Source organism: Dermacentor variabilis, chromosome 2 (genome assembly GCF_050947875.1).
Source record: "Dermacentor variabilis isolate Ectoservices chromosome 2, ASM5094787v1, whole genome shotgun sequence".
Lineage (NCBI taxonomy): Eukaryota > Metazoa > Arthropoda > Arachnida > Ixodida > Ixodidae > Dermacentor > Dermacentor variabilis.
The window spans coordinates 228,875,562-229,158,326 of NC_134569.1; the positions used below are offsets into that span (position 1 = coordinate 228,875,562).

At 47.1% G+C, this 282,765-nt stretch overlaps 2 protein-coding genes and 1 pseudogene across 2 annotated transcripts; all 3 read right to left on the bottom strand.

The window, feature by feature from the left end:
- Positions 1-51,378: 51,378 nt before the first annotated feature.
- Positions 51,379-105,839, bottom strand: LOC142570714 (ABC transporter G family member 20-like). Its single transcript, XM_075679060.1, has 7 exons — positions 105,755-105,839; positions 99,274-99,416; positions 96,921-96,991; positions 78,233-78,321; positions 73,057-73,233; positions 58,365-58,451; positions 51,379-51,682 (listed from the first exon to the last, which is right to left on the bottom strand). Exons 1-7 carry the CDS (start codon positions 105,837-105,839, stop codon positions 51,468-51,470), a joined length of 867 nt encoding a protein of 288 aa, XP_075535175.1. The 3' UTR covers positions 51,379-51,467.
- Positions 105,840-113,487: 7,648 nt separating this feature from the next.
- Positions 113,488-126,641, bottom strand: LOC142570715 (uncharacterized; annotated as a pseudogene).
- A 2,453-nt stretch (positions 126,642-129,094) lies between these two features.
- Positions 129,095-209,816, bottom strand: LOC142570716 (ABC transporter G family member 23-like). Its single transcript, XM_075679061.1, has 8 exons — positions 209,764-209,816; positions 209,377-209,530; positions 207,021-207,175; positions 177,532-177,733; positions 164,352-164,450; positions 162,389-162,582; positions 137,510-137,675; positions 129,095-129,202 (listed from the first exon to the last, which is right to left on the bottom strand). The coding sequence occupies exons 1-8, from the start codon at positions 209,814-209,816 to the stop codon at positions 129,095-129,097; spliced, it is 1,131 nt and encodes a 376-aa protein (XP_075535176.1).
- Positions 209,817-282,765: the final 72,949 nt, after the last annotated feature.

The window sequence follows — 282,765 nt, forward strand, 5'->3', positions numbered from 1 at the left end:
TAGTGGGCGAACTTGACCTATTCATGAGCCGGCGCAGCACCTTTGCTTGTGCAGTGAAGTACTAATATTGTGTCTACGGCCATATGAGCACGCGGAGGGAATGTGGCCGGACAGACCAGCGTGTGCAGGACGCGTATTCCTCGCCGAAGTAAAGGATAGCTGCCCGGGTGCTTGAGCGATTCCCTTGGATAATTTAAATGCCTAAGCATTTCTATGCCTACCCAACGACGAAAGCCTGACCGTCACGCAAAACGAATCGTTATGAAGAAATGCATCACTAAAGCAGAATAAAGTGAAAATGCTTGTAAGGCCCCATGATTTCTTGTTATACTTCCTTATCGCGAGTTGTCCGCCACGTTCTCTACGGAGGTGTCCACTCCCCTACGCTTGCGTGCGGCAACTGTTGGTGTTTTGAGGAGTCTGAAGACCCGTGTGGTGTCGGATGACGAGTGACGCTGCGCGCCAGGGAGGTGCGGTGCGGATTCGGAGAACGCGGTCTTGTGCGCACTGAGTTGGCATCCTGCCGATGGTCGCAACAGTTCCACGCAATCAAACCTTGAGTAGGACTGCTGTATGCCGTGTCGTGGCCCCGGCCCCCTAAGTTCCTTGCTGGCTGGAGATGCCGCCGAGGTTTGCAGTGGCCTAGCAATATTGACCACGTGTTACTTGTACGAAGCGAAGGCCCACCGTCCAAATCTGTTCGCTCAGTGCCGAGAAAGGCCCGCGTTGTGTCCAGTGGCGACTTACCTTGCGTGCCGTAGAGGCGCAATACACATGCGAAAAACGGATTCGGAGAACGTCGCCTTGTAGACACAGAGTTCTGATGCCCCTGACGATCATAGTTCTTCCCCTCAGACAAACCTTAAGTGAAACTGCGGTTCGCGGTGTTGTGGCACGGGCTCCCGAGTCCTTTGCTGGCAAGAGACGCCGTGGAAGTCTGAGATGGTCTAGCAATAAATTCAGCGTGCCTCGCGCTTTTCGCTAAGGCGATCACTAAGTGGAAATAGGAGAGGGAAAGGGAGCGATAGGAAAAAAGGAAAACGGTTTTGTTTTCCGATAAGTTTACTTTTACGACTAAGCCAACTCTTTGCGTTGTGACTTAAGAAACGTTTAACTCTTATTGGTAATTGCATCTGCAGTGCGAGCCAAAGGTTCATCACCCTTTTTTCTTTGACTATTATAGCTATAATAATCGAGACGATATGCTGTGCCTGAGAGTAGGCTCAAATCAGGATTGCTGATAGATCGGTGCGGCTCCGTACCATATACGTTAAAACGAGTCTGGGCTCTAACAATCATTGAGACATTAAAGGAATGAGACTGTTTCTAAATTTATCAAAGTGTAATTCATTTGTTCAATCTGTCATGGATCAGCATTGAGGCGTTCACCTATAAACAACTTCTTGTCCATCTAGTATACCTCGCTTCCTGTCTGCCTTTGATCATCCCTGCCGATCATCACACGAGAGACTTCACGTTCCGGCAAAGAACGGGGAAGCAAACCCAACCGGCGAGCGAAAACGTTACTGCAGTGGATAGCCTCGAGCCTACGACCCCACGCAAAGAAGCCGAGTGTCTTAGCGACTGAGCTAAACATCCATGCTTTCAGAAAATTCATATATCTGAATGAGAAATGTGCTGTGCCTACAGTACAAAGGCAACGCCAAAGGAGAACGATTTATAGGAGGGCTTCCTTGAAAAATTTGATGTTGGTGGAGGAATGAAAGCAATCCCTAGGACCACATTTAAAGCCGACTTGGAGCATTGTAGCCGTAGAGAAAATTCAAATTTTGCGAAAATATAATGCCAGACACGTCAAATACTGGTGCGCTTCGGTGGTCGCACGATGCACCTTCCGTTGGGTAGTTCCTTCAACGACCGAAATGCCACTGATGTCTGAGGGCTCATGTGCTTCGCGTCGCGCAGCACAGACAGATAAGCAGCCTATGAGCTTATGAGGATGGTAAGGAGTGATGAAGGGTTATATGTGTCTCATCGCGGTTGATAATGGTTCGATGCGTATGGTTAAGGTGCTAAAGAGTAGTAGGGGCTTATAATAGTCGGCGTAATTTCGATAAGGACTGATAAGGGTTGATAAGAATTGGATAAATTGCGATATACCGATATATAAAACCGGCGACAAAAACAAGCTAACAAACTATAGGCCTATATCCCTTACGCCTGTTGTATGCAAACTATTTGAACGCGTATTATCTTCTCAAATCATGCAGTACATGGCTAGCAACCATATTCTATTTGCAAACCAGCATGGTTTTCAACGAGGCCGGTCATGTGAATCCCAGCTTCTTGAACTAACTGCAGGCATTCACCTTAACCTTCACGAACTTACACAAACTGACGCCATATTTATAGATTTCGCTAAAGCCTTTGACCGTGTGGCTCATAACCGCCTCACATATAAAATGAAGCTGATTAATGTTGACGAAAAAGTAATAAACTGGGTTAAAGAATATTTAAGCAACAGACGACAAGCTGTCGTAATCAATAATGTCCGTTCTTCATTTCAATCTGTTCAGTCCGCTGTGCCTCAAGGTTCCGTTTTGGGACCCACTCTATCTTTAATTTATATAAATGATATTCATCAGGGTATAGACTCAGAAATCCGGTTATATGCCGACGATTGCGTTCTGTATCGGCCATTAAAATGTAAGGGTGATTGTGATAAATTACAAAATGACTTGAACAGGATTGAAAGATGGTGCTCACACTGGCAAATGAGCGTAAATACCTCGAAAACTAAACTTATGAGATTTACTACTTGCAGTGAAATTACAAAACACACATACTTTCTTAATGGTGAGGCTCTAGAAACTACAGAATCATTTAAATATCTAGGTGTTCATCTTTCTCCGACTTTGTCTTGGCATAATCACGCGGGTTGTATTGTTTCCGCTGCATGCAAATCTCTTGGCTTCATTCGTCGAACGCTTCGTCAGGCTAATAGTGATACTAAGCTTCTTGCATATACCCCCGTACTTCGTTCAAAGATTGAGTATGCCTCATTTACATGGAATCCGCACCAAACGCATCTTATTAACAAATTAGAATCTTTTCAGAACAAGGCAGTGCGATTTATTACAGGTAACTATTCACAACATTCAAGTATCACCAAAATAAAACATGACCTAGGACTCATCCCATTGCAGACTTGAAGAAAGATATCTCGGCTAACTTTCTTCCATCAGCTTTTTCATAACCCAAATATATTCTCTCAGGCACACATCTTACCAGCCAAAAGAAAATTCTCACGAATTGATCACGAATTTAAGGTCGAACAACCATTTGCACGTACTAAACTATTGCAGTTTACGTGTCTGCACTTAGCCATTTGGGAATGGAATCATCTCCCAAGCAATATAGCTGAAATAACTGACCATATTATATTCAAACGAGCACTTAATAAAACATTCGTGAATTAATACCACTAACATTTCTTCCTGCCTTTCTTCAGATGTCATATTATTGTTTGTATAATTTAATAATTATTGGCGTATGATGTCAAATTAGAAGAGATTTAAAGGTTGTATAGCATGTACTACTTCATATAAGGATATTCGACTTACAATGTATATTGTATATCATTGTATATTGTATATCAATTGTTCTCCCCCCCTATGTAATGCCCAAGCTGGGCCTTTAGGGTAAATAAATGAAATGAAAAAAATAGGGATGATAAGAGTTGATAATGGTTGTATCAAGTCCTATAAGGTTGATAACAACCGATAAGAGTTAATAAGGCTTTGTTCTGGTAATATCTAGTCTCATAAGATTGATAAAGGCACTGGGACACGTGGAGCTGAGCAAGTGGCACAATGCATATACATACTTACACAACTCCAGTGAGCTTGAAGTTAAACATATTGAAAGAATTGCCGATCTAGTTGAGTTAATTAATTATGACTTTCAAGTGGCTTCAACCAAAAATATAAATTTATTTTCCCCACGTTTGGAAACCAACTCGAGTACTTCTTCAGGGGGAGCAACGACGGGGATGTCGAGGCGCAACTTGTAAGCTTTCAGGGGCGAAGTGGGGAACGGAGTGTAGGTGGTGCGGGGGGGAGGAGGGGAGACGAAGGGTTGTTGAATTCTTGGCTGCTTAAGGGTGGTAGGCTGGGCGTGGTCCGACACGGTTCTGTGCTTACAACGTTTATATAAACTAACGACAGTTCTTTTCCAAGGAAAACCTGCCGTTCTGTCGAAGGATCATGTGTATTGATGAATTACTGGCTTTTCAAAAATTTTCATCAATAAGTGCATGAAAATGTTACACGCATGCAATGCTTCAAACGGCACAGTCGTACTAATATGCCAGCAACATATTAAAGTACGCGATAGAATTATAGAGAACTGCAACTCTTATTGCAACTGCTCGAAGGAAACAGTGTTGCTGGACATTGGTTTGTAATTCTGCTAGAGCGCACTGTTACGACTTTGAGGTGGTCCCGTAGCGCTCGTCACCCGTTTCGTGACAGAGCGTTGGTAGCGAAGACTCCGAGTCAGGCGTCGGTGAGAATAACAAAAGGGACTTTATACACTATATACAGGTCATTATACAGGACATGAAGGGATCGGCACTAGGGCCGAGAGCTCACAGCAAACGCGACTGTTCTCGCACGGCGACGTCCGGCGAAAACGCGTGACACATCTCACTCCAGTCGAGAGCGGCACTCTGCTCCCGGTGGGTCGGCGGATCCGGTTTTCCAGGCGGCGCGCCGCGGCTTATAAGCCCCCAGAAACCATTGTCACTCAAACGGCCCAATACAAAGTGAGCACTCGACGGTCGTCCGAGAGGTCCAACCAGCGACCGCGCTGGCCACCCCGTTCAAAGTTGGCGGGCGCGGTGACCTCCAGGGAAGGGGAGGTACGGCGCCGGGCTGTCTGGCACTTGGCGACACGTTTGAACATGTTGACCGCCGATGCTTCTCCGGAGGACACCACTGCCTGACGGCTCAGCATCTTGACTTGTCAAGGGAGAATTAGGGCGCTGTGCCTTTCGGCGCAGCCCCGGGTTTGTCCAAAGGGCGCTCGCAGGAAAATTCTCCATCTTGCAGATTCGGAATCCGGGCTTGTGGTAATGGCACAACAGCATCCCCGCCCTCAGATAAGGCGCCGGGAAGACGAGCTGCCTCCACGTGGCTCGGATGCCAGGCGCGCACGTTCGTCAGGCTCGTCCAAGTTCACGTCCAGTGTCGGGACGCCAGGTCACTTCACGTGCCCAGGTCCCACTCGCCAGGACAGGAGCTCGGCTCACCGCGTTGTCGCCAAGGCACCTCAACCAGCTCCGCTCGGGTCGTTCCTAAGCCCTTGCTTCTCGCCACTGGTCCCGGTTAGTCGTTCTGCAGCTTGCAAAACCGACCGGCAAAAGGCAACACCCAACACGAACAAGTGCCCTCTGTCTCCCGTCAAACACCAGACAAGGCTATAATCCAAATCAACCTAACTGAATTGCTATCCCCCTTTTTGCTCCCGCTGCAACAAGAGGCAGGTGTACGATCTAGTATACAAGGCTCAAACAACCCTTTTTCAAATGAACAACACACCAAAAGATCAGGAACAATTAATAATCAGCAATAACAATGACAAATAGAATGGTCCCCTTGAAATCACTTGGACCGAAAACATACTACTGAGGAAGCAAATGAGGTCATTCATTTTTCCCGGCGATATTTTCGCGGAATCCGAAGCTGCTTATATTTGCGACCCTGCTTATCCGTGTAGCGGCGGTACAATAAGCCAGATTCCTTGCCAAATGAAACCCACTTTTTTTCCACTCCCCGTTTGACGCTCTTCCTCAGATCGGCTAGTGAACAGTCTTCCTGTTGCTCGCGAATCAGAGTTTCTCTTTCAACTGCCGCCTGCTCCTGCCAGCTGGCGGAAACCGGAGCGAGTGTGGAGCCCGCGTCGCCTAATTGCGGCGTCGCGTCTACATCGCGGCTAGCACTGCACGCGTCACTCCCACTCACTTCCAGGACCCGCTCGCCTAGGCCAGCCTCCGAGCTCTGCCTCTCCCGTGACTGCTCGCCACTCAAGTTACCTTGATCAGTCCGTGTGCCGCACCGCCTTTCGCTCACCGACGCAAAGTCAAGTTCCCTCGACAGCGGGAGCGCTTTGGATCGCGTGAGCGCCATGTACGCCACGTCGGCAAAGAATGATTTGCCCTGATCCTTCAGCAGCTGCTCCGAGTTATTTGAGAAGAGGTAGGAAAAGTGCTCCGGGAGGGCGGCTGACACAGCGGCTTCTGTGTTAAGTTTCCCAAACTCTCCTTCAATGATAACCGTTGCGATCGGTAAACAGACACTCTCCTCCTCGGCCACTTGCCGTATCCTAGCACACTCTCCCGTAAAATCACTCGAGGAGACGAAAGACGGGTGAACAACGTCCATAGTTGCTGCAGAGTCCCGAAGTGCACGGCACTTCTTACCGTTTATCTTAATTTCCTGCACATAGGGCTCCAATAGACGTATGTTTTTGTGAGTTTCCTGTATTGTTGCAAAAGCAATTCTCTCTGGGCAGCTTGCAGCGATGTGCCCTTGCTTTTTGCAATTGTAGCAGGTTAACGGTTTCCGTTTTTCGAAAGAACGCGTCGTATCGTTTCGCTGTTTTGTTGCAAAAGCAACTTTCTCTGGGCAGTTCGCAGCGATGTGCCCTTGCTTTTTGCAATTGTAACATTTCCGTTTTTCGGGCTTTCCGGAAAACCCATCTCTCCTATCTGCTTTTTCTACGCGCACTGCCTTGCTGTGCAAGCTGCGGCGGGTGTAATACTCTTCCGCTAACTCTGCTGCCTTGTTTAGCTTAACCTCTTTTAGCCTATCTTGCAGCCAGAGCCTGACATCCTCATCAATGCAACGGTAGAACTGCTCCAACGCGATGCATTCGACGATTTTGTCGCGGTCGTCGTAAACCTCTTCGCCCTTCAGCCATTCCACCAGATCGGCTTTTAGACGAAACGCGAAGTCAACATTCGACTCCTTGCCCTTTTTTGCATACCGGAACCTCTGCCGGAAAGCTTCGGGCGACAATTTGTACTTCCGCAGTAGCGCTTCCTTCACATCACTGTAGCTCTCAAACGCCTCTTTCGATAAGCAAGTTATTACGTCTGATGCCTCCCCAGGAAGCAAGGCTAACAGATTCTGTGCCCAGAGGGATCGCTCAATGCTATTCCGTTCGCACACGTGCTCAAATTTCACGAGGTATTTGGCCATATCCTCTCCGACGACAAAGGGTGGAAGTTGATCGCGTATTCTTGGAACATTAGAAGTGAGACCAGGCGCGGGCGAGTTATTTCGGATCTCCAACTCTTTCATTTTAAGCTCGTGCTCGCGACGTTCTCTCTCTCTCCTTTCCTCCCTTTCCTCCTCGCGACGTTCATTGATACCCGCCAAGGCTTCTGCGGCTTCCTCAGCCGTTACGTCCCCAGTCCTCATGACCTCAAGGATCGCATTCTTTCTTTTGGTTGAGCCCAACTCAATGCCCAACTCCTCACAAATTTCGAGAAGTTCCTTCACCTTGTACTTCTCCATCGTTCACACTGTCCTCCTGCTGTTTACCCTTTTTGAATATACCTGCCGTACGCTACTATAATGCTACTAGTAAGACATATGCAAGTATTTCACACACTGCCCTGTTTACCCCCTCAGCATCCCCTGGTTTTCAAAACACTCTTACTTGGCTTGAAACACACAAGGTTATCACAATGCAACACCAAATCCTTCCCTAAGCTACTATAACCTGTGTCAGAGAAAGTCTGGTGTTTGAGGTAAACTTCAGGCACTCACCGCGCCGAGGTAGCTGATGCCGGTCAATCCCGTAGCTGCCATCCACTGTTACGACATCCCACCGCTGCCACCACTGTTACGACTTTGAGGTGGTCCCGTAGCGCTCGTCACCCGTTTCGTGACAGAGCGTTGGTAGCGAAGACTCCGAGTCAGGCGTCGGTGAGAATAACAAAAGGGACTTTATACACTATATACAGGTCATTATACAGGACATGAAGGGATCGGCACTGGGGCCGAGAGCTCACAGCAAACGCGACTGTTCTCGCACGGCGACGTCCGGCGAAAACGCGTGACACATCTCACTCCAGTCGAGAGCGGCACTCTGCTCCCGGTGGGTCGGCGGATCCGGTTTTCCAGGCGGCGCGCCGCGGCTTATAAGCCCCCAGAAACCATTGTCACTCAAACGGCCCAATACAAAGTGAGCACTCGACGGTCGTCCGAGAGGTCCAACCAGCGACCGCGCTGGCCACCCCGTTCAAAGTTGGCGGGCGCGGTGACCTCCAGGGAAGGGGAGGTACGGCGCCGGGCTGTCTGGCACTTGGCGACACGTTTGAACATGTTGACCGCCGATGCTTCTCCGGAGGACACCACTGCCTGACGGCTCAGCATCTTGACTTGTCAAGGGAGAATTAGGGCGCTGTGCCTTTCGGCGCAGCCCCGGGTTTGTCCAAAGGGCGCTCGCAGGAAAATTCTCCATCTTGCAGATTCGGAATCCGGGCTTGTGGTAATGGCACAACAGCACACACCCGGGGGAGGGTATTCTGTAAGAGTCCACCTAGTGGACTGTCCATTTTGGTTGCTGCTGATTCGATGCAGCTGTATGATCGAGGAGTATACGAGTGGCGCTAACCAATCACGAAAGACCGAAATGGACAGTCCACTAAATGGACTATTACAGAACACTTCTCCTGCAGTATTTATTTCTTGTGAATATTCCATGTCGTTTATGTTGAATGCATTTTGTTCTGTAAACCTTGGAAATACTATTGTTTTAACTAGCGATAAATTCCTGTTGTAGAATTAAACCCCAAGTGCTTTTATTTGTTTAATTATTAAGAATATTTGTAGCAAAAGTGTGTTTTTTTTATATGTACGGTACTGCTGTACTGCGCGGTCAGTGATCACTGTAAGGCACTGATTGCCTTGCAGCATCCTGAGATTTTATAATGTTTGAAGGAACAAATTGAAATTCAATTTTTCAGTCCCCCATGGTTCAGCATGTCTGATTAATAATGAAGCCTATGTCTGTGAATTGTAAAAATATCTTGCAGATGTATTTTCAGGCTCTTAATGGCAACATCATCATGATCATCATCAGCAGCAGCAGCCTGGTTACGCCCACTGCAGGGCAAAGGCCTCTACCATACTTCAACTACCCCGGTCATGTGCTAATTGTGACCATGTCCGTGCAAACTGCTTACTCTCTTCCGCCCACCTAACTTTCTGTCGCCCTCTGCTACGCTTCCCTTCCCTTGGAATCCAGTCCGTAACCCTTCATGACCATCGGTTATCTTCCGTCCTCATTACATGTCCTGCGCATGCCCATTTCCTTTTCTTCATTTCTACCAAGAGGTAACTAACTCGCGTTTGTTCCCTCACCCAATCTGCTCTTTTCTTATCCCTTAACGTTACACCTATCATTACACCTTAATGTCAGAGTACCTACTAATATATATATATATATATATATATATATATATATATATATATATATATAGTTTGTTAACGAAGCTTTCCCTCAAGTCTAAATATTTTAAGGCAGTTTGTCGTGTGCGCATCATGGCCACGCACGCTTATATCGCCTTCCGTTTCTCTACCACGGGTGCGCTTTAAAACCACGGCGCGGCAATTTTGCTTTTCTTTCCTTCCTTCTCCGCCCTTAAACTGGCTCTCTTAACTACTACACGCAGAGACAAAGCAACAACGCGCGCATTAGATCCCATAGATGAGATGAATACTTACAATTATTATCAGGGTTATAATTATATTTGAGTGCTGATTGCTGTGCTATCGTTTGTTAACGAAGCTTTCCCTCAAGTCTAAATATTTTAAGGCAGTTTGTCGTGTGCGTATCATGGCCCCGCACACTTATATCGCCTTCCATTTCTCTACCACGGGTGCGCTTTAAAACCACGGCGCTGCAATTTTGCTTTTCTTTCCTTCCTTCTTCTCCGCCCTTAAACTGGCTCTCTTAACTACTACACGCAGAGACAAAGCAACAACGCGCGCATTAGATCCCATAGATGAGATGAATACATATATATAGAAAAGCATCAGTCATAGCTCTCGAAGTATAGCCTTCTGAGCCGTTTCCTTTTTCTCTTTTTTTTTTCTTTGAAAGAAGTCCTATTAGGGTTATTATAATTACACGACGGTATTTCGCCCTCGTCAGGAGCAGTCCTTGAGATAGTTATTCTGGCGGCTAGCTTCCCACGCTATGCGTGCCGCCCTCGCACCTGTTTAAGCTTTTCCTAGACGCTAGCGTTATACTATGTCCGCGCAACCTTGAGCGATCGGAAAGCGCGTTTTCCCCTCTTGGCCGGCGGAGAAGGGAGGCTTTGTTCCGGCCGCAGAGCCCTCCACGTCTCAGTAAGGTGCCTGGTGGTGGTCTCGTGCGGACGATGCCCTCTCGGTGAGCGCATATTCCCCCTCATCTTTTAAGAGGTTCAATACTTACAAGCATTTGTCTCGCAAACTATATTTATTTCAAGGGAATTTTCCACGTCTCAATAATTTCTCTCGTCGTATTCGAGTGCTGATTACCGTGTTATAGTTTGTTAACGAAGCTTTCCTTCAAGTCTAAATATTTTAACGCAGTTTTCCTAGTCTCTAAAGCCGCTCGAGTTCGCTTTTCTCCTCGGGCGGCCATTTTTCCAAGAAAGTATGCCTTCCAACGACTCGTCGACTATCAAAAAATCGACTATCGCGGACAACATCAGTCCTTTTCAACGTAAGTATGAGGCTCGGAGCAGGAGCTATGGCGCTTGAAAGTAACCTGGGGCCTGACGAACCAATCGACTGAGCTATCTTTCCGGGCAACATGCAAGGGTCACGAGTTCAAATCACCTGTTATGTTCCTTCCCCCCCCCCTTTTTTCTTTTTTTTCTTTCCTTTTAATGTCTTTTCCTTTATTTTATCACTGTACGGGAACCCTCCTAAAGAAAAAATTATATATATCCTCAATTATGTATGGCCACACACGTGCAGGTCATAAATACCTGGTTCTCTAGCCGAGTGCCATCCGTGCGGTATAACCGAGCTCAGATTGGTCCACCTTGACTGATCAAATAGGGCACCACTGTAGGTTAAATGAGGCGTACAACTCCTGCGGGACCCGCCGTGGTTGTTCAGTGGCTATGGTGTTAGACTGCTGAGCACGAGGTCGCGGGATCGGATCCTGGCCACGGCGGCCGCATTTCGATGGGGGCGAAATGCGAAAACACCCGTGTACTTAGAATTTGGTGCACGTTAAAGAACCCCAGGTGGTCGAAATTTCCGGAGTCCTCCACTACGGCGTGCCTCATAATCAGAAAGTGGTTTTGTCACGTAAAACCCCATATATTATTATTATTAAATTAGGAAATTTAGATGCGTAACTTGGTATCAATTAGAGCAAAACTGGGCTGAGTAGAGAACGTTGGGAGATCCCTTCGTCCTGCAGTGAACATAAATTGGCTGTTGATGATGATGATGAAGCTGGAAAAATGAAGTTCTTAAACATAATTTACAACAAAATTCTACTATATATATAACAAGCTGTTTATTCAAAAGAGTGGGATCTACTTGTACGACAGACACTGCACGGCCTTTCAAAAAAAATGATTTATTTCTCATCGTTTCCCTCGCAAAACGAAACATTTGATATTTTTTCCGTCCTATGTGTATATGAGGTGCTTAGAAGCACTTCACAACAGGATATTATTTCTGTACAAAAGACCGTTTATTTTAAAAAAAATGGAACGCATTTGTCCCACTACCTTCTAGAATTTCAGTGCAAAATTACGTCTGATTATTTGCCTCGTGAGAAGGAAAGCAGCAAAACGGACAAAGTGCCACGGCGCAGGCCACACAGCAAAAAGCCGCGCGCAGTTCCAACCCGAGCGTCGGAACACGACTGATATCGGCGCCTTTTGCAGCTGCTAGCGCTTGCTTCTTCTGCTTCTTCTTCTTCTTCTTTCTTCCTTTTTTTTTTTTTTGCACGGGCACTGACAATGGCGAGTTTTCGAACTAGTTATCGCCTCGAGATACAAAATACGGGTGCTTGTGGCGAGATAAAGTTCCAAATCCAAATACGTGAAAGAAGAATGAATTGTCGGGCCTCCAGCGAACTGGACCGAACGTAAGTCCAGAAATCATTCTAACATAGAAAACAATATTCCTTATTATTGCACGCTTTAGTATACACTCCGAAAATTGCTGTCGCAAGAAGTACTGCAACCCTAGGATAAAGGGCAGCTCCTAGCAGATAGTGTAAACGCGCCCTGTCGCTCCTGAAAAGCGTTTTTCCCACTACAAAATTGGCCGTGTACGCCCCAGTGTACTACACAGGGCTATTATCCCTTCGAGGGTCCATTATTTTCGGGAGGGCATCCCCCACGGGTCATATTCTATATTGCAGATTAACTACTTCAAGACAACTTATTTCGAGAAAAGTAAGCAGGGAACTTTTATTCCGATAGCAATTATATGAACAATGCAGGTTAGTAAATTGTCGCCATCGCGGTGATGTTCCGTATGAAGTTCACGTGCGATAACATCCTATCGCGCCTCGTGTGTCGTATGCTGTAGGTGCGAGGGAAATAATGTGAGAGTCAGCCGAGGAGGATGATGGCTTGGTGTACTTTCTTGCGCCACATCCAATCTTAAGGGTCACGTGATAAGGCACAGGTTAGGGGTTGGGGGGGGGGGGGGTTCTTCTGCTTCCCGGTCGTTGTGGCTGAGCGCGGCTCAACGTATGTGCAGGCAACGCGCCGCACCTTCGAGGTAATCGGTGGCTGGTGCAAAGCTGGGGGCGACCCTAGATGGCTGATTCGTTGTTGAGCGCACTCTTCCCGCGTTCCCAGCGTTGCGTACCGCGCAATCTCAAATTTCCGAGACGATGTGAAGCCACAGGCAGCACGAAGCGTTGCATCGGCGTTGCCGGCGCTCTTCATCAAGCCGGCGTTGCGACAGCGAGTGTTCGTGGTCATCGAGTGAGATCTGTTCCTTGTTAGCCGGTACGCATAGGATGCGATGCTCGTTAATTTTGATTAGTAAGGTGCTGCGATTTTATACGGTCCGTAATACAAGGAACCCTATTTCACGTTGTCCCTACTTCACGAAGTCTAATAATTTGCTATCGCTATCAGTCCTTCGCTTTTCTGGTGAAACTCGCCCTGTTTTATGTGGCAATAAAGCGAGAAAAGTTTTTATTGTGCATGTAGTTTTATACATTATTTTTGTCAATCCATCAAGAAACTAGACTAATAAATATTTTACATATGTAATGAAATGTAATGAGTGGGCTTGGTGGCATCATCCGAGACGTAATGCTCAATCTTTTGTTCGTCTTCATGCAGGAGTTCGTGCAAGTACAAGTGCGCATTGACGATGGCCTTCCGATACAAATAGAACATCTTCCTTCGACAACGTCATCAGTACCATGCCTACACGTGCCCTACGCTGCGCTGATTCCGCACGTTGTCGGGCCGACTGACTCACCACCCGAGGCATCATGGGAGGTGGACCGTCCTTTCGGCGCACCGGCGACGACGACGACAATGTCGAGGCTGTATAAAACTGAGAGCGAACCACGCGCCGACTTCAGTGGGCGTGGTGGCACCATCCGAGTCGCAATGCTCAATCCTTTGTTCGTCTTCATACAGGTTGGTGATAAATTGTCCTTTTCTAAATGCTTTAGAACCACCTCTGTTGGGTTAGGGGTGCTGCCGAGCCCCGGCTGTCTTTTTCACTGTTGCTGTGAATCATTGCGTGTTGTGCGTTTGCTATTACAACTGAGTGGAGATGTGGAAGAAAATCGAGGGCCTAAGATTGACGAGGTTCTTCAAGTGGTTACTGAAATTCAGGCCTCTCAAACGCTTCTTAAGACCGGATTACTTAATGTGCAGACTAGGCTGAGAGAAATTGAAGGAGCACTCGCATCACTTAAACTTTACCAGGAGAAGGTAGATAAATGTGAAGTAGCAATTACGGCCGTACAGGAAGAAGTGTCCCACATGGCCAAAAAAACTGGATGACCTAGAAAATCGTAGCCACCGCAATAACATTGTCATATTTGGTCTAAAGGAAGACAATGATGAAACTAACGGATCCTTGGCAGAACATGTCACGGAGAGCATACTTAAGGAAAAGCTCGGGATAGAGGTGTGATCACTCGAACGCATTCATCGCATTGGTAGAAAGATTAAAAACAGAGAATGACCAGTAATACTACGCTTGTATGACTTCTCATAAAAAGCTGCCGTCCTTCGTAACTGCTTCAAATTGGAAACCAATACCATATCGATTTCTGAGAGTGTTTTGCCAGCTGTTCGGGAAGTGCGGAAAAAGTTGTGGCAGTCGTCGAAGGTTGATCGCGCGAAAGGTGAAAAGGTGAGCCTTCGGTTTGATAAAATGAAAATTGGCAACAGCTGGTACGCATGGGACAGCGAGAAAATATAATAACTGATTAAGCGTACACACGCTCACGATGACGCTGCTCTGCCCGGAACTGATAAATGACCGCAAAACACAAGCCCCTTGACATTATTGTGCCTTAATGCACGCAGCATTGGGAACAAAAAAATTACCGACGATTACGTTACTTCCTAATGCGAAATTTGAGCGCAGCAAATAAGCTGTTTCACCTTTTGGATAGATTGAGGCAAAGAAATCGAGCAACACATGTATGCGCTATCACAGAATTTTTTTTTTATTTTTCACACGTATTCCTTTAACAAAGACTCCACTAACAGTTCTTGACAGTCATGAAGGAAGCTTTGTGGTCGGAGAAATAGACTGATATATGTTCGACTTGGTACACCAATGCTTGATTCTCAAAGACGAGATCTATACAAGTGCCTCGCGAGGTTGTCACAGCCGTGGGGGAAGCAGAGGCTAAGCGCCGCCGCCGAGAAGACCCTGCCGTTCGCGCCGCCGAAGCGGAGGCTCATTGCCGCCGTCGAGAGCAACCAGCAGTAAGCGAGGCTGAAGCAGAAGCTCATCGCCGCCGCCGAGAAGACCCTGCAGTTCGCGCCGCCGAAGCGGAGGCTCATCGCCGCCGTCGAGAGCAACCAGCAGTAAGCGGAAGCGGAGGGGGGCGGCGTGTACACCCAGCGGCAAACGATGGGGGCAGAAGCGCGCGCAGCAAGCGGACAACACGATAAAGGGAGGAGGGAAGAGATAGCAGCGACTGACTGATGCCTTTGACTGATACTCTTTCTGCATGGCGGCGACGGTGTTCTATGCAGTCACGTTATCTTGACTCTCTAGCGGCGTCAGCCGCATCCAGCGGTATCAGTCGGTCGCTGCTAGCGCTGGGGGGATGAAAGGGGGGCGGAGCTGGTTACGAGGCCGACGACAACGCCGACGACAACGCCGACGACGACGCGAAACCCAGGAACGGACGCCAAAGAGCTGCGCTCTAAAAGAAAAATTAGAAGAAATTGTTTTGTTGTACTCTCCTGACATCATGCTAATTACCGAAACCTGGCTGCACCCCTACATTCATGATTATGATGTAGCTCCAGTGGCTTATAGTCTCCTTCGCACAGACCGTGACGGTCGCGGCGGGGTCTTGCCCTACTAATAAAAAATAGCGTTTTATTTCAAAAGCACGAGGGCATACCTGGTCATGAAAGCATCTGGTGTACCGTTAACGTGTGCGGAATGTCTGTTCTGATAGGTGGTGTGTACAGGCGTCCTAACGCTTCCGTCGAATACATGATGCAATTGCACGTTATCCTTCACACCAATGGTAAATGCCAGAAGCAAGCTGATAATAACCGGTGATTTCAATCTGGCAGAAATAGACTGGGATAACCTAACGTTTGGGGCTAGGTAAAAGGAAAGCTGTGACCAATTGGTGAAAATAATGTTTAGCTTCTCATTATCGCAGCTAGTTGACCATCCAACAAGGCAGCAGGGAGGCGCCGCATCAGTACCAGACCTGGCATTTGTCTCGAACACTCTAAAACCAGAAATTAACATAGAAGATGGTATTTCTGATAATAAAATGATTTTCTTGACCTTTTCTGGGCTACCGTCACAGGCTGGTCCCCAAGGTCATCCTTACATTGATTTTAAAGATTATAGAAGAGCAGATGACGTGAGCATCATAGATTACTTAGAAACTGTGTTTGACGATTTCACACCACTGCCTCCATATGATGTTAATGGATTGTGGGCGAAATTTAAGGGTGCCATAAAACATTGGGAAGAAAATTTTATCCCCACAATACGTAAACAAACAAATAGAGAAACACCCTGGATTACCCGCAGTATCATCCACTTGAAAAGAAAATTGCGAATGATGCGCAGGAAAAAACAAAATCCACTGGAAATCGCGCATCTTTCAGCTGCGTTGAAGTCTGAATTTAAAAAGGCGAGAGATAACTTTTTCTTGAATACTCTGACGAACTTCATGCACAGTCAGCCGCACAAATTCTGGCGCTATCTGTCAAAATCCCAAAGCCCAATAGTACAAATTGAAATCGCAGAATCTCTTACCCATGATGCACACATATGGCTAACGCTTTTAATGCCCATTTTCAATCCGTGTTCACACGCTTTCCCCGTCCAAGTGATGTTTCGTTTGCGTCTGATTCAGCGATGCCTGACGTAGTTATAGCTGTGCCAGGCATACTGAACCTGCTCTTGAACATTTACACAAAAAAACGCCGGGCCCGATAATATTTCCAATACGTTTCTAAAACGATTTGTTGCTCAACTAGCTCCGTTCTAACACAATATTTTTACGGCGTCGCTTCAAGCAGCTGCATTACCTTCAGACTGGCTCGTCGCAAAAGTAATCCGATTTCACAAAGGTGGCAATAGGTTGCACATAGACACATACCGATTAATGTCTTTAGCAAGCTGCTGTTGCAAATTAATGGAGCACATTATCAACAAATCCATTACTAGTTACTTAGAAAACAATAACCTTATATACCCTACAAACAGCATGGCTTCAGGAAGGGCCCTTCTACAGTGACGCAGCTATTGGAAATTTCGCATGACTTTGCAGAGATAATTAATTCCGGACTACAAGCTGACGCCCTATTCGTCGATTTCTCTAAAGCCTCCGATCGCGTGCCTCACTGTGAACTGATCGAAAAACTTACTTATTGGCATTGCATCTAACACTGTTGCGTGGATGGCATCTTACCTCGCACTCAGATCACAATATGTATCGGTAAGCAATAATGAGCCAGAGAGCCTTGAAGTCTTTTCTGGTGTGCCACAGGGGTCCGTGCTGGGGCCATTGCTCTTTCTTGTGTATGTCAGTGACATCCCATCACGTGTTGAGCCTAACGTAACCGTACGTCTTTTTGCACTGATTGTGTTGTCTACACAACTGTTCGGTCTGTGGATGATGAAACTAAACTAAACACCTCATTAAACAGCATTGCGAATTGGTGTGATAGGTGGGGAATGAAGTTCAACATCAGTAAAACAGCATGCATCACTTTTACACATAAAAAGGTACCTGACATGTTCACTTACAACATAAGAGGCACAGCTATAATAAGATCAGATGCTGTAAAATATTTGGGTATGACATTCCCGAGCTCGCTCGAATGGGACACTCACATTGATATCACATGTGCAAAGGCCTTTAGGCAGCTCAATTTCTTACGTCGGGAATTGGCAACAGCACCATACCATGTCAAATTAACTGCATACGAAACCCTCGTTCAGCCTATACTTGAGTATGCCAGTATTGTATGGTCCCCGCAGCAGTCTTACCTCAATGATAAACTTGATAGAATACAGCGCATAGCACTCCATTTCATTTATTCCAGATACTCACTGTACAACAGCGTCACTGCTTTACGTGAACAAGCAAATATCCCGACTCTAATATCAGGAAGGCGTATCGCTGCCATGAAGTTCCTTTTCCTTCTTTATCACGGGTACATAAATATAGATAAAACAAAGTACATTAGGCCACCATTCCAACATTCGGCAAGAACAAATCGCCATAAGTGCATCAGACAGTTTTCTGCGCGTTGCAACACATTCAAATATTCATTTTTTTCATATGCAGTTGAAGCCTGGAACCGTCTGCCGGAACCAATTGCACATGTTGATTCCATCGAAGAATCTGCAAACAGAATGCGTGCCTTTTTTATGATTAGGCCTGTTTCCGATTATTTACTGCTTCGCTACAACGTTGCGTAGCGCAACTGCGTTTTGGCTGTTTCCCACCGCATCAGAATTGTTCGTAGCGCTTACCCCTTCCCTGTATTACCTGCCTTGTACTGTTTGCTTTGGTCTGTCGTTTTGTTTGCATGTTATATCTTGGAATTGTAATAATTAGCGTATTTCATTGCTTTCTTTTCTTTTGACCAACAATCTTTTGTTGCTTTGATTGTGACCCACTCCTGCATGAGCCAGTAAAAGGCTTACAGTATTGCTAAATAAATAATAAATGAAATTCACGCAGCTATTTTTATGCTTTAAGTAGGCTTGACACCACAAGGACCGGCATTCTGAAGTATTCCATTTTATTTCCTACATTTATAATATGCCCCGCCGGATGTGCTTTCCCCCCACCCTATAACATTCTAAAAATAAAAGAGCTTTATAGCGAATGTAGCAAAACATGAAAAAGGCATCATTTAGTACAATATCTTATGGCACATGCAAAGGGGTGATAAGTGACAACCTTGAAATAGTATTGCGTAACCCAGACTCAAAGGTGCAGCAATTAAAGCAACTTATTATTTATATGCACCATAACGTCCACGAATCAACAATAAAGATTAGCATTTAATTATCAGCATAGCATTAGTTTAGCATAGCAATAGCGTAGAATTAATTATAGATAAATAAAGAATAGCAGAGCGATGATCAAGTGCATAGCTGGAAGTACCTTGCAGAAGAGTAAAATCTATCAGAAAGTATCCAGAAAGTCAAGAAATAACAGAGACCCCATAAAAATAGCAGCTGTTCACTCGATTTTACTAATTCTCTGTCATATATTTTTTTCTTTTTGCTGAGGCTCCACGCTCGCCAAGGTTGCCTCGAAAGCGCAACAGCATGTCGGCTGGATTCTCCATAATATGAACCTAGACTACATGATACCTAAACCACGGTGGCCTAACTTAACTACGATGCACTAAATGCGCTGCCGAAAGTCCGGCTCATATCAGCGTTCTCGAAGGTAGCACTGGATACTCGGCATTTCGAAAGATCGGATGCCTCGCAGATGCAACACGTGTGCCAATCGCGATAAAAATTGCCACAAGCGTAGATGCGCAGCGGTGCCAGTGCGCTGCCGTGACGCCGAGAAGAAAGCAAAATCGTCTGTGCACAGTCTGGATAGCAATGCGTTACAGAGCAACGACAGAAGGAAGGATTAACCGAGAGCTGAGCGGGAGCAATATAACTGAACAAATCATATCGGGCCCTCGATTTGGAGTCAATTTCTGTCGTTTCTCTCGGCGCCGCCAATGCCGTAGGGCATGGACGTAGGGCATGGACGCGGCGACGAAATCATGTTTTTCTTCACGCCTTGAGCTTGCTTCTGATCTTTCTTTATTTTTTATTTACTGGTTTTTTTTCTTTACATAGTCATTGGGTGGTTTTTTTACCTTCCTTTTTATGTCTCTCGTATTTCGGGTGCGTGGTGGTGCTTCGTGTACATTTGTTTTGCAGGATGGTTAGAGCGTCTTTTTGTGCCACGTGGTCCAACACGTGCAGCCGTGTGGAACGTTGAGTGTTTGTAGTCTTTAAATGGTAGCTTGGAAGTGGCAAGACACACAGCTATTAGTGGTCTTACAGTGCGTTTTTTCGTAGAAGAGTGAGAGCGTGGCCGCGTGGTTGAGAGCGTGCGAGAGCGTGTCATACCTTCAGTCTCCGCGGCATCGATTGTTTTTGAAACAGTGGTGAGAGTTGCTTTGCGGCATTTTAAGGATTAGGATCCTGTGCGTATCGGTTTTTGCTAAAAGGCACGTGCTCTGCATTGATATTGTATTATGGTATTTGCATCAGTAGTAGCATTATTACAGTATTATAGTATTTACAAAAAGCAGTGCAATACATGGCGAGAAAGCTGGTAAAGCAGGCAGTACGCGGGGGGTCCCTCAAGGCAGATGAGGAGACGAATGAGAATGGAGAGGGCGTCGAATCAACCGGCACACAATGTGATGTCGATACTAGGCTGCAGAAAATGGAGGCTTTCCAGGAAGCGCTTCTCAAACAGGTGCAAGACCTCAAAAATTAGCTAAGCAGGGAGCTTGATGCACGGAAGGTAGTTGAAAAGAGGTAGTCGAAAGTTGAAAAGAGGTAGTAGAAAAGAGATTTGAAGCAGCCGAGGAAAAGCTGAACAGGGCCGCCATTGTGACCGAGAATATGCGCGACAATGCAACGCAGACCCCCGACGCGACAGGCGAGAAAGGGTCAGCGAAATACGTGGAACGCATGAACAGTGATGAAGGGTTAGCTGGAAAGAGCAGCACCTACCTTGAGGCCGCCACGCGGAAAAAGCAGGAGCCCAGGGGACAATGCCCTTTCTCGAGTCCGAATCACGCGCAAAAGGACAAAGGGAAGCAGGGAGAGGTAGGAGAGAGTGATAGGGGGATCATCGCTGGCGACTCAAACCTGGCTGGGTGCTCAAAAGCAATTGTGGAGAGGGTAAAGGTGACAAAAGAGAGGCGCTACGACAGGGACATTTCCGGGGCGGACACTGGGTTCTGAGAAAAACTCGCGGAAAATGCCCACGTGCGCCACCTTGTCATAGTAGCAGGTGGGCTAAATGACGTCCCAAACAGGAAAGGGCCAGGATTAGCCCAGCGCTTAGCGAAGAGAGTGGACAACTGCGCGAGCTAACCCCTCAGGTGCAGATCGTTTTGTGCACGGTGCCGTAGGTGACTGTACGTGACAGTAATGTACAAAGAGCCGTAGTGGCTGCAAAGAGGCAATATGGAAAATGAGGCGAGAGAAAGGCTTCGAGGTTGTCGAAGTAAATAGGGAAGTGAGAAGTTGTGGTGGTTTTAAACGAGACGGGATCCACTTCAATTACAGGCTAGCACGAGAAGTGGGCTGGCGACTTGGTCGCGCTGTTGCATTTTTAGGGGGCCCGCGGGCGCTCAGGATGTCAGAGTAGATAGTAATGAAGAAGGTCCCCTAGAGGAACATCAGAAGAGCATCGCCGTCGATAACAGAAAAAGGAGTAAAGCAAGAAAAAGAGCTCGCCGTGCAATAGGCTACATAAACAAGCAGGGCGGCAAAAGAAAGGAAAAGTGGGCAGAGATTGAGGAGCAGCTACATAGAGAATAAATAGGGGTGTATGCGGTTTCAGAAACGCACCTTAGAGACTTAGAATAGCCACCAGTTATTGAGAATTATATTTGGGAAGGGTGCAACAGGGGGAGGGGGAGTCGCAACGCTCATGCATCAGGGAGCCAAATGGAAAAGAGTAAATTCACAATGTCAAGAGCATCTTTGGTTATCAGGTACAATGAGTGGGAAAGAAACTTGGCTGGGCATTACGTATTTGTGGACCGGGAAAAATTGCACAGAGAAGAATAAAGAGTTCGTGGAATGCATAAGCGCTGATATTAAGGGTTTCGGGAATGGTGCTGAAATTGTCCTATTAGGTGACATGAATGCCCACATACAGGATTTTGATGGCTGTACCGACAATAACGGGAAGTCAATGGACCTTTGTGAGCAACATAACCTCGTGATTGTGATTACAGGGCCTACGTGTGAAGGACAGACCACGTGGGAAGTGGGAAACCGGCAATCGACCATTTATTACTGTCTGATGACAGAAGGAATTCATGATAAGTTGAGAGAAATGGTCATCGACGAGGAAGGGTTTAGCAGCATAGGGAGTCACCATAAAAGCATCATTTTGAATATGGGATATGTAGTTGAAAAAGAGAGCAAGGAGAGCAAAATGGCCAGTAAAATTTGAACACTGAACAAATAGCAAATGCAGTCACTAGGGTTGAGGAAGAACTTGGCAAATGGCCAAGTAAAGAGTGGGAATATGGTGAGCTTCTAAGTGTAATAACGCCAGAAATACGGAAAGAGAAACAACATGTTCGTTGGAAAGGAAAAAAGAAACCGAAAAGCTGGTGGAGCAAGGAGACAGGAGAAGCGATCACCGAACGACAGAAAGCATCTCGAGAGCACAGGCAGGCAAAGAAGCCGTAGTTGCAACAAAATGAAGTAACCAATAAGTGAGAAATATAGCGGGAGAAAAAGTCTATGATTCAAATACTGGTGCAAACAAAATAAAAAGGGGAAAGTGAGCGTTGGTTGCCAGAAATACGTGAGAAAGAGAAGGGCGCACCTAGAATATTTTGGAACCACATAAAATTATTAGGCAGGAAGTCAACAACAATACAACAACATATCCTAGACGAAGATGAAAACAGACTGGAAGGAGAATCGGCAATAAATTACATCCGAAAAGTAACAGCGGAATCTTTCCAAGGCCATGACGAGGTTGTACTTGAAGAAAAAAAGAGCATGAAGGAGACCCAAGTGGAAAAGGAGCTGGCGCTGACAAATTTAAACTGGAAGAAAGCGGAAGAGAAAATTCCTAAGCGCACAGCCACAGGGCTAGACGAGGTTCCGGTTAGGCTAATAAATGAACTAGGATAAAAAAGTAAGGAAACTCTGGTGAAAGTCGTGGAAAAAACTTTAAAAGATAGACGAATGCCATACAGTTGGCGACAAAGTAAAATGAATTTAATTTATAAAGGTAAGGGGTCGAAAGACAGAATTCACTCGTATAGACCCTTGACCATTACAACGGTAATATACAGGCTAGCAATGCAGGCAAACAAATTAAAGCTTCAAGCATGGGCAGAGAATAATGGCGTTTTTTGAGAGCTTCAGAATGCCTTCAAAATAGGTAGGCCTTTGAATGATAACTTGTTTGTTCTTACTCAGTGTATTGAAATATAAAAAGCAGAAAGCAGACCATTGTATGTGGCCTTTTTAGACATTACAGGAGCCTACGACAACGTAGACCGCAACATTTTGTGGGATATTCTGGAAGGGGAAGGCTTAGGTAATGATTGTCTACAGCTTTTGAGCGAGATTTACCTAGAAAATACCGTTTGCGTTGAATGCGAAGGGATGAGGAGCGAGGAGAAAGTTCATATCAACAAGAAACTGATGCAGGGGGGCCCTTTATCCCCACTGCTGTTTATGATATACATGGTGAGGCTGGAGAGGGCGCTAGAAGGAAGTACTATCGGGTTTAATCTCTCATACAAGCAGGCGGGTACAGTAATAGAGCAGCAACTCCCAGGTTTATCTTATGCGGACGACATTGTGTTGCTAGCTAACAAGCAAAGTGATTTTCAACGTCTGGCTAATATCTGTGCACAGGAAGGCAACAATTTAGGTTTTAAATTTAGTGTTAGAAATTCAGGTGTTATGGTATTCAATGAAAACAGTGAAACAATGAAACAGTGGCGTTACAGGGCCAGGAAATACCTCGGGTAACAGAATATAAATACCTTGGTATATGAATAAGCGAAGGCAATGGATATATGGAAACACAGGAAAAAACCGTAACAGTAAAGGGGAAGAGAAATACAGCCATAATGAAGCACAGAGCGCTAAGGGGATGCAATATATAGGTACGAGGTCCTCCGAGGTATGTGGAAAGGTGTAATGGTTCCAGGACTTACTTTTGGAAATGTGGTTGTTTGCTTTAAATCAGGAGTACAATCAGGGCTCGACGGGAACCTAAGGTCAGTAGGTAGCCTCACATTGGGCTCTCACGGGAAGACTACAACTGACGCTTAGCAGGGTGATATGGGCTGGACTAACTTTGAAGTGAGGGAAGCTCGCAGTAAAATTGAGTATGGAGAACGGCTGAGGAATATGGAAAAACGTAAATGGGCTGGAAGAGTGTTCAGGTATCTGTACAGGAAAAAATTGATTCACAGTAGAGGAAAAGAGCTAGGAAGCTTACCAGCAAATATGCGGCCTGTAGGGTGGGCAACACAGCAACAAAGAAGGTCAAGCGGTAAGTCAGGGAGGCTGAATTAATCTCATGGGTGGCGGCAATGGAAAAGAAACCTGCTATGAGTAACTACTTAAGAGGAAAAAAAATTACCGACGATTACGTTACTTCTTAATGCGAAATTTGAGCGCAGCAAATAAGCTGTTTCACCTTTTCGACAGATTGAGGCAAAGAAATCGAGCAACACATGTATGCGCTATCACAGAATTTTTTTTTTATTTTTCACACGTATTCCTTTAACAAAGACTCCACTAACAGTTCTTGACAGTCATGAAGGAAGCTTTGTGGTCGGAGAAATAGACTGATATATGTTCGACTTCGTGCACCAATGCTTGATTCTCAAAGACTAGATCTATACAAGTGCCTCGCGAGGTTGTCACAGCCGTGGGACGCGTTACGAGCGAGAGGAACGGGATGTTCTCCCGCATAAGTGTTAGGAAATTGCTGTTTGTCTTTATGTCAAGCCGCCACCGATCTGGCTCTCTGATTGCCACCGCACAGAGCGAACGGCAGCGGCAATTTCGGCTCGGGCGGTGCACATATACAGATCCGCCGCCACCGATCTGGCTCTCTGATTGCCACCGCACAGGGGTTGCATTGGAGGAGGAGCGAAGAAAGGAATTAAGTTCGAGCCGGCGCTTTGACAACCGGAGACTCGCAGGAAGAGGGGGGAGGGGGGCGGCGTGTGCACCCAGCGGCAAACGATGGGGGCAGAAGCGCGCGCAGCAAGCGGACAACACGATAAAGGGAGGAGGGAAGAGATAGCAGCGACTGACTGATGCCGCTGACGCCGATAGTGAGTCAACCCCAGCTGCGGAGTTGGTTTCAGGGACAACGCCGCCGATGCCGATACGAACAATATGATACCCTCGCTTCCGCAGCGCTAAGAACCAGGTCTAGCCGTGGGAAGGTGGTCACGTATTCGTCGACGTGCCGGGGCCTACGTGAAATAACCGGCGCGTCGGCAACTGAAGAGCACCCTATCCGCCACACAAGAACAGGGGGGGGGGGGGGGAGGACCCTTTCCTCCTCTTTCTGCATGGCGGCGACGGTGTTCTATGCAGTCACGTTATCTTGACTCTCTAGCGGCGTCAGCGGCATCCAGCGGTATCAGTCGGTCGCTGCTAGCGCTGGGGGGATGAAAGGGGGGCGGAGCTGGTTACGAGGCCGACGACAACGCCGACGACGACGCGAAACCCAGGAACGGACGCCAAAGAGCTGCGCTCTAAAACGAAATCAGGAAAGAAACTATTTATGATAACTCGAAGGGAAGCTCATTACTTTTCGAAGCGAGATCGGCATGCCTTAGGACACGCACCTAAAAGCGAGATATAAGAAGGAAGAAGCATGTGCTTGCTGCGGTAAAGCTAGGGAAACTATGGAGCATGTTTTATTACAATGTGAAGACGTCTACCCAGCCGTCGATTTAGGCACCACTGGCCTCCTTGAAGTCCTTGGGTTCAGGGAGAGCAAGCGAAAAGTAAGCACGTCCTCAATAGAGATTAGTAAGAGGCCGTTGGAGGATTGGTGGAAGAAAAGTAGGGAAAGGACAAAAAACGGAGACGTACAAAAGCAAAGTTGGCGATAGGGTATCAGAAAACTGGGTTGTGGGAGTTCATAGTGTCCTTTTTATATTATTTTTTAACTTAGGTTGGACATTGGGCAGTATAATAGGAAGAGCATGGTGGCGCCACCCACCGCCCCGTTACAAAGGGGACGCTCATAATATCCATCCATCCGGGTCGCAGTTTTAAGATGAAAACGAGAAGGGTGACAACCACAGGAGAAATAGGGAGCGGGGAGGAAGCACGGGAGGTCGTGGTGCCGTGAAGCCTAGACTCAACGACGACTAGGTTGTGTTGGTGGTCATTTCCGTTGCCGGTGCTGCGATGGCTTATGGCTGACGCCACAGGGGCGCACGTGAATCTGGCCTATAATGCACGTGTTGTGGATGGAAGGGTGTGAGGATGGTTGCCGGGACCTTGAGGATGCAGCGTAGATGTGGGCGTTGTGATCCCGCTCATGCGAATGACAGCCACGCTTTTCCGGGGGCTTTTTTTTCCACCATCCAGTAAGACGAGAAACGGTGCGCATCACTTTAACAAAATTTTCGAGTGGCCTCCATGCCGCTATGATGTACATCACCGAAGAGCCAACAGAGAAATGGGTCGTATTTTGTGACTCTAAGGCAGCCCTTCACAGCATCAAGTCTGCATTACGTCACAGAACTTACGAGCAGATGACTTCTGACATCAAGGAACTTGCACCACCTTGCTCTGGAAAGAGGACACCACATTATATTTCAGTAGATTCCTGCTCACTGTGGCATCGTCGGCAACAACCTAGCTGACAAGGCTGCCCGGTGTGCCCACGAAGATAACAAGACGCGTCCAACACCTTTGGCGAGGTCGGACGCTGCCAGAGAACTTCGCCTACTTGCACGCAAGAAGTCACAAGATCTCTGGAGTTCAAGTGCCTTCGATTGCAGATTACGTAAACTGGACCCGACGCTACGGCTACAACTGCCATCTAGCCTTTCCCGCAGCGAAACAACCTTGTGTCGCTTGTGGTTGGGAGTGGCGTTCAGGAACGCATACTCCTACCGTATGGGAATGGCCGAGAGCCCGATGTGCGACTCCTGTGGGTGCGAGGAAACCATCGAGCACCTATTGTGTACCTGCCCTCGCTACGATGTCCAACGCCTCTCTCTGCGGGCAACTTTACGCCGACTGGCTTCGAGACCGTTCACAGAGTCAAAGATACTCGGACCGTGGCCACACCCGTCACTGGCTCGAAAAGCGATTCGTGCACTAGTGCAGTACGTGAAGTGCACGGGCTTAAGAGATCGTGTATAGTGTCCTTGTGTATGGTGTCCCTCCCACACGTACTCAGTGCTTACTCTCTCCCTTTCTTCCTCTTTCTATTCCCCTTTACCCCACCCCCAGTGCAGTGTAGGAAACCGGATGCTGTTCTGGTTGACCTCCCTGCCTTTCATACCCTTGTTTTCTCTCTCTCTCGAGTGGCCGCCGTCAGTGCGATTTCATGGGCTTTTTCGAAAATGGAACGCTGGAAAGCTGCCGCGGCACCCTTGCGCGAAGTCATTTTTCACTGTAATGTGAAGTTTGATTTCATTGCAAACACAAGAGTGTATTTTCGTGTGCATAAATAAAGATAGCGGCAATTAGAATCCCTGGGTGTGCGTATAGTGGGCGTAGCTTGCACACTCGTTACTTTGATAGCAGCACAGTCACTTAATTATTCTTTTGCTTCAGGTAATTACCACTAGACAGCGTGCGAACGTACTATGGCATGGTATCTCTAGCGTCGTTCACACTGCATTACATAAATTGCAATTTCAAATTTCTAGCCTGTCGCAAAGCAAGAACCTAGCATTTGACATTTCGTGCACTTAGCTGTTTCCTTAGAAGCAGGTGACGACATTGATGCTTCTGAACGATGAACGAGAATGATTTGTGGTAAAGGCTGTGTCGATCTTTCTTACGTATTAGCGCGTAGTGCGGGCTCACGCGCTGGCCAAAGGTGGACAAAAAAGTCAAAAGCACGCACATCAAGCCCCGCAAATGGTTTACACAACTCGAGCAGTGTTGTACATTGCGTGGCTGGACGCCGAATGTGCGTTGCGTCATGAACCGCAACAAAAGCAGATTTTGCGTGACGCTTGCAGTCACAGATGGCGCACGCTCAGAAGGGTACGGCGTTAATTAGTGACCGCAGTGCTTTGGTTGCAAAAAACCCATGCATCCGAACTCCCTGATTTTCCCTCCTCGAGTTCATTGTCTTTTCTGCTCTCGGTGTTTATATAGATTAGCTTTAGTAACAAGCTCTCATATCGGCTAAATGGAAGCATCAAGAGAAATGCTGACTCCGGTGAGCCCCTCCAACAATTTTTAGGCAGCGGAACACAATCCACCTTTTTGCATTTTCCTGTGCTGTCCTCTGCCGCACGCCGCTGGGAACGTTTCGGAAGGGTCCCGGGGCTTTCGCGGGCTGATTTGTGTACCTGCGCCCACGTTGAATGCGCTTCAGTTGCGCGTTTCGTCGATCGCGAATCGTTATTAGTGACTTCTCCGGAGCAGAATGTCGTTCGTGGAAGCCGTGAAGCACTCCATAACTACTGATTGAGCAGGCCTGAGTGAGCTGTTGTGCAAAAATGCGACCGATAAAGGCACGCCGAGTTCCGTTTGCCGACGCGGCTGCCTTGGAGTTTGCTGTCGCTGATTTCTGCACTTGCTGCTCGCATTTGGTATTCTTCTTAAACATGATTTTGACCTTTCTCATATTCAAGAAGTCTTGGAGCGTAGCCTTCCACGCCGTATTTATCAAAGCGGTGCACTTGTTTAAATCGACAACTACAGACGCAGATCGTTGTCTGCGTCAAATATAGTGGGAAAGGTGCATGGCTGACATTAAATAATGTCAGAAGGTGGCAAACCATACAGATCTGCGCATATGTGCCGTCCTGTTCCACCCCGAGACGAGTCAATATGAGCGACCGAAGCACTTTAATCAATGCCAACTGTAATCCAGATAACATAATACGGGCTGTTAATTTATTTCTGACTCTCCCTTTTCTTTAACTCGATAATACTTAGAGTTTGCGCGTGCCATAAAACATTATTAGAGAGAACTGTGCTCGAATAAATTAGGTGCTCATTAATAGACCGTGTTGCTCTTTCGCCAAAACGCGGACACCATCACTGCCGCCGCTGGTATTTCATTTCATTTTATTTGGGTCCATTTGCAAGCAAATAGAGCGGGCCAAGGTAATTGTGCTTATTGTGCAAGGTAATTGGTAAGGTGCTTATTGGCAGCTTGAGTGGTCCCTGGCCCCCTTTACATATTGGCACACCGGTGACAAAGACCACTTTCAGAAATGAAAAACAAATAAGAGTGGGTTACATAAATTAAAGTAATTATTTCACTGTGAATACACGCGGTTTTCCTGAACCATGGTGATTTAAATCGTAGTATTCGCCAGACAGATGAGCTCAGATGGTGACAAGGCATGGATGTCAGTGCCGGCTTCTAGATAAGAATTTAGTAGTCGTGGCAAGGTATTTGCGACCATTTGATGGCCGTAATTTGTTCTCGAATAAGGTGTGAGATATTTTTCATGGCTGCGCGTCTGATATGTGGGTGTATTCTCTTTTAAGTTTGCTATATTTGTTATTAAGTTGCTTTCATCTTTTGCCTGAAAGTAGTAGGTGTGTAGGAGAGTTTGTTTGTAGTGATGATGACTTTTTGTTATGTTTTACTCGGTGTAAAGACCTTCATTGTGGGAGTTATACGGCACATTTGCGATAGCGCATATTTTTTTTGTTTTGCATCAGTAATATTTTAGAGTGATTGGAAGCTGATGTTGTGCCCCATACAATATGGCAATAATTTACGTGCGAGGCAAACAGTGCATTAAAAATTATCAATTTAGCTGACTTTGGTAAAAGGTAGCGATTTCCATGTAGTATACCTGTTCTGCTGCTCAATTTCTGGAGTATAAAATCCACGTGAGCGTCCCATTGCATTGTGTTGGTAAAGTGTACGCCAAGTACTTTTAGCGTGTCAACAACCTCTATTTTGTCAGAGTTGTAAAACATGTTGTCGTTCAATGGAGAACACGTACCTCTTGTTTTAAAGATGACTGCTTGTGTTTTATTCGAGTTTACTTTTAAAAAGTTGTCCTGGCTCCATTTTGAGAGATGGCTTAAGAGAATGTTCGCTGCGCCAATGAGGCCTGTATAAGAGTTGTATGATAAAAAAACATTCGCATCATCTGCGTCGTTTATCAGTTTTGCTTCTCGATGGATAAGAACTGTATCGTTTATGTATATGTCAAACAGAAATGAACTAAGGATACTTCCCTGAGGGACACCTGTTTGTATTTGTCATGTAGATAATATGCTAGTGTTTACAGACACATATTGCTGCCGATTTTTAAGGTATGATGTCAGTAACTGAAGAGGAAGGCCCCTGATGCCATACCTTTCAAGCTTAAGCATTAGGAGGTCATGATTTATGCAGTCGAACGCTTTTGTGACGTCTATGAATAGACCAGTTACAAGTAACTTATTTTCGAGGTTGTGCAGTATATATTCTTTCTGTGCTACAAGTGCTAGTTCTGTTGATTTAGCTTGCTGAAACCCGTATTGAGCGTCTGTTATTAGTTTATGTTTAATGCTCAAAGATGTTAATTGGTTAAGAACGATTTTTTCAGGACTTTTAAAAAACTGCGGGAAAATAGATATCGGATGGTAATTTTTTATATTAAGCTAGTCACTTTTCTTATGTAACACAATTACTTTTGCAATTTTCATTTTTCCAGGAAAAGTACCTGATGTTATGCATAAGTTATAGATATAAGCTAACGCAGGTGCAATGTCCCAAATGCCGTGTTTGATAGGTCTTATTTGGAGGCCATCAGCATCGCAGCTACATGAATTTTTCAGTTTGAGAAAAACTGAACAAACCTCGGTAGGGGTTGTCGCTATAAAAAAAAAATAGTGTCCATAGTTGCAGGGATTTGAAATGTGTATGGTGGGCTTTGTGATGAATGGGAATCAGTGTCTGTAAAGTAATCATTAAATGCGTTAACTAAATTATCTCCGGTTAAAAGGCATCCGTTCACTGAAACTTTTTTTATAGGTTCAGTGTTTTGTTTGCGCCCCATTAATTCATTTAACTTGTTCCACATCTTCTCTGTATGTCCCTTGCATAAAGACAAAGTACGTAAATAATAGCGATTTCTTGTATTTCTTAACCTTATTTAATTTATTTCTGAAATTTTTGAAGCATATTAGATCGTCGCCGTTCTGAGATTTTATAAACCTGGCATAATGTTTATTTCTTTTCTTTATTTTTTTTCAAAAGCTCTTTGGTGATCGAAGGTTTCCGATAAGCTTTGTGGTTTTTTTTTTCTTGTGTGTGAAATGTTGCGTATAAACAGCTGAGAATTTCTTTAAGAGAATGTTGTATGCTGGCGCCGCCTCGTTTTCTTGAAAAACCTCCTTCCAAGATATTTGTCTCAAGGCATCTTGAAAGGCAGTTAATGTGTACTCGTTTACTGTATCAAATGTTTTTTCAGTGTTATCTTTATCGGTTTCGTTTGCTCTTGTGTGTATAAACATGACTATTGACATGTGGTCACTGAGAGGACAGTTTAAGACTCCATTAGTTACTAACAATAGATTATATTTCGTTATAAAAAGATGAGCAGTTTTCGTAGTTTCTATTATTCTCGTGAAGGTTTCAACTACGTTTGTGCATCCGGTTGACACAAAAATTCTTTGAAATATTCTTTTCCTAGCACCATCGGAACTCATATCAATGTTGTAGTCTCTTCCGAAGACCACTTTATACTTGTTTTACGGCGCAAATTCTAGCATGCGCTCTAACAAAATGAAAAAAAGGTTCCAATAAACCATCCGGCAGCCGGTAACATACTGCAAAGAGTACACCCAGTGTTTGGACACACAGCATTTCACAGTTTTCTGTCCTACAAGAATACTCGGCTAACAGTTCACATATTAGAGATATCAAAACGGATACTCCTCCACCGCGACGTGAGGTTCGGTTTTTATAAAAAAACTTTTTTGCAAGGCAGGCGAAAGACATCATCAGAGCAATAACATGTTCGCTTAGCATGACTACATTGCACTAACTATTTATATTAGAAAAAAAGGTTTCTAATTCAGATAGCTTGCTTGAGACTGATTGAATGTTCATATATATAAAAGACAGTCCCTTCTTTTGAGTGGCCAAGGACGTGAACCAATCCTCCTTGTCACTATATCCCAAATGATTCATTTCGCCAAAGAGTCAAATGATAGCAACAAGAAATTTGCGTTCATTCCAATAGAGCACGAAGATCATTTCCACCCTTAACGAGAATTGCCGATTCACCGTCTGCCTAACGCCAGAGAACTTTTCCATTTTAGTGCCATACGAACTTGTATCCCGCGTCCTTTGCTCATTCTTTGGCAGTCGCCAGGAGCTTCCTCGAGCCAGAGGTTAGGTTTTAGTTAATGAAGGTATTGCCCTGCTTCTCCCTAAGGGCTCGCCTTTTGGCAATCCATGCATCCCTCAGTTCCTGCTGTGCAAGACAGACACTAATTCCTCGCATTTTTCCTTGCCTTGCCGGAGCCTCTGAACTGCCAGAACATCTTGCTCATATCGAGGTTGAAGTTCAAGCTTCTTTGCAAGATCATACTTGAGCGAGACGGTTGGTATAACTGAGCGAGACGGTTGCTTATGCTGCTGTATACCGAATGCACCGTCTCTTGTTTCCCGTTTGAGGCGGAGGTAAACAGCACCTCTGTGGAATTGAGAAATGTGTCGCCATAACTACACGTATAGACCCACTCATCTACGTAGCGAATGCGAGCGGCAGCCTACGGCAACGGTGACGAACAGCTGTTGGCACAACGCTGTGTCACCACTTGCCGCTTATTGTGTACGCGCAGTGCGAAGTGAAGTGCAGTTGATTTCAAATCGCTAAGGATAGAACTGAACTACAAAAGCAGTTTCCTTCGTCCCAACTGCTTACATCTTAGTTCAAGTCCACCGGTAGCGGGTGCACGAACACGATGGCGCCAGGCTTAACTTTCGCTGAACGGGATCAACATTGGCTCAAACTTCATGTGCGCGGCTTGAGAGGGTTGAAGCTTGCGGATTTCAAATTCGGAGGCATGTTTTGACTCCCTTTGAGCGCGATATATACAAGCGAAGGCGCTGTCGCCATTTCGCGTCGTGAGTTCAATAGCTGATCGCACAGGCTTCGGCCGAACGATGGTCGGCGACCTGATTTTCTCGCTGCTGTTGACAACAAAGCCCGTCGCCGTGCGGAAACTCGCCCTCGTTGATTGCGTCATTGTCGGCTTGATATGATATTGTGCTTTCAGTGAGGCATTCTACTGAACAGTCGGTCAATCGTTGACGTGAGCGTCTTGTCGGTTTCGTATCGACTCAGTGTTAACGCGCCCTAAACGAGTACGTGAAGTCAGGCACGCGCTGCCACCACCAGCAAGTGAGGGCCGACGCTGCGAGAAGACTTCGTCAGCAATGTGATGTTTTTAAGCGTCGTCCAAGGGTAACGCGCAGGTTTTTCGTTAAATTTGCTTGCCATCAATTAAATGCGCCAACTATGCGTGGTTCACGGTGCTGTTCGTAGCACACGGAGGAAGCCCTGGTCGCTTTCTGTTTTAAATAGGAGTTGCAGTCTTACGCTACGCAGGCTTTCGTCACCGCACCGACGTCGAGCTACCAGTTGAGTTCCAACGCGGTACATGGCACGAGTGTTTGTAGCGACGTTGCGTCCGAGAGGTTTTTCTTTTTCGGGGGATTTACCAGCGCGCGGCGAAGCGCCTGACCCTACCAAAACGTTTCGTGACTGATCCGCTATGGCTGGGCGCATGCGCCGTTGCGCCATGAAAAAGGCGGATTGCCATGGCCGACTTGAGAAGCGCGAACGCCTCTGCCGAGGTGGCTGTAGACCCCTACAATCTAAAAACTGTTTGCACCCTTTGGGGTGTAAATTTGTCCCACAGCGTTAATCGTCACCTGCCTTGCTTGCGTTTCCTTTCTTGAAAACTCGGCGCTTGCTACTTTCCTGTCGAGCATGCTGCGTCACACTGATAGCACGCATGCCGTTCGTGACTAGGAAATAGCGGGCTCGCAGCGTCAAAGAAAGGAAACGCGGGCAAGACCGATGGCGATTATCCTTGTGGGACAATATATACACCCCAAAGGGTGCAACTGTTTTTAGAGTGTACATACCTATCGTATATCATCATTGTCTTACACAGTGGCACTCTTCAGTCGCAACTATGCCTGCCAGTGGGGCGCGTCGACTGAAGTAGTTATTCGAAGCATACAGCAATCCATTCGAATAATCGGGCAGTCACCCTATGTGCTCGAACTACTTGTGCCGAGCCAATTACCATTATTTTTTTTCGGTTCATGTTCGGTTCCGATTGAGGCAAAATCCAAGGATATCCGCTCGGGTTCAGGTTCAGTTCCTACCAAAATTCCGGTTCGGCTTTGGTTCGGAATCCATGGGCGCTATAACGTAAAACTATTCCAAACTTTTCTATTCCAATTCTGCTATCAGCCCTCCGCGATTGGTCAAAAACTTTTTTCGACCACTCCCACATCACCTGTCTGTCACGCGACGTCGCGAAAACCGCAATACCTCCCCATCTGATATGATGTGTACGCACTGATTATGCATGATCTGACCGAAAAAAGAAAAACATTTATTTCTGATTCGACCCCTTTTCGCCATTAGCCCTCGGCTATTGGTAAATAGTTTTCGGGCTGCACCCACTTCACCTGCCTGTCACACGACGTCACAGAACCACACAAACTCACCGCGTCAAAGTGACGTGTACGCGATAAAGATGCATTAATATGCCGAACAAAACTGAATTTTTTTCGGTATAGCCGCAGGCTGCCCCGTTCCGAAAGATGTCTGCCGCCGATCGCTGAGACGCTGGCTACTCGCACCTGCCGGAGAGCATGGGTGTATTTGCGTATAATAAACCATCTTGCGTGACCGTGTAACGTTTTCAAGCACTTTCGGCACGTTTACTACCTCATTCTGCCAACTCTTCTTTGCTGAGGGTCAGTTTCAGCGTCATTCTTAAGCTTCCGTTGCATGCCGCCGCGATTTTCGACCAGCCACCCCAAGCTAAGTAAGTGAAAGCCGACCAATCGCAGACGTCAGCACCACCTTCTTCATCCGGTTACCGATTTTCAGTGCACTAGCTCTGCCCCAGTGAATCCCTCTCCACTTTAGTGTTCTCCTCGCCTTTTGTCAGCCGATTAGGTACGACAAGCCGCTCAGTGTAGGCAATGCTATTCGTTTTTCAAGCAAACAAAAGTGACCTCCTATGAACGAGGAGAGCGTTTGATTGGTCTGTTCAGACAACCCTGCGGGTGACCGCCCGATGCTTGCGTCGGTGGTTACGCAAATTTGACGTCAGGAAATTGGAATAGAAAAATATTGGAATAGTTTTACGTTATAGGGCCCCATGTTTCGATACTTCTTTAATAAACGTTTAGCGTCAGCTCATTTCAAGAGAACAATGGTTATGTCGGCCCATTCATAATTAGGCAAGTGAAAGGTTGTAATCTAAGAATACAGAGCATATATTGGCACAGCATAACCAGCATATATCACTATGTGCGTGGAAAATTTGCCAAGCGAATGGAATTAGACTACCACATAAAGCAATATGTTTATTTTATCTATATTTCAGGTGTCGTACTGCTCGTATCGTGAGAAGCAGATCCAACAACACAGATATTTTAATAATTTTCTTTGAATCTGTGCTTGTTGAGAAGCATACGTACGAGGTTAACTAACGAACTTAGAGTGTGAAGACATCACAAGTAAAGCAAATAACGCGAATGGCGAGATAGGGATGACAATTAAACACACTCACGTCGCTGTTATGATATAAATATTTCACATTCTCGTGCCTGTGCATAGAAACGTTGCTACCAGCCTCATAAAAGTTTCTTGTCTCTCTGCGACTTTGGCTTCTGCTTGTTTTAGGTAGAAACGACACAAACAACGCCTATCGAATAACTTAGCAAGCTGTTCGGCCAGCCACCCGCAATTGAGAACATGCAGATGAACTCGTGCTTCGACGTTTCAAAACAGGTGGCTGGCGAAGCGGAAGTCTAGTGAAAAACTAACGCCTACGATATGCATGTTTGTTGCACATACGCCAGCATACGCATTCGCGAGCATTACACTGATTCGCTTGGCCCCGATTCGGTGACGAAGGTATGGGATGGAGGGACAAAACTTTATTTGAAACCAGTGGCTTGTGGTTTCTTCAGATCGTGGAGGCGACGGCGTTTAGTCGGGCCGGAGTCCCCGCTCCCTGGCGGCGGCCTCTGCCTGACCTGCGACCCATATCTACGCGTCCGGGTGGGAGCTAAACAGCGTAGCCCCCCATTGCTTTGTCGTGGTAATTTGCAATCCCTGTGGTGTAGATATACTTGGTCAGCCCCATAGTATGTGAAAGAGTTCGGCCCGGGGGGCTCGGCACACCTTGCACTGATGCTGAGCAAACTTTGTCGGATCAGTGTAGAATACATGATCGGTGCTGGGAAGGAGTCCGTCTGCAGCTGCCTCCAAACGAGCCCCAGCCGTTTGGTTAGCGATTTGTGTGCCGCGGGGAAGAAAAGTTAGGATAAACTATAATGTTTAATTTCTTAATGTGTGGCGAAATGAGGCATGGCTATAAGCAGGGCGGCCGGTTAACGTAAAATACGAACGAAAGTGAGGGACGTTGATTTTGAGTGGACGTCAGTGTGAATGCGATGGAGCGCCGGTAAGTGCGAGTGCACATGAACGTAAGTGAGCAGCGAGCCTGCGAAAATATTGGTGCGTGAGTATAATAAACGAGTAAGTTGCACTGGAGGATCACGTGGGCGGGCTGGAAGCGCTTCCTTCCTCCTACTTCAATTGAATCGTAAACACAAAATCTAATGCATAAGTTCACGCTGCGCATACTGCATTTTGAGAATGCTAGCGCTAAGGCGATTTCATATTCAAAATCCTTCCCATGGTGGACAGTGGTTGCTCGACCATGTATATGACATTTAGCGGCTCGGTATTTACATTGCTGCATACCCAAAAGGAAAACATGTGTATCACAAGTTATCGGCCTCACTGTCTCTGACGTCAATGTAGAAGTGCGTCATTTTTGATCTTGAAGTTATGGGGTCAGCAGAGGCGTCATCTTCGTGGCAGAGCGGAAGGCACAGAACTGTCGTACGAAGACACACGAGTTCTTTTCTTTTTTTGGAGCGCAGTTGTTGATGCGACGAGCAGCGCCTAAAAACGATACGTGCCTGTTTTCACATTTTTCTGAAATAACTAGATCATTCACGAAGTTTATACTTCGAGAAAATGTGGGGAATGACAGGGGAAATATGTAGCCAAATATTTAAGTGTCTGTATTAATGAGGGATGTCATGAAAAACTGTTACACCCTCGTTTTCGGCCAGTTTAGACGTGTTATAAGGAACACTTACTCATAGCAGTTTCCCCGATTGCGTGGAAGAACGAAAAAAATATACAGATATCACAAGCTGTGGGAATCGACTTTGTGTGAACTATTTTGCGGGCAGCTGGCTCTGCAGCATTGTCTGACGTTCCGCAAAGCATTACTAACTTGACCAATGTGTTAGTTTAGATGTAGTGAGTGTGACGCAAGAACAGTGAAGTATGTTTAACGCGAGCGCGAGTCTGGCACGGTAGCAGTAAGGCGACAAGGACGACGGTAATGACTATTGCGCAATTTTCATGAAGACTAGTATCCTGCACGAGGTAGTTACTGCTGCCGTACTTACCTCAACATATACCCTAAAAATATTACAGTGAAATTGCCCTTCTATTCATCCCGCTGCTGTTGACTTATATTACCTATGTACCCAACACTACTCTGATATCATAGCATTGCAAGGAGCCTGGTTATCAGTAGAAAAGCCGTTTCACTTTAAAAAGTTACGTACATTTCATTTAGACAGTCACTCTTATGGTGGCGGCTAAGTTATATTTAATTATGTAAAAAAATTACGCACCAGGCTAAAATGGCTTGTCAGCTTATGACTTCAGAAAGTGAAATTCTAGCTATAGACATTTCTATTCAAGGCCGCATCCCCCTTACGTTAGTCAATGTTTATTTCCATGGATGCACTCTGAATACTAGTGTACTTGAATCAGCAATAACATCCTGTATACAAGAAAATTTTTGCCGGGGACTTTAACCTTTATCATATTTCGTGGGGTTTTAAGACCGATTCGAGCGGTAAACGTTTGTGGGATTGGGCTGGTACCAATAATTTACCACGCATTTACGCAGAAACAACCAAATTTGTTTGGAGTTGCGCAATTCACTAAATGCACTTTACTTTCGCTAGCTCTAATTTGTCTATCTCCGCATGGTCTGTTAAAATTTCGGGCACAAGCAATGACCCTCTTAGTATATTTTTTTTTTAGATCGTGTGCCCGCTGACTCAAATTACTATACATTGAAATACCTTTCTTAATTTCAGCGCGCTTGAAAAGGCCTAACGCACGGCTTTATCTAATCAGGTGTAATATATAATGACGAAGAAAAATACATAAATTTACTTTCTGTTTTAAAAGATTCCGCGAAGAAGTCTCAATACGCTGTGCACACCGCCAAAACTGGGTCTTCTAACCGTTAGTGGAACACAGTGGGCTCAGGTAATTACACGATAAGGAAAGCAACGTTCCGAAAACCATTTCATAGCCAGTGTCCTAGCAATTGGAGAGGCTGCAAGTTCCTGGCAGCAACATTTAAAAGGGCAGTTGCAAATGTGAAAGGCAACTTTGATTCCAAGCGCGTGGACTCTCTTTCGAAGTCCGCAAACAGAAAAAGCACTCTTTGGATTTCTGAGAAATAAAAAAGGTCATTCCGGCACAAATAAACGTAGACTGTGCCATAGCAACCCCTGCGAGTTGGCCAAATTACTGGAAGATATTGCAAAAAAACTACAGAGTCGCTTTAAATATATTTTGCCCTACTACGCTACGCCGCTTACTCATGGTGAATTCTTTGAAGAAGTAACGGCTTCGTAGCTGACAAATGTAGTATGCCAGCTACCCAATTCAGCCACAAGTCCCGATGACATTACTACGGCAATAATAAAAGCTTTATTGAATATGTCGCTTCACGTATTGCTTACAATTATTAAACACTTATGGATTTCTGGAAACATTTATCGAAATCCACAAATTAAACATTTGTGGATTTCTCCAGAATAGGGACTTACAAAAGTAATCCCATTATTAAAGAGGCGACGTGCTAGTTACGTCGTAGGCAACATTCAGCCAATATCTCTTACATCTAACTAAGTAAAACTCATCGAAATAATCTCACACGACCGCATAGATAATTGGCTGATAGAGAACATCACTGTGAGCCGATACCAAATCGACTTCAGACATGGGTGCTCAATATGGTGCGCCCATGCCGACTCGGACAGTGCAATTCAACTTGCTCCATTTCATAAAAAAAATATATTCCTTTGGTCACTCTGGATATCACTAAAGCGTATGACACTGTAGAACATGCAAGGCTAATAAGCGCGCTTCAGAATGCATGTCTCCCAAATTAGTCTGTCGCCTGGGTTTATGAAATTTTAAAGAGCGGGGAATCTTACAGCTCCCAATGCGGATTGTCTTCATTAATGTATAAACAGTCACGACGATTACCCCGAGGATCCTTTTCATCACCATTGATGTTTAATGTTTTACTAAGTACTGTTCCGTTGCAACAGGATGTGCATGTGTATGCATACGGCAATGACACCACATATTTTGCTGCATCGGCTTCTTAAGTTTGTCGCGAACCAAACACCGAAAATCACTGAAGACACGGCCGCAAAATTTCGCAATTCTATGAACTGCATCCACTGCGGCATCAAAAGTGAGCAAATTGTATGCATTAATTTACAACATATGTGAATTTGTTCCAATGTCTGGAAGGGTTTTGCCAATGCAACATTCACAAATTAGTGATATATTTCGGGATGGCGTATGACACATCATTGTTGCCCGCTTTAGGTGTATTACTAGGTGCAATTTACAGAATTGCGATATCGTTCTTAGCTGCTTACGAATAAAGTTCTAGGCGTCGTTTTGCTTTTGAAATTTTGCGATTCTTTAAAAATTAATGTAAAAAGAAGTAGACCGCATAAATAAAATATCAAATCACTACATTTTACCTTTTTCTTCTAAATTCAACATAATTCATCAGATTTGAGGCAGTGGCTGCTCTGAAAAACGATTGCCGATTTCCCATGTATTTAGATGAGAGCCTCCGAGTTAAACTTCCCCTTAAGTTCGAGTCAGAATCCGCACAGGGGTGAATGCGTCCGGAGGCGTATGGTGAGTAGCGACACCAAGGACTCGAGCACAGGAGGGTTGCACTCCCCAGTATCTAACCATGCGCGGCTTAGTCGTGTCCGGGGTCCTGCGGTTTGAGCAAATGTGGTGTGTTTCGACCTTCAGGACCCCTCGGTTGGGGAGATGCGCCTCTTTGGCCTCCACTTCACCTAGACAGCACCTCCGACTTGACCCACTCGAGGGAAATTGGTTGTTGTCTTTTTCTGTACGTCTGTTTGTTGTTGTTGTTTTAGCCTGTCTTTCCCTCTCACTTTCTCATTTTCGTCTCCTCTACTCACTTCTGCATCCCTTCTGATTTTCCAGGAAGCGGGGAAGAGCCTTCTTTAAAACACTTTGATGGGCTAGTTGGCTTGAATCCTTGATAAAGTGTGTAAGCGCGACTTAACAGGGACGTAGAAAGAAACAGATACACAGTAGACAGTGCTGTCTGTGTATTTGCCTCTTTCTGCGCTACGTCCTTGTTCAGTCGCGCTTACACACTCTATCATGATTAACCTTGTGGGACATAACCTACCTAGGTTATTCACCCTGGGTTTAGTCGGCATGTACCAATGGCGCCATTAGAACTGAATATTTCAAGTCCATCGCGTCCCCTAGTTATATATAGGCTCCGTAGTGGGTAGCTGGCATGGCTGCCGAGTACCATGTTTTCATTATGGCTAGTGATTTTCCTGCACTGCCTGATCGCTCCCTCCAAGGGGGCGCACCGACGAAACTTTCAAGCTCTTTATTCAACAGAAATGAACATTTCCCATGTATGACGCGATGCGTAGTGAACAAGGAACGAAGACTGTCCAAAAGATATCCCCTTTCGTAATATCTAAATGCTTGGCAGCCATCATAGGCCCTGGCAATAAAGTAACAAAGATGGCAAGCGGCGACCTCACACTGGATATTCGTGACGACCTGCAACACGAAAAACTGACTGATCTTGTAACATTCGGGAACATTTCCATTTCTGTAAATCCACATAGGTCCATGAATACTGTCCGTGGTGTGGTTTCGAAAACCTACCAGCTCCAATTGACTGAAATTGAACTGCACGGAGGGTGGAACTGCACGGAGGAACTGCACGTTGCCTTTGGTGAACGAACAAGGAAATGCCTTGCAAGACGAAGCGGACTCTCTTGGGGATCACTTTGAGTGTGTGTTAATCTCAATACATTATTCACAATCATTTCTCAAATACAAACAAATAGAATAATGTAATCCATTCATAAGTAAATGCCGACAGAATGAACCATATAACCGTTCTTTCAGTATTGCGGAATTGAGAACTGCGTTGATCACATGCAAAAGCTGTGCACCTGCACCTGACACAGTTATGTATTACATGATTTAAAACGTACACACAGATACAGAAGTGACATTACTCGCTCTTTTCAACGCTATTTCGGCTGCCGGAAAGCTGCCATCCTCATGGAAAGAAGCGATTGTGGCCCCTGTGTTGAAGCAGAGTAAATACCCTTGCTCCGTGGCAAGTACGCTACCACCCGATAGCTCTCACAACTGCGCTTTGTAAGCTATATTTGAAAAAAAAAATTTCAGTCGTCTTCTGTATTTCTGTGAATTCAACAAAATGCTTGGTCATTATCAATACGGTTTCAGAGAAGGCCGACCTGCAACTTTCGAACTTTTGAGACGAGTTTGTACATAAACAATTGTTTTTATCTGTATTTCTCGATATGATAAAGACGGAAGACACAATGTGGAATCCTTCAAGAACAGTCGAAGATGGACATCTGCGTGAACATGCAGAACGTAATAGAAAGCTACTTGGCCGATCGTACTTTTCGCGTCATATTCGACAGTGTTTTCTGTAAGCTTACACAAGAAACTTGCGCACCAGGTAGGTGTGCTGACCTACATTCTTTTCATTATGAACATGAACACGCTCCGGGTTTTGCTACTACCAGCCATTTTTATTTTGTGTATGTCGACAATGTTCCAATAGGATTCAAATCCTGTAGCCTTACAGTGTGCGAGAGGCAGGTACAAGATAGCTTGAACAAGTTGTCTAAGTGGGCAGACGAAAATGGTTTTAATGTTGGCCCCCTGAAAAGTTCTGTTTTTACAAGAAAGGAGGAGACTAGTCCCAGGAGACAATATTCAAATGTACGGAGAGCATATGCCTAGAACTACTGATAATAAGTTCTTAGGCATCATACTTGATTCCGAACTAACCTTTGTTCCCCACACAAAGCACCTCAAGGTGAAATGCTCAAAGACAATCAACCTGCTGAGAATTCTAGCACACACAACATGGGGCAGTGACAGGAAGTGCCTCTTTAATGTATACAAAAGCCTCGTATGCTCGCGTTTGGAGTACGGTGCCATACTTTATCTGACAGCTGCACCGAGGGCCCTAAAATGCCCCGCCCTGTGCACCATCCAGGCATCCGATTGGCCAAAGGAGCCTTCAGAACAAGCCCTGTGCAAAGTCTCTATGTATAATCCAATGAGCGGTCAGCCCAACTGCAAATGTTGTACACTAGTTTTTCGCACTTTTTGAAAGTACACTCGAACGCTCAACATCATTCTCACTCAAGTATAAACGACGAGACATGTGCCACACTTTTTCGTAGTGGACCTGCAGCGAGAGAGCCTTTCTCGTTGCTCGTGCGAGCACTCAGCGATGAAGTGGGCTTAGGACCCCTTGAACATCGTCTTATGCCTCCAGAAAAGCTGTTACCAGCGCGGCAGTGGCAGATCATAGAACGTGACGCATCGTTTTTTTTTTTTCAGATCAGAAAGAACGCCCCGGAGGAACACATTAGGTTGCACTTTCTTGACCTTCAGGCAAAATACTCCTGCCCCAGTATTACAATGACGCATCAAGGTCGCATGCCGACATGTCTTATGCAGCAGTAACGCCATTCTATTCGGACTCTGGTGTTCTGATTCTGGAAACAAGTATATTAACGGCTGAGGTCTGTGCACTATTCTCTACTGTAAAGAACATCAATATACAGAAGGCTGCTACATCAAGAAGCCAAGTTTTAAAGAGTAAATTCTAAATGTCAAGAGCGTCTTTGCTTTTCATGCACAATGTGTAAAAGGAAAACATGGCTGCGCGTAACATTCTTGTGGGCCAGAAATAATTACAGAGATCAAAATCAAGAGTTAGCGAAATGCTTAAGTGCTGATATTAGGGGTTTCTGGAATAACACCGAAATTATCCTATTAGGTGACATTATAGCTCACATACAGGATTTATATAGTTGTACCAACAACAATCGAAAGTCAATGCTGGAACTTTGCGGGCAACATAACTTTGTTGACGTGAATACAGGGCCTTAGGTGTGAGGGATAGACCACGTGGGAAGCGGGAAACCGTCAATCGATCATTTATTATTGTCTGATAACTGAAGGAATTTAGTATGAGCTTAAAAATGATAATTGACGACAAAGGATATAGCAGCATAGGGGAATGACCATAAACGCATCATTTTGAAAATGAGATATGTAGTGGGGAAAGAGAATACGGAACGTAAAATGGCCTGTCCAAATTCGAACGCTCAACAAATAACAAATATAGTGCCAAGAGTCGGGGAAGAGCTTGGCAAATGGCCAAGAAAAAAAAGGGAATATAGAGAGTTTTGAAGTCTAATTATGACAGAAATACTGAAAGACAAGCAACATGCTCGCTGGAAAGGAAAAAAGAACCGAAACGTTGATGGAAAAAGAGATACGAGAAGCGATCGCCGAACGACAGAAAGCATCCAGACAGCACAGGCAAGCTCTACCGGCGCCACACGGAAGTCTGCTACGGGTGCGGAGGACTGGGACACCGGGCTGACCTGTGTCCCAACCCGGGAAGCAAGCGGTGTCGCACCTACGGCAAACGGTCGCCGGCGGAAAGTCACCAGTGCGATCGGAAATGCACGTCGGCGGTGGCCCGCACCCCACAGCGGCCAAAGAGTGTAGGGACAAATTTCAAGTTCCATATATCGTGAGAAGAAGACGGCGGCAGCGGCGTCCACGCGCCGAGCAGCTGGGAAACGACGTCATCACGGCGGGCGGCAGGAGGCGCTCTCGCACGCCAGCTGCGCGGAAGCGCGGTGCAATCAGGCAGCGCTCCAGATCAAGAGGGCGCTCGGTGTCCAGCGTGAGGATCCAGGAGGAGCCTACCTGGGCGGTTCGTGTCAAAGGGAAGACGAAGAAGGAGCTACAGAGATCCAGGGAGGTAACGCGGAGGGCTTCGCCAGAGTATGGTAGTAGGTCGCACGTGGACGCATTACTTAAGGAAGTTAAGGAGCTTAGAGAGGAGGTACGCCGACTCAAAGCCGCCAAGGCAAACCCAAAGTCCAATGAAACAGGGGCGAGCGACAGGACGCCACAGGTAATCGAAAATATACCCCGCGCAGGACTCACTAAAGCAAAGCGTAAGACCCCCTTCCGGACGACAAGGGCAACTCAGAAACATCTGAGGGAGAGGTCCAGCAAAGAAAGATGTTGGAGGAACTACTTAGGATAAGTAGAGAAAATCAGGAAAGCGTAAAGCTTTTGTTCCAATGAGTGAGGGTACTAGAAAAAAAAGCGGCGATTACGGCCAAAGCCATGATCCGAGCGCAAAGCAAGGCAGTGAATCAAGGCGAGAGCAAGTCCGCGGTTGCTCAGGGTGTGGAGCAAGGCATGTTAAAGTAGCATCATGGCGGGCGATCACAAAGAGCTGGTAATAAGACAGTGGAACTGCGCTAGTTTTCAAAGGCGCAAGACTCCGCTACGGCAATTTTTGGCGAAAGATCTGGAAAAACCGCAGATTTTATTACAGGAGACACTATGTGACAACCCTATCCTCTCTGGCTTCAACACTGTGTCGGTCAGGAACCAGGGAGGCAAAGGACTTGCCACGATGATAAAAAAAATCCAGCTGTTATTTAACATCCAATCCAATCTGGACGGGGTAAGATGGAGTCCCTTTTCATGGAGGTCATACCGCACGGGCGTCTTAAGCAGAGCGTCCTTGTGCTTAATGTCTATAGCCCGCCGTCGGACCAGAAACAGACGTTTAACTCCCTGCTTAGGAAGGCCACGTCGATGGCCAAGAACTCTCCTGTGATAGTTACCGGGGACTTTAAAGCCCCTAGTAATGCATGGGGCCACGTCAGGCGGACTGCAAAAGGAGAGCACCTGGTGAGGACCCCGGACAATCTCGCGTTTTCGGTAATCACGGGCCCAGGGTTCCCCACTAGGCTGGGCACGTCAGTTGCGCGAGACACAACGCCTGATTTGGCATGTGTAAGGAACGTAGGTAACGTAACGTGGGCCAAATAGCAGGAGAACCTGGGCAGTGACCACTTCATAGTAGCGGTAACTTTAAGGGTGGACGCCCGACCGGCCAAGGTATTTCGAGTCACGGACTGGGAGGAGTTCAGGAAACTTAGGAAGGAGTAAACGAGCACATTTTCATCGTTTGGCGAGGCCATGGAATCGCTAACGGAGGACATCGAGCGGGCTACTAAAATAGTACAAACGGAAGCGGAGGTCCTAAGAATGGATCCGCACGTAGCGCACCTGTTGGAGGCAAAATCGCCAATTTTGATGAGGTGGAAAACACAAAGGTTAAATCGCAGGCTGAGGAAAAAGGCTGCGGAGCTTAATATAGAGATCGAGAGATATCGCGCGGAGCTCAATACGCTACAATGGGACGAGGTCTGCGCGGCAGTAGACAGGTCCATGCGCTCAGGAGAGAAGTGGGACATCTCAAGCACCTCCTGGGTGCCGGACAGACAAAGCATAATCAAAGGCAAAGACTTAGTCAAGTCATAGACCGGCACAAACAGGAGGGAGGTACTGAAGAGTCACTTTTGAATGCGATCGCGGCCGACGCAGGAAGAGGATTATCCGCAAATCGAGTGTGCGACTGTAGAGGAACTGGACGCGCCCTTCACAGAATCGGAGATCGGGGCGGTGCTCTACAATTTAAACAGCAGATCGGCTCCGCGTCCGGATAAAGTTTCTAACAGGCTATTACGAAACCTGGACGATAAGGCAGTGGAACTACTAACTAAGGAGGTCAACAGGGTATGGGAGACAGGACAGATGCCTGACGGATGGAGGTCGGCTATCGTGACACTCATCCCTAAACCAGAAAAACCCCTTCATTTGGACAACATGAGGCCAGTGCAACATGAGACCTCGTGCATAGGCAAGGTAGCTGAGCATGCGATCTTGAACAGGATTTCCGGGTACATAGAGCGCAGAAACCTCTTCCAACATAATAGGTTGGTTTTCGGCCCGGCCTATCGACGCAGAAGGTTATGCTAATGCGAAGGAAGCAAATCTTCGATAGCGGCACCCGGGACGTGAGAGCGATTCTCGCCCTGGATCACACTAAGGCGTTCGACACAGTGCTACATGGATACATTCTGCAGGTCACGGCCGGGATAGGCCTGGGAGTCAAATTCCAAGCCTTTGTCAGGTCCTTTCTCATGAATAGAACTGCTACTATTCAGGTAGGGCAGATTCGGTCGAGCGTGTACAGATTGGGGGCTCGGGGTGCCCCTCAGGGATCAGTCATATCGCCACTGCTCTTCAATATAGTCATAAAGGGTCTATCAGACAGGCTGGGCGGCCTCCAGGGCATAGGTCACGCACTTTACGCAGATGACATCACGATCTGGTGCCCAGGGGGCTCCCTAGCTGAAATGGAGCAAGCTCTACAAGCGGCCTTGGACGAGACGGAGGCTTACCTCTCGGACACGGGTCTCAAGCTGTCTACGAGTAAATCGGAGCTGTTACCTTACAGACCCGCAAGGCAAGGGGTTAGGGGTCTCACACCCCTCAACCAGCTACCCGTGGTATAATACGCGAATAATGGGCAGAAAATCCGTAGAGTCGACTCAGTTAAGATCCTAGGCCTACTGAAAGACGCGAGGGGCTGTAATGCCAGAACAATTGGCCATGTTACAGCCAAGACCGAGAATACGTTGCTTTTAATCGCTAGGGCTTTAATCGCTAAGCCTCCATTTCTATGTCATGTGCATGTTAGAGCAACTACTAATTAACAAAGACGAACACAAAGCCACTTATTACATCAACATTTTTACACCACGAGACAATCACTGAGCTCACTGCGAAGCTAAGTCACTTGGTAACATTGATTTGTTGTCAAATAAAGGTACCGGCCAGCTGTTTCTTATGCCATGCTTTTTTCGTTTTCGCAAAATGTGGCTGTGCATCAGCTAGCTGAGTTGTTGCTACATAAATACATAAACAACACGCAGCTCAACCCAACTCACTCAAATAACCTGAGTAGAGCTTAAAATAGTCCACTTATCATGTGGATCCTGTGTGAACTTATTCCTTATATATAGAGTAATCAAAATAGAAGACGCATGTATGATGCTGACAATATCAGACACTCTCAAGTCGATCATCCTTGTTTGCTGCCATGGCTGAGAGAGGAAGTATGCCTGTCACGTGCTGCTTTATTTGTTGTGCACTTTGGTAATGGTTTGTGCATTGTTTAAATGCTGAATTGGGCATAATTGCAGTAGAACTGGTAATGAAAGGGTGCATGAGGCACCCGCAAAAGACACAATCACATAAAATTTACAAAGATATTTTTCGCTAAAGTGAGGCTTCAGCGTTGGCGAAGCGATATTTACTCGATGAAAGGCGTAGAATATGGTCTTAACCTTCAGGTAATTGCAATTTCTTTTTGAACATCAACCCAGAACTCCAATCAAGGCTACCACAATGTCTACCACAGCGTCTGGAGATCCTGTATCACCGGTTTCGACTCAGCGCTGCATGCACGAATAATCTCCTCTCTCGCATTGGCCGGACCACAAATCCATGTGATCACAACTGTGGCGCCGTGCACTCTCTTCAGCACATCTTTCTCGAGTGCCCAGCGTACAAATACGAGCGACATGGATATAAAATGAACATAGAAAATTTAGACTAAGGTACCTTGACATTCACACGGATGCTGGGTCCGTTGCCTTACCCATAAAAATAGCACAAAGCCCTTGACTTCTTGTCTTAATGTCTTGGTTTAATGTTTAATGCTTTGGTTAACTGTCTAAACTATGACTCACGACGTCGTCTCCTCGAGACAGTGATCTTATTTCCCTTTGCATTTACCGTCTACCTTCATAGCCTTGGACACTTATTCTGCTGCCGCAAACATCACACCACCTGCGTTTTCTATTTTTTTTCTTTTTCTTCTGCTCACCTTCTTCTAGGGCCGCTTTTCCTCGTGCTGTTCCCTGCAGAGTAGCATGTAGGCGAAAATACGCTGGCTGAACACTCTCAATAAAGAACTTTCTCTCTATGTAGTAAAAGGGCAACAGATTGTCCACCCAGGCTGGCAAGAACGAACGCAACTATTTGATTTCACTAGAAATCAGTTGTCGTATCAGCAATATCTGATCTCATCTGCATAAAATCCTAATAGCACTTATTGTTGGGCTAGTTGGTGCATGCTTCTTACAACAGAAACGATGCAACACACCAAGAAAGAAAGGCGAAAGGAAAGGGCGTCATTTCGTCCTTACGTTTCGCCTGTCTTTCTTTGTCTGTTGCATCGTTTTCCTTATAAGATGCCCAACACCTGCATAAGATGACCACTATACGTACACCCGGCAACAAAATATATGGTGGATACGAGATCTGAGAAAAAGCTGAATATCTCCGCAACCTCACAACGCAGTCTGGTATTTACGATTCGGGGCCTCGACTAGAATATGCTACCAACATTGCCCGTATGCAGTTTTACTGGCTACCGCTACAGGCTGCTCAGGAATTGAAAGTTTTCCAAGATACCGTGGTCCGTGAACTTTTGTCGCCGGATGTACATATTGCTTTTATGTCAGTCATAATGTCTTGTACGCTTGCTACTTAACCATCAATTCCTTGCTGCCTCAAGTTAACCTTTTATGCAAAACCGTTTTACACGCGATGAGAACTTCATCCACTATTGAGCACATCTTTTAAGGATTTTTAGTTTGGAAAATGTACAAGCAGCAAGTATTAAATTTCCAAGAGGCATGTTTTATGCCGCACTTCGTCTTTGGTGTTTTTATTTATATAAAAAATAGAAAAGGCGTTTCATGCATCCGATAGCTTCAAACACACTTTTCACATTGGCAGAGTGAAAAAAAGTTAACAAGCAAATGCAAGCATATCAGCAAATTGTAATCGAAGCAACACGCCCGTGCTCAGTGGTAAAGAAGGGTATCTTGTCGACCTGTGCAGCTGTATTCTGCGACAGTTGTGGGTGTGTTCCGTGATCTTGCAAGCTATCAATAGCACTACAGAAACTGCGCTATCGCGCCGAACACTGGGATTTCGGGCGAATCACTTTCGGCGATACTATATCACTTTCACTTGACGCAAAACGCGGCACGTTGGATGATTCGAGAGGTTTTGCTCAACCATCTGTTGCGGCGTTAGGTCACGTCTCGAGCACGGCTCCATATGGTAGCGTGGCGGAGGCTGCGGGTTGAACAAGTTAGAAGGTCGGAAGTAGGGAAAACGATAACCAACAGGTTTACTGGCACTTGAACAAAACTTATTTACATCGTTGAATAAGAGAAACAGCAAGAAAGTCAAGCGTTTAGCAACGAGCGCCTTGGTGAGCCTCGTTTCCATGGCCCACAGCACTTCTTTTCCCTCCGCACCATCATTATAGCAACTCTGTTCCAACTCTAACTTCTGGAGGTAGCCATACACACAAAGGTCGCCAACCAGCAGGCGACAGGCAGTAAAGAAGCACATGCAACACTGTCGCAAACGGAATATCGGACCGGCTACCCCCACCTCCCCACGAGTTCCAGCGGACGCAAAGGCAGAGAGAGGGTCTGGCCGTGGGAATAGGAAAGATCTTTTACTCTCAACTGTTCTTCCCCGCTGCCTCTCCGTAGAGGACAGGCAGCAGTTCGTGGCGGCTTTCTTCTGGGAAACATCCACGAGTCCTTCGCGTCATCTTGGCCTCCCCTGGAGCGGCAACTCCTTCCGTTCGTAGCACTTCTCTGGCAAGGAGAGCTCGTTACGGGAAAATTAGCAGCACCCAGCATCGCGTTGCAACTGTCATTCACACCCGTTTACTTAGATTTAGGTGCACGTTAAAGAACACCAGGTGGTCGATATTACCGGAGTATTCCACTACGGCGTGCCTCATAATCAGAAAGTGGTTTTGGCAAGTAAAACCCCGTAATTTAATTTTAACTGTCATTCGACTAACTTCCCAGCGTGGCTCTGGCATTCTACTCTCGCACGTGACAGGCCACACGTCTACTACAGTCATAACAAAGCGAAGGCAGCGCACACTGAAAGTGATCGTCCGAAAATATGTACCATGTTGCGACATGATGCGAATGCAATGCATTTTGAAATGGTGGCGCAGATAAGACGACTGTGAAGTGCTTCCAACAAGGATGACGACGCCAATGCAACACATGCGACTGCAGAACAGAATGTGACAGCCTAGAGTCGCGTTTTCACCGTGACGCGGAAACTTAAGTCACATCTGCAAAAATACGCCAGTATAGTCCGCTGTCAAAGATAGTTGCCAACCTTGACACCTTTGCTCCGCCGAATGGTTGCCAGCTCACAACAGACCGCGTCATCCAATATAGGAATGCGCGTGCGATGAACTCGTGCGCATTCAGCGAGCGCAGAGTTTTGCGACACGATCCGCCTCTTGGGCATCCGCCCCAGTCCGCACGCGGGCGGGCGAGGGTGGAACGAACGGGCGAATTCACCATGTTTAAGCCCTAACCTAGCAGAAGAACAGGAGCAAGCAGGTTTAGCTCGCAAACGCGCAAATAAGGAACCACTATGTAGGGTGTCCCGGCTAACGTTCACCAGGCTATCCAACGAAAAAAAAAGATATTGAGAAAGTAAGGTGCAAGAATACAACTCTAGACCTACGATGTATGGTATATTGCACAATGTTTTCTTAATATTTCTTTTTCCTTGAATAGCTTGGCTACCGTTAGCTGGGTCACACAGCATAACGCTTCGCATTACGGAAATTTCCCTTAAGGAAGTTTTGACCCTATTTATTTTTATGTTTGACGTTGGAATGCCCTTTAGTGGAAGTGTCATCTTTTCATTTTCGATTCTTCACCGCCTAACACGTGTCGCGTCGAGCTGATACAGTGAATAACGGTGCTGGGGCGCCGAGCGCGCCAGTTGAGGATACAAAAATAATGAAAAATTAAGGAATCATTGGAAATTACGGTGCCTGGTTCGGCAATAATTAGTATGTGTATTATTATGTGTAAGTCATGTTCTTTACGATGACCTGCGTGTAAGCGCACATGTCGGCCTATTTTCCCTTCTGAATGTGCCAACTGCGCTGTTGCTTAACCCGTCTTGACAAAGTTTATTTCGCTAGTCTATAAATAAAATCTGTACACATTTGCTGTTCACAAATTAATACACACGCTGTTGATCGTGACACTGATGACGATGCAGTTTTAATCGACTGCGGTCTGTGGGAATGGAGAGATGCCTGGAACGCCGATGAGATTGACCCACACCCCGTGTTCTACATGGCCGTGTAGGAGAATGTGAAGATGGCGAGCAGCAGCAGAGCCAGCGTCCAGACGACGTTGGCGGCGACGGCGTACTGCACTTGGCGGTTGGCGAGGGTGTAGTTGCGCAGCATGGCGCCCCGCAGCCCGTGCACAGGCAGCGCCTGCGGAACCGCGTAGCTGACGGGCCGCAGCACAGTGGGCGTCCCTTCCACCGGCCACAGCACCCCTGCGCAGCACGGGGTGGGGACGCACTGAGGTGTCGACGAAATGTCGTCCGCTCGGCAATGATCGCAGTGAAAACACAGCCGACGCTCATCCCCAAGACGACCAAATTATTAAACGAATTTCTACTAAATGTTAGATATTATCATCACGGGAGCTTTGTTCACAAGGGCTCCCTCCCTTACCCTGTCTGGGGGGGGGGGGGGGGAACTCGTCAAATTTTGAAACGAATCTTTCTGTGCCTTTTCGCGCGTGTTAGAAGTGCGTCGTCGTTTCCTCGCTAGATATATTTGTGAATACATAAAGCTAACTCGGGCAACTAAGTATGCGCTCGAATAGACACCTTGCTGCTTGTTGCTGCCTGCCTTAGTGGCCAACTTAACCCATAGGTACGTGGAACTGGGTATGTGCTCGAACAGGCCACTACGGCGCTGGGCGTGCGCCAATTCATGGCGAATTGTCCCGAATTATTTTGTCAACGCATGCACCTCTCATCAACATTCAACGAAGGTAGCTACCAGCCATAGGCGACGAGGCTACCATCGTGCCCTCCACTAGTGCTGCTGCCTCGCGATCGCAACAAGCTTCGCGTCATTTAGATATTTCAATATCGTGTTGGATCTTCGTTCATATTTTTACAATTTATTCAAGTTGGTTGGCATTAGTTCTGTTTTCTTCACAGTTGGTTATTTACTGATAACTCGCGCGTCGCCACACGTGCATCTCGTCTTTCGGGTCCGTCGAGCTGCCGCTCCATACGCAGATTATAAATGTGTGCATATTTGCTGCCGAAGTCACGTAAACAACTCGGCACAGTGCTGAAAACAAAAGAAAGACGTCGCAGGTGGACGGCGACTTGATTGTGAGGGAACAGAGGGACCCTCAGCCAAGAACCATCATCTCGGCAAGGCAACGTGCCTGCGTCAGGGCAAACAGCTGTTGCTTTGAAAAAGAGTCCCTTCTGAAAGCGTTGGGCTCGGGACCAATGCTTTCCTTGTTCGACCAGCGTTATTTGATACACTCGGCAGGGCTCTCCGTTGCAGGCCGAAGCAGCTTGACAAGCAGTATACAACGGATGCCATTGCCACTTCCGTCGAGGTCCAGCTTGCGGCAGCAGCCTTATTGGGTCGAGCCGTCGGACCGAACCTTAACATAATTAAGCTTGGTTCCCAAGAACTGTTGCTCACATTAAGACTCGTGCTAAACGGCGCAAGAAGTAACTTTAGGCTTTTACTACGTAAGTAATTCTAAAGCAGTTTCCGTGTTAGTATTCCCTATTACTACAAAAAAAAACAGTTTGCTCTGGTTTGAAGTGAGCGATATGCAGAACTGTATTTTACCGCTGCAGAACTCCCCTCTTAGTGCACCTCGTACTAGTAAACTAGTTTTGTACAAGAAACCAGTTTTATACCTTGAATTGCTTCCATACACTCAAACACTTTATCAGTGCTGTAACTTCATCGAAAGTAAAGTTCGTTCGCACCGGCTGCGGTGACTTAGTGACTGCACGAGGTCACCAGTTCGATTGCAGTCATGCAATGGCGACTGAATTCCCGTGGATGCAGGATGCAAAGACGCTGGCGTTTCGAGCATTGGGTGTAGGTTAAGTAACCCTAGGTTGCCACAACAATCCGGAGCCCTTCAGTATGGCGTCTCTGACAGCCAGTGTTGTGCTTTGTAGCATTAATCCCCACGAATCAAAAGGTAGTTTGCAAAAGCCCCTATGAGTTCGTGACACCTTGCACACCACGTATTTTACCACCCCTATCTCTTGCGTTGACTGACGGCTTAGCTGTATACTGACTTGTGCTCTGGTCAACAGCAACCTACTTTTTTTCCATAACAGACACACGGCATCACAGGAGTACAGCGACATTGGAGCACACTTAAATAGCGAAGACATTTCCCAACGCTCTTGAAATCCACATTGAGTAAAACGCACGCTGTCGCCGATTCTACTCATCTGTGGCATACGGGTTTGATTTTCTAGGCCATACAGAATCTTTAAGCGAAGCCTTTGGCAGTGTAACCACTCAGTTTCGGTTTTCGGTTTGGCCAGTGACGTGTACCGAAGAGCTGAAGGTGAAGTTGTGCGGGGGGGGGGGGGGGGTAGCCATCGTCGTGATTACGATGGGGGGCTTGGGGCTTCGGACCCCGTGTGCTGGGCAGTCGCACTGGGAGTGCACCGCCAGGCCCGCAAGGATGGCACAGCGGCACCACACTTCTGCCGGCCCCCATTGAGAAGCTTCCGTCGCAAGCACCAGCGACGTGCCTGCTTGCAAGTCCTAGATGATCAGATGGACATGCTGTCCGGCGACTGTGTTCGTCGCAACGGCATGAGTGAGTGGTCGGCGTCTTCGCAAGCGTTTCACATTTCGTCTAAGGCGCACTGTGCCGTGTAAAGACATTTCCAATGAAGGACGTCTTTAGTGTAGAATGGAGACTGCATAATCGTTTTGGTCATTCATTGCGATGCATAGGTCATTTGCCTCTGTCTAGATGTCAACTTGTGCCATGTGGGCTGTCATAAAGTAGTTTTCTATGTGCATTGTCTTCCCCGCTGCACGTCTCAGATCCTGGGTCCACACTTCCTATCACAGGCAGATAGGGTAAATATTGACACGTGTACTTATCTTTATCGGGCGACCACGTTTCGCCGCCTAACAAATGTTATCGCACAGCGGGGGACACGCCTGCATGTATCCGAAGTTTCTAGAAAGTTATCGATGCTTCTATCCGCTATCTGTTGTCGCCGAACCTTATGTTATTTGATTTCATCGCCTGACGAGAATGGTGTAGAACTTTGTGGAAGGCACGCGGGTCCCAACGATTAATCTGGAACGTTCGACGATTGATGTATAAAGGCCGACGCGCTTGACCCGCTGATCAGATTTTCGACGATCGCCGACCGTGTTCGCCGCTATCGTTGTGCTGTAAGTGTAGCCTGTTTTTGTGGGCACAGGTTCGCCCAATAAAAGTTAATTTTGTCTTTCACAGTATTGCTACTGCGTTGTTCAACGTCACCACCACGTGACAATATAGTACTTGAGCTAGATCCCTAGAACTGCAGTTTAAACATTTTTACATCTTCAAGGGTGTTTGCTTGTCGCATGGGTTAAAGCCGCACCGTTCGGGCTTTAAGGAATTATCGCGCACGACGACAACGAGCTGCAACGAGACATGCGATGAAAATTATCGTGGTTGAAAACTGCGCAATTATTCTGACAGCCCTGGGTGCACCGAAATATCCGACCAGCGAATTTGAGAGTGATAACTTTGAAAGTATATTTATTGCACTTTCGTGTTGTCTGCCACAGCTATAATCTTATTTACTTGCCAAAATATAAATCGGCTAATACAAACGTACCGAGGGACAGAGCAGGACTTCCTCAAGGAAATCGAGAAAAGATACATCTCGCAAGCGCTGCCCGTCATACACCCTGACTACACAGGGCAGGTAAATGACGAATTAGACAGCAATATCGGCGAGTCAGAGGTCAGGGCAGCCCTGCAGAAACTCAATACCAAGTCGGCACCCGGACTAGACGGTGTAACGAATAAAACGCTAAGGAACTTGGACGATGAGTCTATAGCTAAGTTAACCGAATATATTAACGAATGTTGGGAGGCAGGGCAGATTCCGCCGCAATGGAAGACGGCACAAATCGTGTTAATACCTAAACCGGGCAAGCGACTGCAAAATGAGAACTTGAGACCAATATCTCTCACTTCTTGCGTGGGGAAACTCATGGAGCACGTGGTCCTAGCGAGGATAACCACCTACCTCGAAGGCTGCGACGCGCTCCCGCCCACGATGATAGGATTCAGGACAAAGCTCTCAGCGCAGGACGCTCTGTTACAACTAAAACATCAGGTCATAGACGATTTGGGCAGATGGACAAAGGCAATTCTCGGTTTGGACCTAAAAAAGGCCTTCGATAACGTAACACATGCAACGATACTAGACAGAGTAGGCGAACTAGGACTGGGAAAACGCACGTACGATTATGTACGCAATTTTTTAACTGGTAGAAAGGCAAAGATCACGATAGCGGACCTAGTTTCGGAGGATATCGAGATAGGCAGTGCAGGTACGCCACAGGGCTCGGTCTTATCACCGATGCTATTCAATCTGGCGCTAATCGGGCTGCCAGCCAAGCTACAAGAAATCGAGGGTCTAAATCATACCTTATACGCAGACGATATCACCCTATGGGTGAGAAAAGGAAGTGACGGGCAGATAGAACAAATGCTTCAAACAGCGGTCGAAACAATCGAAAAATATCTAGAGGGGACAGGGCTAACATGCTCGGCAGAGAAATCGGAGCTGTTATTGTACAGACCGACTCGCAGAGGTAGCAAACCAGGCAACTACAGGGAAGAGCTCGCCCATAGAGAGGAGATACAGTTAAAGACAGATGGGAAACCCATACCCAAGGTCGATAGGATCAGGGTATTGGGGCTCCTCATTGAAGCTAAGGGCCACAACGGAGAAACCCTCAGAAGACTGGAGGGAACTGTAGCGCAAATCATGAGGCTAATCAGAAGGATAACAAATAAACATAGCGGGATGAAAGAGGAAAACACAATCAGGTTAATACAGGCCTTCGTAATAAGTAGAATAGTGTACGTAGCGCCGTACTTAAAATGGCAGGTCGCGGGAAAGATCAAACTAGAAAGCCTCAATACAAACTAGCCATAGGACTACCGATCAGCACCAGCACGGACAAGTTGCTGCAATTAGGCCTACACAACACTATAGACGAGCTCATTGAAGCGCAATGTACGGCACAATATGAACGCCTCTCTAAGACTTGAGCAGGCAGACACATCCTAGAGAGACTAGACATAGGTTACCACACACAGCACGGTGTCAAGGTGGACATCCCGAGAGAGACGAAGGAAACAATGGTAATACCCCCAATATCAAAGAACATGCACCCAGAACACAATAAGGACAGACGAGAGAACAGAGCGAAGCAGATACAAAAGAAATTCGGTAGAGACAAGGACGCACTTTTCGTAGACGCGGCTCGATACAGTCGCAGACGGGGGTTTACGGCAGCCGTAACATATAGCGAGAAACAGTGTAAGACGTGCGCGGCGATACGCACCACAAGTAACGAGACAGCGGAAGAAGTAGCCATAGCGCTCGCAGTAGCTCAGACTAATGCAACCGTGATAGTCAGCGACTCTCAGAAGGCAATAAGAAATTTGGCCAACGGCCGAGTCTCCCCGGAGGCACAACGAATTCTTCTTGCAGGAGGTCAAAATTTCAAAAGAAAGGTGTACATCACATGGACACCCGCTCACACCCTCGCGGAGGACGGCAACAGCGGGGTGGCACACGAAGCGGCTCGAGGCCTTACGGACCGAGCCGAAGTCGCAAGTGATGCTCCGGCACCCTCCGAACGTGACGGTGCAGTAAATGAGTGGGAGTGGGAGGACAGAATGACCACATATAATGACATCACGAAACATTATAGGTTAGAGAGGCGCATGTTCCCGCGACCTCACGCAAAATTGACAAAAAAGCAGTCTGTCGCATGGCGGCAGTTACAAACTAGGACGTATCCGAATCTTGCGCTCTCGCACATCATATATCCGGATGTATATCCTACGGACCAATGCAACACATGTGAATCCAGAGCCACTCTGGAGCATATATTATGGGAATGCCGAGGGATAAATAACAATAAAGAAAACGAGGCCTCTAGCAGGAGCCTTCGCACGCGCTGGGAAGCCGCGCTGCTCAGCCCCGCCCTCGAAGATCAACTATGGGCCGTCCAGCGGGCCGAGGATGCCGCCAGGACCCAAGAACTCCTGGCCGTCACCTAGGCGGGGCCTTTGGCCCTCCCCACCAACTCGCAGGGCACACCATAAAGTTCTTTCCTCCTCCTCCTCCTTGCCAGAAGAGGTCGGAAAAACAAGATACCACCATTGGTCTCCACCAATGATTCTATCTTACAGCTTAAAGGAGAAGGTGATAGCTACAAGATAACCGAACATCCTTTAAACACCCATAAAGGTGTAAAAATGTTTACAGTGCGCTGGATAGTACTCGCCCCGAGAACTCAGAATGCATACCCGACTCATCACAAAAATTTGCTACCTACGTTTTAACTAAGTACTGTAGGGGACATATTGCAATTTACGATTTGTAGTTGGTGAGATTGCAAGGCACTTGAAAAGAATATAATTCTAAGGATCGCATGGGTTTCGATATATGGGCCGTGAAACTTGTAGTAAAACAAATGCACTATTGCGCCACTTACGTTTTTAGCAAACAGCCGTTTTATGATTCAGCCACAAAAGCAGACGGAACGTCCATGTATTTCATCGCACACTTTGGCAATGAATATCTCGAAAGTTGTGTCATCCTGAAAAATCGTTCCAAGTGAGTATTCCTTGCGAATCCACACTGGCTGCAATTCCTCAATGACAATATGTGCCTTAAAGTAAATGGTCAAAATTTTTATCAGTAATTTTGTTGAAAATGATTCAATTAGGCATTTCGGCTTTCCGTGCAAGTTATGACCGCCTGTTCGAGTAGTACAGCTCAGTGGCTAGAATTCTGCTCTCTGCCACAGGCAACTTCTCATAAAATTTATGCGGCATAAAATGACAACACACGACACATCAGCGGACGCCATTAGAAAGGCGGAGGAATGGCTGCGAACACCGACCTCCCATGAGCAGCGCCGGGTATAATGCGGCCATGGACATCAACAGCGCCGTTGCCTCGTCTTTGGACACCGACGACGTGAAGAACCCTGCAAAGGAGGCGCATTATTATGGAAGCAACAGTTCTGGCGGCTTAGCTAGACAACGTACGTGTATGCTTGTTGCGCGTGTCATCTTAACTTCGTCGCGCGCATTTCCTTTGCGACAGAGCGGAGACGCTCAAATTTATAGATTGTACTTATGGGCCAGCCGTGCCGCGTCGAAATTTCGGTTCCACAAGCAAGTATGAACCAACTAGCTCGGCAACACATTCTTTGTCAAAATATCGACTTTCATATATCTGTTATTTGTATGTCTCAACGTGTCCCTTTCTTCCGTTGCTTTCCGAAATGCTGTTTTAACTTTCACCCACCCCCGTTTCTACGCTCGTGGATGCATCGCTGCTCCTCTTGGCAATTTACTCCTTTTTCTCACTGTTACCTTAATAACCTTTAAATAAATATACCAAAGCGCATAAAACTGCCAGGTACGCATGCAAACGGATCATCATCATCAGCAGCAGCAGCAGCAGCAGCAGCAGCAGCAGCAGCAGCAGCAGCAGCAGCAGCAGCAGCAGCAGCAGCAACCGTGTATTGCATGTCCATTGCAGCACGAAGCCGCATCTCGGCTATCTCCAGTTAACCTTGTCAGGTGTAGTTGGAGTAGTATGGGAGAGGCCTTTGCCCTGCAGTGGGCGTAACCAGGATGATTATTATTATTATTATTATTACTATTATTATGATGATTATGTGTCAGGTGACACCGTCTTATGCTTGCAAATTTCCTAACTTCATCACACTATACCTAGTTTTCTACGTCACCGACCACGCTTCCCTTTCCCTTGGCGCCCATTCCGTAAATCTAAAGCCCAGACCACACGTACGCTTGCGGACGCATGCAAGCTCGCGTCCGCGCGCCCACGCATGCGCAGACACTGCGGCACGGCTCGTACGCGTCGAAGCGCGGCACGATCTCGGTGAACAACTGGGGTACGATCGGAGATCGTTGTTCGGCGCGTTCGTTCTGTTACCGGCGCGCGCGATCGGCCTACTCCGCGCGGACGTCGCTAGCCGCGAGGCGCGGCCACGTTTTTGGTGACGTCAAAATGACGATACGCTCCTGTCAATTATCGTGCAACCGAGCACGTCGTCTGCTAGGCGCCGAAACCGACTAGAGTTGGGAAGTTCTGGAGCGATCAAACGCTCGTTACGAGGCCGGCTTCACATGGCGCGTCTGGTGGATTGGATTGAATCTAACCGGCGGCTGCGGCTTCGCAATGGCACGTTCGGATCCAATCCATAGTTTAATTCGAGAAAATGGCTCTTGCGTTGGGAACTTGGGTTGTTGCGCTGACGTTGCTCGAGGAGGAAGGAGAGCGGATGGCGGTGCGAAACGCGTTTGAAGAAATGGTAGAAAGTGAATACCGGCGTCGCTTTCGTTTCTCGGAATAAACAGCGAGTTGGTTGTACAGCGAAATCGACCCCATCATCGGTGCCAACGAGCCACTGGAATGTTGCTGCTGCTTCTTGAAAAGTGCGCCACTGTTCCCGTCGTTTCTTTTCTCTTCTCCCTGTGCGCGACACCGCCTATAGGGACGACGCAGAGAAACTAATGGTTATAAATTGTAGTAGTCACACGTACTATTATTTGAAAACGTGTTTAAGCTTGAGAAGAAAAAAAACATTTTTTTAGATAAAGATTTCATTCATTGGACGACGAGAAGCATTTCGTTTTGTAGTATAATGTCTGCAAGCAGACGACAAACATTCACCTCTCAGTGAACAAGATTTGTATGATGCAAGAAAGTGCTTCTTCTTTCCTTTTTGCGCTGACCTAACAGCTATAAGAATATTACAATTACGTTTATACATATCGAAGTATTTTGAAACACTATCGATAACAAAATACGAAGTGGCGTCTGCCAAGGCATCTGTGAGGGAGTCCAGTGAGCGCGCGCTGTGGCGCGTCTTTGTGAATGCAAACCGCCATTCCTCGCAGGGCGTGGCAGGCGCAAGACGCGTAGACGCCAGCTTGCGCGCGTCCGCAAGCGCACGTGTGGACTGGGCTTAATGGACCGCCGGTTATCTACCCTACGCATCACATGACCCGCCCAACTCTATTTGTTTTTAAGAGGACACCGAAGAGAAACACTATGTCCGTTTAAACTGACAAAGCATTCCTTGAAAACGCTATTATCATTAATTTCGCAGTAATAGGTTGATTAGTGGAAGAAAAAAATAAAGGGCAGGAAGACTTTCTGTGATTTAGTGCCACTAATCCGCGAAGGAGATGAGGACAATGAACTCTTCCTGACTTGCCCAACTTACAGTAATTGTACATTTCTTTTAATTTCGCGCCGAAACCGAAGTATTCGTACGTCATTGTGACGTCACGGATTTCAAAGGGCTTTTTTTTGTTTGTTTAGTGGCACGACCATCGAACGAGACTTATTTCTTGCACAGCGCTTCTGGTACGCCTCATGATACGACAGGGGAATAAATTCGAAATAAATCAGAAAAAAATTTAAAAAAATAGAAGAGTACAAAATTGATGGGTTTCGTTATAGTTACGATAACAGAGCATAAGTTTAGTTACAGGTTGTGTTACTTAAGTGTCTGGAATAATAATAATTAATTAGAGATCACTGAGACGACCGGCGACGAAATTCAAAATAAATCATAAAACATTGAAAAAATTTGTGCAGTATAAAATTGGTGGGTTTCATTTTAGACATGATATCAAGGCATAAATTTAGTTACAGTTTGTGTAACTAAAGTACCTGGAACAATTATAATTAATTAGAAATAGCTGATTGCCACGCACCAAAGCACAAAATCGCAGAATTTAGAGACCCACCACGTAAGCACGACTTTGGTGAAATTCCTGGAAACGTCGAAGTTTAAAGCGGTAGTAATGACGCCACTAATGACGTCACACAGGAGAAGGTGGCAAGATCTTTAACCGGCTAATAAATGCAGAAAACAGTTACCTCCGAGTCCGGTCCGTGCGTTGCGTTCGCCTAAAGTTAACCTAAAAACACCAATGCCGAGGTTCGAGTGCCACAATGGACACCGAAGTCGAATATTCGGGCCGCTTACCATTATTTTTATTTCAGTCGTTCTCGGGGCTCAGCAAAAGGTTCTTGAATCTTGCCACGTTCTATCTTTGGCTCCTTTAGAATTCAACGCAGTCCTTATACATACCGATCGAAATTTAACTAGACCTGTGCAGAGAAGCCGTCAACATCTATGGCATCGCGGCTAGCTGGGATGGTAACTTCAAGCCGGCGTCACTACCCACCTCTGATTTTTGCGTCTTTTCTCGCTTTGCCAAGTGTCCACTCACACTAACTACGGATTTCTTGGTATTGTAAAAAAAGGCAATTTACGAATACACGTGAAATAAATTTTCCCCTTTAGTGCCTCTTTAAGGTCATCTAGCCGGCACATCACATTCCTTTTACTATAGCTTACGGCAACTGCCGCCGTGATCTGTGCTAGAGAACCGGCACAGCAACATCGCGGGTGGTGGAAGAGGCGGTCTAGGGACAATCCAGCCGTGATCGACCGCACTTGCGGGCCAGTACTTCTGGGCCACGTCTACTCCGCGAACTATAACTTCGTTTGATCCTTCCCGTACCGGCTCTCATAGTAATTGCAGTTACCTTCAATGTTTCACAATTGGCTTTTGTTTCAAGATTAGATGTTTTCATGTATTCGTTTACTTTTAATTGCTTCCAAGCCTGCTGTACTTCTGGGTGGTGCGGCGATTCCCACCCTTTTATCTTATCTTTAACATTGAGGGCGAGTACGGATGTCATTTCTTGTTGCCTGCATCGCTTCGCGATCGAAACAAGAGTGCGATAAACGATGTCTAAGGTTATCTCACATTTCTGTGTTGCGACGTCGATCAATGCATGCCATATAAATTATATAAAATTAGCAGATCTCGCATTCTTCTACAAAACGAACACGCACGCGAGAGGATAGAAGACTATGCTCAATTATCTTGCACTTATGTGTTTGGTGCTTATTGAGTATTTTCGCTTCAAAATATTCAATCCATCGCCCCAACATTTCAGAGTACACATCCTTTTATCAACAAAGGTAATGCGACAGAGAAACCAGCACTAAGCATCAATATCAAGCACGACCCCGTATAACGGTGTTGCTTCAGAACCTTTGCTCTGGAATAAATGGCCGAATAATAAAGCAACTTCACTCACACGAGCAGCTAGCGCTGACGAAAAAATCTCGACTCATAAAATTTCGACAGATGAAAGGTCTTGACTGACTCAACTTGCACAATTGCTTTCGTTCGTATTAGCGTATTATTTTCCATCCCATCTCATGTCACTGGAACAACGTCGAATGGGTGCAATAAATCCTGACTGGAGCGCTTGAAGCGAGTTTATGCAGTCCTGCCAGACATCAAATTCCATTGGTCGGTTTTTCCAGAAAAGATGGCCACTGCACGTCTCGCCCTTTAGAAAGAGTAAGCAGAGCAAGCACGCAGTGTGCAATACCCTATCACACAAAATTTGCCACATGTCACGTAGCTCTTTGTCGCAAAGCTAGGGTAGTGGAGGAAGGTTTAGGATACATTAGCCATCAGAAGTCAATGTCGATGCCGGCAGTAAAGTCAAGACACCTGAAGACACGGCGGAAAAAAGAAACGCATAGATGTGCGTCTGCCAAGTGTTTCATTCTTATAGAGATACAGGCAGGGGTCAAGCGTGTTATCCCCAGTGGAAGGCAGAGTCCACGAACACGAGTGAATCTGACTATTTCCGAGTGTGGTCGCGTGAAACCGTGCTCACCGCACGTGAATAAAGGACGCGCGTTCATTAAATCTACAAGGATGTGCGAGCTTAGCTGCACGTTATGCAGGTATTTCGGGGCTCTAAGACTTCACCGCACCGCCAGCTTTCTTTAGTACTTTTGTATGTGAGTTATATCGAGCACTGGGAGCGTTAGCGAGGCCATGGTAATAGGTGTTCCAAATCCCAAGAATGTGGACGGCAATGCAGCAGCCGCCGTAGTTCAATAAGCACCGAAGGCGTAATGCAGAAGTGGGCTCGACTTCCGCTGGTGGCAAATTCTCTTTTCATTCTCTTTAATTTCTCATGTTTCCTTATTTTTCTACCTTTCAATAAAAAGAACATGTAATATAACATATGATTAACTAAGCGGGGATGTTTTTGTTGTTATTATTTTGTTGGCCTATAATGTGGCTGTAACTAAAAAAAAGAAATTCCGGTAAAGAATCGTTCTCAATTATTATCGAAGTCCGTGATGGCTTTTTATAGCGTGCCCCAGCTAACTTTAGCCAGAGCTTAAAAATATGCGAATGCCACGTAGCTGGACAGAGCAAACATCATTTTTTTTTCATTCCATCTCATCAGCTAAATAGTCTTCATTATATTATTCAACTTGTCTAATATTATAAATATATTAAAGGTGTCAATGGAAAAATTGAAGAGCGACAAATACTCCCGATGCAGCATTCTGTTGCTCAATACGTGCTACATAAAAGTGTTTTTCCGAGCGTAAAAGAAGCCCGCGAATACACGCAAAGTGCCTCAAGCAGCCAGTCGCGCGGCAATGCTGCGTGCATTTGCGGGATTCCTTCAAGCTCGGAAAAACATTTTATGTAGCACCTATTGAGCAACAGAAAGCTGCATCGGAAGTTTTTCATGGCGCTCAACAATTTTCTCATTGAAGCTTTTCGTCTAATTATAATATTTGCGAAGTTTATTAAATAATTAGGAATAGTTGTCAGTTAGGTGGAATAAAAAATTACTTGAGCATCTCCAAGCGACGGTAAACAACATTACCTTGGTTCTGCCCAGCTACTTGGCATTGGAATATTCTTAAGCTCGGGTTAAAGACAGCTTGGACACCCTGCAAAGTATTCCACTCCGTTACCCTGGCCGGTTCTTTTTGAGGCACAAGCTGCCACCAAAACGCAACGCAACTCCAAAAAGCTGTCGCTGAGGTTAGGTCAGCGTAAAACGCTTTAGTGGGGTGCGGCGTATTCTCGTAGCGGTTGCAGGGGCGTCAAGCATGGCCGTCGCCCTTTCAGCTACTGGCGTTCAACCGCAGTTGCTGAGGTGTTGCCTTCTAGATTTCCAATAAATATAGGGCCGGGCTCTTCCACGGGCCCTACTGCTCCCACGCAAACATCTGCGACGGTATCACCTGTTGCACCGTGCCGGCAGCCAGCGTCGGAGCGTAAACAAACTCGATCCCCCTCCGCTATGGTAGTAGTAACAACATTATTAAAATTCTGCTCAGGTAAGATCTGGCAGACTCGAGTTCCAGGGTGGCCCCTCACGAGGAGCGACCCTTTCGGCCCAGGCAACGAGGGCTTTTTGTAGTTTTTGATTTGGCGTTCTCAGCAGCTCCTCCCACGTCTGTTATGACGGTGCTGGCAGGAGCGACCTGGTAGGGGTTTAGTTCTTGCAACCATAAAGAATTTGATTTTGGGTAGCCGATGTTTGATTTCTGCAGTTTTGACATATTGGGTTCCATCGCCGTTGGTAATTATGGCCAGCCAATGTGGGCTGGGGAACGAATTAGTTTGGATTCGACGCAGGATCGAGGGTTGTGCTCGTTTGAGGCTTGCGTTTCGAGGCGGATAGATTCGCCTTTGGTGCTTGTAGTAGTTTGTTATATCGTGGTATGTCGTCGATGCCTCATCCATGGAATCCGAGTCTGAGGGGCACACCTCCCTGTGGATTAGACCTCGGGCTAGCCAGTGAACTTCCTCATTCCCTTGATTCCCCGTATGGGACCTGGACCCATACGAGTTCAATAGTATTTTCACTTGTGAAGTCCCGTATAGGAGTCGCGCCGCGCAGACGCCTATGCTGCCTCTCGAAAAGTTGACGATTGCCCTTTTGGAGTCGCTTATGATGGTTTGCACGGAGGGATTTGTGATGGCCAAAGCAATGGCAATCTCTTCCGCTTCCACGGTGGACAGTGTTCTTATGCTCGTGACGTTGAGGATACTTCCCTCTCCGGTCACGACGCTCACTACGTAACTTTGGTGATTTTGCTTTGCTGCATCGACGTACACGGTGTTTTGGTTGCTTTGGTACCTTTCTTAAATGGCCTTGGCTCTGGCGGAATGCCCTTGTCGAGTCTCCCAGGAAGCATGTGCTTGGGTAACGGCTTTGTAACCAAACGGCCTTTGTCCGCACCGAGCAGTGTGTTTCGTCCTGCTGAATTGATAACGGGATTCAGCCCGAGTTTACTCAGAATGACCCTGTCAGTTGCGGTGCTGGAGAGTCGTTCACGTTGGGTTGCTTTATGGGCTTCCATGAGTTCATCTAGGGTATTGTACATACCTATAGTCGGATACAAATTTAGAAAAAAGGGGAGGCCCCGCCATGATGACCGAAGCGCTACAGCCGATTGCCTCCGAGATCAAAATAGTCCCGCTCAAAAAATCGTGTTCATGAAACGCGTAATTGACGGTATAAATAAAGACATTTGTATTTTGATGACTGGTTTAGTAGAGCTCTCATGTGCTACAGCACATGTCCGACAGCGACAGAAACATAACCCCGTGCCTTCTACAACGCTGCCCGTCGTCTGCTCTTCAGCTTCATTGCAAGTGGCAAAAGTAGAAAGAGCAGCTATGCAAGGCTTTTGCGCTTGCTCACATGTACACGGCGTATCTGCTACTCGTTTTCCAAGCTTAAAATTAATCAATTGCTATTGGAAAAGTACTTATATAAAACAACGCATTTATCGCCCGCATTATAAATCTGGGGCGAGAATACGGTCAAGGCAGGAAGGTACATAAATGCTTCATTCATCGTTTTAAATAAATACTCTTGATTTTAAATAGCATAAAACATATTTTTTTTTCTTGTGTTCTCACATTTTTTTTTCCTTTTCATTATTATTATTTTTGTGCAAGCCTGCAATCTCGCCAGTTCGCGTAAGGCATTGCGTGCGAGTTTTTCGCCGTGGAGCGCAGCGACTTCGGACTTTGTTGCCGAACGAGCCTTGTGTCGCCTCGACGTCCACACCACCAAGGAGCCCCGACAAGAAGAACAAGAGTGGTCATATCCTGAATAGCGATTCACGCAACATGATCCTCCACTGCTACACGTATTGGCGTAACAGGGAGCCTGAATGCAGCGCGGAGGCCATGACCAAGTTAGTCGCCGAGATGCTCGGTCCGACGAAAAACGACCCCGTCCGACGAAACACGCAGCGACACAGTACACGAACACACCCGCCGCTAACAGTAGGCATCAGTCTTTGGAAAACTTCTGTCGTTGTAACTTCACTCGGGAGCGAAATAAAACAACATGGAACAAACACGCAGGATGTGTGTTCGTAGCGGACGCCGCGGAATCCTGTCTTCAGACAAAGCGTAGCGCAGAGCCAGCGATGCTCGCTGCAAGGTTCCTTCACCGGATCACAGCTCACAATAAAGGCACGCGGCACAAATGCCGCATCGTAAGCTCGCAGCAACATTTCCGGCATGATAGATCATCATAAACAGTTCTGGAATTCACTCTGACGAGAGGCTAAAGCACACAGCTGACGCGACCTCGCCCAGTTCGAAGCGCGGGCGGCCATCTCCGTCGGTGGGGTCACCGGCCGTCCGGCTCATGCCGTTAGTCCAGAGTGCGTGCCCATTGGTGGATGCTCGTGTGCCTCCGCCTAGGAGGAGTAAACGCCCCCTTTTTTCTAAAGTTGTATCCTACTATAGCTCAAGTAATGATTCAGTATTCGCATACCTCGGGAGACCAAGGGCTGCTTTATGAGTTGTGTGAATGACATTGCTAACCTTTTCCTTGTCACAAAGGCGCAGGTGGTAGTATGGGAAAGAATACACAATGCGGCTGACCAGGAAAGCCTGCGTCAGGTGACAGAAATCGGCCTCCATACCGTGGTGTCATGTGGCTACTCACCTGAGCAAGCCACACATTTGGCGGGCTGTCGTCTGTAATCAGACCATTGCCTCAGAATTATGGGTGTTATGCTGAATTCGCATTCCCAGGAATCTTATTGTCAGTACGGGCGGAACTGGGCCGTCTTCCATGTTGACTCGTATAGGTGAGGTGGCGTCCCTTTCGGTGGCGGGTTTGGTCGATTTATCTCAGGTGAGGTGGCGTCCCTTTCGGTGGCGGGTTTGGTCGATTTATCTCGGATGACGAGAAGCTCGGATTTTGTCGGGGAGCACGCGAGACCATTTTGTCGCAGAAAGTTTTGTGCGGTATCCGCGGCCGCTTGTAATGCTTCCGTGATTTCTCCATCGGAACCGCTATTGGTCCAGGTAGTGATAGCATAGATGAAGTGCTGGTTATGCGGGATGTTTTCCAATAAAGGGGGCAGGTTTCACATGGTCACATTGAAAACGAAGGGTGCCCCTTGTACCTAATTGACATTGTCCGCTTTTATTGTCCCCACAATATATTACTGCAGTGCGATCCTTGAGAAAGCTTGTAATACAGATATAAGTGCGCTTCGCGCCATTCATTTCGCCTAGATTTGTGTGTGTTGATGCGGGTGACACATTGTCAAACGCTTTACTCACGTCCAGCTCTAGAATTGTACGGTTGGCTCTCTTCTAGGACCCGGGTGTAAGATATCTTGCTGAATTTTCCACATAATGCCTTGTGTTGACAGATTTGGTATGAAGCCTATCACCGTATGGGGCAGTAGCTCATTGCTCTCAGTGTACTCGTTTAGCCTGTTAACAATGTCATGTTTCATAACCTTCCCCAGGCAAAAGGTTAAGGAGATGGGGTGGAGATTCTCCAGCTCCAGCCTCTTGCCTGGTTCGGGTATGGAAATCGCGTTTCGATGTTTCCAGCTGGTTGGTGTAGTTCCCTATTTCCAGCGGATGTTGAAAAAGTTGGTGATTTCGGTAACCGACTGATCGTCTAGGTTCCGTAGCCTATTATTCGTGATGCGGCCCTCGCCAGTCACCGCTGTAGTGTTGGAGTTCTTTAGGACAGCGCCTACTTCAGATTCCATAATTTCGCTGTCTAGTGCCCTGTTTCCTTTTCCGGTATAAGCTACGGGTAGGCGAATGTCGGTGCTTGTATTAAAGTTGCGGATTGTAAGAGCTTCAAAAATGACATCATTATCTCCTGGGAGAGAGAATATGTTCCTCTGAAGGTTCTTTTGGGATACTGTTTTAGTCTGACTGGGGTCAAGTAGGTGTTTAAGCAGGAACCATATGTTTTTGCACCCAAGCTGGCGGTTAAAGCGGTCGCATAGCTGATGCCATTGTTCCTGATTGTGCTGTCGTGAGTATTTATCGATATCCCGTTCGAGTTGCGCGATGCGTGTGCGTAGGCCACGGTTGTTTCTGCGCGAGCCAGCGCTTCTGCAAGCTCTCCTGCGCAGACCCCAGGTGGACCAATTTACCATCAGAAGCCTGGCCGTCCTTCTCCTGGTCTGCCTACGTGGCTGAGTTAGCTGAGTCTTTGAGAAGAGTGGATATCCACTATTTAAATGTTTAGCTTATTTCGCTTGTAGCCTCTGGAGGGTATTGTAATGGAGATAACGTAATGATCCCTCCCAACGTTTAGCTCGGCATTCTCCCAGATGGCATTGTCTGTGTTCCTGATGAAGGTCAAATCAGGCAAGGTGTTTTCACTCGCGCTATAACATATGCGGTTTGGTCTTTCAGGGTCAACCAGAAGAGTAACACCGAGGTCTTTAGCAGTCTCTCAGAGTTTAGTGCCCTTCTTTTGACATTTTTGATGGACATTTTGACAGGACGAACACTGCGCATTAAAATCTCCAAACAACACGAGTTATATATATATATATATATATATATATATATATATATATATATATATATATATATATATATGCTTTGCCTATTAGTGTAGCTACTGTTACGCTTTTATCCCTAGGGGGACTATAAACATTCAGAATGTAGAGTGTTTGGTCGGATTGTCATTTTGGCATGCTTTAACGAATGTGCATGACATCACCGTGAATTCTAGGATTAATTGTTTGGTGGTCAGATTTCTGTTCACCATTATCGCCGAGGCCGGAGAAATGTCTGGAGCGGTAATTTTGTTATAAGCCGCAAAACCAGATAGTTTCGTCGCTATCCCAGTTTCCTGGAGGGCAACTTTGTTAGGTTTGGTTTGGTGATTTTGAAGCGCGTATTCCAGAGACCAGCGTTTAGGGCGGCGACCTCTGCAATTCCACTGCCAGATTACGATTGGTACATTGGCCATGACGTTTGTTTGTGTGGTACTATGCACGGTGTAGCCGTGCTAGGTGTTCTTGTGAGCACTCCTGGAGCGCGTTCAGCCACAGAGTTGCCCAGAATGTTTGGTTCTGGCGTTGGTTCAGGCGATGTTGCCGCCTGAGCATGAAGGTGAGGTTGAGGTTCGGATTGAGGTTGTGCCGCGGTTAATCCAATGTGTGACATAACTGCAGTCATGGCGGAGCTAAGAGCGGCAACGCTCTCTACCAGCTGTTTGTTTTGTGCGGCTTGCTCAGCAACCAGGCTCTCGATCACGCGTTCAAGTTTTGAAATACAGGGGTGTGTGTGCCGGCCTCTTCCACGGTCCCTACTGCTCTCGCGCAAACATCTGCGGTGGTATCACCTGTTGCACCGCGCCGGCAGCCAGCGTTGGAACGTAAACAAACTCGATCCCACTCCGCAATGCCGGCACGCCTAGGGACAAACGCATAGAACATGCGCTAAGAAACTCCTCCGTAGTGCCTAGGCAGAGTGATATATTCAAGGAGCAAAAGCACCCACATTTTCCCTCTTGCTCCCGCTCTTACTCGCGCACGTTCATTTGAGGGCTCGCCCGACGTTCGTGAGCAGGCGCGAGGAAAAGCGGCCGCGAGTGAAAAAAAAATAAATTATGTGGTTTTACGTGCCAAAACCACTTTCTGATTATGAGGCACGCCGTAGTGGAGGACCCCGGAAATTTTGACCAGCTGGGGTTCTTTAACGTGCACCTAAATCTAAGTACACGGGTGTTTTCGCATCCCGCCCCCATCGAAATGCGGCCGCCGTGGCCGGGAGCGGCCGCCAGGGAGAAAATTTAGGGGCTTTTGCTCCTTGAATATATCACTCTGCCCAGTGTCAGGATTGAGGGCTCAGTCCCATCGCTCGTGATCCGTTGTCAAGATTGGAGTCCGGCATGAATTCGAAGGCAGATGGCCCATGCCGTCGTCCAACTTATCCACGCTGAGGACGTTGATGAAGGGAAGCACTGCTTCTCATCGAGAACGAGGAATATGGGTTTATTTACAGTATTTATATCAGTCTAACATGACTGCTTGAGAGAGAGTCTCAGTCCAACATGACTGCATAAGAGAAGTGTCAAGCATCCGCACAACAGCAGTTTTTAAACACTCGGTCCTCCCGCGATACAAGGTGACGCGAACGTTCGTTTAGTCATCGCAAACTAGCCGCCTCTCCGCAGGACGGTTTACGCACACACATGCACACACACATGTGTTCACGGTCCGAAACCGACACCACACGAATTTCGTAGAACTCGGAGCCGTTCCGGGTAGCGCGTTGTCTTGCGTCTTGGTCGGTGCGTGGGAAGGAGCCTCCGTCGGCGTTCCCGCGGCAACTCCCCCGCCCGTAGGAGATCAGGTCCACGTTGTCGTGTTGCGCACAAAGCCTGCTTCGTCGAACTCCTTCAGTCACAACGCAACCCAGCTGAAGCGACGGAGAGTGGAGGATGCGCGTATTGTTATCGACACAAAGTCGGCTTAGTCACGCCGTGGCTAGAGGTTGGCGGCGACGCTCCCGGAATGTTGCCTCCACAGTCGCAACTGGTGGGCAAAACTTGCACTGCAGCTGGCCGTTCTTAACACCAGGCACTACGGAGGAAGTTTTTAGCGCGTGTTGTATGCGTTTGACCCTAGTTTGTTTACGCTCGGACGGTGGCAGCCGGCGCGGTGAAATAGGTGCAGCAGCGGGCACTGACTCCCCATTTGGCGACCGCTGTGTCGGCCCTGTTTTCCGCCCCTTACGATGATATACCTTGGAATTAACATCGCAGAAGTTTCCGTGGGATCAGTAGGGACCGTAGTAGAGGCCGGCGCATATATTGAAAATCTAGAAATGAGAGTGCCTTAGCAACCACGTTTGAACGAAAGTGGCTGAAAAGCCGCCAGTGACGCTTGATGAATTGCAACCGCTATGACAATACGTCGCGCTAACCTAATGCCTCTTACACTAACCTAACGCTAACCTAAGCAAACGCGGCCGAAACGAAAAGACAATAACCCTTACGGCGTAACCGCTGTGAGCATACGCCGCGCCACCCTAACGCCTTTTGCGCTAACGTAGCCTAACCTAATGTAACCTGAACCTGAGCTAACCTAACCTAACGTGGGCGAAACGCAAAGCCAATAATCCTCACGGCGTGAGATTAGGCAGCGGCGTTCAACCGCGGTTGCCAATGTGCTGTGCGTTTATTTCACTCAAAGGGGACCACTAAAGATGTTCCTGAAAAATTGCGGACAGCAGCATACGAACAGCCTGCCAAGAGCGAAAATACTGCACCAGGAGAGCAGGCCGGGCCTGTACTACGGCCCCTACTGCTCCCCTGGAAAAATCAGTGATGTTTTTTTTTTCCTTGAAGGTACAGCGCCGTAAGGGGGCAAGACAGGTTTAATCCGGCATGACTGACTCGGCACCAGCGCCGCAGGCGCGAGAAAGCCTGTCCGGCGTACCTTCAGGCACAGCGCTGCCCACTGCCTCACCGCGCGGGCAGCCAGCGTCGGATCGTAAACAAACTCGACCCCACTCCGCAATGCCGACATGCCTAGGGGACAAACGCATGTCATACACGATACGAAACCTCCTCCGTAGTGCCTAGGCAGCAAAAGCCCCCAGATTTTCTCTCTCGCGCCCGCTCTTACTCGCGCCTGCGCACAAACAGCTGGCGATCCCTCAGATGAACGTCTCGTGGCTTTTCTCTTTGCGACGTCACGTGACAACGGCCTCTCAGCTACTTTTTTCTCCTCTCCCTACACTACTCGACAATTCGCGTTCTGCTGTGCTCTAAGCAGGGGCAATCAGCCTCCCATAGTTTCAACGACTGGGCCTTTCTGCGGACTCGGCGCCACAAATTCTGGTGTCCGGACGGCACCGCAGCTCCGCCTTCAAGCATCTACTCAGGTTCCCGGAGCGGTACGGGACTGGTGCCTAAACTGTCAACGCGCCGCCTGCATGCGCCTGCAGCTATAGGTTATGTGACCACGACGACCTCCTCTGTCTTCTTTGCTGTGTTCCCAAAGCGCTGCGGAAAACAGCGCCCTTTCCTCCCCGAAACCGCATACTCCTACTCCACGTCTCTCGTCCAATGAGAGGCATGCGCATGCACTTAGAAAACAAAACCACTACGAACGACTACGAAATTCAGCGAGAGAGCCAAAGCAAGCTATCGTTTTAAAGAATAGTCTCTAGGTTCCCCCTGTTCTTCTCTTAAATTGCAGAAAGGCAGCTAGAGGAGTGCCAGCTGCGCCCACAGTAGACGAGCGCTGCAGTGAGGTTTGCGGGCCCGCGTGAATCCAGGATACGTTCTAGAATATGAAGAGCACCATATGCGGCACTCATCTGATGCGTCGCGCATGTACCACACAATGGTCGCACACTGGTTGCAGCGCGTCATTCACTCACCGAAGTTCATGCCGGTGAACGCCATGAAGACGGGAATGATAAAGGCCACCACGATGGAGCCGCGTACGGGTGTGTCGAAAACGCTGACGAACACGACGAGCATGAACACAGTCTGCACGTACGCTAGCGCCGTCTGCACCAGCGCGTGGCCTATTATCACCTCGGTGGTGCTCAACCCTGCGTTGCGCACAGAGACAGCGACATAGGGCGATGCATTCGCTAGTTTCTTTAGGGAGTCTCATGAAACAAGTCAATGGCGATTAAACATATTTAGTGCAGCAAACACGAGGGATCACAGGAAACAACTGTGCATAAAATAAAAAAAGAGTTGATAAGACTAACATTGAAATGGCAGATCAGTTCTGCCGCAATCCGCAAGATTAAGGTAGCTTCACGAAAGGACAAATTGTCACGTCCTAATTGTCAAGTTGGTTTCGCTTTCGATCACCGGGCCAGTACGGATCTGTCAACTGTGACGTTTTCTTTCTTTCTGGAAAATCGGTACGGGTTCCCTCTGTAGCTTTCTGCTGTTCCTGGATGGACGACAACTCTTCTTTTTCAAGACAAACTAAAGACGCTACAAATCTATGAGAAAAAAACAGGTACAGTGCAATAACATGCTGCACAGCAACCGCTGCTTATACTTTTTGAAGATGATGAGTACTTAAAGGAACCATTCTAACAGTGCGCCAATACTCAGACCATAACATCTTTCGAAATAACTGTCAAGTAGAAAGCCGGCAGGTCCCAAGTCCTGTGGAAATCGATGTTATGCGAAGCAGCGGGCGGGTAGCCTACCAAGTGAACGAAACGACAATGAGAGCACCAAGACCTAGGCGGTTGTTTACTGACTTGCATGACACGCACGTCATGACATACCATTTATGTTCGTCACACACTCTTGTCATACTATGCCAATTTTTGTACATACCAAGACATAGGTGGCTGTTTTATGACCTACATGACGCGCATTTCAGGACATTCATGTCACGACACATCATTTATGTTCGTCATACACTTTTGTCACACTATGCCAATTTTGGTGCATACCAAGTTAACGAAATGACCATAAGAGCACCAAGACATAGGAGGCTGTTTCACTTCACTTCACTTCACTTTTATTTTCCTTAAAGACCCCTCAATGGGGGTATTACATAAGGGTGGGGTTTACAAATGTGCATATTAATTGGTGGCCACATGAGTTCAGTGAAGAATATTAGTAATAAGCTTATCAGCAAACGTCGTTGAACAGGTGATTTCAGTTATGTGACAGGGCAGGCCGTTCCAGTCGCTTGATGATCGGCAAAAGAAGGACGCAGAAAAGGTTGTAGTTCGGCTGCGTGGACGGGTTACTTGTAAGGAATGCCCTGTACGCAGGGAATGGCGAGGGGGTGGGGCCAGCACATATGGTGCATGGTGGAGCGAACTGTAATAGAACTTGTGAAAGAGGATTAACGAATCATGACCTACATGACACACATGTCATGATATTCATGTCATGACCGATAATTTATGTTCGTCATACACTCTTGTCATACTATACAAACTTTGGTAGATACCAAGACGTAGGCGGCTGTTTCACAACCTACATGACACGCATGTCATGTGACATTCCAATCATGACCCATCACTTATGTTCGTCATGCACTCTTGTCATACTATTCCAATTGTGGTACATGCCAAGTTAACGAAACGACCATGAGGGCACCAAGACGTAGGCGGCTGTTTCAGGACCTACATGGCAAGCATGGCAAGCATGGCATGACGTTCATGTCATGACCTATCATTTATGTTCTTCATACACTCTTTTCATACTATGCCAATAGTCGTACACACCAAGTAAATGATACGACCAAGATGTAAATGAGCACCAAGATGTAAGCGGCTGTTTCATGATTTACGTGACACACATCATGATATTCATGTCACGACCGATCATTTATGTTCTTCGTACACTTTTGTCACACTGTGCCAATTTTGGTAAATACCAAATTAACGGAATGATTATGAGAGCACCAAGACGTAGGCGGCTAAATAGACAAATAGATACTGTCTAAGTGACGAATGATAGCCAATAAATGCTTCGCATGTAAAAGCAGGGGCGAATGTGAAAGCGCCGATTGGTGCTTCAATTTTGTGTAACCAGCTCCGCTCGTGCGACTTGGTAGACAGCGTTAGAGAGTACATATTTTCTGCTTTTCTGGGGCTCGGTGAGGACTATGCGCACCTCTTACACAAAAGTTTTCTTTTTCTTTGTTACTAGTGGGTATAGATAAATACCGTTAGAAGGATCCTTTATGACGTACGCCCAGAATAGCAACACGAACGGACTTGACACTGTACTCGGTTAGCACTTCGTATTTCAAGACCTCTTCGTCGTCACGACCACGTAACAACTGTTCCCTCTAAAGCTCTCCGATTTCGCTCGCATTGAATGCGCTAAGTTGCGGATCCCACACGAGTCCAACCCTTCGATACATCCTAGTCATGTGAGCGATGTCATGTATGTAATGCACGGGGATGCCGATCGCGACACGCCCCGACACTCTGCGCATCCCGGTTGCCGCGAGCCTGCTCGACAACCGTGGTTCGGTACAAGTGCGAGAAACTACGATGACAACCCCAGGTACCTTGAAAAAGTATGGATTGCTTTTGCTACTCATATTTTGACCACGCCAGGTAGTTGTACGGAGATCACTGAGTGATTCGTCTATTGGCAATCAGTTACCTGTGCTGGCGGCACTGTCTTAATAAACAAAGACGGCTACGACATCCAAGTTCACGGCGGCTCTTTCGCTTGGTGCTATATGTGCTAGGCTCAAGTATCTCGTTTGTTGACGTAGTATGCAGGTATTTCTTCGAAGCCGACAGGGTCGTTGCTGCCGATTACTGCAGTTTGATCGGCCTGAATGATATCAATGAAGAAACCGCAGTAATAGTTGCGCCGTGCGTGCAAAACTTCCAGCCTGCTCACCTAGCAAGGCCGCATCAGTCTTTTTTAATGACAAGGAGCATTTCAAGCGATTTGGAGGTTGAAAAAGGGAACTGTGTGTGCGTAACGGGCCTACAAAAGGTGCAACCACTTGTTCGAGGCGTTGCTCCCCCACTGCTACAGTTACGATACTTTACTGTTTTCGACCTTTAAGGGAACCCTGAAACGATTTTGACGATTTTGTACAAACGTACTCAGTCGTTGCAGTAGGTCCTCTCAATCATTAATTGACGCATCCAAGTGCTCCGCGCAAAGCGTGTAATTTATTATAAAGTTTTAAAAATGTACACCGCTACCGATCGCAGCAGTCAACTTGGCTTAATTTTCAGCCACCCCTGACCAGGTGACGCGAAGTGACGATATGACGCCAGTATGAGCTGTCCGATTGGCTACCCAGGGCGCGTCATCGATAATATTCCCAACTTAATGGCTAAAAAATGTTGTTCGTAATAGTTGGAATGTTAATCAATTTGTTTATGTAAGGAAAAAAGTAGCATAAAGAGAATACACATGGACAATTTACCACTACGCTCAAGGCTTCCGGCACACAGCAAGGGTCGTCTGCTTTTGTTACAACGTGCTCGGTGTTGACGAGAGCTCCGCGGTCAGCGTTGGTCTCGATCTTTCTTTTCACGAGCACCATGCATGGTTCGTCCTCGTTACATTGTAGGCTGGCTACAAATGTAGCATAGGCTGGCTGCAAACTGGCAATATGTCAAGCTGCGACATCGTGTCCGTCTAGACGAGCGGACTGGCTGCAGCGTATTGCACTGTCAGTATTTGAGTGGCGCCAGAATTTGCGCGTTTGCGGGCGTTAATTTACGCTGGAGGATTACTACCACAATAGTGTTTCGCGTGTCCGGTATTCACGTAAACGCAAGCTCAAGTGAACTGCGCTCGAGCGTTTCACGGCATGAAAGGATGTGCAAACGTGAACGGTTTGCACGGTGCAGCCTTCTGGTAGCACAGAGCTACAGAACTAATATAGCAATAGCGAAGTGTATTGTACTTTGCTACTGGTGTAAATTTTTTGGCAGGTGCGTAATCATGAACACATTGTTTTTCTAAAAGTTTAAAATCGTTTACACTTGGTTAGAGCGATATTCAATCTTTGTTTTTTCAGTTATGCTTAATTAAGCGTTAATGTACGTGAGCGACCGATAAGGCCACTCGCGCTCTCCATGACGGTCTCCGATGCGCGTCATCTGCTTCTTTAGGGAAAGAATTAAATCATACATCGCCGCCTTTGCACAGCGATGACACGCGTAATAGTACAGAGCAAAATTCTTTCGACATCTGTTTTTTTCCGGGCTTTTTGTGCGGCGGTATCACGACGATTTGAGAAATACGTGGTAACGTTACAGCGCACGCTGTAATGTGACAGCCTGAGGCTGAACCTAGATCGGCTGGTTCTCGGCGCGGCTGCTAGGGGGCGTGCAATTAGCTGGAATCATGAATAGGAATCTGCTAGATCGAGAGGGTTCCCGACTTATCACCTCAAGTAGTCAGCGATGGCGTCTTCCGCGGAAAACCGCGGAATAACCATGCGCAGGAGAACGGGAGGCGGTGGATATTTCAGCGCGCTGACAGTACTTCCCGTGACCAGCCCATGATCCCGCTTTCTCCCAGACCTGATGAGGCTACTGACGCGGGTTCGCTCACACCACGCGAGGCTTCTTCGCACGAGGAAAACGGCCGCCTTTGTACGCGAGCATTGCCAGATTATCTCGCTCTAAAACAACGACGTGCAACTTCTCGCTCTGGAAGCCGAATTCAAGTAAACGCAACAAAGCGACGCTCGAAAGTTTGATTGATGCCATCGCTTGCATACTTTGCGCTGTTGTGTAGTTGGTCTGCCGAATACACATAACTTAGAAATTTACAGATTAATATTTACGGATTGAAATAGAACTTGCGGATACAGGTCTGTGCGTTCAGTGTCATTCTCGCTTTATACGTGTTCTTAGCGAACAACGTTCAGTTCAATTCTAAAGGGCGCTTCGTTACTGATCAAAGGGTGCGCCTGTTTCAAGCAAAGTCTGTTCCTCTTGTCTCGGCTTCTTTTGTTGCGTAGCGTCAAGTCCGGCTCGGCACGATCAGGGAAACAGCGCAATGGGCAGGGACGCGAAGTCACAGACCACGGCTTGGCAATCGCGGCCCCAAAGTGCGCATCACGTGACTCACCTGCGACGGCGCACCGGCCTTGAATCCCTCCCTGGTCCTCGCTGACCAACAGCAGCGCCGTGAGTGTGATGGACAATGCGAACAGGGTGCTGCGCGTAGGACATGCGCGAGAAATGTCGGCTGCGGAGAACTTGCTACTTTGGGCATGCTTCGCGAAGCATTATAGAGTCGGGCGCTGCAGGCATGCGTATCACTATTGGTATCTCCCAGCTGGCTACACTTCCCGCACTGGTTCAGGGAATGCAGCGCGTTTGTCCTTGATTTTGCAGGTCAGCGCGCACTTCGTGCTTCGCGATCTCCGATTTCACTTCGTGCAAGGCAAGTTTTGCAAAAGTGCGCGGTTCTCCTGTACGCGCTGCTTTGGACGTGCAGAATATTGGATGCAAGCTCTAAGTAGCAGACAACACGGCGCAGAGCGTTTAATAATGGTGCGCGAATGTAAATATCTCTCGCTGTGGTTACAAGTTCCTGCAGCTGGCATAAGAATGTGAGGTACACCCGTGAGCAAAGGTACAAGGACCAGGCATTGCGCAATAAAACTCATTTTCTGCTCTGTCAGTTATTGTAACTTGAAATTAAAGAATGCAGTCCAAACTTGGCATTACGAGTTTTCTAGTGACTCATCAGTTTCCGTTTAAGCATGTCAATTAAGGAAAAAATCTGTTTTTTCTGCGACCCTGTGTTCCGTATACTTTTGCTCACGGGTGTTCAAGTTCGATGTCTGAATGGTTGTAAGGCTGGTTTAATACAGTCATCTGACCTGTTAAGTTGTTTTCGATTGTTAAATTGCTTCGAACGCGTTCTTTGACGAAAAACAGCATCCAGGCGGAACATTTGGTTCTTACGACGCAGTACTATAGCAAAGAGCGATTAGCGCGATAGGGAAAAGAAAATACTGACACGTGTAGTTGCTTGTCTTTATCGGGCGACACGTTTCACCGCCTAACAAATGTTATCGCATAGCGCAGGACGCGCCTGCATGTATCGGAACTTTGTGGAATGTTATCGATGCTTCCACCCGCTGTCTGTGACCGAACCTTGTCTAATCTGATTGCATGTCTGTGCGACGCGAATAATGTAGAACTTTGTGGAAGGCACGCGGGACCCAGCGATTACTCTGGAACATTCGACGACTGATGTATAAAAGCCAACGCGCTTCACCCGCTAATCAGATTTTCGACGATCGCCGACTGTGTTCGCCGCTATTGTTGTGCTTAAAAAAATTAAGAATACAGGCTACATGCAGAGGCGGAAACACGTGAAGGTTTAATTTTTATTCTCACCTTTTTTGTGCTAACAGCAGTAACGAGGAAACTTTCAAGTAAACACTATGCGCTTTTGGAAAAGGTGTTTGGGTCGCAAGACATACTTTGTAAAAAAGGAATGCTAGCAGCCTGTGTTTGTGGGCACAGGTTCGCCCAATAAAAGCTAGTTTTGTCTTTCACAGTATTGCTACAGTGTTCTTTAACGTCACTACCACGTGACATCCGGTGGAGCTGCTTTTCGTCCATGTATCGGACGCCCCCGACAAGCCGTCATCCAAGCCCGAACCGCAAAGAGAGCACCAACGTAGTCCCGGATCATCGAGCAAGCCACCGTTTACAACAGCTGCCCCCGAAGCACGGACTTGTACCTGAGAAGACCAAGAAGATTGTGGCCAAGACAACCACAATGGTAGCCCCAGTGTCACCCGTCGTACTTAATCAACAACTGTTGCGTTTCGCCTGCGACACGTGGTTTTGCCGGCGCGACTGCGGCGGGGCGGCAGACATTTTGGCCCAATCGTCGTCGCTGCAACGCTCATCGCCAGGTGTTTCCAGGCGCGACTGCGGCGATGCGACCGCAAAGGATCACCCTCTCCTTCCAGTCATTGTGCCCGAACCAGGCGATGCGAAAGCAGGGATCATCCTCTCATTACAGTCATTGTGCCCGACCGGCAGCGCTACAACAGGGTGCTACGATATTGTGCTCGACATGGTGCTACGGCAGCGCTACGACGGTGTGCGTCACCATTAGCCCATTGTACATTCACGTGCTCGTCTTTTGAGGGGTTCCTTCTTGCCCTCAACTGCGAGAGTATAAAAACAGCTGCCCCCGGACGCCAAAAGGAGGGCTCCGATTTCTTCTGTTGAGTGAAGTGCTCTCCCGTCTCTCTACTTCGGTCAAACCTGACCGCCAACTCTTTGCGATGTTAAAATAAACAAGTTGTTTCGTTGTTACCAGTCGACTCATGCTTTGCCGGGACCTTCGGATGCTTCCAGTTGTACCCCAGGCCGCCAGGCCAACGCTACCCTTGGGGCTTGCGACCCAGGTACAACCACGGGCGTCAGCGCCGAGTTCCCAACAGATCGTACCAGCGGTGCGATCCCAAACATCTGGTGGCAGCGGTGGGATCGCCTCCGACTTCAAACAACTGTCTGCCAGCGGTGAGATCGCGACAACGGAGGCCAGCAGCGAAGAGATGCAGTTGACGGTATGCTGAGCAGCTCAACGACGATCCGGGAGCAGTGCAACGAGCCCTGTGTGACGACTGGTTGCCTGCAGCGGAACGACTGCGCGGAATTCCTGCCTGCGAGGTTTGGTGAGTGCGGGACTTTCTTCTTCTGAGCTTTGCCAGGCTTTTGTTAGTGTCAGAAACAGAGCTGGTAATTGTGGTTGTCGTTGCTGCCGGGTTAGTTTGCGGCAAGACAATAGTAAGCAGTAGAGAAAGCAGCATTCAGAGCAGCCATGGATTTGAAGTCGTTGCGCAAACCGAAATTGTTGGAGCTTGCAAGAGAGTTGGGTCTGGATGTCTCGGACAAACTCAGAAAACCTGAACTGCTAAAGGCTATTCTTGAGTTAGAGGCTGAGGACGACGAGCTGTCGGAATGCCTTGAGACTATTGAGGAGAGGTCAAAAAGACAGGAGCGCGAACTTAAAGAGCAAAAAGAGAAACAGGAGCGCGAACTTAAAGAGCAAAAAGAGAAACAGGAGCGCGAACTTAAAGAGCAGAAAGAAAAAGAAGAGCGCGAACACGCTTTGGAAATGAAGCGTCTCGAGGTAGAGATGGAACGCGCTCGTAATGGAAGTCAGGCACACGGTGCAGGAGAACGCGTATTGTTCAAAATGACTGACCTGATGCGGCCGTTTAAGCTTGGAGACGACATTGGTTTGTTCCTGGTTAACTTTGAGCGAACGTGCGAGAAGCAGGGGTTCTCTCGGGAAACGTGGCCACAGCGCTTGCTCACTTTGTTACCCGGCGAGGCGGCCGACGTAGTCGCTCGCTTGGATAGAGAGGAGGCAGAGGATTTCGACACAGTGAAATCGAGTCTTCTAAAAAAGTACCGGCTGTCTGCGGAGGCGTTCCGTCGGAAGTTTCGGGAAAATGAGAAAGGCAGAAGTGAGTCATATACAGAGTTTGCGTATAGGCTTATGTCGAACATGCAGGAGTGGCTCAAAGAAGAGAAAGCGTTTGGTGACCACGAAAAAGTTCTGCAGTGTTTCGGGCTAGAACAGTTTTATAGTCGGTTACCGGAGAACGTGCGATACTGGGTCTTGGACAGGCCAGACGTTTGTACGGTGGCTAAAGCCGCTGAGCTAGCCGAGGAGTTTGTGACGCGTCGGGCTCGCGGAGCTAAGGACGGTCAAAAGGGTGAATTTGGCTCGAAGTTTGAGAGGCCGAAGTTCACGCCCATGAGATTTAAGGGGGACACGCGTAGTGAGGATGCGAGTGAAAGCAGTCCGACCAAACGTAAAGAGACGGCGGCAGCCAAACGCAGAAAGCGGTTCGAGATGAGGCGAGCGCGCGTTTGTTATACGTGCCAGAAGCCGGGTCACTTTTCGGCGCAGTGTCCGGAAACAACACCAAAAGTTGTGTTTTTTTCAATAGGCAGCACTGACGAGAACATGAAGCTTCTCGAGCCTTACATGCGAGACCTCCTCGTGAACGGGAAAGAGTGCCGAGTGCTTCGCGATTCCGCAGCTACGATGGATGTAGTTCACCCGTCTTACGTAGAACCCCATATGTTCACGGGCGAGTGCGCATGGATCAAGCAAGCCGTGGAAGCTCATAGCGTGTGTCTGCCGGTAGCAAAAGTGCTTATTGAAGGACCTTTCGGAGCGCTTGAGACGGAGGCGGCAGTGTCATCTATGCTGCCCCCCCAGTACCCGTACCTATTTTCAAACAGGTCCGATCACCTCCTGCGCGAGAAGGGGCTTTTGTTTGGTGAAGCTAGTGTTCAGGCCTTAACCAGATCGAAGGTTCGGGAGCTCGCTGCAAAGGCGGTAGTTGCGGGGCCGACGTTATCAAACAACGAAAAAGGGTCAGAGGCGCAGCAAGCTGATATTCAGAGCACGCCCGAACTGAATAAACTTGAGTCTGTAACGTTAAAGGCGCCAGATACTGGAGAGGAAACGCCCGACACGGGAAAGTTAGAAGAGCTATCTACTGATTTGCTCATCGCGCCTACGTCAGACGGACTTGATAGGTTGCTAAAAGTCAGCCGGTCGGCTTTGATAGCCGAGCAAAAAAAGGATGGCAGCCTGGAAAACGTGCGCTGCAATGTCAAAGAAGGTATCGCCAGGAAAACTGCGCGTTTTGTGGAAAGAGGTGGAGTCCTGTACCGGAAGTATCTAGACCGCCGAGGAGTGGAGTTCGATCAGCTGATCGTGCCTCAATGCTATCGTCAGGATCTGTTGCGCTTGTCACACGGGGGTTCGTGGTCCGGACACCTAGGAGTTAAGAAAACTAAGGACCGTCTCTTGCAAGAGTACTATTGGCCAGGGTGTTTTCGGGACGCAGACCATTTCGTGAGGACATGTGACACTTGTCAGCGGGTGGGCAAACCAGGGGACAAATCAAGGGCGCCGTTGAAATTGGTACCTATCATAACGGAGCCTTTTAGACGGCTCGTTATTGATACAGTGGGACCTCTGCCGGTAACAGCCACGGGGTACAGACACATTTTGACTGTGATCTGCCCAGCGACAAAGTTCCCTGAAGCAGTGCCGCTTAAAGAACTCAGCTCAGTTGAGATAGTTAATGCACTACTGTCCATATTTGCGCGAGTTGGTTTTCCTGCAGAAATTCAATCAGATCAGGGCACAGTGTTTACTAGCGCTTTGACGACAACTTTTCTCGAAAGGTGTGGGGTAAAGCTGCTACACAGCTCAGTGTACCACCCACAGTCGAATTCCGTTGAGAAGCTCCACTCCGTCATGAAGCGCGTGTTGAGAGCCTTGTGTTTTGAACATCAAACTGACTGGGAGCTGTGTCTGCCTGGGGTGATGTTTGCGTTAAGAACCGCGCCGCATGCAGCTACGGGGTTTTCGCCAGCTGAACTGGTGTACGGTCGCTCGCTTCGATCTCCGCTTCGCATGCTTCGAGAATCGTGGGAAGGTAGGGGCGACGACCCAGTCGTGGTGGAGTACGTGCTTAAGCTCCTCGAACGCTTAAGAAGGGCACAGGAGTTGTCAGGTGAAGCAATGACAAAGGCCCAGCAGAGGGCCAAGGTTTATTATGATCGGACAGCCAGGGCCCGTCGTTTTGAGGTTGGCGATGAGGTCATGATATTGCGCACATCGCTAAACAACAAACTAGACGTGCAGTGGGAGGGCCCAGCACGAATTGTTCAGAAACTATCGGACGTTAACTACGTGGTAAGTCTGCCAGGAAAGCGGAAAGCACAGCAAGTTTACCACTGTAATCTGCTCAAACCTTATAGACAAAGGGAAGCAGTGGTGTGCATGATGGTAAACGTTCCTGAAGAGCTTCCGGTCGAGCTTCCGGGACTAGGCTCAGTGACGAACAGGGAAGACACCGGTCAAGTCATTAGTGACCTTATCAGTAAAGCACCGCTGTCGCCCGAGCAGAAAACCGAACTACACCAGCTATTACAAGAGTTTCAAGGTCTGTTCTCTGAGAGGCCTGGTAGGACTTCTGTACTTACTCATGATATAGAACTTACCTCGCCAGAGCCAGTACGATCCAAGGCGTATCGGGTGTCACCCCGCCAGAGCGATATTATGGAGGCTGAGGTAAAGAAAATGCTACAGCTCGGTGTTATTGAGGCAGGTGAAAGTGATTATACCTCCCCTTTGATTTTAGTTGAGGTACCGGGCAAGGAACCTCGTCCTTGCGTCGACTACCGCAGGCTTAATTCCATCACTAAGGATCAAATTTATCCGATCCCTAACATCGAGGAGCGCCTTGAGAAAGTTAGTAGCGCTCAGTTTATTTCCACCCTAGATCTTGTCAGGGGTTATTGGCAGGTTCCACTTACAGAAGAGGCTAGTAGGTATGCGGCGTTCATTTCACCAATGGGAACATTCCGTCCTAAAGTGTTGAGTTTTGGTTTGAAGAACGCGCCATACTGTTTTTCAAGCCTCATGGATAAAGTGTTGCGGGGACAGCAAGAATTCGCTTTACCGTATCTAGACGACGTAGCGATATTCTCCGCATCCTGGTCTGAGCATATGGCACACTTGCGGGCAGTGCTAACCCGCCTGCGCGAAGCGGGCTTGACAGTAAAGGCTCCTAAGTGCCAGTTAGCACAGGCCGAGGTTGTCTACCTCGGTCACGTGATTGGTCAGGGTCGTCGCCGCCCCTCAGAGATAAAAGTGGCCGCTGTGCGAGACTTTCCGCAACCGCGCACGAAGACCGATATTCGGTCGTTCTTAGGTGTCGCCGGCTACTATCAGAGGTACATTCCCAGGTACTCTGATATCGCGGCTCCCCTGACGGATGCTCTAAGAAAAACAGAGCCTCAAACAGTCGTCTGGGACGAGACAAAGGAAAGAGCTTTTAGCGCCCTAAAGAGTGCCCTAACAAGCCAGCCTGTGCTACGATCGCCAGACTATACAAAAGGGTTCGTTGTTCAGTGCGATGCTAGTGAGCGAGGCATGGGCGTTGTACTGTGCCAACGGCAAAATGGAGAAGTAGAACACCCCGTCCTGTATGCTAGTCGTAAGCTCACCAGTCGTGAGCAGGCGTATAGCGCCACCGAGAAAGAGTGTGCGTGTCTCGTGTGGGCCGTTCAGAAATTGTCATGCTATCTAGCCGGCTCAAGGTTTATCATTGAGACGGATCACTGCCCTCTCCAATGGCTGCAGACCATCTCTCCCAAAAATGGCCGCCTCCTGCGCTGGAGCCTCGCTTTACAACAATATTCCTTTGAGGTGCGTTACAAAAAGGGGAGTCTCAACGGTAACGCCGATGGCTTAAGACGAAGCCCCTAACGTAGGAATCAGCCTCAAAATTGTTTGTTACTGATGTTTTTCTTCCTGAGGCAGGATTTTTTTTAACATATTGCTTTTGTTTAGTGTTTCAAAGTGATGATATGCTTTCTAGTGCAATTTTTCAATTTGTGGACGCGTTCTGAGTGATGCTAGACTACTGTAAGGAACTAGGCAGTGGTATAAAAAGGGGAAAGAGCCTGGCAGGGCTTAGTGAGGGTTGTGCCGTGCTTGCTGACTGAGCGGTTGAGTTTCAGCGTAGTTCTAACGCTTGCCGGGAACGAGAACAAAAATGTGAACTCTCCCGAAGTCACTTTGCAGTGTCCCGTGCGAACCTGAACGAGAGAACGAGGCCTTCTCTGTGCGCTGCGCTCAAGAAACGTCGAGGGACGCCCGACTTCGGTTATGAGCATCATCGAGCGACATCCCTCCGGACAGCGGATGCAGTCCCCTGTCCATCGGGATCTCCTTCCCCCGGCGGGGCGGTCTGTTGCGTTTCGCCTGCGACACGTGGTTTTGCCGGCGCGACTGCGGCGGGGCGGCAGACATTTTGGCCCAATCGTCGTCGCTGCAACGCTCATCGCCAGGTGTTTCCAGGCGCGACTGCGGCGATGCGACCGCAAAGGATCACCCTCTCCTTCCAGTCATTGTGCCCGAACCAGGCGATGCGAAAGCAGGGATCATCCTCTCATTACAGTCATTGTGCCCGACCGGCAGCGCTACAACAGGGTGCTACGATATTGTGCTCGACATGGTGCTACGGCAGCGCTACGACGGTGTGCGTCACCATTAGCCCATTGTACATTCACGTGCTCGTCTTTTGAGGGGTTCCTTCTTGCCCTCAACTGCGAGAGTATAAAAACAGCTGCCCCCGGACGCCAAAAGGAGGGCTCCGATTTCTTCTGTTGAGTGAAGTGCTCTCCCGTCTCTCTACTTCGGTCAAACCTGACCGCCAACTCTTTGCGATGTTAAAATAAACAAGTTGTTTCGTTGTTACCAGTCGACTCATGCTTTGCCGGGACCTTCGGATGCTTCCAGTTGTACCCCAGGCCGCCAGGCCAACGCTACCCTTGGGGCTTGCGACCCAGGTACAACCACGGGCGTCAGCGCCGAGTTCCCAACAGATCGTACCAGCGGTGCGATCCCAAACACAACCCAGAGAGCCCCCTACCTTCCGTGGAACTACGTCGGAGGATCTGGAAATCTTGCTCGAAACCTTCGAAAGGATCTCGATCTTCAACAACTGGACCTCTGAGGATAAGCTACGACATGTGTACTTCTCCTTGGAAGATGGCTCGAGGACTTGGTTCGAGAACCGGGAGTCCACCCTTGCAACATGGGACCTGTTCTGCAGTAACTTCCTGAGGACGTTCACGAGCGTTGTTCGAAAAGAAAGGGCCGAAGTTCAGCTGGAAAACCGAGGCCAACTACCCAATGAGACCATCGCCATCTTCACAGGAAAGATGACTCGTCTTTTCCGGCATGTCGACCCGGAAATGTCCGAAGAGAAAAAAGTCCGAAGACCGTAGCTGAGTTTCTGACAGAGGCTACGACGATTGAGAAAAGTTTAGAAATGCACACTAGGTAATATAACCGCCTCAGTGCGCTATCCAAGCACTGGGTTCCCGTTATCTCCAAGAGACCATCAGGGCCATTGTGCGAGAAGAACTGCGCAGGGTCTTGCCTTCGTCGTAGCCTCATGTAGCCTCGATCGCTGACATCGTGAAAGATGCGGTCCACCGATCGCTTGGAGCTCCTGAGGTGCAACCTTAATGACCGCAGCCCCAGCCAGAAGCGATGACCTACGCCGCCATTGCACGCCGTCCAGGTCCCCCTCCGCGAGCGCGCCAGGACCCTGCAACGAAGCAATTACGTCGTCCGCCGCAGCCGCAGCCAGCATGCCCACCCATCGACCAGCACACCTACGCAAGGAAGACGGACATTTAGCGCACCCCCGACCACCGCCTGCTCTGTTACCACTGTGGTGAAACCGGCCATGTATACCGCCGATGCCCATAACGTGACCTGGGATTGCGAGGCTTCGCCGTCAAAGCACCGCGCCCGAGGGAAGGTGAACGCCCTCGTGACATCGCCGACTACCTCGCCGCTACTCAGCGTAGGCCTCGACGACCGTCCCGTTCACCGTCACCAGGCCGCCACCTGCCGCCGCAGCGCCGTCCATACACTGGCCCAGCCTGGGGCCGATCCGCGAGCCCATATCCGGAAAACTAAAAGCAGCAAACGATGGAGGTGCGGTTGCTGTTCGTCGAACTGACAAAGATCCTCCGCCGCCTACGAAGACTACGAAGAGACTACCTCGACGACATAACGACACGCCGCCGTCCCGACGAAGACTGGAAGCAAGGAATACGCCGATGAAAGACCACCTGACGACGCCACGTACCAGCCACAGGTCAACGCGACGCAGCCGTGATTCGACGCTAAGGCGTAACTGTAACGCAAGACAAAGAACCACCGACCTCGACGTGCTTCTCGACGGCCACGCAGTCACCGCCTTAGTAGACACAGGAGCCGATTACTCCGTCATGAATGGACCTATCGCCGCCCAGTTGAAGAAAGCTAAGACTGCATGGGAAGGCCCGCAAATTTGAACCGCCGGCGGACACCTCATCACGCCGACAGGAATCTGCACGGCAAGAATTATCATTCACGACCGGACTTACCCTGCCACCTTCGTTATCCTGCAACAGTATTCACGAGACGTCATTCTCGGCATGGACTTCCTGAACCAACTCGGCGCAATCATCGACCTGAAGTCGAAGTGAATAACGCTGTCGGAAGATCAAGCGATACCGCCGGAGAGCCCTCGTAGTCACCACGCCTTGAGTGTGCTCGAAGATCAAGTGAGCATCCCACCTCGCTCCAGTATTGTTATTTCGGTCGGCACCGAAACACCCGCTGACGTAGAAGGCGTCATCGAAGGCGACCGACGTCTACTACTCGACCGTGAAATTTGCGTCGCAAGTGGGATCGGTCGACTGCACGGAGGAAACACGAAAGTGTGGCTGACAAACTCCAGCCAGAATTTCAAGCACATCAACAAGGGCACGACGATCGCATACATCGAGGAAATTCTGGAAACCAGCAATGCGTTTCTCCTCTCGAATTCTGTCGCATCTACCCCTATGACCGTAATTCTCGGGACAGACTTCGACATAAATCCAAGTCTCCCCGTGATTAAGCATCAACAGCTCAGAACTCTGCTTCGACGATACAAACCATGCTTTTCGATGTCATCGGGATTCGACAAACACCAGTTGCAAAGCATCGCATAATAACCGAAGAGTGCGCTCGACCACTCCGCCAGAGCCGTTAACGAGTTTCGACGCGAGAACACGAAGCTATAAGACAAGTCGACGAAGTGCTGCACGACGACATCAACCAGCCGTCGAAAAGCCCGTGCGCGTCTCCTGTTGTCTTACTGAGGAAATAGGAGGGAACCCCTACGTTGCTGCGTCAGTTATCGTCGACTGAACAAGATCATGAAGAAGGTCGTATACCCCCTCCCACGGATAGACGACGCATTGGATCAGCTCTGCAACACTAAATACTTCTCATCGATGGACCTCAAGTCTGGCTACTGGCAAATAGAAGCCGACCAAAGGGATCGCAAAAAGACCGTCTTCATCACGCCAGACGGCCTCTACGAGTTCAAGGTTATGCCATTCGGACTGTGCTCGGCGCCTGCAACGTTCCAGCGCGCGATGGACACCGTTTTAGCAGAATTGAAGTGGCAGACCTGTCTTGTTTGCTTGGATGACGTCGTCGTCTTCGCCAGAAATTTTGACGATCCACTTAAGCGACTTGGGACAGCACTAGAGGCCATCAAGTCATCAGGGCTTACTCTGAAGCCAGAAAAGTGTCGCTTCGCTCACGATGAGCTTCTGTTTCTAGGCAACGTCATCAGCAAATGTAGTGTCCGCCCCGACCTGCAGAAGACAGCTGCCATCGCAAAGTTCCCGCAGCCCATCGACAGGAAGGCAGTGCGTAGATTCCTTGGCATGTGTGCCTACTATAGGCGCTTTGTCAAGGACTTTTCAAGCATCGCAGAGCCGCTAACACATATAACCAAATGTGATGTCGAGTTCAAGTGGGAAACGCCGCAGGCCGACGCATTTCAAGAACTCAGACGACGGATGCAGTCACCACCGGTACTTGCACACTTCGACGAGGACGCCGATACCGAAATACACACCGATGCCAGTACCGTCAGTGTTGACCTCAGTGCGGTCCTAGTCCAGAAGAAAGACGGACTTGAATGGGTGATATGCTAGATGGTCGCTTTCCAAAGCGGAAGGCAATTATTCTACGACTGAAAAGGAATGCCTCGCCATCATTTGGGTTACCGCAAAATTCCACCCTTACCTATATGGTAGACCATTCGAAGTCATCAGCGACCATCACGCATTGTGTTGGCCAGCTAACTTAAAGGGCCCTTCAGGACGGCTGGCGCCGTGGTGCCTTAGACTGCAAGAATATTACGTCACAGTAATCTACAAGTCCGGACGAAAACACTCCGACTCCGACTGCCTATCACGTGCCCCCATCGATCCCCCGCCGCAAGACGACGATGACGACGACGCCTTCCTTGGAATAATAAGCGCGAAAGATTTCACTAAACAACAACGAGCAGACCCGGAGGTAAATGGCCTCGTCGAGTATTTGGAATGAAACACCGAAGTTGTCCCAAAGGCATTTAAGCGCGGATTGTCTTCGTTCGCGCTACAAAACAATCTGTTCGTGAAGAAGAACTTCTCACCAGTCTGCGCCAACTACCTTCTTGTTCTGTTAGCACTGCGTCCAGAAGTACTGCACGCCCTACATGATGATCCAACCGCTGGGCACCACGGATTCTTCCGGACGCTGTCGAGGATACAGGAAAGGTATTACTAGCCACGTCTAACCGCCGACGTCACCCGTTACGTCAAGACATGCCGAGACTGTCAGCGACGCAAGACATCACCGACAAGGACAGCAGGATTACTACAGCCGATCGAAACTCCCTGCCGACCGTTTCAGCAGATAGGTAGGTATTTGTTGAGACCGTTTCCGACGTCAACATACGGAAATAAGTGGATCGTCGTGGCGACGGACTATCTCACCCGCTTCGCTGAAACTAAAGCTCCACCGAAAGGCAGCGCAGCCGAAGTGGCGAAATTTTTCGTCGAGACCATCCTGCTGCGACATTGTGCTCCAGAAGTCCTCATCACCGACAGAGGAACGGCCTTTACAGCAGAGCTCACGCAAGCCATTCTGCAATACAGCCGGACAAGCGACCGGAGGACAACTGCTTACCACCCGCAGACGAATGGCCTCACGGAGGCCTGAACAAAACCTTCGCCGACATGCTAGCAATGTACGTCGACGTCGAGCACAAGACATTGGACGCGGTCCTGCCCTACGTAACGTTTGCTTACAACTCGGCGGTGCAAGAAACAACACAGGTCACGCCGTTCATGCTGGTTTACGGCAGAAATACGACGACAACTCTCAACGCCATGCTGCTGCACGTCTGCGACGAAGAGAATCTTGAAGTCGCCACCTTTCTTCAGCGCGCCGAAGCCGACACTACAGCCTACACTACAACCTCCGACGAAGCTTCGTCGAGTACCAGCCCGGCGACCGTGTTTGGGTATGGACCTCGATACGCCGACAAGGACTGAGTGAGAAACTATTTCGACGCTATTTCGGGCCCTACAAGGTCACTGGACGTATTTTCGCACTTGACTATGAGGTCGTGCCAGACGGCATTTCGCATTCACAGCGGCGCCGCGCACGATCTGAAGTGGTCCACGTGCTGCGTCTTAAACCATTTTACGGACGCTAACGAACTTCCTTATTTTGTTGTTCTCTTTGCTACCGGTGTTTATTACTTTCGTTTGCAGCATCGGGTCGATGCTCTTTTAAGCGGGGGGGGGGGGGGGGGAGGGGGGTATTGAAATGTGTACCTGTTTGTCTTTATCGGGCGACACGTTTCACCGCCTAACAAATGTTATTGCACAGCGCAGGACGCGCCTGCATGCATCGGAACTTTCTGAAATGTTATTGATGCTTCTATCCGCTGTCTTAGTCCGAACCTTGTTTAATATGATTGCATGTGTGCGTGACGTGAATAATGTAGAACTTTGTGGAAAGCACGCGGGACCCAGCGATTACTCTGGAACATTCGACGACTGATGTATAAAAGCCGACGCGCTTGACCCGCTGATCAGATTTTCGACGATCGCCGACTGTGTTCGCCGTTATCGTAGTGCTTTAAGTGTAGCCTGCCTTTGTGGGTGGGCACAGGTTCGCCCAATAAAAGCCAGTTTTGTCTTTCACAGTATTGCTACTGTGTTCTTTAACGTCACTACCACGTGACAATACCATCCCTTTTGCTACGTGCGAATTTGTCGAAATGGTTCACCACAGGCCCGCACTAAATTGATGGAAGTGCTGCCAAACCGTAGAAGTGTGTCCGCACAGAAGCGAAACGTTGAGCACAGCGTAGTTGAAAGCAAAACATATCTCGACCCGCGAGGAGCCGCGCCAAAACTCGAAAAAGCGCCCGTATAACGATGTGGCGCCAACGGCAGACGCTACGACTCAGTGCGCATAACTCGTGTAATGCAGCGAGCAGATAACACGGCTTTCGCTTTTCTCATTTCTCATTTCTTGTTGAAGGAAGGGTGCAGCGATAGAGCAGATACTGCACTTGAATTCTGTGAACTGGCACTGTGCTGCACCCGCACTGTACCGCAATGCCATTAGTGCAGAACGTGTAGCCAAATCGCAGGGACCTTCTGCAAGGCGTTCATGAGCTAAAAACTAAAGCCAGGTGTCGCAAGCATAGGAACGGTATACGTGACAGCGAAAAATATCTCATGAAAGGTAAGCCACTTTGCGCGTGATTTGCGGAAGACTATATATTCTGGCATTACAAGCACTGTAGAGCGCTAGGCGCGACGTAGAAAATAAATTTGTTTGTGTGTGCACCGATCGTATTCGCGTGATAAAAGAAATAACAGCTGAATGCATCACTCAGCCGTCTCTACATATCGGAATATGGTGTAATTGTAAACGACATACTGGCGTTGTTAAGTGCTTGTGTAAACGCATTCATCACAGGAAACGTAGGTTCCGCCTGGCTATTCAGTATTGCATGCAGCATTCGCTTCTAATATCGGAGCACCACGTAGTACAATATTTTTCAATCGTTAACTGCTTCTCATTTGAAAAATCAAAACAAGCTGGCCCTCCTCCTGTGACCCCCCTTACCCCTAAAAGAAAACAAGTTAATAAATACATTTTTAAAGTAATCCTTATTTAGTGCCCGACTTCCGATTCGCCTGATGCCGTATACGTCAAAAGTAAAATGGCTCTCATTAGGCAGCTACTGAAATGACGCGAATGAACTTCATTGCGTTTGGGAGAGAAAGAAAGAGAGAGGGCCTTTAATATGTTGAAAGTAGAACTGGGGGCAGGGGACCTCAATTACTTCGAAACTATTCACAAAAGTCCCATAACTCGAGACAACCAACATCGGGACAAAGTTTAAAGTATGTAGCTGCACCGCAAGAACAGATATATTGCATTGAGAAAAGCAAGAGCGCATAAAGTTAAAAGACAAAGACAGAGACGAAGCTGAACACCACAGCGCTCTACTTCTAACAATTTTACTTGGAAACTGCGTTGCATTTGTAAACAGTATGATATTATTTATCAGGCGATCACACACGCCCAGGGGTTCTAATAATGAAAAAGAACGATGAATGAAACCTGCCATCTGCATATATTATGAATGTAGTCAAGTTTTCTTCTCTTTTTCTCAGTGACACAGATTATCTATGCCACTAGATGATTGTGTCTTGTTTAAAGAAATGACCCACACTAGTGACCAAGATGACCTGAATGATAGCCTCAGTAAAATTCTTTATTGGTTCACTCAGTGGGGCATGACCTTGAATTCTGAAAACAACGTGTTTCTTTCCATTTGCCGCAAGAAAACATGTCTCTCTTATAATTATATGCTAGGCTCCTCTGCGCTTAAACAAGTCACTAATTATAAATATGTAGGCGCGCCACCCTTTGCAGCAACCTGTCATGGAACCTTCATGTGCAAAATACATATCTTTCTCTGCCTTCCGTAAATTGAGCTTTCTCAAATACAAGCTTAAACACGCCCTATTCTCTGTTAAACTGCTCGCTTATTACTGCCTAATTCTACCGAAGCTCAAGTACACCTCTGTTATTTGGGATCCCTACACTCAATGTAACGCAAATAAACTTGAACGAATCCAAAGACACGCTATCCGGTTTGTTTACAACAAATTTTCAGCCTTCGACTCTGCAACTGTACTAATGAGGTCTAATACTATTACAACACTTGACTCGCGTCGACAAAATTTACGGCTCGAGTTTGTTTCTCAGTTACGTAATAACAAACTGGCACACGACCCGGAAATATGTGTAAGTCCACTAATAACGAGACCTACTCGCCAACACCAAAATGCTCTAGCCCCCTATTTTGCCTGAACCGACCTGTTTAAGTACTATTTCTTTCCACGCATCCTTACTGACTGGAATGACTTGCCTTTATAAAAGTTGTATCACCATTATTTACTTTTTGTATCGGTATTATTGCTGTATTGTTGCAACATTTTGTAGTACTAGCATTGTTTGCAAAGATCAGATGGTATTGACCCCAGCTAGAACTCCAAAGACCAGATAGAATTGACTGGGCTGTTAAAGTGGATAAACAAGAAGATGAGTAACATAACAAAATGTAACGTCGGATAGATTTAGCCATCAGTAAAAAGTGAAGACAGCATGAAATCAGTAAAAAGGAAGCAACGTTAGAAAGAACAAGATGTATGCAGTGTAAGATAAGCAGAGCAATGTCATAAATGATTTCGATGGCTAAATAAAGACATCATAGGGATTACACCCAGAGAAGTCAAGTAAGCTTGTTTGGAAGCAGTGATGAACAAAACACAGATGTTCCACGTGTAACTAGTGGTGATATTAGACGGACTCTTTGAAAGATAAGCGCCAGAGAAAAGCAGCAGGAGAAGATAGGATTATAGCTGATTCGATAAAAGATGGAGGGCATGATACACTCGACATGCTCGCTACCTTTCATTTTCCATTCTTCATGCCTTCAAGTCTACAAGAGACCTGGAAGAATGACGGCGTCATATTAATCCATAAGAAGGGAGACGTTAAGACCTGAAAAATTATAAGCTCATAAGCATAGTTTCAGCAGCGTGCAAAATGTAGTTTAATGTATTTCCCAATATGAATCAGGGCAGCATCTGACTTCATTCAAAGTGTTGGCCAGACCGAATTTGAGAAGGACATTCAACATTCCATGTCATCCAGCAGGTACTTCAGAAATCTTCGAAACACTACAGCTGTACAAATGGCTTTCATAGGTTACAAAAAGGCATTCAATTCAGTAGATATACCAGCAGTAATAGCGGCACTGAATAATAAATGAGTGAAGGAAGTATACGTGAATAACTTAGCAAATACCTAAACAGATCCAACAGCTGCCTTATTCTTTCGCAAGTGGAAAACTACCAATCTAAAAATGGATCAGGCAAACAGACACAATGTTTCCAACGTTATTACCTGCATGCTTAAATGTAGTCAAGCAATTAGACTAGAAGGATTAGGAGGCGAGGATAAACGATGAATATCCCAGCAACGTGCGCTTTGCAGATGGCATTGTGCTGTCCATCAACGCTCGCTAGTACTTGCGACAAATTATTGAGTACTTCAACCGACTAAGTGTAAATGGCGTGCCGAAGATAACGTGCACAAGACCAAGGTAACGTTCAGTAGCCGGGCAAGCGAACGGCGATTCATGATTGGCAGTCAAACTCTAAAATTTGTGCTTTACTACGTTTATTTAGGCCAATTAGAACGGAGGATTCTCATCAAGAGAAATAAATTTACAGAAGAAATAAATTGTGGTACAGCGTATACGGCAAATATTACCAAATAATGACCCGTAGCTAACCGCTAGCCTTGAATAAAGAAGCGTGCAATTGGTGAATTCTGCCAGTGCTAGCACATGAGGCAGGTGATATTGTAGTTGACATTAGGAGTAATAAATGCTGTTGGGCAAGCCATATACTATTACTGCTAGAGGTCTACTAGAGTTCCAGAATTGGTACCAAAAGAAAAAGAATTATGGGGTTTTACGTGCCAAAACCACGATCTGATTATGAGGCACGGTGCCAAAAGAAGCGAAGCGCAATCGAGGACGACCGGATAAGGTAGGGGGAGGGGGTAGAAAAAATTAGGTAATTCGCATCCATTAGACCAAATTAGCTAGCGCAAGACACAGGTAATTGAAGATCGCAGACTTCGTATTCCAGTTTACATAATTAGGTTGGTTATAATTGTGATGGTACAGAAGTATAGACAGGTGGAGGCACCGCAATGACTCTTTATGTGCGTGCACTTGCTCTGCCTATATGACACAAAAATATTTTGTAAAAATATCACTTGTGTCACACGTGCCAGTTAGTCCAGCTCTGCCTCTTCCTACAGAAACTTGAGAATACGGAGAAACTGCTAGCATTCGCGTTAGCAAAGTGTCACCTCTCAACCACCTGTGATGGTTGCAATGAAGTGAACTGTGCCGCGCTAGATCACGAAGCATTAAATTTTCATCTTCTGCAAACAGGAACTGAACCGAAACAAAAACGAAGTACGTTGAACGCTAGCAATAACCGACACTGCTACTGTTTTCGATTAGATACCCTGCTAGTACTACCACTATACCAAAAAAAAAAAGACTAGATTGAGATTTTTACATGCGGATTTAGCGCTGCTGTGCACGTTTCGCCAAAACCTATTTTTCATGCTTCATATTATTTTTATTAAAACACAGGACATCTGAAGAAAGAATATCCTGAAGAACTAGCACAACTAAAGAAACTTGGGTGGGATTATTAAATAATATTTAACCAGCCTAAATACAGGCTTAAGGACGCAGGACTGGAACGAAAGGCATCGAGGACACTCAAAAAGTGACGGGAGCAGTTGCAAGCGATTGTGTGTCCTTTTTGTTTCTCCTTTTCTGTATTTTGTTTTCTTTCTTTCTCTCTGTGTGCGTGTGCGTGTGTGTGTGTGTGTGTGTGTGTGTGTGTGTGTGTGTGTGTGTGTGTGTGTGTGTGTGTGTGTGTGTGTGTGTGTGTGTGTGTGTGTGTGTGTGTGTGTGTGTGTGTGTGTGTGTGTGTGTGTGTGTGTGTGTGTGTGTGTGTGTTGAAAGCTCTCATTCTGAGCTCTCACATTTTTTTCCGCTGGGCGCCATGCCTACATAGACATGTAGTGTAGGCGAATAAATTACACGCACGAGAAAGCTCACTATTATATCCTAATAACAATCGGTGCTGTCTTTCTTTTCTTCTAATGCGATATACTCAGGCAGGCAGGACGACCAACATGACAGGCGCAGGCTTACCAGGCGATAATTCCGGGGCTCATGAATTCCCGGAAAGTGAAGTCGAAGGCTTGGTAGAACGGATCGGAAATCTGCGCGCCAGTAAGGCATAACGTCGTCACAGGAGAGGCACATGAAGAATAAGAACGAAGCAGTTGAGACGCAAAACTTCGCTGCGTCGACGTCACGCGGCAACTGCTGTAATGGGAGAGCCTGCGCATGCGCTGTCAAGTTTTAGGATACACCATAGCGTTTATGCGCCTATGACATGCTCAGGTACTCTTTGGTGCAAATTAGCGAAGCAGCCCTAACATATCAGGTAAATGTGGAACGCAGGTACTGCCGCTCCTGCCAGTTCTCGGTGCTGGTGCTATTAAAATGCACGTTCTGCGAAATATGTTTTACCGTGATAACTGGTTAAGCGCAATAGGTGGCCGGATTTTTTTTTTTTTTGCAAGTAAAATACTTAGGGAAGTTTTACGTCACGCTGTTTCGCCAACTTTGAATCTTTGTGATGAACGAACGCGAAGAAATACTGGAAGAAGAAACGGTAGCCATTTAGAATAGAGTCGGAGATCCGAAGGTATGAACTCCAATTTTTTAACAGTTTTACAAAGTCGTAAATGACATGAGTCGCATGGACTAACTGATGAGTTATACAACGCTCGGCCACAAAATGTAAAAAAAGGAATCGGTACGGAGCAACTGGGAGTGTTTCGAAAACGCCAATTGAATAAGCAGGCCCTGCAGAAACAGGCACTGAAATCAAGGCAGCAGCGAGAACATGTTCTGTAACAGCTTATCACAGTAAATGAGTCAATGTAGCAAAGGAGCGGAGTTGCCATTATTTTCTCATCAATGATTTTGAGTAAACGTAACTGTCGCTCAATGACATTGTGAGCTAGCACCATTCGCGATTATGGCGGCGGCAGTGACGTCGGCATGGCAACAATTCATAATAATGAACATATACGAAATGTGCATATACTGGGTGCTCCAAGGTGTGTGAGGACAAGGCTTTCATTGTGCATACAGACTAGGGCTAGCATTTAGTAGGCTTACGCACTTAACTTAGTCCTCGCCAACCACTCCGCCACCAATCTAGCACATTTATTCCAACATATCAGCTTCCATTCTGACACGGGAGATCAAGCCGAACGTTTTCCTAGTCGGTTGTCCTAGACAGCGATTCGGACATCACCAGTATATGCAATGTCGCCAAATCCTTTCCTTGTTTTGTCTGCGTGTAAGAGAGAGAGCACTCTAGAGCCAATTAAGTGTGACAAATAGAAATAAGTGCTGCCAGTTGGGAGTCTCCGTTCACGCGGTTGAGTTTCTCCGGCAGCTGGAGCGAGCGAGAAACCTGAAAAGCGAATTATGGCCACCGCCGATCAGCTGCTTCAAGTCGCAGAGCCGGCAGCCAAGCCTTCTAGGCCAGATTTCACTAGGTGCCACCCCTAATTAACAGATTTACTTGCTTCCATAAGGACCCCGTGGCCAAAATAGTGGCTTCCTGTGAACTATTCGGCCAAGTCTCCCTTCAATGCGCAGTACCTAGTTCCCAACATAAATCTCCTACGCTGCTATGTATGGGCAGCGTCACTGAGAGTTATACTAACTAGCAGCCACACAGCACTGAAAACTCGCTTAAGAATGCGAATGGGAAAGCGCTGCCCATAATCGACAGCGACCATTTGATCTTCGCGTGCAGCCGTTATCGAAACCGAGCACAATCAGTTACGCGTTACGCACAACAAGTGTTGCTTAGAAAACGGGATCTACGTTGGGAGACCGACGTACAGAATATATGGCAAGATTCATAGGCTCAAAATGACGCTATTAAATAAGTTGTATTTGAGTGTATAGAGCACTTCACTCCTTTATTAACTCATCCATATAAATGTCTCGAAGTCAGCATGCGATAACAGAAACACGCCAATAAGTCGCGAGAAATTTCAAGCGCTAACCACGATGCATCAGTGCAACGTGATTCTCACAGGTATGAGGCGATTCAGCGCCGTATTTCCCTTTAGAGAGCGAAAATTTCGTGGCAACATGCACTATGCCTATTGTGGCTAAAAAAGAATCAGCTGCGGGCACGGGCCACGATGGCAAACTCTACATACTGCACTGAACTTGCAGCCCACATTACGCACTCAATCAGAAATGACGCGGAGCAAAAGAATGCGCAAGGATGACATATATATATATATATATATATATATATATATATATATATATATATATATATATATATATATATATATATATATATATATATATATATATATATATTGATAAAAGCGCCCTCGTTTCTCTGTCTTTTGCATACCACGACCAGGGTACGTAACCGCAACGGCAAGTGGATGCTTGCCTTGAGCATCTCGATGGAGAGGCTCCGGTTGATCAACGTCCTGGTGACGAAATATAACACCTGCTCGTTGGCCCGATGCAGCTCCTTGATGATGGCGTTTCGGATCGTGTAGTCTGCGCCGTTGGACAGCGGATCGGTCACCACTGAGAAAACTCACAGAGCGCACAACTCTCACACCCGGTGCGCCCATGCGATTTACGGGAGCGCTACGGGTCTTCATGTAGAATCTCATATGTGACCACCTGATCCAGGGGTTATTCGTGTATTTACCTACATCCTCACATCGCATTATTAAGGGGGAACGGGGTGAAATAGTTCGTAACATAGCACAAACAAAAATACATTCGTGTACAAGATGCAAAAATGTTAAGAGCTACGCAAATTGTGCAATACCTAAGAAGCTACTCACAAATGTGTTCCAGACAGTTCTAGACATTGGGTAAAAACAATTCGGACGGTTATGCGGCATATGAGTGCTTCCGGTGACGAATTAAAGAAGTAGGTCCTCTCAGCATTCGCTTCAACTTGTGAAGTGCACCCTCGCGCCGCGGCGGGACAAATTTCTTGCGTTCAACAGGCGGGGCGCCGGCCAGCGGATGTGCCTTCTCCCTCCTTTTTTAGCGTAAACCAGGGTACAGGTAGAAAGTAAGAACGCATACAGAGCGGCTGGACGAAACGTCTTCGTTTTCTATATGAATGCGCAAGCAGAAAAGCCTGTACACATGCCGCATGCATATTCACTAAATATGATGCACGCCCACTGTGTGTGGTTGCCGCAGTGGAATCCACCTAACCGCTTCTTTTATTACTTCTTTCTTTCTCTCCACCACGTCGAGAAAAACTGCTAAAACAAGGATTACATAATGCCTGGTAAAAATTGGCGGAGGCTCACAACACGAGCCAAGTCGAAAGACTAAAGCCTACCACTGCCAGTAGAACTCTCCTCAGAAGTCTTGGATACCCTCTAGAGGAAGAAAACAACAGCCCACAACACGCACCCCCGACCTTGAGAGCAAGGACACAGGTAGCACTCGTACCAAGGAAGGTGCACCCAGATTACGACAAAGAGACAACGAGAGCCACCGCACCACAAAAAAAAAATGCTAGGCAAAGACAGCAACGAAGCAGAAATAAGGTACACGGACGCCGAAAGATACAAGGCAGGGAGGTATGTTGCCTACGTAACCAACAAGCATAACTAAGAGATAGCTGCTGCATCAGTGGCTGCTAGGGACATTAAGGTAGCCGAACAGGTCGACAAATGGCCGTATGGACATGCCGATGCGATGTGCCTGTCATGGTCGTAATAAATTCGCAGGCAGCCTGTCGCCATTTCCGGGCAGGAAGTATTAGCAAGACCGCAGTCAACATCAAGAACCAAGAAATCCCTCATACCTATGTTGTCTGAACCTCGCTACACGCATCCTTGGTGAGAAGCCAAGCGGCTCGTGTCATCGCCTGAGAACTGGTACGCCGGGCAACCCCACCACGACATCGTCTACCGTCAGATCAAGACGAAAGGATACAAATACTACAACATGCTGGAACATTCTACGAAGAACAAGTGGAAAGACCCGCTACCACACTGCAGGCTTAGCAGAGAAGAAGCCGTCATACTGCGCCGACACGCGGTGTACCCCCCCAACATTTACAAGAGACTGCCAGTTCGGCAATACACCAAACACCGTTCACCATACCGTCTGGGAATGCAAAAAGAACCCGCGGGCAACGCCCATCCAAACACCAACAAAAGACGGGAGGCCCAGCTGACTAACCCAAGTACCAGCTACGAATGGCGAGCGGGGCTAGGCTATAGGCAGGAAGCCATGCGTCTACCTGGGATAAGGTGGCCGCCCGCCTTCGGACATCAATAGCTTGGTGTCCGAAATAACGTCCGTTCAGTCACACGTTTTCAAGGCAAAAACCTTAGATCGCTATGTTTCAAGGTCGCGTTGTGAGGCGCCGAGAGTCGGTGCGCTGGTGCCACTGCGCACGCGTTCGTCGTCTTCCAGATCACTGATACATCGATGCCGCTAATCATGCCAAAAATAAGGCTGAGTTAATTTATATAGACTTAAATAAGGCATTCGAACCCACGACCTTTGGTGGGAGCGGAAACCACAACCTGTCGCATTCATTAGGGCGAAGTTTGTTAAAACACTCGAACCCACGACCTTTAATGGGAGAAAACAATAAGAAGCTACAACGCGTTGTAAGGCGAAAGTAAAGTAATTTAATGGATGGTCTCTCGAGCATGCACGCTTTCGCCTTCGCCCTCTCAGGGGTATGCTAAAATGACAGATTTTTTTTTCCTTTGTGCAAAAGACAATGAAATATATTCTTGTTTACGTCGTCTGCAAAACAGCAACCAATTTCAGCTCAATACAGCGATAACGTGAATTCTTAGCTAGCGGCGGCACTTGCGCATGCATTTGAGGCGCGATATTTGCCTTTCGCTGCCAGCAATTCCGCCTACGTATTTCGTTTCTCTTTGTTTTAGTTGGAGCGCATTTTCTCACATCGCCTGCGGAAGCTCACGCAATTTGGTATTTTCCGTAGACATTATGAAGAGGCGGACATTACTTGACAGGCAAATTGAAATAGCCATGTAGCTAACTAAAGATATACACTAATAACATTTTTTTTAATTATTCACTCGTTCAAATTGCGAAATTGAAACTGAGACGTAGTGAAGTCATCTATGCCTAGCAGAAATCCTGAGACTCGCATGAGTTTCAAAACATTCCTCCCCCAAATATTATAAAATATGCGTTGGCATCGATCTTATAACCGTTCAGAAGTCTTAGAGGGAGGCTCTTTCGAAACTTTATAGGAACGCTAATATATTTTGTAACATCATTTGGAGATGCCGATGTCGAAGAGAGAGAGAGAGAGGGTGGAGCAAGCAGAGTAAGAGCAGAGAGAACAAAGTTGGTACTTGTTTTTATTTATTTATTTATCTATCACAGCACCCACAGCGCCAGTTTGGCATTACAGTGGGGGGTAGAAGTACATATATCATTGACAAAAAGCAGTTAATATAGAACACATGAAAAAAAAGTTACAGATCTGGGCAAATCGCCGACACAAAAAAAAAAGAAGAAACAAAGAAGCGGAGCATAACCGTACATGCGCGAAGTGAAACAAAGCGGTTCTGTTGACGCAAGCACAAAGTACAGAGAAAAAAAAATTGCAAGTCATACGGCTGAAGCAAAGGCATCACTTGAAGATAGCGATACAACATCGCTGGGTAACCTGTTCCACTTGTGATTTGCGATTTCCGCTAAGCAGACATGACTTCTCAACGGCTTAATTTCGCAATTTAGTTATGTAATAAAAAAAGTGCACAATTAATATGTTATTAGTGCCTCGTTTCCATTATAGCAACCTTGATATTTCGGTTCACAATTCAACTAATAGCTGCCTTTTGAGATGACAGATTTGAACAAAACGATTTGAAACAGTGTTATAAAAGTAAAAAAAAAATAAATATAAGCTGCAGAAATTCTGGGAATTGTCTACTAACGCGTAATGACTTCGTTCTTGCCCACTTTTACCTACTTCCTTTTTCTGGCTTATGCGCGTCTATCCATGGCCTTTACGGTGGCAATGAATCCTTAGGCCTTAGTAGACAATTGTCAGGTTTTTCTCTCCGCATCCGGCCCCGTCAGTGCAATCGTCTAATTGGGACGGAACGCCCGGAACCACCGCGCTTCAACTGAGCAGGGCGTTCGAAAGGGCACACCAGCTGCCGCCGTAGCGCGTGAGGCGTTTTGTGAGAGGAGAGTGTATGGCCGCGATGGGGCCCACGTTCCTCGTCGCAGTCACTCCCTCGCTCTCTGTCACCCTCGCTGTGACTCTCGCAAGCCTGCGCTATGCTGGCGCTCCTTGTCCACGCAAAGTCTCGCCTGCATTCTGACTGCGATTCGGTAACGCCCAGTGCAAACTAACCTAGCGTCTCAATGCGCTCGCTTGCCCGCGAGGTGTTCACAACTCGAAGGATGCTCAGCATTCTTCAATTTGACATCCGGCCACCCCAATACCTCAAGTTGGCCCACCTCCAGATTTCAATGTGGCCCACCCCTAAATTTCAGTTGGCCCATGTCCAAATTTGAAATTGGCCCACCCCCAAATTTTAAGTTGGCCCACCCCACATTTCATGTTGGCGTACCCTCAAATTTCAAGTTGGCCCACCCAAAAATTTAAGTTGGCGCACGCACAAATTTCAAGTTGGTCCACACCCAAATTTCAGTTGACCCGCTTCCAAATTTCAAGTTGATCCGACCCCAAATTTCAGTTGGCCCTACATAAGCTTCGCCATGCATCTTCGAAGGAGTCCCTCGTATCTCTACGAGTATTCTCTTTTTTTTTCATTTTATTTTTGCTTTAATATTTTTATCGCCTAAAAGTTTACAATCATCTACATTTACACTACCATAACGATTACACGTCTGTGTAAATACGCTTTTTCTTCTTGCGGATACAAGGCATTACACTTTTCACGCGACACGGTTAGGGAGCTCGCCAAAGAATGCTTGCTCATTAAAGCGCGGTATATTGCAAACCTGCCTGAAGTTAATCATGGGATGTGGTATCACAAAGCACATATGTCCACTGCACCGCAGGCTTTATTTAAGTACTTGACCCAGTATTTGACCAGACAAAATTTTGAGGATGCTTAATCTTTGGCTTCAAGTGCGGAACACAATGGCATTCAAAGATCCTTGACTGCTTCTCACGCTTCGAGGCAACTGCAGCTTATGTAACCGTAATGTTTACTGGGAAACGCTGGCGGCGAGCGCTACGCACGCAGGCGAATTTTGTGATAGAAGCGCGGCCTCTTTCGTGGGTCGATCTTGTGTTATTGTTTCGCACTATTGAAATTTCAGTTTGACAACATTTACCATAAAAGGCATACGCGACCGCTGTTTTGTTTCACGACTGTTTGTAGGCTGCCACTCTCAAAATTCCAAGGAAGAGCTTTGTAAAGAATGCAAAACAAGGTATGAGCAACTTTGGTGGTATAAAAACTTTAGTGCCGTATTGAACACATACGGCAGTCATCGCTCACAAGACCCCCGGTGCCGACGCCGGACGCCGTCACCGAATTTTCTACGGCACGAGGCCCTTAAAGCTCTCGCGTTACAAGCAGACATCGCTTCTGGAGCGGTTCGGAAATGCTTTCGCTCTGCAGCTTGACACTTCGTCGCTCACGGGTAGATGCAACAGCCTTTTCGCAACGACTGAATCTTTGTTTTAAAGCGCAGGTTTTGCTAATCGCGTCGAGCCGAGTTTCGCCGTCGCCTGTAATTTGACCTTCATTTGACCGCAGCCGCGCCGTAACCTTGGGAACGCATCACCTGACTTGCCGAGCACCGCCGCCGCCGGCTTGGCGCTCTCCGATGCTGGGTCGCCGCATGACTACGTGACTCACCGCCACGCTCGCCTAGTCAGTGCGAGCTTGGCCACGGATGAGAGCGAGCACATCTGTCTTCTCTGAGCGTTGCGCGGGAGGCTTTGAGGCGTCGTCGCCAAGAAGGCGCCTGACCACCCCGCGGATATCGCCCGGCGAGCTGCTTCACTGGAGAGGACCAAGAATGCAACAGGCGGCGCACCGTCGAGACCAACGTAGCGACCGCTTTCGCGCCCCGTCCATTTGTGCTTCGACGCTGCGCATGGTCGCGACATCTCTTTTTCTTTAAATATGGGGTTTTACGTGCCAAAACCACTTTCTGATTATGAGGCACGCCGTATTGGAGGACTCCGAACATTTCGACCACCTGAGGTTCTTTAACGTGCACCTAAATCTAAGCACACGGGTGTTTTCGCATTTCGCCCCATCGAAATGCGGCCGCCGTGGCCGGGATTCGATCCCGCGACCTCGTGCTCAGCAGCCCAACACCATAGCCACTGAGCAACCACGGCGGGTTCGGCATCTCTTTGCATGTCTAGGACTTGCGCTTTCCCTGTGGCGGAACAGGCGTCGCTAAGTCGAACAATGCGTGTCTACCCAAGCTATAGTCACAGTCGTGTCTAGACACCGACCTAGGCACAGCCTTCATACCTGGCATAGCGATGATTGCATACCAAAGTATAATAATGAAAGCTAACTCAAAGGTTAACCAAGTGCAACCAAGACTTAGCCCGGCTAAACAAACCTTTTGCTTTGCATATACAGCGTTAGCCGAGGTAAGCCACAGCCAGTTTTTTTTCTAATTATTTGGAATGTCTCAATATTTATCAAGATGAGCTGTGAACCACACCGCGGAGGCTTCTTTGCCGTTGCTAACGCTTTCGTTTTCGGCTCGTTCCCCTGCTGCCAACGCAGCAACTGCGCCCTAATTCCATGTCAGGCCAACTACAGCCCCAGTCTTTCCTGCAGTAGCACTCACCCCCAAAAAGCGACCAAACGAACGAACCACCCAAGGAACTAAGAATGAACGAGGGAGCGAAAGAATGAAAGGACGAATGCTTTCTTTACCGAGGGCTCCACTGCCGGCCACGTCTAAACCTCCAGGCACATCAAAGCTCAAGGAGGGGAATACGATGCCGCCAGAGCGAACCATGCCTCTTTACTTCGCGTAATGCTTCGCGTCGACACCACGAACACTCGACACACTTGGCTGCTTCGATCTGGCTCGTGTCAGGGTTGGCGTCTGGCAACACGTGTTGAATGGAATTTCAACCGACCATCTCTCACGCGACCTTGTTCGTCGAAATGAGGCGTGGCTTCTCCTGCGATGGTCGGCGTCCCGCACCACGTGCAGAAAGAACTTTCTCTCACCCGACCTACTTCCACCAGGCCTCGTCGAAATGAAGCGTGACTTCCTAATTCGCCATGACCATTTCGAGTGTCTGCCGGACTGGCACGAGCCCCGTAGTGTACAGGCCTCTTTTGTGCGTGTGCGTGCGTGCGTGCGTGCGTGCGAATTTAGTGATACCCTTTCCTCGAACAAAGTACAGCAGAACTTCCACGAACCCGCAACGCGCAGAAGAGACGGACAGGCGCCTACAATTCCCCGAGCTGAGACAACCTCCTCCTTGCAGCAGGCTCGGTATAACAAGAGGAGGAGGGGCCCTCTTTTTGTGCCGGTCACGTGACGTCGACAGAAGCATAATCCCGCCCACGATTGTAGAGATCCTATTTAAGGGGCTCCGAAATGTACTTTTATTCACTTCATGCTCTTCTCATTTTCTTTCACCAACTTTTGAATAAACCATGCAAGTTTCGCACTAGAAATCGTCTGGCCCTTGCTTGGTCGCCATGGTCTACCGGATGCCTGCAGCCCGCCGACAACGCCACGCTACCCAATAAGTAACGTCGGTCGAGCTTCGATAGGCAGGCGCTGCTACTTCTCGGCAGCAGTACGATACGCTACCCTGGAGTACGCAACACCCGTCGCCCCGCGAGCGGCGGTCAACCAAAGGGTCAGCTATTTGGCTGCTCGTTCGAAAACTACGAGATACTAGAAAACTCCTGTTTTTTATAACTGCCAAATCCTAAGGCGACACAAGGCTGTCACTTAAGGTATTGCCAATGAGTCCGCTAGTAATATTAAGGTATTAGGTGTCACCTAAGGCTGTCACCTAAGGACGCGCGAAATATAAATCACATGGACAGTTTGATTTGACCAGGCGGCTGTGCGCTCTGATTCTAACGTTCTCTATTTGGCGTCGCAATCAACTTTCTTTTCATCATTAGCAGCAGCAGTCTATCTTTGTGTCCTCCGCGGGACGAAGTCCTCTCCCAGCAATCTTTGATTACCCCTGTCTTGCGCTAGCTGATTCGAACTTGTGCCTGCAAATTTCCCTCATTTCGTCGCCCCACCTAATTTTCTGCCGTCCTAGAGTGCAGTGTTATTCGAAAGAACACATATACCGAACGCAGTCGAGGACGCCATTGAGTATGTATGTTCTTTCAAATAAAACTTGTTAATCAGCGCCCAGGCGTTGCGTTTCTTGTCCGATCGCTTAGTGCTGCCGCCAAGTTGCCATTAATGTGCCACGTTAAGCTGCGTTTTCAATCCTGCTGCAAAAAAAAAGAAAGACGGGCTTGATTCCGCCAAAGATGCTCCGCATTAAAATAAATCCGAATACAGTTAAGAACTTTTTACAAGTTGTGAATGCGAAAGCATCCAACTGAACGCCGCTGAGCGGTCCTTCAAGTTACGAAATCCTCGCGGGCAAGCGAGCGCACTGAGACACTTGGCGAACGCCTCCAAGATAGCATCAGGCCGGTGCCCTTCGATGTCTGACGTCATGTTAAATTGCCCGACCGCCTCAGAATCTAAATGGGGCACTTCTGAGTAAGGAGAAATTATTTTGAGGTCGCCGCAACAGAAATTTCGGTCCAAGTATCATGATGTCATAAAGCGCAGTGCACTGACCTGCTATCTAGGAAGCGCTGGTTTAGACCTGCGGATAAGACACTCGGCTTCTCGGCGTGGAGTCGTAGGTTCGTAACTCATTACCGCGAAAATGTTTCCTTTGAAATTTATTCAATTTTTATATGTACATTAATTTCTCGACAGCGATTACCGAGGCAAAGTGAGAACGCAGGCGAGAGCTTGCACGGAACAAGGAACGCGCCTATAACAATGGCTTCCGAGAGTGCGGGTGACGTGGCGTCGCGGCGACGCCCTCTCCCTCCCACGCAACACTTGGCGGGATAATGCGGCAGGCAGCAGGCGAACCCTTTCGTCCGCTCTGCTCCGTCGAGGCACTCACGTGACGTCGCGTCGCAGCCACTGGGAATTTAGGATGCCATCTCGCTGCTAAAGACGCCGCCTTTTTTTGCTCAATGGGCCATTTGATGCTTTCGCATCAAAAATAGAAAGAACGGCCGAGGCTACGCACCGGTTGCGTCCATATAGACGTTGATCGTGCTCAGCATTGCCATTCTGTCGCTTACACGGAAAAGATTTTTCATCCTGCAGAGAAAGCGCATAACAGAAGTGTTGTACGTGCGGCAAGTTATCGCGCTTAGTTTAGACGGACACCGAAGAAATGTAATTAGGGTAATACAGATAGGCAAATCACACTGCTTCAACAATGTCTGCCCAGCTGTTTACAAATAATTGGCAATTGGCAAACCACAAAGAAGAAAAAGAACAAGAACGGGATACCTTCAGGTTCCACTACCAACCCGTAGTGTGCATGGTGGATTTCGACAACATGTGCACCAACGCCAGCGTTCTTAAGCCTCGCAAATTTCCCTTGTCAGTTGGCTCGCGTGTTTAAAAACGCAGTAGTACCGCATGTACACAAGTTAAAGCATGGGCTTAAGAACGTTGGTTCAAGGTACAGCAGTGACGTTCGCTTTAACCTCCGTTTGCTTATTTCTACCCGCTTAAAGTCTATTTTTCCTCCACTGTCCCCAAACTTCAATGCTGTGTAAAAGTCCTCCCCGTTCCATTGAACTGTAGGGCTACGCCCTTTACAGAAAAGTATCAGGAGTTCAGCCGTTTCCTCTTCCTTTCCACACGCACCGCATAACGTGTCTATCCCTTGGTACTTGACTCGATACGTCTTAGTCTGCAGTACTCCTGTCCTACACTCTTAGGCAAAGTTACACCCTTTGGGGTGTATCTCTGCCGCACAGCAATAACCGTCATCTTCCTTGCTTGCGTTTACTTTCTTGAAAACGTCGCGCCCGCTACTTTCCTGTCGGGAATGCTATGTCATGCTGATAACGTGCATGCCGTTCGTTGCTGGAAAGTACCGGGCTCGCCGCGTTAAAGAAAGGAAATGCGGACAAGACAGATGATGATTATCGTTGTGTGGCAAAAGGGTGTAATGTTGCTTAAGAGTGTAGCTTCAAACAACAAAGAGCTTCCCCTAGAATTATCGTACATATATTTTGGCAATTTCCTGCTTGGACCCTCTGCATGTTTCCAGTGCTGATTTCGTCTGCATCACTGTTTTCCACAGACCCCTCTGTTTCTTTAACCTTTTCCTTAACTGATGTTTCTTGGCTTGCTTGCCTGCTGTTGTCCAAACATTTGCGTGAGAATTTCCTGGTTCGCTTCCTCCATTCTGTGTCAACATTCCTCATGTACAAGTAACTGAAGATTTTCCTTGCCCACCGCTTTCCCGCCATTTCTCTCAATCACTCCTCAAATTCTATCGTGCTGCTAGCTGGCCTATATTTCCATGTGCTCCCAAAGCAAGCCTACCTACCCCTCGTTGCTTAATTTCCAACCTTGCGCGAACCTCTGAACTGAACGTGAATGCTGAACGTGAAACTAGGGACCATCACCCCTTTCCAAATCCCTCTCACCTCTTACCTATTGCAATTCCACTGTTTGCTCTTTGTCATTACAGCTGCATTCCTGCTACCTTTAGTCGCTGTATATTTTTCATGTTCCAATAGGTACTCAGCGTCGTTATTTATCCACACGCCAAGATATTTGTACTTGTCCGCTATCTCCAGCGCTACCTCCTGCATCCGATGTTTACTGCGATGATCATCATTAAAAATCATGACTCCAGATTTTTCGTTGCTAAACTTTAAACCTATCTCCCTTTTTACCGCAGACGTCCATCAATACCTGCAAAACTCCTTTGTTGTCTGCCATAAGTACAATGCCGTCCGCGTACATCAGTCCTTGTAACGACTGTTCAATTCATTCTCCTTGCTTGCAGAAAGAAAGGTTTAATCCAAGCCCACTCCTCTCTGATTTAGAGTCTAATCCTTGTAGATACAACATGAACAAAAAAGGTGACAGGGGGCACCCTTGATTAAGCCCCACTGTATCTCTACGCTCAGATATCTTTCTTCTCATTTTATAAGCACCTTGTTATTTTTATAGATATGTTTTTAAAAATTAGTTACTCCATCTTCCACATGTAGTGTACCCAGTATGCTCCAAAAATCCTGTTCGATTACACTGTCGTAGGCTCCCTTGATATCCAGAAGTGCTAGCGATAGGGCCCTGTGTTCCCTTTCTACTGTTTCGATACACTGCGTCAATGAGAACAGATTGTCCTCTAACCTCCTTTGTTTCCGGAACCCATTTTGTAGTTCTCCCTGCGCCTCCTAACCCTCCACTCATGCCTGCACTCTGTCCTTGATAACCTGATTCATCTACAGTCAGTAAAACACTGACGTCACTCTTATGGGACGGTAGTTGTTTATCTAAGCATTGCCCGCCTATCCCTTATATATCATGTATATTATGTTCATTCTGCTTTGTCTCCGCCTATCGGGGTCTTTACCGTTCATTATCGTTTTGCTCATTACCTCTCTTAATGCTTGTTTAGATTTTGGGCCCAGTGTCTGTATTAACATAACTGGAATGCCATCAGGTTCTGTCGACGTGCTACTTGGAACCTTTTTCTCTGCCCTTTCCCACTCACTTTGTTGAAGTGGAGCCACTGCACTAAACGGTATATCCTCGTCTGATAGAGCACATGCAACATTTCTTTGTTTTTTTTTAATTTTTGTCATAATTGTTCTTGTTACTAAAGACAAGGGTAGGAAAAATTTAATTTCTAGGTTCTGTTTTCGAACGAAAAAGAACGATGTTATCAGGAAGGCACGAAAGGCAAGGCTCTGCCTGAATGACATCGGAAAATATGATAACAACCTTCCCATATTTGCCTATGACCATTTGACACCACAAAATAAGGCACTCTTTTCTAAAGCACTGGTGCTGAAAAGGCCAACAACTGGAAGCACTTGTGGACGGACAATTGTCAGATTAAGGCTCGAAAGAATAATGAGAGCCGTATTTGTCGCATTGCGGATGAGTCTGACCTTTCTATATTCAAATAATTGCCTCGATTCTAAAATGTCATTGCCATCCACCATGGATTCTTACCTCTCAACATCTGCGCTGAATAAATTCACGTCGTGCGACAACCATTCAATTATTCACTTCAATGCTCGAAGTCTCCGCAAGCATTTTCATGATTTTCAGCACCTGTTTTCGACACTTAACAAAGCATTTTAAATAGTATGCGTGTCTAAAACCTGGCTTAGTAATGATGACAAAGACCTATTCTGCTTTAACTCATGCACTTCTGAGTATTCTCACAGAGAAACGAGTAATCACTGCGGTTCAGCTATATTTGTCTCTCATCTAACATTCCATATAAACGACGGCCTGACTTCGAGTTGAATATTACTAAATGTGAATCTGTGTTTGTTGAATTTGATTCCCCCATCTTCAGTATAAACAGAAGGAACTTAGTGCTTGGCTGCATTTATCGCTCACCTTCTTCTCTAGTTACTGACTTCTGTAGTGCCCTTGATCAAACCATGGAAAAAATATCATGCGCTAATTGTAACGCAATAATCAAGGGCGATATCAACATTAACCTCATAGATACGAATTTATCTAATTCTTCTAGTTATTCAAGCATCTTCCATAGTTTTGGATATGAATGTTTAATTTCTCTCTCTACTCGTTGTCCTAACATTGCCGATGGCACCTTAATTGATCACGCATTATCGAACTTAACAGATCCACCTGAGGCTGGAATTACTGCCACCGATATTACCGATCACTATCCTATCATTCTACGCCGGCGGAATCACTCAGCCTTATCTAACACGTCATTTTACAGAGTTATATTGACATATTGACAAAGAGATGTTCCTCGCTAGCTTAACTAAAGCTGACTAGTCGGAAGTTGTATCATCTAATGAACCTCAAGAAGCTTTTTCGCAGTTTTTGACGACACTATCAACGCATTTCAACTGCCGCTCTCATAAAATAAAATGCAGAAAAAAGGTATCTTCGACAGAAAATCCGTGGCTTACAGATAGCCTTCTGAAAGCAATGCGGTCACGTGAAAACTCGTATAAGAAAACAAAGCAACCTTTCAATACCAAATTACTTGCCCGTTATAAAAAATTTTCTAACGCACTTTCTGCAAAGCTGAGAAGTGCGAAGAGAAATTATAACGAACAAAAAATTGTAGAATGTGGTAATAACACTAGAATAAAGTGGTAAACGGTTAACACCTTTTTAAACTGTAACTCTCAGAACGTCATTTCGAGAATCATTCACAATGACATGGTATACACTAATCCGCTTGATATTGCAAATGACTTTTGTGATGCTTTCTTCAATAACACTTCTGATTCCGCGTCATGCTGTAACATGTCCTTTAAGCGCTTACCTCATTCATTTTTTTTTCCTTTTTCCAACAACACCCGATGAAGTAATTTTAGTAATTAAAACCCTTAAAGCCACTAGTGCTGGCGTAGATAATATTAATGCCTACCACATTAAAATGATCGCGGAACATATCGCTAACGTCCTCTCAGCTATCATTAATCTGATTTTTAAAACTGGTATTTTTCCACGTGAACTTAAACGCGGTCGAGTCATTCCCGTTTTCAAAAAAGATGATCGCACGCTTACACAGAATTGTAGACCCATTTGCGTTCTTCCATTTTTAATAAAGTTCTTGAAAAACTTATCGAAAAGCGTCTAACAAAATATTTCTTTCCCCTTATCAGTTTGGCTTTCGTTCTGGCTTTTCAACTAATCTAGCACTTGTTTCTCTCACTGATTATCTTAAAAAAGCGATTGACGATGGTAATTTTGCAGCATCGATATTATTTCATCTATCCAAGGTCTTCGACACACTCATACAATTCTTTGTGCTAAACTTGAGGCTATCGGAATAACTGGTCCGCCTCTATTTCTAGTCCGCAGTTACTTACAAGATAGAAAACAAGTCGTTAGCGTTTCTGGGTACTACTCTAAAGAAGCTACTACTAACATTGGTGTACCACAGGGGTCCACGTTAGGTTCTCTACTTTTCCTAATTTATACATTTATGATCTGCCAAGTTGCCTTTCTTCATCGAAGTGTATTCTTTACGCTGATGATACCACTATATTAATTCTAACAATTGTATATCAACGCTAACACGTAAGCTAAACGAAGATCTCGTGAAAATTTCCACATGGTGTCAACTTAATAAGCTACAAATTAACCATAATAAGACCAATTCTGTCGTGCTTGCCTCACATCAGCGGTTGCCTGAACTCCTTCAATCTATTTCCATCAACAATCAACTAATCACTGCAGTTGAACATTGCACCTATTTAGGTGTGGAATTTGATCATCTTAAATTTCACCTTCACATAGCTAATGTGAAAAAGAAAATGGCATACGGAATATGCGTTTTAATCAAAGCACGACTATATTTCTCATTTTAGACTCTCAAGTCGCTTTATTATGCTTTTGTTCATTCTCATATTAACTGTAACATTTAATCATGGGGAAACACTTATAACAGTCACCTAACGTCGTTGCAAGTCATTCAGAATCTAGCTATTCGACTAATAACATTTTCACCTCGTAGCATTAGCGCAAATCAGCTGTCACATGCACATAATATTTTGAATATGACTGGTCTTGTTAAATATAACCTGGCCATATTTATTTTGCGGGCATTAAACAATGATATTCCAGCAACCATCATACCAAAGACATCCCTTACTAATGTAAATAATACTAGATTTGCAGGAAATATGAACTTCATTTTACCCTTCGTTAGCACCAACTATGGTAAGCAGTGATTACATTTTTCAGCTTTATCTCTGTGGAACACATTACCATTCCCTTTAATATTGTTCAAAACTCACAGGTTTCGTACAGAACTTATTTTCTTTTAGCTTCCTCGACTTTCCCATTTGAGTGTACTGTGTTACATTTTTACTTTCACTTTGTTTCTCTGTATGTCTCTTGCACTTTTTTTACTTCTTTTTTTTTCTCCTTAAGCTATTTTTTGTAGTTGCACCTTTTGTTGTCTCATCCAAAGCCTTGTTATTGCTTAATACATTCATCTGCTGCTTTTCTGTTCATTTATGCGTTGTCTCCTAATACCTTTATTATCGAAAATTTCACATGTTGCCATTGTTGTTTTATTAATTCTAGTCATCATGCACAGGAGATCCCATTTCAGTTTCTAACTACAGGACCTCCTTCTGTATATACTTATCATGTAATTATCCCCTTTTTTGTCTGATATAAACTGATTCTGATTCTGATTCTGCAGGCTCCATTGCCTCATCTCCTTTTAGCCGAACACCTTGAGCTGTAACTATAAACGTTTGCTGCAGGTTATTCTTATTATTCAAAGAAGTGAGATGCTTGCAAAATTTATTAGCTGCTTTTCTATCCTTTTTGTTCATTTTTGACAACCATTGGGTCCCCTTTCTTCTAATCCTCTCATTGATCAAATGGGATGCTTCCCTCCTACAGTTTAAAAAGTTATCCCATTTCTGTGTATTTCAGCTTCTGGTTCACTCTTCTGCATGTATATCTGTGTTCCTGGATGCTTCCTGACGTTTCTCTATGGCCTTCTTAACCTTCTCCTACCACCAGCTCTTGGGTTTCCGTCTTCTTTTCCCTTTGGACGTGACTCGTACCTTAGCGAGATTTAGCTCAAGTAGGCCTGTTAAAATTGCGTATGTCTATTCTGTTTCAGTATCCTTAGAAATTACTTCCTCAACTTCTTGGGCTACTATTTCCAGCTACTTTTACTAGTAAAAATCTAAAAATCTAAAATAGTAGTCTAAAAATAGTAATCTAAAAAATAGTAACAATCTGGTTGTTTATCTTACCTCCTCACTACTTTCGTTTCTCTTCCGAAACTCAGCTTGATACCTTTGTGATCACTACTGGGACTCCTGGAGCCATATTCATCTGCGTTCATTCCTCCTAGCCTATCATACATTCTATGTAACATTAGTGTATAATCTATCGTCAACTGCAGTACCCCTACCTCCCATACTATGTGCCGTTCACACTTCTCAGTACTGTTACAAATAAATACGTTATGCCTTTCCCACATATCCAGCAACAGTTTGCCCGCCGAATTTGTGTACTCGTCCATATCTTCTATGTGTGCATTCATATTTCCTAGTATAGTTATCTCTTAGCTTCTCCCTAGCTCATTAATGTCATCTGCTATGCATTCTACCAGTTCTTTTCGTTTGCTCTTTGGCATTTGCTTCTGTTCACAGGTATACAAAGCCAAGGAGTGTCTGCTCCCCTTCCCCTTTCCCTTTTAGCCATAAATATTCCTCACATTCCTGTTTGACCCTTTGATAATTCATAACTTGATGAATGAATGCCCAAATTCCACCCCCTTTCTGCTGCCCTCTCTTCTATTGTAATATTCCCATGCACGGTCATGATTACAGGGTGGTTGCCCCATGTCTCTAAGATGTGCCTCTGCAAACCCGCATACCATCAGCTCATCCTGCCTTAGCTGCTTGTCAATCTCCTCCCACTTCAGCCTATTCCTGCCACCTTGCATGCTAATATACCTTATGTCTGAATTACTTTGGCCCTCGCGCTTACGTTTATTTCTTCTCCTACAGACTCTACGTTTCCTGAATCTCGGGGCCTCTCCACGTACGTCTTCTTTTTTGTCTACACTGGTAGCCTCAGGGCTCTGCGTCCCCCCAAAAAAAGCCGTTGCTTGGCGGCCTATCCTAATACCTACCCTCCTGACCGTGGCATCACTGCAGTGAATGTCATACAGTGCAAAATAGTGAGAGCCAGGATCGTACACGTCTCAGTTTACCTCCATTACGCCGTGCCGAAGTCGTCTGCTCAAACCCCTAATAACAAGGTTAGCGTCAACCAACCTCCTTTACGTCCAGCTAGACTGCCCCTGGACCTCTGGGATTGTGCGTATGGTCACATGCACCTTTGCAGAGGCCTCTGCGTTTACACAATCCAACCTCTAATTGTCTTTTGAGGTTCTGGACCCTTTCCTTAAGCACATCGTCGAGACCAGCATGGATAACGACAAGGTTTTTGTCCTCCACGTTGTCCCATGTTATCTCCTGAGCTTTCGCCATTGCATCTCCCTGACTGGGCCTCCACCTTCCCCCACCTGTCTGCCTTCACTCTTGTAACATTCCACGATAAGCCTGCACAGCACCGAAGCACTATCTCTTTATTCTCCTTCTCCTTCCCCCCGTTACAACCAGAGCTGTCCTTTGTCCTCTCGACTCACTACACTCTCCCGGGTTTTGTTTCATCCATCCACTGCAAATAAGTGATGACGTTGGCAATGGCTGCTATTTCCATCGTACCGTTTTCCGTCGTGTAGCCGATGGTCTTGAGTACTCCTTCTTTTGTAGCCAATTTTAGGACTTTAAACAGACCCACACGTTTTTTGTTAGTATTGCCATATGTTGTCGCACCAGAACCAATCGCCTAATGAAATTGCCGGAATATTTGTGTTATGACGTTTGTCAAATGCTATCTTCATCGTTTCCCTGTGCTTCCTTTGCTGTTCCGAACTTTTATTCATTTCCTTCAAGTTAAGCTTCTCTGTTATGCCAAGTATATCGTCCGCGGGCAAATAGGCAGGCTTCTCAGAGGCTGCGCATTGAGGACTGTATCCCAGAGTGCGCGTATGAGATCTATTATGGTGCGACACAGCTACTTATAGACAACACTTCCACCCTCCTGGGAATCCTGGGTTCATACTGATATATTGTTGTATATCTCAGATAACTAGCGCTGCTAGTCCATTAGCTGATGGATGGCATGGTGCTGTGAACTTCAGGGTAATGTTTCTCTCTTTCGCCCACATTGCAAATGCCTAACTTGCATGCAAGGCGATTGTCGCATACGACACATTTCAATCCTTTAAACATGCCTTTATTCAAGACAGATATGACAGCATCAGTATTTTTTTTCCTGGCTTGACAGCTAGCATCCTTGAGCATTCATTAATGCACACTAAAAGGGCTGTGTTTTCTTCACTCCTTCGCTTTTTTTTCTCCAGTTCAGCGAAATCACCATGTACGCTTTCAAATGGCACATTTGAATGAGGTGGAAAAATTGTGCTGTCTGTCTTCTGCTTGTATTTCCTTTGTTCAGTTGACATTGTTGACAAGAGCTAATGTAATCGCTAATATATTTCCTCATACCGGGCCATGCAAATCTCCTCATCTTGTAGTATGTTCGCCAGAAGCCGTCATGACTTCCTGACTCTGGACTCTCGTGATAGGGGTCGAGAACTTTTGTTTTCAGTGTATCCGGTAAATGAAACTTTTCGTTTAAATACATAAGCTGTTCTGTGCCTTCCCACTTTTAATTGAATTCACGCTTTCCTCGTTCCTACATTTACTAACAATGGGAAGTCGAGAAAGTGCATCAGCATCTGACATATCTTGTTCGCTCCTGTGTGCCACCTCAAAATCAAACTGTTGAATTTCACTGATCGAGCGAGAAATTCACTCTTTCGGTTGATTACCATTCAGAAAATGAGTAAGCGCCTGATTGTCAGTGAACAATTTGAATTTCATGCCTTCTATGTACAATCGAAAATGCCTAATCTTTAGCACAACAGCCAATTTCTTTTTCAGTTGTGCTGTAGCTTTTTGTCGATTTTGTGAAAGAATAAGAGTATTATCCAATAACTTTTCTTCCTCTTTCGCTGCCACTCGTGCTCCTTCGTTGGTACAGTACACCACCTGCTCCGTAGTTCGATGCATCCTTTGCAAGTTCAAATGGAACAGTGAAGTCCAGTATTGTGAGGACATGATATGGCTAATGTCAAATCTCTGTACGCCTTCTCACATTCTTCAGTCCAAATAAAATCTATGTTTTTACGGAGTAGTTTGTTCAACGGATTAGCTCGTGCTGAAAAATCCTTTATGTAATTTCCAAAATGTCCTGCGAGGCCAAGGAATACTCTGACTGCGTGTGCATTGTCTTGCTTCTTCTGCCGTACACGTTCCATGGACTCCTCTTTTGTGCTCTTAGTGAATCCGTCAAAAATGCGACCGAGAAATCTAATTTTGTGTTTAAGAAATTCACTTTTCTTAAAATTCACTTTAACTTTGGCGTCGCTTAATGCCATCAAAAGAGATGTCAAGTGTATGGCGCGTGATGTTTCATCCTTGGAGTAGACTATGATGTCGTCTGCATACACCTTACAAAATAATCCGAGAAATGGCTTGAAAACATTATTCATCGTCTTTTGGAACCATGCTACACTGTTTTTCCATCCAAAAGGCAAAGGATTATATTCGTACACATCAAATGGAGTGACAAAGGCTGTATACATTGTATATTCCTCTTCGAGCGGAATCTGTCAAAATCCCTTGCAAATGTCTATACGGGCGAATATTTTGCAGCCTCCGGTTTCTTCAATTATCTCGTCCATCCTTGGCATTGGAAAAGGAAAAATGTCCGTTTTAGCTATTCAAGATCTGGTAATCAGTACACAGTCGCAAAGATCCGGCTTCTTTCGGAGCCAGAGTAATAGGCGGGGCGAACATCGACACCGATGGCCATATTACTCCAGCATTTAACATATTTTGGATCTCATTTTTCAACCAAAGTATCTTTTCGCGTGACATACTGTAAGGCTTTTTTCTGACCGGCGTAACACCTCTCAGCTTAAAGGGAACAGCAAATTTTGTTGTAGCCGGTGGATAGTTGCCTAGACAGATAAGTTCAGGGAATTTTTCACAAATTTCCTTTTCAAACTGAACAAGGCGGTCCGTGCCGTTCGAGGACGCGCACGTCTCGTTCGCCACAGTTGCTTCATCATACCAATAAAGGTTTACCTTCAGTGTCTGCATATCTGGTCTCGAAAGTAAGAATTTACAGTCACATTCCTTCGTGACAAGGACGTCGATATTAGCCCTCCAGCCTTGATAAGAGAGATTTGCTTTATCCCATTCATCATACATTTGTCTCGTCCCATCAAAGCTCGGTGGGGGGAAGAAGAAGACGGACGTAATCGCTAGGGTTCCATCTCGGCTCCTGCTCTATTGAATGATTTCGGCAAGATTTTCGCCTCTAATCTCCATCATGTTGTTACCAACGCACGTCTAAAGGGAAGAGGATCACATCGATATCAAACTTTTTTCGGTGAGTGGCCTCTTTTCCATTTTATGAACGTTTTTGTGCTCGGACCACGCCGCCGCCTTTCTGGCCCTAACGACAAGCCTAGCCCGGCGTAGCGCCGATCGGCGCCATCAAGTGTAGCTGGACCAACAATTATGAGATCTCAGTGACTATGCAGATGACGGTTGAAGGGGAGGATCTTCCTCCTGAAGAATTTTCAACAGAATTTGGATGGCAGTCGGCAGTTTCGAAGCATATGTCCGCCAAGGCAGACTCTGCCAAGCGCCCTAGCGGCGGCATATGGGGGAATAAGCCTAACGCCGGTGCCTCATTCAGCACTCAGGAAAATGGAAATAAGCTCAAGAGCAAAATCATCAGGGCATCATGGATGCCTCCCATGCCCAAGGAACATGCCAGAATTATCATACGACCCCGCGAAGGGCTGAATATTGCCAAGACAGGGCCGACCGTGATCGGTAAGGCGATCGTGGAAGCGGCGGGTCTTACCCCTACGCAGATAAGCTCGGACATCATTTGTCCTAACAAACAACAAAACATTCTGGTGGCCAGCATGCCCAACCGAGACAACGCTTCAAAATACACAAGAATCAGAGCAAGAATGTTTGAAGTCAGTACATACGAGGCCGCCCCCCACACCACGTGTAAAGGAGTAATCAGACACATCAACCTCAACGACAGTCCATCGGACCTGGAACGTAACATCGTCAACGAGAGAAACCCACTGACCTTGGCGGTCAAAAGAATTAAGAACACAGGCACAATCATCATTGCTTTCGACGGACTCAAGGTTCCGAACTTCGTACGATATGGCCCAGTCCTTGTGAAATGCTTTCCTTATCGCAAACAAGTCGATATTTGCTACACGTGCGGAAAACTCGGCCATCGTGCCGACGTTTGCCCGACTCCCGAAGAGTCCACCTGCAGGGGATGTGGGGCGGTCAACCCGGACGATCAACACCAGTGCACGCCAAAGTGTGGGTTGTGCGGGGGCCCACACCCTACGGCGGACAAAACGTGCAAGGAGAGATTCCAGATCCCGTACGTCGTCAGAAGGAGGCGATGGGAGAGTGCGACGGTGGAAGCTTCGACAAATGGGGCTTCGTCAACACCACATAGCAGCGAAAGCAAGAAACACTTCGAGCAACCTCCACCGCAAGAGCCTAGGGGGCGCTCCCGATCCAGGGGACGCTCTCGCTCCAGAGGGAGCCCCCGGAGTCGCTCTCGATCCAGAGGGCGCTCTTGTTCCAGAACCAGGACCAGATCACGCTCCAGGGGTCGCTCCGGATCCCGGCGTCGAGGCAGTCAAGTCCGGTTTAAGTCCTGCTCGAAGTCCTGCTCCAGAGATCGCCGACCCGAGTGCTACCCGACCCGGGCCGACCGAGTTCGTGGAACGCCGGAAAAGGTAACGCGGGGCTCACCGCCAGAGCATGATAGATGTAACAACATACTAGCACAACTTGAGCGCGAAAACGAGATGATGAAGAACACAATAGGTCGACTGATGACATAAATTGCTGAGATTAAGACGGGCGGTCAACCCGTCATGGCTGACAAGCAGCCAGCCACTCCCCAGCTAATGGAAATCCCCGTGGTTGAGAAGAGCGATACGGATAAGCGACCGGCCGCTCCCCAGCCAATGGAAGTCCCCATGGTTGAGAAGATCGATACAAAGAGGCCCGCTAAAAAGAAGGCAATCGCTAACGAGCAAGAAAGAGCACCAGGCAGGGCCAAATAGGAGATTCGCGAGTTGCTCTCCCCTCTCAGTGACAGCATTAAGCAGATAAATGAAAAGTTCTCGCTCTTCCAAAGCAACATGGCTTCAATGGAGGAGCGCACTATTCAGCGGATCAGCAAAATTGAATCCTTCTTAGAAAACGTTGTAGCACCTGTGCTGGTACCTAAAGCTCCTACACCCCCAACAACCGCATCGACTAGTAACAGGTCGGGGGCGATCGGCTCTCCGATGGTTAGCACAGCTACTCAAGAGCAATACGATGGCCACTCAAACTAGCTCATTCAAGATGTGGCAATGGAATTGCAGGGGTTTCCTTCCCAAGAGGGCTCCCCTGCAACGATATATTCGCTCGCATGCAGAGAAGCCAAATGTTATCATTTTACAAGAAACGTTAACATCTAACGTCACGCTGTCTGGCTACAGGCCCGTAGCAAAGCACGAAAAAGGACGGGGGATCGCCGTACTGGTTAGCAACAAGCTGACCCACATCACTCACGACCTTAAGATGACCGCAACTAAAGTCGAATACATGATGATAGAGATCATCCCTAGCCCAATGAAGCGCCAAAGTATATTCATCCTGAATGTCTACAGTAGTCCCAAAGCTCAAAGACAGCGCTTCAAAGCCCTAATCACCAAGGCCACGCAACTAGCGCGCGACTCCCCTTTGATCATAGCTGGTGACTTCAACGCGCCGTACCACACCTGGGGCTACCCATATAACACTAAAAAGGGGGAGGACCTCTGGCGTGAGGCTCTAAACCTAAACTTGATGCTAGTCACGGACCCAGCGTTCCCCACCAGATGCGGAGCATCGTCGAGCCGTGACACGACACCGGATCTCACCTTTGTCAGGAGCATTGCAGCGGTCAAGTGGACGAACCTCGGGGTAGACTTAGGTAGCGACCGTTATATCTTGGCCACGCACCGCCAAGTCGACCAGAAGAGACAGCGCATGTTCCAGTACACAGACAGGGACAAATTTCGCAAAATTAGGGAAGAGCGAATGGAGAGTGAGGACAAGCCTAGCCTCGAACAATGAGTTGCACAGGTTAGACATGACACCAAAGCTACCACCAAAGAGGTTTGTACCGACCTCCCGGTGGAAAAGATGGACAGCCGTCTCGCTCACCTATTGGAGGCCAAGCAATCCCTCTTCGCCAGGTGGAAAGGACAACGGCTCAACCGCAGGCTCAGAAAAAAGATATCGGAAATCAATAGAACTATAGAGGAACACTGCAGAGCCCTCTGTAAACAGCAATGGGATGAGGTGTGCAACTCGATCGACGGGCAGATGCGCAACGGGGGCACCTGGAACCTCCTAAAACATCTCCTCGACGAGACGAACGCTAAAACCAACCAACGCAACACAATGGCGCGCACTCTACACACAGCCAAGCGAGAATATTCGAGCAAGGAAATTTTATCGAAACTCGTACAGAAGTACCTATCGGTCGCATCGTGCCCTACACCACCTTCTCCTGACTACGAAGGCTCCGAAAACCCTGAGCTCGACGCTGAATTGGGGATGGAGGAGATCAGGCAGGCGCTCCACGCCCTCAACGGCAGATCGGCTCCGGGTCCGGACAAGATCACAAACAAAGCTCTACGGTATCTGGACGAGAAGTCCATCGAATACCTAGCGGACATCATTAACCAAGCATGGAGCAGTGGTAAAGTCCCGGAAATGTGGAAATCTGCCAAAACCATTCTCATCCCCAAGCCAGGTAAGCCGCCCAGCCTCGATAACCTCCGCCCAATTTCGCTCACATCGTGCGTGGGGAAAGTTGCTGAGAACGCAATCCTAAACAGGCTTTCACGCTACCTGGAGGCCCACGACATTTACCCACACAACATGATCGGCTTCAGGGTCGGACTCTCGACGCAGGACGCGATGAAGCTCATCAAGCATCACATTATTGACTGTAATACGCGGGACACGAGAGCCATACGAGGTCTAGATCTGGAAAAGGCATTGGATAACATTCTTCACTCGTGCGTTTTAAACACAATCTCAAGCCTAAACCTGGGGAAGCACTTTCATTCCTACACGAGATCTTTCCTGTCAGACAGAGAAGCCACTCTTAAGATCGGGGACCTGACTTCAGACATGATCAAGCTGGGGTCTAAGGGGACGCCACAAGGGTCAGTCATATCCCCAACCCTCTTTAACCTCGTCATGATTGGTCTATCCCGGACACTCTCTGCTCTTGACGGTATCAGTCGACGCAGACGCAGACGACGTTACCATCTGGTGTACGGGAGGTAGTGACGGACAGGTAGAGACGGCCCTGCAAGAGGCGATTGATGCTACCGAGAGATACCTTGAGTCCACGGGCCTTCGGTGCTCACCGCACAAGTCGGAACTGCTACTTTATCGACCCAAGCGCAGAGGCCCGAAACCAAAGGGATGGAAGCCACTTGCCGAATGCGACATAAAACTGCGCACAAAAGACGGAGGCTATATTCCGAGAGTGGATGCTATCCGGATTCTCGGCATGATGGTAGAGTCAAGTGGTTCAAGCAACCAGCAGTGCTGCGACTCACTAAGAAGACGGACAATGCCATCAGACTAATCAGAAGAGTGGCCAACCGGCAGCAAGGCCTCGGAGAAGATAATCTCGTGAGATTGGTACATGCGTTCTTAATGTGTCATTTCACTTACGTCGCGGCCATGCACAACTGGCAAAGATCGGAGAGGGATAAGCTCAATGCATTAATCAGGAAGGCAATCAAGAGAGCTCTCGGCCTCCCCATATACACTCCCACAGAACGCTTACTTCAACTTGGCATGCATAACACGCTAGAGGAAATAGCGGAAGCACAGGAGAGGGCCCAGTTCATCAGGCTATCACCACACAAGCTGGAAGACACATCTTACAGGAGCTGGGCGTTCCTTCCAGAGTAATCAAAACAAAGTTCTGCAGCATCCCTCGAGAGCAGCGGGACCGCATCACTGTCGCGCCGATCCCACGAAACGTCCACCCAGAACACAACGTGGGAAGACGCCGGGCGCGCGCGAAAGCTCTCCTGGAAAAGGCTCGTGAACGGACTTCGCAGAACAGTTTCGTAGACGCAGCGCGCTACGCCGACGGACAGGCCTTCGCTGTAGTTAGCGTAAATCATGAAAGCCAAATAACGAACGCAATCTCGATTCGGACGACGTCCTCTGAAATCGCAGAGCAGGCTGCAATAGCGATGGCCTTATTGGACGACAAGAGGACATCAATCTACAGTGACTCGATAGCAGCTGTTAGGGCATTTGCCAAAGGAACCATATCCGAGCTGGCCCTAGGGATATTAGGAAGTAAAGAGATCAAGCCACACACATTTCTGGTTTCCAGCCCACATGGGACAGATCGAGGGTGCCCCGCCCAACCTCAATGAGTCGGCACGCGGAGCTGCGCGAGGGATCATCAACCGCGTAGCTACCGGGCAGCGTGACGCTGGGGGTACTGGCAATCGGGACTCTCCTTCCTCGTACACCGAAATTACTAAGCACTTTTACTTGGCTCGGAGGATCTACCCCCTCCCACATTGCAAATTCAATAGACCTCAGGCTTTGACACTAAGGCTTCTACAGACGGGGGCATACCCAAACCCCCTACTTCTTCACAACATGTACCCCGAAATTCAGACGACAAATGCATGTGCACTATGCAATGGCTTAGCGAACTTACCTCACATGCTCTGGCGATGCCCCGTGTTACGCGGCGATAAAAGTAACACTTCTTCACGCTGGGATGCTGTCCTACGCAGCCCCAACCTCGAAGAACAGTTATGGGCTGTCCAACGGGCCCGCGACGCAGCGGAGAGGCTCGGCGTCTCTGTCCCGACGTGGGAGCGGCCCGCTGCGCGCTAGGGCGCGCCCTAAAGGACCCTAATAATGTTTTTCATCCATCCATCCATCAAAGCTCGGCACCTGCACCGGTCTTCCTCTATTTCGTCACCTTTAACAAGAGCCTCATTTATTACAGATACATATGCACTATTATCAACCAGTGCATCAACATCGTCTCCATTTATATTGAGCTTAATATAGACAAGGCTAAGGGCGGTTAGAAAAACAGTCTCAGTTTTTGTCGTCAGGTGGGACTGGACACCCTCTTTTATTAGTTTTTTTTGGTTGCGCTTCCTGTGAATGAGAGGCTACTGGTTCAGCGTCATCGCTCTTAGTGGACATTAAGTTGATGACTCGATTTCGGCCATGACGATTTTCGAGATCGCGAGACCTCTATGGAGCCCTTTCGAAAGTTTGATCTGTCCGATGCACATATTGTGGTGCAAAATCGGTACAGATGTTCCTGAAACATCCCAACAGTTCAGCAAAATGCGTTGGCGGGCTAGTTGGTGCGAATCCATGCATACTTTCTTTAGCACAAAACAACAAACACAAGAAAGACTCGGGACAAGGCGCCTTGTCCTGTCGTCTTTATTGTGTCTGTTGTTTTGCGCTAAACAAAGTATTCATGGATCCCAACAGTTCTTCGATAGTTTTAGGCGACTTGCGCCTGCCTCTGAAATTCCTTAGGTAAGCCATGAACAATTAGTGGCACTACTGCGGGCTCCGGTAGCTCTGCATTTCTCATGTGAAGAAGCCGCCTTTTCTCGTAAAAATGCTCTAGGGGCCTTCCTGCACGATATTTATAATATAGGTTGGTCCTACCTTTCAACAGGGTTTTCGTCAAAAGCTGCCAAAAAGCTTGTTCTCCGCTGCTTCTATGTATCCGTCATATGTCTAGCGTAATGGATGTCATACTACTTCTTGGCAAGTCCACTGAGAAACTGACGCATGTTCCTGATGCAATGGCAGGGTTCGTCCCAGGAGTTCTCCTTACATGCTTCTTCGTAGAACTGGATCCAAGTCCCTGGGCTTGAGCTCTCTCCATCAAAGACGTCGGGCTTTAACATCTGCTTTTTTGTCGTTGTTGGGCTTGAATAACAGTCAGAACATTTTCCATGAGTTGCTGCTGTCGCTTGGCGTGGAATGGTACAACTCTTGTAAAGACGCCCTCCTCAACCCTCGCTACGTTGGAGCGCCCCTCCCCCCCCCTCACCAGGACTCTTCTTGGCTGAACTCGTTCACCTCCAGCCTGCGATTTCTCTCCTTAAATTCGTGCTCACTGGCCCTCCGCCGACCGTACGGTACTGCCACGGTGCAACAGGCTCGCTGCCGCTCGTCCCGCTTTACCCGAAGCCTCCTACGCTACATCACTGTAGCGTTGTGGAGCCCCCGTGCTCCGGCTAGCTCCCGCGTGCGGTTCTACGGCTCCTAGGTGTCCCTTCCTGCCTGTTCCTTTGTTCTCATCACGTGCCTCTGCCTGAGACTCCCCACTGTCCTCACCCTCCGCCTGTCTCTGCTCCGAACCGGCATTACACGCCGCCTGCGCCATTAGCGCCTCCACCCCCTATTCCAGTTCGGCCCGCTTTTCCAGTTCTTTTAGCTCGCCAGCTATTCTCTCTAGCAGGTTGGTCTTAGCCCCCTCCCTCTCAAGCACTTCGCCGATCTGAGTTTCGAGCTGAATCCACCGCTCTCGCTCCATCTTCAGCTCCCCTTTGAGCTCCTCAAGACTAGCTGCCCGTGCCGCTTCTATCCGCCGCACAGCCACCTTTAATCCCTTACACAGCCTGCACTCGAAGCTAACCTTCTCAGCGTCGGCTGAACTTGCGAAGTCCGTCTCATCCAAGTAACACCAACGTTTGCACTCCTCGCATTCCACTAGCTCGCCACCACCCGTGACTTTCCTAGCCTGACGCTCCATCACCTTCCCGACCACTTCACAAAAAAGCCCGCCAACATACCCAAGCAAAGGCCCACGGTAAGCCCTACGGCAATCTCGCTATCCGGCTACCCCCGCTAGCCTCCCTCCACTTACCACGGTTTTAGAACTGTCGCCCTACACTACTCACGCCATGCACGACGACTCGCCCGAACACCTAACAAGCAATGCCGCCAATATTCTCAATCAAAGACGCATGGTACGCACGGCAATCTCGCTTTCCAGGTACACCTCAGCTAGCCTCCCCGCACCTAACGTCAACAGTCGTCATGCACTTGCGAGAGAACCACGTCGCGCTTTTCCAAGAAGCCGAGAGAGGATGTGGCAAGCGATTAGCGATTTCGCACTGTCCCACAGGCGTTTCGTGCACCACCTTCAGGATGAGCATACATTTCTAGACTGCACCACCTTCAGGTTCGGCGGCCAATATTTTTTAGTTAGATTGCGCGAGAAACACCGCGCTACACGCGACAACAACGCGTCGCAGCAAAATATAAAGAAACCGACGATTCAACTTAGACAGTATTGTAAACATTATTACGGCACAAAGGTGGACCGAAACAAGCGAAAATGCTCTGCATTCCCTGACGTAACATTGACGCACCGGTGCCGTCACGTGAACGACAAATTCCAAAATAGTGTGCTGTATCTTTTTTTCCTCTAGTTTCAATACCTTTCCTGCCAAACACACGGAAAAAGAGCTCTGAAAGAATAATTAAAGCGGAAAACAGAGAGTGCCACTTTGCAGAAGACGAGCGCATAAGAAGTTGAAACCAACAACTAAGGTATACACCTCTAGAAAGGAAAATATAAAGTTTCTTGCGTGTGTCTAACCACATCCTCAAAAAGCCCGCACTAATCGCAAAAAATGCACGAAAGAAATGAAAATTGGCAGACTCTACCTTCCCCGAAACAACGGATGTCACGAAATCTAAACATGATTGCTTACATGATTATCATGATCACAGCTCTTCACCAATAAGGCTTAGGAACGTACAGTTAGTATTGGGTGCGAGCTTTTCGATGCAGAGGCGGGGGCCTGAATTTACAAAAAAACAAAAACTTCTAGCATTGCTTGTAAGAGAGACTGTCAGCCAATCTTGATGTCTATGGCAAAAAAGCGCTTACGAAAGGAAAGGTTTGTCAATTGGGCTCAGCTACGCGTCAAGACTGTTTCTGCGCACAGAGCGACATCAAGCGACTCCTGTGAGGGCTCAATCGTCGGACGCCTGGTTAGCTGTTTAACCACACGGTCGGTATCGCTGTTCTCAGTGTTCTCTTACTGGCTTCTGTGGCATAATGTACGAGCTCTGCTTTCTGATAGAAAGCCTCCGAATTTATTCGCCCTCGCCCAGCTTTCTGTCCTTTCATTTGGAGGTATGCCTCTGCTTCCAGACTCTCATCTGGGATGTCGGCGAGATGCTGCGCTCGCGGACTTTCTTCGCACTCGTGGACAAGCAATCGTGCACAAGAGGCAATGGGAGCATGATTGACATTACAGGGTATCGGTCTGCGCCATATGTGATTTGCTACCGAGATGTGTGGCATGTGAGGCTCACTGCGCGTGCGCGTCTTCTACCAGCCACTCTGCCGCACATATTATCACGATTGCGTAACAACACGGCAGCTCCGATTTCTCGCTTCCACGCGAATTCGCCCTTGCCGCTGCTCATCGTAGTGACGGCCACAAACAAATGGCGAATTCAGCCATCGCGTTGTCCCTTCTCACGCTGAGGCCAAGTTATTAGCAATGGTTTGTGGTTTGTCTTTCGTGCTACTCGTCATATGTAGGAACGGCCTCCGAAATTTTAAAGGCTGCTAGGTATAGAGAACATCTGAAAGTGTTCTGTCTTCCACGTAGAAAATGGCGCCACTGTACTAGCGCTTATGATGCGTTGGTGACGCACAACACTTTCAAGGTCTACTTGTTCAAGGCGTCAATCATTTCTTTATACAGTAAGCACGGCACGCGGTGACAGTATGCAAAACGTTGATCTCTCGGCATATCTATCGGCGCAGAGGCGGCGCATGCACACATTGCCAGATGTGTCACGGTAACGTGTCACGCAAAACTGCAAGTTAAAGATTTCTACTTACCCGAATCACTTGAAGCGTAACGCTAAAGGGACACGCAATACGACCAAGACGCGGCGCTTACGCATTCGGTAATCAAATACCAAATAGGATATCTGTCTGTCGTTTTGAATTTACATTCAGTTGACATCATTGACATTATGGAGGGTAAGTACGTGAACTGCTTGTACCAATTCGCCCCCGGTGTTGGCACTTTACGACTGTATTAACGGGCGCGTCCTTCCAGGGTACGTTCCGAACACTCCTCGACTAGCAATCAGTTTCACCTGTTACCCGACAGTTTTGTAGGCGTAAAATGTAGCAACATGCTAATGGGGAAACAAAGAAGAAAGCCCGGCTACTCACCGCTGCTCAAGTATGAAGCTGTAGTTGCCGGGGATGTGGATGGTGCCCCAAACGTCCTCTCTCCGCACGGCAGCGAACGCCTCGTCGCGGTTCGGGTACACCTTCTGCGCATCGACAATGAACAAACGCTCTGAGCGCCATCCACCATCTCCATAGTCGCCACAACACAGCCTGGGCCGATGTCCCAGCTGCCTCTCCATAAACTCTCTCTGATTGCGCCATACTCGAAGTCACGGAAGGACGAAGTGAACTAGGAGGGAGCATCACGTCGCGCAGCCGATCTTGGCAAGCGAACTCACCATGAAGCCATTATCTTCGTTTTTTTTTTTTCATCTCAGTGTCGGCCCCAACCATAACCTTTCAGACTAAGCGTATTAGCCGGACATGCTGGGTTGCCGATAGCTTTTTATGGATGCGCACTTGTTCGGCTGCCCTGCATGCCGCTGCTCTGCCCGCAGAGCAGGAGAGTAGCGGGAGGACCTACCGCGTGCTCTCACGAGACGAGTACGTGTTGGGCCAATACGTTTGGCTTTAGTCTTCCGTCGTGTTGCGCAATGCTATTTCCTAGCTCTTGTCTGCATGCTTTCAGGGATCTTCAGTCACTCTGCCATACCTGAGGAATATAAATGACAAGTAGCGAAGGAGAATGCACACAGGCGAGTACTCGCTTGTGTTCTTTTCCTTCCGCATGTTTCGCGTCCCGGAAGTACTATGCCTAAGTAGCTAACTAAGATGGACACTTGGCGTTGCGGAAAGGGAAACACGTTTGCGGATTCAGATACATAATTAGAATTTGCAGTGCGCGATTAGAGACGACGACGAAAATCAACGTATGATATTGTCGCGATGCGAAACATGGACAGGCAGACAAGATACGAGGACGAAGAAGTCCTGAGGAGATTCCGCCGCCATGTTCTAGTATAAACCGGTGCCTTCAGCATTCGCCTCGCATAAACAACGTTTGGGCTTGTCTCCATCTTGCAACAATATTATTGTTTTGATTTCGATTCAGGCGATATTTATATACATCGTGTACTTGCGAAAACGTTAAAAAAGTAAGCCTAGTTGAAAGTAGGGCTGTGTGTGTCGTCTTCCTTTCCTGTCACAGTCTAATCGTGCTGCACATTCTAATCATGAAACAAACGATACCAGACACAAACTTAAGGTTGTGGTGTTTCATAACCTTAGCTTTGTGTCACAGCCTTGTAGTGACACAAGACGTTGACAAACACGAAGCAAACGAGACCAAAGAAGCGGGGCACAAAGCGAAGGCTGCATTGTTCCCTGGGCACTCGGAAAGGCTGTATTCTCACCTGGGCGCTTATACTATTGTCATAGCGATCGGCCTTTCCGGGTAGGCGCTCGTGGCACAGTGCTGGGCTTGCCTGGCGAGCTGCTTTGTCCGACCAATGCAGCTGGTGCTCGGACGCGGCAGCGTAAATGCGCTGCCGTCTGTCGGCTGGTCGCTCTTAGATAGGAAATCGCATCAGTTACTAATCAAAAGCTAGTAACTTCTTGTGCTCAACTTAACGAAACTAGTCTTCGAGTGAGGACCGTTAGTAGCGGCGCCGGTAACTGCATTCACTACCTAAAGGAGGTGCTGTGTACGACTAGCAAGTGTAGTCAGTTTACTAATGATAGAAATATTGCACCAAAATAGCGGCATCTGCTGCTCAAATGAGTTAGCGGTACCTGTTTAGTTTACAAGTAGTACTCGAACTGCCAAGAAATAAGAGGTCTCTTCTATTGCAAAATAGTGCAATATATGCACGCATGCGGAAAACATGAGGGAATGAAAGCGAAGACCGTGCGTAATGCCACAAAGTTTCAGCGATATTTGAAACATCATCAAATAATGGCCTGCAAGGGTCACGCCCCTTACATTTTTTTCATTTATTTAGTCGTTCAAGAACAGACACATCAGTCCAACCAGGAGCAGATTTAATAGTAACAGTCCAGAATATTACGTTGAAGATTTAGGATTCCTTTTTTACGACTTCAAGTTAAACATGACGCGAAGAAACACGTGGAGAAATAGCCGATGAGACTTATCAGGCATTTATTTCCACTTTCGAACGTTATTCCACGTTCAAGCTCAGCAGAGCAGGTAACAACACGAAGAAGGGGTTTTCAATAGCGTCTGCATAGAGCTCGAACCAGGTTGACCATGAGAGAGAGTCCGGCAGGGAGGACGAGATGATGTAAAAACAAATAACATAATTTTATTGGTGCTTACGGATGAGCGGTGCGCTCCAAGAGAAAAAGTACAGCAACGTTCGGCGTGCGTGCTCCTGTACGCAAGTCTAGAGAATATGTGTTCGTGGCGTCTCGCTGACTCTCCTACACTTTACACCATCTTGGCAACCACATTGTCTCTCGCTTCCTGGTAGAGGACCTTGTCAGCACACTGGTCAACCAACACAGAGGAATACGGAGAGAAACCACTCCCTGGTGTAGAAGTGGTGAGTGTAGGTCATGAAGGGTCAGCTAGCAAAAAGGAATACGGAGAGAAACCACTCCCTGGTTTAGAGGTGGTGAGTGTAGGTCATGAAGGGTCAGCTCACGCAAAGGAATACGGAGAGAAACCACTCCCTGGTTTAGAGGTGGTGAGTGTAGGTCATGAAGGGTCAGCTCACAAAAAGGAATACGGAGAGAAACCATTCCGTGGTGAAGAGGTGGTGAGTGTAGGTCATGACGGGCCATCTCACACAAAGCTATACGGAGAGAAACCACACCCTGGTGCAGATGTGTTGGAGTCTAGGTCATGACGGGTCAGCTCACACAAACCAATACGGAGAGAAACCACTCCCTGGTTTTGAGGTGGTGAGTGTAGGTCATGAAGGGTCAGCTCACAAAAAGCAATACGGAGAGAAACCACTCCCTGGTGTAGAGGTGGTAGGTGATGACGGGTCAGCTCACAAAAAGGAATACGGAGAGAAACCGCTCCCTGGTTTAGAGGTGGTGAGTGTAGGTCGTGACGGGTCAGCTCACACAAAGCAATACGGAGAGAAACCACACCCTGGTGTAGATGTGTTGGAGTCTAGGTCATGACGGGTCAGCTCACACAAACCAATACGGAGAGAAACCACTCCCTGGTTTTGAGGTGGTGAGTGTAGGTCATGAAGGGTCAGCTCACAAAAAGCAATACGGAGAGAAACCACTCCCTGGTGTAGAGGTGGTAGGTGATGACGGGTCAGCTCACAAAAAGGAATACGGAGAGAAACCGCTCCCTGGTTTAGAGGTGGTGAGTGTAGGTCGTGACGGGTCAGCTCACACAAAGCAATACGGAGAGAAACCACACCCTGGTGTAGATGTGTTGGAGTCTAGGTCATGACGGGTCAGCTCACACAAACCAATACGGAGAGAAACCACTCCCTGGTTTTGAGGTGGTGAGTGTAGGTCATGAAGGGTCAGCTCACAAAAAGCAATACGGAGAGAAACCACTCCCTGGTGTAGAGGTGGTAGGTGATGACGGGTCAGCTCACAAAAAGGAATACGGAGAGAAACCGCTCCCTGGTTTAGAGGTGGTGAGTGTAGGTCGTGACGGGTCAGCTCACACAAAGCAATACGGAGAGAAACCACACCCTGGTGTAGATGTGTTGGAGTCTAGGTCATGACGGGTCAGCTCACACAAACCAATACGGAGAGAAACCACTCCCTGGTTTTGAGGTGGTGAGTGTAGGTCATGAAGGGTCAGCTCACAAAAAGCAATACGGAGAGAAACCACTCCCTGGTGTAGAGGTGGTGAGTGTAGGTCATGACTGGTCATCTAGAAAAAAGGAATACGGAGAGAAACCACTCCCTGGCGTAGAGGCCGTGAGTGTAGGTCATGAGGGGCCAGCACACACAAAGGAACACGGAGAGAAACCACTCCCTGATGTAGAGGTGGTGAGTGTAGGTCATGACGGGTCAGCTCACGCAAAGGAATACGGAGAGAAACCACACCCTGGTGTAGATGTGTTGGAGTCTAGGTCATGACGGGTCAGCTCACACAAACCAATACGGAGAGAAACCACTCCCTGGTTTTGAGGTGGTGAGTGTAGGTCATGAAGGGTCAGCTCACAAAAAGGAATACGGAGAGAAACTGCTTCCTGGTTTAGAGGTGGTGAGTGTGGGTCGTGAATGGTCCGCTCACAAAAAGGAATACGGAGAGAAACTGCTTCCTGGTTTAGAGGTGGTGAGTGTGGGTCGTGAATGGTCCGCTCACAAAAAGGAATACGGAGAGAAACCACTCCCTGGTGCAGAGGTGGTGAGTGTAGGTCATGACTGGTCATCTAGAAAAAAGGAATACGGAGAGAAACCACTCCCTGGCGTAGAGGCCGTGAGTGTAGGTCATGAGGGGCCAGAACACACAAAGGAACACGGAGAGAAACCACTCCCTGATGTAGAGGTGGTGAGTGTAGGTCATGACGGGTCAGGTCACGCGAAGGAATACGGAGAGAAACCACACCCTGGTGTAGATGTGTTGAGTCTAGGTCATGACGGGTCAGCTCACGCAAAGCAATACGGAGAGAAACCACTCCCTGGTTTTGAGGTGGTGAGTGTAGGTCATGAAGGGTCAGCTCACAAAAAGGAATACGGAGAGAAACCACTCCCTGATGTAGAGGTGGGTAGTGTAGGTCATGACGGGTCAGCTCACGCGAAGGAATACGGAGAGAAACCACACCCTGGTGTAGATGTGTTGAGTCTAGGTCATGACGGGTCAGCTCACACAAAGCAATACGGAGAGAAACCACTCCCTGGTTTTGAGGTGGTGAGTGTAGGTCATGAACGGTCAGCTCACACAAAGGAATACGGAGAGAAACCACTCCCTGATGTAGAGGTGGTGAGTGTAGGCCATGACGGGTCAGCTCACGCAAAGGAATACGGAGAGAAACCACACCCTGGTGTAGATGTGTTGAGTCTAGGTCATGATGGGTCAGCTCACACAAAGCAATACGGAGAGAAACCACTCCCTGGTTTTGAGGTGGTGAGTGTAGGTCATGAAGGGTCAGCTCACAAAAAGCAATACGGAGAGAAACCACTCCCTGGTTTCGAGGTGGTGAGTGTAGGTCATGAAGGGTCAGCTCACACAAAGGAATACGGAGAGAAACCACTCCCTGGTGTAGAGGTGGTGAGTGTAGGTGATGACGGGTCAGCTCACACAAAGGAATACGGAGAGAAACCACTCCCTGGTGTAGAGGTGGTAGGTGATGACGGGTCAGCTCACACAAAGCAATACGGAGAGAAACTGCTTCCTGGTTTAGAGGTGGTGAGTGTAGGTCATGAAGGGTCAGCTCACAAAAAGGAATAAGGAGATAAACCACTCCCTGGTGTAGAGGTGGTGAGTGTAGGTCATGACTGGTCATCTAGCAAAAACGAATACGGAGAGAAACCACTCCCTGGCGTAGAGGCCGTGAGTGTAGGTCATGAGGGGCCAGCACACACAAAGGAATACGGAGAGAAACCACTCCCTGATGTAGAGGTGGTGAGTGTAGGTCATGACGGGTCAGCTTACGCAAAGGAATACGGAGAGAAACCACACCCTGGTGTAGATGTGTTGAGTCTAGGTCATAACGGGTCAGCTCACACAATGCAATACGGAGAGAAACCACTCCCTGGTTTTGAGGTGGTGAGTGTAGGTCATGAAGGGTCAGCTCACAAAAAGGAATACGGAGAGAAATCATTCCCTGGTGTAGAGGTGTGAGTGTAGGTCGCGTCGGGTCAGCTCAAACAGATGAATTACGGAGATAAACAGCACCCTAACGTACAGGTGGTGAGTGTAGGTCATGACGGGTCAGTTCACACAAAGGAATATGGAGAGAAACCATTCCCTGGTGTAGAGACGGTGAGTTTAGGTCATCACGGGTCAGTTCACACAAAGGAATATGGAGATAAACCACTCTCTTATGTAGAGGTGGTGAGCGGAGGTCACGTCGGGTCAGCGCACGCAGAGCAATACGGAGATAAACCACTCCCTGGTGCAGATGTGGTAAGCGGAGGTCACGTCTGGTCAGCTCACGCAGAGCAATACGGAGATAAACCACTCCCTGGTGTATAGTTGGTGAGCAGAGGTCACGTGGGGTCAGCTCACGCAGAGCAATACGGAGATAAACCACTCCCTGTTGTATAGTTGGTGAGCGGAGGTCACGTCGGGTCAGCTCACGCAGAGCAATACGGAGATAAACCACTCCCTGGTGTAGAGGTGGTAAGCGGAGGTCGCGTCTGGTCAGCTCACGCAGAGCAATAAGGAGATAAACCACTCCCTGGTGTATAGTTGGTGAGCAGAGGTCACGTGGGGTCAGCTCACGCAGAGCAATACGGAGATAAACCACTCCCTGTTGTATAGTTGGTGAGCGGAGGTCACGTCAGGTCAGCTCACGCAGAGCAATACGGAGATAAACCACTCTCTGGTGTAGAGGTGGTGAGCGGAGGTCACGTCTGGTCAGCTCACACAGGAATACGGAGAGTAACCACTCCCTGGCGTGGAGGTAGTGAACGGACTATGGAGAGAGTAGGATTTTTACTGGTGCATAATCCTGTCGCACGCAGCCAATGGACAAGTCTTTTCATCTTGACGAGCGTGACGATCAGGCACGTCATGCCTCAGGCCCCTGGCCTCCATTCCATCCATGACCACACAAAGTAAACCGTAACAACGTATTTATCATGAGTGCTTCACCAAAACTTCCCGGATAAAAAAACGTGGCAAAGGCCGTAAGCCATGGATAATTCGTGAGCGTCGGAGAAGAATAAAGTGCAAAACAAGATTGTTCAAAAATTTCGTTGAACAATGTCAATCATAGACCTAGAAAATTTTAAGCAGTGCCGCAATCAGCTAATGCCTTTCCTGAAGAGTGAAAAAAGCAGGTATATACAGGCCCTGTGTCAACAGGAATGCTTGACAAGTTGGAAACAGCTACATCGATTACTAAACCGTGCGAAATCGCCCGCGGCTGTTGATGATATCCTAAATAACAGACATCGTATACAATGCTTAAAGCTTGCAGAAAGGTTATATAAGTTCTTTAAAGATGCCGTTAGCACTGGCCAAAGTGACTGCTGCGCAGTGCACAACATTAGCAGAAACAGACACAATATACAGGGTGTCCCAACTATCACGCACCAGGATTTAAATATATGCAAATACCGCTTAGCTGGTCAGAACCGAGCTACTGTTGTCTGCCATCGCTTGGAAATACTCATATTTTTTGCATTCGGCCGAATTGCATAACTAGCCTGAATTAACTTTTCAAATATTATAATTTCATGAAAAGTGTAAGTGAGAAAATTGTAGAGGTAAAAAAAACCGCTAATACACGCAATTTAAGTGCCTCGAGCAGCCAGTCGCGCGGCAATTTTGCGTGTAATCGCGAGCTTCTTTCACACTCGCAAAAACACACTTATGTGGCACGTATTGAGCAACATAGAGCTGCATCGGGAGTTTTTTGTTTTGGCCTACAATTTTTTTCATGGGCACTTAATGGACAACTCAAACCACCTATTGTTGCTTCGTGCTCCTTTCAGGTGGATAAAGTGGGAACCCAGTATGGGCTTCCTTTGTAGCTTCCCGAATGTAGCTTCGTGCTACATTCGGGTAGGTGAAGTGATTCGCGTTGTCGATTAATCCGCCATCGCGCTGTGATCTGCTAGCCTCCTGGTTAGGTCAGATGCAGAGCAACCGCCCCGGAAAGGCATTGGTCCTGCGTTCGAATCCCGGACCACGACGATTTTTTCAACTGCGAAGCTTTCTTTTTTACAAACCCGTATGGGTTTCCTTCGTAGCTTCGTGATAAATTCGGGTGAATGACAGTTTCTCTCTTTCATGATTCTTCCTCCACCTTGCGGGATTCCACAGAACTGATTTGCCATGTTCTGCAGTGCTTCTTGTGTAAATACGTGAGCTGCTGGTATTTCAAATGTAACTTTTTTACTAGTACTGTTCTTGCTGTTTAGCAGTATTGGTATTCTATGTAACATGTTAAAGGGGGCGCCGCTATACTGTTTCTTTATGGGATCTCTTTCTGCCCGGTAAATGTACCCAGGTATGCATATGTGCCAAAATCGAATAAATATACAACTTCAACAGGTCAGTTTCTTCTGAGTTCACATACATTTGTGAACTTTGGTAACGTATAGGAAGATTTATGTCAGAGTTTTCCTGCTATATAAAACCTGTAGCTTATTTTCCTTGAAACGTCTACAGCTGTAATATTGTTTTGTAGTCGTGTTCATCGGTGCGCGTGTCACATTGTAACACGAGCAGAGAGCTTTTTTCAGGCCATGTAGCTTTTTGCCTCAACTCCCACTCCCGTATGCTGGCAGGGTGGACAAACAAATTTTAGGCCAATTCAATTAAATTCCTATCCTATCCTATCCAATTAAATGCCTATCCGAAACCTTCCACGTACCCATCGTGCGCTATCGCATACCTGGTCGATGATGTCCGGATCGATGAACGAGAGGAAAGCCTTCGAGTAGCTGCCCTGCAGTTCATCGCAGACCACCGCCATGGGAAGGCTGGTCGGGTTGCCGCCCACGAAAAGACAGAAGACCACGCCGACGCATGATGGCATCACGAGCTGGAATACGATGGTGCTGCGACACACAAGCCACAGGGACAGTGGTTCGCTGTGCGCTAAAAAAAATATGAGATCCACAGGCAATGCCCTCCAAACTGTGCCTTCGTCTGCTAGAATCACATGGATTATGCTTTAAACTACCAATACATTATTGCGTGTTTCTTTTTCACTGTGCAGAAATGAAACTATATCAAGGCGCTAGTTGTTATAACGGGCGTTTTTAACATCATTTTTTTATAACAGGTCTAATGTTCGCACATTCAATTGACAGTCCGGCAGCGGTGCACCTTAGCATCGCATGCTAAATCTACGCCTCATTCAGGTTCGCCTACTGCCGATACATCGTCGACGCTGCCTGACACTCCGGAGCTGGTATAGCAGGACGTGTTGTCTGCACCGACGTCGTAAGCTCCGCATCACCAGAGGGCTACGGTTCACCGCTGCTACAAAGACACGCTGCAAAAAAGTCGTCAACATTCCGGCAGCAGTACACCTTAGCATAATACTAAAACAACGCCTCTTTCAGTTGAGAAATTTCCTGTTGCATTTTGCAGCAGTTAAATTTCGCCAGCTGTGCACTGCTGTTGGACGCCCCGTTCTGTATCTGATGCTTTGCTAGGGATTTTATTTGCCATGGCTCGCTACGTCGCAGGATGCGCGCGATACCGCTAAAGCTATTGAAGACTTACGACGTGAATTGTGAAAGGAACTTTGAGATATAAAAGATGCCTTGAAGGAAGTGAAAGACTATAGAGAAGACATTAAGTAAGTAACAAGGGTAAACGAGTAGCTCAAAGCTGAAAATGATGGACTGCACCGCAGGATGGAGGAAATTGAGCAATAATCTGGAACATAAGGGTGTTCCACCTGATGTTGAACCACTCGTAGCGGTCACGAAAATCGGTGATCTTATTCAAGAAGACATAACTGCCGGTGAAGTCTATATCTGCCACAGAGTATTGACTGCCCGTCATGACCAAACTAACATAATTGTCGGATTTGTGCGCAGGACAAAGAAAGCTGCTGTATTAAGCAAGTCAAAACGAACAATTAGAAGTATAAGCCGTTTTAATACAGTCAAACAAACAGGTTAAATAAGGTTTTGTTAGTAAGGGTCAGAACGTCCACATTTTTCCGGTCTAGCTCATTTAGTGTAGTTGCTAGAGTGTAGTCAAGTTTTTCTTTCCCTTAATGGGTGCGCAAGAAAGGAACGTAGTATGGCGGTTCTTATCGGACTGGGTAGGAAATTGTACTTTTCCTTAGATTTGATAATTCTTCAAATAATTCCGCCCTACCTAATGTGGAGTTTTTATATGTTCTTAATAGTTTATACTTGTATATATTGTGGATTTTTAGAATTTTACGCCTATGAAAGATTGGCTCTGTGTGTTCTGAGAACGAGGAATTTTCTATTGATCTAAGTGCTTTTTTCTGAGCAAGGAAGAGTTTCTGCAAGTTTGATGTTGTCGTGTTTCCCCATATGAGCATTCAGTAATGTAAGCGAGAGTTAAAGAGTGAAAAATATAACATCTTTTTAATGTTGACTGGAAAAGTGTGACGGGTCTGGCTTAATACACCGGCGGCTCTACTTAATTTTGGTAATAAAGTTTTCATATGTTCATTCCAAAACATATTTTCTGCGAAAATGACACCTAGAATTTTAACAAACTTTTCTATTTTAATTTTGAATGGCCCGAGAGCAATATGGTCGTCTATGTTTTCTAAGGTGCCTGGGGAGCGAAACGACAAACACTTGGTTTTTGACTCATTAAGAATGAGCCCATTGTCCTGGCACCATATCTGCAAGCTGTGAAAGAACGCACTTCCCTTTTGTCTTACAATATCAATTTTTTCCCTTAAAAAGTACCGAGCAATCATAGGCATCAATAACATACCTACAATCCTCAAATATTTTTACAATATAATTAATATAGAAAAGAAAGAGAATTGGTCCCACTATGCTACCCTGTGGAACTCCAAATTCAATAGACCGTAGGTGAGATTTATGCTTATTTAGTTCGACGTATTGATGGCGCGCACTCAAGTAAGATTTAATAAGTTGTAGTGTTGTGCCACGAAACCTATAATGCTCTAACTTATCCAACAATATTGGATGGTTGACTCGATCAAAGGCTTTGCTAAAGTCTAAGAGTATACCCAACGTCATTAACTTATTCTCAAAATTGTTTAATATTTCTTCCTTCTGAGCTAGAAGTGCTGTCTTAGTGCAGCGTCCCTTTCTGAAACGGCGGATCCAAAGCCGCCATGTCGCTAAACGGAACGCTTCTCTGCTTACTGCAGGTTTTTCTTGGCTTCACTGCTTCTGGATGCGCGCGCCCACTTGACGTGTCTTGTGACAACAGCCAGCTGATCAACAAAGGCCCTTCATTTTCAACGCTGTCGTCATCCGGCGGCGCAACTCTACTGGCCTATCCTTTCAAGTACCACAGTGTGACGTCATCGCTTGGCGCCGCTATAAAAGCAGACCGGCATGATTTCGTCTTCTGTGGGCACGGCGGATCCAAAGCCGCCATGTCGCTAAACGGAACGCTTCTCTGCTTACTGCAGGTTAGTCCCAGCTCTAGTTCAATACGTAGTGATTGTCGAGGCTTAGTGGTTCTGCCGTGCCCACGGCGTTGTTTTGTAATAGCGTATGACTGCTTTGTCGTTTGCAAATTACTAATTTGCGGCGATGTCGAGGAAAACCCAGGACCTACCCAGAAGGAACTGTACGAGCAACTACTTCAAGGTCAGACAGAAATTCGCAAGGAACTATTAGAAATAAGGACTGATTTTGCTAAACTGAAAGAACAGATGCACGACTTTAGGCGTTCTGTTGAAAATATGGTGTCTGAGCGCTTAGTGCAGCATGAAAATACTGATCATTTGCAAGCCACACTGAAATCGTTTGAACACGTGATGTCTTTTCAAGCTAAAAAGCTAACAGACCTCGAAGACCATAGCAGGCGCTCTAATTTAATTATTCATGTTATACCTGAGACCTCCGTAGATTCAGAAGAGGAACTAAAGCTCAAGGTTGTAAAAGGTATTTTTCACGACAAACTCGAGGTTAAATGCGAATCTGTTGGGCGTGTTCATCGACTTGGTAAGCAGGTGGGAAAGCGGCCTGTAATAGTACACCTGGAAGACTTCAAGGAAAAGAAACAAATACTGAAAAACGCAAGCAAACTGAAGGGCTCAAATATCTTTATTAAGAATGATTATTCTAAAACAACGTTAAGAAAGCGCAGTCTGCTCTGGAAGAGCGCAAAGGCCGAGATAGAACAAGGCAAAAGAATCAACCTGATACACCACAAACTAAAGATCGATAAGGATATGTATTTTTGGGACGAAGTGCAAAACAGGCTGGTGAAAATGACAAGCTACAAAAGCACCACCCCTCAACCGTCAAAACCTTGACGTAATGTGCATGCGCACGACAAGCAACTCCGTCTCTTAAATTTTAACGCCCGTAGTATTATGAATAAAACGGGGCCCCTTGAAGTTTTGCTGCTGCAGTACGATCCTCACATTACCGTAATAACTGAGACGTAGTTACATGAACAAGTGAATGATGACGACATTTTCCCGCCTTTGTATACGATTTTTCGTAAGGAAAGGCAATCAAGGGGAGGTGGTGTGGCCGTTCTGATCCAACAGAAATTTGACGCTGTCTTGCTGGAGGATGTACCGGAACTTGTGGGGCCACTCATTCATCCTATACGCATTATATAGACCGCCTGACTCACCTCTTGAATACTTACTCAAATTAAAGGTACATATGTCTAAATACCAGTACAGCTAAGTTCTTTTGATTGGCGATTTTGATCTGCCTGGAATAGACTGGGAACGTTTTGATACCTTTTCAACCAATACGAATCATACATATACTGTGTTTGACATAATGCTCGCACATAATTTGGTACAATTAGTTCATGAACCAACGCATTATCAAGGCGCCTCTAAATCTGTTTTAGATTTGGTGTTTATTCCTCGTGATTTCGGTGCATCCACCGTTGTAATTGATCAAGGGCTGTCTGATCAATGCCTTGTCTCAGTTTCTATTCCCCTGGTGCCGCTTTCGCAGACTGCAAACCCGTCCTTTCATTATGTGAAAGACTATACACGTGCCCGTGATGCACGCATTATCGACCACCTAGAAACTTGTCTAACAGATTTTGTTAATACGGATGTTTGCAGTTTGTGGGACCAATTTAAACGCATATGCTTCTACTGCATTGAAAACTTTATGCCGTTTAAACGTAAGAAGGTGCATAAACATACACCATGGATGACGAGAAGCATCATTCACCTCAAGCGTAAAGCAAAAAGAATAAAGAAAAAGCATGCTGATCCCCAACTTATATCCGACACTCTAAATAAACTTGCACGTGCGGTGCTTACTTCGAAAGACTACTACTTCAATACGTCACTCCCAAACTTCATAAAAAATGATCTAAAGAAGTTTTGGAACTATATCAGCGAAAAAAAGAAACCCATATCACAGGTTCTTGTCGATGGTTCATTGGTATCTGATCATACCGCTATTGCTCAACACTTCAATGACTATTTCCATAGTGTATCTTCTGCCGATACTGATTCTCTACCCACCAGAAACATGGACCATGCTGTAAATGTAAACTTCATTTCTTATCCTGGCGTCCTTGCTATGTTGCTTGACTCTAAGACTAAAACTTCTTGTGGTCCCGACAATATACGGAGCATATTTCTTCGTCGCTTTGCCGAGTCTGTTGCTAAATACTTAATTATTATTTTTCGTGTCTCTCTGCTATCAGCAGAATTGCCAGATGACTGGAAGTCAGCCCGAGTTGTGCCTATATTCAAGAAAGGCGACTGTCTATTAGTACAAAATTATCACCCGATCTCCTTAACATCTTCGTGTTGTAAACTTATCGAACACATAATAGCTCACAAATTACACAAATTCTTAGAAGAAAACTCGGTTTTATCAAATCATCAACATGGATTTCGAAAAGGATTTTCTACCACAACACAATTGGTTACTATAGTTCACACCTTTGCAGCTTGTCTAGACACGAACAGTCAAATTGATGTAATATTCCTAGATTACAGCAAAGCATTCGATACAGTCCCACACGATAAACTAATTACTAAGCTTCGGATGATTGGCATACCAGAATTATTCATTTCCTGGATTTCAGCCAATCTATACAACCGCAACAAATGCGTTCAGGTGGGAGAACAAGTCTCTGGCTGCCTTCCGGTAACTTCTGGCGTTCCGCAGGGGAGCGTACTTGGCCCTCTACTTTTTTTACTATATATTAATGATATTGTCAATGTCGTTCACACTCCAGTGCAGATTCGTCTATTTGCTGATGACTGTGTTTTGTTTAGAGAAGTTACCTGCATTACTGACCAATATGACCTTAACTCTAACTTAGACAACGTGTTGAAATGGTGTGAGCAATGGGGAATGCTTCTTAATGCAACTAAGTGTGTCTATCTCCCCATAACGCGCAAAAAAGTCCCCTTAGACTACACTTACAATTTAGCTGCATCACCTTTACTGAAAGTAACATGCTATAAATATTTAGGCTTAACATTAACGAGTGACTTATCATGGAACTTGCACATAAATAGCATCTGCTCTGCCGCTTTCCGGAAACTATGCCTTCTGCGCCACAAACTCAAGTCTGCTCCGTCTAGTGTTAAACTACTCTCTTACTTTTCCTTAATTAGGCCAAAACTTGAGTATGCCTCCATATTTTGGGACCCTCACACAAAAATTAACATTAAGAACCTAGAAAGAATTCAAAGAAAAGCAGTACGATTTATTTACAGTAAATTTAAGGCTACTGACTCCCCCACTGCATTACTAACCGATAACGGTATTGAACTACTACAAATTCGGAGAAAGAAAAGTCGGCTAGAGTTTCTTTCAAACTTAATTAATCATAGGATTGCCTTAGACACCGCAAAGTACGTATCCCCCTTGACAAGCAGACCCACTCGGCACCACTACCCTCATTCTCTAACACCTATTTTCGCAAGGACTGACACTTTCCGGTACTCTTTTTTTTTCCACAAACAATAGATGACTGGAATAAACTAACTGAAGCATACCCCCAGCGCCCGTGAGCTGTATATAATTTGTGTAAATCTTGTTATTTCGTGTATTATTATAGTTGTATCCTAATCAAGTTAAAATTTTTCTTAATCGTCTACCTTACGACCAAACAATTTGTGTGAAAAACGTGTTACACACTTGTTTCATCTTGTTCTTCTGTGTATATCATCTTTGTTTTTTGCTCACCCTGCTTGGACTTCTTGTCCGCATTATTGTATAAATAAATAAATAAATAAATAAATAAATAAATAAATTGGTAGTCCGTTAAGAGGTTTTATTTTCTACTAAATTTCTCAATGCGAGAATTAATAACTTTTTCGAGTCCCATAGAGAATACAGGCAAGATTGACACCGCGCGGTAATTACCTAAACAGTTTTTGTCACCATTTTTGTAGATTACTTGCTACCTACATGTTGTTTGGAAAAATTTCCGTCGAAAGAGAGACGCTGTATATGTGTGTAAGTGCTGGCGCAATTAAATCTATGACGTATTTGATTGGTGTTATTTCTAGATCATCTACATCACGGCTACGGCTATTTTTAAGCTTCTGATACAATGTTGTTACTTCGGCGATGGATAATGGCAGTAAGTAGATTGTGTGGAATAATCTCGGAATATTATTAGTAGCTTCGTGATAGTGTGTACTTGTGCCAATTTCAACAAAGAAATCGTTAAAAAGGTTAGCTAGTTCCTTTCCACCAGCCCTTTTGTTACTTATAACAAGGTTGTCAATCGTGACATCTTTAATGCTCTTGTTTAATACCTCGTTAATTTTCCTCCACACTTTGCCGCTGTCACGCAAGTAATTGTCAAATACACGCTTGTAATATTCGCTTTTTGATCTTTTTATACCTTTATTCAACCTATTTCGAAACATTCTAAATTCTGTTAATTTTTCCATGCTACGTGACTTAAGAAAGTTGTCAAAAAGTTTGTTCTTATGCTTATTAAGCTTGATATGTTCATGTTTGATCCATGGTTTACGCAACCTTTTTTGTTTACGGTATGTGCATAATGGTTGTAATTGTAATGGTTCTTGTAATTGCCGTTTGTGATGGAAGTGTCTTATCGTTTCTTTATTTGCTGATGGTTACGTAGCTGAATCCTTATACCAAATCGTCGTGTCACTGCTGCTGTACGGGTGGCTAGAGTTCAGTCAAGCTGCGCAGATGCAGCTTTTTTCTCTGGTCCCCTATTTTCGTAGTAACAATGTACTGTCTGCGGTGAAAATAAAAATTGATTGATTGATTGATTGATTGATTGATTGATTGATTGATTGATTGATTGATTGATTGATTGATTGATTGATTGATTGATTGATTGATTGATTGATTGATTGATTGATTGAAGTCAGAATTGATAGCAAGGACTTAGGCAGACACGTCCCCTGCAGTATATTCAATGAACATCTGACGAAACACGGCAAACAGCTTCTCGGGTCAGCTACAGAAAAAGAATGAAATGCGGTGGAAATTTGTTTGGGCATCGGGGGCAAGGTCTTTGCACGCAGAAACGAGGGCTCTCCTGTACCGGAGATAGGAAACGCAAACGAGCTCGATAAGAAGTGTGGGGATGCGTGACTCTCACGCCTCCCCTGAGATCTAGTTTTCCCGCATGGCTCGTCTCCTGCAGGGCGGCTTCGCCCGCGGCGGTCGGGTGGTACAAGCGCGGTGCGAGAGATGGCGCGAGCGTCGCGCCGCTGCGGGGTTACTCGGGCGTCGGGAGACAAGGCGCTCGGGCTGTTGGGTTCCGAGACAGCAAGCGGGACGGTCGTGCCGCACGTGCAGCGACCCCCGTGCCCGGCGCGCGGCGGGGACGTATCCCGCGTGCGCGCCGACCCATGCTTCTGCGAGACCGCCTCGCGTGGCCGCCCTCGAACGCGCCACGATTCGCGTGACCATACACGCGAACGACCAGGCCTTGGGATCCAGCATGGGGCGAACATATTCGCTCGCTTCCGGTCGCGGTGAGTCAGACTTCTAGATTTGTCGCGCGCCCATCGGCATGTTTTGTGGATGGCAGCTCGGCTAGCAGGCACTGATCTATGAAAGGTGCAATAAATGCCCTTGTGATTGTTTGCACTACTGTGTTGTCGTTCCTTTGTCCCAAGAGTACGGGTGTGAGAGGACCCCACATCTGGCTGCCCAACGTGGACCTCTTGGGACAGCGGACGATAGTTTTAGCAGTTTTGCTTCGTTCAAGGCCTTTGTTTGAACCGCAGCGTAGGCCTAGCGTGAATTTTGATCGCTAGCGTCGGCGGCGTGCTTTCTTGAGCGAGGTGATGGTGGCGGTAGTGTGTTTGAACATAGCAACATGCTAAGCCTTTTCGCAAGTGTTTTTTTAATGACATTCGTCAGTACGAGAGCCACGTGGTCTGCATCCTGGGAGAGCGAGGCTGAGCGCCCGCAGAGCAGTGGCAAGCCTGAAGCGAGTGAGTACGGAAGCCTCGTGGGTGATCCGAATTTCTTATGTAAATAATTTCTTCTATCTCTTTGACTCGGATGAAGTCGCGGCTCTGGGAGCAGGGTGGCCGCGGGCCACGGGTGCCACTACGGGCTGACTGGTATTGCGGCCTGGCACCGGGCGCTCCGACATCGTCTGGGACGGTGGGCGCCGTCAACTCGGATGCTGCGTGCACCGAGCGGAGTAGGACCACCTCACAGAGCTAACGTCTCCTCGCGGCTGCCTGTTTTGCGCTCATTTTGGGCGTTGTTTTTGGATGCCGGTTGTTGTCAGTGTAGCGACGCTTTAGGCCTAAGGCTTTACGAAGCTGCCTGTCGCACGTGGAGGGACACAACCTGGTGGACCGTGGCGTTGAGGTGTTGCAAGTTGCTTCCCTCATTCTATTTAGCCTCGCACGAATTGAAATTACTCGTTCGACTCAAGAAAGCGAGCTTCGTTCACGTGAACTTAGCATCTGAGTAGCTGCCCGATCTTTGCTAGCCGAGTTGAACATCGTACCACGTGGGTGATGCGCATGCATAATTCCTCTCCCTTGCACTACTTTAGTGTTTGCCGAGTGTGTTGAGTTTACGCAGCGTGATTGGAGTCACCCCTGGTTTGCCATCACCTGCACATCGTCTGCTGCTGCCCCGGACTACGATCGAGCCACCCCGGGCGATGGTGATGCTGTGGCCAGTTCGGCGCGGCGACTTCGGCGGCCTCCTGCATCCAGCTCACAACCCTCGGTGGCGGACAAAAGAGCCGGCGGTCACCGACAGCTACGGCGGCTCTTCCCAGCAGGGCGCGTCGGCGCTAGCGACGCTTGTTCGTACCGACTACTGCGTCGTCGTCTCCGGAGTCCTGGCCTGGCATCGTGCCGTCGAGTCTGCAAAGCTGCCGCTGTGACCGGCGGACGCCAGCGGTGCACGCAAGGACAATGTCGGCTCGCATGTTATGGACAGCGTGCGGACATTTCTTCGGCGCGACCACTGTTTAATGTTCTACCTTGTTTGCGAAGCACAGTTTGATGTTAGACCGTGTCACATGTCTCGCCGGAATATGTAGTGATTTAAGGTTGGGGGGATGTGGGGATGCGTGACTCTCACGCCTCCCCTGAGATCTAGTTTTCCCGCATGGCTCGTCTCCTGCAGGGCGGCTTCGCCCGCCGCGTGGCCTGGCGCCCGCGGCGGTCGGGTGGTACAAGCGCGGTGCGAGAGATGGCGCGAGCGTCGCGCCGCTGCGGGGTTACTCGGGCGTCGGGAGACAAGGCGCTCGGGCTGTTGGGTTCCGAGACAGCAAGCGGGACGGTCGTGCCGCACGTGCAGCGACCCCCGTGCCCGGCGCGCGGCGGGGACGTATCCCGCGTGCGCGCCGACCCATGCTTCTGCGAGACCGCCTCGCGTGGCCGCCCTCGAACGCGCCACGATTCGCGTGACCATACACGCGAACGACCAGGCCTTGGGATCCAGCATGGGGCGAACATATTCGCTCGCTTCCGGTCGCGGTGAGTCAGACTTCTAGATTTGTCGCGCGCCCATCGGCATGTTTTGTGGATGGCAGCTCGGCTAGCAGGCACTGATCTATGAAAGGTGCAATAAATGCCCTTGTGATTGTTTGCACTACTGTGTTGTCGTTCCTTTGTCCCAAGAGTACGGGTGTGAGAGGACCCCACAGATGACAGCAGAAGCGGGAAGAACTGCCAGAGAATAAACACGGTGTCGGAATAAGCCCAAACTCACAGAGCCTTGCATAACATTTATGAACACTGTTAGCGCAATGTCTAGGATGATTATCATGATAGCTATTCTTTGAATAGACTACTTGGGGATGCGCGCAGGCGCATACAGATATTTCATATAAACATACGCGGTATACGCAATAAAAGAGATTTGACCCTTGATATCTTTGGCTCCTTTTAACTTAGCTTTGACCTACTGTTGTTCTCTGAAACCTGGCTATATGTAGGCGAACATCCACCACACTTTGAAGACTGCATTTACAATGGCTTAGTGCGTCCCTTAGGACGAGGAAGTGGTGTGGCTATCAAAATTAAGCAATCATTAAAACATCATGACATCAAGCCAATGCCAATAAGATACGTTGCTGGTGCGATATCGCCCGCGCTCTCACACATTATCAATTTAACCTTCTCAACTGGCGTTTTTCCTGAACAATTGAACACAACTCGTGTGTGTCCGGTCTTCAAAGGTGGTAATGACCAAGAAATTGTTCATTACTGACCAATATCGATACTTCCGATTCTGTCAAAAGCGTTTGAAAGTGCTATTAATATTAGATTACAATTTTTTAAATAAGTGCAATATCAGAAATGATGTCCAGTTTGGATTTCAAAGAGGCAAATCCACTGAACTTGCATTACTCGATATAAAATATGAGCTACTAAATAATTTCAAGGGAAAATTATACACGCTCGGGCTGTTTGTAGACTTCCGTAAAGCCTTCGATGCCATGTGTCATAGCGTTCTTCTAAAAAAACCTAGTATTTACGGCGTCCACAGTATAGCCAATAAGTTACTACAAAATTACTTGACAGACCGTTATCAATAAGTAGCTACTAATCAGGAGACTTCCTCGCGTGCAAAGTTTAACAAAGGTGTCGCACAAGGATCTATACTTAGTCCACTGTTATTCATAATTTACGTAAATGATCTGTGCCGGATGCCGAATTCTCCTAAATTATGTATGCCGATGACAATAATATTTTTGTTAGCGTTTCAATTTCTGGCTTTCAAGGAAATGGAAATACCTATCTAAGTAAGCTGTCTTGTTGCGTTAAATTACAGAAGTTGCAGCTAAACGCGAGCAAAACTAAATACATATTGTTTGCACCTATCAATAAACCACGCAATATAAGCTTAAATGTTTCCTTCGATGGGGCCGCACGCTGCAGCAACTTAAGGTTCAGAAATTTCTGGGCGTGTGGTTCCAGGAAGGCCTGTCCTGGTATGAACATATAAATAAATTAGCTGCCGAATCAAGTAAAAATGTCGGATGTATGTACAAATTAAGTCCGTTATTACCACTTTGGCTCAAAAAAGCGTTATGCTGACATGTGTACTTATCTTTTTCGGGCGAACGCTTTACACCGTCTAACAAATATTATCGCTCAGCGCGGGACGTGCTAGCACGTATCGGAAGTTTTTGGAATGTTACCGATGGTTCTTTCTGCTGTTTGTTGTCACCGAAGCTTGTGCAATCTGACTGCATGTGCGAAGCAAACTGTGTAGAACTTTTTGAAAGACAGGCAGACACCACCTATTACTGTCCTCCAGAAAGCCAAGAAGATGAGGCTGAAAAACGCTGACATTGGACTGGAAAATTCGGATCCTGTATACGTCAATGAGCACCTCTGCCCGGCACAAAAGAAACTGCTTGCTTTCGCTGCTAAAAAAAAGTATGAACATCACTGGAAGCCTGTGTGGTCACAGAATGGAAAGATCTTCATTAGGCAATCCAATGGCTTGGCGGTTGTGCCGATAACCAGCGAGAGAGACCTTATCAAGCTTTTCTCGCTGGAAAGCAGTCGTGCAGAGCCAGCAATAGGCGATAATTATAGCTCACTTGGCAACTGAAATCTGTCGTCGTTCTGCTCTGTGATCACAAAACAACTAAACCAAAATGACCTATCACGAATTAGCCCTACCCCAGCAGGTGAAGCTAATAGACCCAAACTGTGAAACCGCTTTGCATCTTAACGCCCGCTCGGTAGGCAACAAGCAAGACGAAGTCGTTCTACTTCTAAAGCAATTCTCTTTCTAATTTACGGTTTTTATGCTCACTGAAACGTGATATCAACATGATAGGAAGATGCTAGAGCTGCCTGGTTACAAAATGTTTTTCCTTAACAGATCTAACAAACGCGGTGGCGGTGGCGCTATCTATACTCTCGCGTGCAAAAGGTGCCACATTTTGCCTAATCTTAGTGACGTTACCGATGATTATGAAGTTCTAACCCTAAAAAATTACAATCAAATCATTTCAGTGGTATACCGCCCCCTTCCCCTTAATGGTAACATGAAAAATTTTACTGATTATTTCGACCAAATTCTAGAATATCCGTCACAAAACAAATGTTCGATTTCGTGTAGTGGTGATTTTAATATTAATATTCTATACCATAACGCTACTGTACGTGATTTCAACATGAAAATTCTCTACTGCAGTTTTGTCAACTTGATAGAAACAGCAACAAGTGTCACATGCGCCATAGCGTCGGCACTAGCTCTAATAATTACGAATATTGAAACGAGTGTGCTGTCTTCTGGTACAATCGCTTCTGATGTGAAAGATCACTGTCCGGTGTTTGTCGCCTTTCGGCATGAGCACGCTAAACGAAACAATGTGAAAGAGTCTATTACTGTGCAGCGCATAACTGATGCCTCTTTGGAAGCCTTTAAGCACGACACTATGAACTTCGACTGGTCCTGTGTGCTGCAGAAAACTGATGTCAATGATGCGTACGTCCTTTTTTTTTCACCATTTCCTTCGTTTCTATTCCAAGCACTTTCCACTTGAAACGTGCACGAAAAATACGAAGAAGATAAGAAAACCATAGGTAACAAAAGAACTTTTTCAAAATGATAAAGGAAAAAAATCGTATCTACCAAACATTCCTTCGAACACGTGCAGAGGATACACTCCTTCACTTTAAAGAATTCAGAAACCGAGTAAACTCTGAGCTACTGGAAGCGAAAACATCATATTATCAGGAGCACTTTTCTAACGTCAGTTCAAGGAGACCAGATATTGCCTAGAAAGCTTTAAACGATGTTCTAGGTCACCGTGAGAATAACTCTGTCACAATATCAATGCTAGTAATTGGCAACGAAATAAAAGGAAGCGCACTTGCAGAAGACTTTAACAAACATTTTCTTAATAACACTTCTTCATCTCAAGACCTTAGTGCCATCACAATCTCCACTTATCTTAGTCACCTTTGTGAGAATATATTTTTCGAGCCTACTGATGCAAATGAAGTTTATAACGTGTACATGGGAATTAGTAACAGCAAAGCCTTAGATAACAGCAGCATGCAGATTAAACCATTGAAATATGTGTTACCCATAATTTGTCCCTTGATTTCACACATCTACAATCTTGCATTCGAGTGCGGGGTTTTTTCCCAACGCAATGAAAGCTGCAAAAGTATCTGTAATTTTTAAAGGGGGCGACCAAAATGTACCAACAAGTTATAGACCAATTTAAGTACTCCCTGTGTTTTCCAAAGGTCTGGAAAAAGACATTTCTTCAAGAATAAGTAAGTTTTTGACAAACATAAGGTAGTATCTGTGTCACAATTTGGTTTCAGGACTGGTAAATCTACAGAAACAGCGTTATTACCAAAGAAGGAAATAATTTTGAACAATAATAATAAGAACTTGTATACGGTGGGCCTTCTCCTTGATTTTAGTAAGGCTTTTGACTGTTTAACCATGCGATTCTTGTTAACAAACGTAAAATGTACGGAATCCGTGGTAGACCACTCGCACTGCTTGAAGGATATCTCCAAAACAGAAACCAGTCGGTGTCTTTAGATAATGAACTTTCATCCATTTTGCCTATCAGTTGCGGTGTCCCACAACGGAGCATATTGGGACCCCTTTTGTTCAATACGTACATAAATGATATTGTAAGCACATATCCTTCCATTCACTTTGTGATATACGTGGATGATAGCACACTACGTTTTCAGGCCCTAACCTTAATGATTTAATGGTGAAATGTAATGACCTACTAATTAACTTGTCTATGTGGCCAAGGACGAATAAGTTAAGAATTAATCCTACAAAGTTCAAGCCTATAATATTTCGCGCAAGAAACAAACCGATAAACCGCATTGCATGCTTCACTTTGAAGATCACCAAACAGAAATAGTTGAAGTGCACAAGATACTTGGAGTATATTTTTCCTGCTATTTAAACTTGGATGCCCATACTGACTTTGGAAGAAACTCTCTTCCGTCCGCGGGGCTCTGTCGCGATGTCGTGAAACTTTACCTTTGAAATGTAAATTACAAGTTTACTATGCAGTTTTTTTTTTCTCACCATAACTACTGAAATTTAGTATGGGCCACAATGACCAAACAAACATAAATAAGCTTCTCATACTGCAAAAGAAAATAGTTCGAAAATCGCCAATGTTGATAATACAACTACCTCCAAGTATGCGTTTGAAGCACATAACTGTTGTCCGGGTCAACCATTTGTATCAGTTTAAGTTGTTACAAAAAATTATTTTTCGACGGCATCCATTACCGATTTTTATTCGACTCTGGCATCTTTGGACATGCGTCGTGCTAACATACACGCAAGAACTATTAATACATGGAATATACCACGTTTTCGCAATAATTATAAATTACAAATGTTGTCTTGCAACCTACCCCATGTTCTAAACACGTATAAACACACAATAGGATATACCAAAGCTTAGCTGCGGAAATATTAATGTGATATTGCCTATTTTATGTTTTGCTTGATTATTCCTATTATTTAATTCTGAACATTTGTATGACCATTTGAGCATTTCTATTTTCGATGTCATTGTTTAAATTGTTGTACAAATATTACTCAGTATGTATAACTGGTGAATGTTTTCTCTCTATTGACTGTAACTATTGTATGTGTGTCTGATTTCTGTACCACTCGTGCGCTACTGTTTGTAGGGGTTTTCTGGACATAGCGAAGCTGCTCATGCAGCTTTTTGCCAGAAAACCCTCCAATTGATGGAACCTTCGATGGCTCATGTATAAAAGCCGACGCGCTCGAGCGACACATCATATTTCGACGATCGCCGACCGTGTTCGCCGCTATCGCTGCGCTTTGAGTGTAACTTGCTTTTGTGAGCACAAGTTCACCCAATAAAAGGTTAGTTTCATCATTCGCAATTTTACCACTGTATCACTGACCGTCAGTATATACGTGACAATATAATGCACTATTATATTCCCGGCTCAGTTACTGCGCGTCGATCTGGGGCACCACGACAGCGCATAATTATACCACATTGCCCATTTAAAAAAAAGCGTACTGCGTATATTTCAGGGATATCATGGTCACTCGTAAGGTCTCAGCACGGGTCTGCTATTTTCGAAACATTTCATATTGCAAGCTAACCAAGTCTATTATCTCTTGCATTTTTTGTATATCCAAAACAATAAGCTGCACCCCACGTACAGTTCTCGATGTGTTCAATACTGCCTGCGTACAAAAATATAAGACCACCCAAAATTAGAACTACCTATGGTCCGCAGCACATTCAACACCAAATACCTAGCCTGCTCAATAAACTTGACTACATTTCAGACCTAAATAAAAAAGTCTAAATATAGGCTTAAACAAATTATTCTAGAATGCTGTATTAAATATGTTTGAGTGTAGTTTTTGTGTCGATTAAAACCTCCATGTGTCTTAAACGTTTCACCTTGTTCAATGTTCACAGTGTGTTTTATCTCATCTATGAGCGTACATTTGTTTCTTTTCGTTGCTGCTTGTTATAAAATATGTATGCAGATTTGCTTGTCTTTTTTGCTGTGTGTTAAACTGTTTATTGCTTTTTTATATATATAAAGACAATTTAGACTGTGAAATGCTCACCTGATTTTCGGTATTGTTTATTGCTGCTGTTTTCCTATTTGCATTATGTATGCGTGCCGAACTGCATCTCGGAGCAAAAGCTTCCGTGAGGCTGTATAGCCTTTTGCTTTTGCTTCGATTTCTGTTGATGTACAGAAAGAAATCAATAAATAAATGTGTAAGGATAATTATGTATTAATCTTGTGATTCTTTCGTTATTATGAATAGTACAAACGTCCTGACATTCAACGCATAAGTATATCCATATATTAACAATTTGATTGTTGCGTTAATCTCTGTCAGTTGCAAATACGCCTTCTTTTTCGCAAGGGCCCAAAACTAGCAATGTTGCTGAGCTTCCAAATGCGTATTGAAACGGGATATTTATTATATTGCATAAAAATCAAATAAAGCTAACAGCGTGATCTTGTTTTCATTGTAGATGATTAAATTAAATGTAGCGGCCAGTTTTAATGACTTATTCATGAATGTATAACGTGTATAAGCGACGTGTCGTCGTTTTATACCTTCTTTTGTCCTTGTCTTGTGTTGCGCTATAACGAACCTTAATATGAATCCCAACCAGCTGGCCCAACTTTCCGTCTTGATGCAAATAGCAATTTTTTTCTGAGTTATCGAACAATCTTGCGTTCGACGCAGCGATATTCAGGTGTATGATAGTAAGAGTACGTCAAATAGCCCGTTATAGGACAATGAATCGACCGGATAGCCCCGTTTGTCTACGTTCTTAGGTTATACTGTCGTCGAAGACAATTCAAGGAGGAGGCCACGAAGATTTTCTCTAGATAATTACGGGTGCACACTGAACTGGCCATAATATTAGTAGAAGGTATGAATTTGAACCGTTTTCTAACAGCGCATTCGTTAACACGAAGCAAAGTAACATTTAATTCTTTCCTGTGCTCCGTCGGTTTCATTTTAGCGTGTTCATGTTTTAGCTGCTTATTGCAAGCAACATTAGTCATAAACTGTGTGATGCAGCTAAACCTCGTTATAGCGAATTGGTTCGTGTAGGAAATGTAGTTGATAGATTAGGTAATTTAGTATACCCAAAAACGAGTACAACGAACCCTCATGATGATTTCGTTACACACGGGCTTGCCATCTACAAAGGGGAAAATCCCACTCAAGACACGCCACCTATCGTTGCAAGAAATTCCTTTATTGTACACAAAGGTGCCCGTGGTAAATAGCGAATTTGGCAGGCGTCTTTACCTGCAGTTTCGTCCAGAACAGTATTCTCTACGGGTAATAAGGTGCTAATGTGTTGAACACACCCTTCGCCAAGTCCTTACAATACCAGCCCAGCAAGTGCATACACGAAAAGTGGTTCCGAAGAGTCGGCGAAGCGAGACATCTTCAGACGCTGACTTCTAGCTAGCTATCTCTCTAATGGACTATGCGTCACACCGTACGCTTATCTGTCGTGATGTGTGAGCATACTGTGAAGCACGCTCAGCCATATGATCAAAAGAAAGAAAAAGAAAACATCGCGGGATAACATGCTAAAAAAAAAAAGCCTCTCCAAATGGTTTCATCGCACAGACTGTATAGGTGCTTGGAATCCGAGATATCCACGGTTCCGTTTGTCATAATGGAGTTACATGGCGTGAGCATCGCTAAGAAAAGTTTTGCGTGTTCGTTATACAGCATATATCCCTCTAACCTGTGTGCTATAGCCGCGCATCGGAAAGCGTGTGTTCACTGTGAACACTATATACATTGGCAGATGTGGAACGCGCGCGTAGTTGTTTATCGTTTCACTAATTGCAAGAGATCGAAAAAACAGGGCTCGCATTGCCGTCTTTGTTTGTAAATATTATGTTAAGGGAAGCTCATAACGAAATTATGAATTTAAATTATCTCCTTAAAAAATATAACAGTCACGCAATCTTTCTAAAACGGCCACAACTGCATTAGACAATGAAACACGCGTGACACAACTCGTGGCTCAAAACCATCAATCTTCATACATACAACAACCGTGATGTAAGCCCTGAAGAAGATCGGTCCACTGGACAAAACTATATATATATATATATATATATATATATATATATATATATATATATATATATATATATATATATATATATATATATATATATATATATATATATTGTAAGGAACCGCTTAATCCAGCCGAGCTGGAGCTACCACGAAGAAGAAGCTATGTGACTGATCATGATAATTTCATGATTAAACTGATTAAACCATTAAAACACTCACTTATTAACAATGTGTAACACTGAGCATGCTTGCACATGTCCTCACTTTTCTTTCTTTTTCTTTTCCTCTGCCGATGTTTTCGATGACGTACCAAAAGAAATTGTTAAAAAACTGTATCTCGTTTGTGAAATTTTCCCTACTACAATAAATTTTGTTTTATTTATTGAGCTATTTTAGTTCAATGCGATTTTACAGTATAAAAACACAGCTGCCGTAGAAGTGTTTTTTTTTTCCTATTAACAATCGGCAGGGACCATTTAACAAGTTTGTTGGGTCCCAAAAGTGTGCACTTTGCCATTGTATACGTTCATTATGTTAAGTAAACTTTCGAATAAACTTTGAAACTATCATGATAATTACAGATGAGGAATTTGCACAAGTGCTGATGATTTGTAGCCATGAAGAAGGGTCAGTCATGGGTCGTGCTCACACCAATTCCCTCCCGCGATGGAAGCGGCCGCCTGGTCGCGCGACATTGTGTTGAAACGCGGCGAGTGTACGGTTTTAAGCGCGATGCATGCAAAATTTCTGTACCACGGCAACGGTGGTGGGGAGAAATTCTAAGGGATGAGACGCGGTAACTAATCGGAGATGTGTTCTCAGTGATCTTGTAGGGGACTATAAAACGACTGGCGAATTTTTCGCATAAACCGGGAACGCGCGCAGAAGTCCAAAGAAGAGCTTCGTCACCAGGGGAAAAAGTGACAACACGGCAAGTCGAGTCGCAGCGATGCTTCCGCTCATCCTGGGCAATGTCAGTGTTATTGCGGGCTCGATTACGGCAGTCTTCGAGTCGAGACAAAAATTATTCTCAGAGGGGCGTCGCTGAGGACACGGAAGCCGTAAGGAACGAGGCGCCTAGGACGAAACTTGGTGAGCGGCCATAGACAAAAAAAAAATAGAGAAAATCCGGTGGTGTGTTGTACAGCTGTGTTATATGCAAATGTCACAAACGTAACGATTGCATCCCAGTTGGTGTGGGCGGGGCTGAGGTACATTGCAATCATATCCGATAGCGTACGATGGAAACGCAATCTCAAGCCGTTGGTCTGCGGGTGGTAACTCGAAGTGGCCTTGTGAACGGTGTTGGAGGCGCGCAGAACATCGCTAAGAAGAGACGAAAAGAAGGCTTTGCAGCAGTTGCTCAGGGGAATGCGAGGAGCTCCGTGACGCAAGAGGGTGTTGCGTAGAAAGAAACCGGCGACTTCAGCGGCACTCCCAGGTTGTATACAGGCTGTCTCGGCGTAGCGTGTCAGATGGTCGACAGCCGTAACAACCCAGCGATTACCATTGGAGGTCTTGGGGAGAGGACCGTACAAGTCTATTCCGACGACCTCGCAAGGCGAAGCGGGACCAAGAAGTGGTTGCAAAAGACCAGCAAGATGAGTCAGAGTCGTAGGTCGTTTGCGGCGTTGACAAAGAGCGCATGATGCGATGTACCTGGCTACGGCAGAAGAGAGGCCAGGCCAAGAGTACCGACTTCGTATTCTGTCGCATCTTGTGGTATAGGAGGTGATCTGCCGTCGGATCATCATGAAAGGCTTCAAGCACCTCACGTTGCAGAGAAAATGGTATGATGGGTACCCATTTGTGGCCATCGACGTGATAAATATAGCTATGCAAAGCGCCATCGTGAAGATTGAATTGTTTAAGTTGTCGACGGAGTCGAGCGTTCGGAGGTGAAACAGAGCCTTGCATGTGGTCGTGAATAGTTCTGCAGTGTGGTTTGGCACGTTGTGGTGGGAAACAAGGACAGGTTGGTGATTAGGTTTCAGCCAGTCGAGCGTCGAGACGGACAAGGATGATGAAGTGTGCTCGGGCTGTACATCAGTACGATTAGGTGATGCTGAGTAATTATTGCTACGCAAAGGGCAACGACATAGAGCATCTGCGTCTTTGCGACTCTTGCCAGACCTGTAGGTAACATCGAAATCATACTCTTGTAAACGGATCACCCAGCGGCCAAGGCGATCCGATAGGTTCTTGAGTGACCATAGCCAGCACAGCGTGTTATGATCGGTGACCATGACTGTAGACTGACGGCCGTGGAGGTAAGGGCGAAACATTTGCACTGCCCAAACAAGAGCAAGGTACTCTTGTTCGGCGATGGTGTAAAATTTCTCAGCAGCAGTCCGCGTCCGACTGGCGTAAGCAACGACTCGTTGACGCAAGATGGTGTCACGTTGCAGGAGAACAGCACCGAGACCGTTACTGCTGAGGTCAGTGTGAATGATAGTAGCTGCACTTTGGTCAAGGTAGCACAGTACTGGGTCGGATGTCAGGGCCTGCTTGAGCGTCAAAAGAGAACTTTCACAATCGGCGGACCAAACGAAGGGCGCGTTATTTGAGAGGAGTTGATGGAACAGAGACGCAAGCGCAGCGAAGTTGCGTATGAAGCTCTGGAAGTACGAAGCCTGTCCGAGAAAACTGAACAGGTCTTTTGGGCGCAGAGAAGGAGGAAACTCAAGGACGGCGGAAAGTTTCTCAGGGTACGGTCAAATGCCATCTTTGCTGACTAAGTGCCCCAGAACTTTGATAATCTTTCCTGCGAAAATACATTTTTCTTGTGTTGAGCTGTAGGCTAGCGTTTGCGAGGCAGTTTAGCACTTGTTCAAGACGCTGCAGATGTTCTGGGGACGTGGTTAATAACACTACGTTGTCGTCGAGATAGCAAAGGCAAGTCTTCCATTTTAAACCACCTAGGACATTATCATGCGTTCGAATGTGGCAGGTGCATTGCAGAGCCCAAAGGGCAACACACTAAACTCGTATAGCCCATTTGGGCTGGCAAAAGCGGTTTTGTCCTTGTCGGACTCTGACACCGGTATTTGCCAGTAGCCGGATCTAAGATCAAGACTAGAAAAATAAACAGCACCCTGTAAAGAATGTAGTGCGTCGTCGATCCGTGGCAATGCGTAACCACCCTTGCGCGTGATTTTCTTCAGGATTTGGTAATCGACAGAAAAACGCACTGAACCGTCTTTCTTCTGCGCTAGAACAACTGGAGAGGACCAGGGGCTCGTGGAAGGTCGTATTATATTCCGCTGAAGCAAGTACGATACACGTTCCTCGATGATTTCACGCTCCTTATGATACACGCGATATGGCCACTGGTGAACAATGCGGGAGCCGTCAGTGTGTATGCGATGAGTCGCAGCAGCCGCCTTACCGAGTGCTGGCGAATTGATGTCGTACAAGGAACGGTGTTTTTCTAATAGTGCGAGCGGATCGCGACTCTGGCCAGGGGTCAGGTCAGGGCTTATCGTTGCTGACAGCGGTGTGGAAGAACCAGTGAGTGGCGACGACGTTGACTTTGGTAGAACAGTCGAAAGGGCAACTGCATTAGGCTGTAGATTATTAAGGGAAAATGCGACATCCACTCAATAGTAACAATTGCTACAAAGGAAACCCATACGGATTCCTCGAAAGAAAAGCCTCGCAGTTGAAGAAAGGCGGTGGTCCCGGGTTCGAGTCCCGGACCAGAACGAATTTTTCTTCAACTGCAAGGCGTTTCTTCCGAGTAAACCGTATGGGTTTCCATTGTAGCAATTGCTACGATTTATTGGATGTCGCATTTTCCCTTAATTGATTACTTCTGTCCACCTTGCGGGTTTCCGCAGAACTAGTACGTGCGTTAGGCTGTGTATCAACGGCGCAAGTGACACCTGACCCACGGGGTAGCAGTCGAGGTTCGGTAGTTTGGTTTAACGAAGTGAGCAATGCAGATCCATGAGAGAAGGAAACAAGACCAGGAGTAATAAGAATTCATCTAGATAGCGTATGACCGTAGGGAAGAATGAGAACGTCGCCATCCCTGGAATTGACACAATTTCTTCTCTTGATGGCCAAAGAACATAATCGGAGGAGGCGACGAGGCGCATGCGTTCTTCATAATCAGGTAGAGAGTAACCAGTGGTATTCAGGTGTACGAGTCGCTCACGAAAAGAGATAGCAGCGGGCGCCTAGGACAAGAAATCCCATCCTAAAATAACAACGTGGGGCCAATCAGGTAACACAGCCAGAACAATGTGATGACGTATTCCGTCACTGAATAATCGAACTGTACATTGCGCGATGGGACGGAGAACAGCGTTGGTCCCTGCACGAAGCGACGGACCGCAATAAGGTGTCAACACTTTCCGCACGTGGGAAAAAAAGTCTGCCCGAATAATCGAAATGACGCCTCCTCTGTCAATGAGAGCTTCGACGGGCACACCTTCCGCAACTACTGACAATAAATTCGATGGTCGCTCTGGAGGAAATGTAGGCTGTCCGGTGGATGCACTTTCTCCTCCTAAAACTGCGCATCATAGAGTTTTCCGAGTGAGCGTTGGAGACAGGAGCAGGTTGGAGAGGTGATACGGAACGTGGACATGGAGAAGGCGACCTGCAGCGAGATTCTCGAGAATTCAGAGGCGTGTTGGCAGGGTACGGAGGAGAGAGTGATCGGTGAAAGGAAGAGTGGTAGGAGGTTCCCTGGCAGCCCGTTGCTGGACGGACGCCTATTCGCTCTTCGGATATATAACCACGTTGCTCATCCTGTTGACGCCGTCGACAGAACCGGGAGATATGCCCGCGTTAGCCACAATAGTAGCAAATGGGTCGAGCAGGAAGCGGAGCGGAGCGGTAAGGCTGTACACGCACTGGTGGCGAGAATCAAGCCACAGGGACATAGTGGTCCATTTGCTGAGGGGCCGCTGCGACTGGAAAGAGCGCCGCGACGTCGGCATATGTTGGCACCGGGCGAGCGCAGGGGCCGTCGGAGAACGTTAGACGCGACGCAGAGGCGATCTCTTGCTTGATCATGTCGCGAAAGCCGGTCGAAGAAGAGGCGGCGCCAGGTTCTGGCGCACAGGAAGAGCAGCGCCCGTGAAGTTCCTCCCGAACGATATCACGTAAGATCGTGCGCAATTCTACTGCTGAAGCCAACCGAAGTTCGGTGTTATCCGCGCATATTCGTAGAGATTGAACTTCCTCTAGGCGCTGGCAAGTAGCTATTACATCATGGATGCTAGCAGGATTTTGTGTGGCGAGTGCGTTAAAGGCGACGATATTTATGCCTTTAACAATATGTCGCATGCGGTTGTCTATGGGACATGGTGGCGTTGACATGTTTGCACAAGACTAGCAAATCCTCAGTGTAGGGTGTGCACAATTCCCCACAGAACTGGACGCGCTCACCGAACTTCTGCGCGACCTCAGTGCGGACAGCGGAAGTGCCGAAGATGTGACGAAATAGCGGCGTGAACGTTTCCCAGTCGGGGATATCGGGCTGATGGCTCCAAAACCACGTTTTCGCGACATCGGTGAGGTAGAAGGGGACATTGTGCAACTTCTGTGAGTTATCCCACTGATTGAAGTCGCTTGCCAGGTTCTAGTTTCGGAGCCATTCCTCGACGTCATCTCCCCGCAGACCAGCGAGGACTGGCGGGTCACGGTGGCTGTTGTGGATGGCCATGACGGATGGCTAAGACTGTGCTGAGGTGGTAGTATAGGATGTGCTCGGACTGTCTGCAGCAAGCATGGTAATAGGTGGTATGCGGCGATCCGAGCGGAGCTCCAGTGAGAATGGCGAGAGGTTGCAGGAACTAAAAGTACCTGCCATCGCTTTAAGGAACCGTTTAAACCAACCGACCTCTAGCTACGACGAAGAACAAGCTGTGCGGCTGGTGATGACAATTACACATGAGAAATTTGTACAAGTGATAATGATGTGTAGAGACGAAGAAGAGTCAGTCATGGGTCGCGCTCAATATGTGTGTGTGTGTGTGTGTGTGTGTGTGTGTGTGTGTGTGTGTGTGTGTGTGTGTGTGTGTGTGTGTGTGTGTGTGTGTGTGTGTGTGTGTGCGTGTGCGTGTGCGTGTGCGTGTGTGTGTGTGTGCGCGCGCGCGTGCGTGCGTGCGCGCGTGTGTGCGTGTGTGTGTGTGTGTGTGTGTGTGTGTGTGTGCGCGGGCGTGTGTGTGTGTGTGCGTGCGTGTGTGTGCGGGCGTGTGTGTGTGTGTGTGTGTGTGTGTGTGTGTGTGTGTGTGCGTGTGCGTGTGCGTGTGCGTGTGCGTGTGTGTGTGTGTGTGTGTGTGTGTGTGTGTGTGTGTGTGTGTTAGTGACACAGACACAAGACAAAAGACACTGTGCTGACCTATTCGCTCTGCACCATATACCACATTTTCTTCCCTACGGCGCGATGCTGCGCGCGGGCGGGTCTTCCTGCCTTTCACATTCATTTGAGATCGTTGACGGGCATAGGACGTAAGCTTTCTGTATAATGGCTTTTTTTTCTTTCATTTCGCTCAACTTTCGGACGTTCGCAATCGCGCCAGCAACCGTGTACGCACACGAGTCGGCGCATAATCTTGAGCAGGTTCTTGGCGACCAGCGCCCGAACACGGGTGACGGAGCGCACCGACGCCCAGTTCTTCCAAGTCAACATGGTGTCCGGAATGCTGGCCAGCTTCACCTCGAGCGGCTGCACCGGCTGCGGAGGCGGCGAAGGGTCCTTCTCGTCGGGGAAGTCCAGGCGGCGGCACACCTGCCGGACGGAAGGCTGCACGTGAGCTTCTCCTCTGCCAAGAGCAGACACACTCGCGTTCGGCGCTGCAAACGCACCATACGCCCCGTTGACTTATATACATAAGTCAACCCTTATGTATATAAGGACGCGCGTCAGCAAAATTGGCAGTTTTGCCCATTTGCGAAGGATTGAAAGCAATTGCATGCCGTGTTCGAGCTCCTCACACGGCGTTCTGGCAATAGGCGAAGGCGATGTACGACGACGCAGCACGTTAGACATCTGCTACCTAGAAGCAGGAACAGCGACCTAGCATCGCACCGATAGAGGGCGCACGACATGAGACCGACTGAAAAGCGCCATTCGTGCCCAAAAGGCGGCTTGGCTGCCTGTTCTGCTCAGACCAGTGCATGCACCACGGCGAGGATATAGGGACGCCGCTGTTCAGCAGAAACGTTATCGCGTACGCACACAACGCTCACGCCAGCAGCGTCGCTTTTGCAGCCAAACCCGCTGCGCACCTCTCGAGAACGTCCGAGCTTCTCCATATACGCGCGGGTCACGCATCAGCGTCCATACGGTGACAGCACGGCGGCGCCGGGAGTGCGCCTTAGGTGTCCCGTAGTTTCAGTAAAAAAATACAATCATTACGCGCTTTCATCGGAATTTTTGTTGGCCTAATACGGTTGTTACTGAATAAAGTTCCTCTGTTCGCTTGATCCTTCTCGTTCATTGCATAGCGAGAGTCTCGACTTCGGAAGCCTCGATGCGGTGAGGCAGAGGTAACGGGTGAATAACCAAGTGGCCTGCTGGCAAAACCACGTATTACGGAGCGCCTGAGGACAACTGAATGTTCGAAATCCTCTGGCACAACCCATACTCACAATTCCAGTTCACACGTGTATATCTGGTATGCATCAGAACTTGAAAAGTGAGCGTGAAGAAAGCCGTTGGCAGGGCACCGCACACGTTACGAGAGCCACAGTTATTCGATCCCACCGGTTAACACTTCATTACTTCGACCCTTGTTTTCCTTTTTCTTGATTGAGTATATTAGAGTTCGCGCAAAGGTAACCCTTTACTTCGATTGACATTTTAGTAAAATAAAGAATACTTTTCCTCAGAGGAAAGCTTAAAGGGTTACCAACGGAAATGTGGTTTGACAAGTGTTAGCAAATTATCCTTTCACAATACCAGAAGTACAACTCTTACTGCCAGAAGATGCTTGGTAAGCCAAAAAAAATGACGCAATAACAAAAGAAGGTGAGCGACGCACCCGCGAAATTACCGCCCAGGCTCGCTGTAACATGACGAATTCTGACGCTGTCTCCTCGGATCTAGTTAAATATTTATCGGCCAATATAGCTGACATTATATTCTAAAAGAGCGAAAGACTGAACATAGGAAGATTCAAGGACGTATATTGAACCACGATGGTCGGAATGCGACAGAATACCTTGCAATCCGTGACCTCACTCTAACGCCCAGGCCCCAGGGTTTCAGCGCAAATTTCAAGATTGTAACTTTGACCGCCATTTTCTCTTCTAATATTCAACCTATTACTTCGGAATTAACGATTACACACCTTAAAAAACGTTTTATCAATTTTAGCTGATTGAGTTTTAGTGTCCCTCCAAACAGTTTCCTTCGCTTTATTGTCTCTCGACTTCACGCGTTCTTTACTTGGCTTAAAACAAGAGTCCCTCGGATTCCTGTCGCCCGCGAGGGAAGAGCGAGAATTGGGAAGAGTGGTGCTGCACATCCTGCACAGCGACAGTGCGAGAGCTCACCTTGAGGTAGGCGTCGGACAGTGTGCCCGGTCCGTACAAGCTGATTAGCTCCTCAGGCGGTTTCTCGCACCAGATCTTGGCGTTGCGCATGATTCCCACCTGCGCGAACAGTTTGATCGACACCATCCGACGCCCACTCACAAATCGAACTCGAAAGGGGTTAGGGCGTTTGCACCCGCGTGCTCGAGATAGGTGGTCTTGTTGTAGACTATTTAAAGACAAAGAAGGCAGCGTTGCCAACTATGGTTTCGCACCTTTCGGTATCGTGTTCTTATCCTGACAGTGAAGTGTTTTTTTTTTCGGGGCAGTTTGCATGCAACCACAAATTCAAGCGTTCACTTTGTTCCACAGGAAAAAGAAAATGCTATACCTCGTTGTTCCTCAGATTTCAGTCACCACGTATGGGGCAGTTTCCGTGCAACCACCAACTCAAGCGTTCACTTTGCTCCACAGGAAAGAGAAAATACTTAAACGTCATTGTTCCTCAGACTGCAATCACTACGTATGGGGCAGTTTACATGCAAGCACCAACTCAAGCGTTCACGTTGATCCACAGGAAAAAGAAAATGCTTAAACTTCATTGTTCCTCAGACATCAGTCACTACCTATGGGGCAGTCTATATGCAAGCACCAACGCAAGCATTCACTTTGCTGCACAGAAAAAGAAAATGCTTGAAGTCTGTTGTTCCTCAGACTTCAATCACTACGTATAAGGCAGTTTGCATGCAAGCATCAACTCACGTGTTCACTTTGCTCCACAGGAAAAAGAAAATGCTTAAATTTTGTTGTTCCTCAAGACTTCAATGACAGCATATGAGGCAGTTTGCATGCAATCATCAACACAAGTGTTCACTTTGCTCCAGAGGAAGAAGAAAATGCTTAAACATTGTTGTTCCTCAGAGTTCAACGACTATGTATTTCCTTGCAAAACACTACAATAGGTTTCCAGGACACATAGCTAGAGCCCACCGGCTAGAAAAATATAAAACCGGGAAAAGATTAAGTTCACCGCACCACAGTTAATCTTCTTCAATACTTGGTAAACAACCAATGTTTTTTTTTAATGAGTTAGGTGTATCGTTGCTGTAGAATTTACTATAACTGTTCTTTTAACTGCCTCAACGTAGGGCACGTTAAGTTAGAAATACCTGTGCCCACGTGAACCCTCATTGCGCGCCACGTCGATGGCGGCACTCGCCCACAATACGAGTCAGCGCTAAAATGCCCCCGCGCCGTAATTTTGCAGACTGAGCAGCACATAGCACAAAAGTACATTTTTAAGCGTTCCGCGCCGAACGCCTGAGCTGAAAAATGTCAACTAACAAATACCGTGGTTACCAGCCACGATTTCAGCGAAGACCGGCTAGGTAGGGAGCGGCATTATTTTACTGCCAAGAATATTTACAGACTCTGACTTTTTAGTAGTTGAGTAATTGGATTCCGTCTTGATAAGGACGTGACTCGCGTAAGCAACGAAGTATTCATCAAAGCCAATGACGCCTTGGCCGAAGAAACGAACCATACCACGAGCATCCGCAAACACGTCCGCATGAAGTAGCACCATGGTCGAAGCCGCGAGGTATGTGCTACGAAGCGTGGTCACCGCGCAACGCCGTGAAAGCAAGGCCACTTGTGGGCCGCCATTATCATTTAAGTGGCGCAGTGACTCAAATGACATTTTGTACAAAGCAACGAAGGGTCCTATAAATATTCGTGGTAGTATTATAGCAGTTATCTGAAGAAAGTGGGCATCACAGCCCCATTTTTCAATGGGCGACGGCCAGGTCTTTGGACACGACGCGAGCAAGGCGTGGCGAGCTGGCGCGCGCCAAAGTGAGTCTGATTAAAGTGCACCATCGGTGCAGCAACGCGAGGTATGATGGATATGGCTGAGCTGATAAGTGATATCAGTACAAGAGGGCATAATTCATTCAATCAAAACGAAGGATCCATGGAGTGATGGAAACTTGAATTGATCAACACAGACCGAAGGGAAGCCTAAGACTGGAGCCAACGTTTTTTTTTTTTTTTTTCAGGTAGCTAGTCCTCAATTTCAGAATATTACTTCATCTACTCTTCACATAATGGTTACATCTTTGGATAAATTCATAGAGTTTCTCACTATATTACCTAGAGGGAAATCTGGCCCTGCTACGCTGTGGTATATAGTATATAGTATATGCCGGTATATAGTGACTTCGGACTGGCATCGTTCTCGGAGTCGGGGAACCTTAAAGACTAGCCTGGTAAGCACAGTTCTGCCTCTCACAATGATTCATTCTTTACTAAAACAGCATGTAAAAAACTATTTTAGCTTTATTATTACACAAAAACAAGTTCTGTTTAATTATGAGAGCTTGTTACTGCATTCATGTTGCATATGAAACGTAGAAAATATCAGCGGGCCGCTGAATTTGGAGGACAGACGACAAGATGCGCGCTCGCATTGGAACAGATTGTCGTTTGTTCTGGTTTTTGTTCACTTGGTTATGCATTTTGAGTGAGTAAACTTTACTGGAAGATATATTATGGGTAAATGAAAACCTTTTATGAAGATCTTACTTCAGGAACGCGTTATTTGTGTATCCATATCCACGTTTTAGACGAAGTCTCTTACAGCATAAGCCAACACAAGCCTCGCAGACACATATACCGTCATTCCCATGACAGCACAGCGCCCCTTAGGAAACTCCCATAGACAGTGGCGCCAGATTTCCTTCTAGGTGGTATAGTGAGAAACTCTATGGATAAATATGAAATACACAAGGAGGTCCCATAGCCAATTACTGTATTGGCGCCTGCTGTGAAAGCAGAAATGCTGAGAGGAACAGCTACATTACATCAAAATAAAGAGCAAGTCAAGGCCTTACCGCAATATTGTTAGTATCAGAGCAAATCAAGATCAGACAGGACGTGTTGACCATTGAGGGAGTTGCAAAGCATTTTGTACAATGCAAGCAAACATTAGGAAATCACTGTTGTTGATTTTTTAGGGATTTCGCCTGCACGCATTGCCTTCAAGGGCTACAGAGCAACAGCCGTTTCCTTTATCGGCCCTTTTATACTTGATTCCCCCTTTTTCCCCTAGGGACGAGGAGCACAACCGAGTACGAAATTGTACATAGAGGGTACGCGAACTAGAAATGTTGCGAAGGAAGAATTCGTTAAGATAGATGAGCGAGTCATTTACAGCAGGTTATAATATGTGCTGGCAACCAAACAGAAAGCAGAAGACAGAACTGCCCAATGTGCGCACGCCTTATTTCTCAAACCGATGAGCTCAGTTGCCCACGAAAGTAAGCAGTAAGCAAAGATTCAAACAAGCTACCGATTTGTTAGGTACATGGCTTACTTTTTTCGAGGAGGCTAGACGCAGTAGGGACGCAAACATCAGCTTTTGGATGCGATACGCTTCGAACAATTCCCTCTGTGTCTGCACCTTACGTCGCCTAGAAGGCTTGTCTCAGTGAATTCTTGAGGATCCAGGCGCCTGTCGCATTGATGAGCCGAAGGCCACTCTGCGAGCGTGCCTGCCTCCTGTGGTGTTCCCGTACATGTTCGCAAATGAAGCAGAGTTGCACCACTTTTTTTCTACAGCGCCGCTCGCACCGCTACTCGTCGAGCGTCAACACGTGGTTTAAACTGATGTCGAATGTTGCGCTATGCTGCGGGTGAAGCCAACTTTATGGATGCGACGCCGACATTTTGCTTCCTTCAGTGCTACACTGTCTGCACTGCGTAGGTGAAGTTTTCTTTGAAGCAAATATTCCGCTTCTGCCGGCTACGGCGTGAAGACTTTGCATACATGCTGGGTAAAACATTTCCCAACAGTTACCATTGCAGCATACTGCGTGGCGTACGCAACCTTTCATTCTGTTCGGGCGCGTTTTGCAGTCGAAAGTGTCAACTTTCACAGACTGTGATAAACATTTGTCTCGTATATTGTCGATCGCTACCAGCAGATAAAAATAAAACTGATATGTTTGCAGTCAGTGGTTAATGTTACAGGTACAGAGTGGATCGCACATTGCCCTGTGTTAGCCTTTAGGCATGCGGCCTTTACCTTTCCATGTTTCTACATCTACATATTAGGTAAAGAAAAACTCAGCTATGAGAAGCGATATCATAATATTGTGAGCTACACATAATACAACATCTGAGGTGCAAAAATTTGATGTGCTAATTAATATGCATCAATCATTGTCATCCCTACTATATCACTCTCGCAAACCTATACTCGAAGCCGTCCAGAATAAAGTAGTGCGATTCATCTTGTCAACCTACTCGCGATTTCAAAGCGTTTCATCTCTGAAGGAAACGCTCAACATGCCGACGCTCGCAATACGCATAAAATTCGCTAGATTATCTTTCTTTATTTCACGCTCCGTATGTAACCAACATATCATTTGTCCGTTCACATGTTTTACCGCCACCTAATACTTCACATGGCATTGATAATGCCCACAAAGTTAACCCTATCTTCACCTGCACAGAAAAGAACAAGAATTCGCCTTTAACCTTATCAATAAAAGAATGGGATTAGTTACCCGCCAGGACTGCCACGATAACACGGTCTTCTTTATTTCATTCAGCATTGCTAACGCATCTAGATTCCTAGCACTTTCAGTGACAAAACTTTCTCTCCCAGAGCACTTGTGCGCGACCGTTATTTTTCTTCTTTCTTTGTTTATTGTGCAATTTGGTAAGCATATTTACATTCTCCCCATGATTTATTTATTTATTTATTTATTTATTTATTTATTTATTTATTTACAGAATACTGCAGGCCAACTTGTGACCCAGGCAGGAGGGAATACGTTCATACAGTAATGTAATTAAATACGTTCAAAGAAAAGAAGCGCATATGAAATATGATATACATTGAATCATATGAGGTACAGTGAACGATGATATAAATACATAAAAAACACATTCTACAAGCATACAATGCAAGGAATTGAATTGAAAGGAGAGAAATATATACAGTACCAGTTTACACAGGTTGTATTTTTTTTATGCTAACACGCATGAAAGTACTCATGTGGTCACACGTTTACTTGAAATGCAGTTTTTCAATGGCATGTAATATGTTATTGGACAGGAATACATCGGTCGGCAGAGAGTTCCAATCATTTATTGTTCTAGGAAATAAGGAATATTTAAAGCAATTTGTACGCGCGAAAATAGGGGTTATTTTGTAGGGGTGATAATTTCTGGTAGCTCTAGCTGGTAGCGGCTGGAGACAGGGTGAATGACCAAGTTGTAGTTCCCTTTTCCAAAGGCGGAAAAGCAATGTTAGGCGTGCTACCTTCCTTCGGGATTCTAGGGTGGCAATATTATTATCATTAATCAATTGAGAGGGGCAGTCATAACGTCAACAACAATTATATATGTAGCGGACGGCAAGCCTGTTTATGTTTTCCAGTTTTTTTATATCTTTTTTCGTGAATGGGTCCCAGACGACGCAAGCATATTCTGATCGCGACCTTACGAGCGTGTTGAATGCCAGTTGTTTCACGGATGGAGGAGAATGTTTCAGCTTGTGTCGCAGCAGGCCGAGTTTACGTCGAGCAGACGCACAAACATTATCGATGTGTTGCGACCAGGTTAGACGATTGTTGGTGGTTACACCCAAATATTTAAAGGAGTCTGTTTCAGAGACCGCGGATTGATTAATAGTGTATTGATATGTTAGAGGGTGTTTTTTGTTGGTAATGCGCATAAAAACCGTTTTTTCTTCATTAAGTTTCATTTCCCAGGTGTCGGACCAGTCAGAAATCGCAGTAAGACTTTTATTCAGGATCACTTGATCATTGGCATCTTTAATCTCTTTGTAATGTAAGCAGTCGTCCGCGAACAATTTAATACTCATACTATCGTCTATGCATGCTGTTATGTCATTAATATATACTAGTAAAAGTAGCGGTCCGAGCACGCTTCCCTGCGGCACTCCCGAATTTACGGGGAGACATCCAGAGTAATGGCCCTCAACATCGACGAATTGTCTGCGCATGCTCTAATATGCATAGATCAAGTTTACAATGTTAGGTGGAAACCCATAGTTGCTTAGTTTTGTTATCAAACCAAAATGAGAGACCCTATCGAAGACTTTGCTGAAATCGAGGAACTATAACATTAACCTGGCCGGCTTTATCAAGAACGGAGGCAAAAGCGTAGACGCTTGAGAGAAGCTGAGTAGTGGTAGACAGCCCCTTACGAAAGCCGTGTTGGCACGGGGACAGAATACCACGTTTTTCAAGAAATTCTGTCATGTAATTTGAGATAATATGCTCTAAAAGCTTGCAAGATGTAACCGTCAGTGATATAGGGCGATAGTTTGATAGTAATGTAGGGTCGCCTTTCTTAAATGCAGGCACAACACGAGCGACCCGCCAGTCTGATGGAACGATGCCACAAGATATGGGCGAGTGGAAAATTATGAGAAGAAAATGTGAAAGCCACTCGGCATAGCGAAAAAGCATTAGAAATGCCGTCAGGACCGCATGTCTTTTTTGTGTTTAGATTTAAGAGCATAGAAATATACCCTCGTATGTTATAAAATCAGAATTTACGTTTTCCACACCTTCAGCAATGACCGGAGAGCACTGATTAGACTCAGAGAAGATAGAATGGAAGTAATGATTAAATTTGGATGCCTGGTGTTGCTTATCTTGAATTATCTGACCATTAATCTTTAGGTGGTCAAGAGCTTGCCTGTTGTTAGTTAAAATGTCGCCAAAATTTTTCAGGGTGAGTCTTAGGAAATTTGGTCAGCGTGTGGGAGCAATAAGACTGCCTACCTGCTCCAATTTTTTTAGTGAGTGTTTGTTTTAGCTCGTTCAATACTGGGCCAAATTTTTTTTTGCCTTCGGAATCTTTTTACTTTTTTAACGAGGTGGATTATATCTCGATTGATCCAAGGATTCTTTCGGTGCACCTTCTTCATTTTACTAGGGATGAAGTTATCAATACAGAAGTGGCAAATGGATTTCAGCTTTAGCCATAGGTAGTCAACATCATGCCAGAGAAGTCTTCCAGTGCTAGTTCAAGGTAATCAATAACGGACTCGTCATTTGCTTTAGTATAGTTTTTGACGGATTTGCAATCTTTAAGCGTGTTATTGTTTAAACTATCTGTTCGACATGTGAAGCACACTAGCCGATGATCTGATATGCCTTCCTCAACAGTTATTTCAACGTCTCGAAGAGATCTGCTGTGAAAAACCAGATCAAGAATAGAGGAAGCAGATACCTGCACCCGTGTTGGAACGTGAACTGCTTGGTCGAGATCGCAAGCTAACATTCTGTCGAAAATAATTTGGTCCGCTAGAGTAGGTGACGAAAGTTTCTTCCAATTTATGCTGGGAAGGTTAAAATCGCCAGCCACTATTATGGTCTTTCTGCAATGTTTAACAATGTGTTCATGAAGTTTGGTTGGGAAATCTGACGTGGCGCACGGCGGACGGTACACTGCTACAAGGTTAAACAAGAACCCGTACAAATTGATCTGTAGGAACAAACTTTCATAATTATCAATTTGTTCTAGTAACGATACAGACGTGTTCTTGCTCACAATAACGGCCACACCACTGCCACGAGAAGTTCGGTCCCTTCCCTTCTGCTGTACCAAAGTGCTGCATTAACAACCTAAAATGCTCCTTTGTTTGGGATAATTGTGTTCTGCTTGATGTCCCATGTACCCCCTCCCCTTGTTGGCCCTTAGGGTAACTAAATGTATAAATAAATAAATATCTTACGTGGATTTGTTATAAGGCTTACTAGGGTTTTGCAAAAGTCCTAATCACATATTAGCGATGCAGTTGAGAGCAATGTGGAATACATCAATTTTGTCCGCTTTACATGCTCTAACGAACAGAACTACTACCTCCTATTGATGCAGGTTTACGCGGTGGTAAACTTCGCGTTTCTAATTTTTTAGAACTTAGCAATTTATAGCATTTTCTTATAATTTAAGGGCCTAAAGCAAAATTCTGATCCACCAGTCACTAGAAATGAACTTTTTCTCTCCAACACAACAAATTTCGTTCATATCGGGCCAGAATTTGCTTCATAAAAGCATTTCTGCATTTCACGTGTTTTTAAATGGGTGACATCAGAGTTGCCCCGAGGTAAAGCCTCCTCTTAAGAGCTTCACTGGTGTTTATTAAGCAGGCACTAAAGCAAAAAATAAGAAGTGGTTAGCGTTGCGGTACGATCTCCGATTGCTGCGCCGAATACCCGGTATCAATGCCATGCGTCTACAATTTCGTTGTCTGCGGCATCTTGCCTGAGGTGACGAAATCATTTTTTCATTTACATCGAACGAAGCAGAATGACAGAAAATAGCCCATCCTCCGTGCTGCCGGAGCGGAGAACGCGCGTTATGTACGTAGTTTATTCCTGTCATCAATCGGGTCACGCATTTGGGCAGCCTAATGCATCGTTCGTACAAGCGCTAGGGAGCGCAAGTTAAAAGGCACAGTTTTCGGTGTTCTAGAGAGCAGGTCCTAACAGCGCAATAAACGTACTTAAAAACACAAGACCCAAGTGGTATATTGAGGACGCACTGCTTTCCGCTATTTGCCATTGTCAGATCAAAGTGGCAGAAAGGCTTTCGCTACGGCAGCCAAACTGCCGCAAATAAAGACTAATGTGGAGTGGTACCGAGCCCGGTACGGCAGCGCATCATTCAGAGATTCTACCGCAACGCCACCACTGGACCCTTGTACACCTCTTTGTCCTCTTGTAATATTCACCACTGCCTAGCAAACTGTTCGTCTTTCTGCCGGATGGTTTGTGTTAAATTTGGCGTCTGGAAATTCGAATCTTCTGCACTTACGTACATTCTGCTCTAACTTTCTGTCTAGAACGTATTGACACGTGCACTTGCTTAACTTTTCCGGGTGACCGCTTGTAACTGCCTAACAAATGTTATCGCACAGCACAGGACGCGCCTGCATGTATCTGAAGTTTCTGGATTGTTATCGACGGTTCCATCCGCTGCCTGTCACCGAACCTTGTGTAATGTGATTGCATGTATGCGCGACGCGAATAGGGTAGAACTTTGTGGAAAATACGCGGGTCCCAACGATTACTCTGGAACATTCGACGACTGATATATAAAAGCCGCCGCGCTTAATTGACCCGCTGATAAGATTTTCGACGATCACCGACTGTATTCGCAGCTATCGTTGTGCTTTAAGTGAAGCCTGTTCTGTGGGCACAGGTTCGCCCAATAAAAGTTAGTTTTATCTTTCACAGTATTGCTACTGTGTTCTTTAACGTCACTACCACGTGACAGTATTTAACCCATAAAGCGACTTCCGAACGCCTGATTGGTTAGAATGCCGAGCACTCAGCCACGCTGACTGTAATTGCCATCGAAGTGAGCTACGGCGCGTGGATTCCTCTCTGGGTTGCGCAGAATCCCACCTGTGATTAAGGTAGCACATGTATGTACGCATTCTAACTTCTGTACTCTGGAGGTAGTGCGAATCTTCACTGGATTCGCCTTTGCGGAAGAGATATGTCCATAAGAATCCGCCGTATCTTTAGAAAGTTCAAATGGATACGTCCGGCGTATCATTAATAAATATTCGCGCGTACGTCCGACGTACCTTTACACACCGAAAAGAAATAGAACAGCGTTTAGACTTTATTGCCGCATTGCTAAGTTTGGGGGCTCCTGCGCGTGCGAGGGGTGACCTTATCACGCGGCTTTAAAACGAAATGGGGGACCTTTGCGCAACTCTACCTCACTTTTGGGGGCATATAGCGTTATTGACTTCGACTTCAGGTCGATGATTGCTCCGTGTTGGTTCAGGAAGTCCATACCGAGAATGACGCCTCGTGAACACAGTTGGAGGAAAACGAAGGTGGCAGGGTAAGTCCTGTCATGAATGGTTATTCTTGCCGTGCGGATTCCAGTCGGCGTAATCAGGTGTCCTCCATCGGTGCAAATTTGAGGGACTTCCCATGCAGTCTTAACCTTCTTCAACTGGGCGGCAATGTGTCCACTCATGACGGAGTAATGAGCCCCTGTGTCCACTAAGGCGGTAACTGCGTGGCCGTCAAGAAGCACATCGAGGTCGGCGGTTCTTTGTCTAGCGTTGCAGTTAGGTCTTGGCGTCGGATAACGGCTGCGTCGTGTTGAACTGAAGCTGGAACGTCGCGTCGTCAAGTCGTCTTTCGTCGGTGTAGTCCTGGCTTCCTTACTTCGTCGGTAAGGCGGCGGGTCATTATTATGTCTTCGTCTCTTCGTCGTCTTCGTCGGTGGCGGAGGATCTTCGTCAGTTCGACGAACAGCAACCGCACCTCCATCGGTTGCTGCTTTTAGTTTTCCGGATATGGGCTCCTAGAGCGGCCCCGGGCTGGGCCGGTGTATGGTCGGCGCTGCGGCGACAGGTAGCGGCCTGGTGACGGCGAACGGGACGGCCGTCCAGGGCTCCACTGAGTAGCGGCGAGGTAATCGGCGGTGTCACGTGGGCGCTAGCCAAGCTGTGGACGCGGCGCGTTGACGGCGAACCCTCTAACAAGTCGCGGTATGGGCATCGGCGGTACACATGGCCGGCTTCTGCGCAGTGATAGCAGAGCGGGCGGTGGTCGGGGGCTCGCCAAATGTCCGTCTTCCTCGCGTAGGTGCGCTGGGCGACGGGTGGGCGTGCTGGCGGCGGCGGCGGCGGACGACGGTATTGCGGCGTTACAGGGCCCTGGCGCAATCGCGGAGGGGGGCCTTGACGGCGTGCGACGGCGGCGTAGGTCATCGCTTCCGGCTGGGGCTGTGGTGATTCTGGTTGCACCTCAGGAACTCCAAGCGATCGGTGCACCTCTTCTTTCACGATGTCCGCGATCGAGGCCACTTGAGGCGGCGACGAAGGCAAGACCTTGCGCAGTGCTTCGCGCACAATGGCCCTGTTGGTCTCGCGCAGATCGTCCGTGGCCAGTGATTGAATTCCTGCATAGTGGGTAGAGCTTGTACGGCGGTTGAATTGCCGGTTCCGCATTTCGAGTGTCTTCTCGATGCTGGTGGCCTCGCGAAGGAACTCTTCTACGGTCTTCGGTGGGCTTCGTATCATTGCGCCGAAAAGTTCTTCCTTCACACCACGCATGAGAAGGCGGACTTTCTTCTCCTCGGGCGTATCCGGGTCGGCGTGGCGGAACAGACGGTTCATTTCTTCCGTGAAGATGGCAACGTTCTCGTTGGGTAGCTGCACTCGGGTGTCCAGCATGGCTTCGGCCTTTTCCTTGCGCACGACGCTCGTAAAGGTGCGCAGGAAGCCGCTACGGAAGAGGTCCCATGTCGTCAAGGTCGACTCCCGGTTCTCAAACCACGTTCTGGCGGCATCTTCTAAGGCAAAGTATACATGCCGCAGCTTGTCGTCGGAGTCCCAGTTGTTAAAAGTCGCGATTCGTTCGTAGGTCTCCAGCCAGAATTCTGGGTCTTCAGTCGCTGCTCCATGGAAGGTCGGTGGGTCCCGAGGTTGTTGTATACGATAACAGAACCCCAATGGCTGGGGCAGCCATTGGGGTTCTTTTGACCACGATCTTCCTTGTCGACTCAGGTAGAAGTCCGTGGTCTGGGGGCAGTCCTTGCAGTCTGCGGCTAGCACGCTGGTCTTGGGCGATGTTGGTTTTGTCCTCGGCCTTCGGGCTTAGATCGCGGCGTTGCGGGGGTGCTCGGTACATGAACGCACTAGCACCTCCACCAGATGTCACGTGGTGGTGATGTTGAAGAACACAGTAGCAATACTGTGAACGACAAAACTAAATTTTATTGGGCGAACCTGTGCCCACAAAACAGGCTACACTTATAGCACAACGATAGCGGCGAACACAGTCTGCGATCGTCGAAAATCTGATCAGCGGGTCAAGCGCGTCGGCTTTTATACAGCAGTCGTCGAATGTTCCAGACTAATCGTTGGGACCCGCGTGCCTTCCACAAAGTTCTACACCATTCACGGCAGGCGATGAAATCAGATAACATAAGGTTCGGCGACAACAGACAGCGAATAGAAGCATCGATAACTTTCCAGAAACTTCGGATACATGCAGGTGCGTCCAGCGCTGTGCGATAACACTTGTTAGGCGGCGAAACGTGGTCGCCCGATAAAGATAAGTACACGCGTCAATATACAAGGACAGTACTACGCTGCTGCACGGTGCTTCCTGTGCGGTAGTTGGTGCACTTGACTGTTTGACCGAAGCAGCACTTGCCACAGATTAGCGAAATGCGCTATAAAAGTGCGAATTCACAAAGGATATTATTGCTGGTACGTGCTCTGTCATTGGCTGGTTGCCTTCGCAAACATTATGTCCAGCTTCAAGATCGGGAGGAATTTGATATTACGAACAATTCTGGCCTAAGAGATTTTTCTGACTGAGGACGTGCTGTGCAGTTTTGTTGTATACAAAACGCGTAGAGCGTCTTTTTTTTTTCTTTTGTTTGCACGCGCTTGTTCATTGAAAGCACACTTGACAGGTGGAGGCATTCGTACGAGTTCTCTAGGGAGAAAAAAGTAAAAAAGAAACAACGTGAACACCATATCTACCGGTCACTTTTTGAAATGGCTGTTGAAGCTGTGGTCATGTGCAACAACATACTTCTTGCGCAGGCATTCTTTTTCAGTTTTGCTGTTTATATAGTGCAAATTAATGCTATCGCTTTTTTATGAGGTTCCTGGTCACAAAGGGTCAGACATAATTTTGTACCAAGAACCTTGCTCAGTAACGATTTCTTCGAGAAGGTGTACCTTCCTCGTTCATTATCTCCCTGTTTTCACATCGCAAGCACTCGGGTTCGATAGGTTGAAGGCAACGTGGTCAACTGCGTCGGGAGTGGCCCGACAAGGCTCTACTAAAACAGGGAGCAGCCGTTGACCAGGTGAATATCCAAAGAACTTCGCTGTCAGATGACTTTGCAGAGTCGAACTCTGAATGTAAGTGTGCGAGCTCTAGATATCTAGATATTTCAGGATGCAAAAAACAGTTCCCTGTGTTTGCTCCGGGTTTGCGAGCTGTTGCTAAGCATACAAGGCGCAGTATCTCAAGTGAGACGATGCGCGAAGGTTGCTTTCGAAGACGTCAAGCTCCTCCGACGCTCGCAGTCACGTAGGGCCACTGCGAATGCCTTGGCCTCGTTCTGCAGTGTCTCACAGGCGAGTACAAATGCAAAAAACGCTCACGAGAGCGGCGTCGGCGATCTCCTCGATGAAGTGCGTGGTGACCACGATGGTGGTGGCCTGCTCGCGCGACAGCACCACGAAGTAGCGCCAGATAGCGTCTCGCAGCACCGGGTCCAGTCCCACCGTGGGTTCGTCCAGGATCAGGAAGGGCGGCGAGTGGATCAGCGCCACGGCCAGGGACACGCGCCGCTTTTGGCCGCCGCTGCGAGCCACGCGTAACTGCCGGTCAGTGTCGGGTCCACAAGTGACCGCCGAGGACGAAAGCGCGCCGCACAGCAGAGCTGACCACTACTGTTGCAGGTGGTCACGACCATCTTTTGCTTCTTTCCCGGCAGTGCGGGCAAAGGTTCTCGCGCCGAACAATTCCCTGGACGCCCACAATTTACAGACGAACCAGGAACGATGCTATGTCCTTGACAAAAAGTTCGGTCTTAAGCCGATGCCTTCTCACCGTTCGACACCTCTGTTAGGTGCCAGTTCACGTAATCATGGCAACGAATTAACGAACGAAAACGGGGGACCCTTTAAAGCAAACCACATTTTGTCCTTTGAGCCACATCGAAATAGATGGTTTTATGTTTAGTATAATCTATTTCTCGTTTTTTAGCAAATATTGTTATATAACTGTTTGAGCATTAACGGACCAAATCTCGCGCATCTGATCACTGTTACAAGCCACAAAGACAAACGCAACCTTTTAGACAGAACCTACCGCACAACAAAGAACCTTGACTAATTTCACATAATCTAGCTGAATTGCTCACATAATACCAACCCACTTAACCTTTGAAGAATTAAAATCTGCGCTTATTAAGTCCACCCGGGTTAAAAGATTCATTCTGTGCGCTTCTGATCTTGTTAAAGACGGTGAACGTAACGATAAAACTGTTGTTTTCGCAATTGTGTCAAAAACTGTATATCTTTATACCCTGTTTTATCCGAATTAGAGTGCCGGTGAGCGTTTATAACCGTCCGTCAAGGAAAAAGGTTACAGTGACATTTCACTGAACGCGAGTCATGCACAAGCGCATGGGTGCTATAGACCGTTGTTTCATGGGCGTCACCGTGGATGGATGGACGGATGGAAGGTGGGAGCGTCCCCTTTTAAACGGGGCGATGGCAGTTGCCACCATGCTCAGCTTTTCGTTTTTGTTAATGTGTTGGAATTTATTAAAATTCGCCATTTTCTTTAAATACGTCTTTCTACACATTCAACCTTATGTCACCTCTCTGCTTTCGAGCCACCAATCCTCCAATCACTTTTTGCTAATTTCCACCACATCTTTTTTTGTATGACTGTTATTATCTCTGAAACCTAGGACCTCAGGAAGCGTGACTGTACCCATATCGACATCGGGATGGATACCATCACATTTTAGTATGAGGTGTTCTATTGTTTCTACAGATTTTCCACACACAGCACATGTGTTTTTTTTCTTCGTTAAATTAATTTTTATAGCTCCGCGTTCTATCCTGACCTTGCTTCAAAGAGAAGGGCACTGCCTCTTGAGTTATCATAAAACGCTTCCTTCCTGATCTGCTGTTTCCAGTCTCGATACAGTTCAACACTATGCTTCTTTTCCATTGAAGTTATCCAATTTTTACCTTCCGCGTTTTTAACCTGTCGTTTAATGCTCTGTCTTTCTCCGTCCTCGTGTCTGGCATACTTACTAGTTATCTTCCTAGTTCTTTTCCGCCATTGTGAGTCAACGCGCTTTCTCTATAGGTATTTAAATACCTTAGCTACCCACCTGTTATCGTCCAGTTTCCTCAGGCGTTTTTCGTATAGGATTTTACTCTGAGCTTCCCGTGCTTCGAACGATGCCCAGCCCATAAACCCCTGTACTGCTACGTTAGTGGTTTTCCCGTGGGCACCTAGTGCTAATTTTCCAACAGCTCTCTAATTCACTTCTAGTCTCGACTGAACTTCTGCCCTTAAGCACAGGACTGCATTCCCGAAATTAAGCCCCGGCACCATTACTCCCTTCCAAATACCTCTCAGTACCCCATACCTGTTGTACCCCCACAATGCCCTATGTTTCATTATCCCGGCATCTCTTCGCCCCTTTGCTATGAAAAATTGTTCTTGCTTTTCCGTGTACCTCTGCCCTTTGTTTATCCCTACCCCGAGATATTTCTATTCGACCACTTGGGGTATTTCATGGCCTTGTATAGTAAGCTCCTTATCAGTTGTATCGTTGAAAAACATCCCACCGGACTTTGTTGCACTAAAACTGAAACCTAGACTGTCTCCTTCGTCTCCACAGTAATTTACCAGAGTTTGCAAATCTTCCTGGCTATCTGCTAACAGTGCAATATCGTCCGCATACATTAAACCCGGTAGTCGTTGCTCACCGGTAGTCGTTGCTCACTCAATATGGCACCATATTGCTACGCAGTGGCGCCATCTATGGGCAGTCGGCATGCCGGCTTGTGCGAGCGCTCCATCTTGCATGGCAGGTATACGCTCGGCGGTAGTTTCTAGCGTTTGTTCTCGCGCTCGTGCGGTCTATTTACTGTGACCCGGCGTCTTCTACGAGGTAAACGGTTCTGTGAGACGTACTGAAGTGGTTTAAGTCGGCATGACTGGACTTTCTACTGGCGTTGAAGCGGACGGAGCACGCAGCGCGATGTGCGCGCGTATGTTTGAGCATATATATATATATATATATATATATATATATATATATATATATATATATATATATATATATATATATATATATATATATATATATACACAATCAGACACGCGGATCAATTGTGTATTTATGAAAGCTCCATTCACTAACGTGACCTTACTGCAGTATTATCCTCCTATAGTTCTAAGTTGCTGTTTAGGAGCAACGAAACATACGCGAAGATGGTAACAGCGTGGGTATACCGTTCTGCTACGATAGGGGCTGTGCTGTTATACTTTGACAAGCGTTCAAACTGTTAACTGCCGATTACATTGTGTGACTACTTGGTTCGGTGGATGAGGTTTCCTCCCGTGAATAAAATAGTTTTGGTTAGTAATAACAGCACACCTTAAAGTGTGAATTATACTTCTCCAGCAAAGCGACTGTTCACGAACTGCGCGAGTATCCTAAGCAGTGGTAGGTGCTGGATTACAGATATCATTGTTCTTTATAGCGCATGGTCCAAGCATGCGGCATCAACGTTGATAGATCTATAAACGTTGTGTGGCGTGACTATGCGAGAGCGTACTACGGCGTTAGCTCGTTTTCTCTTTCTTTTTCGAGAAAGAGAATAATAACCGATTTTTTGTTGTTTTTCTTTTTCGGTTGTGTGCGTTCCGTTTTCGACGACGCACTCACACGTATTACGGAAATATCGTCCTCAAAAAAAGTCATCGTGTTCTTTCTATGCGATCCATCTCGGATATTATGGCTTTACAGGGCAAAGAGGGAATGCCGAAGCACATAGCTTATATATGCATCATGCTGGTTCACCAACCGCAGTGATCGCTGTGTTGAGCAGCGCCATCGGCCTCATGCAGGAGGCTAGCGTAGACATGTAGTGATTTCGAGCCTACTAGACTTGAAACGCGTGAGAACGATGCCGGTGTATCACAAATATTTGATAGCGCCAGCTGCTTAGACGTTTCGTGGTTGCCTTGGGTTGGCCGTACACGAGCATGCGCTCTTATGTTTTATTCCCTACGCCAAGCGATCAGATAGTGAGCAGATTTACCATTTCATGCTGGTAATACAGAGACGCCGGTTCTCTTCGTTGAAATAAAACCGATATAAGCAAAATAGCTTACAGTACATACACACACCTAGGCTGATAATGCACGTCGCATGTTTGCGCCCCCGATATACTTCCGCATATTGTAGTTACCGATGCACCGAAAGGCTTCCCTGACGATCTTACATGAACGGACATTGCGTAAATTGCGGAGAGACTGAACCACCGGTAACTGCACGACTATGCGAGGAAAGTAACGTAGAGCGATACGAAGGTGCGTGAGAAAGTATACACGTCTGTGTGCAGAGTGGCGATAGTATTTAATTCGCGCGCATGAATATTGACGGCCGAAATTTGAGGAGATTATTGATTTTGGTGCATTATGAGCCCGTTGATTTAGCAAGGGCAGTATGACCTCGCATGCAAGTAAATGGCGGGGCAGAAGCGCATTAACTCGCTGACAAATATCCGCATTGCGTTATGTCCGATAAAAAATCAAGAATTTCAGCAGCGAATTCTACTTTTACACTTTCCTGTGCGTTGTTAACTGCGCTTTAGAATATGTCCAAAAAGTCATTTCCAACTCTGCATATCCTAATCGTATTTTGTGCATTGCATGTGTAAAAAAAAATGTATTCCTGAGTGCCCGCATTACTCTGCTTTTAAAAACAAATACTGCATAGCCACTGCTACTGGCCATCAAATAATAAAGTATAATACAATACATCAAAGTAGACTACATACACCTGCGAGCTCGTTCCTTCCAAGTTTCCCTTACACTGGATGATGTTTCAGTAATCGGCGATGCCATTTTATTTATGAAAAACACACACCTGCAAATTAACATAAGAAAAACGCCAGAAGCAATACACGGATCGCCAGCAAAACACAGTGCAGTAATAGCTGGGCCAATGCTCGTGCATTTCATATAAGGTCACTCTAATTCTTAAGGGGCTTTAGCGGTGCACGGAGGCGAAAAGGCATAAACACAACAATGCGCGTCATGATTGAAGCTTACGGGGCGACGTCGCACGGTTCACGAAAAGAGTCAACCGCATTCACACATGCGCACACACTACGCTCGATGTTGGTGTGCCGCAATATTAGACCGCCCTGGAAGCCCGAACACGGTCGAGGAGACTCGCCGACACGATCCATACCGCCGCTTAATTTAGAATGTCACGACAGTTGCTCTGACTCGTAGCACTGAACCACAAAACACAACAGTCGTTCGTGTAATCGCTACACGAAAGACACACTCAGCGGCAAGAAGATTGTTGGAGCACTCGTTTCCACATACAAAGGATGTTGTTTAGTTGCCGTGAGGGTCGCACGTTTCAGCGACGTTATGTCGAAAGTTTTTCGGTCCAAGCGACTGTCAGCCTTCCATTTTACACGAATTTCTCGTTCAATGTAACCACCATGTCTACGCAGCACGCTTGCAAGCAAAAGAATTAACAGAGCAAACGGATTAAGCACTAGCAATCAACAAGGCTCGCGCGGTGACTGAACGCAAACGAACGAAATGTAAACATGCGGAATCGAGGCGATCAAGCCCTCATTCCACTTTCTTGAGCGTTTTTCTTTCAGCGCTCATTTGAAATTAAAGGACTAGATTTAGCAGTTCTGGCCCTTTTTTCGTGTTTCATTACAGTCGGGCTCCAGTAGGTTTTATTTCCGCGCGTGTGCAGATATTTTTCGCCTCACGAATGCCGCGGCGCCGCGGTTTATCGTGGCCGCCGTCTGCTACAGCACGGCCGGACTCGACTCTCTCCTCCGCACTCCCTACGGCCTTCGCAACGCGACAGGAGTAACGGGAGTACACGGAATATTTTCTTGACGAGTAGCTCGGTGGCTCGCCGCACGAGGTCGCTACCACCTCACCGTGTCCGCGGCGCGAAGGCACGCGTGGTGGTTCCATCAGTGGCGTAGCAACAGGGGGGGCCGGGGGGCCGGGGGCCCCGGGTGCAAGGGGCCAGTGGGGGCGGGGGGGGGGGGGTGTCATATACGTCTGAAGGCACCCCTCTTTCCGGCGGCTACACCCGGTAGGGGGGGGGGGGGAGGGGCGTGACAGAAGACCTACGGGCCCCGAGTGCCAGACGACTTAGCTACGCCACTGGGTTCCATACATCATTTTCTATAGTAGCTCCTGCCCCGATTAGTGACTTTCTTCTGCATACAGCGTTCGTCAGACTTGTCGGCTGATGCCCACGATATGAGTGTTGGCTTCCTCCCTGCAACCCTGGTCTGATTTTGTTGGCGCAGTTACCTCACCACTTCTGTGCTTGACGGCGGCGTCTGAAGCTGCGTTGCCTACGCCGCCGATCCCTCACGTGCTTCCTATTATGTGTCAGATTTTTCAGCTGAATTTGTTAGCTTTCTCCGTGAGATCCTTGTAAGCGTGAAAGCGTTTTCTTCCTACTGCCTCAAACGCTATCACTGTAGCCATGGTGTACTGTTGCGTGCCATTTTGCAAATATCAGCAGGGACCGGAAGACGCCCGGCGTTTCCTTTCGTGAATTTCCTAGCGATGAGGAACTGTGCTCTAAGTGTCGAAAAAAAAAAACATTTCCCTTTAAAATATCGTCATTAACGACAAGTCCGCATCAACCGTAGTGTGTAGCAAACACTTCAATGAAAGCGATTATGTTCCCGGATGCCGAATACGGAAGTTCCTTGCGGGAGCTGTACCGACCATTTTCGAACTCCATTTGTTCTACATGGTGCCAGCTACAAAGAGACTGCGTAAGGACATTGCATGTTGTGACCCCCGAGCTACTGGAAATTCATCAAAGCGAAAAGCACAGTCACCGTTGCCTGCTCGTGAAGATTTTGGAGCCCGGGACGAGGCAACCGAGGAGAGACGAAGTGCTTCAACACAAACAACAATAACGGGCTCAGGTTGCCTACAAAGAAGGGGATCCTTTGCTCACCCTATTGCACGAGCAGGAAGAAAGTGGACTGCACTATCCAAATCGCATGTTCTTGGCGCTTTTGGGCAAAATTGCGACTTTCTTCGAAACGGGGGCGAAGCACCTTCCGCGAACGAAAGTGCACGAAGTGCTGCAACTTCTGGTTACTCCATACCTTGAACAATCGCCCATCTTTAAGTGCCCAGAAGATGTCGGCATTGGTCACACGAGGCGCACAGCTGGCGTGATTGCTGACAAGTTTGTCCGACTACTTCTAGTAAATTACACAATGATATCATAACGGAAAAAATGAGAAACCAATTGCTTACGTACATAAGCCATCAAGAAAATATTTTATCCTTTAATGTACATGATGTGAAGGTTGTTGGCACCAAATGTACATATACAAGAGTGCACTGTATTGATCAGTAAATAAATACTTTGTACATGTAAAATTTTTATTTTAGTTGTAGCCTCGCAGTATCCGTACCTCTCTTATAATTGAAGTTCTCGTACTGAATTAATCATTTGCCCTAAGTAATGACATGTATATTCATTAGTTGTGGGTGTTGGCTCAACCTTCTCCTGTAATCTTTCCAGCGTCGTCTGCTACAGGCTCACGGCTTCAATCAGAAGCCGTAAGCCGTTTCATTCACATATCAAGCTATGACGTTGACTATTGGCACTGAAAATAATGAGTAAGCCTAAACACTCGAGATAAGTTGCGTCCGGCAGCCGACGTTATGCAGATGTTACTCGTATGCTGCCTGCCGGAGCGCATCTGTGAATGCGCTATGTGAAGGCGGCAAAGGCTAGAGTCAGTAGAAGAAATTTCAGAGTACCGCAAAGGTCGGGATTTGACTGGCAACACTGAGCGGCCACCGCCATATACCTTCCAAGCTGACTGCGTCGCGGGAAGGCCGCCGTGTTGGAAGAGCTTTATATTCGGTGACACATCGGATTGAGTATTTACTGAAGTACAACTACTTTGTGCCCGAAGATAATGGTTGCTAAGAACGAAAATAAAATGGTATTTTGTGCGAGGTAATGCCGCAGGTGGTTGCTTTGCACGCCTATCGTGTTTACTGCTGGAACTGTGCTACGATTGTGGGCAGCAGCTTAGCGCTGCTATCGGGAGCTTATGCACGCGTTTTTTTTTTTCCTTCCGCGTAGCGGGCTATGAAGGAAACATTTCGTCACTTCGAGCCGGAATGAGGGTCTGCTTGTGCTTTTGGGCATGAACATCGTGGACCGCCCCATCGGCTTCTATTGAATGTTTCCAAGTAGGACGAAACTAACACCTGACGGTGTCACAGGCACGTACGTTCATTGTGTAATTTCACAAGCTAAATCGGATACATTTAATTCAGTTTGTAAACAGATATCGCACGTTCTCGATTCAGCCGGGCGACTTCGTCCGCCGTATACGCACGACACACTGCGACTTCCGTGTGCGCACCGGTGTTTGGCCGTGATCGCGTAAGACGATCTGTGCACATCAGGCGTAAAAACCAACTTCGATGACCATTTTGCGCACTAAATACTGCGGAAGGCCAATATGAGACATTTGCGTGTGATTACAGCTACGTATATGTACTTCTGTACATTGATAATGAGCGAGAGTTTGCTACATTGCGACTTATGAACGCGGCTGTCTAGTGCGTGCCGCCCCCCCCCCCCTATGGGCGGCTACTCTTCTCAACTTATTTATGACTGTTTTATTAGACTGCCAAGATTTGCTGCCTGTGTAAAAAAAAGCAGGAACTCCCGCTGGTGACGCAGTACTTTTTTTTCTAAGTTACATAGGTGGGATGTATAAAATTCTGGTGCTTTTAGAGCGCTTTATGTAACATGCATAGTGACAGCGTGAAACTAAAGCTACAGGGTGTTCTGTTGTTTTATATTTCTTGTTATGCATCAAGCACAACATTATTTGGGTATGCACCGTAGCATTTCAACATAAAACACAAAATGTAGGCTGACTTCAGTTCATTGCATGTGCTCGGCTTACAAGTTGTGTTGTGTTACAAGCATGTGTTGTGAATATCGCCTGGCTATTGGTTTCAAGCTCGAAATGCGTATGTATAAATGAGCAAAGGATAAGTGGAAAAAAGGAAGCATCATGGGCCTCGTATTGACCATGTTTTTATTGACTGCGATCGTTACGGTCTGCGAAAGACAAGTGCCATATGGGTCGAGCGACTGGAGGCGAGAGCGCGCTCACGTGCGCGGAGAAATCATGCGAGTACCTGGTGCACGTGAGGACGCGGAATTCTCGCGCGACAAGTGTGCATTCGCGTGCCACGAGCAGGGAATAACCGCGTGTGTTGAGCAACAAACGTGTACACGTATACCCGCGTCAAGCGTGCAAGACGCGAACGATCCCCGCATTGAACTCCTATTTTCGTAGCATCGCTAACACCGCGTGCACTTCGCTTAAATATCTTCTCAAACAGTGCCGAAAAGCACGAGCAAGGTGTACTGATACCTCGCACACGCGCGTGTTTTTTGTAGGCTTGAAGTTCTCCCGGCCGATTCTGTGTAACCACGCAGAACGAGGCTCTCAGTCATTTTGCCTGGTCGGAATCTAGGGGAAAGTCTTTCCAGACTAATGCTTGGCTGGTGCATCCGAAGGCGCAGCAGCCAGGCATGATTTCCTTGCAGTCAAACGCGAGCGCGACAACTGGAACATAAAAAAACGTAGGGAACCTGCGCTGCCTGCGCTATAACTCAGCCGGCGCGCCCGGCGCTTGGAAGGTATATGGCACCCCAAAGTCACGTGGTACGGTTGGGCCAATGAACACGTCGGCAGCGCGGGGAAAACGAATGCGGTACTCTGAAATTTTATCCAGTGATTCTAGCAAAGGCGAGCTGACAGCGCCACCACATAGCTGCGGCGGCAGGCGGCAGCACTTATTTCAAAGGCCGTAAGGGAGCGCGGAGGAGCGAGTGAGTCTAGAGTTACTGTAGTTATTGTTACAGTAACTCTAAGTGAGTCGAGTCCTGCCGTGGCTACAGGAACTTCCTAGGTGACGCGTGCGGCAGATGTCGCAGATGTGCTTGCTGCGGTAAAGCTAGAGAAACGACGGAGCATGTTTTATTAGAACGTGAAGACGTTTACCCAGCGGTCGATTTAGGCACCACTGGCCTCCTTGAAGCCCTTGGGTTCAGCGGGAGCAGTGGTAAAGCAAACATGTCCGCAACAGACATTAGTAAGAGGCGATTGGAGGATTGGTGGAAGAAAAGTAGGGAGACTACAAAAGACGGAGACGTACAAAAGCACAGTTCGCAATAGCGGATCAGAAAATTTGGGCGCGGTAGTTTATAGGTTTTTTTTTTATTGTGTAACCTAGGTAGGACATTAGGCAGTATGGACGACCGCACGCCAAGTTTCATCCTAGACGCCAGCGCTCGTTTCTCCCCTGGCGGAACGATTTCATCTCCAACGGGTGTAGGTTTCCGCCGCCGCTTCCCCTAGCGGTCGTGCCCGCGTTCAGTTCGCGCTGCGCGCGACACGTCTCTTGTTTGCGACGGCGCCTCTTCGGATGACCGGAAATTATTATTGCGTTGTTTACTGTCACGACAGCAATGTAAACACGAAAGGGTTGATGCCACCAGTGAAATTCTGCCGATTCACAAGAAAATGGTACGAAAAAAGCAGACGACAGACATGGATTACTGCGGTGCGCCGAGTTAAGTAAACAACTGGCAAACGAAGCGAGCGCGTTCATTAATCACTCCTGAGTGTATGACGGTTTTTATATGTAACCCACATGAATTTAATAATTACTCGGTACATAATTCTTTTATTCATATAAAAACTTTGAGTTGTTCGACGAGCGCTTGTCCTGTCTTCTTTCTCGTGTTTCGTTTGTGTGTGCGCTGCCAAAAAATGGAAACCACTTCTGTTGTATGCGCTAGCAGTGGCCGAAGTTCACGCGTGCCGAGAAATTGAATACATGCACGATGCATTGAACATGACCGGAGTTCATTCCCGCTTCACCACTGCATCGCTCGATCGACTTACTGGACGATACACGCCCGCGTCTTGGTCGCGGCGGCATTCCTGAAGCAGGAATGATTACTAATACTTTCAACTTCCGTCTCTTGGGCACTGTTAAAAAATGGCCAAGCTGTCTACATTGCTGCCTCTATTCCATATTGTAGGGGACATACTAGTTAAAGTTGTGTGCGCATGTCGTACTTGTGCTATGCAGCGATATATTTTTTATTTCCGCACAGTGTCGATGGAAGTCCGTTGTCGCCATCAGAGACAACACGGATTTGTAGCAAACATTGTGAGACACTGCAAAAATGACTTTAGCTCGTGTGTGCCGCATCGTATGTGCTGACGATTTTTCCAGCGGCACATACGATGTCGTTTACAATTACCTGCTCAGCGTCACTTACACGGTTAAACAGACGCTGCCCTTTCGCAGCCATAAAAATAATTGTCAATCGTACCGATCTTCTTAAAGGCAAATAGAAGCGTGTACAGTCTGTTTCACACTTAGGGGAAAACTCGGAACGTATTACATCGCGATGCGGCAAGCAATGGAGTCGTGCGGTGGCAGCAGCTCGAGCAGGCGCAGACGCTCGAGGGGCGGAGTCGTGATCTGCGTCGTCTGCTACGGCGGCGCGCGCTGGCCGCATTGTCGGGAAGCGGGCTACTGTCAGGGGCAGTGCACCGATTTCATCGGTACTGCGGGAGCTGAGCTTATATTCTTTACTAAACGTTGTGCGAAGCCAAACTCCGAGCCTTCATTGGCGATAATGGAGTTCCACAAACTTCTTTTGACAGCATGCTTCGTTTGTTCTTTCGAAAGGCCGGGGTACTGAGCGCGTGCACGTATATTTCTTCACTCTGTGTGCTACCGTAATAAGCAGTGACAAGACGCACCAAGATGTGCGCGCAACGTGCTCAGTCTTTGTTTGACTCGAAAGCAAAACAAAGCCCTCAACAATGATAACTATGGGGGTCGAACACGATGAAACAAATGGATACGATTAAAGGAACGTTTTAGGTTAAGACAATGAGCCGGAAGTGATTTTTCTCGACAATCATTCACTATACCAGGCAGACCCTGCCCGCCGGCGGTGAATCGGACACGTCACGCTCGGAACCATAGTTAGTATCTCGTCATGTTCCCAGCGGCAGCGATGACAGCGCTCATCCTGGAAGGCAGTGAAGTGTAGAATGACTTGATCAGGGATGTCTTCATTCGCAACACGTCTCAGTCGCTGACAATGGTGGATCGAAGCCTATCCTCGGCGGCGACTGATAGAGGGGATGTTGCGCCAATGATACTTTCAACGAGCCCCAGACATTTTAAATGATGTTGGCGCGCGGGGATTCAGGCGGCCACTACAAGAGAGTGACTGCGCGTTCTTCCGGCAGTTCTTGCACAACAGGAGCAGTGTGGATCGGCGACCTATCGCGTTAGAATATACAGTCGCCTTCCATAAACGGGCCGTCAAGAGTGTATGGAATCAGTACGTCGTCTATGACTGCCCTGCACCTTTCAGCGATGAACTTATCTTCGAGGCGTATCAGTGGGCGTCGCACAACGCTTAGTAAAGAATACCGGCTCATTTCACGCAGTAACCATGAGATCGGCGCCCTGCAACTGACAGTAGAACGCTTCCCGACAATGCGGCCAGCGCGCGCCGCCGTAGCAGACGACGCCGTTCAAGACCCCGCCCCTCGAGCAGCTGCGCGAGCTGCTGCCGCCGCCTGACTCAAGCGCTCGCCGCATCGCGATGCAACGCGCTCCGAGTTCACTAAATGTGAAACAGACTGTAAATCGCCCTTCGAATGAAATGTCCACGCGCACCCACGTAGGCACACACCGCGCGCGGCACGAAACGTGCCCAAACACGCGCAGTGCAGGAGGCAGTCAAGGCGGTGCGAACGAGAGATGGGAGAGGGGTACCACCCGCTATTAGAATTTTGCTTCGCATGCGGCGCTCTCAACGCCGGCGCAGCAGCGCCGCTCTCGGTGCCGTTCTTGTCCATAGTAGCAAGAGCTTGGTGGCGCAACCTACCGCCCCGTTCCAAAGGGGACGCTCATAACATCCATCCATCCAGCAGAACGTTGCCCTCGCTCCAGCACTGAGGCCATTGAGCGTTGCGTTGGAGGTAGGTCGACTCCGCTGCGTCGTTGATGCAGCCGCACGCACCCCACGTCGCGGCTGCAGATTCTGACACCGACGGAGCCGCGTGTGCAGCGTCAGCGGGACCAAGGAGGTATCTGCCTTCTTACCGTAGGCACGAAAAAAACATTAGCAGACAGCGGAGAATGGACGAAGCTCTTTCCCCACTCCGGCCAGATTTAAGACGGTTAAATTTGCCGCACAAATTGCTCGACGTCTTTATTTTCGTCCCTGTTTTGAGAGGGATGCCTAAACGTATTGTCAACTGTTATGGCATAATATGATATCAGTACGAAGCCAAATGCAATATTCTAGCCAAAAACAGCGAGCCCTTATTTTAAATTTGGCCTAGCAGTTATAATAACTGAGTAAAAGCAGTTGAGCTGCGAGCAGACTGCAGCTGTCGCGGTCCTTTTTGACAGAGAATGATCGCGAACAGGAAGAGGTACTCAGTTATTGCTGGCCAAATTGCCAATAACTGCAGGCCAAACTGCAGGTTATTGCAGGCCAAATTGAAAATAAACGCTCATGGTTCTGGGCTAGAATATTATCTTTGGCTTCGTACTGCTATCATATTATGCCATAAAATTTGACAATACGTTTAGAGATGAAGTATAGGCAAGCACTCTGGCTTCACCTCTGCTGGTAAGAAACTGTGAGCGCTGCCACTCCAGTAATTTTGTTTTAAGCCTCCTCGAGCGGAACAGCACGACAACGCCGTGAATGCTCCTCGAGCACCCGTTGAATGATTTTCGCAATAAATCCGCTTTGAAACAGCTTGAGGGTCCACATTTAAAACAATAACGAAGGAAACAATAACGATATAATGACCATAAATACGGCCTATAGTTGTTGGCGCAATCATAGGTGGAGAGTTTTCATTTGTTTTGGGGGGGGGACCAGCTTTCCCAACTCTCTCTCTCTCTCTCTCTCTCTCTCTCTCTCTACATATATATATATATATATATATATATATATATATATATATATATATATATATATATATATATATATATTGTCGCAGCCTAAGTAGGAGACGGGAAAGTCGGTGTCGAGGACGCGTAAAAACACTTTCAGGAGAGCACGTTGTTGGGCGAGTCGGTCGTACATACTTAAAGAAGGGAATTGCGCTAAAAAAAGACTCGGACGAGTAAGAACATGGACGGGCGTGGTTTGCGCCCGTCCATGTTCTTACTCGTCCGTGTCTTTTTTTAGCGCAATTCCCTTCTTTAAGTAAAATCAATTTATCAGCGCAGTCAACGCTACGTCGTTGTCGTCTCTGTTTTTCTACTCGCGCGCTACTTCAGCGTCGTTTTCATCGCCTGGAACATACCCGCGGCGAGCATATAGTAATGCCGGCCTTGGCGCAGTGCTTGTACAGCGGCAGAACGGCACCGAAAGAGTGATTGCTTACGCCAGCAGGACGCTATCAAGGACGGAGGCTAACTATTTCACTTAAGAAAAAGAATGCCTCACACTATAGTCGGATACAACTTTAGAAAAAAAGGGGGCGTATACTCCAACGAGGCGGAGGCACACGAGCATCCACCAATGGGCGTGCACTCTGGACTAACGTCGTGAGCCGGACGGCCGGTGACTCCGCCGACGGAGAAGATGGCCGCCCGCGCTTCGAACTGGGCGAAGTCGCGTCAGCTGTGTGCTTCAGCCCCTCGAACTGTTTGTGATGGTCTATGATGCCGGAAAAAATATTACTGCGGGCTTACGATGCGGCATTTTTGCAGCGTGCGTTTATTCTGAGCCGTGATCCGGTGAAGGAACATTGCAGCGAGCATCGCTGGCGCTGCGCTACGCTTTGCCTGAAAACAGTATCCCGCGGCGACCGCTACGAACACACATCCTGCGTGTTTGTTCCATGTTGTCTTATTTCGCTCCCGAGTGAAGTTACGAGGAGAAAAGTATTCCAAAGACTGGTGCCTACTGTTAGCGGCGGGTGTGTTCGTGTACTGTGTCGCTGTGTTTTTCGTCGGACGAGGTGAGGTGATGGAGCAGAACCATTCTCAGGAGAAATCAGAAAAATGTGCGCACATGAAACAAACCCACCAGTGTCTCAACAGAAAATATTTGCAGAAGAAGCTTTCAACGCAAAGATTTGTCGCCGTCAAGTCAGCGTGAACGGTCATTGTCAGCAGTGAGATAGCCGAGCCTCTAGCCACAATGTTCGAGCGTTGTGTAGCACCGTCGATTGATTGCTGTCCACCAGTGCTCACCACACACGCAAGCTGTAGAATGCGTGCTGTGAAATTGTGAAAACACAAAACCAAAAAATATTAATTTTATGCTATTTAAAACCAAGAGTATTTATTTAAAACGGTGAATGAAGCATTTTAGTACCTTCCTGCCTCGACCGTATTCTCGCCCCAGGTTTGTAATGGTTGCGATAAATGCATTGTTTTATATAGGTACTTTTTCAATAGCAACTGATTCATTTTAAGCTTGAAAAACGATTAGTAGATACGCCGTGTACATGTAAACAAGCGCAAAAGCCATGCAGAGCTGCTCATTCGGCTTTTGTCACTTGCAATTGTTGCGTTTCGCCTGCGACACGTGGTTTTGCCGGCGCGACTGCGGCGGGGCGGCGGACATTTTGGCCCGATCGTCGTCGCCGCAACACTCATCGCCAGGTGTTTCCAGGCGCGACTGCGGCGATGCGACCGCCTAGGGATCATCCTCGCATTCCAGTCATTGTGCCCGAAACAGGCGATGCCAAAGCAGGGATCTCATTCCAGTTATTGGGCCCGAAACAGGCGATGCCAAAGCAGGGATCTCGTTCCAGTCATTGTGCCCGAAACAGGCGATGCCAAAGCAGGGATCTCATTCCAGTTATTGGGCCCGAAACAGGCGATGCCAAAGCAGGGATCTCGTTCCAGTCATTATGCCCGAAACAGGCGATGCCAAAGCAGGGACCATCTTCTCATTACAGTCATTGTGTCCGACCGGCAGCGCCACGACAGGGTGCTACGAGATCGTGCTCGACATGGTGCTACGGCATCGCTACGACAGTGTGCGTCACCATTAGCCCATTGTACATTCACGTGCTCGTCTTTTGAGGGGTTCCTTCTTGCCCTCAACTGCGAGAGTATAAAAACAGCTGCCCCCGGACGCCAAAAGGAGGGCTCCGATTTCTTCTGCTGAGTAAAGTGCTCTCCCGTCTCTCTACTTCGGTCAACCTGACCGCCAACTCTTTGCGATGTTAAAATAAACAAGTTGTTTTGTTGTTACCAGTCGACTCATGCTTTGCCGGGACCTTCGGATGCTTCCAGTTGTACCCCAGGCCGCCAGGCCAACGCTACCCTTGGGGCTTGCGACCCAGGTACAACCACGGGCGTCAGCGCCGAGTTCCCAACAGATCGTACCAGCAGTCGGATCCAAACACAATGCAGCTAAAGAGCAGACGACGGGCAGCGTTGTAGAAGGCACGGTGTTATTTTTCTGTCGCTATCTGGCATGTGCTGTAGCACATGAAAGCTCTACTAAACCAGTCATCAAAATACAAAAGTCTTTCTTTATATCGAGAATTACGCGTTTCAGGAGCACGATTTTTCGAGCGGGACTATTTTAGTCGCGGAGACCATCGGCTGTCGCGCTTCGGTCATCTGGGCGGGGCTTCCCCTTTTTTTCTAAAGTTGTATCCGACTATAGTATGGGCCCTCCTGAAATTTCGGCCATATTTGTACGGTCGGAGTTTCACCGTTGTCAGTGATCATCATGCACTTTGCTGGCTGACTAATTTAAAAGATCCAGCTGGTCGGCTTGCGCGCCGGAGTCTTCGGCTCCAAGAGTTCGACTTCACGGTTGTGTACAAATCGGAGAAACGACACGCCGACGCCGACTGCCTATCTCGGTCTCCTGTTGAGACTGCAGTGCACGACGATGATGACGCGGCTTTCCTAGGCGTGCTAGATACTGTCGCCGTTTAACGCCACCAACCCGAGGACGCAGAACTGGTTCCTCTTTTCAATTACTTAGAGGGGAAAACAAGCAGCGTGCCGAGGCTATTCGCGAGAGGGCTGCCTTCGTTTTTCTTGCGCCACGACGTTCTCTATAAAAAGAACTTTTGACCTAGTGGCAGCAGCTACTTACTCGTCATTCCCGCATCTCTTCGCGACGAAGTCCTACATGCCTGTCACAACGAGCCGACCGCTGGTCACTTGGGATACACCCGCACATTGGCAAGAATTAGGCTAAAGTACTATTGGCAAGACTTGCGTCGATCAAGAAACGTTACAGACATGCCTGGATTGCCAGAGCCGCAAAGCCCTACCCGGAAAGCCAGCTGGACTGCTGCATCCTGTACAGATACCGCAAGCGCCGTTCGAACAAATTGGCATGGACCTTTTAGATCCGTTTCCGCTGTCTACTGCCGGAAATAGACATTAGACATTAGACATTATTTATTTCATCATAAATTTGTACATCAACATAAGCAAACAACTGTTGGGCCCATAGCCAAGGCTAGTGTGGGCCCATGTGGTATACATGCGTTTGTGCTGCGGCGATCAGGACAGTGATGAACAAATGCGTATTGATTATACATAATTGTACACGATGAGAAACAAGAGGGAAAAAAGAAAACATACATCAGTGCAACAATAGAATAGTATTACTGAAAAATATCACCACAAAGACAAAGTAACATTCTTAACTAATTCTTGAGAGATATAATCTTTTTATGGCAAATAAAAAGTTACTGGCACTCTTAACTTCTATTGGTAAAGCGTTCCATATCTTTGTACCATGATACTGAATTAGTCTTTGACCCTATGTGTTTCGGGTAACTGGTAAATTGAAATTTATGTTAGTGGCCTGTCTAGTATTTCGTGTAGGAATCACAAATATACTAAACGACAATGAGTGATTGCGACATATTATGTTATTCACTAAAATAGCAACTTTCATTTCGGAGGATAGGGTAAAGGGAAGTATTTTCAACCTGCAAAATAAATTACTGCTGCCCTGCTCAGCCACGACCTCGCCGATCAACTGTGGGTCGTCCGGCACGCCGAGGAAGCCGCCCGAGTCCAAGGACTCGAGGCCGTCACCTAGGCTGGGGTGCTCATGGCCCCACCCCGCCCAAATCGCCGGACATTTTCAATAAAGTTTTCACTACTACTGGATTCGAATGGACTAGAAAACGTCATTATCCGCACCGCTCTCTTTTGTAAGCGCAAAATTGGATCCAAATATGTTTTAAATGTGGAAGACCATGATTCGCAACAGTATGTTAAATGACAATGAAAGAGAGAAAAGTAGATTATTTTCAGTACCGAAATATCGAAGCATGCCCTCGCCTTTAAGAGCCCATAACACGCTGACGCTAGCTTCGAACATACATTATCAATGTGTGGTTTCCAGTTTAAACTACTGTCTAGTGTCACGCCCAGATATTAAATTGTGTTCACCTGCTCCAGAATGCTATTATCAAGATATATTTGCAGAGGTACACTGTTAACATGACTATGCCTAGAATGAAAAATCATGTAGTGAGTTTTAGCTTTGTTGAGTGCAAGTTTATTTGCTCCAAACCATGATGAAACACAGATTAGTTCTTTATTAGCAATCTGTATTACTTCGTGAAGTGTTTTGTCTGTAAACACTAGTGCAGTATCGTCCGCGTACATGACAGCTTTGGCAGGTGTGAGAATTGAAGGAAAATCGTTGACATACAAAGAAAATAAAATTGGTCCTAGGACTGACCCCTGCGGCACACCAGTTTTAACAAAAGAACACGAAGACGTAAAATTAGTAATTTTAACAAACTTCTGTCGGTTGGTTAAGTAACTAGAAAATAAATTGAAAGTACTGGCACTGAAACCGTAGTATTCAAGTTTCTTTAGTAGTATGGAATGAATAACTGTATCGAAAGCCTTCTTGAGGTCTAGAAATATTACTAAGGCTAATTCATTATTATGGAGTGCTTCGTTTATATGCTACGACAACTCTAGTACTGCTGAGGACGTAGAGCGACCGGTTCTGAAGCCATGCTGAGATTCATTTAAAATGTTGTTTGTGCTCAGGTACTCTTTCAATTGAATAGAAATAACCTTCTCAAGCACGGTATTAATAGCACTCAAAACAGAAATTGGTCGATAACTTCCAGGGTCATTATTAACACCACATTTATGTATAGGAGATACTTTAGCAATCTTTAGAGTTTCAGGGTATGTACCGCGTGCGATATTAAGATTGAATATGGTTGTAAGAACAGGGCAGAGGAGGTCAACGTTATCTTTTAAAACTTTGACAGTAATGCCATCGTCACCAGCCGCCTTGTTATCATTCATATCGGTTAATATATCTTGTACTAGAGTATCTTCTATTGGTTTAAGGCAAAATGTGCAGCATAATAACGGGTAATTAACATCACATGTCTGATGAGTTATACAGTCAGCTAGAACTGGCCCAACGTTGGTAAAGTATGTGTTAAACTCATCAACTTTTTCGGTGTCAATTCGGTCAGGAGCAATGTGCCTTTTCACAGGTGCACTAATTACATTGTTAATAATGTCCCACATCTTTCTAGAATTACCCTGAGCCTTACGGATCAGTTGCGCGTTAAACTCTTTTTTCCTGTTACGAATGATTGCAACGACAAAATTGCGGGAGCTACGAAACTGCTGTAAATAGTACATATTATGTCTTTGCTGTTTCCACTTCTGATACCAAGTGTCTCTTTCCTTAATGGCGCTTAATATAGTCTTAGTCATCCATGGATAATGGTCGTCACAGATTACCTTACTCGATACTCCGAAACAGGTGCTATCCAACGTGGAACAGCATCCGAAGCAGCGCGATTTCGTCGTCCTAAGGCATGGCGCTCCCGCAGTGGTCATAACAGACAGAGGATCTGCGTTCCCGGCTGCGCTTCTGGACACCCTTTTGCGATTAAGTGGTACCACCCACCGAAAGGCCACGGCTTCTCATTCCCAAACCAATGGGCTGACAGAACCTTTGACTAAGACTCTGGCAGACATGATGAGTATGTACATCGAAGTCGACCACAAGAAGTGGGACGAGGTTTTACCATACGTTACACTTGCGTATAATACGGCTCGCCAAGATACAACACGCGTGACGCCTTTAAACCTCGTTTACGGCCGGGAAATGACAACAATGTTGGACGCAATGCTGCCACACGAGTGCGGTGACGACGAGACTAGTGCCGAGGAATTTACGCAATGCGCAGAGGAAGCCAGGCTGCTTGCGCGTTTCCGAATTCAAGAACAACAGGAATACGATGCCCGACACTAAAATATTCGGCACAGACCCGTCACATACAACGTCGGTGACCAGGTGTGGGTCTGGACTCCGATTTGTCGGCGGGGGCTGTCTGAGAAGCTCCTGCGAAAATACTTCGGCCTGTATACAGTTCTGCGCCGCATCAGCGATGTGAATTATGAAGTTGTCCCCCACAGCCATAACTGCTCCAAACGCCGGCGGCATCTGACTGAGGTTGGGCACGTGCTTCGTATGAAGCCATACTTTTCCTCAGGACCTCAACTTTGCACCGTCTGTGCACAGCCTTCGGACGTTGGTGCATAGGGATGATGCCTCCTTTTCAAAGGAGGGGAAAATGCCACATCGGTATGAAGAATCGTAGGAGCGTCGTCATCAAAGTGTGCGAGCATGGGAGGCGTCTGCAGCCGTTGCCGTAGGTCGTGAAATGCCCGTTGCTGGTCTTCGCCACACACGAAGAGGACATCTTCTCTGGTGAGATCTGTTAATGGCCATGCGATGCGTGAAAATTCCGCAATAAAGCGTCGGTAGTAGGCGCAAAGGCCCCGAAAACGTCGCACGGCCTTTTTATCCGATGGCGTTGGGAAATTAGCAACGGCAGAGGTTTTATCAGGGTCATGTCGGAAACCTTCACGACTAACAACGTGACCGAGAAGTTGAAGTTCTTCAAAGCCAAAATGGCACTTTTCAGGTTTTAAAATTAGACCAGATGAGCGTATTGCTTCAAAGACCGCCTTTAGTCTCCGTAAGGGTTCCTCGAATGTGACGGAGAAAACAATCACGTTGTCGAGGTACACCAGACAGGTTTTCCATTTGAGGCCTGAGAGTACTGTGTCCATTAGTCGTTGAAACGTTGCTGGCACCGAACACAAACCGAAGGGGAGTACCTGAAATTCATAAAGTCCATCGGGAGTGTCAAAAGCGGTCTTCTCACGGTCTGTCTCAACAACTTCTAATTTCCAGTAGCCGCTTTTCAATTCCATCGACGAAAAGTAACGTGCGTTTCGTAGCCTGTCCAGTGAATCGTCGATACGTGGTAACAATATATATATATATATATATATATATATATATATATATATATATATATATATATATATGTGTGTGTGTGTGTGTGTGTGTGTGGTGTGTGTGTGTGTGTGTGTGTGTGTGTGTGTGTGTGTGTTGGTAGTGTAATCTTCCTTCGTGAAATTGTCGCCTACTTGGCTATCACTAATACTGCTTGGCCTTTCTGGCGAAACTGCAGCCTCTAGCTCTCTCTCTCTCTCTCCCTTCTTTTTGTGAGTCCGAGTGTAAGCGCTGCTGCGCATGACTGATGTTGAATGAGATTTCGAGTGAATTCAACTTGGTTTCATTTTAGTTACTGAGTGAATTGTACAGTGTTCCACAATTATCATGCACCAAGACTAAAAAATAGAGCAGTTGCGTTACTCGAAGAAACCCTAGTGCATATTGTTTCCGAAACAGAGGAGTAGACGGCAGTAAATCTTTCGTTATTCAGATTTAATTCAGTAATTCCAATGAATTATCTAACTCTAGAAGTACTGTCCTAATGTTCATAGTGTCAAGAAGACATTTGTAGGCACTCTAAAATGGCATCTAAATGCGGTGTCACTCAAGGCCGACTTACATAAAAAAAGGCCCCTAAATAAAGCGGCTCAAGTGCCGCTTTGACCACGGACGAAACGCGAAAAGCAATGAAATAAGCATAGAATGTCTCAAAATCCCGGCATTGCTCGCACCGCATCTAAAGTGTGCGCGCGAAGTTATATTTCGCGCCAGAAATTTGTTTCGGACCAAAGCCAAATTAAATTGACCGTTTTATTTTTCATGAAAGTCTGTACGTGCTGCCAAAACAGATTTGTGACACAAAATAAAAGCGAATTAAACAGACCGGAAAGCGACCAACGTGTAAAGACAATGCAAAACCGATGCGTTCAAGAAAGTAAATATACCACTTCTAAATGAGCCGAATTGACAATCTGGATGTCTGCACAAAAGAAAAAAGAAACATTAGATTTCAGTGTGCCTTTGTTATCTATGAATTGGTAGGCTCCGTTTAACACCAGCTGCTGCCTAGAGGACGTGTTCGAATAGGTCTCCCTTTGCAGCGACTCAGTACTGTGTCCGTTTTTTCACATCTTCAGTGGCTTTCTTGATGACCGACGGCGGAATTCTACGGCAGACATCCGTTATCCTTGCCTCGAACTAATCTGACATCCGTCTCTATCATGTAAGCACGATCTTTCTCATGACCCGAAAGAAAGAAATCGAGCGGAGAAAGGTCTTGTGACCTAGCCGGCCAATTTACAGGCCCGTGCCTTCCAATTTATTGCGCATGAAAAATCGGATCCAGTCAGTTTCGTGCATGGCAGCTGCTGTGTGCTAGTGCCCCATCTTGCTGATACACAAAAGTGGAAGACGTGACAGCGCGACATCGTTGAGAAACTCATCCACCACTCCTTCAAGGATTTCGTTCAGGTAACGCTGTCCAGTCAGTGTGTGATCGAAGGGGATGGGACTGATTACACGAGCGGCGAAAATTTCGAACAACACATTGAGCGACCACTGGTACTGGCGCCGATTACGCTTTACCCAGTGTATATTGGAGTCCCTCCAATAGTGTGCATTTTGCAAATTTACCTGGGCATTTCTACGAAAATCGGCTTCATCTGTGCACATGATCTCGCTCAAGAAGATTCTAGGCTTATCAGCTTTTGTGAGGACCCAATTCGAGAAATCTAGATGATTCTACAGGTCCCTGTCTTTTATGCATTGGTGCTGGCTCAGGTGGTACGGGTGAAAGGCCGTCATTTAGGATCCTCCAAACTGATGACCAGGAAACTGATGGCTGGGCGGCCAGGACCCGCACGCTAACATGAGGGTTTGAGGCCATAATTGCCAGAACATCCATGCGTATAGGCTAGGACTCAAAGGTGGAGTCCTCCGCCGCTGTTTCTTGAAGCTGCCGGTTTGTCTCAGGTTTCCATAATTACTGATGATAGCGGATGCGTTTGGTATATACCGCTACACTTCCATGACTGATATGTATATTTGCGGCGTTCTTCTTGTTTCCATTTGCAGATCCGAAGGTAAGGATCATGTTGACCTTCTGCTCATTAGAAAAAGACATGGCGACTTGGACGAAACACAACGCACCTTTAAACCTTTGCACTGACGTTGACAATTCGCTTTTGTGGTGATAGGTATTGCGGGAAAAAAAAGAAATCCGTGCACTTTATCTACGATAAGACAACAGCTATCACAGCTTGATTTTCAGCTGACACCAAACGCGACGTGTTAGTTCGGCCAGGGCGCGGCAGATAAGGCACCAGGTCGATCACGATGTTTTTTCTTTATTTCATTTATTTAGTTCTGAATAACTCAGAGGGAGCCTGTTCGAGGGCGCTGCTTTAGATGCGCGTGCATGCGCAGTCACGTGATCTTTTTTTAATATTTCGCGGGGGTTGATTTCAGTCAGAAAAAAAAATAGTATGCAATTAGTACGTCGCTGAAAATGCCGCAGTTAGATGTCCCTTGGCTCTGCCTTCAAATGCCTCATTGACATTTTGATAATCAGGATAGTACATAATTCATTACCATTAACTAATTAAAACTCAATAACGAAAAAATTAGTGGCAGCTACTCCGCTGTACTGTAAACAATATGCACAAGGTTTTCTTCGATTAACACATTGCCTTTATTTAATTTTGGTGCATGATAGTTAATTGCGATACCCTCTATATATTAATGACGTTTACATGCAAGTGACAATGTTTCCCTCCCTAATAAATACCATAAATTATTAGAAATGTTTTTTCATGAGTCGTGAGCATTGCTTACTAGAAAGAGAAGCAATACTAGTCTCCCGCAACATACACGTGCATTTCACGCGCCATTGACAAAAAGAGTCTGTCGAACGCCCCCCCCCCCCACCCTCCCCCCCCCTGCCACACACGCACCCCGTAGACGGCGCCTATGGTAGTAATTATGGCTGCTTTGTGCAATACAGGGTCCTGACTATTTGGCTGCGCGTGTCTAAGCCTTGCACGGCGCATCAGTACCAGTTCCGTCTCGTTCGGAAAGACTTCTCCGATGCATGAGATAGACAGCCGAGACCGTGAACTGTTTGGTGTACCTCACTCCAGGCGCAACTAGTGAATTCGCAGTAAGTGCTGAAAGCTTTTTTTTTTTTTTGTTTTCTTATTTTCTTTTTTTTTCAACTATCTTAAGTGCTGTTCAATTCCGCCGAAGATATATCGTGTATCTAGCCGCGTTCATGGCCGCTTGCGTACGGGAGACTCCGAAGCCACGATGTTAGAACCATTGCGAAATACTGTGCCGTGCCACCTGCCGCGATCAGTGGAACCCGTATACCGCGGATAATACAAGCATGTTTTGAGGCATTTGAGATATACTAAATGGACTTAAACTGACTCTGCCGACATGCCTCGCGCTGACTTTATAGTGAAAGCCCCCCCCCTCCCCCCTAAAAGAATTGTAGCGCTAAAGGAAGGGAAAAGGGGATGAGGTTTGCAGTAGCACGCAAACAATAAGAAAAAAAATAACGTGACGACAACAGTTGTAAAGTTCACACATAGATTTTCATCAAGTAAAAAAATAAAAATGTCGCAGTTTGCGCCCAGTTATTTCTCTTATATTTGCACTTATATTCGTTTTCGCGGGTCTCCGTTTGTAATCCTGTAGATCACGAGCATGTATTTGAAACTGTGAAAGGTTGTCGGTACGCCTGTAGGGTTACCCTAGCCGAGTTCACAGCCATCTGCCACACTTCCCCCCACAACGCCACACTTCCATGACTGATATATATATATTTGCGGCGTTCTTCTTGTTTCCATTTGCAGATCCCAAGGCAAGGATCATGTTGACCTTCTGCTCATTAGAAAAATACACGGCGACTTGGACGAAACACCAATGCACTTTTAAACCTCTGCACTGACGTTGACATTCGCTTTTGCGGTGATAGGTATTGCGGGAAAAAAAAAAGAAATCCGTGCACTTTATCTACGCTAAGACAACAGCTATCACAGCTTGATTTTCAACTAATACCAAACGCGACGAGTTACTTCGGCCAGGACGTGGCAGATAAGACACCAGCTCGATCACGGTGTTTTTCTTTATTTCCTTTATCTCGTTCTGAATAACTCAGAGGGAGCCTGTTCGAGTGCGCTGCTTTAGATGCACGTGGATGGTGATCGCGTATGTCTCTACCACATATATACCCGAGCAGAAAAGAATAAAGCTTTGCTAGTCTCCGATTTTTCTAAAGCAGATGATGTTGCAGTATTGAACTATTTAGAGGAAGGTTATGATGATATCGGCCATTTTATTTCGCTAAATACTACGTCAGGAAATGATGCTTGCGAGAAGTTTAAAAGTGTGGTATTGAAATCAATAGCACTATTTGTTCCCTAGCGCCCCAAGAAAGTTAACAGGAAAAAACCTTGGATTACACGGAGAATAATTAATAAAAAGCGTCTCCTGAAACGGATGAGGTCTAGAAAATTCTCTACAAGAACACGTCACTGTATATTCATTCCGCTTCACAGGAACTTAAAATGGAAATTATTAAAGCGAAACGTTGTTACATGAATAAAATACTTACCAATTTTATTAAATCTTCTCCGGGAAAACTTTGGAAGTACATTTCAGGGCCCAAATCCGGCATTCAATTTCTGACAAGTGAAAATAAGACTCACGAACCGCTCTGAAATGGCTTGCCTCGTCAATGAATATTTTTAATCGGTTTTCACATAGGATGATGGTTCTACACCCCAAGCAGTACATTCCACTAGGCACTGTACATCTGAACCAACTATTAGACAAGACGGCATTGTGAACCTGCTACTTAAACTAGATGAGAAAAAATGTCCTGGCCCTGATAAAATTCCCTACGCTTTTTTAAAGAAATACCCCGAGTCGTGTTCATGTTTCCTTTCAGATATCTATACGAAATCTCTAGAATCTGGTGACGTTCCGAGACACTGGAGGCGGGCTAAGGTAGTACCGATTCACAAACATGACGTCACTAATTACCGACCCACGAGGTCGCGGGATCGAATCCCGGCCACGGCGGCCGCATTTCGATGGGGGCGAAATGCGAAAACACCCGTGTGCTTAGATTTAGGTGCACGTTAAAGAACCCCAGGTGGTCAAAATTTCCGGAGTCCTCCACTACGGCGTGCCTCATAATCAGAAAGTGGTTTTGGCACGTAAAACCCCAAATATTATTATTATTAATTACCGACCAATCTCTTTGACAAGTACATGTTGCAAAACGCTAGAGTACATCCTAACTACTCACCTAACTAAATTTGTGGAAGAGAACGATATTTTGGGTAAAAACCAGCATGGCTTTCGCCGAGGGTTCTCCACAGTCACTATTCTCACTGAAGTTACGCATGAAATCGGTCAATGTATTGATGGAAGGGGTCAAATAGATATGATCTTTATCGACTTGCGCAACGCATTCGACAGAATATCCCACAGAAAGCTGCTTATGAAGCTGTCTCATTTCTTAGGTAATACCCAGCTATTAAAATGGATTGAGGCATATTTGTCAGAAAGGGAACAATTTGTTTCATTAAATTCTGTAGGCACTACGAATAAACCAGTTTGATCGGGTGTGCCGCAAGTATTCTATTATAGACCCTTTACTTTTTTCCATTTATATTAGTGATATGGAAGCAGGTTTTTCGCCGCAAATATCCATCAAGCATTCTGCAGATTACACCATTATATATGCTAAAATATGCACTCCTAATGATCGCCAGAAGCTTAGTTACCATTTACAAAAAGTCAGTCTCTGGTGTGATGAATGGCAAATGGAACTGAATGCATCAAAAACTGTTTGTGTGCGTATGACGCGTAACACAGATCCTTTAATTTTCCCCTACAGCATTAACGGAGCCGAATTATCTGAGGTTAAGGAATTTAAATACCTAGGAATTCATCTCACACATGATTTGATTGGTCGGTACATGTCGACAACATCTGTAATAAGGCCATGTGCACACTTTGGTCATTACGACGAAAACTTCACGACGCCACCCTAGAGGTAAAAACAATGGCCTACAAAATGACTGTACTTCCTGTACTGACTTATGCAAGCCATGTTTGGGAGCCGTACGCTCAACAAAACGCACTAAAATGTGAGCGCGAACAAAACAGTGCCTTCAGGTTTATTTTTAACACATACGCTAGAACCCAGTCCGTCACCGAACTTAGAGATAGAGCTGGCCTCATGACTGTCAAGCAAAAAATGCAGCTTAACCGGCTGACATTCTTTTTCCACATATTAAGCGGAGACTATAAAGTAAAGTTAGAAAAACACATCACATTAGAGAGACCTGCTAACCCCAGAACAAAGCATCCAAAACATATTAAACAACTTAATTATAAAACAGGATCCTTCAAAAATTCGTTCCTGGTTCGAAGCATAGACCATTGGAACAACTTGCGACATGATATAGTAGAATGTACTGATTTGTAATCTTTTGTAAAGGCTGTTACCAATTATTTGTAAACGGTTGAGAATACGTTTTATTGTTAGCTGTTTGTCGGTTGCAGTTGTTTCCGCGCGTTACTTTTTCGTTGACCCATATAGTGCTATAGCTTATTCATTGTAACTCATGTTGTTTATTGCTTTATATTTGTTTATATGTTGTGCCTTCCTATCCTGATTGCTTTCTATAGAATCGTTTAAACATCTACTATGTCTAGTTTGATGACAGCAATGTAATGGCAATTCCTGTCTTGACTTGTGCTGACAGTATGAATAAATAAATAAATAAAAAATCTGCGCACGTGCGATTCCGGAACAGCGAGGCCAGCACTGTTCAGAAATCGTTCTATATTGAGTTATCCACATCTATCCTTAACACATTTATCGTGAATAAATAACATACGTTTTTAGGCACGTGGGGCCCTCTGGGCTGAACTTATTTATTTATTTATTTATTAGTACCTCAAAGGCCCCATTGAAGGGGTATTGCATGAGGGGGTAGAATTTCAGCAGTACATTGCTTCTATGGACGATCTGAATCGTCGCTGTGGGCTTTGAATGAGGAGCCCATACACGGCGCGTCCGCTCGTAGCAACCGTGAAACCGGTTCCCTCCTGGAAGCGGCGAGTGCGTTTTCTGAAACGCTGCCTTCTGCAGAAGACGACAAGTGGTGGCACATGCAGTGGCGTAGCTAGGTCGTCTGGCACCCGGGGCCCTTAGCTCTTCTGTCACACCCCCCCCCCCCTACCCCAGGTGTAATCGAGGAATGCGAGGATATCGACACTTTTCGGGCGTCTTCAGACGTATATGACACCTCCCCCCCCCCCTACTGGCCCCGTGCACCCCTCCCCCTCCCCCCGTTGCTGCGCCACTGGACACATGTTTATGCTTGCGCCGTCGTGGCAGCAGCTCGCATTCCCATAAGCGCTGGCGAAGTTCCACTTTTTTCTCAGAAACCAGGCAATCAAGTGCGCCAAGTGTTATACTAAACGGAGTCGACGGCAAAATGCGACCGTTTTGCAAAATTTGAGCGAGAACAGTACAGCGGTGCATGCGCAAAACCTTTCTTTGAATACGCGCAGCCAAATATTCAGGACCCTGTGTAAATGCTAACCCAGCGCGTGTGCCATTATCGTCCCTGCTACGTATTATTGATACTGTAAGGGTATACCTTGAACGCAGAAATTAAGTCAGACATCAAGTGCATCAGGCGGGTCATAATGGGAGCGAATGTCTCAGCCGTCGTGGCATTTTCAGCCACTTGGCTGGGCCGAACGGCGCTAGCTCTCGGGGACGGAACGCGTCAGTTTCCACGGCGTCGGCGTTCGCAGCGCGTTCCTCTCGCATCTCTCTATGCCGATGTCTCAGACAACAGTTCCCGACTGGTGGCGAAACGGCGGAAGGCGGAAGACAGCATTTTTCGATGCACACGGCAAGCCGCACCTTATTTATTATCCAGCCGCGGTGACACAGTTAACGATGTGGTATCACAGAATGCATAAAGTTACCACTGCCCCTAGACCATTCTGCACCGATGTCTAGTGCTCGTGGAGCGTTAGGGCCCCGAACTTGCATCAGCTTTGCGCCCGCACTCACAAAAAATTCCCAAGACCAGACGGCAGCAAATCGTGATGTCCGACATAGTTACAATCGAAGGAGGCTGGTCAGTGGCAAACAGCACTTACAAACTAAAGCTTCGTGCGGCCCTTCACACCGCGGCCTTTGCAGCAGCGCAACTATAATTTACACAAGAAAACAGGTTTTTGCACGAAGTACTTGAGAGATATTAGTTGCAAATGAAAACAAGTTGAAAGCAAGGCAACCCATGTATGCCGGCGTTGTTGCGTCTCAGCACTGCTTCGCGCTCGTCAAACTGACCCAAGTCCGCGATCGCAATCTGCATCGCGAAATGCGTCAGTGCAAGCATCGTGAAATCCAGTGTGGAGCTGTACCTGAGGTTCTCGACGAATCGGTTGGCGGGCAGCAGCTGGAAGAAAGAGCAGAGGAAGTTGATCCTGCCGTAGATCAGTCCCCACGGCATTCCCAGCAGCTGGCCAAAGAAGTACATGTTCTCCGCGATGGTGAAGTCCTCGTGCAGAGCGAGCTCCTGCACCACACCGGCACAAAATGGCGCGCATGTTCAGCCTCCCTGTATATATATACACAAACTAGAGAGTACGACAGGGCACACAAGGTATACCGCTGATGTTCCGCTTTACACACGTACTGTGCGTGTCGCGCGTAATATGGCCGACCAGAGGTGTTCGAGGAATTACTGCTTCCGTTCTCTCACGAAAACCTTGCTCGCATATAGCAGTCGCCTAAATGAATACTACGCAGGACATGAAATTTGATGTATGACGCGTGCGCGTTAGGTCGTTTCTGTTGCAGCGCTCCAGACTTGTGCCTGCGTGCTTGTGTATTGTGCATACGAGCCGCTGTCATAGGAATTGATCGCCCAACTCTTCAAAAACGAGAGTCTAATACATGCAGATAAACAACATGCTCAGCACATAAATACTCACGAGGAGTGTACAGTGTTCTTACGCATAGTTTACTAATGCCTTCTAAAACGAACTAACAATTAAAAACGGCACTATGCTCATTCGAAATGTCATCTAACGGTAAAAAGACAAGATTTATTGCAGTTCAACCATACGCAAACAGCGCTGTAGGTGGTGTAGTCGCGTTAGAACATGATACCATCGATGCCTTATTCTGGTGCTCGCTCGGGCGCACCGATATATACATTTACGATTTTGCTGGAGCGTTTTACTGCAGTCGAAATAAACGCTTGCTACTGCATGGAAAGTTTTCTACGGGGCCTCTTACGCTTCTCAGTGGCACCGCGGGGGATGGTGCGAGTGCACAGAGGCGCAGTCTTGCGCCAATGTTCTGTTCTGTTGGCTCACCGAAAAGCCCTGTGAATCCAATCCAATTTCACGCCTGCGATTTCTTCTATTTCGCGCGTTCCTTTGGTCACTCGTTTAAACAAATTCTGAGAACGGGCGGGCCGACGTTCGCAATGCTCGTCCCAATAGCACGCGTGCAAGCAAGAACCCGCAACAGCAGCGAATTTGTCGGTGCGCTTCAAGGGGGCAATGCGCCCGGCTGCATGTCGCCTGTGCCCGCCATTATGCTTTCAAGTGCACCTTAAGGTCTGAGAATGCAAGAATTTAACACATCATCGCATGTCACGTCACGTTCTTCGGTCGGAAGGCAATTACCATGCTTAGTGAGCACTGAGGTTTTAAAGCAGAAAGTCCGACGCTAAACAGCTGCACTCTAGTTGCACTGAGCCGTGGTTATGACTCTCCCAAAAGGTTTCTTGGGTGCGTCATGGCTCTGTATTACGATGCCTGTAATTGTAATACAGCTGAAACTAGATTTAACGAAGGGATGAGCGCGCTGGAATTATTCCGTTAAATTGGGAAGTTCGTAAAATCGAGAAAGTCATTTTTTAGTCTTTCAAAATCTCAATATTGTAACGTAGCGACACGCAAAGGCTACCGCGCGGCATTGTATTTGCCACTAATCCAACCATCTGCCGCATAAACCATGAAATAACGAAAGCAACCATCGCCACCCCTATCGAAGCGGTGTTGAGTCGGCTGTTACGTCCATGGGCGCGGCGTGCAGCCTCTACAAAACAGAGCAAGGGATATGACCATGGCGCCTAGATGTTCTAACACCATAGCTTTAGAGCACACGCTAGAAGAAGAGCCCGTATGCGTCAAAATGAGAAAGAAGTCACCTCTTTCTTTTACTAAGTTATTTCAGGAAAAACTTCGTTAAATCGAGTTCGGCCAAGTTTGTTTCGTTAATTCGGGTTGATGATAACACTGAACCCTATGGATACCTGCCGGGGAATGTAAATTTCTTCGTTAGATCGGGAACTTCATAAAATCTTGTTTCGTTAGATCGAGTTTTAACTGTAACATGGCGAGCAACGCAGAATGCGGAACACTTATTACAGACAATACATGCATGCACTTTGTCCTGCATCACTTATCCTGCCGTCCGTCGCGTCTGCGCTGCTCGACATGCTCAACGTGCACCAGTAAGTCTAGCGACACACGTAGACCAACACGGCTTGCTCTGCGCAGAGGAAGCTGTCGAAGAGGCTCGTGGTCGACACGAAACACGCGTCTAACCTTAAGTCTGGTAACACTCGCGGTTACGGCTTCTTTCGTCAGCTCATCGGCTGCAAAAATAAAAAAGTGCCAGCGTTGATTTGCGCAGAAACCACGCACTTTGCAACAGGCATGCTTCGTATAAAGGGTTGTGTACTTGCGTCTAGCAGCGCACCTGCGGCATAAACCCCACGGCCGGTCCAGGCACGAGTCCTTGGTGCAGCTGCTTGCCGAACACCAGCACCATGCCAGAGTTCGGCTTGCACAGGCCGACCAGGCACTTCAGCAGGCTCGTCTTGCCGCAGCCACTGGCGCCTAGGAGGCCGTAGCTGCACGCGCGAGGTTTCCAAGGCGCGATCGAGAGGCCGCCACGATCAGTAATATACGTTTGGCACAACTGCATCTCTGACTGCAGACGTGTACTAGACACACTCGAGGTCAAACGGAGTATGAAAACACAGGCAAAAGAAACATACGGGGCTGACGCTGCCATGTGCCCTACTTTGCAAGTTTTCTTTTTCGTTTTTTTTTCGTTGTTTCATCTTGAGCATGTCGCACCAACCTGTCCAAGTAGCCACCGGGCTTGTGTGCTGTGTTCTTTATCCTGTGCTTCATCTGTTCGCAATGTGATCTTCGCGTGCTGTTTATGTTACGCATGCTTAGTTTCCGACAGGAGTGCAGAGCATACTTGGGTTCCCCGTTGACGTAGACCAGCTGCTTACGTTTATTTGGCGGTAAATTTTGGAGTGTGCATTGTTAAAAGAAAAAAAAAGAATGCTGCACAATGGACACTCTGCAAAAAAGCTACTGCGCATGCGTGAGCACGCCGCTTGCGGGTTGGAAAGCTAGCAGAGGTCTCCTCGCCTGACCGGGCCTTCCTGCACGCTCAGGCAAGCTCCAGTGCCCGCGTTTCCCAATGCCCTGCCAGCCCAGTGCGTCGCGTATGGATGTACGAATAATTACGGGAATAGCGACGGTAGTTCTCGGTTTCCGTCCGAGTAGCGGTGCCCACTAAAGAGAACATCGTGGGTGACCACCGTAAAGCGATTAAATGCGACTCAGCACGGCAGCATAACGTGCACTCAAGGACTTTCTGCGAGAAAGTTATAACAGGTATACGTCATGAATTTTTGCCTGCAGTTAGTCCTTTGTATTAATATTGGCCCTTCTTCAATTTTAGTGCCAGCCTTCAAACTTTTCTAGTCACGTTGACCACGTGACAACTGTCTTCACGTATATACCCGAACTTCCGGAGAGGCTGCAGTGCGGCGGCGCGGTCGTTGGACAAAGAGGCGTGCAACAGCACGTACGACAGCGAAACAGGATTTCAGTGCGGCAGGCGCGCGGCGGCATCGGCTAGTGGATTCAGAGCGCGCTCTCGCGCTCGGTGTGCGCGCTCGTAGTTCTCGAGAACCCGGGCACGAACGGTACTACGACTTTGAGGTGGTCCCGTAGCGCTCGTCACCCGTTTCGTGACAGAGCGTTGGTAGCGAAGACTCCGAGTCAGGCGTCGGTGAGAATAACAAAAGGGACTTTATACACTATATACAGGTCATTATACAGGACAAGATCGGATCTGCACTGGGGCCGAGAGCTCACAGCAAACGCGACTGTTCCCGCTCGGCGACGTCCGGCGAGACTGCAACGCGACACACATCTCACTCCACTCGAGAGCGGCACTCGGCTCCCGGTGGGTCGGTGGATCCGGTTCTCCAGGCGGCGGCGTCGGGGCTTATAAAGCCCCGAGAAACGATTGTTACTCAAACGGTCCAATACAAAGCCAGCACTCGACGGTCGTCCGAGAGGTCCAACCAGCGACAGGGCTGGCCACCCGCTTCAAAGTTGCCGTGCGCGGTGACCTCCAGGGAAAAGGAAATACGGCGCCGGGCTGTCTAGCACTTTGTTGCACGTTTGGACATGTCGCTTGCCGATGCTTCTCCTCAGGACTCCGCTGCCTGATGGCTCAGCATCTTGACTTGTCAAGGGAGAGTTAGGGCGCTGTGCCTTTCGGCGCAGCCCCACGTTTGTCCAAAGGGCGTTCGCAGGATAAATTCTGCATCTTGTAGATTCGGAATCCGGGCTGGTGGTAATGGCACAACAACGGGCTCGCTCCGTCGGTGCAAACCGAGCGCGCGTGCGCGCGCCAGCCAACACACGCGTTTTTATTGCGAGAAGAAATGAACATCAAGGGCCGTATTTGCTGACGTTTATTTTTTAAGATCGTGTCATACCGTCCCGCATAGGCGTATCTACCGTGAGGGGGGCGGCACTTGCCCCCCTCCCCCCACTGTCATAAGTGCAGAGGCAAAGTATGTCATTTGCCCCCCTCCCTCCTCCCCCCCACACACACTGTTGAAAGCGGCTACTTTCGGCTGCATGCTGGATAGTTCAACAAAAATACAGCTGAAGCTAACTTTTCTTTCTTAATAGAGAGAGGGAGAGAAAGAGAGAAGGAAAACGGGGCAGAGCCACCACATCAGTGATGCTCTTCTTTACTACGCATCCTCTGCTTGCACAGCGAGGGTTGCCTCTTGTCCGTTCTCGGAACGCACCGTAGCGGACGGCGCGCGGGATTGACAACACGCGTTTGCGTTGCGCAGAAGGCCTGGCGCTGGGAAGTTCCCGCCGTAGCAAATGTCAGCTGGCGCAACTTGCATCATTTCCAGTTCTTTGGGACCGCTATATCCGTATTCGAATCAGCTTGCTAGATTTAACCTGCGGGCGAGGGGAGGTTCGGATAAAGCACTATAACTAGCTGCGCCCAGAGATTGCGTGCCTTACGGCATGAAATCATAGGATTCTCACATGCCGGAACTATTTATCTCTGTCCAGAGATAACACACAAGGCGTGGCAGTCCCTGCATATTATCATCGTGAAAAGTCTAATGAATCTCCTACAGGTATAACTGTCCAATTTAATTGTCTTATCGCGATTTATCGTAGATGGGCTCGTGAAACTGGCGTTGGTCTAACGTGCAAAGCAGTTTCAGTACCTTTTTTTTTTCTAAAGGCAAGTGTCACTTCTTACTTCGACGTTTTCATTTTCAGGCTGTTTCTAAATAAGAGTTAAACTATAACATGTTTCCAGAAAGAAGAGGAAAAGGCAGATATTTAGTACTTTCAAAGAATGAAGGCCACTTTTCGGTGAGGTGTACTGAAAATTTGCAATGTGTAGGTTTCTTATGTGCTGTGAAAACAGTTAATGAATAATCGCTTTCTGCCATTTTTATGCGTTATACATATCATTTAGTTTTCTCCCACGGTAACCTCAGTAAAATATGCGGGGCACAGTATATTCGAAGTACCAAGCAATGTTCTGATAGACCAGCGAGATATGTTTGTTTTGCGTAGGTTCATTACAGCCTTTGTAGAAAGTTTATTGAAGCGTTCCAAGGTGTCGTACTGCCAATAATAGAAATTGCCATACTCCTAAAACAACAGCACAAAAGACGGTTCAATTCCCGTGAAAATAGGGAAAATTTTCAGCGCAATGCGTTGCGAAACTTTCACTTTCCTGCTTTAAATGCAACTGTGGCAGATAATTACTAACCCCTCGTTTTTTTCATGTATTTTACGACACTCGTAGTTTGTTTCTCCGCTGTCCTCAGTGACTTAAACAAGGCATCTTGTTTATATTTCCGAAAAATGAGGGGCATGGTATGGCCAATGTGTAGGCAATGTTCCGAATGGGTGGGTGTTAAATGCGCATTTTCTAGCAGAATATGTACGCAAATTATCCATAGCGTTATTAGTCTGTTTTACCAAAGCTGCAAAACTTAGACGGCTGCGATGCGTAATTACGACTACAACTGAGGTGAAATTTTGCGAACATAAGGGGAACAATAGGCCAACTTTATTTGCGATAGTAAATGAGCGTTCATAAACTACCAGGTTAAACAAATGTTAAGCAAGTGTATCAACGTATCACGCTGCTGCTACTAGCTGGGCTTCCCAATGTTCCAAGAGAACTCTGCGTTTCAGATATTTTTTACTTTGAAGGAGCACGCAGCACTTTAGGCGCAATGTCACGCTTAGCTTTAACGTTTCTAGCTCATTTAGACGCGTTAAGAATAGTTATTGTACTCTCAACTTTTTACTTTTACTGTTTCATGCGTGATATATTAGTTTCGCTCAGAAAACAAAAGGAGGCCGCTTCGTTATGTTTGGTGACTAAGAACGAGTTAATGGGTGATGTGCAGGTCAGGCTCAAAATAGATAAGGAATTGGGGCTTTCGCAATAATTTACGTATGCAAGCACTCTAGGGTGTTATGAGCGTGTCTAACGAGCCAGGAAGAGTTGAGCCCGCTGCCCTGGCAGAACTATAAAAACCAAATAGGTGAAATTTAGCGAAAATTAGTGATATGCTGTGGAAGCTCTCTGTGCGAAGATAAATGAGGTTGTATGAAGCGCAGCTTTTGTAAAAAATTCTTATTCAAGTGTTAGACTGTGTGATATGGCCGCTATCAGCTATGCTACCTAATGTCCCGACATAGCTGTTGGGTACAACAGGTTTATATATTGTGGAAAAGAGATGGGGGGCATATTAACTGCAATATCTGACAAAATTTTTACGTTCCCGGACCTCTTAGAATCGTTGCAAATAATTACTAAGCCATCTCTTTTCTTTCCCTGCCTTCAGGCGCTATAACACGGTCCGTCTTGATTTGAGCGATGCCCTCGCTGAACTGAACAAGGAATTTTGCTTATATTTGGCGAAAATAAAGAGCGCGTTATGGGCAATATGTAGGTAAGCTTCAAAGGTAGGGGACTATAAATCACATTTGCAGCAAATTACGCATTCAAGTGAGCTCGAACTTTATGTATGCGTTTGGCGAACAAAGAATTTATACCGTCGTTGCCTTGAGGAACTGTGAACTCAGCCGACATCAAATCTAGCGGGAACTGAGGCAGGTGGGGCAGGGAGGGAGCAAGGACACCATGGTAAATCATCAAGCTAGCAACGAACTAGCCCTTCTAAGTCTCTTAACCATGGTAAATTCCATGGTGATGTAACGTATGTGTTGATGGCAACTGGCTCTTTTAAAATTCATAACAAGAAGTGCTCCAAAGCATTACATGCGGGCAGGTTTTCAAGCGGGACAGTTGCATAATATCAAATATCATAACTTTCAAAGTATGCGGTATAATTACAAGAAACTCCAACGTTTATTGCGGCTGTTCAAGAGAAACGACTTCGCTAGAAATCGGGTCATAATTATTGGAAGTCACCCACATCTGCTGTCTATTTTAGTTGTGAATATTGCAAGTAATTAATGTTTATAGTATTTCATTGCGCATAACCTCAACAATAGTATTACCGAAACCACCGATGCATTTACACTGTAGACTTAAACACCAATTACAATACCTTCTTTAATTATGAATTTTGCTTGTCGCAAATATCCATTTTTTGTGTGTGCTGTACTGCTGCTAATGGGTGGAATCCGGGGCCTCTCTGACGCACTCATTGCCTTTTGTTCCTGGGTTTCTTGAGATTTTATATGCTTGTAAGAAATAAATGCAAATCCAAACAATTTTTCGGGCCCCCATGGTTCAACGCGTGTGACTGATAAATCGGTCTGTGTTTGTTAAATATAAATATAACTGACAAGCATTTCCAGGTTCGTTCACCTTTTTTTCACCTGTTCTCCAGACTCGTTCACCATCCATATGGATGGATGGATGGATGGATGGATGGATGGATGGATGGATGGACACCCCAGGCGCCGTTTTGTTGTCGTCGCCATCGACATTGTGTTACGTATGAAGTCCAAGGGCGATAACACCATCGCCGCGCGCCGTATGCTGCATGTGCCAGTGAAAAATGTGCGAGGCTGAGCCGACGATCGCGGCTCAATCCCGCGTGCGCAAGGGCGGAATGCGGGAAGGAAGCGCGCCATCTTCCGTCGTGTGTAAAGAACCGGTGGGACGGGAGGTAGGGGGGTCGTTGTACTTCGGCAGCAACTGCGTATGGGGCTGCCGCGCGCGCTCGCGCGGGATTTGTCATGAAAGCGATCAGCTTTGGGGGCACAGTCTAGGTTGACTGACGGCTCCTTCCTGGGCTGTGTTCTCGCCGCTCGGTTTTGCGTTGAAGACATAGAAAGCACGAAGGTCAATTCGTTCGCTGCTGCTACCGCACTTCCTCACGCTATCGTTTTGACAACGAGTGCTTCGTGAGTGTCCGCGGTCATAGAGTGCGATGTGTGAATGTCTGTCCTGCGCGCTGACACCATGCGTGGTAATTTAGTTACTAAGCGAGTGTTTACAAGTTTATAGGGCCGATAGAACTACTGTCCTTACTTATTATGGATGTCTACTAATTTGCAATTTGCTATAGCAATCGACGCTTCGCCTCTCAGGGGAAACTGTGACACTTGCTATAGTAATTCGCTATATATACGAGGGTTGATCCAGAGTTAAAGTTCCCAAAGAGCTCCGACCACAAGGGAACGTGCGAGGCGAAATCCGGCAACACTGCTGCGCGCGGCTGTTCCCCCATTCTCGTTTCCCCCCGGCCGCGCTCCTCTGCGTCGCTCATTCTTGACCCAGCAGCCGTCCGATATGGAGGCTCCCACTGTTGATCCCGCCAAGTGCGAGATTCGTTCCGTAATTCGTTTTTTGCACGCCAAAGGGAGTCCAGCCGTGGATATTCATCGTCAGTTGACAGAGGTGTTCGGCGACAAGTGCATGTCCGTCCAACATGTCCGAAAGTGGTGCAAGGATACTAGTGCCGGTCGGAAGAAAGTCCACGATGAAGAACGGAGTGGAAGACCGTCAGTTTCGGAGGCGGTTATCGAGATGGTCCGACGTGAAGTTCTCCGAAACAGGAGGATCACCGTCCGTGAACTTGTTGCTCAGATTCCTGGGAGTTCTTACGGTACTGTGGAAAGAGCTTTGACTGAAAAATTGGTGTATCGCGAGTGTTGTGCTGTACGGGCACCGCTGCTATTGACATCAGACCGCAAGGAGAACCACCTTGGCTGTGCTCGCCAGTTTCTTCGAAGGTGTCAAGAAGATAAGGAAGGATTATTGGACTCCATTGTTACAGGAGACGAAGTGTGGGTGTTTCAATTCACTCCCGAAACTAAACAAAAATCCAAACAGTCGCGTCACCCAGAGTCAACAGTCGCAAAGAAGTTCAAACAAACTCCTTGTGCTGGCAAAGTCATGGCCCGTGTTTTTTGGGATCGTAAGGAGATATCGCTGATCAATTTCGTGGAATGTGGGACAACAATGAACTCAGACATTTAGTGTGCAACACTAAGAAAACTCAGGCGAGCTATCCAGAACCGCCCGCGAGGACGAGTGGCAGCCGCTGTAACACTTCTTCACAACGCCCGACCTCACGTCTCCCGTCAAACCCAGGAACTTCTGACAAACATTGGGTGGACTGTCATGCCCCGTCCACCGTACAGTCCGTACCTCGCGCCTAGTGATTATCACTTGTTCCCCAAGTTAAAGGAACACTTGAGCGGCAAATGCTTCCGGAGTGACGATGAAGTGAAAGAAGAGGCAAAACGTTTCCTCAATGCGATGGGATGGTGATTATGTACTAAAATAGAGCTATGTTTCGTCTTTCCAATGATGTGAAGTTCTATGAGAATAAGCAATGTGGTTTATTCCTAAATTGATGGGAACCTTATTTCTGGATCAACGCTCGTGTATGTGTATATATATATATATATATATATATATATATATATATATATCTTAAATTATGGGGTTTTACGTGCCAAAACCACTTTCTGATTATGAGGCACGCCGTAGTGGAGGACTCCGGAAATTTCGACCACCTGGGGTTCTTTAACGTGCACCTAAATCTAAGTACACGGGTGTTTTCGCATTTCGCCTCCATCGAAATGCGGCCGCCGTGGCCGGGATTCGATTCCGCGACCTCGTGCTATATATATATATATATATATATATATATATATATATATATATATATATATATATATAGAGAGAGAGAGAGAGAGAGAGAGAGAGATCATTTGGGGTTTGCCCCCCCCCCCCACTCGAGGAATAGTACGCCACTGCCGACCCGCACATCTCTACACGTCCTATAGCACATGCATTGGTTACTTGATGTGCCGTTTTAGATGACAAATGCAATGTGTTTGAAAATATGGCGCAAAGTCCGCGATCATTCTATGCTGCTGCTCGAAGTGCGTGGTAAGTGAGCGATATGAAGCAAAGTCTAGCCGAGGAAATGCAGCCTGGCGATGCGACAGGTTCCCTGTGTTAGACTCTATCCAAGCCACTCCAGTTCATCGCTGGGCTTCATTTTAGCTTTGTTTCGATACACACACGTAATACTTTGAGCAGCATTAAATGCCACTGCGATGCAAGTTGTTCAGCTTCTACAACATTGCAGGAAGAGAAAAGCAAAAGTCAATCTACGCACGTCAAATCCAATGGAGCTGCTGCGAGCTGCCCGAACAAGACGCACCTGTGAGTCACTGGCCCTCAAATTAACATTCTTCACATAACCATCTTCTTTAAAAAAGATGGGCCTGACGCACGGTCGCTGTTGTTGAGTGCCGATAGCTCCACGCCTGATCACTGGCGATCGAGCATGGCGAATACTCACAAGTCCATTCCATGTCCATAAAAGAGAACAGAATACACACTTCTTTCAACATTTCGACACGACGTAAAACGACTAAACAAAGTAAGCTTAATTTCACGCGATCGAACTCGATGGCATAGGTGGCAACAAGGCGACGACAGGGAATGTTTTCCACACAAAAATTTTCGCACCGAGCTCCCCGAACGGTTCCTCAAGCCTATGGTAGTTGGCCCCCCACTTTTTTGCAAGGTGTCCATTACGTGCGCTGCCCGACACAGTCACATTTGGCTGGAACCTCTTCCCTTATTTGGTCATCCGTACATTTCGCGCGCAAGTCATCGTAGGTGATTGCCCAGCGAGATAGAGAGTAACAATTTATTTGGATGGATGGATGGATGCATGGATGGATGGATGGATGGATGGATGTTATGAGCGTCCCCTTTGGAATGGGGCGGTGGGTTGCGCCTCCAAGCTCTTGCTGTTGTACTGCCTAATGTCCTACCTAGAACGACAGAAAGCTGAGCTAGTTGGTAAGGATTCATTATGCAAAATAGAAGTGAGGCGTGCAGACAGGATACAAGAGTAGAGAAGTAGATGGCGTTCGTGTTGTCTACTTCTCTACTCTTGTGTCCTGACTGCACGCGTCACTTCTATTTTGTCCTACCTAGTGTTACGTTTCGCCTACGACGCGCGGTTTAGCCGGCGCGACTGCAATAAAGCGGCAGACATTTTGGCCCGTTCGGCGTCGCCGCTACGCTCCCCGCCAAGCGCGTCCAGGCATGTTCCGATGCCACGTGTCTTCATGTGCGTGTGTGAGTGTATGTGCCATTGTGCCCGACCGGCGGCGATACGACAGCAGGGGTCACCTTCTCCTCCCAGCCATTGTGCCCGACCGGAGGCGATACGACAGTAGAAGTCACCTTCTCCTCCCAGCCATTGTGCCCGACCGGAGGCGATACGACAGCAGGGGTCACCTTCTCCTCCCAGCCATTGTGCCCGACCGGAGGCGATACGACAGTAGGAGTTACCTTCTCCTCCCAGCCATTGTGCCCGTCCGGAGGCGATACGACAGTAGGAGTTACCTTCTCCTCCCAGCCATTGTGCCCGACCGGAGGCGATACGACAGTAGAAGTCACCTTCTCCTCCCAGTCTTTGTGCCCGACCGGCGGCGCTACGACAGTATGCGTCACCTTATCCCATTGTACAATCACGTGCTCGTCTATTGAGGCGTTCCTTCTTGCCCTCAACTGCGAGAGTATAAAAACAGCTGCCCCCGGACGCCAAAAGGAGGGCTCCGATTTCTTCTGTTGAGTAAAGTGCACTCCCGTCTCTCTACTTCGGTCAACCTGACCGCCAACTCTTTGCGATGTTAAAATAAACAAGTTGTTTTGTTGTTACCAGTCGACTCATGCTTTGCCGGGACCTTCGGATGCTTCCAGTTGTACCCCAGGCCGCCAGGCCAACGCTACCCTTGGGGCTTGCGACCCAGGTGCAACAACGGGCGTCAGCGCCGAGTTCCCAACAGGTCGTACCATCGGTGCGACCACAACAACCGTTGCCATCGGTGGGATTCAAACAACTGTCTGCCAGCGGTGAGATCGCGACAACGGAGGCCAGCAGCGAAGATATGCAGTTGACTGTATGCTGAGCAGCTCAACGACGATCCGGGAGCAGTGCAACGAGCCCTGTGTGATGACTGGTTGCCTGCAGCGGAACGACTGCGCTGAACTCTTGGCTGCGAGGTTTGGTGAGTGCGGGACTTTCTTCTTCTGAGCTTTGCCAGGCTTTTGTTAGTGTCAGAAACAGAGCTGGTAGTTGTGGTTGTCGTTGCTGCCGGGTTAGTTTGCGGCAAGACAATAATAGGCAGTAGAGAAAGCAGCATTCAGAGCAGCCATGGATTTGAAGTCGTTGCGCAAACCGAAATTGCTGGAGCTTGCAAGAGAGTTGGGTCTGGATGTCTCGGACAAACTCAGAAAACCAGAACTGCTAAAGGCTATTCTTGAGTTAGAAGCTGAGGATGACGAGCTGTCGGAATGCCTTGAGACCATTGAGGAAAGGGAGACGGCAAAAAGACAGGAGCGCGAACTTAAAGAACAAAAAGAGCGAGAGCAACAAGACAAAAAAGAAGAGCGCGACCGTCAACACGCGTTGGAAATGAAGCGTCTCGAGATTGAGATGGAACGCGCTCGTAATGGAAGTCAGGCACACGGTGCAGGAGAACGAGTATTGTTCAAAATGACTGACCTGATGCGGCTGTTTAAGCTTGGAGAGGACATTGGTTTGTTCCTGGTTAACTTCGAGCGAACGTGCGAGAAGCAGGGGTTCTCTCGGGAAACGTGGCCACAGCGCTTGCTCACTTTGTTACCCGGCGAGGCGGCCGACGTAGTCGCTCGCTTGGATAGAGAGGAGGCAGAGGATTTCGACAAAGTGAAATCGAGTCTGCTAAAGAAGTACAGGCTGTCAGCGGAGGCTTTCCGTCGGAAGTTTCGGGAAAGTGAGAAAGGCAAGAATGAGTCATATACAGAGTTTGCCTACAAGCTAATGTCAAACATGCAGGAGTGGCTCAAAGAAGAGAAAGCGTTTGGTGACCACGAGAAAGTCCTGCAGTGTTTCGGGCTAGAACAGTTTTATAGTCGGTTACCGGAGAACGTGCGGTACTGGGTATTGGATAGGCCAGACGTTTGTACGGTGGCTAAAGCCGCTGAGCTAGCCGAGGAGTTTGTGACGCGTCGAGCTCGCGGAGCTAAGGACGGTCAAAAGGGTGAATTTGGATCGAAGTTTCAGAGGCCGAAGTTCACACCCATGAGAGCAAAGGGGAACACACGTAGTGCGGATGCGAGTGGAAGCAGTGCGACCGAACCTAAGGAGACGGCGGCAGCCGAAGCCGAACGCAGAAAGCGGTTCGAGATGAGGCAAGCGCGCGTTTGTTATACGTGCCAGAAGCCGGGTCACTTTTCGGCGCAGTGTCCGGAAACAACACCAAAAGTCGTGTTTTTTTCATTATGCAGCACTGACGAGAACATGAAGCTTCTCGAGCCTTACATGCGAGACCTCCTCGTGAACGGGAAAGAGTGCCGAGTGCTTCGCGATTCCGCAGCTACAATGGATGTAGTTCACCCGTCTTACGTAGAACCCCATTTGTTCACGGGCGAGTGCGCATGGATCAAGCAAGCCGTGGAAGCTCATAGCGTGTGTCTGCCGGTAGCAAAAGTGCTTATTGAAGGACCTTTCGGAGCGCTTGAGACGGAGGCCGCAGTGTCATCTATGCTGCCCCCCCAGTACCCGTACCTATTTTCGAACAGGTCCGATCACCTCCTGCGCGAGAAGGGGCTTTTGTTTGGTGAGGCTAGCGTTCAGGCCTTAACCAGGTCGAAGGTTCGGGAGCTCGCTGCAAAGGCGGTAGTTGCGGGGCCGACGTTATCGAACAATGAAAAAGGGTCAGAGGCGCAACAAGCTGATATTCAGAGCACGCCCGAGCTGAATAAACTTGAGTCTGTAACGTTAAAGGCACCAGATACTGGAGAGGAAATTCCCGATGCGGGAAAGTTAGAAGAGCTATCTGCAGATTTGCTCATCGCGCCTACGTCAGACGGACTTGATAGGTTGCTAAAGGTCAGCCGGTCGGCTTTGATAGCCGAGCAAAAGAAGGATGGCAGCCTAGAAAACATTCGCTGCAATGTCAAGGAAGGTATCGCCAGGAAAAATGTGCGTTTTGTGGAAAGAGGTGGAGTCCTGTACCGTAAGTATCTAGACCGCAGAGGTGTGGAGTTCGATCAGCTGATCGTTCCACAATGCTATCGTCAGGATCTGTTGCGCTTGACGCATGGGGGTTCGTGGTCCGGACACCTTGGAGTTAAGAAAACTAAGGACCGTCTCTTGCAAGAGTACTATTGGCCAGGGTGTTTTCGGGACGCAAACCATTTCGTAAGGTCATGTGACACCTGTCAGCGGGTGGGCAAACCAGGGGACAAATCGAGGGCGCCGTTGAGATTGGTGATTGGTGATGGTTGATTGGTTGAGATTGGTATCATTACGGAGCCTTTTAGACGGATCGTTATTGATACAGTGGGACCTCTGCCGGTAACAGCCACGGGGTACAGACACATTTTGACTGTGATCTGCCCAGCGACAAAGTTCCCTGAAGCAGTGCCGCTTAAAGAACTCAGCTCAGTTGAGATAGTCAATGCACTACTGTCCATATTTGCGCGAGTTGGTTTTCCTGCGGAAATCCAATCAGATCAGGGCACAGTGTTTACTAGCGCTTTGACGACAACTTTTCTCGAAAGGTGTGGGGTAAAGCTGCTACACAGCTCAGTGTACCACCCACAGTCGAATTCCGTTGAGAAGCTCCACTCCGTCATGAAGCGCGTGTTGAGAGCATTGTGTTTTGAACATCGAACTGACTGGGAGCTGTGTCTGCCTGGGGTGATGTTTGCATTAAGGACCGCGCCGCATGCGGCTACGGGGTTTTCGCCAGCTGAGCTGGTGTACGGTCGCTCGCTTCGGTCTCCGCTTCGCATGCTTCGAGAATCGTGGGAAGGCAGGGGCGACGACCCAGTCGTGGTGGAGTACGTGCTTAAGCTCCTCGAACGCTTAAGAAGGGCACAGGAGTTGTCAGGTGAAGCAATGGCAAAGGCCCAGCAGAGGGCCAAGGTCTATTATGATCGGACCGCCAGGGCCCGTCGTTTTGAGGTGGGCGATGAGGTCATGATATTGCGCACATCGCTAAACAACAAACTAGACGTGCAGTGGGAGGGCCCAGCACGAATTGTTCAAAAACTGTCGGACGTCAACTACGTGGTGAGTCTGCCAGGAAAGCGGAAAGCACAGCAAGTTTACCACTGTAATCTGCTCAAACCTTATAGACAAAGGGAAGCAGTGGTGTGCATGATGGTAAACGTTCCTGAAGAGCTTCCGGTCGAGCTTCCGGGACTAGGCTCAGTGACGAACAGGGAAGACACCGGTCAAGTCATTAGTGACTTAGTCAGTGGAGCATCGCTGTCGCGTGAGCAGAAAACCGAACTACACCAGCTCTTACAAGAGTTTCAAGGTCTGTTCTCTGAGAGGCCTGGTAGGACTTCTGTCCTTACTCATGACATAGAACTTACCTCCCCAGAGCCAGTACGATCCAAGGCGTACCGGGTGTCACCCCGCCAGAGCGATATTATGGAGGCTGAGGTAAAGAAAATGCTACAGCTCGGTGTTATTGAGGCAGGTGAGAGTGATTATACCTCCCCTTTGATTTTAGTTGAGGTACCGGGCAAGGAACCTCGTCCTTGCGTCGACTACCGCAGGCTTAATTCCATCACTAAGGATCAAATTTATCCGATCCCTAACATCGAGGAGCGCCTTGAGAAAGTTAGTAGCGCTCAGTTTATTTCCACCCTAGATCTTGTCAGGGGTTATTGGCAGGTTCCACTTACAGAAGAGGATAGTAGGTATGCGGGGTTCATTTCACCAATGGGAACATTCCGTCCTAAAGTGTTGAGTTTTGGTTTGAAGAACGCGCCATACTGTTTTTCAAGCCTCATGGATAAAGTGTTGCGGGGACAGCAAGAATTCGCTTTACCGTATCTAGACGACGTAGCGATATTCTCCGCATCCTGGTCTGAGCATATGGCACACTTGCGGGCAGTGCTAACCCGCCTGCGCGAAGCGGGCTTGACAGTCAAGGCTCCTAAGTGCCAGTTAGCACAGGCCGAGGTTGTCTACCTCGGTCACGTGATTGGTCAGGGTCGTCGCCGCCCCTCTGAAATAAAAGTGGCCGCTGTGCGAGACTTTCCGCAACCGCGCACGAAGACCGATATTCGGTCGTTCTTAGGTGTCGCCGGCTACTATCAGAGGTACATCCCCAGGTACTCTGATATCGCGGCTCCCCTGACGGATGCTCTAAGAAAAACAGAGCCTCAAACAGTCGTCTGGGACGAGACAAAGGAAAGAGCTTTTAGCGCCCTAAAGAGTGCCCTAACAAGCCAGCCTGTGCTACGATCGCCAGACTATACAAAAGGGTTCGTTGTTCAGTGCGATGCTAGTGAGCGAGGCATGGGCGTTGTACTGTGCCAACGGGAAAATGGAGAAGTAGAACACCCCGTCCTGTATGCTAGTCGTAAGCTGACCAGTCGTGAGCAGGCGTATAGCGCCACCGAGAAAGAGTGTGCATGTCTCGTGTGGGCCGTTCAGAAATTGTCATGCTATCTAGCCGGCTCGAGGTTTATCATTGAGACGGATCACTGCCCTCTCCAATGGCTGCAGACCATCTCTCCCAAAAATGGCCGCCTCCTGCGCTGGAGCCTCGCTTTGCAACAATATTCCTTTGAGGTGCGTTACAAAAAGGGGAGTCTCAACGGTAACGCCGATGGCTTAAGTCGAAGCCCCTAACGTAGGAATCAGCCTCAAAATTGTTTGTTACTGATGTTTTTCTTCCTGAGGCAGGATTTTTTTCAACATATTGCTTTTGTTTAGTGTTTCAAAGTGATGATATGCTTTCTAGTGCAATTTTCCAATTTGTGGACGCGTTCTGAGTGATGCTAGACTACTGTAAGGAACTAGGCAGTGGTGTAAAAGGGGAAAGAGCCTGGCAGGGCTTAGTGAGGGTTGTGCCGTGCTTGCTGACTGAGCGGTTGAGTTTCCGCGTAGTTCTAACGCTTGCCGGGAACGAGAACAAGAATGTGAACTCTCCCGAAGTCACTTTGCAGTGTCCTGTGCGAACCTGAACGAGAGAACGAGGCCTTCTCTGTGCGCTGCGCTCAAGAAACGTCGAGGGACGCCCGACTTCGGTTATGAGCATCATCGAGCGACATCCCTCCGGACAGCGGATGCAGTCCCCTGTCCATCGGGATCTCCTTCCCCCGGCGGGGCGGTCTGTTACGTTTCGCCTACGACGCGCGGTTTAGCCGGCGCGACTGCAATAAAGCGGCAGACATTTTGGCCCGTTCGGCGTCGCCGCTACGCTCCCCGCCAAGCGCGTCCAGGCATGTTCCGATGCCACGTGTCTTCATGTGCGTGTGTGAGTGTATGTGCCATTGTGCCCGACCGGCGGCGATACGACAGCAGGGGTCACCTTCTCCTCCCAGCCATTGTGCCCGACCGGAGGCGATACGACAGTAGAAGTCACCTTCTCCTCCCAGCCATTGTGCCCGACCGGAGGCGATACGACAGCAGGGGTCACCTTCTCCTCCCAGCCATTGTGCCCGACCGGAGGCGATACGACAGTAGGAGTTACCTTCTCCTCCCAGCCATTGTGCCCGTCCGGAGGCGATACGACAGTAGGAGTTACCTTCTCCCAGCCATTGTGCCCGACCGGAGGCGATACGACAGTAGAAGTCACCTTCTCCTCCCAGTCTTTGTGCCCGACCGGCGGCGCTACGACAGTATGCGTCACCTTATCCCATTGTACAATCACGTGCTCGCCTATTGAGGGGTTCCTTCTTGCCCTCAACTGCGAGAGTATAAAAACAGCTGCCCCCGGACGCCAAAAGGAGGGCTCCGATTTCTTCTGTTGAGTAAAGTGCACTCCCGTCTCTCTACTTCGGTCAACCTGACCGCCAACTCTTTGCGATGTTAAAATAAACAAGTTGTTTTGTTGTTACCAGTCGACTCATGCTTTGCCGGGACCTTCGGATGCTTCCAGTTGTACCCCAGGCCGCCAGGCCAACGCTACCCTTGGGGCTTGCGACCCAGGTGCAACAACGGGCGTCAGCGCCGAGTTCCCAACAGGTCGTACCATCGGTGCGACCACAACAACCGTTGCCATCGGTGGGATTCAAACACTAGGTTTAAAAAAAGAAAAAAATACACGATAAACTCCCACAACCAAATTTCCTGACCCCCTATTGTGAATTTTGCTTTTGTACGTCCCTGTTTTTGTCGTTTCTCTACTTTTCTTCCATCAATTTTCCAATCGCCTCTTACTAATCTCTATTGCGGACATGTTTACTTTTCCCCTGCTCTCGCTGAACCCAAGGGCTTCAAGGAGGCCAGTGGTGCCTAAATCGACCGCTGGGGAGATGTCTTCATGTTCTAGTAAAACATGCTCCATCATTTCCTTAGTTTTACCGATGCAAGCACATGCTTCTTCTTCTTTCTTATTTCTCGCTTTATAGATGGATGTTCCAAAGCATCCTGATCTCGCTTCGAAAAGTAATGAGCTTCACTTTGAATTATCATAAATTGTTTCTTTCCTGATTTCCTTTTTTCCTCTTAAGTAGTTACTCATGGCAGGTTTCTTTTCCATTGCCGCCACCCGTGAGATTATTTCAGCCTCTCTGACTTTCCGCTTGACGTTCTTTGTAGCTGCGTTGTTCACCCTGCAGGCCGCACACTTGCTCGTAAGCTTCCTAGTTCTTTTCCTCCAGTGTGAATCAATGTTTTTCCTGTACGGATACCTGAACACTCTCCCAGCCCATTTACTTTCTTCCACATTCCTCAGTCATTTTTCATAATAAATTGTACTGTGAGATTCCTTCAGTTCAAAACTAGTCCAGCCCATATCACCCTGCACAGATTCATTTGTAGTCTTCCCTTGAGCGCCCAGTGCGAGGCGTCCCACTGACCTTTGGTTCCCATCGAGTCCTGCTTGTACCCCTGATTTCAAGCAAACAACCGCATTTCCTAAAGTAAGTCCTGGAACCATTACACCTTTCCACATACCCCGGGGCACCGCGTACTTATTGTATCCCCATAGCGCTCTGTGCTTCATTATGGCTGCATTTCTCTTCCCCTTTACTTTCCCCTTTCCTTCCCTTTCATTTTCTTTGTCAAACCAGCGCCCTCTACCTCACGTGACGGTGCCCCATGGCAGGATGGCGTCGCACAGCTGGGCGCTGGGGTCAAACGCTACCGCACTTATGGATACCACATGAGAAAAGCCGTTGGCGTGAAGGCGTTAGAAAATTAAGTGGTTTTACGAGCCAAAACCACTTTCTGATTATGAGGCACGCTGTAGTGAAAGATTCCGGAAATTTCGATTGCCTAGGTTTCTTTAACGTGCACCTAAATGTAGGTACACGGTGGTTTTTTCTTTTTTATTTCACCCCCATTGAAATGCGGCCGCCGAGGCCGAGATTCGATCCCGCGACCTCGTGCTCAGCAGCCCAACACCATAGCCACTGAGCAACTACGGCGGGAAGCGCGGAGCTGTGCGCTGGTCGGCTCGTACTTCGAGGATGCTCTGATGGAATCTCAACAAAATCTTGCAAATTTTCGGGTCCTCTATGCGAAAGCGTCAAATGTCCGATTGAGCGAAAGAGTGATCCCGTCGAGCGTGTGGTCTGTACCAGCTGAATAGCACCTAAAGTCGCATTGGCTATACGACGCCACATCACGCGCGTTCCGCGACGGAGTTCCCGTTGGCTGCGACGCCAGGCTGTCACGAGCATGCCTCGACGGAGCGGAGCGGGCGAAAGGGAACACCTGCCGCCGCGATAGAACACCAAGAGCTGCGTGAGCGGAGAGGGCACCGCCGCGACGCCAAGTCGCCCTCGCTCTCGGAAGCTTGTGTCATCCGCGCGTTCCTTATCCGCGCAAGCATTCGCCTGCGTTCTAAATGCGCCTCGGTAAGGTCAAATCAATTGTTAGTCCTGTGTAGCGCCTCTTATTCACCCACAATAATCGCAGTCTGCTATCGTACCCCTGGTAATGATCCTACCTTTGTTGTAGGACTCCATGAAACACTGCATCCGGTTACTGAATTATATTGCCACTCTCCGATGTTACTGTTCGATGATTTTAACTGTCCCACAATAAAGTGAACTATAACCTGACATCAGCAACTTTGCCACACAGAACCGAAAGTGATTTTGTCAACTCATGGCTAAACTTTGGCTTAACGCAACTTGTCACTGAACGCACACGCCAAATTTAATTCTAACATACTCGGTATCACTTTTACGCGCAATACTAACTGGCCAGCTCTTCAAATCGGCAGTGTTTGTCTGAGGCAGCCAATGAATCGAAAGAGAAAGGCGCCTGAGGGTGACTGAAATCAGGCGCCGGGGATAGTGCGAAAAAGCGCGCTCAGCGCGCTGCAAAGTACTGCCACCTACAGGAGTATGTCGGTATCGTTGAGCGAAGTGGAGATGCAGAAACGGACAAGGCGTCGCACAGTAGCAAGACAGGTGGATGCGCGCTCGCTTGACCACCTCTGGGAATAGCTACTGGTTTTCCTTGCGATGCATACGTGGTGGGTTTGTCTCGTGGTTACATCGTCCTCACGCTCCGTACGCTGTGTGTACGAGTGAAAGCGCGCGACGGTGAGCCAGTGATAGCGGCACAATCTCGTGTGCACTAAGGGAGGAAGCGCGCAGTTTTTCCTCGCGCACATTGCACCGTGGTACCAGAGGAGGGGACGGGATGGTGCGGGGGTGTTGTACTTCGGCCGCATGCGGCAGTGCGCGCTTTATCTTGGAAGCGATCCGGTTTGGGGGCACAGTCTAGGTGGGCCGACGGCTCGTAGCGCTACGTGCGCTATGTTCTCACCGCTGAGTTTGCGTTAAAGCGATAGACAGCACGAGCGTCATTTCGCTCGCTGCTGCTGCCGCGATTCCTTGTGCCAACGTTTTGACAGCGAGTGTCCGTGGTGATCGAGTGCGTACACTTGTGGTGACGCGCTGACACCATAGCACGCTGACACCATGCTATGTAATTTAAATACACTAGACTCCCTGTAAGACGAACTCGAAAGGACCACGAGAATTTGTTCGTCTTATCAGAAGAATGACAGGCAACATGACCAGGTAGTACCAAATATCTTACTTCGAAACGGTTAATAAAGTAGACTTACAGCGGGGGAAAAATTACATAAGAAGCATTTATTTAGCTGAACTTAACGAAAAACTCTCCAAGTGGTACTGTTGCTTGGTTTCATCCAGTCCGTGATGGATGTTTGTCGTTTCTGTGCGAATCAGTGAGCAGCCACAAACGACGTCATCTATCCTAATGACCTTAAAAATCATTCTGTGCATTTGTGCTGGTGGGAAAAATTGGCTGAAGGCTTAGCTTGGTTAAGCCTGGAAGATTGCGAAAGCAGTACCCTTGGCTGCGCCTTGGTTCGGCTGATGGTGTGGACATGGTTGCGCTTTGTTAAACTTATGGCTATACATCATCCGACATAGCGCAAGGCAGGGCGCCGACCACTGCGAGGAGCCGAGCTGTAGCCACATTTATCCTCCTAGCGTGACGTCACACCACCGAGCGCCCTCTCTCGGTAGCGCCGCAGCAGCGGCGCGCAAGGCTTCGCCGCCACCATCGATGCCGCGAGCTGGGGCCCCCTCTCTCGGTCTGGCGTGACGTCACACCAGCGAGCGTCCTCTCTCGGTAGCGCCTCAGCAGCGACGCGCAAGGCTTCGCCTCCACCATCGATGCCGCGAGCTGGGGCCCCGTCTCTGTCTGGCGTGACATCACACGGTCACGTGACGCGCAGCTGTGTAAGGAGGCGCCACGACCACCGATGGGCCGAAAGTGCGAGCAGCATTGCTTTCGCAATAAAGGTTCACTAGGGAGTTCAAGCAGGCATCTGCCGCCTTAAAGGTCATTGGTGCAGGCTCCGAGCGAGGGAAAGTGGAAAGGAGCGCGCTGAGAGCGCGGCAAAGCAACGCCACCTATAGTCGGATACAAGTTTAGAAAAAAGGAGAGACCCCGCCCAGATGACCGCAGCGCGACAGCCAGTTGCCTTCGCGACTAAAATAGTCCCGCTCGAAAAATCGTGTTCCTGAAATGCGTAATTCTCGGCATAAATAAAGACTTTTGTATTTCGATGACTGGTTTAGCAGAGCTCTCATGTGCTACAGCACATGCCGGATAGCGACAGAAAAATAACCCCGTGCCTTCTACAACGCTGCCCGTCGTCTGCTCTTTAGCTGCATTGCAAGTGACAAAAGTAGAAGGATGAGCAAAACGTGAACAAGGTGAAAGCAGGAGTCATAAACGTCAACAAGGTGAATGCAGCAGCCAAAACGTGAACAAGGTGAATGCAGGAGCCATTCAAGGAGCAGCTCTGCATAGCTTTTGCGCTTGTTTACATGTACACGGCGTATCTACTACTCGTTTTCCAAGCTTAAAATGAATCAGTTGCTATTGAAAAAGTACTTATATAAAACAATACATTTATCGCAACCATTACAAACCTGGGGCGAGAATACGGTCGAGGCAGGAAAGTATAAAAATGCCTCATTCATCGTTTTAAATAAATACTCTTGGTTTTAAATAACATAAAATTTATATTTTTTGCTTTGTGTTTTCACAATTCCACAGCATGCATTCTACAGCTTGCGCGTGCAGTGAGCACTGGTGGACAGCAATCAATCGACGGTGCTACACAACGCTCGAACACCGTCGCTAGACGCTCGGCTATCTCACTGCTGACAATGATCATTCACGCTAAGTTGACGGCGACAAATCTTTGCGTTGAAGGCTTCTTCTGCGAATATTTTCTGTTGAGACACTCGTAAGTTTGTTTCATGCGCGCACGATTTTCTGATTTCTCCTGAGAATGGTTTTGCCCCATTACTTCACCCCGTCCGACGAAAAACGCAGCGACACAGTACACGAACACACCCGCCGCTAACAGTAGGCACCAGTCTTTGGAAAACTTTTCTCCTCGTAACTTCACTCGGGAGCGAAATAAAACAACATGGTACAAACACGCAGGATGTGTGTTCGTAGCGGTCGCCTCGGGATTCTGTTTTCAGGCAAAGCGTAGCGCAGCGCCAGCGATGCTCGCTGCAATGTTCCTTCACCAGATCACGCCTCAGAATAAACGCACTCGGCACAAATGCCGCACCGTAAGCTTGTACTGATATTTCCGGCATGATAGACCACCACAAAAAGTTCTGGAATTCACACTGACGAGGGGCTGAAGCGCACAGCTGACGCGACCTCACCCAGTTCGAAGCGCGGGCGGCCATCTCCTCTGTCGGCGGGCTCACCGGCCGTCCGGCCGATGACATTAGTCCAGAGTGCGCGCCCATTGGTGGGTGCTCGTGTGCCTCCGCCTCGGAGGAGCAAACGCCCCCTTTTTTCTAAAGTTGTGTCCGACTGTAGAGGAAAGTATAGGTGATGTTGAGCGAATAGGGAAGGAGAAACGAGGCGAAGAGTGGCGGAGGGGGAAGGTAGCTGGAGGTGCGCTGCGTTGACCTCTAGCAGTTGCTACATGTTTTGTTTGTAATACGGACGTACCAGGTTCGTCTCGTGATAACATCGCCCTCGCGTGCCGTACGCGGTTACGCAGTATGAGCGAGTGAAAGCGTGCAATGGTGAGCAGACGATGGCGGCTCAATCTCGCATGTGCAAGGGAGGAAAGGGGAGGAAGCGCACCGTCCTCCTTCGCGCGTATGCACCCAGGGAGGGGAGGGAGCAGGCGTTGTGCTTTGGCCAAGCGCGGGCGTTATCTTGAAAGCGATGTACTTTGGGGGCACTGTCTAGGTGGGCCGATGGCGCATGGCTTTGCGTGGGCTGTGTTCTCGCCAGGGGCGTAGCCGGAGGGGTGGGGGCCTCATGGGGCTTCAGACCCGCCCCCCCCCCCCCCGGACATTTTTGCGTGCTGTCATGCACCGCATGACCGAAACAACCTGCGGCGTTGGAAATAATTCGGGATTTTGTCTACAATGACTTTTTCACACTCGGAAAGACATTTCAGCACGACCATTGCAAACCTGGGCTGGATTTCGCGGCAACCCCCAAGCACCGGGAGTCGCATAACGTAAGGAGCCCCATCCGAGCACAAAATTTCAAGGGCGTTTTGATGGCGAGCGGGCCAGCCGCTTCATCTCGCGGAGGCCGCGCAGTCTACGGAGCGCATGGATTTCAATTCCAAAACCTAATGGGTATAAAGTTCTAATAAACAATTGATGTGAAAGGTGCGCTGACATTTCCAAAGTCGTGCTTTAGGTTTCCGATTCCTAAACTTTGGGGGTTTAATGCTGTTATAACCATTTGACGCCAAACATGCATAAACTTTTCTAAAGTCTTACATCGGACCATGCAACGCGACAAGCCAAATCAACACACTATCAGACAAGTTGACAAAGCACGCAGCGAGGTTCAATCAGTTGTGGTGGTTCATTTGTGCCGTCATGTCACAGAAAAGAATATCAACATTTTTTTCACCTGCGCCAAAGCACCCATGTCAAGACACTAAAGCCAGCAAAGATAACTACGTTCTTATTTATTTTTTACTTTGACTTTTATTCGCGCGGACCATATTGAGCCTCTTCAATTTTCTTGTTCTCCCTACCCGCGGGCTGCCAAAGCCAGCCAGAGCGCCTGCGTTTTTCTCGTTTCACCCCGACCACCGCGCGGCGCACTTCGGTGCGCGTTCGTTTTTCTCTGGCCGAGTGAATTTTCGCCTGACAGAGTTTTGCCCACCTTCTTGCTAGCAGACGACAAAAAGAAGCAATGGTCGCTCACTGCCCTCACTGGGCTTCTTCTATTTTCCACTTCTGGCTACCCGCGGGCTGCCAGAGCCAGTCAGAGCGTCTCCGTTTTTCTCGGGTTGCACCGCCCACCACGCCAGGCACTTCCGTCGGGCGTTCGTTTTGCTCGGGCTAGACGGTTCTGGCTACCCGCGGGCTTCCAGAACCTGCCAGGACAATTTTGGTCTGGCTGCTCTTTGGAAGTTCTCTGGCTAGCAGACGACTAAAAGAGCCGATGGGCGCTCACCGCCATCTTTGCGGGGGCTTCACGGATTGCAACGCGGGCGCTTGAGGACTTAAATTTGCCTCACTCAATATGTCTACAGTCATCTTCGGATTTCCTTACTTCCAGCGTTATCTCTCTAGGTGCTAACGCACCATTCCGCGTTCCGAAGCGGTGTGATACCAGCAGGGGTGAACCGTTTGAAGTTTTTGTGTGTGTATGCGTGTGTGTCCCCAAGGCTTCTTCGCGGCGGTGATCAACGCGCCGCGCTCTCATGCATGCATGTTATCTGCATCGTGTTCCACGCAAGTTGTAGAAGCTCATCCACACATATTGCGGTACATTTCCGGTTCGTCTTTCTCTGGTGGTGTCCCTTTACACATATCTCGCGTATGTATACGCGAAGATATCTCCTTTTTCTGCAGTTAGCGAAGGCGTTGTAGCTATCCCGTGTTCGCTCCGTCCCTCCGTCGTATGCTTGGGTGGCAGCTCGAAACCAATATGTGTCCGAACTGCAGGCTGTTGACGTAAGAATGCACTGGTTGAGTAATAGGCACACGTACATTGGCTTATTGCTCTCATGATCGCGACCAATGTGGTTTTTCGTGTGAAACTTTTCGCTGGTCACAGGCGGCGTGCATTTTCACGCGCCATCCCCGTCCCCAGCTCTTTAGGGTAAAAATGAGAAGCACCATCAGCCACGACAAATTTTCTGAAATAGAAGCCCAAGCAGGCCGGCACGAAATTTTATGCGCATAAGACGTACCCCAAGTTCTGCTTTTTGATGTCTTTTGGAGTGTTGACACAATGCCAACTCATCAATGTCGCCGGCGGGCGACGTGATCGCTGCGAGCAGGGATCCTCGAGCTATCGCTTTCGAGGATACAATCACTTACGCATGATTTCGCGTCTTGTCACCGCACGCGTCGGATGCCATTTGTTGCGCTGCACAAGGTGAGGTTGGCCCAGTGCGCGTCCTGTGCCGAGTCGCGCGAAATCACGCGAACGTGATCGTACCCCTGAATGCGACTATATATTTTCAAGCTGGCCACGCATAAATGGGCCGACTACGCCGAGCATGCGCCGGCCTCGCCGGGCGCTGCCGTGCTGGTAGCATGTTTACATTCGGCCAGCTGTCCCGGCGTTCGATTTTGCAAACTTCGGGCAAGTTCGGGTTGTCTTGGGATCCCAGCCCACGTGACTTCCTATCAGTACCGGAACTAGCTGGCTGCCAGCGGGCTGCCAGAACTCCAAAAATCGAAGAGGCCCACTGTGGGGACTTGTCGTATTGCAACGCGTTCGCTTGAGCGCAACCTCGCCGCACAGTCTTCTCTCGCCGCTGTAGGATACCGAGCAGCGTGCATCTTGTTCTCTGTGGACCAAGCGTCTCCCGTTTTCTTCGACATTCCTTGCTCAAAGTAGGCATTCGATTGTGGCCAACGTGCTTTCCTTTGCGTTTTCTTTTTCATTTCGGGGCCCCAGCCCCACAAAAGAAAAAAAAGACATTGTTGCGGCGCAGCGAATTCCCTCATGGAGAAAGTTCGATTTCGTAACTTTATTTTTTTATTTATATTAGGAGAGGTTGGCGACTTTATGGTGGCACCGGCTACTCTTTGTCACTTGGCAAAGGAAACAAATTTGCGTAAAAAAGGAGAATAGCGACACAAAATAGGACACTCAGTAGAACACTGGATGAATAAAAAATATATATTCCAACAGTACATGTGTCGCAAAGTTTTGTGCATTAGTTCAGTACACGTAAGCATATATAAAGTCAGATATTTTGAACAGCCAGAACACACAACACATCTAATGCACTTCAAGTACAGAACAGAATTATATATATCGCGTAAAAGTTGCGATCACCACATAAACTAATTAGGAATCACGAACAACATTTATGTTACTCATTTAGCGTATTCGGGTCTGTGAAACTTAATATTTTCCCAAAATGTTGGTGTCTTCTAAAACCTTTTTCAGAGCAATAAGTGCTCTTTTTTGAAGGTCCGCAGTTGGCCATGGGCCAAGTATCCTTTTTAGAGTCAATGGTCTTCAGTCTAATATCAACAAATTTGCTTGCAGTACCCTTCATTGTGTATCGTATTTCGTGCACTCGGGGAGAAGATAGTGCATATCTTCATCTGGATGGCCACAATACCACTGTGGACTAGAGACACATTTTATCCTCTACAAGAAGTGTTTCGTAAATGCAGTACCAAGACGCAGGCGGTGTACCAATGTTTCAAATTTCCTGTTGTCTCTTAGATATTCCGGCAGTGATAAGTTTATACATGGGTCTATAAAGTATAACTCCGAGTTTTTAGTTTGCTGATCAAACCAGGTAGTTTTGCTCGGGCGACAAGAAATCTGTCTCAGGATCAGATGGACTTCACTACGCAATAGGGTAACGTTGGCTGTCTCTGCGTTATTGTGCGCCGATTCACAGCTGCGCCCGCTGCAGTATTACCAGGAATGTTGCAGTGCCCAGGTATCCACTGAAATGCAATTACGTGGTTCATTGCGCTTGCTTTTGTAAGTTCTTTGAGCGTCTCATAGAATAGCAAAGTGTTCAAGGAATTTTTCTTATTGCTCTGTAGTTATGTGAGAGCGGCTTGCGAATCGCTAAGGATAACACATTTTTGCGAATGTTTTTCTGATGTTATGAAACGCAAAGCACACAGGATTGCAAACAGTTCAGCCACGGTGGAAGATGTATCTCGGGATAATATTAATGCTTGCTCTAGTGCTAAATGTGGAATCACAAATGCTGAAGTCGAGGAATTTTTGTGACACGAACCATCTGTATAAACGTGGATGTACTGGGGATATAATGAGTAAATTTGGAAGAGTGCCGGTTGTTGTGCGGCTACTATGAACATGTCTCTCTTAGATATAATCCTGTCAACCGATAATTCTATTTTAGGACATGTTAACCTCCAGGGAGGGTAACTAACATCCGCTTTGCATAATTCAAATCTTGGTAATAATGCTTTTGTTCTCGAACAACATCATGAATTTTGATTTTGTTTCTTTCGGTATGCGCGAGGTTTAATGGATGCTTCTCGTGTTGGGTTAAGGTGCGATAAATATGTCGGCATGTTTCAACCGTTCGTATGACTGGAAATAATGGGTGACGAGCTTCAGCAATTACTAAAGAACTCGGGGTAGCCTGCGGAACACCAAGACACACTCGTAGTCCCCTTGCTAGTAAAGGTTGAAGACGTTCCTCAGAAGTTTACGATAAACCATGAAGAATAGGTGCCGAGTAATCAATTCTTTATTTTACGAGTGCGTTATGAACTTGTAGTAGTGAAGAGACTGATCCCCCCCACCCACGTTGTTCCAGCGAGTCACCGAAATATGTTTATTACTGCATTGGCCTGCTTTTCCATTGCGTGGATGTGTGATGCCCATGTTAGCTGGCGGTCAAGAATAACTCCAAGAAATTTATGCTCTTTCACAAACATCAAAGTTTGCCCATTAAGCGTAAGTTGGAAATTATTCAGCTCTCGTCTAGTGAAAGGAAGTACGGCTGTCTTTGCGTATGAAAGACTCATGCCTTTCTTTTAAAAATGTGTCGATGCTATCAAGAACCTCTTGCAGCGTTGTTTGAATTTCTTGAGTATGAGATCCAGAGGCCCATATGCAGATGTCATCTGCGTACAGAGAATACTGTAGACCAGACAGGAGCTTTTGTGGCAAGGCTGTCATGACACAGTTAAATAAAAACGGACTGAGAAAACTGCCCTGCGGAACGCCCTGCGTGATGCTGTGATAATTACTCTCTCCTTCGATTGTTTCCATAAATATTTTTCTATCTTTCAAGAAATTTGATACCTATCGCAGTGTTCGACCGTGTAGGCCAATCTCTAACATACCAGCAAGGAAGTGTATGTGACTTACAGTGTCGAATGCTCTTTTAATGTCTAAGAATACTTCTACTGTCCCATTTCCGCAAATTCGTTCATGTTCGACGCATGTAGCAATGTCTAATACTGCATCCATTGTACACAGATTTTGTCGAAAACCGGTCATGTAGTTGGAAAACACATTTGTGTGTTCACATCACCATTTCAGTCGACTGTCTATCATCTTCTCCATTAGTTTGGAAAAACAGCTTGTGAGACTGACGGGTCGGTAGGAGTCAAGACAAAGGGGAGTCTTTCCTGGTTTGAGTACTGAAACTACCCGAGCTAATTTCCATGAATATGGAAGAGTCCCTCTTACCCAGATATCATTAAATATCTCCAAAACAGACATTCTTCCTACTGGGCCTAAGTTCTTTAACATCACATGCGTAACATTATCTGGGCCTACGGTTGTCTTTGTACGGCATGACGAAAGAGCACATTTAAATTCCTTTAAACTAAACTCACAGTCAAGTTGAGGATGTTGTGACATAAAGCACGCACGAACCTTCTGTTCTGCTAGCGTTGTCGAACTTGTAGATTGTAGGCAAGTAAATGGAATTCCTGGTCTGGATATAAGTTGACAGAATTCGTCAGCAACAGAAGTTTCCAGAGCGCGTCGAGCTACGGCAAGGGCTCGGAAGGGATGACTCTGGCTAACTGGACCACTAAAAGATCGGACAACTGACCATATTCTGGGAACTGGAGTAAACGGAGACAACGAAGCGCAGTATTCTCGCCATCTTCTCGTACGTAATTTTTGTAAGCGTCTGCGCGAAGTTGACTGAACTTTCTGTGCCGCCTTGTTCTCATCCAGCTTTCCACTGCGGCGGTAAGCCCGTTCTGCGCGTCGTCTAATTGCTCTTAGATATTCATATTCCCCGTCGACTGCAGCATATTCATTTGGAACAATGGCTTGCTTTGCGCACATCTTGTAAGGCTCACACAATATATTTGCAATACTTTGAAAGTTCGGATTTTCGCCCAATGAGTTACTTAAATGGGGACGAAAACTTTGCCAATTAGTATATTTTGAGTAGCGCCGGGTCCCCTCACTCCGTATGAGGCGATGTTTTACCAGGATCGCAAAATGATCACTGCCGTGCGTTTCTATGTCCGTTGACCATTCAACGTCATCAAGAAGGTCCTGGGAGCAGAGCGTAACATCATCGTATCCAGCTTTTCTGGACATGAGGGTTTAGTTCGCGTGAGTGCCACCACGTGGCGTACTAACCTTAAACTTTTCAAACTTCCCGCGGTGACACGTGATGACGTCAACCAAAAAAATAAAAAAATAAAAGCTATCCCTGCGCACTGAACTTCGCCACAATGCTTGTCCCGCCGGTGTTATCAGTGGTCTTGATCAAGCGTATTCGCTCGTCGCCTAGAAATTACTCGTCATCCTAAGAGCGTTTTGTCGCGACGAACAATGGTTGATTCTGGGCTTTTGATGCGGTTCTTTTTTTTTCTTTTTTCCTTTTCCTTTTCTTTTTCTTTTTTTTTCATTCTACGGAGTAAAGAAGCTAGCCTAATCGTCAGAAGTACTTCGGGGCAGCCTTTCTTCAGTCGGCACACATTGTTAACGTCCGAACATCGCACAGCGTCTACTAGAGATGCCGTCGTGGACGGATTTTGATTTTCCACTATCGAATTCGTTAAGGTTCACCCAATTATTTCACTAGCGACATTGCAATGCGCACTCATGGGCCACCGCCGCAGCTGCAAATCTAGATGTGCTTAAGCATAAATACATATACATGGATAAGTTGGTTTTTCACCTTAACACAAAAGTCACGATACAAGAGTTGAGCAAACTGTATCTGTGTCGTCGCAGGGTGTGAGACCGGGCTAGTTGGTATTCCATGTTAAAGTGACTAGCGCAAGAGTGGACACGGGACACTAGAGGCGACAAGGATAAGCGCAAACATCCAACTGGGCGCTTGTCCTTGTAGCGTCTTTAGTGTTCCCTGTCCACTCTTGCACTAGTCACTTCAGTTTGTGTCGTCGTCCGTTAGCATGCTATAGGCGAAGCTGTTCGCAATATTACGTCTCCATTTACCGGCCACCAGGCCAGGTACACCATTGGGTACGACATATACAGTACTTGCGGTTAGTTTCCAAAGTAGTCTCCTATGGCGGTTATCCACGTGCGTGAAGCAAGAACGATATTTAAAATTATTGTGCAGTAATATATGCGGGATTTGTGTGTTCTCCACATTCTCTACCATGTTGCCGTATTATATAGCCGCAATGTAGACTAGCAGCTATCGAACGCCATAAAGGCTATCCACATACTCAAAGACCTCGCGCACAACTCCTGACGCTTAATTGTATTCAAAAGTTGTGCGACTGCCCAGGACATCCTTAACGATTGTTACATAACACATTGTGAGGTTTTACTTGCCAAATTCAAAGGGAGTATGGTAGCGCGATTCAAAGACGGGACAAGAGAAGACACAAAGGGACACACACAGCGCTGTGTGTGTCCCTTTGTGTCTTCTCTTGTCCCGTCTTTGAATCGCGCTACCATACTCCCTTTGAAGATGCATTACAACAAGCCCACATTGCAACCCTCGTTTACTTGCCAAAACCACGATTTCATTAGGAGGCACGCCGTAGTGGACGATTCGAGAATAATTTAGACCACTTGGGATTTTTTAACGTGTGCTTAACCCTAAGTACGCTGGTTTTCGCATTTCACACCCATTGAAATACCGCTGCCGTGGTTGGCATTCGATCTCGAGACCTCGTGATTAGCAGCCGAACCCAATAAAAGCTAAGCAACTACGGAGGGGAAGGAATGTTGGCAGTAGGAGGAAGGTGACAGCCACAAGGTGAGACAATTTGTTCCAATCCTCATTGCGCGAAAATCGGTAACATCTGTCGAAGAATGACACCGAAGAATGCACTGTATTCAATGAGTGAAAAAATTATGCGAATCCTATGTGTGTGCGAATCGATGTAAGCAAAGCTTTCTGCGTTTGTTGTCATTGTCATGCGTAATCTACACAGAGTAGACAGGCACTCTCTAATGAAATGCTGTCAATGTTTGCCTGATTACGCCTGCCATTGTGATGCAAATAAACGGGCGTTTTCAACTCTTTTTCTCAGAAATAAACGCTGAATGAAATGCTGACGTGATCCTAAACAAGATCAACAAGCGCCGTAGTGCTCGATCTTACGACGCCCATATTCGTAAGCTTATATTCGTGATTTTCTTTTTTTTTGGGGGGGGGGGAGGGGTGTCGTACTCTTGTACCCTAGAAATGTCCCTCGGACGTCTCCGATGTGCTCGTTTTTATTCTCAAGTAGGCAATGAAAACTCTCATCGCTGCAAGTTCATGATGTATTGGTGGCAGGCCACCATGGCATGTCGCGCAAGTATGACCACGCTGATTCGTTTGGGTTTGCATATACTATTTTGTGCGTCATACTTCGCCACATTCATTTTTCAAACTAAGCCAGAGCTCTAAAAGGGCGGCCAACTCACTACGTCCCTTTCCTCTGTTTACTTCCGCAAAATGTGTGTTTATCGCTGTGGTTACCAAATACGCCCAGCTGTATGCTACGACACAAGCCTTTCTGGCGGCTGAGCAACTGAAGTCGCAGGCTTTATTCAACATGGCGCCGACGTTCAATATGGCTATCCTCAATTACTTTTCGCGGACTTCGCTCACCGCCTTCTCTCCAGTGTCATCTCTTACGCTACTCGCTCCTGCTAGACACAACACAAACACGCAACGACCTTAATGAAGTATCAATTACACGCTAGTTGACACACTGTCGACGTATATTTCCGCTGAGCACCGGGATTGGAGCGTTGTCCTGTCTATGGTGACATTATCCATCTACAGCCTCGCTCAACAACACCACTCGTTACTCATCACGTTTCTTTTTTTTGTCGGCAGGAGTATAGTGTATTTCCTCTGAATGTGCTTTCGGCTTTAGGCGTGACCTTGCACGCCCGCTTATTCTGTTACGTTGACGGCGACCGTTGTCGTCAGGATGCCGCATCATTCTGAGCTTCGCAGTCACCAGAGAGCACAGAAAGCTGTCTTCACAAACAAAGCACCGAGATTCGAGCCCATTTCCCAAATGCTCCATCTTGCATTTGGGAAATGGGCACGCTAACCATTACGCTACCACCTGCCTCCACCAATTTCTGTTTATCTATCTGCCTGGACCCGCCGTGGTTGCTCAGTGGCTGTGGTGTTGGGCTGCTGAGCACGAGGTCGCAGGATCGAATCCCGGCCACGGCGGCCGCATTTCGGTGGGGGCGAAATGCGAAAACACCAGTGTACTTAGATTTAGGTGCACGTTAAAGAACCCCAGGTGGTCTAAATTTCCGGAGTCCCTCACTACCAAGCGGTTCAAGACTTCCCATGTCACTACGTCCACAGCTGCAGAGCTCGCGGCTCTCCGCGACGCGCTTCAAGTGATAAACGCTGAAAGTCCTAGAAAATGGGCAGTCTTCTGCGATTCAAGGCCGGCCTTGCAATGTGTGCAGTCGTTTCTCCGACATGGAACTCACGATCAGCTCACGTGCGAAATCGCGGAACTTGTTCATCACTTAATAGCAAAAGGACATGATATCTCTTTTCAGTGGATACCAGGTCATTGCGGTATCCTTGGAAATGATGACGCCGATAAGGCAGCTCGGACGTCAAACCAAGAAGACCGCTGCGTCCCCATTCCTCTCTCAAGGACCGACGCCGCGAGGCAACTTGGCATTCTAGCACGCACGATCTCCTTGGCAGAGTGGAACACCGCACATACAAGGCGCACAAGACTGCACAGACTAAACCCGTCACTTCAACTCAAACCTCCAGCGGGTCTACACCGACGTGAAGCGTCTCTTCTGTGTCGGTTATGGCTTGGAGTTGCCTTCACGAATGCCTACTCAGCACTAATTGGAATGGCTAATACTCCTGCATGTGATGTTTGCGGATGCGAGGAGAACATTGACCACTTATTGTGCCATTGTCCACAATTTCAAGCACAAAGACAGTCTTTGTCCAACACATTGAGGAAACTAGACGATCGTCCTCTGAGTGAACAGACCATATTAGAGCACCGTCCCGACCGATCATCGGCTCAGAAGGCAGTGAAGGCACTTTTGTGTTTTCTCAGAACTTCTGGTTTGCTCGAGCGACTCTAACTGAAGTGTTGTCCGTACGCGTATCTACACCTTCTCTCTCCCTTCTTTCTCTTCCCCTTCTCCCATCCCCCAGTGTAGGGTAGCCAACCAGACTATTGACTGGTTAACATCCCTGCCTTTCCTGAATTCTCCTCTCTCTCTCTCTCTCTCTCTGCTTTCACCGACTCTTTTCAGCTAGAACTCAAATGCCGGACAAAAATGATACCTACCGCTTGAATATTTTTTCTTGTTTTCTTGGTTTCAACCAAAAACGCTGATTTACACAAATAGTGATCTTTTCAAGAAATGGCATAAGGATACTACATTTCGAGGTCATGTCGTTGTGTCAGTACGGGCCGGCACCACGTATCGACGAAAGGGCATCACAGTGCCGATGCACGCGGCAGGTTACTGAATGAAGAAAACAGGAAGCGACTGTTTTTCAGTTCTCGCAACGAAAGGCACGCACAAGAAGAGAAGAAAGAGAGGACGAAGAAAACGAGGAGTTAGAGAGGCCGGGCTGCGCTACGATCACGCTACCATCATCGTCCAATTCTCCTGTAAATAAAACCATTTCTTCGCAACTCCTCGTAACAATATTGCACACAGAACACAAGGCACCCACCACCATGACATTTTATTTTTGACAACTGCAACACAAAGTGCCGGACTGATATACTTCCTAAAGGGGTTTAATTTTATTTTTTCATCGCAGAACCGCAAGCACAGGTTGCGTCGCGCGTATACCGCAGCCACGTACTGTGGCCGCGCTCCTTTTCCTCTAACAATGTGGCCTCCGGCGGCTTCACGCGCTCCCGTAGGTGGCGGATTGGACTGTAACTCCAGAAGTTTAAATACACACCCTCTTTTCATAGAAACGACGGCATGATTGTTAACATATTGTTGGCTTGGATATGTTTGGCACGAGGCCCAAGACCCTGTCTTCTAACACGTTCTTATGTTTGCGTTCGCGTCTCTGTCTTGAAGGGACTCACACCGTAACATGCTACAATGGTGCTTGAGTTGGGCGTAAGTAAGGCGAAAAACGCGGTTCTAAAATGTCTGTTCACTAACTTGTGCAGTAAACCCATGTTTATAGTATTCGCGCAGTATAGTAGTAGTATAGTAAGAGTCACGAGTATGGCATCAGTAACCGCAAGCGCCACGTTATGGTCGTAACTTGTCGGGACAGCGTAGATGTAATCGACAGACCCTGCCACTAAGGAATACGTGGCTAGGCATGGCTGATGAATAATTGCGAAGATTGGTTTTCAGTAAAGGTTTGTTACCAAGAACGGTGGGAGCTTATACTGCCGCAAAGTACGGATGCTGGGCGGTGACTCCAATCATTTACTGGGCACATCACACATCTACACTGGAATTCAACTGGTTTCGCCAACTCTTGCTTATATTCTCTCGCCTCTAAGCTGCGACTTCGCCTGCCACCCAGGCCCCAGCTTTTCCTCTTTGTCCCCCGCTTCTTTCCCAGTCTGCTGAGACGTGCTTCCACTGAGGCTTGCTCCTCCTTTTTCTCAATAAATAAAGGCATTCATCCATGCATGCCTAAGTTACTGCAGAAAATAGCGTGTCTTTATCTCCATAACCACACTGTCTCTCACCTGGACTCTCCCATCGCAAAACAAAGTTGCTGTGTTCCAAATGGCTGGGCGTCACATATACAATTTTCTAGGAATGGCCAGTAGCACGGCGGGCAATTTTCGGTGGGTGACGAGACATTATATAGAACACCTTCTCTGCCATATCCACACTCAGTGCTCTGCTTCGTGAGCTACTATTAGCCGCTACGACGATGTACGAAATGAAAGAAACCTAGCTGGGCTGGTCGCGCGCTGCTCTTTTTGGATTCGTGATGCGTCGGTCTAAAATAATAATATTTCTTATCTAAGCCTAAATGACAGCGATATAGGCGAGGTGAGTTACGGTAGCTAGTTGGCTTGGACTAACGACGCTCTTCACGCAGCACTTTCGTCTTATGCGTGTTTGCGAACGGGAATGAAAGACAGGAGGGTAACACGCCTTCCTGAAATGAAACATTCGGAATAACCCTTTGTTTGGCGGTTAGACACATGTCGAGGGTGCCCAATACGAACAATCTGCGAGTCTGTATCACCTTGCAAAGGGGAACTCAGATGAAACGTTGTCAAACGGATAGGCTTTTAATTATCGTGAGTAGATCTTTATTGAAATTCCTTACCATGAAGTGAAAGCCGACTAATAAGCATTTAAATTGTCTGTGTTATTAAAACATCCTGTTAGTTCAAGGTTGCTGTGCTTTACAGCCCCCTAAATTAAAACGTAAGTTATGGAAAATAAATTGGTGCGGTAAATGTGTAAACATACGCAAAAAAAGGCCTAGTCCATTTCCCAGTATTCTCTCAATAAAGATGGAGCACCTCTATACTCTCACGTTGTAGTAATGTCAAGAACAAAACACTTCCAAAAGAGTCAGTCACGAATGTTACTCATTATAAGATGAGCTTGCGCTAGAAAAGAAAATAACACTCAAAGATACCGATGGCTGCGCGCAAAGTTCTTCCTCTGATTCTGATCTACGGATCAAGGCGTCGGTTCGTCAGATTGGAATGCTCGTACATCGCAGCGCAATCTCGGGTCGGGAAATGTGATGGAGATTGTACGCCAGTATACGCTTCACGCGCGCAATCTGATAAGATAGCGCTCTTTCGCTATTGAATCCGTGCCAACATACTGGATATTAGAAACACATGCAGGCGCATCTTGAGCTGATAACTTTGGAACTGTGGTTAGACGCTAAAAAAAGCCCCCCCCCCCCCCTTTTAAAAGAAAGAATACAGTTGCTTTCAATATTAGCTGAAACATAGTGCTGGTGGTATAACAAGGGCCCCCAACACTGCACAGCGGCGCCGATTGACATACAGGAAACTCAAGAGCGAACCACTTTACAATTACTGGTATTTATCAAACCAGCATATCGTGGTTTAATGTAGCCCTGTATTCCAGGGGCCAGTTCTACCACGGGTACTGTGTCGGAGCTCATATTTCATGTCAGCATTATTTTCACAAAATCAAAGCATTTTTTTCTTTAGATCTTAACATTAGACAGCCAAAATACATGCAGCGACACCCTCACCCTAATATTTCAGTACTTTTCGTTCTAACGTACATATCCGTGCTGATCCATATGTTACAAAGTGCCGAAAATGTACCCAATGCTTTCCTCCAGGACGCTGTTTTTATTCCTTATGATGCCAGGAATCCGAGTCTGATGCCACCAACGCTCAGAAACCTAATCGGGAGCGCGCACAATGTTCTCGCACACCTTGTGGGATGTGCCGTAGCGCTGAGGTGCTTCTCGTATAATGTATGAGAATCGGTTGTAAAGACAGACGTGCAAAGTTGGGTCATGTGCTTAAGCTCATGAAGTTGATTTGTGCCAAGATAACATGTTCAAACTTTCACACTTACTTTATAAGAAGTCTACAGCACCATCAATATGCCGGCTGCTTTTAACTGCACGAAACAAAACTATTCGAACGATGCAAACAATGTTAACATCATTTTATCATTCAAGTGTTCAGATTGGTAACCTCTAGATGCGGAGTAAGTTGAGAAGTTGTTTGCGTAATTAACAAAGCTACGTTAATTAAATTTTTAGTAATGGTTTTTACGTGGTTAAAGAAAATGAGCAGTTTGGAGCCCGTCCTCGAGATTAAGCAGCCAAGCGAACAAATTTCGACTAAATGTGTTTCTGTAAGAGCAATGCGAACAAAAATTTTCTAAGTAAACACTCTTGGAAGACTTGACTGACGCAGAAAAAGAACATCTGTAAAGTCAAAGAAAGAACAGCACTTCACGACGGGACGCACACAGGGGGAACCACACACAAACTGCGCTAACATTAAGCGCTGTTCTTTATGTGATAATGAAGCAACTAGCCCGTCAGTCATTCCTTCCAAACCTGTAAAGTCAACCTGACCACATCTAGCCTTTTGTAATGCTGTTATCAATAGTATAGCCCTGTGAACATGTTCCCCATGGTCACGTAGTCGCGTTCCATTTTTATTCACGCTGCTTTCTCGAAGGCAATCATTTTAAAGTTTTAGTGTCAATACGGCAGTGAACGTGTGCCGCCGAAAGCTGGCTTGGTCACAGAAGCGATGCATGACGGAATGATGGTGCAGGTTTAGCGTGTCGTCGGCATCAAGACAGTGCACTGCCGCCGAGGGAAGGAAGATAACGAAAGTGAACAGCTTGGCTCAGGCAGCCGTGCCGATGGTGGCGGTGCCATCATGACAAAATATGCGGCGGCGATATTGACGGCTGAGGCGATTTGTTTCTTTTATTACTTTTTTTTACAGCGAAGTCGTTAAGAGTATGCTTTAACTCGGGTCCAACTCCGACGTGGCCTATTCACATAAATGTAAAACGCCGAAACGATTTTCTGAGATAACCCCTGGGCCGATTTTAATAAAATTTGCTGGATTCCGGAGAGAAAGGTAAATTCTAGTGATTATTAGAAGCGGAATTTCTATTTAGGGCTTGAATTCTGGTAAAAGATTTTCAAAAATTCGGAAGTGCGAAAATTACAGAAGCACGAAGTTTACAAATTAATAACTCCGCATCAAGAACTGATATCGCGGTTATGTAAACAGAATCCTTTAGACAATTCAAAGCGTACAAATCCAAAATGCCGATTTATATCTTACGTGAAGTCGTTACGTTGTGAACAAGGGTTGTGGAAAAGCTGTATTTCCACATTACTAAATTTTTTTAGATTCATGCGTAATATATCAATTTTGTCCGCTTTAGATGTGCTGTTAGATGCAATGTACAGAATTGTGATATCAGTTTTGATTGCCGAAAGACAGAGTTGTAAACGTGGTTTCGTTTTCTGAAAATTTGTTATTTTTGCCAATTTTATATAAACAAATGATCACCAAAATAAAATATTTTAAACCAACAGTCACTACATTTTAAGTATTTCTTTTAAGTGCAACAAACCTTGTAAAATTTGATGCAGTGGTTGTGGAGAAAACCGAATTCTCGTTTTACATGTATTTATATAGGACCACCAGAGCTAAAGGTTCCTCTTAAGGGCTACTTTACCCACTATCGCGTCCGCGTATAGAGAAATATCCCGAAGATAGCGCAATACCGGCCTGACCCGCCGCAGAGGTGCAGCAAGCGTTCACCTCTCCCCATACGTGGGCTGATCCCGAATGTAACGCCATGCCAGGCCGATAAGCGGCGGAGGTGAAGCACGCATTAAGCACTCCCCATACGTGGGCCGATCCCGAAGACAGTGCTACGCGGTGCCGACATACGGCGGAGGTGCAGTTCGCCATTAAGGGGCCCACATACACGGCTTTGCTGGTCATCTTTCTTCACAGAGTGGGAGGGCACTGATATTTTTTACTTATCAAACATCAGGTCATCGACGGCGAAACCAGGGACACCAAAGCCGTCCTCGGGCTCCACGTAGAAAGCGCCTTCGACAAAGTTACGCACTCTGCCATCCTCGCGCAGGTATCGCATCTAAACCTAGGCGAGAGGTCGTACGAATATTGAAAGGCTTCCTCACCGGCAGATGGCGCAGCTCAGACCCGGCGACCTGAAGACGGACGAGAAGACATTAGGGAGCCAGGGCACTTCCCAAGGCTCCGCCATCTCACCCATACTATTTAATCTTGTTATGACTCAAGTTGCCAAAAGACTATGCCAGCTTGAAGGACTGAAGCACACGATATACGCGGACGACATTACGCTGTGGGTGCACGGGGGCAGTGATGCCCGCACAAAATCCACGCCACAGACGGCAGTCGACACGATCGAAGAAAGCTTGGAAGGTACGGGACTGCGTTGCTCCTCAAGTAAGTTGGAGCTCCTGCTTTACCAACCGATCAAAACGCACAGAATCAAGAAGCAAAGGAAACACGAAAAGATCGAGATCCGCACCAGGGATGGTAACACAATACCGACGGTCAGCAAGATCCGAGTCCTGGGCATGCCGATCGAAGTGCTCGGCAGGAACGAAGACACCATCACCCGCATCGTGGGTAAGGCGTCCAATGCCAGCAGACTGCTCAAGCGCGTTACCACCAAGAAGGGAGTCATGAAGGAGGAAAACTTCATCAGGCTTATACACTCGTTCGTACTCTGCCAGTGTACGTGGCAGCCTTCCACAAGTGGGTGAAAAGCGAAAAGAACAAGCTAGAGATTCTAATCCGGAGGGCTTACAAGACACCCCTCGGTCTACCTGAAACTACCAACACGAAACGACTCCTCCAGCTGGGCATACACAACACGCTCGACGAGATCATCGAAGCGCAAAGAGCCGCTCAGTTGGAAAGATTGTCATCAACAAAGGCCGGCAGAAAGATCCTGTGCAGTCTAGGCATCGGTTATCACGAACAGCAGGGACCAAAATGCCCCGTCCCCGACCACGTACGATGAAACGTGCGGGTTGACCCCTTGCCGAAGAACATGCACCCGGAATTCAACGAAGGCAGAAGACGCGCTATAGCCAAGGCACTGACGGACCTGCACGCGGAAGACACCGGTGCCAGATACGTGGATGCAGCCGAATAGGCCGGCCGCAACTGCTTCGCGATCGCGGTGGTCGACTCCGTGCGGGCGACTGCCAGCACATTGAGCAAGCAAGTGGAGGAAGCAGAAGAAATAGCCATCGCCCTGGCCATCGTAGCCCGAGAATGCCACATGATCCTCAGCGACTCCAGACAGGCGGTGAGGAACTACGCCAAAGGAAGAATTGCCCCAACGTCGGCACGCGTCCTGCTCCGACAGGCATACCGCGACAAGAGGACTTGAATCAAGTGGTTCCCGGAGCACGCAGGACAAGCGTCGGAGAAGCATGCCCATCGCAACGAAACGGCACACGCCCGAGCGCGAGGATTAACCGACCGCGCCCAAGGCAATGGCTGCCCGCTGTGTTTCAGCGCCAAAGACCGGATGACCACCTATGACGAACTGACCAAGGCTTTTGGCTGGCCCGTAGACTTCTCCCGCCACCCTGCAAAGGGCTCGACAGGTCGCAGACCGTGCTGTTCAGGTAAATACAAACGAGAACACTTCCAAGCCCGGCGCTATTGCATAGGATGTACCCAGAATCGCACCCCCATGACAAGTGCAGAGCGTGCTGCAGGGAGAAGGCCACATTCGAGTACATGCTATGGGATTGCTCCAAACATCCAAGCCAAGCTAACTCAGGACATATACCACCGCAGCTTGAGGAAGCAACGTGGAGCGAAGACCAAGAAAAACAACTACAGGCCGTCCAGCAGGTCATCGAGGCGATGGCTAGGCAGGAGCCTGGAGAGCCGGCAACGGCGAGCGGGGATCCTCGCAGAGCACCCGCTGCAAGAGTTGGCAGTCGTAGCTGTAGGGAGGACCTTGTGGCGATAGGACTACGCGAGCAGGATTTATTTACATATTAACATATTAAGCAAGATACATTGGCAGTTTAGCGCGACTCCCATATGGAGCCCGCAAGACTATCATACAGCAAACAGCTTACGAGCACACAGCTCACTAGTACATTTCTAGCATGACAACGAGCACTCAGCTCCCGACGACGAGCACGCTCTAGCAGCCGGTAAACGCTGCTTATAAGCTCTCCGCTCGACGTCATAGTTCGACGTCATCGACGTCACCGTTCGATGTCCCCGTGGACCAGCCCTTCTGGCGGAGGGCTCACAAACACGTGCCGCACACACGCACAGGGGAAAAGGTTCCGGAGCCGACGTCAGAGGACTTCGTAGAACCCTGCTTTGTCTCGGGTGGCGCAGCCGAGTACCACATTCCTGAGTTGACCGCGCGCCACGTGGCTGCTGGTCATCCGCAGTTCTCTGAAGTGCGCCCCGTCTGGTGGGATTGGAACACGTGCTGCGGGCTGAAAGCTGGCACGTCGCGTTGCCACTCCGTACGGCCATTCCTAACACCGCCACGATGACGACGTAGGCCACGTCCGAAGCGCGCCTTCGCGCTTTACTGCAGGCTCAATAAACGTTTTCCCAATCTAATCCAATTACTTATCCGCGTTTGTCCTGCATGCGTGTGCGATAGAAACAAGACGCAGGTATGCATAGAAAATCTGAGGTGGCGGCGGCAGGTCGTAGCGCAGAAGTTAGCATGCCCAGCCCCTCCACGTACTTACATCTGCATTGACATGGGTCCGTGGTAGTGATAGCGACCACAGCTCTACTTTTTCTGCGCGCGCTAGCCATTGTGAAACTAAGGATGTAGTTAGCATGCTCAGTCACTTAATGCAAATTGCAGCAGTTACGAGTGGTGGAACCCCGCTGGGGCTGATTGTGAAGAAAGCTTCCTTTCTCTGCCCACTCTCGCGATGGTGAAGCTAAAATGAGGAGGAGGCCTGACGGACGCAACGTTGATGGCCACCATAACAGAATGGATGGACGACCTGCGGAAAGGACGAACCACACCAAGTTTTTAGCACTTGGCCTAGAGTAAAGCGCTAGAATGGCTAGTATGGCCTCACGGAGATGATAGACCAAACTGCTTCTGACTGCTAACACTGGACTGATACTAAGAAAATACTCCGTTCGCAGAAACCACGCTACACTGAAATTAGCAAAACAATATCAGTTTGTAAACTGATAGTGTCAATTATCTGGTGTCCTTATTGTGCGTGTGAATGGCATAATGGTCCTCGCAATGAAATGGTAGTATCTGTTTTTGCAAAATGCAAACAAAATGCGTTGAAGTGATCGGACAGCGATCTACCAGCAGAGAAGACCAACCCGCAAATTAAATATAATTGCTGGTTTCAGATCTTCCAACGTGCTTTGCACTCAGCTACTATCTGTAATATATTTTTTTTCTTTTTGTGCTCTTATGAAGAGAAAAACTCCACATTACTACAATATCAACAACAGTACACAAAATAAACTGGCTTTGAAGCTGTGACCACGCACCGCACTTTTGTACATTCAGCACATGTAGTATTGGGGCAACGCGTTTGAGAAAAATGATTAGGTTTTCGGTGAAAGCACTGTGACAGGTGGGAAGAAATCGTTGTCATGCCCGGTCGAAATAATACCATCTGAAATCTTATTTACATAACATATTTTCTGAGAAATCACTATAACCCTTTATACGTTTGCTTCGTATGAGTTATGTACTAGCTTGCCTCGTCAGTCTCAAAAATTTATTGTCTTTGTGGAAGAAGGCTTTCGTGAAAAACGGCCCAACATAACAGTAAAACATCCGGCATGGTTTCCATTCAGATGATTGACGAAATTCTGCACTGAGAACGTGTCGACTAGCGTGAGATTGAAAGTTGAATTATGATCGTTGTAAGCTTGTGTTGCGTCTAGCACGAGCGAGTAGTGTTAGCGATGTCATTGGTGTGAAAATGTTCAGCTCGGTCTGCGATTTGTTTTTGTGGATCTCCACATTGAACGTCGCAGTCGTCACGATGAGAGCACTCCCATGACATCATTAGCTCAGTGGGCTGGGAAGGCTCGAGTGGTAGCTCACCTTGAGGGATATAGGTAACAATTATTGATGTACGTACTTTGCGATGATGAAAAATATGCAGAAACACCACTGGTGTTGTCTAACTATTCGTAAACAGGCCCCCAAATTTCAATTGGCCCACCCCAAACATTAAGTAGGCCCACCCCCAAATTTCAAGTTGGCAAACCCTCAAATATACATTGGCCCACCCTCAAGTTTAAAGTCGGCCGCGCCCGATTTTCTTTTTGCCCAGTCTTAAACTTCAAGTTGGCTCAACCCCGAATTTCAATTGGTCCACCCCTAATTTTCAAGTTGGTCCACAGACGAATTTCCATAAATCGTCCTCCAAATTTCGAGCCGACGCACCCCAAAATTTAGGTTGGCCCACCCCTATATCACCCCCAAATTCAAATTGGCCGACCCCGAGATTGCTCCCACATTTAGGTAGGACCAATCCCATATCACCCCCAAATACAGATTGGCCCGCCTCCACAACACCACCAAATTTAGATTGGCCCACTCCAATACCACCCGAAAATCTAGGCTGGCCCATCCCCATATCAGCCCCAAACTAACGCTGGCCCACCCCTCGATCACCTCAAATTTAGGATGGCCCACCACAAATCGCCCACCAACTAAGGTTAGTCCACCCATATTTTACCCTCCAATTCAGCTTGGCCCAGCCGCGCATCACCCCCACGGTTAGGTTAGCCCGTCCCCATGTCAGCCCCAAATTTAGGTTGGCCCACCCCCATATCATCCCCAAACCCACATTCGCCCACCCCCATATCAGCCCCAAACTTAGCCTAGCCCACCCCTCTATCACCTCAAATTTAGGATGGCCCACCGCAAATCACTCCCACATTTAGGTTAGCCCACCCCCGTATCACCTCCGATTCAGCTTCGCCCAGCCCCATATCAGCCCCATGGTTAGGGTGGCCCACCCCCATATCCCTCCCAAATTTAGGTTCTCCCACCCCCGTATCCTCTCCAAATCCAGGATGGCCCACCCCCCATATTCCCCCAAACTTAGGCTTACCCATCCCTATATCACCTCAAATTTAGGTTTAGCCACCCCCATATCAGCCTCACATTCAGCTTGACTCACTACCATTTCACCCCAAATTTAGGCTGGGCCACTCCCATATCACTACCACATTCAACTTGACCAATCCCTGTATCACGGCCAAATTTATGCTGACGCCGCTTCCAATTTCAAGTTGGCCGCCCCACCCCTTTTTATAAAGACCTACGTATTCATATGGGAAATGCGTCAAGTTTTTTGGCGTTACAGACACGATTTCGCACGATGTTGCTACCAGATCATTGGGGCACTCACCAAAGAATGCTTCGCATTAAAAGCAACTGCACCGAACGAGCGAAGCCATATTTTGATCCTAAATACTGACGGCTAGCCAAGCTAGCTTCTCTGTAGAGCGACCGGGGCAGACACAGCAAGGGACATTTATTCAAATTGTTTTTTTTACGGCCGCACCTACGGATTCATACCACTTGGCTGTAGGGAACACATTACCAGTAGCTATTAATCCACACGCTGCACATCTTCTCCTATTTGGTGCATGTCTTAATTGGATGAATCTTTAGAAATAATTAACGTTCGGGCAGCGACTCAGCTTAGCAGACACTTTGTTCCGCACGAATGTTGCATAGGAATGGCACTGGCCACCGGGTGGCATTGTGGCCCAGGTGGACCTCATTCGCTCGGAGTATGTGCCATTAAGGACAGGGGAAAGTCGAAGAAAACGCACCTTCCAGAAGGACGCAATAAGAATGGCCATTTTGTTCTCCCAGGTTCCACGCTACAAAGCACGAAAGTTTTTTTTTTTTTTTTGCATAGCACAAAGCTTTGTGCAAGCTTCTAGTTATGATATGCAATGAATAAAACCTTCATAAATGCGATGACTTAACAAATGAACACGACATTGCTGTGTTTTAGGAAGGAAAAATAGAAAACATAATATTTCAAGAGAACGACTGGAAAACCAGAACCGAAAGCAAATCATGAGTTTTCTGTTTCTTCCATCTGGTGGCAGACTATAAAACTAAGTCCTATGCGGCTGTAAAAAAAAAACTGCGCCGCTGAAAAGCCAGAACCGAAAGCAAATGTTGGGTTTCGTGTTTCTGCCATCTAGTGAGAGACTACAAAACTACGCCCTATGCGGAAAAAAAAAGTCCGAAGCGAGAATCGAACCGCGGGCACCGCGAAGCGTGACTAAAGGTGCGCGCAATTCTACCGCTCGGCCACGGCTTCCAAGGGTTTGCGCTGCGGTACGAACATCTTTTTATATATACCACGTGAATTTTTACGACAGTGTTACAAAAAATGCTTTTGGGAACAGTGTTGCGCCATGTGTGGAGAGTCGAGATAGGCATCAATCGAAAGCTGAGTCTCCGGACTACATACGCTGCACTGCGTATTACGATAGACGTCGTAGGTTAATTACAGGCACCGTTCGTGCCTCGAAAATCGAGTACAAATTTTCGTCGTTTCCATAGGCCTCCATTGCTAAACCTTTAACCGCTGTGGGAACAAAATTCTTACGTGCCATATCGTGATCACTGCATTTGGATCGCGTGGATTGTCTTCCAGAACACGTCTGTCGCCTGCGTTTTTGGATAATCGACCTGCAGCTTTTGTTATGCGCGAAAAACCCGCTGGTTCCATTGAAAACGCGCTAGCTTCGTGCCGGGGCCGCTTGGGGCGCTAGTTGGTACGTGTCCAGGAAAGCTGGATATGCTATACAGCTTCAGTAACGAAACCCCCGCAAGAACGTTGGAGAGTTGTCATTTAACACGATCAGATTACTTTTTTCAGCGGCAGACTTTATAATGCTTCCACGGGAATCATTATATTCACTGCCCCAGATGACGTGATGTGCGTTAAAGTCCCCACAAACCAGAACATGTGAGTTTGCGATACTAAACACATTCACCAAGCTGTCTACTGATTTCTTGCTAGAACATTGTAGATAAAAACTGACCACTGTGGCGCTTGTATTTCTAAATGATATCTTGCATGCTACGAACTCCGGTATATTTAAATCGGTCTACCGTATTAAATAGGACGGCAGGTCTTTTCTCACGCATAACATCGCTCTGCTACTTCCAGCAATGCGCGATGATTTATATATAACATAGTTTGAAAGACGAAAGTCATCTCGTACGCCTGCCTCCTGTATACATAAAACAGGAAAGTTATGTTCAGCTAGTAGTTTGCGAAAATCAGCTCACTTATTTCGAAGGCTATTAGCATTCCACTGAAACATGAAAACATTGTTGTAATGATTAATCATTGTAAGCCTGCCATGGACCTGTTGGTTGTTGTGGAAGCACCAACGATTCCATAGAAAGCAGTGCTTTTACCTCTGGTAGGTTGTTTTCGTGTGGAATGGCACTGAGAATTGGACGCAGAGCTGTGAATAGCATGGGCATGATCATCTGTGCCCCGGGTAAAGACGCGTAAACACCAAACGACGCTGAAGCTCTATGTGTGCTCGAAGCAGTTCGCTGAAGAGCTGACTGAGATGGTCGCTGGGATGACTACTGTGGTTGAGGTGAATGCTGATGTAGTCGCTCAGATATTAGATGAGGTTACTGGGTCAATGGCAGAGGGCGTTGCTGAGAAGGTCGGCGAATTCCCTTCGAAGCCTGGGTACGATGAGTAGTGTTCTCTGGAGGTGGATCGTGTCGCTCGCTGTCAGAACGTTGTCGACCTGAACGCTTTAGAGCTGCGGAATAGTTCATATTGACTCCTTGCTCTTTTTCTTTGTTGGGACTTGGAGGCCCGCATCTTACAGCATCAAGGTTGGGTGGGGGCGCATTACGAAGAGGCAGCCTTCCGTATTTTAACTCATGTCTGCGTAACCTTGAGGCAGCTCTGCTCTGAGCGCACGCGGAGTAGGAAGCTGTATGGTTTCCGCCACAGTTGGCACACTTCGGCTGACACACAGACTTGCACTCTGAATGGTTGCGGTCTTCTGAGCATATATTGCAGCGAGGTGGACTGCGGCAGTTCTTCGATAAATTTCCAAATCTCTGGCAGTTGTAGCATCTTAGAGCAGGGCTATGATATTCCTCTACGGGATGACTCGTGAAACCTAAATGCACACGTTGCGGCATTGGTTTGTCTTCTCTGAAATGGAGAATGACGATTCTCAGAGGGCGTGATTCTACTGCTTGGCGATTGTAGCACGCCTGATGACGGGCAGATGTCACGCCAAAATTCTTCAGGAAGTCAACCAGTTGTTCTTCCGTATAGTTAACTGGCACATGGCGTACCTTGCCAAGATACTTGGTATATGATGCCGGAATGAATGGCTTGACTCCCAAACAAGCCACTTCGCTCATCGACAGTAGATGCCTTGCAGATAACAACTGAAGTAACGCTGGCAGAGAAACTTCCTTCTCTATTCACGCGGAATGACTTTACAGGCGCCCAAATCTTTAACTGGCGTGCGCGAGCGGCGACTTTTCCGTGCGTCAGCGCCGTATGACGGGGCGCGGCTGCAAAGAGTCTGAGGCTAAGTGCATACGGACAAAGCGCGCTCAGCTGGGCCCATCGTCTGCTAAGCTGTTTCCAGCCTCGCCCGGTCATACGGCGCTGACGCACGGAAAAGTCGCCGCTCGCGCACGCCAGTTAAAGATTTGGGTGCCTGTACCTTTTCCTTTCCCGTGGAGGCAATTACCGACGCAGCGCGGTTTGGATTCACTTGCCAGAAGTTGCGTCCTTCCTGTGAGGGCCGATAAACAACTGGGATTCCCTCAGTAAGCTTCTTTTTATACGTTACCAAGGAGAACGGCGTTTCATCGCAGTCTATGTCTTCATCTTCACTTAGCTCATAGGTAGATGTCCTGTCGTCGTCAACACGCGGTTTCTCGGCTTCACTTTCGCTTGTCTCAGCCATATTGACTGAATGTGCGCTGGAATGTAGGGCAGCGTTGAAAACTAGCGTCGCCATCTTGATGACATTAGGCGCGTGTTGTGGCACTTCCGAGTGCGGCGCCAATTCTGCGGCACTCATGCGCCTAGGAACGCGCTGCCGGACATATGGCTCGTGCCGGTGTTCTTTGCTGCCTACTGCCGTGGTGGGCGTAGATGCGCTGCGGAGCGCAGCAAAGCCAAGCGATATTGTGCGTGATCTTTCGCACATAGGTATCCCACGGGATGTCTGTTCTCTCTGGACAAAAGCGAAGTCTCAACACAGCACTGATTCTTCGAAGAAAACAGAAAATAATATTTCACTGAAGAAGCAGCGACATCTCTTCGGGAGTTCTTGGTTTCTTCTTCATTTCGTTACTTCTTTTGCGGAAAGTAAAGGGCCACGGGACGCTTCAGTTGCCGGATACTCTTATTATATTATTGCGATAGCAATTATATATGGACACTCCAGGCGCATTCCAGCCGTCGCCGTCGCCGTCGCCCTCATGTTCCGTATGAAGTCCAAGGGCGATAACATGGTGACCGGGCGCCGCATGCTGCATGTGCGAGTGAAAGCGTAGGTCGGGGGGGGGCGGGGTCGCATGGGTGAGCCGACGATGATGGCTCAGTCTTGTGCGCGCAAGGGAGAAAAGCGGGGAGGAAGCGCGCCGCCTTACGCTACACGCGATACATCGGGAGGAGTGCAGAGCGGGCCTTAAGATTCTGTGATGTGAATCTGTGATTGCCCGCGGTATTTATTTGCCTTACTTGAAGCATTACATGCAGTTACATTTTCTTAGATAAGTAGATTTCTTGGATATTTATACGTATATTAAGATATCTTGTTGCGAGGTTTTGTGTATACGTGCAGTGAACTTTGTTTCCAGTGACACTTTTTGCCCTTTATTAAGCTGTAGCTTCCCATTTGTGTATTCCATTCTATCTTCACATTTCTAATGCACGAGGACGAGTCAAATGAAAGTGAGCCAACCCACCCGGAGCAATAATGGTTCGGTTCATTATCTGCGAGGCGTGCGCGTAGCACACAGGCATCTCTAATTTGCAAAAGTGGCGCGCAGGTGTTAGGATAAATGTTCTTTAATGCTCTCATACACTGGGTTCAATATGGTAGCGTGTCATAATAGACGCTCCAAAAGTTGAACAGCGTGGTGTCGTGACGTTTTTGACAGCTTAAGGTGTTTCTCAAAACAAAATTATATGCCGTATGACTGCGGTGTACGTTGAACATTGCATTTCAATGACCACTGTAAAGCGTTGGAGCAAACGGTTTAAAGAAGGACGTGAAAGTTGCAAAGGCGATCCAACACCGGGCCAAAGCCACCATGCAATCACCCTCAACACAACTGCAAAGGTTGATGAGCTGATTAGACAAGAACGGAGGATAAGCGTCGATGAACTGGCAGAGCATGTGAACATCAGTCACGGTTCGGTTCACACCATAATACATGAACATCTCGGTCATCGACTCTTGTGTGCGCAATGGTTGCCCAAGACTTTGAACCACCGCCAGAAGAAGGAGAGGTTCGACGCTGCCTTGACTCATATGATCCGGTATCACAATGAGGGTGACGACTTTTTGTCTACAGTTGGCATCGGGGACAAATCATGGTGTCACCATTACGAGCATAAAACACGACGGCAATGCTTAGAGGGGAAACATTCGAATTCACGACCCCAAAGAAAGCAAAGGCCGTCATTTCCGCCGGAAAGGTGCTGTTTACTTTTTTTATATATCGTCAGGGGCCATTACTGATCGAATTTGCTAAACCTGGAGAGACTATCAATCGTTTCCGATATTGTGAAACGCAGGATCGGCTGCGTGTCGCAATCAAAAACAAACGAGACGGAGAATTCAGGAATGGGGTCGTGTTGCTCCACGGCAATGCCCGTCCCAACGTCGTTGATGGGGTTAACACAAACTGGGAAAGTTCAAGTGGGAAACGCTGCAACATCCGCCATACAGCCCATTCCTGTCGCTTGGCGACTTCCACAATATGAGGCAATTAAAAAAATAGCTCAAAGGAACCATATTCATGTCGTACGATGATGTAAAGGAGTCAGTTACAGACGTTTAGCAGCAGCAACCCAAGGAATTTCATGAGACGGGAATCACGCGGCTCGTTAGTTACGACTATAATTTCGGTGCAATTATAATACACGACCGTTGACAGCTCCTCCTGCGCAATACAATGAACAAAGGACAGCGTCATTGAGATTTCCCGCTGGTCGTTGCATATGTACAAGATTGTAAACAAGGTTCTTGACTGACAAAGCTTCATTAATATATTCGTCCTCAACTTCTTCATTTCACGGCCCTTACATTTTTCATATCAGCGGCATGCACTGCTTTGCTGTCTTCGCACTGATACAGTTCTAAAGTTCGTGTGATATCTTCCTTACTTATTAAGTGCACAATAAACATGGAAGCATTTTTATATCAGTTATTTCGGGCACAATTTTTGGGACATAGGAGTATATTCTTTTATGAAAAAATACATATTTTACTTGTCTTGACAGTGCGTAGAGTTCAAAAGTTCGTTGGCGGCATCTTTGGCAATTGCAATGCACTTATTAGTCAAGTATTTAATTTCCCCACAAATACATTAAGGAGGAGGCCGACCTGGAAGCAACTGTGAGCCCGATCCTATGTGCTATTTTTCAGCAGTCATTATCATCAGGAATGGTATCGGAATACTGTAGAGTAGGCACTATTGTTACAGTCGCGAAAAAGCGTGCTCCATCGTTGTGTAGCGCTATCGTTCAACTTCACTCACCAGTGTTTCTTGCAAAGTAATGGAGCGTGTTAGTTACTCTGATATCATAAGCTTTTTAGTATCCAATAACCTATTTCATTCTGCTCAACATGGCTTTCGTAAAGGTATTTCATGTAGCACTGAACTGCCTTTATTTTTTAATGACCTATAAGTTCTAACCTCGACATGAGCGTACCTGTAGATGCCCTTTTCTTAGAGCTTGAAAAGGCATTACACTAAGTTCTACACCAACGGGTACTCCTAAGGTTCTCCCGTCTCAACATTAATCCACTTGAACTAGACTGGATACGTATCTTTCTCACTAACCCGCAGCAGTTTGCATTTGCTAACACGCGCTCATCAAAACGGTCTTCCGTGCTTTCGAGCGTACCACAAGGCAGAGTTCTTGAACCACTACTCTTTCTAATTTACATTAATGACCTTTACACTGAAATCTATTCTAATATTCGGTTGTTCACAGACGACTCTGTAATGTCATCATTATCATCATCAGCAGCAGCAGCAGCAGCCTGTTTTATGTCCACTGCAGGACGAAGGCCTCTCCCTGCGATCTCCAATTACCCCTGTCCTGCGGCACCCGATTCCAACCAGCGCCCGCGAATTCCCTCATTTTAATCGCTCCACCCAGCCTTTTGTCGCCCTCGATTGCGTTTTTCTTCTCTTGGTACCCATTCTGCAACCCTAATGGTCCAACGGTTATCTAACCGGGGCAGTGCATGACCTGCCCAGCTCCATTTTTTCCTCTTGATGTCAATTAGAATATTGTCTATACTCGTTTGCTTTCTGATCCAAACCACTCTCTCTCTCTGTCTCTTAACGTTATGCCTAGTAATCTTCGTTCCGTCGCTCTTTGCGAGGTCCTTAACTTGTTCCCAAGCTTCTTTGTCAGTCTCCAAGTTTCTGCCCCATAGGTCAGCACTGGTAAAATGCACTGATTGTACACCTTCCTTTTCAATAATAATGGTAAGCTTCTAGTCAGGAGCTGGCAATGTCTGCCGTATATGATCCAACCCATTTTTATTCTTCTGTGAATTTCCTTCTCATGATCAGGGTTCCCTGTGATTAATTGACCTAAGTAAACGTGCTCCTTCACAGACTCTACGGGCCGACTGGCGATCCTGAAGTGTTGTTCCTTTGCCCAGCTATTCATCATTATCTTTGTCTTCTGCATATTAATCTTCAGTCCCACTCTTACACTTTCCCTGTTAAGGTCCTCAATCATTTGTTGTAACTCGTCTGCATTGTTCCTGAATAGAACAATGTCATCGGCAAACCGAAGGTTGTTGAGGTATTCGCCGTCGATCTTTACTCCTAAGCCTTCCCAGTTTAATAGCTTGAATACTTCGTCTAAGCACGCAGTGAATAGCATTGGAAAGATTGTGTCTCCTTGTCTGACTCCTTTCTTTATAGGTATCTTCCTACTTTTCTTGTGTAGAATTAAGGTGGCTGTGGAATCTCTGTAGATATTTTCTAGGGTACTTACGTAAGCGGTCTGTACGCTTTGATTATGCAATGGCTTTATGACTGCTGGTATCTCTACTGAACCAAATGCTTTTTCCTAATCTATGAAAGCCATATAGAGAGGTTTAATGTACTCTGCGAATTTCTCCATAGCCTGAATAATGACATGGATGTGGTCCATTGTAGAGTAACCTTTCCTGAAGCCAGCCTGCTCCCTTGGCTGACTAAATTCCAGTGTTGTCCTTAGTCTGTTGGAGATTATTTTGGTAAATTTTTTATGTAATATTGGGAGTAAGTTAACGGGCCTATATTTTTTCAATTCTTTTAACGTCTCGCTATTTGTGGATTTATATAACGTTTTAATTCTTCCAGTTTTCTGGGACTCTTGCAGTCGACAGACACTTCGTATAATGAGCCGCCAGTTATTCAACCATTATGTCTCCTCCATCTTTGATTAAATCGACTGTTATTCCATCTTCTCCTGCCGCTCTTCCTCGTGTCATGTCTTGCAAGGCCCTTCTGACTTCATCGCTAGTTATAGGAGGACTTCCTGTATCCTGTTCATTACTGCTTCTATTTGAGGTATCCTGACTCCTCTGGGTACTGTACAGGTCAGTATAGAATTATTTCTCTGCTTTTACTACACCTTCGAGATTGCTGATGATATTACCCTGATTATCTTTCATGCATACATCTTGGTCTGTCCTTTGCCAAGTTTCTTTCTCACCGATATCAGGCTGCGTCCATTTTTTACGGCATTTTCAGTCTTTCTGACGTTATAGTTTCGAATATCCCTTATTTACTCCTTGCTAATCAGTTTTGACAGTTCCGCGAATTCTATCCTATCTCTTGAGTTGGACACGTTAATTCTTTGTCGTTTCTTTATTAGGTCCTTTGTTACTTGAGAGAGCTTGCCTACTGTTTGCCTTGGTGCCTGGCCTCCCACTTCAATTGCTGCCTCTGAAGCCAGCCTCGTTACAGTTTCATTCATTACCTCTATGTCATCATCATCATCATCATCTCTGTTCTAAGGCTGGATATTTCTTTGCAAGTACCAGCCTAAATTTGGCTGCTTTTACCCTTACTGCCTCTAAGCTGACCTGTTCTTTCTTGACCAATTTTATTCTTTCTCTGTTCAAATTGAGGTGAATCCTAGCCCTTACTAACCTATGATTACTGCACTTTACCCTACCTATCACTTCTACATCCTGCGCTATGCTGGGATCGGCAGAAAGTATGAAGTCAATTTCATTTCTTGTTTCTGCCACTGCGCAATTTGTCCACCCATAAATAACACTGCAGATGTGGACGCGCTTCAAAATGAGCTCAAACGAGTTAAAATACACCATGTACGGCTCCGAAATATCATCCGTTGAATCATATAAATACCTCAGCATAACCTTTTCAACTACCCCGAGTTGGTCACATCATGACATTAACATAGCCAATGCCGCGAATGGCACTCTCTGGTTTCTCCGCCGGAACCTAAGGCTCGCTCCACCGTCAGTAAAATTATTAGCTTGCGTCACATGTGTCCTCCCTAAGTTAGAATATACCTGCTCTGTGTCCTCTTCAACATAACCTATCTAATACACTTAAATCAGTTCAAGCCGTGCACTCCGGTTTATTTACTCTGAATATTCTTATCATGTAAGCCTTCCTTAACTAAAGGCTCGTGCTGATCTTACTAATCTAGAATCACGAGGTCATATTTCCAGACTGTGGCTTTTTCACAAATCTTATCGTACGCCCCTACAAATTTCAGCTATATTACGAGCTAATCGACAGTCCAGTCGCATTAACCACAGAAAAGCCGTGTATCCTCCCCCGCCGCTGACTACGCTCCCACCCAGTGGCGTAACTAGGTCGTCTGGCACCCGGGGCCCATAGGTCTTCTGTCACCTCCCCCCCCCCCCCGGGTGTAGTCGAGTAAGGCGATGCCATCGACAATTTCCGGGTGTCTTCAGACGTACATGACACCCCCCCCCACTGGCCCCGTGCACCCGGAGCCCAAGGGTCCCCGTTGCTACGCTACTGCTCCCACCTACGCAAATTTCTTTTGTGAAAACGGCAAGGGTCTGGAACGGTCTGCCTACCAACCCCACGTGCCGCTCCGACGCGCATCACTCTAAGGCTGTTCTCGAGTCCCTGTTCTGTTAGACTCGGCCCCCCCGGAGTTTACCGGGGGCAGCGGAGCCCCCCCCCCCCCACACCCCGGGCGATAAGGAAGCCCCTTTCCCCCTTACACACACCTAAATTACCATTACAAGATCTTTGTCATCCACATCATTTGAGGTTTCTTTTGACTTGTCTCGACCTTTTGACTTAAAATTTTATTGTGACTAACAGCTTGCTGCATCATTGTGGGTGCGAACGTGCACGGCTTTTAATTCATACTTTGCTTTATTTCTGCAAATCCTGGCAAATAAGAGGACACGCGCATTAGAAGTACTAGCGGTGGCTGCCTCATCCGTATTTTCTGACTTCAACATTGTTTTAAATTTCCACTGTAAACACCATGCACATACACAATATATTTAAATATACACACAAGACAAAGTTTATCACATTTTTGAACGTGACGGAGGTAGCCAATTAAAAGTTATTTACAAAGGTATCGGTAGCCTATGCCTAGAGACCGAATACGTTGCTGTATGTTCACCACGCTTCAAATTGCTTTGCGTGCTTTCTTGACTATGAAAAGACCTATAGATTTCAGTGGCCCGTTCGATAGAGTCTTTCGTCAATGGCGTGTGAAATGCACGTGAATTTTTTGTGTCTCAGTATTGCTTCTCTTTCCAGTAAGCAATGCTCACGACTCATGAAAAAACATTTCTAATAATTTACGACATTTATTAGGCAGGGAAACATCGTCACTTGCATGTAAAGGTCATAAATATATACAGGGTGTCGCAATTAACTATCATGCACCAAAATTTTAAAAAAGCAATGTGTTTTTCGAAGAAAACCTGGTGCATATTGTTTAAAGTACAGTGGAGTAGCCGGCGGAATTTTTTTGTTACTGAGATTTAATTAGGCAATTGTAATTAATTACCTAATCGAGACGTACTATTCTAATTATCAAAGCGTCAATGAGGCATTTGAAGGCACAGCCAAGGGACATCCAACTGATACATTTTCAAAGACGTACTAATTGCGAACTAATTTTGTTCCGACTTATATATAAACCCCGCGAAATATGGAAAATACCAGGTGACTGCGCTCGCACCCGGATCATAAAACAGCGCCCTCGAACAGGCTCCCTCTGAGTTATCCAGAACGAAATAAAGGAAATAAAGAAAAATATCGTGATCGAGCTGGTGCCTTATCTGCGGCGCCCCGGCCGAAGTAAGTCGCGTTTGGTGTTAGTTGGAAACAAGCTGTGATAGCTGTTGTCTAGCTTAGCGTAAAGTGCACGGATGTTTTTTTTTCTTTTCTTTTTGCCACGAAACCTATCGACACAAATGCGAATTGATAACGTGAGTGCAATGATTTAAAGGTGTGTTTCGTTTCATCCTAGTCGCCATGTATGTCTCTAATGAGCAGGAGGTAGACATGATCCTTGCCTTGGGATCTGCAAATGGAAACAACAAGGCCGCAACTATATATATATATCAGTCATGGAAGTGTGGCGGTAGACCAAACGCATGGACTATCATCAGGAATGATGGAAACCTGAGGCGAACTGGCCGCTTCAAGAAACAGCGGTGGAGGACTCCTTTCTTGCATCCTAGCCTACTCACGGATGTTCTAACATTTATGGCCTCAAACCCTCATGCTAGCGTGCGGGTTGTCGCCGCCCGTGAACCAATTTCCAAGTCATCACTTTTGAGGATTCTAAATGATGGCCTTTCACCCGTACCACCTTAACCAGCACCAATGCTTAGAAGACAGGGACCTGTAGAATGGTCTAGATTGCTCGAATTGGGTACAGATGAAGCCTGTTTTTCCCGAAAAGCCTAGGTAAATTTGCGTAATGCACACTACTGGAGGGACTCCAATCCACACTGGGTAAAGCGCAATCGGCACCAGTAGTAGTGGTCGCTCAATATGTGGTTCGGAATTTACGCCGGTGCTACAATCGTTCTCATCTCCTTCGATCACACACTGACTGGACAGTGTTACGTGAATGAAATCCTTGAAGGAGGAGTGACTAAGTTTCTCAGCGAAGTCCTGCTGTCACGTCTTCCACTTCTGTGGTATCAGCAATATGGGGCACCGCACACAGCAGCAGCCGAGCCCGAAACTAGCTGGATGCGACTTTTGATGCGCAATATATTGGAAGGCATGGGTCTGTAAATTGGCCGGCTAGGTTACCTGACCTCTCGCCACTCAATTTTTCTTTTTTTTTTGCGCTTATGTGAAAGATCGTGCTTACATGATAGAGACGGATGTCAGATTAGTTCAAGGCAAGGATAACGGATGTCTGCCGTAAGATTCCGGCGTCGGTCATCAAGAAAGCCAATGAAGATGTGATAAAACGGACACAGAATTGCGTAGCTACAAAAGGAGACACGTCCTCTAGGCAGCAGCTGGTGTTCAATGGAGCTTACGAATTCATAGATAAGAAAGGTACACTGAAATCTGATGGTTTTTATTTTTGGTGCAGACATCCTGATTGCCCATTGGGCTCATTTAGAAGTGGTATATTTACTTTCTTGAACGCATCGGCTCTGCTTTTTCTCTACACGCTGTTCGCTTGCCGGTCTGTTTATATCGCTTTTATTTTTTTGACCCGTACCTGTTTTTGCAGCACGTATACACTTTCATGAAAAATGAAACGGTCACTTGAATTTGGCTTTGGTCCGGAGCATGTATCTGGAGCTTGATAAAGCTTTGCGCGCACTCTTTCAATGCGGTGAGAGCAAAGCCGGGATTGTGTGCCTATATTACATTGCTTTTCGCATTTCGTGCGTTGTCAGAGGGGCGCTTCGGCCGCTTTATCAAGCGGGTTCTGTTATAAATGTGATCAGTCAGCCTTGAGAGACGGATAATAAGTGTGACGTAGAAATGAGAGGAAGGAATAACTGTGAAGCCGCGAAACCTACTGTTGGTGCACCTTCCGTGCCATTACAAAGGTGAAGCGTTGTCCCTTCAGGTTTACGACAGGCAATGCAGTTGCTTTCAGTCAGCTTATTTGAGGGCGCTGCTTTATCGTGCGGGTGGGAGCGCACTCAAGTGTTATTTTTCATACTTCGTGAGGTTTCTTTGCCAGTCGGAAAAAAATTGCACGCAATCAGTACGTCGCGGAAAACACCCCAGTGAGATTTCATTTTCCGGTGCCTACAAATGCTGCATTGACACTTTGAAAATTAGGACAGTACTTCTTGAGTTAGATGAAGCGGTATGAGCATTCGAATAGAAGATGAAGCGCAGGAACCAGGAGACAGGAGAAAAGGAGAATGAAATGATAATAAAGGTAGACAAGATGGATGCCAGTTCCACAGCAATGCTTTACGTCTATTGTGACTTTTAACTAGGAACGCTACATTATTTTGGCGCAGCCGACAACTGACTCCAACATGTGGGTGATATTTTCCCTTCAGGAGACCTCCGCAGAGAACATCATCTTTTCGAGATACCAAGATCAAGATGAACAAGCCGTGGAACTACCTCGCCAACTCAACTAGGCAGAACTCGTGAAGCTGGTTTTAGAGAAGACTTGAATGGACACTGCTGAACTGCGTCGGAAGGGTGCTGTGAAAGTGAACTTGCGTCTAACGATCTTCGACGAATTAGTTCTTCAACCAATGCGTCGAAAGGACTCTGGATCACGGTCTTCGACGGAAGAGATGAGCCTCGTTTTGAAAGTTCTTCAGCTGCAGCAAGAACAGATTGCGCAACAAAACCAGTTGGTGACATCGCTTATAAGCTCTCTAAACGCTGACAAGCCGGTGACTAAATTTGTAGAACCCGATGCGTTCGACGGCATGTCTTCAAGTCCAGAAAGTTTTCTTGAATTCTATGAATATGCCGCTGGGAAGAACAAATGGCGCTCTAATGAGGACAAGATTACCAACATGCGTGTTGCACGGAGGTGGTACGATCTGCACATTATTGAAGAAACTGGCAACTCTTGGAACCAGTGGAAGGAAAAATTATTGAACACATTCCGAAGCAACCCAATGCAAAGATGGGACGCCGCGCTTAATTTGAAATTCAAGCAGGGCTCCCTCGTCGAGTATTTCTTTGAAAAACGCTTCCTTTTAAAGCTGGCCGAGCCTATGCTTCCTTCATCTGCCGTAGTAACACTAATAATGCACGGACTGCACGCGCAAGTCCTGAAGCAAGCGCAAGTACGATCACCTAAAACTATGGACGGGCTCCTGGAGTGCCTTCAGGACGTACCATCTACTTCAGACGAACATATAGCCGCTAACCCAAGCCGTCGCTTGAGACGGACCGGCGTGGATTGGTCAAGCCGTAATCAGCGAGAACCGAGCCACCTTGCACGCAGCACAGAGAACTTTGGTTTGGCACGCTCCCAGAGGTCGGGTTAATAACGTCGACAACGACCCTGTTCCCCTACTTTCGGACGCTCTAGAGTTTCCGACGACGAAAGACTAATAAACAAGGGTGATCAGTCCGACCGAATGACCCCAACTGAGACTGTTTAACTTGCTCTGGCCTACTTCACATTCCTGTCAAAGTGGGAAACAGACATATGATGGCTTTGGTTGACAGCGGTGCTTCTGTGTCTATAATAAATGCCAAGCTGGTAGATGCAAGCCACCTGCATAGTGGAAGAGTACTGCGGGTGCAAGGTTACCATGGAAAAGTTACAATGCATAATCAGTGGGCCTCAGTAAACATCGAGTTTCAAGGTCGTGAAATAGAGTGTGAAGTACTGGTGATAGAGGGGGTGACGTACGACTTTCTGCTGTCCAGGCCAGATATAAAGAAACTAAAAATCAACGTATACTGGGACGATGCGGTTTTGGTGGAAAGGCTATCAAGGAAAGAGACACAGCAGGGTAGAAAAGATAACCTACGAGTTGTCAAGTGCGCGGAGGATATTGCAACGCCCTACCCTGAACTGGTATGCATAGGAAGCTATCCACAAGCGATGAAGTCACAGAAGGTGCCTTTCGAACTCACTGACAAGACCGCCATCCGAAAATCACTTTATAACATGTCAAGAGAGCGCAAGGTGTGGTTGAAGAAAGAATTGCAGGAGATGCTAGACGCCGATATAATCCGACCTTAGGTGTCACCCTTCGCCTCTCCCATAGCAATTGCGCCGAAGGAAGATGGAACTTTCAGACTGTGCACAGATTACAGGGTTCTCAATCGCCAGACAGAACTTAAACCATTTCCCATGCCGAAGATAGACACGATTACAGATGAGACAGGTGGTTGCCGAAATCTTTCACGTATTGACTTGTGCAAAGGTTTCTTGCGGATCCCGCTAACCGAAGAAACAAAGATGTACACTGCTTTTATCGCGCCCTTCGATCTGTGCGAGTATAACCGGCTTCCTCTCGGCTGGAAAAACTCGCCAGCATGGTTCCAGAAGATTGTGAACGAAGTGTTGAAGCCTTTCCTAGGTGTCTTTTGTAACGTGTACATAGATGATATTATCGTCTTCTCCAAAACAGAGGCTGAGCATCAGGAACATCTGTTTCAGGTATTAAATGCCTTGAGCTTGGCACACCTCAAGGTTAATTTTAAGAAAAGTGCATTGTTTCAAAGAAAAGTTGTGTTTCTTGGAAGAATCTTTGATGGGACTACCAAAAGCACGAAACAAGAGTCCGTCGAGAGAATATCCCAACTGGTGAAACCATATGACGTCCACTCATTGCGTGTGTTTTTGGGATTAGCAGGACCTTTCAGACCTTTCATAAAAGATTTTGCCATAGAAACAAGATGCCTCACGTGCCTAACGCAAGAAGAAGTTCCATTTGAGTTGGGTGAGGAATGTGAGAGAGTCTACCGTGATCTGGTGTACAGAATCTCGGCTGACCCTATTCTACGCATACCAGATTTCACTTTATCCTTTGAACTGAATACCGTCGCCTCACACTATGAAACAGGTGCAATCTTGTACCAGAAATGTCCAGAAGCACGTGGCCGAGAAAAGCGACACGTAGTAGGTTACTACAGCTACACCCTCAAGCCATCTGAAGTCAACTACACCACTACCGAAAAGGAAGCTCTTGCAGTCCTTAAAGCAATTCAGTACTTCCGTACGTACCTAGAAGGTGCGAAGTTTACTTTTTTCACTGATCACCAGGCCCTCAATCATCTCTTGAATATGTTTCAACCTAAGGGACGTATCGCCAGAGGAGTGAACTACTTGCAGCAGTTCGATTTCACCCTCTCCCACAGACCTGGACCCCTTTTGCCTGATGCAGATGCATTGTCAAGACTGATGATACAGGCCAACAAAGAACAATCGGAAGAAATCACTGAAGTAAAATTGAGGGAAGGCACTGAACAATTGATTTTTATGGAAGGTCGCTACCAAGTCCAGCTAACGCTGGTTTCCAGGGTGCTTTATTTGTACCGCGATAGCTCATAATCTGGAGGACAGGGCGGATTTTGGCGCACCTACAACAATCTAGTCAAGAGATTTGCGTGGTCTTACACGTACACGTGGTGTACTCATACGGGTCCCTACTTTGCAAGGTTTAATATCATGACAATATCAGAGTTATTTCCATTCAAGTTGATCTGTATAAAAATGCTGTTTCCACTAAGAATGAGTTCCTTTTATCAAGTCTCAAGCTGATCATTCGATTCTATCCCACAATACACGGAACAAAATTTCATGGAGTGTACCTTTCTGCCGCACAACATATGGTAAGCAGTGACCGACATATAATTTATCACATTATCTTAATATTCTGCAAAAGAACAACATCATACATGAAGAGACTTCACGGCACAAATTAGCCAAACTTATTCCCATGTTTGAATGTATATAGTTCGTGATTAGAACATATATATAGATTCGTGTACCTTCATTTTACTTGCATTGTATCTCAGTTGATTGTACATGAGTTTCCTGTGCATAGAATATGTGGAGTAGTTTTTGTCAAATAAAGTCCAATGATAGTGAGGTGTAACTTCACGCAAATGTCAGGTGTAGATATTTTTGTGGCTGTATTTCTTTTGTGTTTGTGAGTGCGCTCTTCCACGGCTGCTGTGATCAGCTGCTGGGCTATGCAACCCGGCAGAGGGCGCAGGGTGGTTCTCAAGCTGCAACAACGCAGTTTTTTGCCTTCCGTCCTCTCTCCTTTGTTGCTAATGTAACCTTGAGAGAGTTAATAAAATATATTGTATTGTATTGTATTGTATATAAAGAAGACGTCAATCAATACGTTCGTTCATGCTACACTTGTCAAGTCAACAAAGTTAAATATAAGCAACCTACGGACGCCATAATAATACCTTTCCACTCGAACGTGCCTTTCGAAGTTATACACCTGGATTTCGCCGAGCTAAATAAGAAAGGAGAAGGAGTCCGAAAAACGCAAGCTTTGCCATAGATGAATGCACCAGGATGGTCGCGGCATAGGCAGGAAAAGAAGATGCGAATAAATGTCATCGCCCTCCTCGAACGGGATATGTTTAGGACAACCAGAATATCGTATGTGACAACGGTCCAGCGTTCAAGAGTGAAAAACTAGCATGATTGGCTCGAGACCACAATATATCAATCAACTTCTGTGCGCCATACCATCCCGCGGCGAATGGGCTTGCAGAGTGTGCAATACGAGATGTCAAACAATACATTAGGATGTACGATAGTTTTCCTGGTGGATGGAAATGCTCTTTAGAAGCAGCTGTAAGACATCACAATCGCTCCTACACAAATGGCTTGGGATGCAGCCCACATTTCGCTTCTTCAGGAGAAACCCCTATTCTTCAGGTGGGCCGTAAGCTGCGGCTGTTAGAAAATCATAAGATTGTCGAGGAGAGGAAACAAAAATTGCAGGAGGAGAGATACCGTAAACGAATGAAAAAAAATTTGACAAGAGACATTGCTCAGATATCCCAGAAATTCAAGTCACCGACCTAGTTCTAGTTAGGAAAAGAGTAAGAGAACCCAGCGCCAAATGTTATGGTCCTTACTCTGTGACAAAGACAGCCACTCAGAAAGGAACATTGAAGACTATGTGGTACATTGGTGAACGTGGCTCAGTTAAATGTGCTTCGATTGTAAACATTTTCAAGTATTACCTCAGCAGGGGTTAGCAAAAGAAGCCTAGAATGGTGAAACGGTATGAGCCTTCGAATAGAAGATGAAGCGCAGGAGCCTGGGGACAGGAGAAGAGGAGAATGAAGTGAGAATAAAGGTAGACAAGATGGACGCCTGTTCCACAGCAAAGCTTTACGACTCGTGTGTCCCTTAACTAGGAACGCGACATTAAATAATTACTTACAATTACCGAATTAAATCACAGTAACGAAAGAATTACTGGTGGCTACTCCACTGCACTCGAAAAAATATACACTAGGTTCTCTTCGAGTTACGCAACTGCTCTTTCTTTTTAGTTTTGGTGCATGGGAGTTGGGGAACACTGCATTTAGCAACCAAAATAAGGCCAAGCCGGTGCACTCAAAATCAGAATCAACAGCACTCATGCGCAGCAGCGCTTATAATCGGACTCACAGAAAAAGAAAGAGAGAGGCTGCCGTTTCACTGGAAAGGCGAAGCAGCATTAGTGATAGCAAAGTATGCGACAAAAACACGAAGGACGATTACGCCACCGAGAGGACTCAGGCAGTTAAACTGAACTGTCTCCTACTGTGGGATCTTGCATATACTCATGTAACGCAGCCACTTCAGCGCTCAATTCTTCGAGGACACACGAAGTTCCTTCAAGTGCAAGAAATATATATATATATATATGTATATATATATATGGGGTTCGGAAAGCTGGTTGGGCCCCAGCGCACCCTATGGTTTCTTGCAACACCCCGGGATTGCGCTCGCCGCCGCAGCAGCGTGTCACAGTTTGTGCGTATGGCACGTTTTGTGCTTCCTTTCCTATGCGACAAAAATGAAGGTGCTGGGCTGTAGAGGTCACGTGCTGGGATGTGATAGTGTAAACATTACAACCGTCCATAGCCTGGAGAGAACGCTTGGAGCTGGCGTCTCTGCCGGTATGTAGCCGTGGTGTTGAAGCACGATGCGCTGCCGCGTCCGTGTGCCACACGTCCGAACGCTCCATTCCAGCAGCCGAAAGCGCAGCGAACGGTTCCCTTGCTGACTAGTCGTTGCTGGGGAAATGTTGTTCTGTACACTTAATTCTGTCACGATGCGATGTGTCACGTGAGGCAATGATAATGCTCAGCCCTTTCAGAGATTATGAACAATGATGCACAACAAGGCCTCAAGCAAACAAGTCTCCCTGCGTGTTCTGTGGACTACGAAGACGAACAGCAGTGGTGCACGCAAAGTAACGTTTAACATAAACTCACCACTCTTGTATTGGACTAAACGCTGAAGCAATTACACATTCGCAGCGAACATCGCGGCTAATTATCGTCCATCAAAGCAAACAGCATGCAAAGCTTCGCTTACATCGATTCCCACAGTGCGTGAGATGTGCATATTTCTTTAAGTCTATATATGCATGAAAGAGTTTATGTTCTCATACTTGATATTCCAGTTGTGAGTCTTCGTATGGAGTCTGCATTCTGTAAACTTGACGAAAGTGACTAAAGAATTGAAAATTTTCATTGCATTATGCAGTTCCATGCGTTTTATTATTCTGATTATGTGATGAATGCGGTGAAATGAAGCTTTAGATCAATAGAATTAATCGGCATCTGAAAGGGATATATCGAAGAACCGCTCAGCGGCGCGTTCGATGGAACAATAATGTTTTCGCATTCACAGCTCATAAGAAATGCTTTGATGTCATTTGACTTTTAATTTTGTCAGATTTCTGCGATGGCAAACATCAAAAGCGTTTCTTTAACCTCAAACGGAAGAGCCCACAATATCTCAGCCGGTAAACCTCGGTGCAATAGCTGCTGCACCCTACACGTGAAGTGTAAGGACAATGATGACGTCACAGTATACGAGTAAAAACACGAGCCTCAAACGCTCCCAAGTGGCAATCAGCAACCAATGTGTGTCGAGGCAGCCTTGCGTTTGTTGCCAAAGCAAGCAGAACGTGGACCAATGACGACGGCGAAACAGACAGATGCCAATGTCTACACCGGAGGGCTTCACCGCTGGCCAGACGCGCCTCTTCCGGTAGTCTTGTCCCAACTTCACAGGCGGTAGCAGCCGGATGTAGTTAAAGCGGGACGGATGCAAATACGAAATCTCACCGCTTAGATGAACGACTGAAGCGCGGTGATTCGGTGCGGAGGGCAGTGCCGGCGAAGAGCACAAGAACGTGGGCGCGCAAAATGAACATCGCGGTGACGTACAAGCGCGGTAGCTTAGAAGTCGAGTCGCTGAAGAAACTCGCATGCTGTTCTCCGCAGCCGGACGACAAGTGTCGCGTACCGGCTCGAATGCGCTTCAGCTTGACAACTCCTCCATCATGTCCAGATTAGCGTGCAGTCATGTCTGTTAACATACTGCTTCTAATGCTTGTTTTGTCACATTGCATTAACAGTAAAGCATCAGCGCGACCTTGCCGTGATATGTCGCCGTTCCTGTTTCCAATGGGTCAGCTACCAGAACTGTACTTGGCTCTCCTGTCAGCATGTATCTCGAAATTATGGGTAGGGATGTGTCAGGGTTGGTGCCTCGGTCATCATGCGTGCTGGTGCCGGTGAACAAGCATATAATTTAGTAGGACTTCTTGTGCTTTTTATTGTGCTGAAACCCGTGGTACTCTGTAGAAAAATTTTCCCGCATGGTCTTGAAAAGTCCGCTTGGGAACTACACTGTATTGGTCCCATATGCACATGTGTGTTGTAGAACTCGATTTCAAGCTGAAATGTCCAAACTACAGAAACAGTAATGGCATCCTCGACAAATCGCACTGGTGTAGTAATCCTGTATGTGCTCCCGCAGGGAGCAGAGTTGCGCATAACTTTTCCGGCGCCGCTCACACCGCTATTCGCCGAGTGCGATCACGTGGTGCAAAATCACGTCAAATTATCAACTGCGCGCTCCGAAGCCAACTTTACAGAAACGGCGCCGACTCGTTTCTGTCAGTGCCATCAAAATTGCAATCAGCGGATAGTCGAGCGTGCGTAGCAATGATTGGCTCCGGTTTGCAGGTACGGTATTCGAGGATATTAAGTTAATGACTTTGGTGACGTGCTACGAAGCAAATCATTTTGACACTTGTATTCCAGTATGACGAGTTGCAGCGCACCAAACTACGCAAATCGCACGAAAGGTGGCAGAGCTTTTTACGCGGTGCCATGCGGACGGACGACACCGGCCGGCTCCTAAAGGGACCAGGATATGCGACGTCCTTTCGCCTTGTTTACAGAGGTTAGTACGGCTTGTTTACACAAGAGCGGCATTTATCTCGAATGACACTCCTGTACACACGAAATGCGCACGCCTGGCATGAGAAATTGTTCACTTGTGCAATTTTCGGTGCATATGTGCAGCGGCAATGACGCGGTACAAAGAAAGGACGACACGTCTGTGTCGCGCTGCACATGTACGCCAAGAATGTTAACTTACCAACTCGCTCAATTCGCTTTGTTGCTTGTACGATTGTTCTGACTGTGCGGCTCCAGAAAAGTGTGTTCAGAACGGAACAACTACTAGCAGGTACAATTTGCCCGCTGCACCCTGGCTTTTCTCTGCTCCGTTTCTCTCTTATTTTTTTGTCGGCGTTCTGATTTTTCATGTAAAGTCGATTGATGCGCTTCGATGAGCCTTAGTCGACGTGAGGAATGTGAAATTATTTTTGTACGTTTAATAAGCGCTGTGTTATAGTAAATTAACCTGAGTAGCATGAAGAGATAAAGAAAAATGTGCTGTCATATTACAGTCTGCAATGTGTGAATAATTATTTGCCAGTTTGTCATCTTATGTGATCAGTCCAGTAAAAATAACCTGTTGTTACTCTTAATAACATGTTGCTTTTCCAATGGCTTTGAATTCTGGCCCCCAAAGCTCCAAGAACCAGCGCTCATCCCCTGTTGCCACCAGGAATTGCTCATCCATTCCCTTGTCCGCAATAAATTTGATCTAGACGCTCGTGCATCTTGAATCTTTTTCCACTTGCAGATCTGCTGCTACGAAGCAGCTGTTCAGCTTGCGGTATGAATCGTAAAAGTAAGCTTTGCATAAGATGTGCGCATGTGAACATTTGAAATGCGTTTAAATTTATGTGTCTGCACGGCATATATCGAAAACATACAGCTGCAGTGAACGAAGTTTAGTGATGAATGACGGTCAACGGTCACTGACATAATTGCAGGCATGATAGTTCTGTTGGCGACATTTATTATTCTTGTCGTTTCGACAGCCAAAACATGCTCACATAATTGTCTACCACACGTGTGTGAAGTTTTCTTTCAACACCCTTTAAAACATTTCTTGCCTTCCGCCTTCGCGAGAAAACTTCATATGCATGCTGAAAAACATTGCACCGGTTTTTGTTGCAAGGTAATGCCCATTTGCACGCGAACTTTTGAGCTGTTCTATCCACGGTCGTAGAGTCCGGATTTTATTTCGAGGGATCGAGGGGGGTCCTACTCTATATGTACGTTCGTGCGTGTGTTTGTATATATGCCTTTATATATGTACACACAAGCTACAAATTTCGGGGGGTTGGCACCTCTCCGGCTACGCCAATCGTTCGAGCTTAGCCTGCATTAAAAAGTACCATCTTGCTCAGCGCTTGCGTACTATTGCCGCATGTAGCTCGCGACCAGCAGACAAAAAAGCAACTGGAACACCGCGCGGCATTTGCCTCCTGCGCGCGCGAGGAGTGGCTTCCCTGCAGAGCTGGATCATAAACCGGACCTATGCGCAACTCCGCTACCTGCGGGAGCATAAACAGGAACACTACACTGGTGGGTCGCGGCGCACCCTCGTGCGCTGTTTCATCCAATCATCATCGCGCAAGGGCGGCCTGGTGCGCACCGGTGCGATTCGCTGAATTAGCCATAAATCTTTGCGCACCGTCTCTGAACTTCTGCTCACGAATTTCATGAAACTTAGCTCAAAGCAGACGATCGCAACAAAAAGATGAAAACAAATGTCACGAGCAGCAACGGACAATTATCGTTTCCCCACCAAAAGAATGTGACTAACTTTTCACGGCCTTAAGCAACGATATATTGAGTTCGGCAGCTGAAAAACATTCCACATATCGCTGCACGCACGAAGGCGCAAGCCGACGCTTGCACTTGCTTCACACGATGTCACAAGGTTGCATCAAGGCTACAGTGTCGCAGACAGATGGACAATACGACCATATGAGTGCCCATGTTGTCCGTATCTCAGTGGTCATGCGTGCTGAATGCTGAAGTTTCGGTTTCGAACTTTTGTAGACGATGTATACAGAAAAACTGTGGTGGTACATTGTTATATCCTCAGTTTAGTTTCAGTTTTGGATTAATTCTGACCGCTAGCGCAGCGCCGCACTCAGTCTTGCGAGTGCACTGCGTCGTGTTCCCCTTCCCATCTTGTGAAATAAACGCCAGTCTTCGTTTCGTCCCCGTTCCAAAGAAGGTCTCTTTCCTGCGGCACACCGCGCCCTCGGCCGTTGGCCTGCTCCATATGCCTCGTGTTCCGGCCGCCCGTCGGGGCAACTAAAACTCATGAGAATACAACTACTGGCGACGAGGTGAAACTTTTCTACTTCTGCAACCTACTACTGCAAGCGTCGACGTCACCCTGCCCGCAACGTCTACTGCTCCTTGGTCCGGCGTTAGGGCCATGGCGTTCGCGCTGCCGCCGCTGCCTTCCCTCGCTGCGCCCTGTACACTTGCTTAGATGGAATGTGGCAAATGTGCGAGCACTCATTCCAGATGTTTCTACTGGAGGCAGGAGGCGATACTTTACCGGACGAGAGGAAGAAGGCTGTGGTGCTGTGGAACTTAAGCTTCGAAAGTCAATGCCTTTTTTATGATTTAACGTCTCAAGCGGACTTTGCCAACATATAGTTCCAGGATATCATCCGCGTGCTGGACATGCACTAGGAAGACAGCACCAACAGCCTCGTCCATCGAATCATCTTCAGAGACCGATGGCAGCAACCTGGAGAGTCCTTCCAAGACTTCGTGACTTCGCTACATCGCTTGCCTCCAGCCTGCACGTTCGGTCCTTAGCACGACGAGTCGCTCCATGTCGAAATTCTGCAAAGAGTCGCGTCTACAAGAATCCACGACAGGCTTCTGTATGAGAGAGCAGCGTTGACGCTTTAGAAAGCCGAACAAATTGGGCGAAGTGTATATAGACCGTACGTACATAGACCATTGTTGCGCATCAAAATTCAATCATTTTCGTCCAAGAGATCTTGTTCGAGTAAGGAACTCGAGAAAGTCTGGTCAAAAAACCTTAAGTCCGTTCAAGATTATCCGTAGGATAGGACCAAATACTTTGCAGCTTGAAAACGGCAAGCGTTGAAATGCTTCCGAACTGGTGAAATACCTGGAACGACAGGATTCTCGTGGGACTTAGATGAAAGGAGTCATGCAAGTGACTACCCATCTCTGGAGGATGGTTTTCCAGCTTTTATTCCAGTTCTCACTAGCATAGGTTCTCCTGCTGCACGCACTCCATTTGTAGCAGAGGGTCTATTATGGCAATAAATTGTAGTAGTGGATCTATTATGGCTATACACGTGTAAAAACTCTGCAGTAAAAGCACGTTTCTGTCCAAAATATGGGCTAGAACTTGCCGGCGCTAAGCCCCTCCCTCCGGCGCTGACCACTATATTGCCATGCCATGTGTTACGACATGTGCTGCACGGAATCGAGCCATCGTCTGCTACTGAATCAGCCACCGCACCAAGTGAGGTCGGAGCTGCCGTTTGTTGCCGTATTTGCTTCAGATATCGCGAGCCATGTCCTCGACACCGCGAACTTCGCGTGAAGAAGCAAACAACGGATCTTTGAGCAGCAGAAGCAGCGATGGCGTCGTATACGGTGCGCATTTCGACTTCGACGACTCCATAGCCACCAGATCAAGCGAGGAAACAGGGCCTTCGAGATTTGCGGGCGCCGGCTTTTGCGCGCGCCAGCGAAGTCAACGTAGTAAACGCGGTCAACATAGATCGGATCCGTACTCAGCAAAACTACAATTTTGTTAAGCTGGAGCGCGTTCCCACCCGCTTTTTTCCCCCTCTGTAGTTGCGTGTGGCATATGTAAACAAATGCCCGCGCACATGTGTCCGACACGCAAGCATACTGCTCGATGTACTTTAGCTGAATCTTTCCTTGAACTAGCTTTATTGCACACGATATCTGTAAAAAAACAAACAGCAAAGCTAACATCTGGCCGTCGCACTGCCTGCTGGATGGGTCGTGCGCGAACACGGTCAGCATCGTGTCTGGCCGCAGCCTCAGCATTTTGATGGTTATCCCAAATTCGGCGAGCAGGAGCAAATCGTCGTCGTAGCTGTCTGGTGTGAAGTATCCCGAGAACAAAACAAAAAAGTGCCAGACGAGTGCCAGTCTTTCCTGCCCAGACTCATCTCCCAAGTCTTTCGCTTGACGGGCTCCTTTAGGAGCCGGAAGAACGATACGCAGCACTCCTTGCTCCTTTCGCTCCGGCACCACACAGCGTTACATAGGCGCCGCGGTGGCATTGTTTCAGCCGCTGCAAATTCAACAATGCCAATGGCAAGCTGAACAGAGCAGAAGTTTCCCGCATGCGCGCGCAGCTGAAAGACGAATTCTTCGCCGGAATATACATGGTCGTTCGGCAAGCATGCAGCTTATGACATCACGACTCACGAATGTGCCAGGGTTGCTCGACTGTTATGCCGTTCGAGTGTAATATGAAAAAAAATCAATGGCAAATTACGTGCTGGCTCATATGCGCTAAAATTTTGCCAACGCATTCGTGAACGCCCAAGAATTACCTCACACAGCACACATTGTGATAAAAAATTGGGTGTCATACCCCCTTTACCTTAGTCTAAAGTTACCTTATTCTATTCTCTCGAAACATTAGTCATTGTATAACAGTGTTACGGTTCCTACTTTTGTCTGCATTAAGCTCTCTGGCTTTTTCAAGCAAGAAGAGATATCTTGACTTTTATTTAATGGAGGTTCAGATCAGTTTCAGTTTTGCATTGTTCTGACCGCTAGCGTCACGCAGCGCTCAGCGTTGTAAATGTACTGCGTCGTGTTCCCCTTCCCGTCTTGTTACAGTAAACTAGAAGTAGTGGGGAGAGGTAGTGGGGAGAGCGGAGGGCTGGGGCGCACAAGCAGCGTGAAGCCAAGAGCGAAGACTCCCGCTAGGGGCGCTGGCGTGCTCTTCCCGATAAAATCCCTTAAACTTCGTAAAGTAGTGACGCTCTCCTCCTCCGCCTTCACTCCTCCTCGTTTCTCCTCTCTTTCACGCTCCCTCCTCGACCGTGGCGCCGCCTACACTGCTCGAGCGTAGCAACGGCGCCAGCATGCGCTCCTCGCCACTCCGTAGACGCTTCTCGAGCAAAAATGGCGCTGATGCACAGCGCGAGGGCCCACGTGATGCTAGTAGGCCAATAGCGACGCGGCGTCGGCCTCGGCCAGAGCGCGTGAGGAGGCGGCAGCATTCTTCAAAGCGTGGCAGTACTTTACGAAGTTTAAGGGGCTTTACTTCCCGAGGAGATCGTGCCGGTTGGAGCTCGCGTTGCCCACGTGCGCTTTACCGCGTCATTCTTATTGCTACGAGCCAGCGTGCTTTTCGCATTTTTGCTAGTGAAGCTGCTGAGAGTGCCGAGCGTGACCGTTGCTCTGTTCGATGCTGCCCTGTTGTTGCTTTTTGGATAATGGAAGAGAAGAAGAAAAAAAGTGATACGCATTGTTATGCGCCCGGATGCAAGAGCAGGTATTCTGGTTTTCGGAAAGTAAATGGGCGCACGTTGTCTCTTTTTGGAGTGCCTAGAGACAATCACCGGCGGAAACAATGGGAGAGGAATCCTCACCGCAAAGATAAGCCACTCTCCGAAACTTCAAGTGTGTGTGAGAGGCACTTTGAAGCGCATTTTATTTTGCGCGACTATGTTTATTTCGTCAACGGTGAGGAAGTAAGGATTCCTCGAGGTAAACCGGCGCTGACCGACGACGCAGTGCCCACGCTCCTGCCCGATTTGCCATCTTAGCTCTCAAAGGAAATGCGTCAGAGAAGACCAGAGAGAAAACGCGTTGCAGTGTGCCCGGCTGCACGTACGAAGTAAGTGCGTTTGCCTCGTCGCGACGTTCATGATTCGTCATCCCAAGATGATGGCGCGGATGGCAACTACAGCCTGGATGTGACAGTGCCTCAGCATGATCTTCAAACCATCGTGAACAGTGTGACCGTATCGAAGAAGTGGACACGACTTGATGCGGTAGACTTCGATGGAGTCCTGTTTGCAACGACAACTGTAAGAAAAAATACATTTGCTCTTTTTCACGAAAGAGTGCTGACGTTTACGACTGACTGCGCAAACACAGTTACCGCCCGCCTATACTTTCGCGGACAAGAGAGGAAGGAAGTGATATTAAGATAGTTAAAGGAGGCGGAAGAGATTCTTGAAGACTCAGATACTGCTATTCTCTGCAAGGGTGCCATGGACCAAGCCGAGTTTGAGAACGACTACAGCAAAGTCATTAGATGCTACCTCAATCCCTCCATTGACATCGTGCAAGGCACTATTGTCAGCAGATCTTGCTCGGGAATAGTAAGCAAAGAAGGTAAGCACCCACTTCTTCTGCGATACTGTGCTATTAGATTTTTTTTTCATGTGGGATAAAGCATCCCTTGAGACATGAAAAAAGGCAAAATCAGCTGCTTCGCTTGTACACTGGCTTGCACGTGATATCATCTAGCTACAAACTTGAGACATCGTCAAGGCTCTTAAATTTCTGCAATCCCGAAGAATACCATATCATAAAACCATCGTACCTATCCAAGTGCAAACTAAACGCTTAATTGAAAAAGGCCGTCACTCACCGTTTACAGCGCCTACAGGGAACTATCCATTTGGATTCACCCTAACATATTATTACAAATTAATAAAGGTGACAGTAGCCCAGAACAGGAAAGCACAAGTGAAATGGGTGTTTTGGCTGCGAGAATAATGTTAGACAGCCACAAGCAAAATATAAAAATTTGGCTCGTGTGTCCTTTTATTTTTATATATTGCAACATGTGTTGAATAAACATTGCTCTGAAAATTAGAATAACCAGCCCAACTCTTTTTGTGTGTGTGCTTTAGGTGCCACCTGTGTAGCGTACCGCTATATAAGGAAGAGCCTACAGTCAAGGAAGTCCCGGCTCAAGACAAGAAAGCCTCTGAAAAGCAACATTCCTAAGCACTTGAAACTGGCTCGGCAAAGGACAAAGCGCCTGGCCACAAGTGCCAGAACACTTCAGCAGATGGTTTGCGAGATGAAAAATGCAAATTCAAAAATCACTGAAGAAGCCCTCAAGAGCAAACTTGAAACGTTGTCATCGAAACAAAAAGAGGCTGCTATTCATATGTTTGCAGCAGCTAAACGTAAAGGTATGCGAGGAATGACGTACACAAAGAGCTGGATCCTCGAGTGTATAATTATGAAAAGGAAAGGACCTAAACTGTATGAGCACATGCGCAAGCAAAATATTCTTGCACTCCCAGCAAAATCAACGCTGAGCAATTACCTGAAGTCTTATAGGGCTGGATTTGGCTTTCGTGCCAAAATTTTTAGAGTCCTTAAGGAAAAAACAAGCACGATGGATCATTTCAAAAGACATGGCGGACTGCTTGTCGATGAGATAAAGCTTTCAGAAAACCTTGCTGTTACTTCCGGTGCATTTATTGAAGGATTCGTTGATCTGGGCTCCTTCAAACCTAAGTCTGACAAACACACCGTGCGTGACCATGGGATGGTCATTTGTTTTGTACCGTTTGTCGGAAAGTGGACGCAGATCCTGGCCGTTTTCGCCACTCATGGAAATGTAAAAGGAAGCCTGCTAACGAAAATTATGACGGAGGCAGTTATCCTGGCAGAAAATACAGGATTATTTGTGGACTTCATTACTAGTGACGGTGCAACATGGAATAGGAAGATGTGGTCATTGATGGAAATTGGAGTGACTTTCTCACTCACAAAGCGCAAGGTGCAGCACCCAGTTGACGTAAGCCGCTCACTTCACTTTGCGTCTGACTTTCCGCACTTAATTAAGTGCCTCAGGAATGGACTCCTAAAGAGCAGCTACAACACACCAGCAGGCGAGGTAACAAGATAGCTCAATTTGTTTTCAGTGCCTTTCACCTGTTGCAAGCAGGTCTTGTTTATATGTCTAGTACTGTATATTAGTGTAAAGTGGAACCAGCTTGTCTTTTTTGTGGGTGTGTATTTCGCAGGTCTCCCTGCGTCCGCTGCGTAAAGCACTGGAGCTTGACGGCTCGAATGTAACTCTTCAAGCCATGGCAGGAATAACAAGTCGTCACACCAACCCGAACAACTTCTAAAAAATGAGGGTGTCTTACGCGTTGCAACTGTTCAGTGGCAAGGTGCTGAACGGCCTTCGGCTGTATGAGACAGAGCTGGAAAGCAACTGTGAAAGGATTCAACCAGTGCTCATCTTCTTTGGGTAAGTTTACGCGCAACACTTGCTTTAAGATGCAAATATATAGTACTGTAAAACATCACAGCACTACATATTTGCCCATAAACTGGATATTAAAAAGTAAATTCTTGGTGCATTTTCTGTTGCAGAATGATCCGAGACCTCATTGAAATAATCACATCCAATTTCCAAGCCAAGCCCTGCGGCCAGAATCTGCTTCTGTGGAAAAGCTTCTTTCATTTTTGGCGTACCTAACCGAATGGGAGCTGCATGCAGGTGGTCGAGGTGGATTCCTGTCCGCATCTACTGCTGTTGGCCTGAGAGTCACAGTTGCAAGTGTTCTGTCGTTGCTGACCTACCTGACAAAGAATGTTAGCTACAAATACTTAATGACCTCAAAGCTGAGTCAGGACCCAGTTGAAAATCTCTTCGTTATAGCACGACAGTCAAGCGGTTGCAATACCCATCCAACACCCCAACAGTTTCTCATTACTGTGCCTTGCCTAAGTTTTGATGGGCTTGCCAGATCTATTGCTAATGGGAATGCTGAGTCTGGTGTTCTTACAGCCCTACTCGAGCCAGACATGATGGAAGGCCCAAAACCTGGCAAAAGGGACCTAATCCAAAGCTTTCTTGATGATGATGACATTCCCACTGCAGAGCATCAAATGCAGGGCCCTGTACCAGACCATGTCTCATGTGTACAAGCAAAAAGTGACGACCGGCTCATTTTTTTTTACATTTGTGGTTATGTTGCCAGGAAGTTTCTGTTGAAATTGGAGTGTGATGAATGCCATAAATTGCTTCTCACAAAGAAGGAGGATGTTCATCGTCTTGCTGCCGCTCAGTACACCAGGCTGCGAAACAGCGGTGGGCTACTGTACCCAACCGGATGGCTTATCAGGTTTATTCGAAGATTAGAAAATCTTTTCACAGCCACATTCAGCACACAGGAGCTGCATCGTGAGAGTGTTATGGATGTTATTGC

Bases quoted from the DNA above. Each gene is read 5' to 3' on its own strand.
- LOC142570714 (XM_075679060.1), bottom strand. From the start codon at position 105,839: ATGGTTCGCTCTGGCGGCATCGTATTCCCCTCCTTGAGCTTTGATGTG. The intron at 96,992-99,273 runs GCAAGCATCCAC...ACTGGCGCGCAG, and splicing joins TCTCCATCGAGATGCTCAAG to ATTTCCGATCCGTTCTACCA. The intron at 78,322-96,920 runs GTAAGCCTGCGC...TCCTACGCGCAG, and splicing joins AGCCCCGGAATTATCGCCTG to CACCCTGTTCGCATTGTCCA.
- LOC142570716 (XM_075679061.1), bottom strand. From the start codon at position 209,816: ATGAAGCACAGGATAAAGAACACAGCACACAAGCCCGGTGGCTACTTG. The intron at 162,583-164,351 runs GTGAGCTCTCGC...TCCGTCCGGCAG, and splicing joins TGTCCGACGCCTACCTCAAG to GTGTGCCGCCGCCTGGACTT. The intron at 129,203-137,509 runs GTATGCGATAGC...GTCGATGCGCAG, and splicing joins ATCCGGACATCATCGACCAG to AAGGTGTACCCGAACCGCGA.